The sequence below is a fragment of the Schistocerca americana genome, chromosome 3 (genome assembly GCF_021461395.2).
Source record: "Schistocerca americana isolate TAMUIC-IGC-003095 chromosome 3, iqSchAmer2.1, whole genome shotgun sequence".
NCBI lineage: Eukaryota > Metazoa > Arthropoda > Insecta > Orthoptera > Acrididae > Schistocerca > Schistocerca americana.
In genome coordinates, this window is record NC_060121.1 from 463,872,605 (window position 1) to 464,160,962 (window position 288,358).

The 288,358-nt window shown below is 40.5% G+C and overlaps 2 protein-coding genes and 1 non-coding gene across 5 annotated transcripts in view; 2 read left to right on the plus strand and 1 right to left on the minus strand.

Annotated features, from left to right (window-relative positions):
- Positions 1 to 25,987: 25,987 nt before the first annotated feature.
- Positions 25,988 to 216,250, plus strand: LOC124605105. Of its 2 annotated transcripts, XM_047136555.1 has the most exons (11): positions 25,988 to 26,151; positions 26,445 to 26,601; positions 44,735 to 44,795; positions 45,655 to 45,926; positions 57,964 to 58,165; positions 101,220 to 101,231; positions 105,216 to 105,378; positions 112,621 to 112,787; positions 124,274 to 124,390; positions 177,990 to 178,149; positions 215,604 to 216,250. In XM_047136555.1, the coding sequence occupies exons 2-11, from the start codon at positions 26,498 to 26,500 to the stop codon at positions 215,927 to 215,929; spliced, it is 1,584 nt and encodes a 527-aa protein (XP_046992511.1). In that variant the 5' UTR covers positions 25,988 to 26,151; positions 26,445 to 26,497; the 3' UTR covers positions 215,930 to 216,250. The 2 variants fall into 2 exon arrangements, with proteins under 2 accessions (XP_046992511.1, XP_046992512.1); XM_047136556.1 differs by lacking the exon at positions 101,220 to 101,231.
- Trnas-cga lies at positions 93,162 to 93,236 on the plus strand. Its single transcript has one exon. It is a non-coding gene; the product is annotated as a tRNA-Ser (tRNA).
- Positions 216,251 to 282,304: 66,054 nt separating the features above from the next.
- The window catches only part of LOC124606825, a 6,153-nt gene continuing 99 nt past the window's right edge, over positions 282,305 to 288,358 (minus strand). The window contains exons 1-6 of one of the 2 annotated variants that reach the window (XM_047138896.1): positions 288,239 to 288,358; positions 287,745 to 287,843; positions 287,532 to 287,630; positions 287,320 to 287,418; positions 287,101 to 287,200; positions 282,305 to 282,723 (exon numbers count right to left, since the gene is read on the minus strand). The exon at positions 288,239 to 288,358 is cut by the window's right edge and continues 99 nt beyond it. In XM_047138896.1, coding sequence (XP_046994852.1) covers positions 287,172 to 287,200; positions 287,320 to 287,418; positions 287,532 to 287,630; positions 287,745 to 287,843; positions 288,239 to 288,358 — 446 coding nt within the window. In that variant the 3' untranslated portion in view covers positions 282,305 to 282,723; positions 287,101 to 287,171. Of the gene's footprint in view, positions 282,724 to 287,100; positions 287,201 to 287,319; positions 287,419 to 287,531; positions 287,664 to 287,744; positions 287,844 to 288,238 lie in introns of both variants that reach the window. The other variant, XM_047138894.1, reaches the window with a different exon arrangement.

Sequence of the window (288,358 nt, forward strand, 5' to 3'; positions counted from 1 at the left end):
TTACGTCTTATTTTCTCTGCTGAATCCGAGGGGAGTGGTCGAACCGCTTCTTCAGTGGCGCTGATAAACGAAGGTAATGGCAGAACCTGTGGTGTGGGTGCAAAATTCAGTCCCTTACTCAAAACCATCATCGTAGCATCGTCCTTTCTTTAACCTACCTAGTAAGATTTTTCACAGGGCCAGTACTGCCTCATGTGTTGCTACTTTTCTCCAGATACCGAAGTGACCTTTCCTAAGATCAGTGAGTGTCTACCAGTTTTACCACTCTTCTGTAGTTAATTTGCATCAAACACCAACCATGACTTGCCAAACTGATAGTTCTGTAATATTCATAACTTTCAGGCCTGGATATTTTTGGAATAGGAATTAAAGCACCGAAGTTGAAATCGTTATAGGTACAGGAAGCTGGCTGAAGCCAGAGATAAATTCTGCCGAAATTTTTACAAAGGCACAGATGGTGTTTAGAAAGGACAGATTGCATGCAACCGGTGGTGGCGTGTTTGTCGCTGTTAGTAATAGTTTATCCTGTAGTGCGGTAGAAGTGGATAGTTCCTGTGAATTATTATGGGTGGAGGTTACACTCAACAACCGAGCTAGGTTAATAATTGGCTCCTTTTACCGACCTCCCAACTCAGCAGCATTAGTGGCAGAACAACTGAGAGAAAATCTGGAATACATTTCACATAAATTTTCTCAGCATGTAATAGTCTTAGGTGGAGATTTCAATTTACCAGATATAGACTGGAACACTCAGATGTGTAGGACGGGTGGTAGGGACAGAGCATCGAGTGACATTATACTGAGTGCACTATCCGAAAATTACCTCGAGCAATCAAACAGAGAACCGACTCGTGGAGATAACATCTTGGACCTACTAATAACAGACCCGAACTTTTCGACTTTGTAAGCGCAGAACAGGGAATCAGTGATCATAAGGCCGTTGCAGCATCCCTGAATATGGAAGTAAATAGGAATATATAAAAAGAGAGGAAGGTATATCTGTTTAGCAAGAGTAATAGAAGGCAGATTTCAGACTACCTAACAGATCAAAACGAAAATTTCTGTTCCGACACTGGCGATGTTGAGTGTTTATGGAAAAAGTTCAAAGCAATCGTAAAATGGGTTTTAGACAGGTACGTGCCGAGTAAAACTGTGAGGCGTGGGAAAAACCCACCGTGGTTCAACAACAAAGTTAGGAAACTACTGCGGAAGCAAATAGAGCTTCACTGCAAGTTTAAACGCAGCCAAAACCTCTCAGACAAACAGAAGCTAAACGATATCAAAGTTAGCGTACGGAGGGCTATGTGTGAAGCGTTCAGTGAATTCGAAAGTAAAATTCTATGTACCGACTTGACAGAAAATCCTAGGAAGTTCTGGTCTTACGTTAAATCAGTAAGTGGCTCGAGGCTGCATATCCAGACACTCCGGGATAATGATGGCATTGAAACAGAAGATGACACACGTAAAGCTGAAATACTTAACACCTTTTTCCAAAGCTGTTTCACAGAGGAAGACCGCACTGCAGTTCCTTCTCTAAATTCTCGCACAAACGAAAAAATGGCTGACATCGAAATAAGTGTCCAAGGAACAGAAAATCAACTGCAATCACTCAACAGAGGAAATTCCACTGGACCTGACGGGATACCAATTCGATTCTACACAGAGTACGCGAAAGAACTTGCCCCCCTTCTAACAGCCGTGTACCGCAAGTCTCTAGAGGAACGGAAGGCTCCAAATGATTGGAAAAGAGCACTGGTAGTCCCAGTCTTCAAGAAGGGTCGTCGAGCAGATGCGCAAAACTATAGACCTATATCTCTGACGTCGATCTGTTGTAGAATTTTAGAACATGTTTTTTGCCCACGTATCATGTCGTTTCTGGAAACCCAGAATCTACTCTGTAGGAATCAACAGGGATTCTGGAAACAGCGATCGTGTGAGACTCAACTCTCTTTATTTGTTCATGAGACCCAGAAAATATTAGTTACAGGCTCCCAGGTAGATGCTATTTTCCTTGACTTCCGGAAGGCTTTCGATACAGTTCCGCACTGTCGCCTCACCTGATAAACAAAGTAAAAGCCTACGGAATATCAGACCAACTGTGTGGCTGGATTGAAGAGTATTTAGCAAACAGAACACAGCGTGTTGTTCTCAATGGAGAGACTTCTACAGACGTTAAGGTAACCTCTGGCGTTCCACAGGGGAGTGTTATGGGACCATTGCTCTTTCACAATATATATATATATAAATGACCTAGTAGATAGTGTCAGAAGTTCCATGCGGCTTTTCGCAGATGATGCTGTAGTATACAGAGAAGTTGCAGCATTAGAAAATTGTAGCGAAATGCAGGAAGATCTGCAGCGGATAGGCACTTGGTGCAGGGAGTGGCAACTGACCCTTAACATAGACAAATGTAATGTATTGCGAATACATAGAAAGAAGGATCCTTTATTGTATGATTATATGATAGCTTAACAAACACTGGTAGCAGTTACTTCTATAAAATATCTGGGAGTATGCGTGCGGAACGATTTGAAGTGGAATGCTCATATAAAATTAATTGTTGGTAAGGCGGGTGCCATGTTGAGATTCATTGGGAGAGTCCTCAGAAAATGTAGTCCATCAACAAAGGAGGTGATTTACAAAACACTCGTTCGACCTATACTTGAGTGTTGCTGATCAGTGTGGGATCCGTACCAGGTCGGGTTGACGGAGGAGATAGAGAAGATCCAAAGAAGAGCGGCGCGTTTCGTCACAGTGTTATTTGGTAAGCGTGATAGCGTTACGGGATGTTTAGCAAACTCCAGTGGCAGACTCTGAAAGAGAGGCGCTCTGCATCGCGGTGTAGCTTGTTGTCCAGGTTTCGAGAGGGTGCGTTTCTGGATGACGTATCGAATATATTGCTTCCCCCTACTTATACCTCCCGAGGAGATCACGAATGTAAAATTAGAGAGATTCGAGGGCGCACGGAGGCTTTCCGGCAGTCATTCTTCCCGCGAACCATATGCGACTGCAATAGAAAAGGGAGGTAATGACCGTGGCACGTAAAGTGCCCTCCGCCACACACCGTTGGGTGGCTTGCGGAGTATAAATGTAGATGTAGATGTAGATAACATCTTCCTGAAGTGTGAGGATGTTTCGCTTGTCTCTTATCTTGCATACCACGTGGGATAGTGTGACTTGGCTGTCTGTCTGACTGAAGGATCACCACAAATGGGAGAGAACGTTGTCTCCTCCAGGTGCTTTGTTTTGGTGCAAGTCTTTCATTGCCATATGAAGTTATTCTCTTAGTCTATCCCCCACCTAGTCTTCATCTGTCTCCAATAATATTGTGATCAAATTAATTTCTCTTTTTATAATTATCAGGGGAAGAAAGAGCTTATTTCCAACTCTTGATTAGTTTTCATAAGTTAAACAATCCCCATTCGTCTTGCTACATTAAAAATATTCAGAAACGTGATGTATAATCTGAATGTCTTGACCCAAGATATATTTTTTGGGAAATATTTATAAAGGCGATGTACAAACTGGATCCTTGACACAAAGTGTATTTTTTGGAAACTGGTCCATAAACAAAGGTAGTTACTGACTAGAACCTTTGTTCATTTAATAAAGCTTTTTTCTGCTCTATCCATATAACACTAATGTTTTTGAGTTAGCCTATTGCACTCTGATTTTACTCAAACTGGATTCATGAGCAAGGCACTTGCAACCAGGTATTTTTCATATCTCCACACTAGGGGGCAGGTGGCTGAAATCTCTAGAAAGGGTATGGAAAGAGCTTAATCCAATAAAAATTACTATTTAGGAAATCCCTTTATACTTTAGGGTAACACTGCCTCCTTTTTCACTAATTTGTAAGTGACATGTTTCATAACCTTCCTTAAGGTGGCTACTATTTGCAATAATAAATCTACTCTTCCATGGTAAAAGTTACCAGCAACCGCACAGTGAAGCTGAAATAAGAGCTTGTGGTAGACAAGCAATATCAGCCACATATGGTAACTATGTGAATTGCTAGTGTTTGTAACAGGAGCCTCTCCTTTTCCAGGCGCATTTTTTGTAGCAACTCAGCGAAGATAATTTATTTTGCTTCCTATTAGAATTGTGATCAACTGACAATATTCATTTTTCGTAATTTTATTTCTGTGACTTAGGACCAAAAACTATGGATGTCCCCACAGGGGGCTCGCTGTTAATGCTTAGCTACCAGGGGTCCCAGCCTTTGCAGCCTAGTTTCCCTTCTGTTCTGCATGTCTATCCTCTTGCTTTTATTCTCTCCTCCCTTGCGGAACATGTCTGGGATGTTTTTGGAAATGTGTTCTGCATTTTCAGTAGCCAATATCAGAACAGTCTCTCCACTGTTTTTCATTCCTTTTTCTTTCTCCATTCCCCTTCTCCTGTCCTTCCTCTGCTTTGGCGTTTGAGGGCCCTCTGTTTTCTTCTTCCTCCCTGTGCCCTCCCACATATCTGATGCGGAACAAGTACTGAGTTATGCGTAATTCCCAGCCCCAGATTGACAGGTAGGGTTTGCATCTACCCCCTGGTACAGGCCAGGCCCAGTGAGTGATGAATGCCTGAGCTGCTGCCTACCCAAATTGCTGATTGGTCCTTCTTTCGGGTGTTCAGGAGATGTGACCTGAGATGTGTGCATCCTCCTCTGAAGGGGGCCCCCATTTGGAAGGAGCATGCCACCGGAGATACTGGCAATCATGGGGGATTTTCTCACAATGAGCCAACCGTCTTCACAGTCAACATCTACAAAACGTAAACAGAATGAGGCTAACTATTCAAAGACCCTCCCACCCACACCACAGTTCCTCACGGTTTCATGTACTGAAGACAGTCAGTCCTTCGCTATGGTAAATCTGTTTATTATTCAGAAAGATGTCAATGCAATTGCTGGTCCTGTAAAATCCTGCTCTCGTTTGCTCAATGCCACTTTGCTTTTGGAGACTACTTCTGATTCTCAAGTACAACTGCTTGGAGCTTCCTCCTCCGTGGCTGTCCTGTATGTGTCGAGGCCCATCAAATACTGAATTCTTCCTATGGTGTTATTTACACAAGGCTGCTCGATAGTCTGACCAAGGCAGAAATCCAAACGTACCTCTTTGACCAGGGTGTCATTGCAGTCCACCGGGTGATGAAAATAGTCGATGCCTCCTTAGTGCCCCCACGCACCTTTTCTCACTTTTGATAGAGTGGTGCTTCCGTCAAAAATCGAAGCAGTTTATGAAATTATCACAGTCAGGCCGTACATTCCAGACCTACTGTGCTGTTACCAGTGTCTTCACCACAACCACACTCGAATGTCCTGTCGACACCTGGCCAAATGTGCAACCTGTAATACGGGTGCTCATGAGAGCGATTGTCCACCTCCTTATTCCCACTGTATCAACTGCAATGGCCCCCATGCCGCCTCCTCTCGAGATTATCCCATGTATCCCGATGCGAGGACTGTCCAAGAGATCCAGGTGAAGGAAAAAAGGCCTTACCCAGTCGCTCACAAGTTGTCAGCTAGTTGGAAAACCTGCACTCTCCCATCTGGCACTTACAGTACTGTTCTTCCTGCTTCTCACTTCACGAAGGACATAGCCATGTAGACATGCACTTCAAATTCGGCACTGCAATTGTAAAACCGCCCATTGTCATGGTACATCTCCATCTCCTCCTTCAGCTGTGCAACAAGTCACCACACTTTCGCCTCATGGAGCGAATTCCCCTGTTACATAACCAGCAGGCTGTAAAGGACACAAAGAATACTCCTGTGAAGACTTCCTACGTCGCTTCAGCCAACAAACATCAGAGTCTTCCTCTGCCAACTGGAAAGGCTACAAGAAGTCAAACAAAGGCAAACAGTCTTCTCCTTCGCTGCCTCAGAGATACTCTTTAACAATGTTACAATGTGATACTCTCGTCTGGCCGACCACTGTGTCACCTGTGTGCATCGCCAACCGTTTTTCTGCCCTAGACTCCACAGACCGACAGAGGAGAATGCTGCCGCCTCTGTGGATTTCATGGAACAGCATCCTCCAGCCTCTGTGCCCTGTAGCAGTGAGTCTTTGAAGGCTGGCACTCGGCAGCTGCCGAGGGGACACCCCTTCATTTTTTCTCTCCTCCCCTTTCCTCATCATGACTCTCCTCCTATGGAACGTCTGTAGCCTTCTCTAAAACAAAGAGGACTTCAGGCTGCTCTTAGAACCGCAGTGTCCACTAGTTGTCTGTCTTCACGAAACAAAATTGTGTTCTCACGACCATTTTGAGCTACCGCAGTTCTTTCCAATCCACTTTGACCTTTCCACCGAGGACGGCAGTCCATCTCATGGGGGAGTCACACTGCTCATCTAGGATGATGTTCGTAGTCAACCCATCTCCCTGAGCACCCAGCTTCCTCACTTGACCGTTTCCCTTTGCACCGTTTACTTGCCTCTGTCATTCATTCTCACCAAGGCAGAGATCCTCCAACTAATTGGGCAGTTCCCTCACCTCTTTCTGCTGCTCGGTGACTTTAATGCACACCATCCCCTTTGGAGTTCTCCCAGAACCAGTCAGAGAGGCGCCATCTTGGCTGACCTTCTCAATCAACTTAACCTCATCTGTCTTAACACGGGAGCACCCGTGTTCCTATTAGAGTCCACACACACTTACTCCAATTTGGACCTCTCCTGCACTGCCGAGCCTGCCCTTCGTGTTCAGTGGTTCATTCTCTCTGACACATACTCGTGCAACCATTTCCCACGCACTATCTATTTGCTGATTCCTACCCCACCTCTGTGCACACCCAAATGGCTGCTTTCTAAGGCCGACTCAAGGCTTTACTTGTCCCTGGCAACCATCGACGAACCACATTTCCCCAGTTGTCATAACCAGGTAGAATATCGTACAAATGTTATCCTTACTGCCGCGGAACATTCCATTTCTCACATATCCTCTTTACCACGCTGTGTCTCAGTCCCTTGGTGGACTGAGGTGTGCTATAACGCAATTCGCGCGTGGTGATGTTTCTAACAGTCATCCCGCATTTGTCATAAACAGTTACATACACAGTGTTGTCACGTTCTTCGGGTTAGCAAAACAAGTAGCTGGATTTCATTTACTAGTTCTTTTAACAGTTCCACTCCCTCTTCTGTCGTGGGGGCCAACTTCTGATGGCTCTCTGGGACCAAGGTTCATTTCCCAGTTTCGGGTCTGACGGTGCCAGACGACGTCATAGTGGACCCTATTGCTATCTCCAACACCTTGGTCCGCTATTTTGCGGAGATTTCGAGCTCTTCCCACAGTCACCCTGCCTTCTTCCATCGGAAACTAGTGGAGCAGGCTCAGGTGATACCCTCCCCTTCTCAGAATTGTGAGTGCTGCAATGCTGCCTTTACTGTGAGGGAGTTAGACTATGCCCTCACTACTCTATCCTGATCCTCTGCCCAAGAGCCGGACGATCTTCACATATGTTGCAGAACCTTTCTCTTATGGCCAATCACTTTTTCCTTCATCTGGGCAGAGGGCCCGTTTCCTAGACACTGTTGTGAAGCAACTGTCATACCCATACCTAAAATCGGTAAGGACAAACAGCTTCCTTCTAGTTATCGCCATATTCCTCTCATCAGCTGTGTTTGCAAAGTGATGGAATGTATGATTCATGCCCAGCTGGTTTGGTGGCTAGAGTCTCACAATTTACTGACCACTGCACAGTGTGGATTTCGAGTGCGTCGCTCTGCAGTTGACCACCTTGTCACCTTCTCAACCCATGTCATGAATAGTTTTCTGCGGAAATACCAGACTGTGGCTGTGTTTTTCGATTTGAAGAAAATCTATAACACTGCTGGAGGACTGGTATCCTCCATACTCTCTAAGCATGGGGCTTCCAAGGCTGCATGCCCCGTTTCCTTCGGGAATTTTTAAAAGACCGAGTTTTCAAGGTTTGTGTAGGTTCTGCCTTGCTGGACACATTTATCCTGGAAAACGGTGTGCCTCAGGGGTACGTCCTGAACTTTGTCCTCTTTGCCATTAACCCTAATAACCCTACCACGGCCTGTCTTCTGCCAGGCATCTTGGGCTCCCTTTTCGTTGACCATTTTGCCATCTACTGCAGTTCTCCATGAACTTGTCTCATCGAGTGGCGTCTTCAGCGATGTCTCGATCATCTTTACTCATGATGCATCGGCAATGGCTTTCAATCTTCCACCGACAAAAATTTTTTTATGAATTTCTGGCGGCGCAAATAGCTTCTTACACCATCTTTACGTCTTGCCCCTGTTGCTATTCCGTTCATCGAAACTACGAAATTCCTGGGACTCATCCTCGATAGGAAACTTTCTTGGTCCTCCCATGTTGCTTACCTGGCCACTCACTATACATGGTCCCTTAGTGTTCTTTAGTCCTCAGCAGCACTTCCTGGGGAATAGATCAGACCACCCTCCTCTATTTGTACCAGTCCCTAGGTGTTTCGTTTATGCTTCTGCACATCTGTCCATCTTACATTATCTCAATGCACTCCACCATCATGGCATCCGTTTGGTCACTGGTGCCTTTTGCACTATTCCAGTTGAGAGTCTATATGCGAAAGCTGCTGAACTACTGCTGTCATACCCCCATGACTTCCTCCTCAGCAAATGTGCATGATGTTTGTCTGCCATGCCTGGCCACCCATCCTATGCCTCCATCTTTCAGGACCCCTGTGATCGCCAGTATGGAGATGTGTCCCTCTTCTCTGTTATCTACTGGAGTTCGCTTGCCCCAGCAGCTTAACTTCATGCTACCTGCCACTTTCCCGATGGGTACGAAGCCTTCACCATCTTGACTTCATGTAGCTGCCGGTGTTCACCTTCGCCTCCATTTGATTCCCAAAGCCACTATGCCAGCCTCACTTTATCGACGAAGTTTCACGACCTTCACACAGAACTTCACATAATACCTTTGTGTGCACTGATGGCTCTTGGACTGACCATGGTGACAAGTGTGCCTTCGTCATTGGCACCGACGATTTTTGGTATCGGCTTCCAAAACAATGCTTGGTATTCACAGCAGAGCTCTTTCCCATGTATCAGGCTATACAGTACATCCAGAGACACAGACTTTTCAATTGTCTCATCTGCTCTGACTCTCTCAGTGCACTTCAAATCCTCTGTGTGCTGTACACCGTCCATCCCTTAGTGCAATGAGTTCAGGAAAGCTGTCGCTTGCTCACTCCTGATGGAGCCCCTGTGATGTTTATGTGGGTTCCTGGTCACGTTGATCTGACGAGAAAGCCGAGGCTGCAGTCCTGGCAGCTCAGCCTGCCAGTTTTTCCATTCCCTCCAATGATCTCTGTGTTGCCATCTGTCAGCAGGTGATATCACTTTGGTATCACCACTGGTCCTACCTTCATGGTAACATGCTATGGGAAATTGAACGTCTCACAGCATCTTGGACGATCTCCTCTCAGCCCTCTTGCTGTGAGAAGACCATTTTAGCTAGGTTGCATACTGGGCACTGTCTTTTTAGCCACCGCCATTTGTTAGGCGGTTCTCCCCCACCACTTTGTGCTCATTACCCTCAACCTTTGACAGTTCACCATTTCCAGGTAGAATGCCTTTTTTGACCACTTGCATTCCAATCTATGTTTAATGTCTGAGTTATCATCAGTTTTAGCAAACAACGTGAGGGCTGTCAACTGTATTTTGCTTTTTATCTGCTGTAGCAATATGACAAAGAACATTTGATCTCTAGTTCAGGACCTCTTTTTCTCTATGGAGCTTTCTCCAAGTACCTGTTTTTTACTATCTTTCCTTCTGTTTCTTGTGCCTAACGTGTAGTCGCTTTTAACTCCTTTTTTTTGTCTTTTGTGTGCTATGGTTCTGACATCCGTGCATATGACCCTCATTCTATTTGCGCCCTAAAACAAAACAAAATAAACTCTTTGTCAGGTATTGAAACTATAGGTTTAGATGGATATGCCTCCTCCATTTTGTGAGCTGTTATGTGTTGCCATTATATGGCGAACAGGGTTTTCACTTTTTATTTTGTTTCCTTTTGCTTTATTTAAAAGTCGACATTAAAATTTAGTTATCACAATGTGAAAACAATCATAGAAACTTTATTGTGTAATAAAGGAATGACCTGATACTGATCACAGTAATGCATATTTCAGAATGGAAGGAATGTGTTCAGACTACAGTACTGATTCCATGACAAAGAGAAACTGATAGTTGGTGTAGTTTTCATACAACTGGTGCAGTGTACTACCACAAGATGTCTAACATAGACAGAGGTGGTAAGACATATTCACAAAAGTTTTGGGATACCCCTAAGTTGGTGGCTTCACAAGGATCACAAATGACAGATTAATTTTGTGGTAAGTATACTTTCCAAGCCACTTCCAGAAATTACTTTGGTGGTACCTACACTTTCCAAGCACCATTAAAACACCGTTGTTTCGTGGGATGTATACTTCCCACAGTCCTGAAGGCTATATTTCATAACAAACAGCTGGTGCAGCAGACTGCCACCAGATGCCAGGAGCCTACAGAAGTGGTATCAATTATTCCCTTAAATGCTGTAAAGAAATACATTTGGTGTGAAGTATATCCCCCATGGCATGCAAAAGGATTTAAGCAGTAGAGTGCAAAATTACATGAAATTCAAAGCCAAGCAGTTCCTTAGTATCACATGAAACAAACCATGATGAATATACTTTGCTCTGATTTGTGTCTGCCTTACTGAGACATCACCATGGTGCAAAACTACCGAATCCAGCCTGTTTTGTCGGCTTTGGGGAATAATCTTCAGTAATGAAGAAGTGAAACCATTATTTTTTTGTTATCAGAGCTATTGGCAAAGCGATCTTTTCGAAGACGTATGGGGATAGTTGTTTAATAGATGCTACTTACTAAACAACAACATAAGATATTCCCTTATTTTTTAAAGCTGTGAGGAGTAATGTGAGCTATTTAGCTTTTTTTCATTCAGGGTGAACATGCAAGATCCATTTATGAAGAGCTACACATTTCCAAGGACTGGATCAAAGATTGGAATCCCATGCACTGGGTTACTGATTTCTCTTCGGAAATAACGCATCTGAACAAGCATTTCATCAGACAAAAGTTTACTTGTGCCTTTTGTATCGGAAACAGGCATGGGGAAGATGGCTGAATATAAACCAAATGGCATGAAGAGGTTCCTAGGTATGTGACAAGAAATTTCAGAATCAATAACAGAGAATTTAGAGATCTAACAAAAGATCTGCGAATGCAAAAGGCCTTTCAGAGAATTGAAAATGCATGGGCGTATTGTTAACTGCAGTGGCTATCAGTACAGTATCACATGTGAAGACTTTGAGATGTATAAATACCCATGCAAACATTTCTGTGCAATCTTTATTTTCTATCCTGAGTGGGATTTTGATAAAATACTAGAAAGCTACAGGAATTGCCCATAAATCTGTCTTGGTGACATGTATGGAGTTGGCTTCCGAAGAGGCTCTGCAGTAATTCACATGAAGACAGTAGCAATGAGGAAGCAGATTACAGAACAAACATAGAGCATCACATTGAAACCTTATCATTTCTTTGCAGCAATCTGAGGCGAGGAGTTGTGTAAACAGGTTTATAATCTCATGTACCACTGTCACAACATTGAAACATTACTAAAAATACTTAAATTATTCAAAAATTGTGCGCAAGAAGTACAAATAGCAAACTCAGAAGTTTGTGGTCTCACCCATACCTGTGCCATCAAATTTCCAACCATAATATTAAGTAAAATGCCATTAATTTTACAGGGCCTGGAGTAAAGACCCCTCTCATTGTAATGTTCATGTACTTGTGTCCTCATGGGTAATTAACTTCTAAGGGATAGATCAAGTGGAGGTCATAGCATTCCACTTGAATCATCCAGAAATAATTACTATCTAAAATATAAATAAGGGCGTTCTCAATGCCAGATTCTGTAAGTAAACTTCGTCACACATGTAAATTTTAAAGAAGCAGTAAAAAAATTATTTTTCTGAGGAAAGTCAATAACATAGTTGCATTGACCCTGATTTGTACTTCCTTTAACCGGGTAACGATGTAACTTCTCATTACAAGAAATTCTTGGATTGCTGAGAAAGTGTGTTCGCTAATTACAATCAAATTGTTAACATTTATGTGCCACTACAAGTAACGATTTGATAAACATGTGAAACACTGTATGGGTGGTTTTCTTTCAGCAATACTGTCCATCTTCCAAGCTATCTCTGGAATAGAACACTCTCGATGTAATCTCATGTGTATTTTCCCATGGACTGACTGCCCAGAATTCCTTCATACCTGAACCTAGCAAATCAATTAACAACAGTAATCAGTTTGTAACATGGGGATAACTGATACACATGAAGTGTCCAAAGCATGATTCCAAAATTGAATACTCACTTCTTTTGGTGGGTGCCCAATGACATTGCTTACCACTTTCAGTGTCCACAACTCCTTCACAATTGAATCTAATAAACGCTATTGGTATTCCATTAACAGTATTTGCTACTGTGTGGTATGTACAGTAACTCTGCAAAGTTATTAAGAAAATTAGAACCAATGAAGTAGATATCAAATGTGTAGATAACTGACACATGTTAAGTTTCCAAAGCACAATTCAAAAACCGAACACACTTCATTTCATACCCAGTGACATTGTTGAACACATACCATACCACAAAAGCACTATACTCTTCTGCCAGTCTGATAGTGGGCGATTTCACTAACAGGATAGTTTTCTTGGTTTCACATGAATCATTAGAAATGTATTGAAACGAGTGAGAGCGAGTTTATTCTTACCTTGGGAAAAAGAAATACAAAATCTTCCCTACACCAGTCATAAGACATATCAATGCCACTTTCTAATATAGCTTTTACTTTTTTTCCCTTATTTTCAACTCTTAACATTTTCCAATATTTAAATTAAGCCAACTTTCAAGTTAAAATGTTTCACTTTAAAAAATTACCAAGTTCTACACGACTTTCTTGTCCAGGTTCCTCAAAATTCTATTTTATCTACTGCTGCTTCAAAATTCAAAATTGTGACCAAGTTTAAAATGAGAGCCCAGCATAAAAACCGCCAGCATTCCATCTCAACGGTCAGAAATGATGGAGCTTATTTGTATTTTATATACACATAAAGCTGTCTAAAATACATATAGGATCTTTGTCATTTTCGAAACTTATTAGTTTTAGGCTGTCAAATTCTTAACAAAAGTAGAAGAAAGGCTTCTGACTATATTACTTCTCAATAAAATATCCATTATAGCTTAGCCACAAAATATGCAAGCATCTTGGCATATTAATTTGCAGAGGGATGGAAAATCTGTATCAATGACCTGGGAAAGACAACATGGCAGGGCTGGAATTGCTCACATAAATCATGAAACTTCCATTATACTTCTATCAAGGACCACTAATTTCACAACAGCCAGTGTGAAAGGGTTCTTTGACAATCTAGAATGTCCCAAACTCATGAGTCCGGATAATTATCATATGTAAAAAATTGTAATTTTGCTTACTCTGCCACCTCATACAAGCCATAAGCTACAACGTCTTGTCTTTTAAGTTCTTGCTTCTCTGAAGTTATTGTGTGACACAGGAAATTATGATCTAATGGCAAGTAGAGCAAAATCAGTTTGTTGCAGAATTCCTCCTTGCCTTCACTTTGTAAGAAGAAAAACAAATCAATGATTTAATTACACAGTCCCATCAACAATATCTCAAGTAAAAGCTTGATTAACAGAAGAAGTGAAAATAAAGTCTACCAGGGCAATCAATAAGAAAAAAGTACTTTGAGGATTCGAAAGAGTCTTAAGGCTCTGTTCCCTATGAGGACTGTTCTTCAGCAGTGAGCATTTCTAAAGATGAAGAAAGCTTACACACTCATCAAAATTTCAGTTTGGTACTGAGAAATTTTTGATGCCTGCTGGACAATGTGATGGACTTTTTCAACCAACATGATCCAGTAGTCACAATACAGTTTCAGCATTATCCACACATACTTTAGAGCCTCCTAAACAATCATAATAGTTAGAGCACCCTAACATGTATTAATAAACCTGATGCTTAGTTATCACTAAGCAATGGTATCCTGAACAAAAAGTTCTCACTAAGCATCCATTAACAATACATCTTTGCTCAGATTTCAGTAGGGAATCCAAACCTGATGGCCATATTGTGACATTTGCAAAAAGTGGCATTAATTACAGTGCTATAGCTGTAAGTTCTTTCATAGTTGAGGATATCCTTGAACTTACTGAAATTATAGATGAGAAACTTAGGATCATATAGTCATTTGAATTTTGGAGCAGCAGATGCCCTTATCTAGCTGATTTCTGCATTCAGTACCTCAGTGAGAGTCAGCTCAGTGACAGCACAAAGACAACAGCAGTAATGGATTTGTGCAAGTGTGAGCTGAAACTGATATTGCAATTAAAAAGCACAATGTAAAATTCCTGGGAAAATACAGGATACATTTATGTGGAATATGGATGCCCACACTCTGGTAATCCAATTGGGTGCAAATTTGTTTGCTTTTTATTTTCTTTTGAACGACACTTTAAGGGACATGAATCCCATTTTCATGGATGTTTCTTGCAGATTATGCCATTTACTCGAGATGATGTTTGTGTGTGAACCTCTGCAATGTTTAGTTGTTTTTGCTTTGTTTAAATTTCGAATTTTGACAAATTTGTCATTGACTTCCTACAAAGTGATCATTAATTACATTATTCCATGTGTATATCTCACAGTAAAGGCAACTTAACAATGGAACTACGCAACACTGCACAACAAAAACGTAAGGACTAAGTTTCACAATACACAAAAAACGCCCTTAAAACTTGGAATCAGATCCCAGAAAGTGTCATATAAAAGATATATGAAAATGAAATCGTAACCGGCAGCAGAAAAAGTTGTTTTCTGAACTACCTATTTTTCGAAAATCGCATGTTTTTGCCAGCCAATTCTAACACATAAACTGAAACATAAAATTGATAATACATCCTCTGACGAATCACAATAGCCTGAAATCTGGCCATCTTCTGAAACTCTAAGATCTTTCAGTGCTTCCCGAAAGATGGTTTTATACACTTCACACATTTCTGATCGCTCGCTGACATAGCACAAGCACAATAAAAGGACAATATCGAGTTGAACTGTGAAGAAAATAGCAGACCTTATTCCCTCTAACTCTATTCGACCACAGAACTCAATCGCTGTCGATAAGTGCGCAGCGCGTTTATGTATACGTCATTTTGACGTCATTTCCGAATGGTTCTGGACCACAATGTTCCCCTTTCAATATAGCGTCCACTGAAATCATGTGGGCGGGTATGAATGTCATAGCACAGGTTATGGCATCAGGGCTGTGACAAGAGTTAAATACAAGGAAGACGAAACCGCGAAACCTAAATGTTGGATCCGAAAATAGATTTCGGTGGCCACAAACATATTTTAACCACCAGCTGGCATGTAAATACCATGTTCAGACACGCCCCACCCCGAATATTTTAGAATCTTACTGTATTCGTTCATATAGGCATTTCGAATAACTAATTTTTGGTTTACGGCCGCCACATTACAGTCAGGAGCTATTTCCTACTTATAATCCACAATTTATACAATTCTTGTGCTCACAAATCACGAAGTTTATTCGACTCACTTTTTTGGTTATATATATTAAGTTTACTTATTGATTTGCACATCGAAAATTTTTTTAAGAGTGTGGGCTACGTCACTGGTTTGCAAATATTGCTCCCCCCCCCACACACACACACAACACATACACACACACACACACACACACACACACACACACACACATACACACAAACACACACTGCTACAGAAAATTGAACATAGCAAGGTAAGTAGATCATACATAAGTTGCTGTTCTTGTAGTTCCAGAAGCAGCGCAACTGCACCTGCTGACCACTGTTTTCAGTTTTTTTCAACAATAAAATGAAAACACAATGAATTCGAATGGTGCACAGCGACAATTGCTTCATGATAACTGCGTCAGAATGCTTTTATCTGGAAATACTACCACTAGGGAGCAGTGGTGGAAGGAAAGTGGCACAACAAAGTACAACCTAGTTGAACTTTTTGTGGCATGACTGAAGTTGTGTCTCTGAAGTTGCGCCACTGAAAACTGGGAGTCCCAAAATGCACTTGCATTACAACTGCAATCGCCACCAGCTGTGGCGACGCTTTATTTGCATGTGTGAACCCAGCTTAACAGACAACTAAGTTAGGATCTAACAGTATTGTAACATAAAACTGCATACATCTTGTGAGAATCTACAGAAATAATTCCAACGAGCCATCTTTCATTGTAGTGGCATAGGCAACATCCACCACAATGCCCTTTAGAACAATCAAGGAATTAGTTGGGCCTGACTTGGGAATGATCATGTGCCTGTTGCAACATGGCTGATAAAAAACTGTTGTTATTCCTGTGCACAATGTATTCCAATAAGGTATAGAGACCAGTATTGGTAAACAAAAGGGTAACTAGTTATAGTGTGATAGTTGTGGTACAAGTACTTAACTGTGGTAGTATAGCTCCATGTAGTCTTTCTTATCAGTAGGTATTATTTTGGTGAAGGCAAGTAGTATTACTGCTTATATTTTCATCAGCAAAGACAACAATATTAACGATTGACAGTAGTAGTTTGTGTAATAATGAATACAGCCTTTGTCTGAAATTACAGGTAACACATTACAGTGCAGTAAATAAACCATCTTCCAGATCTAAAACTATGAATGGCTTTCAGTCCTTTAAGTGTCTCTCACAAAGAGATCACACAGAAAAAACTAGGCAAATGACAGCACACTTAATGGCATAAAAGTAGTCAAGGGCATATTCAGCAAAGGCCAGTGAAAGGCATCTGTCTTCCTACCCCTGCCAAGAAAAAGAAAATTATGAACTAGGCAAAATCTAAGGTAGAAGGTATGGCTGTAGAGTGTGGCAATGCTGAAAGCTAAATAATAAAAAATACCATAATAGTTACCTATTACAGAATGGTAATATAAGGTATGACTGTAGAGTGCGGCAATGCTGAAAGCTAAATATTAAAAAATACCACAATAGTTACCTATTATAGAATGGTAATATCAATATGTTTGGTGATCAAAAAACATAGTTTTGAGCTGAATAATGTAGGAAATTTTGCTTGCTTTCTTTCACTCCGGCTCTTTCCAGGAACCAAGTATAAGTTTGTCTCCACTGATCTCCCCACCATCTATCCAGTGCAGAGCCTGAAGTATATATTGCAAACAGTTAAATAAGGCATTTTTCCAGAGAGACTGAAATATATTGTTGTTGAACACCCCTTTAAGGAAGATAATAAAGAGTGATCTCAATAACTACCGACCAGTTTCACTGCTGACATCGTCTTCCAAAATTTTTGAGGTGGTGGTGTGCTCTAGAATAGTATCTCACCTTGGCAGCAATAATAGCATCAGCAAATCACAGTCTGGATTTCAGAAGAGTTGCTCTTCTAAGAATGCCATTTACATGTTCACTCATCAAATTTGGCAAGCATTAAATAACAATATCATGAAAACTGATATTTTCTGTGCTCTAACACATTTTACTGTATGAATCACAATATTGTCCTTGATAAACTGAAGTTTTGTGCGATTGATTGTACAGCCAACCAATGGATAATGTCGTATCCAGCAAAAGAATGCAGAAAGTTGTACTTAGTAATTCAACTCATGTAGGCCAGTTGAATTTGGAGAAGGCGCATATGGGATTCCCCTAGACTCAATCTCAGGTCCGCTATTGTTCCTTCTGTCTGATACACAACATGCATAATTAGTTCTTTTTAGAGATGACACTAGATTTGTAATCAGTCCAACTAGTTTTCTGTGAATGTAATATTAAAAAGACACAACAAATATAGTTATATACATCTAGGGGTACTAAACTAATGATTAGTGCAATGTATGGAGAGGAAATAATAAACAGGGTGGAAACTTCAAAATTCTTAGGGTTCCATATTTATGAGAATTTAAATTGGGAAAACAAATTTAGAACTCTGAAACCAATTTAGTTCTACCACATTTGCACTTAGAACTGTTGCAAGTCTTTTGAATAGACAAATCAATAACTTGATGTATTTTGCATAATTTCATTCAGTAATGTTCTGTGGTAACCCATCCCTAATAAAGAAAGTCTTCATTGCACAGAATGTACTGTGAAAATAATGTGACATGTTTGCCCACAAACAATTTGTAAACATCTGTTTAAGAAGTTAGGCATTCTTACTATCGCTCCACAGTATGTTTGTTCTCATGAAGTTTGTTATAAATAATCTGCTACAGTTCAAAAGGAACAAGGATATACATAATTGCAATACCAGAAGGAAAAATGATATTCATTACGTCATGTTAAGGTTGTCTTCAGCACAATGCTACAACAAAAATTTCTGATCTCTTACCCAGTGATATAAGAAGTCTGACAGACAGAACAGTAAAATTAGAAAACAAACTGAGTAAATTTCTCCTTGGCAGTTCATTCTGTTCCATAGAAGAATTTCTGTTACAATAATGTGTAAAATGTGGTGGACAGAAATTATTAACTCACATCTGTATATCTTTTTTCTTTTTGTAAAAGAAGAAAAAAGAAAAAACTTAGCAATGTTCAAAATGTAACCATATGTACAAAATAATTTGCATTGTGAATGTAAAATGGCTTATTCCACGTCATTACAAACTATCATGCAAAATGACACATGGAACACTGAATTTCTCAAGTTCCTTCTTGAATGGATCAGAATGAAAAAATGAATATAAAGTTCCCTCTTCCTTTCACTTCTCAGTGATTGACAGTGTACTGATACAGATCCAAAAGACTTTATTTATTTATTTATTTATCTGGGTATCATCTTAGAATGATACAGAATTCGTCATCATAACACAATGAAAATAAATAGCTCAAAATATACATACACAAAGAACACATTAGAATCCTCTTATTAGGATGGACAGGCAGTCGGTGGCTGTGATGAAGGAACAAACCCAGCATCTGCCTGAAATTATTCTGGAAAACCATAGAAACCTTAATCAGGCTGACCACAGGGAAAACTCCATCCTCTCAGAGATGGGATCAGTGTTCTCAGAACTGCACTCCCTTATTCGGTTGGTCCCTATTATACATTGTTGTTTGATCTAGGCATTTAGCTCTGATACCTTATAACATAAAATGCAGTTTTTCTCTTTGTCACTGCACAGACTGAGGATACCTACTGGTGACTCCTAAACCAAGAACATGCTGTTCTATCGTTTCTCTGACTCCAGACTACTTGGAAAACTAATTCCAGGCATATAAACAATCAATTATATACTCCATGTATGGCCTCATGTCCTCCTCTCAGTTCAACTGAAAAAAATGTTAGCATCTACCTGTGATGAGTCAGATGCTGAACCCAGGAGAATGACAAAACACTGCTATCATGCACTGTGGATCTTGGCATATGACTACTGTAAAAGCATTTCAGAGTGATCATGTACTGTAAAGTGATAGGCTGTTATAGTTATCCCTTTCATTTTTAACCATCACTCTGTCCCCTCTAAGAAATATTGAATTTGTGAAGAAATCAGTTGAAATTATTAATAATTCCACAATGAAAATAGAATAGTTTAGAAGAGATGACTTGGGATGAAATTTATATTGAACCAAAAGCTGACATGAAATTTAATCTATTCCATGACAAATTTATCATTATTTGAAAAAAACTTTCTGCATAAGGTAATCGGAGGAGACATTAAAGAGCCATGTAAAACTACTGTCGATCATTAGGGGTATCTGTTGACAACAACAAGTTAAAATACTTCAACTGCTGAACATATCAAAAACTGCTCAAAATTACTAAGAAAAGATATTTTAAAAATAAAGGAACTTGTGTATTGTGACAGAAATCAGTTATTCCAATAATAGGATGAAAACTATACGGAATGTAATAAAATGGGGGATGAAACACCTAAACCAATTTAGTTCACCCATATTTTCACTTCAAATCACTGTAATTGCTTATTTCAGTTGAGTAATGTCACATGGAATAATGTTCTCGGGTAAACCACCTTTAAGAAAGAAAGTTTTCATTGCTAAAAAACGAGATGTAAGAGTAGTATGTGGTGTTCACCACGATAATCTTGCAGACATGTGTTTAAAGGGATCTTTATGTACTCAATATTAACATGTCAAACCGGGAGAAAGAGTGTGCCACAATTACATTAGCATTAGCTGGCGAAAACAAACAGCCAAAAACAATTAAAAGAACGAAATTGGTTTACCAGTGGTTAAAGAAAAGCGATAAATTTTTATATATGAGTCTGTTGATGGAAATCCAAACCACTGACCCAAAAGATTCCTTAAACTATAACAAATTACTTTTGATGGTATGGGAAAAATCGAAAACTAAGCTTGCTTGCAGTCCAGCACTTCGATGTATAAATGTCTAAGCACTTTCTATCTTCTGCTTTTTCATCTCCTTGTGGAACTTTGTTCACAGTGAATTAATTTTCTTTTTCATATCTGCTATTTTCACATCTGGATATTGCAAGCAATAAATGTCTAATAACTGCTGATACCCACAAAGGTTTATGTTCCTGTCCAATTAAACTGATGACCTTTGATTCCAAAGACATGGATTACTCCTGTAACATTCAATAACCTACAGTGTTAATTGTGTGTTCATTTCTCTACCTAAAGCCTAGTTTCCACGACGACACTAGCTTGAAGGCAACTGCGCTGCCAGCCACTGCACATGCGCGCCGCGCATTTGATTAACTCGTCAGTGAAACTAAACAGTTTCGGTATGTTCCATGAGTTTTGAAGTTATGTGAGTTCGTTGAGTGTAGTCAAACTGAAATATGAAGCGGGGAAGGAGTATAACGTTCGCTTTTGCATATCTATGCCTTCCATAGGTGTTTGTGAGATTTCAGTGATGCTGATTACAAAAATAAGCACCATATTGCTGCTCCTGAGACCATCGCATACGATCACAACATAGATAGTTTGACAATATCTGAGCTGCAGGACAAAATTTATTGAATTAGGAACACATATACAACTGAATTAAGAAGAATACACGTAAATGCAATTCTAGCTGTAGAAATGCTCTTGTGCACAAGACTAAAATCCCATCGTTCGAGTTGGCTGACTCTTTTTTTTTAAGGAATATTGTTGACAGGAGAGAAGGCTACACAAATCAAGAAGCTACATTCCTTATTCATTATACATCTATTTAAAACGTCGCAGCAGTGCTCCCCATTCACATATGTTTGAATATTGAAATATTGCCACTACAGTTCTATCTTCAAGGGAGTAGTTTCCAAACCATTCTCTTCTTAATGTGGCCTGCTTCGAATAATTACTGCAGTTAATGTTAATAATTATTACGCTTAATAATTATTGGTGTTAATGAAAAAGCATCGTCACCAATTAAAACCGCATCTTATAGCATGCCAAGTGTTCTCGATTGTAATGCATGCAATGTGAAATGTAATTTCAGTTATTTTGACAGTGGTTCATGCATTACAATATATTTATTCCTTACCGCATAATTAACTCTATTTAGAAGAAACGTTAACAGTTCTGGTGACGTTCTAAGATTATTAAAAGAACTTCTTAGGTCTTCCATTACAAATTATTTCAGCAAGGATGCTGAGCAACCGATCTGACATCTTTTCTTCACCTAGTCGCGAATGGAAAAACGTTTCTTTTTTTCTTATGCAGCGATTCCACACAACAAGCTTTAACTCCATCACAACTCGTGTGACGTGCAGCTGGCAAAACTTTCATTTCAGACACAACTCAGGAATCACAAAAAGACGAAACTGAAGTGTATACTGGTTTTGCCATCTCTACAGTCAAATATGAAACCATTTACGTGCAACTCATTCTACGCAACGAGTGGCGCAACCCAATGTCATCGTGTAAACTAGGCTTAACTTTCGATTTGAATTCGAGACTATAAGAAGTGTGAATGTAAACAGTAGTTCTGTGATACATGCTGGCTCCATGCGGCTGTTTTGCAAAAAATTGTAAACAAATGAACAGTAAATAATGTCAAAGCAGACAATATATTTGGGCCCATCAATACTGCTCTGTCAATAATTTTGATGTTGATAATATGTCAATACTCACCCTCAGATGGCCAATATACTGGTACCATGTCAATTTATTGACAATAGTATTGAACATATGAGGGCCCCTTAAGGAGTTAGACATTTGACAACTGCCTCACAGTATATTAGATCCCTCATGAAGAGCACTGTAAATAATCCAGTGCACTACAGAAAGGGCAATGACTTACATAATTATAATATCAGAAAAAAAGATGACGTTTACTGCCCAACATTAAGGTTGTTTTAACACAAAAACGGCGCACAATGCTACCACCAAAATTTTTGATCACTTATCCAGTGGCACAAAATCTCTGACTGTCAATAAAGTTATATCTTAAAACATATTGAAAAAACTTCTCCTTGACAACTCCTTCTATACCATAGAAGAATTTCTACGTTTTGAACGTGAAAAAGGTGGTAGGCAGAAAATAAGAAATCACTACTGCATTTACAAAAAATGTAAATTGTCAGCATGTAGCCACAGTTACGTATCAGTGGGTAAAGAACATGAAACCAACTGATTAACTTACACAGATGTATTTTAATAGTGGTGTATCATGATTCTGTCAGGTATTATGGACTTTTACTGGGACATGAAGCAAGAGCCAGCCTGATGTCCAGACATATTTCACAAGAGGTATTTAAAATGAAAGAGTACTTATTCAGGAAGCTGATGAAGTGAAAGAAGATAGCCAGCTCCTCTGAATAATGGAGTTGGGCAATATTACATCTTTGGCTAGATTCCTGCAGTAGCTGACTAAACAAAAAAATCAGAACAAATATCGTAATTGCCACCCAATGGCAACACCAGACTGCTCCAGTCTGTTGTTCCTCCTGGGGTAGTGCGTTAGTGCTTGAGAAGCGCTGGACACAGGCTCTCAAAAATACTCCCCTCCCCCCCCCCTTAAAAAGAGACCCTCCCTCACCTAACTACAGCAGGCCAGATGAAGCATCCAGAGATCTTACAAGGACTTTGTCTCCAGTAGCTGCAAGCAACTACCTGAGCTGTAGATCGTATGCAGACTACTTAGTGCCTTCACACTGCTATGTCATTTGGCTGGGGACAGTCTTCTATTGGTGACCATCTCCCTGGTGGGTCGCACATTCAAGTCTGAACTCGTGGCTGCCAGGTCTCTCTGATGTTGCTCTTCAGTTCCTGAAGGTCTTCATGATTGCTGATCACGCCCAGTGCAGGTATAGGCCTCTGAGTTCAGCAATGCTGGATACTACATTTTAAACACTGTACTTCCTGGTGTGGTATTCAGTGACCATGAGATAGACAGGCTGCCAAGAGCTACACCTGACACTCATTGGCAAAAGCTTTGCTCATGTCAACCTCTATCATTGCTAATATGTGTCATCTTCTAGGCCAGCAGTTGCTGACATTGGTGCATGGTATGTCCACAGCCCCCAAAGTTATCAAGGGGCAATAGCCTCTCACCTGCTGCATTTCTGTTTCCTTATCAAAATGAATCAAGCACTATTTTAAACAGCAATGTTTCATTAATGGCTTGCTGTGTGGTTCCAATCACCCAACCTCTACAGCACACATCCAGGCGAGGAACTGGAACTTTATCATGATTTACAAAAGGCAAAATCCACCACCATGGTTTGGGTCAACTACCACCACCAATTTTTCGATATCAGAATGTTTCCATCCACTTGAGCATTTCATTGTGTTTTTTGTTTGTTTTTCGTTGGTAAATATAAGAGTAAATGGTCTGGTTGCATGATTATGTGTAGAACTATTAATGAAATACTTAATATTCTTTTACCTAATATGCACAACAGATTGGTAGACGTACTCACTTGGTGCAGTAAGGATATCCGGTTTTTTTAAAACAGTTCTTTATAATTAGTCAAACTATTTATAGTTATTACTCTTAGGGCCCTTTTCTGCAAATGTTACAAACCGATAATAGAATCCTAAGAGCATATCACACTCAAGACACTCTTTTACTGGGTTTTTTATGTGTTCATTCCATGTTAACTGAAAATAATCATCCCTAAAAACTTCATGTTTATTACATACTCTATAGGTTTATCATCCATACTTACTGAGGCAGAGTTTTGTTTCCCTTTTTATGCCAAAGTTTGTATTGTTTGTTTTCTTTGTGTCACATGTAAATTTATCACATGTAGCCCAATACTGAACATGCTCGAAGGTTTCGTATGAATTCTCTAATAGAAATTCAGGTGTTGTATCAGTGATTATGATGTGCTTTCATTAGCAAAGGAAGCTTGTCTTATTCTGTCTGGAATGTCATTGATATTTATTGTAAATGTAACTGGATCAAATACACTGCCATGAGAAACATCTATATTTATGTTCTTGTCTGACAATTGGTTTTCTAAAAATTTGTTATAAACGGATGTGTGAACTATCTCTATCTTTTGCACTCTGCTCTGCAAGTAAAACTGGAAACACATGTTTGCTATTCGTCTTACATCTAATGCTTCTAGCTTCTTCAGAGGTATTTTATGGTCAATGGTGTCAAAAGCCTTGGACAAGCCCAAGATCATGCTCATAACAAAGTCATCCTTCTCAAGAGCTTCAAGTATTAACTTTGTGAATTCTGTAGGCCTAATGGTTGCTATTGTACTTCCCCCACTTCAGATATTTTACTGTTTTTCATTAAAAAGGTTATGTGTATTCATGTAACTGATTAGCCTGTATTTCATGACAGATTCAGTTACTTTTGAGAATGTAAGCAGTAAAAACTAGCCTCTATTTTTCAGTTCTCTCTACATTAATTTAATTTAATAAGTGGATGAGCTATCCATGCTTTAGGTACTCTGGAAAAAACTGTGCAAAAGGACTCATTCATTATGGTATGTTTGTTAATGGAGCTTGTATGATGACCATGAATGCCTTCAGAATAGAGGCTGGAACCTTATCTATGCCTTCTGACTTCTTCTTTTTTAAATCCTGTATCCTCTGTCTGACTTCAAGTTCTGTTGTGGGAAACAACTTGCTGTGTAAGTCACTGCAGGTGCTTCATGTGTTTTAGGAAGATTTTGTTGTAACTTCCCCCCAAAAACAGAGAAACTATCTTTTAAATATGTGTCAGTCCATGAGGAGTTTCTGTTGTTCTATCCTATCTTTGATTTGTATATTACTATACTGGGGTCTGCCTTTTCCAGTTTCATTTTTGTGGTTAACCATACCACTTTGCTTTTATTTTCTGCTTTGATGATGATGATGATGAGGTTCCATACTCCGAGGAGCATAGGGGACGATGAGGGAGACCCGCACTGCTGTACTAGTCAAGGTGGTTTGCTATTGCCTTCCTCACTTATATATATTATTTTGTCACTGAATGATATTTTGCTGCTTCCTGTATAGTAACTTAGGAACTGCGGTTCTCTAAGAAACTGAGTGTCGGGGAGAACTTCCTGATACCCACAGTTTTCCATCCATTTTTCTTAGTGGCTGCTGTTGAAGTGGCTACTTTTGGAATTAACTTAAATTAACTTAAATTACTTACAAAATTCAGAGAACTTAACATCTACACTCTTTGCTGATACACATGCAACCCATATTTGATTTGCCGATGCCCTAAAAAAAGTATGTATGTTATGTTCTGAGAAAATCCTTTTGTAGGTCCGCAGTTTTGTAGTTGCCCACAAATGCCCTTTATCCACATCGCGGATACGAAAGTTTATATGTCTTATTTTATTTTTTAAAGTTTAATTCTGGAATAGACAACACACAAAGATGAAAATATGTGAAAACTGTTTTAAAAGTGGTATACAGAATATTTACGAAAGAAAGCAAATCTTCATGACCACTATCGATATATGGGAAATATCGACCTGTATTGTATTTGCGGAAACGGAAGCCATTTTGACTTTCGTTTTTTAAAACAAAAAAACGAGCATTATGTGAAAGGAGAGAGGTGTGGTTTGTTGTTATCGACAGAGAAATGGTGTGTAGTGTAGTGGTGTCGCCCATTCATTCAGTGGCACTCCGTCCCAAAAATATGGACAGCAACAGTTAAAACTGCGAGTATAATGGCAAAGGGGGGTATGTTTCGGAAAGAATCGCTACTCTGTTGTTGACAATGTATACCAGCTTTTGACAGTTTTCTCCAGTAGTGAAACAAATGGCATGAGTGACAAGAGTGGAATGCCAGTTGTATGGCGATGCTCAATTGTGGATAGTAACGCTAATTTAAATACTTCCCAATAAAGTTGTCCATTGTTTACGAATGTGTCAGTTTGCTTATTGACAATTTCCGAATAGCGTCAGAGAGAGTTACTGAATGTTTTCGGGCTGTGATTACTGTATTAATAGGTTATGTTTTGTGGCAGTTGCAGGCGTGTAACTTGAGGAAGTGGGGGGTCGGGTTGAGTGCTGTGGAGTGCAGAGGATGACCAGTTGGGCCGAGAGGATGCACCGGAGAGCCACCACCCTTGGGAGTGTGGTTACTTCTTGCGGCCATGGATCTGGTCCATATCCTCACAGGCTTGAAAAGTGAGTTTCATGTTGTTGAACACGAAAATAACACAAACACTTTATAGATGATATATTGCCAACAGCTTGTATTTTACGGAAATAAGTAGTAAAATAAACTCCTTAAATAGCGCTTGCAAACAGCAGTTTGATGATAAGACCCATATCGCTGTAATGGACTGACACATTTTCAGTTGTGCAGCTTTTCCTTTTACCATTCTGTTATGAAATTTGCATTTATTCTCGTAAATAGTTGCACTACGTAGCCTTCGTCCAAAGACAGGCGACCTTATATCTTTTTTGCTGGTGTGTGTGTGTTTTTCCCCTGCTGGAGAGAAACAATATTATAACATCATTAAGCACAGAGAATCTGGAACTATACAGCTTAGACGTTTTACGTGAAAAAAAAAAAAAAAAAAAAAAAAGAAAAACATAAAAACTGACCAGGACATATGATTGTATACTGTTTGTGCAGATAAGCGAAAGAGAGCATATGGGGCTTGTGGGTGGCTGTTGTATCTTTAGAAGAGTGACACTTTATAGTGAATCTTAGAGAAACACTCATTCTGAATCAGTTTACTTTGATACAGATGCTATTATAAACATACGGAAAACAATATTGCATAAAGGAGTTTTAATGAAATGTTCAGTGTTTTATAAATAATTGACATTATAAGCTTAATTTTAATGAAAGATTCAGAGAATACAGAACACTACATTATCAGAGGTTGTCTTCTCCATGTACAAAAGTGTTATGCATACCATATTAAATTTATCTACAATTACGGTATAATTTAAACAAATGCAAACATTTTTCCGGAGTATACAGACTGCGTAGTAAAGTAGGGTTAAGAGTGTCTATGCTTATTTGCAGATGTTTAGGCCTGTATCTACTTTTAACTTATCTGTTTCAAACTTACAATTTCTGTTGTGCAGTACACATTATTTCATACTCTGTAGCTACTTGTATTACTTCTTATGCTGCTCACACAAATCTGTATTCTGTAACAGCTTGAAGTTTTTGCTGTCAGATACTGTTTTGTTTCTTACGTAGAGTAGAGACTTTAAGGAGCAGAAAATTCTGTCAGTGAATGCAAACATTTATTTAGGCTACAAGAAAGAAATTAATTTTATTGTAAATGTATCTCTTGTTTAATTTCTTATGGGTTGTGGAAGTTTGTTGTACAACAATGACTCACTGATATACAGACTGTGGCTTGTTATTTTTAATTTAGTTCTTTGTGTTGTAGTTATGTATGTCACAGAATTTGGGTGTGTGATCCTGATTGATAGTTTATAAAAACAAAAAGTGATTTCTATATACTTATTTTAAATTCAGTCCATTAGTGCTTGTAAAATGATTCTTCCATATAGTGTTCATTAAGAAAAATGATGATCATTCCACTTGGTACCTGTGAAAGGTAAATTAGGTTATTTGTTTCAGTTGCAAATATTTGTCATGTATTATTGTTTTTCTGACATGTTCTACATCCTGGAGAACCTCCTCATTACGGATCATTTGGAATGAAAGTAAATCTAATATGATCTAATCAATGTACAGGTTGGGGCAAATAAAAGTGGCCCAGAGAACAGAGTTCCAGGGTACAAAGAAACACAGCAGAAGAAGGGAAATACAGTACTAACTGACTGACTGTAGCAGATGTTGAAAGTGACCACCATTCATCTCTTGGCCTTTTTGGGTCCTGGTCAGCAAGTTTCTGAATGCAGATCTAAGCTGGAATTACTGTAGCCTCATCCGATACGTTTTGCTCCAGTTCTTAAATACTGAGGGATGTTGTGATACACCTTATAGACTTAAGGGCTCCCCACACAAACTAATCGCTCACTGACAGATCAGGTGACCTGGTTGGTGACATACGGCTGGTACCAGACTGACCTTTGGTAACAACTGTCAGGCGTGAAGATTGTGTAAGTGTGCTCTGAGGTTCGGCCAGTTGTGTGGGCAGTTGCTCCATCCTGTTGGATATTAGTGGTGTTGTTACATATGTCCAATTGTATACACTCATCCATGCCACTTTTACTTGCCCCACCCTGTACATTTAGAATTTACAAGGAGATATTTGTTTCAGTGGTATCATCACATCAAGTCTCCCTGTACCCCAGACTATCCATCAGCATAACAGCTCTCTTTTGTAGTACAAGTATTCTGTTCAAGTGCACATCAGCAGCACAAGCCCACAGCTCTATCCCATAAATTATAAATTGAAAAATTATCCTATTGTATAATGTTTTCAGCATTTTATTACTTACCATTTTGGACAGCTGGCTAAGTACAATTAATACTTATTTTTCTGCATTCAAAGTTGTAATGGTTCTCCCATCAGATATTGCCATCCAATTGCAAACCATGGAATTTACAGACTCCAGTGTCTGTAGATGAAGGTTCGTAAATATTTGCTATGCAGCTTGTCAGCTTCTGATTGTTGTTATTGTGATTTTGTGATATTTGCCATTGGACCCCGGTTACTAAAATATTTAGTCACTTCTGATATCCCAAGAGTTGAAACTTTTGTTAGCTCTTTCTAATCATCACCATCAAACAGCAAAGAGGTATGTCAGCATAAGTAATTGTATGAGAATTAAAAGATTGTACAATATTTACATATATGATGAAAACAAATGGTCCCAGTAGTGAGTCCTGAATTACAATTTCAGTTTTAGACTAAATGTTGATTTTTATTACTGTGCTTTGGGGATTAGAGAAGCATCCAATTCCACCTGTCTGCTTTGACCCATGACGTCACCAATATGGCGGAAACGACCATTCTCAACAGCTCCAATATAATGCCTATGGCATCATTACATAAACAAGACAACAAACACGAAAATACATATAAAACCAACAAACACATCTCCCTCCAAAAGTATGATCAAACTAACGGGACCAGTGCGGGAAATTGGGTTTTTTTGGGTAAGGACAAACTAAATATAAACACATACAGACACACCACGATCCCGAACCACACGAAATGATGCCATAAAAACACCACAAAATTCCACTAAACTCACAATATCGACTGGAACCGGTCGCTTCCCTTCACCTACACAGCTCAACCACAATTGTCGATACCACAAAAATTATAATCGCACCGCAGCTATCGATACCACAAAACTAACACCTAAAACAACAAAAATCACTTCCCTTGACCTATAGAGGTCAACTACAGCTGACAGTGCCAAAACACACACAGCTATGAAGACACATTGGAATCGAACACTTCCTTTGACCTAAATAGGTCAACGGCAGCTTACAATACCAGAACACACATAGCTATGATGGCGCATTGGAATCGGACACTTCCCATGACCTATATAGCTCAAAAATAACTGGCGATACCTAAAAAATTGAAATCAAGTACTTCCCCAAAGGGTCATTCCATGTCAGTTCAACCAGGGGCTCCAGCTCATAATCTCAGATTTGACTGAAATTCAGTAGGCCCTACACTAATTCTACCATGTGTGGAACACTTGTGTGCAAAGTATTAGTTTCCTCTGCCAATTAGTTCCAGAATTATGTCTTGTGAAAGAAGGTGGTGTGACCCGGAAATTGCAACCCGCATCTGGCAATCTATCTTCAGACCCAACTTCAGGTCTTAATAATTTTGGAACTATTCCACAGAGTCCATTTAGAGAACACACTCCATGAATCAAAACACCAACAACATATTTCTGAGGGAAAATAAAAAATTCCAAAATGTGATTAAAAAATGTAATACGTTAAAAGGTACATATTGTTGGTTCCCTCTATGCCAAATATAATTCACTCAAAAAGGGTATAAATTTTTTTGTGGTAAGCTTAATGTGGCCTAAACATGCACAGAACTCATCATTCCCATATCAGTCACAAAACTGAGATACTTGCACACGAAAATACAAAAATTTGAAAAATTACCTGAGAAACTTGGGTTTTCGAAGTGTGGTAGCACAAAAGGGACAAGTGGTATCCAAGCCAAATTTCACACACTGCATAAGTAGACCATAATGATATATATCTCAAAATTTCAGCATGTTATTGCAAGATATTTGTGTACTATGGAAGTTGACAGATGTATTTGGTGATGTGGCCATTGTTCCACAACACAATTTTTTAAAAGCATATCGTAAACTGTTCTGCCTCTTCTTATCGTCTCCCACATCTGTTTAATCACCAAGCAACAACGTATTGACAGATTAACACAACCTGTCATTAATGTTTACTGCACCTTAACTGATAAAAACCAGTCGATTGTGCTTCGAACAGAAGTTCTCCCGCACTTTAGCTGCTGTACTCTGTACATTGAAAGGCAAATTGTAATGACTTCCTGACACTGTGGTAGGAACTGGAACTGTCATAAGAATATGTTCAAAAGGAATCCAACACCTGTCTGCCAAAGTGGCCAATGAAATGATCTCGCTGGTCCTGCTGGTGCCATGAAGTTCAGAAATACATCACCTTCTGCTTCACAGCACTCTGCAACACATCTTAAGTACCATTTGTCATCATAAACAGCAATAACATAGCAACCTGGTTGTATGTTGCTGCTTTTGCTTCTGAATCCTGAGTCAGACACACAGTGAAGACACATGTTGTGCATGAACCTATAGTTATAACCGGACAGTCTGCTCATCTGCATATTGTCAGAGTCCGCTGGAGAGAAGTGATGAAGGCTCCTTGTGCCTGCAACAGTTTTAACGTATTCTAGTCTGCTTTTTAGCAACTCTTCGACTGATTTCACCTCATCTTTCAAAATATGGAATGATTGTATGCCAGCGATATTTTTCTGTACCCAGGTAAATAATTGAAGAGGTGTTAAAATGTGACCTTCTGTAGGGTGCTGCAGACTAGCTCATGATGCCATGCGCTTAATGGTAGCACCAATACCATCACATACATTTTTACCATGACTTGTTGCGAAAAAATTCCATTCTGCGTGAATCTGAAAATCACAGTAATGCATACATAAATTTTGAGATTTTTACAGTTTTTGTACTGACTAGTTGCCCCATCACTGAAGTATTTCGCAAAATGTATGTGAGGCAGCTTGTTTTTCACATATGCCATGACAGTGCGAATGTGCGCGTGAACTGCAATGGCAGAATGAATTAAACAGTCACTAAAAACACACAAGTTCATGACAGACACATCACCTGATTCATCTTTATAGTAAATCGCAGATGGCTGGAGAGTTGCTTGACAGTTGTCCCAATGATATCCTTGTATGACATCTTGAACTATAAATGCATAATTTTCAGAAAAGTCTAGTATTACTATAATTTCATCTTGTTTCAAATTATCCTTACAAAAATGGACATAAGCCGATTGTGCTGTTGCTGTGAAGCTGTGTGGGGTCAGTTTGTCCATTTTTTGACAGAACATTTCAACAAAATCTTCCACTGTACTTTGCTTTGTTTCAAGACTTGTGCGATCCATGTGTGTCCATTGTTTATAAGAAACAAGTTCATCGTCATCCATAAGGAGTTCACCATACAGTTTGTTATTCATGTGTTCTGCAAGATTTGCCTTTTCACACCTGTGTATCATGCACTGGTAGGAACTGATGTGACACATTAGCAGAATCATTGCACCTTTGTAATCCAGACCACCATTAGTGTGTCAGCTATTTTGTGTTTTAATTCCATTTGAGCTTCTTGTAATTTTCTTCTACCATAGCGGGACCTATCTCTTTTCCCAACTTCATTTGTCTTCATGGGAGACAAACCAAGAGCAGTCACTGAAGTATTTAATTGCTCATTCGCTGTGGTTGTAGGTGGCTGACACTCTTTGTCACTGTCATGTAAATTATCAGAATATTCTTCATTTTTTAGCAGTGTAATACACCTGGAACATAACTTTTGTCCTGGTTTCATGCTAAGTCCCATGCACTGATTCACTTTCAAAACTGGTTTTATATCAATTTCTCTGAGGCTACACTTCACTGTCTTCGTATGAATCCAAAATGGATCAAAACAACTTCTTTGTCAGAGAGAATACTTATCCAGAAACACTTTCATATGATGATAACAAACATTAAAGTTTCCTGGAACTGTGCTTCTTGTGCCCACAGGGTGTATCCCAGATCTCCATAGCAACAAATCTTGGTCCGATTCATCAAAATCATACGGTACAAAGCAAATGCCACATTTTGTTCCATATGTTGTTTTATGACATTCAGATGCTTGTGCTCTACCAATACTGCAACTTATTTGAACAAAAGCACCACTAGTACACTCTTCTGCCTCCATACTGACTTTCCACAACAGTACTGACCAGTGTGAACTAGAATCTTAAAAACATGAGTAACCTGTAATTGTTGCTTGTTTCCTTTGTTGTTCCTGCCTAGCAATGACTCATTCTGTCCCTGAAAACTACCATTGTTTAACTTTTGTTGCCTGATGGTTCCCAGCAATTGCTACAGCTTCATCTGAAACACGCTGTCTGCATCATCATATTACTTGCTAAATCGTGTTAAAAGAAACGTAACCAAATACACCTCTGATAACTTTTATTGTACACAAATGCCTTGCAGTAACAATTTGAAATTGTGCCACATATTATATTATGGTCTATTTACGCAGTGTCTGAAATTTGGCTTCGATATCACTTGTCCCTTTTATGCTACTACACTTAGAAAAGCCATGTTTTTCAGGTAATTTTTCAAATTTTTGTGTTTTCATGTGCATGTAACTCTGTTTGTGTGACTGATATGGGCAAGATGAGTTCTGTGTGTGTTTAGGCCACATTAAGCTTATCACAAAAAAAAGTTTCTACCCTTTTTGAGTGAATTATATTTGGCATAGAGGGCACCTACAATATGTACCTTATAATGTATTACATTTTTTTAATCACGTTTTGGAATTTTTTATTTTCCCGCAGAAATACGTTGTTGGTGTTTTGATTCATAGAGTGTGTTCTCCAAGTGGATGTTACTGAGTTGTAAAAATTTCACTGAACTGTGCGCAATAGTTTCAAAGTTATTAAGACCTGAAGTTGGGTCTGAAGATAGATTGCCAGATGCGGGTTGCAATTTCTGGGCCACGCCACTTTCTTTCACAAGCCATAATTCTGGAACTAATTGGCAGGGGAACTTAAAATTTTGTACATGAGTGTTCCACACTTGGTAGCATTGGTGTGTTAAATTTCAGCCAAATCTGAGACTATCAGCTGGAACATTTTCTCAAATTGGTTGAATTGACATGGAATGACCCCTAAGATACATAAATCAACCACAAGTGCCGATACCAAAATACAACACATAACACGCGGACCTTAAATGCACCACCAGAGGACACCACCAACCGCAACAAGACGACATCTACAAACACAACACACTCATAAACTAAACTCTGCACCGTCATGATGTCAATTTAGCTATGTAGACAGTAGTTCAAGAAACATTTGTCTGAGCACCATGTGACTACAGGGAGAAAGAAGTTAAAAATCAGTATCTAGAGATTAACATAATATTTGCATAGTGTCAGCATGGAAAAAGGAAGAGTTGCAGCTTATGTAAAATTTGGACATGGAGTCAGAAATATCAAAACAAAAAAATTTTGTGTAGATTAGAACCTACAAGCATGTGCTTGTGAGTTATTACTGCAGAATACTTTTCTTGTAATTGTAACAATCTACAGATCTCCTCTAGCAAACTTCCAACTATTTATAAGAACTTAATTTCATTCATCATAGATGATTCAGGAAAGCCTACAACTGTGTCATTCATGATTTAAATAATGAAAACTTCACCAGTTACTTATTTTTTGATGCTTGAAGCAATCAGATTGCAGTCTAACTTCAAAAAGTCATGAGCGAGGCAGAAAATCACACGTGTAAGCAGCACCAAACATATTCCTGTAAACAAATCCACAGTGAATTTGAAAGTGAAAAGAAATTCTTGAAACATGTTGTGCTAAGCATAAAAAAAAATAAGTAACTGGTGCAGTTTTCATGATTTAAATCAAATTTATGAGAAATCTAAATTCATTATTGCAATACCTGTCAGACGGGAGGAAACAGATAAAGTATTTAGTGGGTAGTTCATTATAGATTTCTTAAGAAACTGTAACAGGAGAAATAAACTGGAATCATGATTTGGGTGTTTCGATCTGATTTTAGTAGTTAATTTTCCAACTCATATTCAACAAGATAGGTAGTTTGATGTAGGCCAAAACTATTAATGTGTAATAAATTGTTAATAGACTATCTAATCACAAGGCACAATTAATAGAAATAAACTGTGTAGCAACTTACAGCTTTGAGAAATGTTTATATGAAACAGTGTAACTTATTTATGATACCAGGCTGCATTATTTTGAGATTAAGTTTAAAAAGGTAGTATGAGTTAAAGTAGGCTGTATATGGATAGCGATGCTAAAGTTAACCTTGGGTCATTGGAAGCATCTTATACCACATTTATGCTTTGACCTGTGCATATCGGTGTTAATGGTGTGTGGCATCACTGTAATGTGGTGTTTTGAGTTGGTTTGTGTTTGCAGGTGTCATGTTGTTGTTGTATTTGGTGGGGAGCTTTGGTGATAGATGTTGACTAGTGAAGTTGTTTGTGTAATGTTCATTTGAGTTTTGGTAATCATTGTGATAATGTGGATATGAAAAGTGCCTGCCTTGTTTCCAGTGAGCTGTTATGATTTATTGGTTTCTGTGCTGTGTGTCTATCAGTTTCTTAGATTTGATTAGTTTGGTATATAATGAAATTTAAGATATATATATGAATATAATAAGAGGGAAACATTCCACGTGGGAAAAATATATCTAAAATCAAAGATGATGTAACTTACCAAACGAAAGCGTTGGTATGTTGATAGACACACTAACAAAACACAAACCCACACACAAAATACAAGCTTTCGCAACCCACAGTTGCTTCATCAGGAAAGATGGAAGGAGAGGGAAAGACGAAAGGATATGGGTTTTAAGGGAGAGGGTAGGGAGTAATTCCAATCCCAGGAGCGGAAAGACTTAACCTTAGGGGGGGGGGGGGGGGGGGGGAAGGGACAGATATACACTCGCGCGCGCGCGCTCACACACACACATATCCATTCACAGATATACAGACACAAGCAGACACGTATCTTTTAATTTTTAGGAGCGGATATGACTGATAAGTTTACAAGCTATTCTTTACACGTGGCTTTGGGCAAATACATGTTGTTGACCATTAAGATTTTTCAGCTTTTTGGGTTGATAGCAAGATTTTTCAGCTTTTTGGGTTGATAGCGGAGTATGTTTGGGGTCATGCTTGTGGGCAGTGTTTGAAGTTGACAAATGTCTCGGACCAAGGACCTGTACCTGTGGAGGTGTCACCAAGATAACATGTGGCAATTGAGTCGTTGTGGTACTTGGTTCGAGACATCTTGGTTGGCCATGAGGGAGATTGTGTTGATTACTTATTATTTTTGTTACTGCCCCTCCTTAAGTTTCTGTGCACTTGAGACTGGAGTGAGTGTGTGAACTGTGTTAGATTGGTTTTCTTTTTATTGGGAGATGTTTTCAAAGTACATTAAGTGTAGGGGGAGGTTGGGTGGGCAAGGGGTCGTATTTGCAGTTGATGAGTCACAGATTGGTAAGTAGTAGTATGGGAGCAGTGGTCCACATGTTGGTTCATGGGAGGGTTGGGCATACTGTTTGTTTTTTCAAGGTTTTGCGCTGTGGTTGTAAGGGGAACTTGGGGATCGTGTTGAGGAATACATTGAGGAGGGCTGTACTGTGATGTCAGATGCATTTTCATCTTGGTTTGTGGAAGGGGGTTATGAGCACTTAGTGGTTAACCATAGCATTCAGTTTATGGATGATGACACAAGGGCTTGCTCCAATACATTGGGGGGGGGGGGGGGGGCAGTTAAGTCTGTTGTAGGGAGGGGAAAGAGGCACTCTTCCAAACTGCAATCCAATTTAAATGAGTATTGCTGGTGGAAGAATTTTTGCATTTTTCTGGCTTTTTGGCGGCAGTGGGGAGGATGTATAGGCCAAAGGTAGTGAGTTTAGGGGTTTGGGGGGGGGGGGGGGGGTAATGTGGGTGGGATGTGTGGGGTTAATAGGGCAGGGTGGGGTATATTTATTTTGTTTGGAGAAGACCAGTTTGGTTGGTGTTTTTTGTGAGGTTTGAATGATTTCGGTTTTTGATTACACAGCTCTACAAAATAAAATTTTTTTTTCGTTGCCAGGGAAGTTTGAACGAAAATGGGATATTGTTATGATACTCATTCCGAGTATATTTGTACTTTTTCCAAATTGGCTCTGGTTTTTGAGATATAGGTTATTTGTGGAAATGAGAGTTTCATGAGGATAATATCGACTGCAGGGTCCATATATGCTGTAATGTATTTGCTACCTGTTTTTTAATTAGTGATATTGTACTATCTTTATTAAACAATTGTGTTCAGGGAGTGCATCTGTGTGGTTGAGGATTACATCATGCAAACATCACACTGTCAGCATGTGTTCAGTCCTGTTGTGCGGTGCGTGTGTTGAAGATATTGAGGGTTGTGCAGATTTGAATTCGGCGGTACTCGACATTCATTTGTTGGCCGAGGTAATCCCCGCAACAGCCGATAGGTAGCGTTCAGTGTAAACAAGAAAAATGGTGATGGTCGAAAGTCACACACATGTGCAGTGCAGCTTCGAGGAGATAGAACCTTTTCATCGTGACGTAGCAAATAAGAGGTGAGTATTCATTTCACACAAAACAATTAATGATGTTTGTTGGATGTGATTGACATGCAAATACAAGAAAGTTCTGCATAATATGTAGTATTTGTGCAATTTTGTTTTAGGAAAACATGAGTTCTTTACGCCGTCTTTGCGTGAACCATCCAGATGAGTTCTGCTACATTTGTGGTGAATACGTTCTTCAAAAGAACAGGAAGAATATCATTCCTTTTGTGAAGGAAGCGTATCTGGCATATTTCGGAATTATACTTGGAGATCAAGACAAGGCGTGGGCACCCCATAAAGTTTGTAAATGCTGTGTGGAGTGCTTACGGCAGTGGACAAAACGAAAAAGGAAAAGCTTAAACTTCGGAGTGCCTATGGTATGGCGAGAGCAGAAGAACCATACAGATGATTGCTATTTTTGCATTGTTAATGTGAAAGGTTTTAATAGGTTCAAAAAACGAAAGTGGGAATATCCCGATATGGAGTCAGCAAGAAGACCGGTGGTGCACAGCAACGATGTTCCTGTACCAACCTTCACAACATTACCCACGCTAACATCATCAGATGACGATGTGCACGGCGAGGAATGTACAAGTAGTGGTTCGGAATACGAAGGACGTGAGACACAACCCCAGCAGTTCGACCAGAAGGAGCTCAGTGACTTGATACGAGAACTCAATCTTTCAAAGCAAGCATCAGAACTCTTAGCATCCAGGCTTAAGGAAAAGAACTGTCTTCATCCAAGTGTTAAAATAACAGCTTACCGGACGAGAGAAGAAAACCTTCTTCCGTACTTCAACCAAGAAGAGGTTATAGTGTATTGCAGCAATATACCTGGACTTTTACTTGAATTGGGGCTGCCGGAATATAGACCAGAGGACTGGCGTCTCTTCATAGACAGTTCCACTAGAAGTTTAAAATGTGTTCTCCTACACAATGGCAATCGTTACACATCTATTCCAATTGCCCACTCAACAAAACTTTGTGAAGCATATGCTAACATCAAGATGGTTCTGCAGAAAATTCAGTATATGCAGCACCAGTGGTTGATTTGTGTTGATTTGAAAATGGTGAACTTCTTGCTTGGACAACAAAGTGGATACACAAAGCACCCATGTTTTATCTGCATGTGGGATAGTAGGGCAAAGCACGAACATTGGAAGCAGAAAACATGGCCTCCAAGGGAACATATGGCTGTTGGTGAAGCAAACATCATTAATGAACCTCTGGTTAGTAGGGACAAGATTGTTCTTCCACCATTACATATTAAGTTAGGACTAATGAAGCAATTCACCAAAGCTTTAGACAGAAATGGTAATTGCTTCACATACATCTGCAATACGTTCCCTGGACTCAGTAGTGAAAAACTTAAGGCAGGAATATTTGATGGTCCTCAAATTCGCAGGCTCATCAACGATACCAATTTTAAAGTGTCATGACTGTCACTGAAGCCTGGAACAGTTTTGTCGCTGTTGTAAAATGTTTTTTGGGCAATCATAAAGCTCCCAATTACGAGGAACTGATCAAAAACATGCTCACTAACTTTCAAAACTTAGGAGCTAACATGAGCATAAAATTGCACTTCCTTCACAGCCACTTGGATCGATTTCCTCATAATCTAGGTGATTTCAGTGAGGAACAAGGAGAGCGGTTCCATCAAGATATGAAAGGAATAGAGGAAAGATATAAAGGAAGATGGGACAGGCATATGATGGCAGATTATTGCTGGAATCTGCAACGTGACTGTTCTGAAGAGACCTATAAAAGGAAAGCGTGCAGGAAGCGGTTCGTCATGGACGGAAAATGATATACTTATAGAGAAACTTTTCAATTATGTTTTATACGTGGACAAATGCCTATCAGGTTTTCATAGAAGCTATTTATAAAGATTATTTTCTTTTTTCATTGTAGTTTGTAGCGCTCGAGTTCAGTATTAGCAATTTTTTCTAATTTTTTGAATAAATCATGCATTATCTCAAAAACTAGAGCCAAACTGCATAAATGGTTGCTATATTCGTCCTCAGCACCACTAACCCATCCTAAAGCCACTCAAATATCCTTGACAAGAAAATGAGTGTTGACCAGTGTTATTCTTTTTTTTTCTTGGTTTTGTGTGTCGAATGGTATTGGATAGATTAGGGTTTATGGACGGGAGTTGTGGGGGCTGGAATGTTTCGGTGTGTGTGTGTGTGTGTGTGTGTGTGTGTGTGTGTGTGTGTGTGAGTGAGAGAGAGAGAGAGAGAGAGAGAGATATTGGGGAGGGGCGTAACCTAGACGTTTTTGTTGGGAGGCTTTTGTTTGTTTTATTTTAATTTAAGTTTGATGCTTTGTATGTTTTGGATTTATGGTATTTTGGTCATATTTCAGTTGATCTAATGAATAGGGGCTTTATGGGTTTTTGAGTTGTTGTTGGGGTTTTGGTAATGTTGGTTGCTTGTGAGGGATATAGGTTACGTGAAGTTGGTGATACTGGTATTTTTTATCTGTTTTTGGGCTGTAGGCACTGAGGATTTCATTTGAGCTGTATTGGTGAAGGGAATTTTGTAAAGTGCTGTGCATATGTTGGTTTTTTTGGTGTTGAGGTGTTCATTTAAGCTGACCTATATGGGTCAAGTAAAATGTAAGATTCCTATGGGTTTCGTGTTTGTAGCATTATTTGTATGTTGAAAAATGATTTTATGGATAATATTTGTTTAGGGACGGTGCTGATTTTCATACTGTCATATATTTAGCTTGTCCCCATCTTAAATCATAAAAAATGTACTTACAAAGTAAAGTCACCCCTCCACATAGAACTCTGTATGTTATCCTGCCAGCAACGCCATGCATACTGATCTCTTGTCCCAAATGCAGCAACTTTGATCAATCCCTTACCTTCTCCATAAATGTAACATGCTTGGCAGTTAAACCAAATAAGTGTGTGAATTTAATCATAATCACATGTTGCCTCCCCACTGCTGCATGCGGGGATCTGTTCGTTAACTTCATTGTCATTTCACTTACTAACAAAAAAGGTAACATAAAATTAAACCTCCAGCCATAAACAAAACACTACACTGATAATACCAAACCTGATTATGACACCGAGCGAGGTGGCGCAGTGGTTAGACACTGGACTCGCATTCGGGAGGACAACGGTGGTTCAATCCCGCGTCCGGCCATCCTGATTTAGGTTTTCGTGATTTCACTAAATCGCTCCAGACAAATGCCGGGATGGTTCCTTTCAAAGGGCACGGCCGACTTCCTTCCCCATCCTTCCCTAATCTGATGAGACCCATGACCTCGCTGTCTGGTCTCCTTCCCCCAACAAACCAACCAACCAACCAACCTGATTATGGATCTGTTGCCCGTAAGTACCAATCCAGCAGAAAGACACCTTCCCCAGCCAATGTAAGTGGAGAAGATCATATCGTGGCACCATGGAGAGGGACAGGTGGCCTTCAGGCCCAACAATTAATGAGTCCTAGAACTGCCCATTTTCCATGTGGGAACTGGGTTTAGCACTGTCTGAGCCCTGTGGTATTTCACCCAGTCACCACAAAATCTGATAGTGTGCTGCAGAAAGTGAAAACGGCATCAAAAGAAGTCATCTTACAATGTATTAATTTGAACAAAAGCGCTGGCAGGTCGATAGACACACAAACAAACACAAACAAACACACAAAATTCAAGCTTTCGCAACAAACTGTTGCCTCATCAGGAAAGAGGGAAGGAGAGGGGAAGACGAAAGGAAGTGGGTTTTAAAGGAGAGGGTAAGGAGTAAAACAGAAAGAGGAAAATAAGACGACAGAAAAGATTTCGAAATGCAACAGTGACAATAACAAATGTAATTGTTGGATTCAAATTAATGATATCAATATAATGGAAGGAAACATTCCACGTGGGAAAAATTATATATAAAAACAAAGATGAGGTGACTTACCGAACAAAAGCGCTGGCAGGTCGATAGACACACAAACAAACACAAACAAACACACAAAATTCAAGCTTTCGCAACAAACTGTTGCCTCATCAGGAAAGAGGGAAGGAGAGGGGAAGACGAAAGGAAGTGGGTTTTAAAGGAGAGGGTAAGGAGTAAAACAGAAAGAGGAAAATAAGACGACAGAAAAGATTTCGAAATGCAACAGTGACAATAACAAATGTAATTGTTGGATTCAAATTAATGATATCAATATAATGGAAGGAAACATTCCACGTGGGAAAAATTATATATAAAAACAAAGATGAGGTGACTTACCGAACAAAAGCGCTGGCAGGTCGATAGACACACAAACAAACACACAAAATTCAAGCTTTCGCAACAAACTGTTGCCTCATCAGGAAAGAGGGAAGGAGAGGGGAAGACGAAAGGAAGTGGGTTTTAAAGGAGAGGGTAAGGAGTAAAACAGAAAGAGGAAAATAAGACGACAGAAAAGATTTCGAAATGCAACAGTGACAATAACAAACGTAATTGTTGGATTCAAATTAATGATATCAATATAATGGAAGGAAACATTCCACGTGGGAAAAATTATATATAAAAACAAAGATGAGGTGACTTACTGAACAAAAGCGCTGGCAGGTCGAAAGCTTGAATTTTGTGTGTTTGTTTGTGTTTGTTTGTGTGTCTATCGACCTGCCAGCGCTTTTGTTTGGTAAGTCACCTCATCTTTGTTTTTATATATAATTTTTCCCACGTGGAATGTTTCCTTCCATTATAATGTATTAATTTGATATGACAGATAGGCAAATTTCTCAACTGTGGAGGTAGGCAATTTTGATCTCTCTTCTCAAGCTAGGAACAGACGAAACGTGTACCAGTAGTTACCAGAGCATCGCCTTAATGCACTGGAGTGAATGGTTAACTGTTTTCTGGTCTGGATGTTAGAGATCGGGCAGCTCTGTAGCTGCTCTCAGTGTGGTTTGAGATGATGTCGATCCACTGTCGACAGCCTAACCCTGCTTGAGGTGGCTATCTAGCAGGCTGTCCTATGTAAACAGCATTGTGTGGATGTATTCTTTGACATCAGTAAGGTGTATGACACTACTTGGATACAGCATTTTTGGCCAGTTGCATCAGCAGGGCTTCTGTGGCCACCTATTCATCTTCATTTGATTGTTCTTGGATTTTTCAGCACCAACTTGGTATATGCTGTTGAATAGTTTCAAGCAGGAGAATGACGTTCCCCAGGGAAGTATTTTAAATGTTATCTTCTGTTGTCATGGTAATCAGCAGCATCACATCTATGGTAAGGAGTCCTGTACATTGATCCTTATTTGTGGATGGTTTTGCAGTTTTCTGTCCCTCCTCCATCATTGGCAGCAACTTAAGAGTGAAGAGTTTGGAGAAGTGGGTAGCAAATACAGGTTTGCAGTTTCCTGCAGGTGTGTGTGTGTGTGTGTGTGTGTGTGTGTGTGTGTGTGTGTTTTGTCATTTCATTCTCATTATATTTTTAATTTCTCTGAGTTGCATATGAAGGACCCTGTTCTACATTTTAAAAACTCATTGAGGTTTCTGGGCCTAATTTTTCAATCCAGGTTGCAGTGTTTACCACAGTGAAAGGGCCTGAATGTGAGAGCACAAAAAACACCGAATATCTGAAAAAACTGCTGAATATAGCCTTTACCACAGGTCTCAGGGAGCAGACAGGGTGTGCTTGCTGCAGTTCTATTGAGCTTTCCTGAGGTCATGACTAGACTGTGGCTGCGTGGTATATGGATCAGCAAGGCCTTCTTATCCGAAGTTCATTGACACTATTCACCATGAGGGGATCATGTTAGCTGTGGCTGCTTACCAGACCAGCCCCATACCAAGTATGTGTGTGGAGGATGGGGATTCGTCACTCACCATCCAGTGGCAACTTCTCATGGTGCATCAAGCGTTTAAGATCCTTGCTGCTCTGAATTCACTGGCATCCATACTGTAGCTCACCCAGCTATGGAATGGCTTTTCTCCAGTCGTCCAGGAGCAAAAAGTCAGTTTGGAATCAACATGAAATGTGGGCTGGAGTCACTTGGTGTGGGGCAAGTAGATGCCCAAATTCAGAGTTTTAACTGATTACCACCTTTGTTACTGCAGTGGCCCAGAGCAATTTTAGATTTATTGCCGTACAGGAGAGGCTGCACTCCTGCACATGTTTCTAATACAATATTTTCTGACATTTTAAATGAGCATCACAACTATGTAGTTGTCTTCATGGGTTGGTCTAAATTGACGATTCTGTTTGCTGCTCTTCTGTTGTCCTTGATGACCATGTCCTCAAGATTTGGTGGCGTCAAGAGTTTACTAACTTTGGTGCCACATTATATGCTGTCTTGAGGTTGCTGGAAGCAGATAAGATATGTGATGCCTGCTAAATCCCTTATCTATTCCAACACTCTGTGTGCCCTCCAGTCTCTATTACACTTGTACCAGCAGACATTGTAGTCCAGCATATCCTCCTTAAAATTTATTCCTGAAATTCAGCTTAACTGTATTAGGTGTAGAAGTATCACCTAAACCAGTGTATGAAACTTTGCACTGGACCGGAGCTCAACCTAGATTTCCCGCCTATTGCAAGCCTTGCCACTTAGGCTGTCTGAGCATGCTCCCTGGACCGAATCAGACTTGGGTGTGTCACACATCTATATATTTCTTCTCATAGATTTTTAATTCGTTTACCCATACTCTCACATATAGTGATTCCAATGCAGGTTTTAGAGACAAGATGAGAAGTCATAGTGAAGTATTGTATTTTTCATCCAGCCATTCTTGCTTTGCTATTTTGTTCTTTCTATCACTCTCATTTTTTGCAAGTCTATATTTCCTGTTGCGTGCTTCACTGACTGTGTTGTTGAGTATTCTCTATTTATTAGTTAAATTCAGTGTTTTGTGTGTTATCCAATGTTTTCTATTGGGCTGTATCGTTTTTTTATTTTCCTCAGTTGTTTTTACTGTCTGTCCAAGATACCCAGTTGTCTTCTATTGTGTTCCTTTCCCCTTTTTGATCAGTAGAAGGGGAAAGTATCACAATAGAAGATGATCGTGTAGCTGTTAGAGATGATATAGTTAACTACAGCAGAGTAACAACTTGGCAAGAAGACCTGGTCGTTAGTTGTACTGTAATTATTTTTTGTATAAACATACTAAAAGTTAAAAGATGCTGTTAATAAAGGATACTATAAACTTGCAAATATGAAATTACAAGTGACCCAGTGGAATAAGCAGAAAATTTGATAGTTAATGGACAAAAGGGTAAATAGATTCGGTTTTTTGCTGGTGTCCCATTCTAATAGCTACATTAATTTCTTTTTGTATTATGTGTGGATCTTTGATGACTACACCGTAATCACAAATTTATCATTATACCCATCCTAAATGATTTTTTAGAAGTTCAGTAAGGTAAAATGTGACACATTCTACCACTCAGTATACTTACTTTATCTACTTTTATCCTCGTTCTTTCTCTTTCATCATTTTACCATGAAAAGTACTTGAAAATATGTTTTCACCTTGGTATTTTTCAGGGTCAAATTCGGAGTTCCTCTAGACGAAGTCTGCAAGAATGACATTCCTGGCCCCCTTCTCGTGAGTGGTTTGATTATTTCATATTTAAAGATAATTTTATATTGACGTTGATAATTACTTTTATATTGGACTTGACATTACTTTACTAAAACACACACACACACACACACACACACACACACACACACACACACACACACACACACACAGAGAGAGAGAGAGAGAGAGAGAGAGAGAGAGAGAGAGAGAGAGAGAAAATCTGTAATGAGTTAAAAAAATGAGTAATTGAAAATAAGAACAACTCAGTTGAACAAGCCTGTTTAGTGTGAATGTTGTTTGTTCACTGTTAAAAGTAAGTGAAATAAGACTCCTCTTTCCCCCAGTGCCTTTTTTGAGCGTATGAATGTTGTAATTCCACTTTGTGTATTAAATGAAAAGTACTTGCCTTGTATAAAGATATTGTCAGTGGCAGTAACTTACCAGATACTGCCGCCGGTCGGTGTGGCCGAGTGGTTCTAGGCCCTTCAGTCTGGAACTGCGCGACCGCTACAGTCGCAGGTTCGAATCCTGCCTCAGGCATGGATGTGTGTGATGTGCTTAGGTTTAAGTAGTTCTAAGTTCTAGGGGACTGATGACCTCAGATGTTAAGTCCCATAGTGCTCAGAGCCATTTTACCAGATACTGCCCTAATACAAGCAATACAACTTGTCTTGTGCTTCATAGCTGATATGAGAATCTTCGCTTGTGTAGAACTCTCCATTAAAAAGCAATGAAATTAAAGCATTTAATCTTGAAGAGCTGGACAGTCTGTTAATTAATGAAGCAGTTTGCTTGTAGTGTCATTGCATATTACTATATTAATTAGCTATTTTGCCACCTCACTTTTTATATGAAAATTACACAAATATTATTGTTGCAGGTATTAATACTTAAATTGAACAAGGAAGCACCGTATAAGAAAGATGTTTTCCGAGCACCAGGCCACCAAGGCAATATGAAAAAACTGATACATTTTCTCCAAACTGGCCGGTTAGTCAACATGGACAACTTCTCAGTGTATACAATTGCGTCCGTTCTCAAAAAGTTCCTGCGAAAGCTACCTGGAGGAATATTTGGGCGTGAAGGTGAACAGCGTTTATTTACTGTCATTGACATGGGAAACAAGGAAGAGCAACGAGATGAGATACACAGGTAATTTTAACTAAGTTGATTTCCCTGCTGTCCTTCAGTTTGTTTTACTTTGCATTCCTTTTGGTTATGTTACACTGTAGGTGTGACATAATTTTACTACAATAGACATTGTTGCTTTATGCTTTAAGAGAAGAGGCTGGGGTCAGTGGGGAAATGAATGACTGAAGAAACAACACAACAAGCTGTGCCAAATGAAATCTTCCAAGGTCAATGTGTATGTTGTTCTTGTCATATTAATCGAGGGAGAAGAAGGGGGGGGGGGGGGAGAGAGAGAGAGAGAGAGAGAGAGAGAGAGAGAGAGAGAGAGAGAAGCATGACCGTCTTCTCTTTGGAGGAGCCTACCATTTTCTAATGGTTTTGGCATGGTGCTACATGTTATTAAAAACTGGCAGAAGTAAAGCTGTGAGGATGGGGCGTGAGTCGTGCTTGGGTAGCTCAGTTGGTAGAGCACTTGCCCGCGAAAGGCAAAGGTCCCGAGTTCGTGTCTCAGCCCGGCACACAGTTTTAATCTGCCAGGAAGTTTCATATCAGTGCACACTCCGCTGCAGAGCGAAAATCTCATTCTGTCTACATGTTATTGATTGAATTCTGTATTCAGAAAAAAGGGCAACAGTTTACTTAAGAAATGATCTGCATTTTATTTCAGAAGACAGAGATGGAGTAAAAAGTTAGACATTGTTACATTGTGTGGATTCATGCTCAAACTGTTAGGTGTGGCATTTTAATGTGTCTCTCAGTGGTTGGCTGACATTCATCAATAATCCTCCAGCCATGTTTATTGGAATAATTGTTTCAGACTTTTGGTTATTTGCGTACCTTTTATAGAAATGTGATAAAGACTGAGGTTTTAAAATACTTTATGGAGAAGTGCATATGTTTATATCATTTAACAATACTCATACCACCACCACCCACTCCCCCCTCCCTACCACTACACCCTCCCCTCCCCTCCCCTCTGCCATTGTCCTCTCTCACTGCTGTCTGCTTAAATTTTGTTAATTAAAATTCTGTAGATATAATTCGTTAGCTGGAAGTAGAACATAAGTATTTAGTTTTTGTAGGTTTTTCATGATTAATGCAGCCCTCAAATTGTTCATGCCCTCTCCGTAACTTTCAATGTGCTTCTGTGTACTAACTGCATCTGATGTTACCAAGCGATGTGGCGCAGTGGTTAGCACACTGGACTCGCATTCGGGAGGACAATGGTTCAAACCCACGTCCGGCCATCCAGATTGAGGTTTTTTGTGATTTCCCTAAATCTCTTCAGGCAAATGCTGGGATGGTTCCTTTGAAAGGGCAAGGCTGATTTCCTTCCCCAATCGGATGAGACAGATGATCTCATTGCTTGGTCCCCTCTCCCAAACCAACCAGCCAGTCATCTGATGTTCTAAGTATTGTACAGGGTGGTGCACAAAATGTGTTACTAATTGTTTCTTTCACAATTTACGACACACATTAGACATCCCGCTGGGATCTCTACAGCAGTACCAGCAGAGCTTGGAAAAACAAATGAGTTGTGAAATGATGTGTAATTCACGATACTGCCACTAGGAGACTAGTAAGCAGCAATGGAAGACTGACGACACAGCAACGATCGGCAGTTGTGTTACTTTTTCATGAAACGAAAAGCCTTGTTGAGACTCGGAGGCATTTTCTACAACAGTTTAACACACGATGGGTCCCTTGCAAGAAGACCATCCACAGGTTGTACGATAAATTTGTACAGGAAGGAACAGTATTGGAAGCGAAGCAACCTCGGCCTAAGCCTGTTTGATCACCAGAGAATATTGAAACGGTACGAGTTGTTGTACAGGGAAGTCCCGGGAAATCGTGTAGAAAGGCAGCAGTGCAATTGGGAATACCCAGATGCTCCGTTCAATGTATTCTTAAAAGTGACATCCATATGTACCCATACAAGATGACCAGTGCACAGAAGCTCACTGAAGAACACAAGTAGCAGAGACTGCTGTTTGCTCAGTGGGCAGAGGATAGGGAAGAAACTCTCAACAACGTTTGGTTTTCAGATGAAGCGCATTTTCATTTAGACGGTGTGGTTAACAAACAAAATGTACGCTTTTGGGCCACTGAAAACCCACAAGTGCTTCATGAACATCAACATTATGCTCCGAGGATTACAGTGTGGGCAGCAATTTCCAGTCACGGACTTATTGGACCCTTTTTTCTTTGAATAAACGGTGAACAGTGAGCGTTATTTGAGCATGCTTCGCAATAGCTTCATTCCACATCTTCTTGCTGCTGCCTTGCCCTTCAACATGCAGTGGTTCATGCAAGATGGGGCAAGGCCACATACTGCAAACACTGTATTGGAGTTTTTACACGAGCATTTCAACATGCGGATCATTTCATTCAGGTTTCCAGGTCGCTTCAATGATGGACAAAATTGGCCCCCCAATAGTCCGGACCTCAATCCATGTGACTTTTTTCTTTGGGGGTACCTAAAGGAAAAAATTTTCCCGAAACATCCACATGATTTAATGGAGCTCAGAAGACTTATTCTTCAAGCTTGCAGTGAAATTACGGAAGACACTAACTTCACACACTAACTTCAGTGTTCGTTTAAAGGAAGTTAGGAAATGAAATGGGGGACATATTGAGCATGTGCTGAGTTAGAACAAATCTCAATGGACGGCTCTTCATTGTAGTATATGTTCCTTTCAGATTGTATTGACAATAAAGTTTATATTCAAAAACAAAATGGTAAACATTTTGTGCGCCACCTTGTATTAGAACATTAGAATAGTTTCCATCTTTCTTTCTTTCTTGCCACATTTTGCTGCTGTATAACATAATATATTGCATCAGGGAGGCCCTCTGAATTTCACCAGTTTGCATTTCGTAATTTCACAGTTTTCATTTTTCAACCATTTTGCATTTAACTTAAAGAAAGTTCTATAATTGTAACAATTCATGATATTTCTGTTCCAGATTTTGCTGTTTGTAGCCCCAATTTTGCCTGTGTTGGATCAAAATAAGTTGCGTTTTGTTCCTGTCATTACAACACTGTATTCTGAGATTGTTTATGTTATTATCGTCTCCCTCCCCCACCCCCCACCCCATAATTTTTATCTCACTACTCCTCTCATATTAATCAGTATTTCATTAATCAGTAACTGGAACAGTAAAGACGAGGTTCTACGACTCTATCCCACTTCCTGCTTAAAGCACATTGCCATTTTGATGTTCCCCTTTTGTACATAATGCCAGAGGCGGCCTGCAAATACAGTGAAACACCACTTATACACTTTCCAAGGGACTTAAAAAAATGGTTTAAAGGGCAGGAAATGTAAAATGTGTGTAATAATGTTTTTACATCTACATCTACATCTACATTTATACTCCGCAAGCCACCCAACGGTGTGTGGCGGAGGGCACTTTACGTGCCACTGTCATTACCTTCCTTTCCTGTTCCAGTCGCGTATGGTTCGCGGGAAGAACGACTGTCTGAAAGCCTCCGTGCGCGCTCTAATCTCTCTAATTTTACATTCATGATCTCCTCGGGAGGTATAAGTAGGGGGAAGCAATATATTCGATACCTCATCCAGAAACGCACCCTCTCGAAACCTGGCGAGCAAGCTACACCGCGAAGCAGAGCGCCGCCTCTCTTGCAGAGTCTGCCACTTGAGTTTGTTAAACATCTCCGTAACACTATCATGGTTACCAAATAACCCTGCAACGAAACGCGCCGCTCTTCTTTGGATCTTCTAAGCCACCTCCTTTGTTGATGGACTACATTTTCTAAGGACTCTCCCAATGAATCTCAACCTGGTACCCGCCTTACCAACAATTAATTTTATATGATCATTCCACTTCAAATTGTTCCGCACGCATACTCCCAGATATTTTACAGAAGTAACTGCTACCAGTGTTTGTTCCGCTAGCATATAATCATACAGTAAAGGATCCTTCTTTCTATGTATTCGCAATACATTACATTTGTCTATGTTAAGGGTCAGTTGCCACTCCCTGCACCAAGTGCCTATCCGCTGCAGATCTTCCTGCATTTCGCTACAATTTTCTAACGCTGCAACTTCTCTGTATACTACAGCATCATCCGCGAAAAGCCGCATGGAACTTCCGACACTATCTACTAGGTCATTTATATATATTGTGAAAAGCTACATATATGATCCCCCTTTGCAATTTTGCACATTATGTATGCTATATGTATATAATGGGCATCCAAATACTTGTCAGGGATGTGTTTATCATCTAATAAAGGTTTATTATCCAATGAAAACTTCTGGTGTAACTGGAACTGGTAACTGTCTGAGAAGTAGAAACTTGTGACTTAATTTCATACATCATAATCAATGATTTTGGAAAGTCTGCTGCTGTTATTCAGTATTTAAATAATAAAATACTGCACCAATTACATATTTTTTTGTGCTTAGCGTGATACGTTTCGAGAATTTTTTCTCATTGACAGCTGAAAATATTAACATAAGTATTTTGTATGGTGTTTGCATATGTGTTGTTCTGTACCTCTTGCACTGTAGTCATCTTTTCGAGGTTATCAAGTACCGTGTCTCCTCAGTTATGTGGAAATCCACACGTATTCACTCTCACTCACACTGTTAGTTTGCGAAACAAAAAATACATATGTAAGTATTACTCTTGGCAATGAGAATAAATTCTCGATACATGTCTTGCTAAGAGCGAAAAAATAAGTAACTGGTGCTGTGTTTAAACCAAAACCATTTGAGCAACGTAAAGTTAGTGAAGGTTTCAACTAGTGCTACTGGTGGCCAAACAAGAAATGGGCTGAATGTAGTTTAACAAAGGTGCGCAGTAGAGGCAGTTTGGAAATGATTGTGACTGGTCATGGTATCTTTATTCAAACAAACCCAGTTACTCCCATCAGCCACCATGCCAAGTAGAGTATGGCAAAGTCAGGAAATATGGCATGAATTGTTCCAATGTTTACACATTTACTGGTTCAGATCCACTGAGTAAGCACCCTAGTGTCAAGAAATTTAACCACATAATGTTTGTAAACACTAATTGATGACCAACACTATACCAAAGTCATTTTGCATCCATTACATCAGTTTTTTCTCCATGAAAAATTTTTCATAAACTGTAAATTGCAGGAAAACTATAAATATGTTAATGCAAAATCAGTTACGAATTAGCGTTGTGGACATAGACAATTTGATGGAAGCAATAAAAAATGTCATAAATGGCGGGAAAATGTCAATTCCGGGGACATAAAAACAGGGTTATACAGTATTACATTTTGCTTGCCTCTGTGTTATTCCTCATGTGCCCCAGTATTTCACACATCTTATTTTTCTTTCTATTGCAAAATTTTCTATAGGTCCTTACATATGCAAGATCATTCCTATGTTCTTTCAGTTCTCTGCTACTACACACAAAGGCAGAGTTAGTCTTAAGTATATGCGTGCAACTTTTTCCTTCTTTTTTCTCGATTCTTAAGACAGCAGTAATTTTGAATTAAGATAACTTTCAATATATGCATTTTTCAGAAAAGACAAAAGTATTCTTAACAAATACTAGCATGAGTGCTGCAGTATGGCAGAGTTGTCATTTGTACTCAGGTGATTCATGTGAAAATGTGTCCAATGTCATTATGACCATACAGTGGGAATTAACATACTTTGACTACAGAATGGTAGTTGGAGCCAGACACATGGAAGACCATTTCAGAAATCAGGCATTACTTCTCACCACGGACAGTGCTGTGGCCAACTGCCTTCACTTAACGACAGACAGCAGTAGCATTTGCTAACAGACAAGAAGCACTGCGTGACATAACAACAGAAATCAATGTGAGATATATGACGAATGAATCCATTAGGACAATGCGGTGATTTGGCAGTAGTGCACTAAAGCAGCAGGTGACTTACACTACTGCCTTTGCTAACTGCACAACATTGCCTGCAACACATCTCTAGGGCTTGTGACAGTGTCGTTTGGACCCTAGTAACTGAAAGACAGTGGCCTTGTTGGTTGAGTCATTTCAGTTGGTTGGAGCTGATGGTAGTGTTGGTGTGTTGCGTAAACTCCACAAAGCCAACAAGGCACTATGGAAGCTAGTGATGGCTCCATAATGGTGTGGGCTGTGCTTTGCATGGAATGGATTGGCTCCTCTGGTCCAGCTGAACCAACTGAGACCAGTTGCATTCATTGATGGACTTCATATTCCCAAACAACAATGGAATGTTTATGGATGACAATGAGTCATGTCACCAGGCCACAATTGTTCACGATTGGTTTCAAAAACATTTTGGACAATTTGAGTAAATGATTTGGCCACCCAAATTGCCCATCATGAATCCCATTGAATATTTATGGGACACAATCGAGAGATCGCTTCATTGCCAAAATCTTGCACTGGCAACGCTTTCGCAATTACGGATGGCTATAGACGCAATATGGCTCCATACTACTGCAGGGGCCTTCCAAAGAGTTACAGAGTCAATGCTAAATTGAGGTGTTGCACTATGCCGGGCAAAAGGAGGTCCGACACTATAATAGGAGGTATCCCATGTCTTTGTCATGTCAATGTGTGCAGAGCTGTGTCCCTGCATATTCAGCCACACCACTCATGGCTGTGCTTTTGGGCCAGGTACAGCTGCTTTACTTCAGGAGGTTGTTTGCCAACAAAAGATATGCGGAACTGTTTACTGACAACACTCCTGCAGCTACCACTGTGTCTGGGGGTGCAAGCTGCACCAATACGTGGTGTGCAGGTCATGGTAAATAGTGTTGCAGTCACAGGTAGCTAATTGCGTCTCCACACATACATGTCCACATGACACTGCACCTATATTCCAATGGGGCAGGTAGTTAGGTCACCGCTCAGCCTTTTGATAAGTTCCCCTTCTGGGCCCCAGACAGACAATCAGTGGCCTGGGGTCAATGCTTCGGACCACAACGCCAGTTGCTGCTACCCATCAGACAGCGCTGTCTCATGCCTTCATCAGGATCATCAGATGCTGTACGTCTTGTCACTCGCTCCCGCTCGCTGTGTCTCAACAGCCTACGAGCTAACAGCCATGTTATATAGCGCCGTTGATCATAATCAGTACCCAAAGGGCTATCGCCACTTTCAGTGATAGTGGACTACGACACAGTGGGCACCCACTACATGTCATAAAGATGGATTTTCACTTGTTCTCAACTGTGGACTTCGTTCTCTAAATCTGTACTGAGTTTAGTCGATGGTTAATAAGCAGATAGATGTATCATGTGTATGCAGTCACTACCATTCTTAACACTTGATTGAGGATATAGCAGCAGTGACAAGGATAATGGTTTAGTGTTACAGTGCTCTTCCCTCATCCTCCATATATCACAGTGGCAACAAGTCTGATTCTCACACGTATGACTCATTGATGGTGTGGATTCTCAGAACAGAGGCTGCTCATGATTTACCCACTCCAGCGACTGCTCAAGGTTTGCTGGCTGCAGCACCAGCTCCTGGCCTCACTCATCACTGAGCCACTGTCCTCTTTGATGCCGAGCCTAATACTACTGTGTTGTATTGTGATTCATCCAGACAATGCAGCCATAGCCGGTCCTCTTTCCCAGGGTGACACTGCACGGGCAGAACATGGATGATGATGCTGTGTCTTCATGTGTCTTTCAGTGTTTCCTGGTGTGTCTTCATTCATTTTTGCTGGAGCTGGACTTCATTATTCTTAGTGTTCATATGTTTATCAAACAAATACATTTTCTCTTGTGTGTTCATTCATCTTGATAGAGCAGCATATTCATGCTGTTGTGTTGTGACAGGCTGTACCTAGATCTTCTGGATTCTGAATCTGTGTTCACTTGTGTGGTTGGCTTTATTTTGGTAAACGGGCATCTGAATTAGTGTTCCAGTTTTCTTAGTAGTTGCAAGTTCTTGGCAATGTTCTCTTTTCAGCATAGTTCAGGAACTCCATTCATGTGTTGTTCCAATGTGTATTCTCTTCCTTGACATTGATGGTCTGCATGATTTTCAGTGGTTCCTTGGTGTATTTCTCAGATTTCTGTGTATGTTCAAGTTCCAGTTCATTGCAAGATATTGTCATGCAAGACTGAATGTTTTCTGCTTACCATTCTGTTCAATCACCAGAGCCATTAGTGCATCATACCCTTCCATTCTTGAGCCAGGCAAATCCGGATCTGCTGCAGAGTAATGCTCTGCTCACGCAGGTTCTACAATCCTTCCCACTGAGTTCCAGGACCAGCGTTCAGATGGTGCATCCAGGAGTTTAGTGTGTGTCAAGCTAGGCCACATTCCACCAAGTTTGTTTGCAATGTTGTCACATTGTGAGGCACTCAGTTTAGATTACAGAGTTCTGTGACAGAAGTCCCTCTGGTATCAGCCTAACCCTTGCACACACAGCATTGGATGCTTATTCTCATTTCGGTAGCCGAGTGGTAGCTGGTCTCCTGTCCCCACCAGCCCTGTTGATGCCAACACCTTTTCTCCTGTCGGCCCTGCCGCACCCGGCCATCCAGTCACTGCCCGCCCAGCCGCGGCTGTCCCTCCAGTCACTGCCGGTCCAGCTGCAGCATGGCCCTCCAGTCACTGCCGGTCCAGCCACGGCATGGCCCTCCAGTCACTGTTGGCCCTGCTGCGGCATGGCCCTCCAGTCACTGCCAGCCCTGCTGCAGCTAACCCTCACAAAATCATTCCCAGCCCTCGCTGCAGCCTTCGCATCACCTCTCACCTCTTCCATACTCATTGCCAGCCTTGTAATGGCCAGCCCTCTTGATGCCATTGCCCCCATTACCACCTTTGCAGCTGTCCTGGTGTTGGCTGGCCATTTTCACTGGCACCATTGATCCCATTACGTGTTCTTCCAGGCCTTGGGTTGGGGTTCCTTGGATACTCTGCCACCATCTCTACTTACACCTGACCTTCCTGTTGCTGCTTGCAGCGGCCAGTTGACATTCCCCTATGTGGACCCAGTGTGCTTCTTTTGTCTGGATAACTTCCCCCGGATTGTCCTGTTGTTTTGTTCCAGTCTCTCTCGTGGCTGCTTGGTGTGTAGTGTAGTGTAATGTGATGTGTTAGTGTTAATCCTGGTATTGAGAGAACTTATTTGAGGTTCACACATACAAAATATGAAGTGAAAGACTGTTTCTTTTGTTTAATGTACTTTAGGAAATGTATTACGAAAAGTTTTTTCTAACTGTGATGGCGTGCTAGAGATTCTGTGACCATAGTGCTTCTTCTTGGAGGGAAAATCTTTTCATAATCTTATACAACAATTATGACTTATTCTAGTTTGGAGACTTAATAAGTAGGGATATGTTTATTGTTTAGCAACAATTTGTACTGATGGTGGCCACCGTTACAGCCTGCTTCATTTACAGTCAATTTTTCAGTACATAGTTTCAGATTAATGTTATCTCAATTTCAAGAAGTGTAACATTTCATGAAAATATAACAGGAAAAGCATTTTTACCTTCCAGAAGTTACTGATTTGAGTGTGTGTATTGAATATTGCCCTAGGATTTTCAGACATTAATTTCTTGATGTTTCCTGACAAGTCTGCAGGCTTTATGACCTGTTTTTATTTTGTGAAAATCTATGTTGCTGGTTGGGGCATCCGTGAGTCACTTTACTGTACTTGCACTACAACAGGCTCCAAAGATTCTGTGTGTGAAAGTAAATACAGTATCCAGTTACAGGTGGCTAACCAGTGAGATCTTCACAGACCAGTGCAGTGACTTCTGGAAATTCTCTGAAATTTTATGAGCTGAGCTCTTGGCATTACTGCTTACTTACATAAATAAGAACTAAATAATGGAAGAACTAAGAGAGATTCTTTGATGAATTTTGCACAGCGTACAAACCATACTTACGGGTGTATAAAACTCTAGAATTTTCCAAGTCTATTAAAAACTATGGTAAAAATTGAGATAATTAACTAAAAAATTTGAATTTTTCTAAACATGAAGTTTAAAATGTAACAGCTCATTCATTTTTTCTTAAATTAAATAAATTCTAGAGTTTCATACACCTGTAAATATGGTTTGTAAGTTGTGCAAAATTCATTGAAGAATCTCTCTTACTTATGAAGAAAAGTGTACCTATAACAACAAATGCAGCCAATAGTAAGTGAAAAAATGATGAAATTTCACATGGAAAAAAATTTTATTTTGTTATGTGTTTGAGCTTCCACTGCTGTGAGTGGGAATCCTGAATCCTTCCTGGTCATGCTGAGTAAGTTTTATGAATTTATTTGTAAAAGTATAGACAGTTGAAATTAAAATGTCCTGTGGTGCCTCTCCTGCTCCAAGTTGGCCTATTTGATGTTCTACCCCCCTTGAGGGGGCACGACTGTAGTATATGCAGGGGTGGCATCCTGCGTATTTGGCCACCATATTCACGGATGTTCTTTGTAGGTCATGTATGGCCCCTGCCTTACCTTAGGAGGTTGTTTGTCAACAGAAGATTCGGTGAGCTGTTTACCGCCAAGCTTGCTGTAGCCGCCACTGCATCTGGAGATGCAACCCGCACTGACAGCCCCCTCTCACTCCTGCACCGGGATTGTCAGTCGCAGGACGTCCATCAGTCACTCCCAAAGATGGGACCTGCATCTTGTCAGCCCAAGAGCTCATTGGCTTTATCTAGTAGGGAGAGGAATTGGTGCCACTATGCAAGGATATGAAGAACAGGACCAGCTATCTCTATCTAGAAAAAATGGTGTCACCTAAATGCAACTACAAATAACAGCAAGTGTTCCATAGTATTTGTGATTTGTTATAAACGTGTGTAACAAGCACACTAAGGAGATCTGCACAGGACTTGCAGATGACAAGTGATGAACAATTTATGTAACATGTAAAATATGCCTCTGTCTTAAAAGGTTACTGAAACTTCGTGTTGAAAATCAGTTATTTGGAAATAAAAAAGCGTGAAAACATCAATGAAATCTTTATTATACGTTTAAAAAGGAATAAAAATGTATATTTTAAATAATAGTCTTATGTAATGTGTTTTAGCTTTGGTTCAGATAGACCGGATGTGAATGTTTGCTTATCGAAATATCTTGTGCCTACTTCAGGTTTGAAATACATATACAATTTTGTGCTTGATTGCTGATTATAGAGGTCCAGTTTATCAATTTATCTCAAGAGAACAACTTCAAATTAAATTATCAGACAGAAGGATTTATACGGGTCATTAATAAAACTGAGTGTGTGCTAGAAAGTGAAGTAATGCTACCAAATTTTTTTATGTGAGAACTCATAAGGCTTTTTTAAATAAAACAAACATTATTAACATTCTACATCTTTATTCTACATGTCAAGATACTTTATTTTTCAACGTTATCACTCTAGTGTCAAAACACATTTCTGCTAATGAGAGACCAATTGGTTGATACTGTCACTGTACAATGTTTGATTTTGTTGACAGAGTCACAGCTTCTCTTCTACTTGTGCTGCTTCATTGCTATCAAACTAAAGTCTTCAAAGATGTTCTTTAAGTTTTGGAAACAGGTAAAATCAGTTCGGACTGTATGGAGGATGATCGATAACAGTGAACCCAAGGTGTCAGATTGTTACAGGTGTCGCAGCACTTGTATGAGGTCTGGCATTGTCATGCTGAAGAAGAGGGTGATCCATATATGGACAGACTCTTTGAATTCAAAACTCAATTACAGCACACTGTTCCTCGTGTACCAACGTAATTATGTTATACACTGCCTTGTCACATGCTACAATTTGGACCTGTCTAGTGGCTGGCTGTAAGTATGTAGACATGAAGAATAAAGATGTTAATAATGTTTGATTTATTTAAAAAGCTTTAAGAGTTTTCTAATAAAAAATTTTGAGACATTACTTTTTAGCATGCCCTCATGTGACCACTAGCTTTGCTATCAGTAATATAGTTCTTCTGCCATCCATTGCTTGTGCTGTGTTAAAAAGTTCTGTTATTGAAAACTTTGTTTGTATGTAAATGTTCACACATGTCTATAAGAACTATATGTGCTCAGGTAGTAGAGATGGTAAAAAGTACTAAAAACTTGAACTACTTTGATTGTTACAGGCTTATTACATCACTTCCTGAACATACACAACGACTGCTTGTTCTTCTTTTTGGAACATTTCGTGTCATTGCAACTAATGCAGAGCGTGCTCGCACTGGCATGACGTCAGAAGCACTTGGCGTTTCTGTTGCCCCTAGCTTCTTTCAAAGTTGTGTTAGTGATGGAAAAACAGCAAAAATGGAAGATGTTATGAGGTTCAAGGTGTGTAACTATTAACGTGTAACTTCCTTCAATTCTTTGTAGGGTTTGTTAAAAAAAAAAAAAATCCATGTCAGCCATCAGTAGCTTTATTGGTAGCACAGCACCTATATGATATGCTTAATTTTCAACAGTCATGTAACATTATTGCCATTGCATATGTAAATATGGCATGTTGTGTGGATATGTTGTTCATTTATTCCCCTTACATAGGTCACATTCTGCCACGATTTACAGCCCATACAAAAGTTGCTAAAAGTGTATAATAAACATTGTCAGTTGTAGGGAAAAAGTAAGTTAAACAATAGCTGGAATAATTTTGTGGTTTCTGAAATAGAACGGAATACAAAGTTTCAGATAGGAAACAGAAAATATGAAATAAACAGGAAAGAAACAGATCACCTGTTATGTAAACAATAATTATAAAACCATTTCAAAAACAAAATGTATCCCTTATTGTTAACAAAGCCAAACCTGAGCCTTATAATAACTCAGTTACAGCATAATTTTTGACTTCGCCGATCATAGCTCATGGCATAGTGAATGAGACAGATTTGTGTCAGGAGAATTGAGTAACATGATGCTGATAGCTTCCTAAAGAAAGAAAAAGACTGCTGATAGATTCAATATAGTACAGAGAAAATCAGTGGAAGGCATTTCTGGAGATTAAAGATTACTGTAGATAAAGGTTACATTACAGTGTGTACAAATATGTACTCAAAAAGTGGCGGGTGAATATTGGTTTTTGGACTTGAACAAATGTCTTCCTGTTTATAGTTTTCCCATGATTGGCGTGTTCAAATTTCTACAAAGCGTGTAGTCTTGTATTATAGTGACAGCTCATGCAATTCTTAGTTTCCTCTTATTAGACAACTGTCTCCGTACATATATGCTAAATGATGACCCTAGCGGTATTCTTCCCATGGTATTGTGCCCTCCTGTAATTGTTTCCAGCATACAAAGAAAGAAAATGTAGGTTGTGCTCTTCCTTTTTATTTTGAAGTCCCTTCAATACAAATTGTTTTTACTAGATGAATGACTTTCAGACTTATTCATTGTTTTGTTGTTTGAGAAATATATTTCTTTGCTTTCTATTCTGTCACAGTAGCAATTCCTTCATAGACTGTCCTTACAACTGTCAATGTGACTCGTATTCTCTGTTTTCTTTTTCCGGTTTCACAATGCAAGAACAGTTCCTACAGGGGAATATTGCAATTTATAATCCTAACATTATGTTTTGTTCAATAGCACAACTTTTATAGGTCATGTATTAATTTAAGGACAGTAAATTTGAGATTACATTTAAAAACAATTTTTTAAGTGAACAGCATTGAGGAAGTATAACAACAAAAACAATCAATTTTTGACAAAATAAATTAATTGGGGGTACCTCACTCCCCGGGGCGGCCTCAGATGATTGAATTAACTCTCCCTCTTCTACCTCCAACCTCCCTTCCGAAACTGCCACCCTCCTAGGAACTAACTTTCTCTCTCTCTCTCTCTCTCTCTCTCTCTCTCTCTCTCTCTCTCTCTCTCAGTTCCTACCACCAGGCTCCCTCCCTTTCTACTTCCCTGCCTATGAGCTTATTCCTAACTCCCTGTCTATGTGCCTACCTCCATCTCTATGCACTTTCTTCTTGTCTCTGTCAGGTAATGGCACTCTTCAACTTTTGAACAAGTTCTTCCTCTGTCTTTTACTCTTTCCATCCTTTCCTTTCCCCATTCCCCTCTCTCCCTCCTGATGTCTGATCGGTGAATTATTGCCCTCGTTGGGCACTGAAATGACAGCACGCAGTGGGACTATTCAGTTAATTAACATGCCAGGAGAAAACAAAGAATCACAGATAATATCATGTCAAGCTACTCCAAAAACAAAGTTCCCGCGCCACTAACTGCTTGCCTCACCAATCATCTCCCTTCCACTATCCCAGTTCTCTCTCTCTCTCTCTCTCTCTCTCTCTCTCTCTCTCTCTCTCCCTCCCTCTCACACACACACACACACACACACACACACACACACACAGTTACTTTTATGTATGTGCCACCCACCAAACAGCTGTAGGCAGTTGGTTCCTTTTCCTCATGTATGTTTATTGTTTTTACACTGGAATTGCTGTTATTTCAAAACTGTTAAACAATTTTCTACCACTTGATTGGCATTGCAGTAGCTTAATTTCAAGAAAAAATAAGGTAAATTAACCTAATTAGATGACTAAAATGAAGTTAGTATAAAATATTATAAATAATTGCTTGCAGTACTGATGATAATTAACTGCTTGTGAAGTATTCACTAGATATTCTTCTTGAGAGGGGTATAATGCTAAACGCAACATGGAATATTAAAGTATCTTTCATATTTATTTTACAGTTATTAAGAATGTAATGTGTAAGAAGTGGCAAAAATATATTTTGTTTCTTTTATATTGGCTATTAAAATTTTAACTTTAAGTTTTGAGAGAGGAGACTAGTAAATAAATATTATTTACATTGCAATGTATCTTACTGTTGGGATAAGTGAAGTGAGCTAGTAACAAAGTTCTGGCTTTTAGTCTTTAGCTATATATACTTTTGAATTAATCTTTTCCATTTGCTACATATTACTATTGGTTCTTGAAGAAACATGCATTGTGTTCCCTGCTGATTGCAGGAACATATAAAGTATTATTTCTTTACATTGCGACTCTGTGAATGGGGAAAGTAGAGAAATCTTTGTCATTTCACCTTATGGTGTAAACAGCAAGTGATATGTGTATAAAACTTAATCTCATAAGCCGTGAGAGTGGACAAAGGTAGGCTTTAGAAGAAACTTGTTACACATTTAGTAAACCTCTTTTCTTTATTTCTGATGTGTGCTTGTGGCATTGTGTTGGTCCAGTGTGAGTGAGCAGAAGAAATATTTTTATTTAAACTACTCTTATCCCCCCCCCCCCCCCCCCCAAGTATCCCTCATGTTAATTAGCAATGTTCAGTTAATCTTTGACTTAGAGGTTCCAAAACTATAGTGACCAGCAGTTATTTTATAGTAAACAAGGAAAGAGTATTGAAAAATGCATGATAATCGTATAAAGACTGGACAGGAAGTATCAGTGGAACACTATGGACAAAATTAAGATATTGAGGAAGTTAGGATAAAGCTCTTGAGTTTTAATAGCATATTCAGAAATTTTCATGGAAATAAACTTACGAAGACTAGGAATGAAACTAAGCATATTCAGTGGACTACAGTTATTATCTAAAGTTTGAAACATTTAAGAACATCGAAAACCCAGCCAAAAACAAATTCAGGGAAAATGAATAAGAAGACCTAAAGTGTAAATGAAACACAACAGTTGTAATGTGTGTTTAAAGGTAAGTGAAGGAGATAATTGTGAGCACAGTGGTTTAATGTGGAGGATATCCACTAACTATTGCCACAAACTTTGTTGCAAAGGGGTTTAGCTGGCGTACTGTGTGTCGCCAATTTAAACTAGACCACCTGTAATTATTTGTTATTTAGAATCTATAATTTCTGGAAGGTGATTGAAATATCTTATGTTTGTAATGTTTGTGTAGTCTGGAAAATGCAATGTTTGTATAAATAGCAACATCCTGGTATATTCAGTGTTTGTATAAATAGCTGCACTATCCATCCAGGAGATCAGTTTTGGTCTGACCGTACATTGATGTTGGTAATAAATGTGTTTTCAGTACTAAGTGCTGAAATTCAGTGACAATCCTGCATGCGCGCGCACACACACACACACACACACACACACACACACACACACACACACACACATTGCAGAGAAAATACCAATACCAAAACACCATCATCATCAGGTGGACTGAGATATTTTTAAATTTAGGAATTTACATGTGATACACATGTCATCTAATCAGCAGACAGTGATAATGCTAAGAAGTTTTCACGATGTTTTTCACTGGTGAAGAAATACCATTATTTACAGCACTGAAAGTTATGTACATTTCTACAGCTATATGAAAGTGGAAATCACTGCGTATCTGCATTAATACACTTTCTATATGCTGCTGTAGCACACCACGTGTGTTTGGCACAGTCGTACTCTTCAGTCTGAAGATGGTTATGCAGCTCTGCACATCAGTCTGTCATGTGCCAGCCTCCTCAACTCTGAATAACTACAGCAACCTACATCCATTTCAACCTGTGCACTTTATTCATACCTTGGTCCTGCCTCTACAATTTACCTCCCCCCCCCCCTCCCCCCCCTCCAAAACTTCCCTCCTATACCAAATTTGAAATTCCTGAATCCCTCAGGATGTGTCCTATCACCCGATCCCTTCTCTCTTCTTTTAGTCAAGGCTATAAATTTCTTTTCTCACCAGTTCAACTCATTACCTCCTCATTAGTTATCCAATCTAGTGAGCAAATCTTCAGCTTTCTTCCTAAGTCCATTTCAAAACTTTCTGTCTGCTTGTTGACTGAACTGCTTATCGTCCACAGTTCACTTCCACACAAGGCTACACTCCAGACTGGTGGGTTCTGAAAATACTTCCAAACAGTTAATTTATATTAGACATTAACAAATTTTTCTTTTTCAGAACTGTTTTCCTTTCTATGTCCTCTCTGATTGAGGCAGCCTCGGGTATCTTGCTGTTCAAATAGCAGAACTGATTTACTGCTTCATGTCTCTTTTCCTAATCTAATTCCCTCAGCGTCACTTGATTTAATCCAACTGTATTCTGCTACCCTTGTTGTACTTTCGTTGATGCTCATCTCATAATATCTTTTTCAAGATACTATCCATCCCATTCAACTTCTCTTTCAAGTCATTAGCTGTCTCTGATAGAATTACAATGTCATAGGCAAACCTCAGAGGTTTTATTTCTTCTCATTGAACTTTAATTCCTTCTTCAGATTTTTCTTTGCCCTTGTGAGGCAAACTGCTGAGCTACTTGATTGAGAAGTAGTGGCTCTGGTCTCGTAAACTGACATACAGATGGGAGAGTGGTGTGTTGAACACATACCCCTCCATATCTGCATCCAGTGACGCCTGTGGCTGGGGAAGACACGGCAGCCGGTTGGTACCATTGAGCCTTCCTGTCCAGACAGAGTTTAGTTTAGTTTATACTTTATTGCTACCGCGATGTACCGCTTGAATAACATTGGAGATGGACTGCAACCACTGCTCACCCTTCACATCCTTCAACTTTTATAACTCCAGTCTGATATCTGTGCAAACTGTATGTAAACTTTCACTTCCTGAATTTTATCCCTGCTGTGTTCAGAATTTCAAAGACTCTATTCTAGTCAACATTGTTAAGAGCTTTATATTTCTTCCTCCTATCCCTTCTTTACTCAGTACTGCTTTATCATCGGAGCTCTTGATATAAATACAGTTGCTTCCCTTTCCTCCAAATCTCTGTTTAATCTTTGTGTAGGTGTTTCTGCTAGTTATATCTACTTCTGCTGCCTATCCCAACCACATTCTTCCCTTTGCTTCAGAGATATGAACTTCATCAGTATGGGTATAAAATTCCCACAAGAGGAGGACACCTCTAAACCAGTTCTTGGAATTTCCATTTCCCTTAAACACATTGTCACTCCTGGAGGACCAGTCACCAAGGGCAAGAGGGCAACATGAGTAGCGGACAAGGACACTGGCATATATAATGCTTCCTAGGCACATTAGCATCCACCAAGAGGATGCTCTCTCCACCAGCTACCATTTGGAATTAGTATGGGTAGAGGCAGTTTACCCTCAGCACAAATGTAAGAAAGAGTTGGTGCCTGGGATTGCTACTGACAGCTGGAGAGCCCATTGTAGGTCCACCGGCCAATCACCACCTGCTTCAAGCTGGGCATCCACCAGACAATTGGTTACTGGCCCAGCTTGGTGCTGATCATTCTGTCCGGGTGTAAAGAACACTAACTTTACTAGAGGCCTTTGATATAATGTTGGCACCTGTTCAAACAAAAAAAAGTAGTATACACCTACCTCTCAATGTTTTGGAGTGTGGTATAGCCAGATTATGAAGAAGGCTTCCCAGACACCTTTGGGAACTTGGAAGATCTGTGCAAACCAGCTATCATTGACTTGGAATTAGCTGGGCTTAATATTACTATTACAGCCTTGTAGGAAATCGAGCTAACAGATGAGGGTTCAACTCATGAGGATAATTGCAACATTTTTATGAAATGAAAAAGATGTTGTCTGTCCTAAAAGAGACGGAATTGGCTTTGCCGTTTGCAACAATCTATTGCGCACCACTGAATGCTCCACTGGGATCTCGGAAAGCTTTATGACTTTGCTTTTGTCAGTTAGCAGCAGACCAATGACACTGATAGCTTTATACACATCAAGACTGACTTCGACTGTGGACTTAAAGGATCAGTTTTACAAATATCTCAGTGAATTGGTGCAGGGAGTGCATGCTGGGAATAGTCTATTTATTCTAGATGACTCCAGTGCCCATATCGGACATCATTCTGTGTTTGATCAAACTGCCTAGGCATACATGAAGTGGGCAAGATGAATGAGATTGATTTACAGCTGCATGAATTTTATGCCAAGTGCCAACTGTACATCTCTAACATGCTTGAAGACCGGATGCACCACTCCAAACACATGCCTCAATTAGCTCTTATTTTAACTAAGAGGAAAGACCTCACCCATTTTTACCATTTGTGCTCTTTCCACAGTATCAGTTTTGACACAGTTCATATGCTAGTAGTGACAAAAGTGTGCTTTGTCCCTCAAAAAATTGCCCTACTGAAACATATAGCAGAACCAAGATCAGTCTTTACAACAACTGAAGAATCTGTGACCTGGCAAATATTTTGGGATAATCCAAAAGGAAGTTGATTTATGGAGCATAAATGCACCCATTGCTGAAGACTGGCAGAAGATCAAGGCACTTCTTACTGTTATGGTCACCACTACTTTTTTTTTTCCATGGAGGCCTAATCCTAGGATTTTTTCCCCAAGAATAATGCTATCTTGAAACCCCTCTGTGATTCTAAGCCTCAGGCAACCGTCAGCGTGTACTCAAATTTCTGCAGTGCTTGCCATTGGAATCTAAGCAAAGCCATCAGAGCATCATCTGTAACTACGCTGACGTGTACTGGGATAAACTTTACATATGTTTAAGGGAGTGTGCCAGTACTAGGAACGTCAGTGGAGTGTATTTAGGTATTAAAAAGGTTATTGGGCCCAACCCCTAAGGAAACTGCCCCACTTGAGGAGACTGATACAACAGTCATCACAGATTGGAATCAACAATTGCAACAGTGATTGGAACATTACTGCAGCCTCTACTCACTGCTGGTCAACAATAGAGGAATTTTCCCAGTTGCTATCTCTCTACACTGGACACTGTGATTACTAAGGAATAGCTTCAGAGAGCTGTTGAGTTAAATGGGAGAAATTTCCTGCTAAAGACATTATCCTCACAAATGAGCCAAATTGGCACCACCTCTCCCAGTGCTCTACGATCTTCTATTACTGCAGGTAAATACATATGTGGTGATTGCAATTGCTACTGCCAAATTTCGTTACTGAGTATTATCAGAAAAGTGTTTGTGTGTGTGATGCTGGACAGACTGGGGAAGTTTGCTGAGAATGTGTATCCCGAGTCTTAAGGTGGGTTTTGACTTATGCGATCTATTATTCATCTGATTTTCACACTCAGACAAATTCAGGAAAAATAAACAGAAGACATCATTGTTCATTGCTTTCATCCATCTAAATAAGGCATTTGAGACATATGGTATGGAGAGACTGTATACTTTACTAGTGAAGGTAGGGTAGCGTCTAAAAGTCCTGAAGGTGATATCTTTCCACATTGATACAGAGGGCACTGTGATATTTGGAGGAAACACATCGTATACTTGTGTTGTGCAAAGGGGATTTCATCAAGGCTGTGTACTAGTCACTGTTTTGTGTGGGATATTCCTCTCATTACTTCTCAAAGTTGCTTCAGGAAAACAAACCTGGGCATCTATCTACTTACTAGGGCTGAAGTTTACATCTCACTACTCAGATCCAAGGCATATTGTGAGGACTTACTTGTGAGAAACATTGTATTTGTTGACCATGCAGCATCCGTAACACATACTCAAGACAATCTACAATGGCTTAATGGACAAATTTGCTGCTGTATGCAAGCTTTTTCTCTCTATCCATGAATGAAAAGAAGACTGTGTCCTTGGCACAAGTACATTTGGATAAGCCTGTGATAAGAATTAATGGCTCCTTTATGAATGTAGTCAATAAATTCTGCTACCTTAACCCACTAGTGTCAGAAGATCTCTCTCTGGACAACAAAATATAAACATGAGTACAGGTAAAGCAGTGAATACTTTTGGGAAGCTCCACACAAGAGTATGGGACAACAAACAAGGTAACTACAAAAATACTCGTCTGACAAGTATCTGTTCTGAGCACCCTTTTCTATGGTGCTGAGACCTGGTCATCATGTTTAAACAAGAATGTAAGCTCAACACCTTTGATCTGCAGAGATTAAGAAATATTCTAGGCATAACAAGGAGGGACCATGTGACAAATGAGATGGCCCTGAACACTGTGGAGCTACTGAGTATCACCACCACTCTCAAAGAAGGTTACTGTGGTGTCTAGGACACTTGCCTCATATGGATCACTCCCAACTCCCCTGTCACACACTTCTATGTGAGGTAGTATGTGTCAAGAGACTGCCTGGAAGATCTGCATTGTGCTGTAACTGTTGCATCAGGGATGATAGGAACATATGTAATATTAACTGTGTCTGATGGTAGGAGCTCACTGAAGACTGCAGCAGATGGAAGAAACTTGTTAAGGATGACAACAAGTTCCACAAAGTCACTAGGCTCAGCAAATTAGCTGTGAAATGAGCATTTAGACAAGGGCCTGTGACAGACCCCTCCTCTGGGGTGGTATGCACTTGCCCCACCTCTCAGATTGATCCCTTGAGTCACCAATAAAAGTGTATGCATGATTCTACCTGAATCTTAATTAGGAAGTATAGGCCATTGACTGACAGCCTTTCATTTGTCCTCTACCATTGGAATGCAAAGATGTGTCGCAAAACATTCTAAATATTTGTGAGTCTTCAAAGGTACTGAGGTACATTAATGCTATGTGTACATACATAATAGTATATCTTTTGAGAGTAATTATTTTAATTTTAAAGCATAATGCAACTATGATGAAAATTACTAACATAGTTCTACAGATTTTGGTAGGTTTATGTTATTAATCATATCTTAAGATAATTACAAATATTAATTCTCTAAGAATTACAAATAGACTTGTGCTACACGTACACAAATGTTGACACTGTTTACTGATAGCATTTTAGTCTGAGTAATTTGTGAAGTAGTTGACTGAATTAGATTAACTTTTTTGTCCAAATTGCTAGTTGTGTATGAATTAGATAAAAATTACTTAGTGATTCACCTGATAATGACGACATGACCAATGAAATGCATAGTCATGTTTAAAATAAGAATAAATACAGCAGTAAATCTATATTTATATTATTAAAAATGTAAATAGCAGATGGTATAGTGCAAATGAGGTAGACTTTTTATCTAAAAGCCTCTGAACTCCCATTGCAATTAATTCCAGTGATGCAAGCCATAGAACTAATAACAAATAAGACACCTCTTTGCTGTTATGAAGAGTTTAATGTTTTGGAAAGGGTTTTCGCTATTTTATGAAGTGTCAAAGATGGAATTATTTTGATTCATGATGATGATGATGATGATGATGACAGCCACAAAAGACTTCGCAGCCATGACAGTTAATTGACTGTTGAACATATTAGCCTGACATGCAACAGACACCACACAACAGACACTCTAGTACTGATAGCTAAAAAATGCCCAGCAGTGTACTTCTAACTGTGCTTGCACACTTCTCTACACTTCCCCTATGTGCTGAGTAGTAGACTGTCAAAATTCATATTGTTACCCTAGTTTACTCTAATTCTTCCAAAATATATGTAATAGGATGTAGGTCCCTTTTTGATATTGCGTTCTTCAATCAGTTATTGCTTTGGCAGTGAAGGAAAATAGACATGCTTAATTGATATTGATAAGTATATGATGATCATTCCAGTGCAGTATAGTGATTGTTGGTAGCTTATGAGGTAAGTTACATTAACTTGTGACTGCCTGTAGACACGATGTCCTTGTGACAGAAATAAATGATGATCAGATGTGTGTGCCAGGTTTTACACTCTGCAGCCAAATCAGTGTTAATGAACAAAATACACTACAGAGATAAGATTTCTTTTGTGGTGTGACATCAGAAAAAATTTGTCAGTTAATATTTGTAGATACCCTTTTTTATTTGTGTTTTCTTTATACCATTTTGATTCTTATCGATGTAATCTAATACTTCATAAGATCTTGATTCATCTATGGTATCTTCTGCTGCACTTGGCATTGCTGATCTGTATTGGTTCACAGCGCTTTGTCACCCCATTGTTAAATACTTGACTACAGTTGTTTTTCATGTGCGTATTTCCTTATGTAATTGCATTATTCATTCCTCCAAATATATTTTAATGTGTTCATTGTTGCAGAATATTATTTTAAATAAGTAAAGTAAAATCACATCTCATGCTTGAAGTTATATTGTCAGACATTATGTGTTGACATTAAAAAATAAAGTAGTTCGTATAAGTGCAGTGTATTGTTTTATTTTGCCCTTCATGCTTCAGTTAGGAACAGGAAGATTCTCTGTTCCAAGACCTAAAAAGGAACTTTTAAATTTAACCATAATTTCCTCTTATTCTTGGCTTGTCCTCAGCCCTGTCTTAACTTTTTTTGCGTCTTTGATGTACACATAAAGGGCACTGATTTTACAATACAAAGCCTCTACAAGAATCAAAATCAAAATATTTCTGAACCTCAGCCAACATTTGATCAAATCATTTTGTCACAGTTGTGAGACGTCTTTACCTTGCAGTTTAATGGATATGAATTGTGAGGATTGTCCCTTGAGATGTATGTTAAGTTTCATGAAACATTTTATATGATATAGCTGACTCCCACTTATGTTGCAATCCGCTTTTGACTGTATCAGGAATGGAACAAGAAAATGCTATGGGAAATTGTTTAAATGTCTTCAGTCCATATGCAAAACCACAAACCTTAGTCGACACTTGATATAGCTGTAGCAGTCAATAAGTTGTTCAGTGTGTGTGTGTGTGTGTGTGTGTGTGTGTGTGTGTAATCACATAAATGTACCTTTGGTGTACCTTTAATCAGTCAGTCAGTTGCAGGTAATTTTTTTTTTTTTATATATTTGCCATTATTGTATGTTGCATGCACACTTGTGTGTGGAGGATGGCGTATGCATGAGAATGAGAGAGAGAGAGAGAGAGAGAGAGAGAGAGAGAGAAAGGGGGGGGGAGATTAAAGATCATGTCCCACCAGTGCACTCCTCCCCTCTCACCACCTCAGCAGGCCACATCCAGGTGTGATGGGCCTATGATTGGCAGCAGGAGGGAGGGAAGGAATTGCAGAAGACCATGCCCTGCAAAAGACAGTCAGTCATGAGGACTGCCTGAAGATGGAAACCAGTCATTTTGCTGAAATATCACATAGTTTGCACAGTGCCAACCTGCTGAATACAGAAGAACATTTCAAAATGCCTTACTGACTGTACCATCAAAGCAAGATGCTTGATTAATCCTCACAACTGCACCTCCTTCAGCACCTCTATTCTACTTCCGAAGCTTTACAGATGTCCTTCAACATAAATTACAAGACTAGCAGTCCTGTAAGAAAGGATATTGTGCAGGTATGGGTAGCTGCAGCATAGGGCTTGTGTCCAGAATGAATTTTTACTCTGCACTGGAGTGTGCACTGATTTGAAACTTCCTGGCATGGCCCTGCAAGGTGCACAGAAGACACCCTGTGAAGTTTGGAAAGTAAAGGAGAGAGGTACTGGTGGAAGCAGAACCGTGAGGATGGGTTATGAGGCATGCCTGGATAGCTCAGTCAGTAGAGCATTTGTCTGTGAAAAGCCAAGGTTCCAATTTTGAGTCCTACTCCCACACACAGCTGTAATCTGCTAGGAAGTTCATTCTCACTATAACAAAATTTTTCACTAACTGTGTGATGTTATACAATACACTTATAAAAAAGTGTTAATTTTTGAGAAGTCTGTTTTAACTGTGTTAAGTTTATCAAATTGTTCTTCAATAGAAGTCTGCGCATACTGTGCACAAACTGCAACTGCATAACATTATTTCATTATATTGTTCGATATAAGTTCCAGGCACTTGAGACATGCTATGTCAATATTAATAAAGTTTACTCAAGTGATGTGAGATGTGAATAAAGATAGATTATATCTAAAAACAAAGATGATGTGACTTACCAAATGAAAGCGCTGGCAGGTCGATAGACACACGAACAAACACAAACATACACACAAAATTCAAGCTTTCGCAACAAACTGTTGCCTCATCAGACACCGTCTGTATATGTGTGGATGGATATGTGTGTGTGTGCAAGTGTATACCCGTCCTTTTTTCCCCCTAAGGTAAGTCTTTCCGCTCCCGGGATTGGAATGACTCCTTACCCTCTCCCTTAAAACCCACATCCTTTCGTCTTTCCCTCTCCTTCCCTCTTTCCTGATGAGGCAACAGTTTGTTGCGAAAGCTTGAATTTTGTGTGTATGTTTGTGTTTGTTTGTGTGTCTATCGACCTGCCAGCGCTTTCGTTTGGTAAGTCACATCATCTTTGTTTTTAGATATATTTTTCCCAGGTGGAATGTTTCCCTCTATTATATTATAGACAGATTATTGTTGATGATTACTGCTGGACAAGTTAACAGCCGGCCGGTGTGGCCAAGCGGTTCTAGGAGCTTCAGTCTGGAACCGCGTGACCGCTATGGTCGCAGGTTCAAATTCTGCATGGATGTGTGTGATGTCCTTAGGTTAGTTAGGTTTAAGTAGTTCTAAGTTCTAGGGGACTGATGACCTTCTAAGTTCTAGGGGACTGATGACCTCAGATGTGAAGTCCCTTAGTGCTCAGAGCCATTTGAACCAAGTTAACAAACAATTTCTGTTACCATACCTATTTCCCTATGCATTCATAATTGCTGCACACTTCAGCATAATCACTCCACACTGGTGGAGTATGAAATTGAATTGAAATGGTTTATGGCCCAAAAAATTTTCTCTGATAAAAACTGTCGCAGATAGGCACAGCAGAAAAACTGTCACAGATATAGCTTTTGGCCATTAGGGCCTTCATCAACAATAGGCACACACACACACACACACACACACACACACACACACACACACACACACACACACACACACACACAACTGCAGTCTTACATCCCAAAAGTCCCACAGTCAGCCACAAAGGAGCATTCCCCTCATAACTCTGTACCACTCAGGACTACTACTTCTTGGTTGGCTCTACAGTCCTTGAAGAACCTTGACCTCCTGTGTCACCTGCCTCCATTTTTCTCTGTCCATCACCTTCCTTCTCCAGTTTCTTATTCCCATTGCCTTTAGATCTTCATCCATATCGTCCAGCCACATTTTCCTGGGTCTACCTCTTCTCCTTCTCCCGTCAGGTTTTCCCATGAAAACTTTCTTGAGACTCCAAGTTTCTAGCATTCTCTGTGCATGTCCTGCCCATCTTATTCTTCCCTGCTTAATTTTAACGGCAGTATCCATCTGTCCAAAAAGTGTTTGTAGTTCTACATTTGTCCTTGCTCTCCAGCCGTCTTCCTCTCTCACTGCTCCAAAAATCCTTCTCAGTATCTTTCTTTCTTATCTCAATAATCGGTTCTCCTCCTTTAATGTCAATACCCAGCCTTCTGATCCATATATTACTATAGGTCTTAATGCGGTCACGTTTATTTTGATTTTTGTATTCCTGCTAACATTCCTGGAATAAAATACATTCTGCAAGGCAAAATAGCAACGATTTCCACTTGCTATTCTTTCTTGAATTTCTACTGCTACTTTATTGTCCTCTGTTACTACAGAACCTAAATATTTAAATATTTTCACTCTTTCTCATTCTTTCCCATTCTTTACTATTGAATTCTTTTGTCCGTTTATATTGGGCTCCCCCATCACCATATACTTTGTTTTGTCTATGTTTACTTCTATACCTACTTCTCTTGCTGCTTCCTCTACTGCATCATAGTTCCCCTTCGGTGCCCTTACATTCCTTGCCATTAATACTATGTCATCTGCATATGCTACCACTTGAACTTGCTGATTAAGTATTGTTCCTCCTGGTTTTATCGTCATTTGCCACATCACCTTTTCTAAAACTAATTTAAATAGCATTGTAGAGGCCACATCTCCCTGTCGTAGCCCCCGCCGTACTTGGAATTCACCACATAGCTCTTGCTCTATTCTTACTTTACACACTGTTGCTTTCATTGTCATTTTTGTTAAATTGACCAGTTTTAGTGGGATTCTAAATTCTTTCATGATCTGTATAATTTTCTTCCTGTGTAGGCTGTTGTACGCTTGCCTAAAATCAATGTACAACTGATGTAGTTGCTTTTCATACTCGTAAAACTTCTCTAGCACTTGTCTTAATAAAAATATCTGATCCATCGTGGATCTGTTCCTCCTAAATCGAGCCTTATAGTCCCCCAATATCCCTTCTATCATCCCTTGAAGTCTGGAGGTTAAAATTTTACTAAATATCTTACATGTTACGTCCAAGAGAGTGATTCCATGATACTTGCTACATTCTGACTTGTTGCCATTTTTTATGTAATGGGCAGATAATTCCCATGTTCCAATCCTTAGGCATTACCTACTTTATCCATATTTCCTTTATCAATTCATGGACTGCCTCCTCAATTTTCTTTCCCCCATATTTTAAAAATTCTGCCTTTAAGCCCTCTTCTCCTGCAGCTTTATTATTTTTTTAGTCTCTTGATAACATTCTTCACTTCCTCTAGCTCTGGTACTACTTCATCTTCCCGATCCTCTACATCTAACTCTGATTCTAATCCTGAGTCATGTTTCCTTCCATTCTCTGTCACGGTTCCTTCTTCTTTATCCCCTTCTTTCCCATCAATCAGTTTGGTAAAATACTTTTGCCACCTTTCTAGGACTTAACATTTATCTCCAATTATATTTCCATCCTTATCCTTATGGAAAACTGCTCATGGTTGGAAACCTTTCTACAAATCTCTTGTTCTTTCATAGAACCTTCTGATCTCTTTGTCAAGAGAGAAATGAAGCGAGATGGAGAATGTTGCAAAGGAACACGAAGTTAGCAGCAGAAGAAAAGAGGAAAAGAGTGGGTAAGCTTTGTAGGGTAAAGAAAAGGCAGCATGAAAGGAGAAAGATAGAGCAGCTGGATGAAATGAGAGACCACCCGGGACTGGAGCAACTGAATTACATCCTCTGCCAGGGTCTCAACTACCTCTTGTCATGCCCTGAAATGAGCAATCTCCTGCTCATTATCCTTCCCACCCCTCCCACAGTGATATTCTGGCAACCACCAAACCTACACATCATACTCGTCCATCCGTACACAAACCCTGGTCCCAACCCTTTACCTCATGACCATTACCCCTGTAATAGACCTAGATTGAAGACCTATCCCATACATCATATCACCACCACCTACTCCATTCCGGTCACTAACATCACTTGTCCCATTGAAAGTGGGGCTACCTGTGAAACCAGTTATGTGATCTACGAGGTAAGGTGCAACCACTGTGCTGCATTCTATGTGGAAATGACACCCAATAGGCTGTCTGTCCGCATGAATGGCCACCAACAAACTGGCCAAGAAACAAGTGGACCACCCTGTTGCTGAGTATGATGCCAAACATGACATCCTTCATTTCAATGACTGCTTCACAGCCTGTGCCATATGGATCCTTCCCACCAACACCAGCTTTTCTGAATTGCGCAGGTGGGAACTTGCCCTTTACTACCTCTTACATTCCTGTAACCCTCTTGGCCTCAACCTTCATTAGTCACTGTTCTCACCCATCCAGTCCCTTCCTCGTTCCCACTCCAGAACTACATAGCTGTTATTCCACCACGACACCCAGGCTTTTCACTTCTCTCCTTTCCTGCTACCCTTCTCCCCACCTCACCCCTGCCCTCTGTGTAACCTGCAGCATCTCACTGTCCATCACCCCTATCCTACAATCCCTCCTCTTCCTCGGCACCTGCCCCCTCGCCTCCTCCTTACCCCCACTCAGTCACCATTCCCATCATCCACTGGTGCTGCTGCTCGCAGTGTGGCTACAGTTCCCTGAGACTGTGTGTGTGTGTGTGTGTGTGTGTGTGTGTGTGTGTGTGTGTGTGTGTGTGTGTGTGTGTGTCTCAGGGAACTGTAGCCACACTGCGAGCAGCAGCACCAGTGGATGATGGGAATGGTGACTGAGTGGGGGTAAGGAGGAGGCGAGGGGGCAGGTGCCGAGGAAGAGGAGGGATTGTAGGATAGGGGTGATGGACAGTGAGATGCTGCAGGTTACACAGAGGGCAGGGGTGAGGTGGGGAGAAGGGTAGCAGGAAAGGAGAGAAGTGAAAAGCCTGGGTGTCGTGGTGGAATAACAGCTATGTAGTTCTGGAGTGGGAACGAGGAAGGGACTGGATGGGTGAGAACAGTGACTAATGAAGGTTGAGGCCAAGAGGGTTACAGAAATGTAAGAGGTAGTAAAGGGCAAGTTCCCACCTGCGCAATTCAGAAAAGCGTGTGTGAGTGCGTGAGCGTGTGCGCGCGCGCGTGAGTGCGTGTGCGCGCGCGCGTGTGAGTGCGTGTGCGCGCGCGCGTGAGCGCGTGTGCGCGCGCGCGTGTGCGCGCTTGCGTGAGCGCGTGTGCGCGCGCGCGCGTGCGCGCGTGCGTGAGCGTGTGTGCGCGCGCGCGCGTGCGTGAGCGTGTGTGCGCGCGCGCGCGTGCGTGAGCGTGTGTGCGCGCGCGCGCGTGCGTGAGCGTGTGTGCGCGCGCGCGCGCGTGCGTGAGCGTGTGTGCGCGCGCGCGCGTGCGTGAGCGTGTGTGCGCGCGCGCGCGTGCGTGAGCGTGTGTGCGCGCGCGCGCGTGCGTGAGCGTGTGCGCGCGCGCGCGCGTGAGCGCGTGCGCGCGCGTGAACGCGTGCGCGCGCGCGCGCGCCGTCTTATTTTTGACGAGGCCTTACTGGCCGAAAGCTTTATTTGTGACGGTCTCTTTGTTGTGCCTATTTGCGACTCAGCATCTCCGCTATATAGTGAGCAGTGTGACTTTCCTTTTCATAATATTTTTGCAAAAAATATCTGTATTTGAACCAATGACTTCTCAGTATTCCATCCATGAAAACACATCAGAAAAGTATGTATGTGAGTCTTTAAGTGTCAAGAAAATCTGTCATGTTTCTCTGAACAAATGTCACAGTTACCTGTCATCTGAATTGTACTGCGAAGTTTTCACGAATCAGGTACCACTTGAATATCTCGAGCTTAACACCCTTTCAACCTCTGACACATTTCATAAGTAGGTTGCGTGTGTTACTTAGTCACTGATTGCGTAACAAAAGTAAAGTTGGTATAAGTAGAATGAAGAGTCTTTCACTTACTAAGTAGAATCCAAACCTGGATTCGTGACCATCTTATTCTTGATTCACATCCAAAATTTACATTCCATCAACTAACTCATGCAGTATTTTATGCAAGAGTTTGGGTATTACTTTTTTGTGTTCATTATGCTCCAAATAACAGAGCAGACCTGTTCACTTAAATACCAAGAGGGTGCAGAAGTTGGAGATTCCTTTTATTTACTGCGCTATTGTAATTTGATCTGGAAGAATCTGTCAGCGTAAAAATTTTGTTTTTATTCTTTTCTATACATGTCAATGTATACAATCAGTGAACCAGGTTCTTTATCACTATAGGCCACATAGTTTTTTTTAATGCCGTGGATTTATTCTCCTTTGAAATAGTGGTTGATTGGGTCAAGTTTATTGTTTCTTGTTTACTGTTTGTTGTATTCACTATACTCAAACTTCTTTTCTAGCGATAGTGCAAAACAAGCTGCAGGTACAGTAGTTCATTTGTATCCTCTAAGAAGAAACTACGTGAACCTAACAGACTGAGTTTATATGAAATTCTGTTAAAGGCAGTTCTACAAGTCCTGGGTACTGCTGTGCTTGAAAAACAATATTTTATATGAAATGACATGCAGGCAGTTTTGCAGTACTAGAATAAAGATTTCTTTTAAAAAAATCAAAGATTCAAGTTTTTCTTTGTGTGGTGAATGAGAACCAAAATTTCTTTAAAAGTTTGATTTATTGAGATTTCTGTACTTTTGATGTGGCTGTATATTTTTCCCTGGAAAACAACTTCATGCCATGGCACTAACAGTCTGTGAATGGTTTTTAGGTGGTTTTCCATCTGCCTCGGCGAATGTGAGCCGGTTCCCCTTATTCCGCCTCAGCTACACTATGTCGACAATTGCTGCGCAAACAAGTTCTCCACATAAGCGTAAACCACCATTACTCTACCATGCAAACATAGGGATGACACTCGTCTGGTGTGAGACGGTCCCTGGGGGGTCCACCGGGGGCCGAACCGCACAATAACCCTGGGTTTGGTGTGGGGCAGTGGAGGGGTGAAATGGACTGCGGTAGTCATCGTGGGGTTGTGGACTACTGCGGCTGTGGCGGGGACAGACCCTCTCCATCATTTCTACGTCCCGGCTTGACATACAATACAATACAAGAGATAATTTAGAAGAAAACATGATTGAGAACTCCTGAAATATTCTAAGTTGGGAAATGGGAAAACAGTGTTTCAAAGCGAATTAAGAATAACCAGTACTGTAGTTTATTCAAAGTAAAATCAACAATAGTGGCAAAAATTGGGGAGAGGGCTAAATTAAATTTCTTGGAAGTAAAAGGACAAGATAAAAATCTTCAGTGGTCAGATGCAAACTTATATTAAGTGTGTGGGTGATAGCAAGTAGACATGAAGAATATAATTCTTAGCTGTGATCCCCATATACAAAAACGGGCTGATGACTGTTGTCAAACTTACGAACTAGCTACAATTATTTGTCTGAATCTGTGCATCAGCAAGTATACATATGGCCCCTCTGCCCGAAATACACATTTCTACCACTAATACCTTGAACAATTTTTAAATTATCTCACTTCCTGCTCTGAGATAGTATTGTTGGTTTTGTAAAGTCCAGGAGCATTTTTCCTCCATATTGGGCTCTTTCAGAACTTCCAGCACACACTATGGACAGATCCCTCCCTCTGTAGAGACTTTTAGTGTTCATTCTGTCCGACAGATAATGAGTTACTGTTTTCAGTTGTTATATGAACAGCTTTACTCTACTTTTCTAAAATGTCATGTTAATGTTCCTGTGTGCTGTGTTATTTCAGCCTACAGTTATTTCTGGTTTTTATTACTGTTGTTGCTGTAATCTCCAGACAGAACCAACAGATTCTTTCACAACTTGAATTTTTCTGTTTTTATAAATAAATTTTGAAAGGGATTCACTTGTTGCCCAACTGATGTGTTTTAAAGCACCGCTTCTGGGGATTGGGAGGTGTGCTGGCCTTGGATTGAATCTGCCCAGCAGATTAAAGTCAAGGACCAGTGTGCCAGCCAACCTGAATGTGATTTTTAGGCAGTCTCCCACATCCCACTAAGTGAACACTGGGCTGTTTCCAAGTCCCACTGCAGTTCCACAATTCACAATCATTTGGAAAATTTTTGCATACTTGCACATAACACTATTTGCAGGCAGTTGGGGGTTCACATACTCTACCCTTGGGGGTAATGGGGTGGCGACAGGAAGAGCATCAGGCCACCCCGTAAATCATCATGCTAAATCTGTTACTAACTATTGCGAGACAAAGGCACAAAAAAAAAGAAGAAGAAAAGTGTTCACTTGTGCATTGCAGTTTAATCACTCAATTTATCAGTTCCTCTGCAACACCAATTATTTCCCTTTTTGGTGTATATTTCATTTCTCTGTATTGTCCACATGACTGAAACTGTACAAATCACTGTGAAGTTCATGGCAGTGGGTATTTGCCATTGTAATATATTTTGTTGTTACTTCCTGTCCCATTCTACAAAGGATGGAAAAATGACTGCTTAAATGTGTCTGTGCGCATTATAGATAGTCTCATTTTGTCCATTCTCTCCCTGTGGAGATACTGCACTGATTCTTAAATTTTTTGTTATAAGTTTTCATGGTGTAATTGTCATCTATCTTAAAGTGTATGCCATTTAAGGTTTTTAAATTAAACCATTGACTATTTTTGTTGCCCTTCATAGTACATGTTAAACATCTCCTATTTCATTTGGTATGGGTACCATACATTTTGACAGTATTCTAGAATGAGTCACATGAGTGCAGACTGTATTTTTTGTTATTATTATTATTATTATTACTAGTTTATGTATTACTTACAACAACAAATACGTAAGTGCGATTCTTTACACTAAATAAACATTAGATGGCCCAGACTACACATAAATATTGTAAGGCTCAGTACATTGGAGCGCTTCATCTGGTGCTTCATGTAGACTCTTCATGCCATCAGGAAATGTCAGTGAGTGCACTCGCTCGCAATGTGGCCCATTGTTTGAATAACACCACAGGTCCCCGTACTGTCAGTCCAAAAGCCCCACTTGTGCATGCTGTATTTGTACAGTCCTTATCCAATCCAGTATATGTAAGCTGTAGCCACATGCCCCTAGAATGATGAAAGCCTGGTTGTCAATAAGTTTGTGGTTCCAAATTTTCTTGGTTTGCCACCCATGTTACCATTAAATGACCAGGTGGAACCTAATAGGAAGCCTTCGGACTCCTTCATTATCTGGTCTTGAGGATTTGAGGTATTTCCTATGCAGTGAGAGAACATCATGGAGAGGGATTGATTCAGTTTTGCAAGCTTGCTTGTAAAGCTTGTTGAGACCCACCTTTTGGCAAAGGTGAGCTAGACAGATCTTCAATAGTACTGGCTGCCACCATGTAGGTGTAATGTGACTGTGCCACTAATGGTTCTCATAGGTGCATTCAAGTGAATGTCAACTTTCTCTTAGAATAAGTGTAGAGTATACCAGTGCAACGGATGGTCCACAGAGAACTGATTTATTTGCTCCCCCTGTACTACCTGCCAACTTCCTCACCAGGATCATTCATTGTGGCACCAAAGCTAGTATCTATCATGGATGACAGAAACTGTAATTGAGGGCAACAGAGCAAAAGCAAAAATGTTGAACTCTGTTTCAATTGTGATTCACTGAAATTTTAGTCATTGGCTAGTGCTTTTCTGCATTTTGTTAATTGCACAGGTTTTCATTCCTGAATATTTAAAGCGTGTTGACAATATTTTCACCACTCAAATATCTCTTCAAGATCTGACTTGGCATTTGGGCAGATTGTTTCAGATAGTACTTCATTATAGGTAACTCCACACCTATAAAAAAGCTAAGTTTACTATTAAAACAGGTCATTAACATACTACATCAACAGCAAGGGTCCCGACACACTTCCCTTGGGCATGCATGAAATTACTTCTACAAATGTTGATCATTCTTCGTCCCACATAACGTGCTGCATCTTCTGTACCAAGAAATCTCTAGCCTCATCACGTATCTTGTTTGATACACCATAGGATTGTACTATCATTAATACATGTTGGTGTGGCACAGAGTCGAGTATTTTTCAGAAATTGAGAAATATTGCATTGACCCAATTGCTTTGAATCATGACTTTCAGGATGTCACAAGAGGAAAACACAAGCTAGATTTGATCAGCATTTTCAAACTATACACTGGTTGACATATTCTAGGATTCAACATCAAATGTAGGTGAACAATATTACTAGAAAAGTTTCATGGATTACTTTTGCTAAGTTAATCTAGATTTGTGTTATGTGCTTCTTCCAACCAGTGGGTACTATTAGACTGAAGATCTACAATCTACTATGAGTAAAGCAGGGGCTGAAAATTCCACATAGAATTTGATACCTCTGGGGCTTTGTTCCATTTTAGTGATTTCAGTTTGTTTCTCAACACCACTGGTAGTAACACCATCATTACTCGCCTTAACAGTTGTGGAAGCGTTCAGCTGGGCCCATACTTCTGGATTTAGTTTTGTGAAGGAACACTTACAAACAGAGTTAAGTATTTTTGTGTTTGCTCTTTTGATTTTGGTTCCCATGTCATTCATGAGTGTCAGGATGCTAACTATAGCCAGCCGGAGTGGCCGAGCAGTTCTAGGCGCTGTAGTCTGGAGCCGCGCGACCACTACGGTCACAGGTTTGAATCCTGCCTCGGGCATGGATGTGTGTGATGTCCTTAGGTTAGTTAGGTTTAAGTAGTTCTAGGTTCTAGGGGACTGATGAACTCAGAAGTTAAGTCCAATAGTGCTCAGAGCCATTTGAACCTTTCTTTTTTTTGCTAACAATGTCTTCACTGACAAGCTTAACATACGACTAAAATTTAAGTTTTTGTGAGAGGTCTTTTGATAAAATTATGCAATGGTAATCTTTGAAAATTTCGCACATTGCCCTTTTGACATCCAAAGGTGTTTCAATCAGCATCTCCCCATCTATAGTCACCAAGCAAGGTGGCGCAGTGGTTAGCACACTGGACTCGCATTTGGGAGGACGATGGTTCAATCCCGTGTCCGGCCATCCTGATTTAGGTTTTCCGTGATTTCCCTAAATCGCTCCAGGCAAATGCCGGGATGGTTCCTTTGAAAGGGCACAGCTGACTTCCTTCCCTGTCCTCCCTAATCCGATGAGACCAATGACCTCGCTGTTTGGTCTCTTCCCTCAAACAATCCAATCCAATCCCATCTATAGTCCTATGTTTTGTTTTACAACTATTTTGATGTAGTCCCTGTCTCCTTAGCAGTTTCTTTACAGAGCGTGCAGACCATTGAGGATCCTTCTCACCATGAACTGTTCTTGTAAGGAGATGTGATTTCCTTCACCATCCTTATCCATTTCAAACTTTCACTGTGTTTCTGATTCCATGTTGTTAACATGACATTAAGTGTTAATTTTTCTATCTTTAAAAAGATGTCCTTTAATGAATTTTCTTTCTTTCTTCAGATGGACAGAAGAGAAAATGTTGTTGTTGTTGTTGTTGTTGTTGTTGTGGTCTTCAGTCCTGAGACTGGTTTGATGCAGCTCTCCATGCTACTCTATCCTGCGCAAGCTTCTTCATCTCCCAGTACCTACTGCAGCCTACATCCTTCTGAATCTGCTTAGTGTATTCATCTCTTGGTCTCCCTCTTCGATTTTTACCCTCCACGCTGCCCTCCAATGCTAAATTTGTGATCCTTTGATGCCTCAAAACATGTCCTACCAACCGATCCCTTCTTCTAGTCAAGTTGGGCCGCAAACTTCTCTTCTCCCCAATCCTATTCAATGCCTCCTCATTAGTTACGTGATCTACCCACCTTATCTTCAGCATTCTTCTGTAGCACCACATTTCGAAAGCTTCTATTCTCTTCTTGTCCAAACTAGTTATCGTCCATGTTTCACTTCCATACATGGCTACACTCCATACAAATATTTTCAGAAACGACTTCCTGACACTTAAATCTATACTTGATGGTAACAAATTTCTCTTCTTCAGAAACGATTTCCTTGCCATTGCCAGTCTACATTTTATATCCTCTCTACTTCGACCATCATCAGTTATTTTACTCCCTAAATAGCAAAATTCCTTTACTACTTTAAGTGTCTCATTTCCTAATCTAATTCCCTCAGCATCACCCGATTTAATTTGACTACATTCCATTATCCTTGTTTTGCTTTTGTTGATGTTCATCTTATATCCTCCTTTCAAGACACTGTCCATTCCATGCAACTGCTCTTCCAAGTCCTTGGCTGTCTCTGACAGAATTACAATGTCATCGGCGAACCTCAAAGTTTTTACTTCTTCTCCATGAATTTTAATACCTACTCCGAATTTTTCTTTTGTTTCCTTTACTACTTGCTCAATATACAGATTGAATAACATCGGGGACAGGCTACAACCCTGTCTCACTCCTTTCCCAACCACTGTTTCCCTTTCATGCCCTCGACTCTTATAACTGCCATCTGGTTTCTGTACAAATTGTAAATAGCCTTTCGCTCCCTGTATTTTACCCTTGCCACCTTCAGAATTTGAAAGAGAGTATTCCAGTTAACATTGTCAAAAGCTTTCTCTAAGTCTACAAATGCTAGAAATGTAGGTTTGCCTTTTCTTAATCTTTCTTCTAAGATAAGTAGTAAGGTTAGTATTGCCTCACGTGTTCCAAACATTTCTACGGAATCCAAACTGATCTTCGCCGAGGTCCGCTTCTACCAGTTTCTCCATTCGTCTGTAAAGAATTCGCGTTAGTATTTTGCAGCTGTGACTTATTAAACTGATAGTTCGGTAATTTTCACATCTGTCAACACCTGCTTTCTTTGGGATTGGAATTATTATATTCTTCTTGAAGTCTGAGGGTATTTCACCTGTCTCATACATCTTGCTCACCAGATGGTAGAGTTTTGTCATGACTGGCTCTCCCAAGGCCATCAGTAGTTCTAATGGAATGTTGTCTATTCCCGGGGCCTTGTTTCGACTCAGGTCTTTCAGTGCTCTGTCAAATTCTTCACGCAGTATCTTATCTCCCATTTCGTCTTCATCTACATCCTCTTCCATTTCCATAATATTGTCCTCAAGTACATCGCCCTTGTATAAACCCTCTATATACTCCTTCCACATTTCTGTCTTCCCTTCTTTGCTTAGAACTGGGTTTCCATCTGAGCTCTTGATATTCATACAAGTGGTTCTCTTCTCTCCAAAGGTTCTTTAATTTTCCTGTAGGCAGTATCTATCTTACCCATAGTGAGATAAGCCTCTACATCCTTACATTTGTCCTCTAGCCATCCCTGCTTAGCCATTTTGCACTTCCTGTCGATCTCATTTTTGAGACGTTTGTATTCCTTTTTGCCTGCTTCATTTACTGCATTTTTATATTTTCTCCTTTCATCAATTAAATTCAATATTTCTTCTGTTACCCAAGGATTTCTGTTAGCCCTCGTCTTTTTACCTACTTGATTGTCTGCTGCCTTCACTACTTCATCCCTCAGAGCTACCCATTACTGTATATTCTTCCCCCATTCCTGTCAATTGTTCCCTTATGCTCTCCCTCAAACTCTCTACAACCTCTGGTTCTTTCAGTTTATCCAGGTGCCATCTCCTTAAATTCCCACCTTTTTGCAGTTTCTTCCGTTTCAATCTGCAGTTCATAACCAATAGATTGTGGTCAGAATCCACATCTGACCCTGGAAATGTCTTACAATTTAAAACCTGGTTCCTAAATCTCTGTCTTACCATTATATAATCTATCTGATACCTTTTAGTATCTCCAGGATTCTTCCAGGTATACAACCTTCTTTTATGATTCTTGAACCAAGTGTTAGCTATGATTAAGTTATGCTCTGTGCAAAATTCTACAAGGCGGCTTCCTCTTTCATTTCTTCCCCCCAATCCATATTCACCTACTATGTTTCCTTATCTCCCTTTTCCTACTGACGAATTCCAGTCACCCATGACTATTAAATTTTCATCTCCCTTCACTACCTGAATAATTTCTTTTATCTCATTTCATCAATTTCTTCATCATCTGCAGAGCTAGTTGGCATATAAACTTGTACTAATGTAGTAGGCATGGGCTTTGTGTCTATCTTGGCCACAATAATGCGTTCACTATGCTGTTTGTAGTAGCTTACCCGCACTCCTATTTTTTTTATTCATTATTAAACCTACTCCTGCATTACCCCTATTTGATTTTGTATTTATAACCCTGTAATCACCTGACCAAAAGTCTTGTTCCTCCTGCTACCAAACTTCACTAATTCCCACTATATCTAACTTTAACCTATCCATTTCCCTTTTTAAATTTTCTAACCTACCTGCCCGATTAAGGGATCTGACATTCCACGCTCCGATCCGTAGAACGCCAGTTTTCTGTCTCCTGATAATGACGTCCTCTTGAGTAGTCCCCGCCCGGAGATCCGAATGGGGGACTATTTTACCTCCGGAGTATTTTACCCAAGAGGACGCCATCATCATTTAATCATACAGTAAAGCTGCATGCCCTCGGGAAAAATTACGGCTGTAGTTTCCCCTTGCTTTCAGCCGTTCGCAGTACCAGCACAGCAAAGCCGTTTTGGTTAATGTTACACGGCCAGATCAGGCAATCATCCAGACTGTTGCCCCTGCAACTACGGAAAAGGCTGCTGCCCCTCTTCAGGAACCACATGTTTGTCTGCCCTCTCAACAGATACCCCTCCGTTGTGGTTGCACCTACGGTACGGCCATCTGTACCGCTGAGGCACGCAAGCCTCCCCACCAACGGCAAGGTCCATGGTTCATGGGGGGAAGGAAGAGAAAATAGTGAATCATATCCTAAGCAAGGAACTCAATATTACCATTCGTTTTAATTTTGTGCAAGTTTTGTCAAGGCTTGACTACTAGAAGATTGGCTGGGGCCCCAGTGTCGTGGCACCTCTTTCAGCCCTCCAAGCTCAGATGGATCAGTTTTGTTACTTGAACAATAACATTTGATGTTCTGTGGCTATATTCTTTTTTGATGCAAATCTAATCAGATCACATAATTGATGAAATTCATTATGGCCAGTGAGAGTCACATAAAAAGAATATCTGTTACTCACACCTCCACGTTTAATGGATTATGAATTGGATCTGCAGCTTCTCTAAGACCTTATGAGGAAAGCTTTGTCAGGAACGTTTTGCAGTAGGTAAATACAATACACTGTAACCAGAAACAGATTGCTTATGCAACTAGAGCTTGTCCAGTGCTGTTTACTCAAAAAATTAAAGAAAACTCAGTGTGAGGAAGCATGTATGGCTTTCACTACTTTGCTCTCCAATATTTACGAGGCAGTTTCTGAATTTGATTATGAGAGCAAGTGCTGCCTCAAGCTGTCTGTGCACAGTGCAGTAGCATATCACATTCATTGTGGAATCATTTACTGCTGATAGTGAAGACTATTATAATAGCTTTTCTGTAATTAAATTGTGCTAAATGGAAAGATAAAGTGTTTGGCAAAGTTTCAAGACAGTGAAGTAAGGATTTTCGGAGATATTAAGATCGGTGTGTGTGTGTGTGTGTGTGTGTGTGTGTGTGTGTGTGTGTGTGTGTGTTCAAATTCTTCTTTATTTACATTTGTGAAGAGTAATTTCAGAAAAAAAACTAGTGGTATGCAAATTATAGCAAGATCTGTGTAGGTTAACTACAGTCTTGTTTGGCGTTATGATTTTGAGATTAAGTTCTTGACATTAAAACATTACAATGTGTTGTGCCTTTTGACTATTGTAACATAAATAATTTAGCCACAATCCATATAGGGAAGATTCTCTAAGAGTACACAGGCATGTGCCTTGCATCTTTAAAAATTTCGTTTAGATTTCTCTTGGAACACAGGTGCCCTCAGAGGCTCAGTATTAGTTTGCAGAGTATGGGCTTGGTGATCCTGGGGTTCCTGAGCTGGGGAGTGGTAAGTGCCACCAATCCCCTGATGCCATAAGGTCTGGGCATACTTCAGCAACCACTGTACAGTGCGGCAGTGGAACTTTGAGTCTCACAGGGAATGGAGTTCTTGGCTTGACTGCCCAGATTGAGAGGACGGAATAAACCTCTATAAGAAAAACCTCAAGGTTTGCTTCGCACTGATGAAATGCATGACTGTTGAGGTGGAAGAGTCGTTAGCAGGAAACCTCTGGGGAACCTGCCACACCTCAGTTGTGTAAGGCTTAGCTAGACAAGTGGGGCTCTGTCCAGATGGACTTTTATTTCCCTAGAAGCTTGTGGGACCAAGATGGATCCTTTGAAGTTTTCTCTTCCACCTCCCAGCGGAATGGGTTGGCCAGTGGTAGGTACCAACACCCAATCAAATGAGACAGCTCGTGTAGCCAGTACTCCTGACTCAGGAGTGAAATCTAAGTGTTTCAGGTTTTGTAACAGAACACATGCTGGCAGTCAGAATGTGTTTTTGATAGTCAAAAGGAGAGAATGCAGCTTTGAGAAAGTTTCGCCTATCTGTATTCAGAAAGGGTTAGAAGGCATTGCTGGATGCTTAAAATCCCTTGAGCGATTGCACAGTGAAACACTGTTGATGGAAGCTGCAAGTTCCCAACAAGTTAAGAACCTACAGAAAGCCCATTGCCAAGGGAATTTGCCATCGAAACTGAACCTCACACCACCTTGAATCATAGTAAAGGTATTGAGACATGCAGAGATCTGGTGGACATTCCCAATGAGAAACTGAAAGATGAGTGGGCTCCAGAAGGAAATAAGAAAAGGGTGGATGAGTATCTTGTAAAGTGTGATTTATTATTGTGATGTCTGATTGCAAAAAACTTCCTGAGCATGTTAAGGCAGATTTCCTCCATCTAAGCGACTGGCCGTATGTACCCAACCTAATGCGGTGTTTAAATGCCAGCACTTTTTGCATACTACTCCGGGATTTCACAGAGAAGCTACTTGTGGCAAATGCCATAAGGCTACCCACGAAGTTGTCCCTCGTTCGTCTCCTTTGAAGTGTTTGAATTGCTGTGGAAGTTACCCTGTCTTGAGTTGGGCCTGCAATGTGTATCTGGAGAATGGAAGATTACAAGAGTTTAAAACTACAAACCACATCCCATGTAAAGACAAAAAAATGTATAAAACCATGCAGCCCCCAACAGGCACCAGAAGTTCAGAAAAAATGTGCGTGTCTACATTGTGGAGCTCCCTGCCCACCAGAGGTTCCGTCTGTTATGCTGTCCAGAGCTGCCACTACTACAGCCACAGTTGTGGCTGCAAAGTCTACACAGAACGTCCATCACAGACGGAATCAGGCAGTAAACAGCGTGACACTGTCGACATAACCCACTGTGACACCTCTCTAGATTCTACTTTAGAGGCGATGGAACTTGATGTCGAGCTGGGGCAGTCATCTCACCCCAACTGAGCCTCCACCCATTGTGGGCTCAACTGCACAGCAGAAAGTCAGGATGAAAGTGCTACCTACATGATAGATGGCTCACATCCTCCAGTGGAATGTTAATGGGTTCAGGACACATGTGGAAGAACTGATGCTCCTGGTAAGGAAACACTCCCTGTGCATGTGTTTGCAGGAAACACATTTTAAAGCATCTCATGTCCCTTTGTTAAAGGGCTATAAACTCTGTTGCAAGGATTACCTGACTGTGGAAATGACCAGGGGAGGGGTTGCAGTGTTTGTCAGTAATGCACACCACTCCTCGCTCTTCCCTTGGCTACTCACCTGCAGACAGTTGCAGTTGAAATTCATGAATGTCAGAGGATAACAGTTAGCTTGCTGTAATTACCTCCGCTAGATGCAATAGGCTCTGAGGCTCCCACAGATCTTGTGAAACAACTCCTCCAATCATTTCTTCTCTTGGTAGACTTCAATGCCCATCATGCCCTATGGAGCTCGACCCCTATTTGACCTTGGGGTTGGATTTTAGAGAGCCTCCTGACATCTCATGAGCTGTGCATCCTAAACCTGATACTTCCACTCATTTCTGTAATGCTACTGTGTCATTCTTGGCCATCGACCTATCTCTCTGCTCTCCATCCTCACCGATTCTGTTCACTCTGAGCTTATTGACGACTTTCATTCCAGTGACCACTTCCCAATCCACATTCTCCTACTGGTTGGGGCACTAACTGATGAGAAGTCACTGAAATGGGTGGTCAGCAGGGCTAACTGGATGCTGTACAACCAGCTGGCTGTGTGTGAACATTGCAACAGTATCCAAGAGTGGGTGGACCACATCACACGAGTGAGCCATCGTGCCCCTGACCTATCCATTCCAAAATCCTCAGGTCATCTTAGGAGGTGACCTGTACCATGGTGGACAGATGAATGACATTCAGCGATCTGAAACAGGCATTGGCTCTTCATTGATTTAAATGCCACCCTACAACTGACAAGCTCATAGCGTTTCGAGTTTTGATAGGCAAGGCTCGATGTGTAATTAAGGAGAGCAAGAAAAGGTCATGGCAAGTATTCCTGGACTCTTATCAACCATTCCACTTGTCCTACAAAAGTATGGGAAGCCATCACGAGACTTTCGGTAAATGCAGTCGTTTACCAATAGCAGCAGTGCTGAAACAGGTATGTCTCCAAACACCAACCGGAGACTTTGCTTAGACATTGGCAGAGAATTTTGCAGAAAATGCTGCAAGGGCCAGGATCTGGAATTTTGTTGCTACCATGTAACTGGAAAGAGAGAAGAACTGGACTTCAGATCCAACAATTCTGAGACTTACACTGCCATTTCTCCATGTGGGAGCTGGAATCAGCTCTGTGTGAGACTCATGATACTGCACCCAATCACAACTAGATCCGGCACTACATGATTCGACATTTTCCTACAGTTAAAGAAATTCTCCTCAGATATTTGAATTTCATACGGCAGACAGGCAACTTCCCCAGCTTGTGGAGGGAGGCAATTCTGATACCTCTCCTTGAACCAGGAAAGGAATGCACATGTCCCTCTACTTATAGGAATATTGCTGTTATGAGCTATTAGTAAAGATCCTGGAATGAATGGTTAACCGTTATCTTATCTGGTTGTTAGAGACCAGGCGACTCCTTAGCCACTTTCATTGTGGATTCCGCAGACTTCGGTCCACAGTTGACAACCTGACACCATTAGAAGTGGCTATTCAGCAGTCTTTCCAATGCAAACATCACTGTATTGGCATTTTCTTTCACACCTGTAGGGCATATGACACTATTTGTAGACAGCAGTATTCTTGTGCAACTACATCAATGGGGCTTTCATGGCCACCTCCACATCTTCTTAAGGTCCATTCAATCTCTACGATTTTGTAGGACCCAAATTGGTGACATGCTGTCTTATTATTTTGAGCAGGAGAATAGAGTCCCTCATGGCAGTGTTTTAAATGACACCCTTTTTGCCATAGCCATAACAGTGTCACATCTATGGTAAGGAGTCCTGTGTAGTGCTCCTTATTCGTGGATGATTGATTCCAAATTGTCGTGATTGCCACACCTGAGAGACCTGAAAGTCGCAAACCTGAAGGCACTGAATATCTTAATGTGTCATAGCTACAGGTCTTGGAGAGAAGATAAGGCCCATCTCCTCTAGTTTTATAGGGCTTTCATGCATTCGCAGCTGGTCTATGGGTGCACATTGTATGAATCGGAGAGGCCTACGTATGTGAAGATCATTGACACTGTCCACCATGAAGGGATTCGTCAGGCCTCGGTTGTTTGTAGGGCCAGTCCCAGACCCAGTCTCTATGCTGAGGCCAGGGAACCGTCACTCATCATCCAGTGGCAGATCCTCATGGTGTGTCAAGCATATAAGTTCCTCACAGCTCCAACTTCACCCACATACCACATTGTTTTTTGGTTGCTCGTCCGCCTCTGGAACGCATTTTCTCCAACTGCCCACATGCCACAATGCCATTTGGTATCTGCATGCAGCATGTGCTGGAGTCACTTGGTGTGAAGCAAGTACAACCCCATCTGCTACCCAGGTTACTGCAAAGGCCCCAGTGTAATTTTAGATTTGGTGCAGTATAAGAGAGATTGCACTCCTCCTCCTGTTTATAATGTGATATTTTCTGACATTTCATTTGAGAATAACAACTATGTAGTTGTCTTTATGGTTGGGCCTAAGCAGGGGGCTCTGTTGGTTGTTCTGTCCTTTTGCTGAATCGTATCCTCAAAGTCTTACTGCCTCAAGAATTTACTATCTTTGATGCAGAATTATATGCGATCTTGCGGGTACTGGAGCAGATGCGTCATTCTTCCAGTGCTAAATTTCTTGACTGTTCTGATTCTCCTGAGTGTCCTTTACTCTCTCCAACATTTGTACCCAGCAGATAAAGTAATCTAGAATATCCAGGATGCCCTTCTCCAGTTTCAACAACTGGGGAAGGAGCTGTCTTTCTGCTGGGTAACAGGGTACATGAGTATTGCGGGAAATGAAAGGACAGATGCAGCAGCCAAGGAGGCATGTCGTGATCCTCAGTTCTTTCACTGTGCCATCCCCCAGAATGTTATCACCTCTCTGTTGAGGTACAAAGTCATGTGTCAATGAGAAGACAAGTGGCTCGAAGTGACCAACAGTAAGGTCCATGAAGTAAAGCCCACAACTTGGCCGTGGCGCACCTCCTTCCAACCACTCCGAATGAACAAGGCCCGTCTTACTCATCTTCGCATAGAACACAGCCCTATGATGCATGGCCTGCTAGAGGACCCTCCAATATGTGGTACTTGCATACAAATCACTCTGTCCCACATTTTATTGAACTGTGTTTTATTTTCTGACCAGCAGGCCATGGTGGATTTGCCACTGGATGTGCCCTCTATTTTATGTAACATCCAAACGAATGTGGTTTAAGTTTTAAAGTTTTGTGAATTGTTGCACATATTTCCCAAGATTTTAAGGAGATGGGTTTAATGTGTTAAAACTGGGTCACCCATGTCTTTTGTAAGTGATCAGCCAGTCATTTACCTGTGCATTTCTTTTAGCTGCTTTGTCGTTTTATTTGTGTTTTAATCTACTGTATTTCACTTTTTAATATTTCTTCGTTGTCGTAGCGTGTACGTTAACATTTTGCTATTTTATCCACATTCATTTTTTTTATGTATGTAAGGGTGCTGATAATCCCGCCATTGAGCGTCCATAAGCTCCAAAAAATGGGCGCGCGCACACACACACACACACACACACACACACACACACACACACACACACACTTGGAGGATAGTGCTTTTTACTGGGCTTCACTCTAGAAAAGGTTCCCTGTTAGTAGAAAACTAATCTTATAGTGCAAAACTGCAAATGGAAAGGCACTGCCAGTTTTAATTAACAGGAGTGGTATGATTACCAGAGGCAGCTACAGACACTAGCTATTCGGTGCAATGTGTTACCTATGCCTTTTTACCATAGCAAAAACTGCCTATGTGCATCACCAATGAAGGACTCAGGCTTATCAGTTGATACTGTCTCTATATACTAAATTGCCTGCTTCGTTTATGACAGAACTTCAAATTCAGGATTATTTGTACAGAACTGCAAAGTTAGTACAATTAATAGGTCATGTTTGCTATCTGACAACATCTCCACGTCTCTCTACACTCTGGAGTTAATGTAATAGAACTTTGCTAAATTTTCAGAGCGATTCGTCTGAGGCTTAGGGTCTAGGAACTGTGTTGTAACAGTCAAGTGAGTCAGTATGAAGTTCTTAACGACTGTCTTCCACAATGTCATCCATGTTAAATACTGTGACAAGTGAAGATTTTAGGTGTGATGAACTGATTTACTCTATTATTACTGGATCTATGTCTACATCCACATGATTACTCTGCTATTCACAATAAAGTGCCTGGCAGAGGGTTCAGTGAACGACCTTATAGCTCCAGAATGAGATTTTCACTCTGCAGCGGAGTGTGCGCTGATATGAAACTTCCTGGCAGATTAAAACTGTGTGCCCGACCGAGACTCGAACTCGGGACCTTTGCCTTTCGCGGGCAAGTGCTCTACCAACTGAGCTACCGAAGCACGACTCACGCCCGGTACTCACAGCTTTACTTCTGCCAGTACCTCGTCTCCTACCTTCCAAACTTTACAGAAGCTCTCCTGCGAACCTTGCAGAACTAGCACTCCTGAAAGAAAGGATATTGCGGAGACATGGCTTAGCCACAGCCTGGGGGATGTTTCCAGAATGAGATTTTCACTCTGCAGCGGAGTGTGCGCTGATATGAAACTTCCTGGCAGATTAAAACTGTGTGCCCGACCGAGACTCGAACTCGGGACCTTTGCCTTTCGCGGGCAAGTGCTCTACCAACTGAGCTACCGAAGCACGACTCACGCCCGGTACTCACAGCTTTACTTCTGCCAGTACCTCGTCTCCTACCTTCCAAACTTTACAGAAGCTCTCCTGCGAACCTTGCAGAACTAGCACTCCTGAAAGAAAGGATATTGCGGAGACATGGCTTAGCCACAGCCTGGGGGATGTTTCCAGAATGAGATTTTCACTCTGCAGCAGAGTGTGCGCTGATATGAAACTTCCTGGCAGATTAAAACTGTGTGCCCGACCGAGACTCGAACTCGGGACCTTTGCCTTTCGCGGGCAAGTGCTCTACCAACTGAGCTACCGAAGCACGACTCACGCCCGGTACTCACAGCTTTACTTCTGCCAGTACCTTGTCTCCTACCTTCCAAACGTTACAGAAGCTCTCCTGGAGAGTTCTGGAAACATCCCCCAGGCTGTGGCTAAGCCATGTCTCCGCAATATCCTTTCTTTCAGGAGTGCTAGTTCTGCAAGGTTCGCAGGAGAGCTTCTGTAAAGTTTGGAAGGTAGGAGACGAGGTACTGGCAGAAGTAAAGCTGTGAGTATCGGGCGTGAGTCGTGCTTCGGTAGCTCAGTTGGTAGAGCACTTGCCCGCGAAAGGCAAAGGTCCCGAGTTCGAGTCTCGGTCGGGCACACAGTTTTAATCTGCCAGGAAGTTTCATATCAGCGCACACTCCGCTGCAGAGTGAAAATCTCATTCTGGAAACATCCCCCAGGCTGTGGCTAAGCCATGTCTCCGCAATATCCTTTCTTTCAGGAGTGCTAGTTCTGCAAGGTTCGCAGGAGAGCTTCTGTAAAGTTTGGAAGGTAGGAGACGAGGTACTGGCAGAAGTAAAGCTGTGAGTACCGGGCGTGAGTCGTGCTTCGGTAGCTCAGTTGGTAGAGCACTTGCCCGCGAAAGGCAAAGGTCCCGAGTTCGAGTCTCGGTCGGGCACACAGTTTTAATCTGCCAGGAAGTTTCATATCAGCGCACACTCCGCTGCAGAGTGAAAATCTCATTCTGGAAACATCCCCCAGGCTGTGGCTAAGCCATGTCTCCGCAATATCCTTTCTTTCAGGAGTGCTAGTTCTGCAAGGTTCGCAGGAGAGCTTCTGTAAAGTTTGGAAGGTAGGAGACGAGGTACTGGCAGAAGTAAAGCTGTGAGTACCGGGCGTGAGTCGTGCTTCGGTAGCTCAGTTGGTAGAGCACTTGCCCTCGAAAGGCAAAGGTCCCGAGTTCGAGTCTCGGTCGGGCACACAGTTTTAATCTGCCAGGAAGTTTCATATCAGCGCACACTCCGCTGCAGAGTGAAAATCCCATTCTGGAAACATCCCCCAGGCTGTGGCTAAGCCATGTCTCCGCAATATCCTTTCTTTCAGGAGTGCTAGTTCTGCAAGGTTCGCAGGAGAGCTTCTGTAAAGTTTGGAAGGTAGGAGACGAGGTACTGGCAGAAGTAAAGCTGTGAGTACCGGGCGTGAGTCGTGCTTCGGTAGCTCAGTTGCCCGCGAAAGGCTAAGGTCCCGAGTTCGAGTCTCGGTCGGGCACACAGTTTTAATCTGCCAGGAAGTTTCGACCTTATAGCTGTCTCTCTACCATTCCTCTCTCAAATTATGTGTGAGAAAAATGAGCACTTAAATTTTTCTGTGCGAGCACTGATTTCTCTTGTTTTATTCATGATGTTCATTTCTCCCTATGTAAGTGGATGCCAACAGAATGTTTTCACAATCGGAGGAGAAAACTGGTGATTGAAATTTCGTAAGAGGATCCTGTCACAGCAAAAAGTGCCTTTGTTTTAACGATTGCCACTCCAATTCAGTATCATGTCTGTGGCACCATCTCTCCTATTTCGTCATAATACAAAACGAGCTGCCCTTTTTTGGACTTTTTCAATGCCATCCGTCAATCCCACCTGATGTGGATCTCACACCGCACAGCGATACTCCAGAATAGGGCGGACAAACATGGTGTAAACAGTCTCTTTAGTAGGCTTGTTGCACCTTCTAAGTGTTCTGCCATTGAATCACAGTCTTTGGTTTGCTCTACCCACAACATTATGTATGCGATCGTTCAAATTTATGTTATTTGTAATTGTAATCCCTAAGTATTTAGTTGAATTTACAGCCTTCAGGTTTGTGTGACTTATCACATAATCAAAATTTAGCGAATTTCTTTTATTACTCACGTGAATAACTTCACACATATCTTTATTCAGGGTGAATTGCCACTTTTCACACCATGCAGGTATCTTATCTAAATAATTTTGCAATTCATTTTGGTCATCTGATGACTTTACAAGATGGTAAATAACAACTTCATCTTCAAACAATGTGTGAGAGCTACTCAGATTGTCTCCCATTTCGTTAATATAGATCAGGAACAATAGAAAGCCTATAACACTTCCTTGGGGAACGCCGGATATTACTTCTGTTTTACTCGATTACTTTCTGTCTATTCTTGTGAACTGTGACCCATTCTGACAGGAAATCACAAATCCAGTCGCACAACTGAGGCAATATTCCATAGGCACGCGGCTTGGTTAGAAGGTGCTTGTGAGTAACAGTGTCGAAAGCTTTCTGGAAATCTAAAAACATGAAATCCCTTTGACATCCCCTGTCAATGACACACTTTACATCATGAGGGTAAAGAACTAGGTGTTTCACAAGAACGATGTTTTCTGAATCCATGCTGACTATGTGTCAATAAATCATTTTATTCAAGGTAATTCATAATCTTTGAACACGGTATTTGTTCCTAAACCCTACTGCAAATCGATGTTGGTGATATGGGCCTGTTATCCAGCAGATTACTCCTATTTCCCGTTTTGGGTATTGGTGTGACTTGAGCAATTTTCCAGTGTTTAGGTACAGATCTTTCTATGAGCGGGCGGTTGCATATAATTGCTAAATATGGAGCTATTGTATCAGCATACTCTGAAAGGAACCTGACTGGTATACAATCTGGACCAGAGGCCTTGCCTTTATTAAGTGATTTAAGCTGCTTTGCTACATTGAGGGTATTTACTGCTATGTTGCTCTTCTTGGCAGTTGTTCTTGATTGGAATTCAGGAATATTTACTTCATCTTCTTTGGTGAAGGAGTTTTGGAAAATCGTGTTTAATAACTCTGTTTTAGTGGCTCTGTCATTTGTGACTTAACCATTGTAATCACACAGTGAAGGTATTGGTTGCATCTTGCCACTGTTGTGCTTTATATAAGACAAGAATGTCCTTGAGTTTTCTGACAGATTTCGAGACAGAGTTTTGTTGTGGACATTATTAAAAGGGTCTCACTTTGAAGTATGTGCTATATTTATGATTTCTGCAAAACTTTGCCAATCTTGAGGATTTTGCATTCTTTTAAATTTGGCATGCTTTTTTCGTTGCTTCTGCAACAGTGATCTGACCCATTTTGGATACCATGAGGGGTCAGTGCCATCACTTATTAATTTATAAATCAATTACTGTAGATACTCTCCCTTTGAAATCATTCCACAACTTTTCTATTCTTATATGATCAGATTGGAAGGAGTGGAGACTGTCTCTTAAAAAGATGTTAACAGCATTTTATGTTTTTTTTTAATAGACATACTTTGAGTTTCTTTTTGATGGTTGTGGGTGCTACACTATTTAGCCTAGATGATACACTCTACTTCATGGCAGACGGCTTTGATGACTGAACTTTACCAATGGATGCTTACCAGGTAACTCGTCCCTTTTACCTAAACACTGACGTTTGCAAACACTGAAAGGCAGCAGTTAACCTTTAGATTCCAAGATCATTTCTTTGTCACTTTCTGTCCTAGGTGCAGTCTGACAGACTGCTACATTTAAATAGCCATAAAACTGCATTCAGCTATTTCACTGTAACAATTCAGTCTTTTATGTAAAACATTACATTAACACCACACAAAAAATATATTCAAATACATTTTACAGTTAATTTTTTATGAAAAAAATGCATTTAAACAAAAAATGCACAAAATGAACATAAATTATATGATAACGTTAATGCTTTGAAAACTCAAATATGCTGGACCCTAAATTTTACTTTTAGCTTTATTTTTATTGTTTATTCTATATGTAATAATAAAAACATAAAAAAAATTGCCATGAAACATTCAAAAGTATCAAAATTACACTAGTATTTTTCAGGATTTTAGTTTCCTTCTCAGACATTTTCTTCGCACTCACTGTAAACTTTCGTAGAGAAATAAAGTTAGATTGGCTTCTTGCAACTATGACAAATATAAGATATTTTTCTCTCCTTTTTTATGTCACAGATGGAGCATGTTATGCATTTTTCTAATTGTTCTACAGCAACTTCTGCTCTTGGTTCTGCCTCATTCAAAATACGATGAATGGATCACAAAGTTCATAGGGTATGTGATAGGTTAAAGTATTGTCTTTTTAGGAATTGTGAAGGACAAATGCTTTCATCCTACTTATGTCCAACATGTGGAAAACTAATGACATTGGTCACCGTTGCGAGAGATTTTGACTAAATGTATTTCCAGCAGAATCTTTAGCTAAAGATAGAGATTCTTCTACATGTCTGTCATCATCACTTTGATCACTGGTTTCATTCAAGGAATTCTCAGGTGCCAAAACAAATTCATTTTCACTTTCACGTCGTTCCTATTATGAATTATGTCCACTTTCAATTTCATTGTCACCATCTAATCCAACACCACTTCCTAAACTTTCCTCAAACCATTTCAAAACAGTATCCTCAAAGTCAGGGTCTGTAACAAAAACAGCAGATGAAGACATGGCTACTGAATCTAGAATGCAAAGTCCCAGGTGTGGTTCGCAGTCTACGAGCATGAATAAAGCAGTATAATATAGGTAAACATCACATTCAAGTGGCTGCTGGCAAGGGAAACCACGGCAGCTTCAAGAAAGTACTACTGGACAAAGCTGTAATCTCCTACCCTACCACTATGTATTAGCAACAGAATAACAGTAAATGCTAGCGGTCTGAGAGACCGTACCTGAGACATTAAGGATTAAGGAGTAATGTGTCTGTCTTACTCTCACTCAATTTGAAAGTGTAGAGGACTTGGTCATCGTAATTGTGAAAAAATTTCTTTAAGAATATAATACCAGTCTATAAAATTAGTGTTGCAGTTATTTAGTAGAAAGTATTACTTGTCTTCCTAGTGTGAACCTGTGTTACAGAGCTGCTGCAATGTGAAGGTTGCAGTTTTCAGGCAGACACCTGAGTGGGAAGCAATGGTAATGCCGTAGCTGGACAGTTACCTAGCTGTGAACGTCACTACAGTGGAGACTGAGCAAGAAACATTTCTTTCAGTACCAGTATCTCCAAATTCAATTTACACAACATTACTCCTGTTTTTATCCCATTCCCACATTGCATCCCTGCGTAAGAAATCTGCTAACTGTTGATTTTAGGTCTAATATTCTTCATTCAGCTGCCTGCAGCTTGCAGAAATTTCAAATTAAATAATTCTTCTTGAGATTGTGAACAAGATATTCATTAGATATATACTGTGAATTTATTGTTAAAGTTCATCTCCAAAGTGAGTCACATACAGGGGTTGAACAAAAATACGGAAACATCGCAAATGCTTGCTTCAACACAAATGTAGATACTAGTGGAAAAACATCATGCACTAAGTCAAATTGCAGACAAAAGTTTTTGTTGAGTGATCATGACAGATGCTCATAGATGACAATTGTGATGAAAAATAAGAGGATGACAGCTAGAATTCCAAACCATTCTTCAGTGATGCATTTGCTTGTAACAGAAAAACTTAGTGCTGAAGCCATAAAACCTGGACTGTAAAACAATTTAAGAAAGTCATGTGGCCAGATGAGTCCTTTTTCAGACTGTTTCCAAGTTCTGGTCACTTTAGGTCCCAAGAGTGAAAACTGGTGGGGCTTCGGTGATGATTTGGCCAGCCATATTGTGGTATTCCATGGATCCTCTGGTTATTCTGCAAGGTTACATTACTAACAATGATTATGTGGCGATTTTGGTTGATTAGCTTCATCCCATGGTACTATGTTTGCTCCTCAATGGTGATGCTGTGCTCAAAGACAACAGCCTCCTCCTCCCCCCCCCCCCCCCCCCTTCAAACAACTGACATTGCCCAGGATTAGTTTTGTGATCAAGAGGATGAATTGTTGCTATTCCTCTCGCTACAACAGTCACCAGATTTCAAAATTATTTAGTGTGTTTGGTCTACTTCAGAGATCTATGTTAGACAGTATTATTATCTGAAAGACCAAAGCATCCATTCGATTTTCTACCCATTACTTACTTAGCGTCCAAAAATTAAGCAGGACAAAAAAAATGAGAACATACTTCTAGAGAAGGGTGTCAAATGGTGTAGGGGGCCAAGTTAAAGCTAAATAACAAAAAAATTGCTGCTTGGAACTGTCCAAAAGATGAAATTAGCGAAGTTCTGGCACAGATAAATCTTATTTAAGGAAAAACTCCTCCACAGCAACAGAACCGTTAATTGGAATTATGGTTACTCCTAGTTGCCAAATATTTCTATCAGCAATTTGACATTTTCTGTGTGAGGTAATCACCTTTATTGCATTCAAGGCCATTCTTGGTATAGAGCTTTCAAGAGATGTTGAGCCATGGTAGGTGCTGAAGGGCCATAGTTTGTCCCTCCCATGCATTTCTGAGGTGCTGTACAGGATTCAAATATGGAAAACTTACTGGCAATTCATATACATAGAGTTATCAGAGTTTCTCAAGGCAGACGGTGAATTTTTTACTAGTTGTGCCTCAGGAACATACCATTTGGAGTCTGAGATTAAACATCTGAAGTACATGTTCCATAGAACAGTTACAGGAATTACGGTGCTCTCCAAGAAACACTTAGATGCCCAACAGTCATGAAATAATCTGCATATTGCACTCCACTGTATGAGGCATCATGTAGTAAAATGGGTAGAGACTTGAGCAAACAAGGCTTGAGTAAGAACAGTCTTGGCCTCAGTATCATTGGACTTTTATAACATTACTTGTCAGAGTGCAAGCAGCCCCTCCATTCAGCCCAGCCTTTATAGGTTTTGAATGTTGTGGAGGGCATCAAAAATGTATTAAAAATGAAGATTTGGAAAATTAGTGGCTGCAAAGCACATCCCCACTAATAATGTATTATTATGTTTGATGAAAGAAAAAATCTTTAATGTATCAACTTACTGGGTCTTTTTATCACCAAAAGAGTCGTAGATGTTAGAACATGCAAGAGTAACTTTAATTAGGACAGCATCTGTAACTTTAATGATGCCATAGGTGATATTTAAAGATGAGACAACAGAGAAATTTGACCAGTTGTTTACATTCCAGTTGGAGTGGTGATATCACTGGCACCCTTCCATTGCAGACGTTGACACAATGTCTGCCAGTATGACATCAGGTTAACGAACTTGAAGTGTATTAGCAGTTGTGAATATGGACAACCAACAGCTATATAATGGAATGACGACAATGAAAATTTATGCCAGACCAGGACTCAAACCCAGATTTCTGCTTATCGCAAGTAGACACCTTACCATTTAGCTATCTAAGCATGACTCATGCCAGACCCAAACTTCCTTATGTCATCAACCGTGTGTGTCTACAACCTGTACTTGTACATCCATTACATATATTCTCATACAGAGGAGACATTTTACTTCAGAGTCGCTTGCTTGGTGTTGGTGATGTTGTGGTGCCTGTGTTATTCCGCATTACGATGCAATTTTCATTCAGATCTGTATGCATGTTCGAAGGAACATTGCATTGTATTTCAGAATAACAAAGTCTCTGCAATATTGTATCACATCAGGTTAACAGTGTCAAGGTATTATTTATAATGAAAAGGCCATCACGGCAGCAGTTGCTCCCATATCTACATCACTACTCTGCAGTTCACAGTTAATTGCTTGACAGAGGGCTCACAGAACCACTTTCAGACTGTTTCTTGACCATTCCAATCTCAAATAGGACATTGGAAAATTGAACACCTGAATCTTTCCATGTGAGCATAGATTTCTGGTGTTTTATTACAATGGTCATTGCTCCTTATTTAGGTGGACATCAAGAAAATGTTTTTGTATTCAGAGGAAAAAATTGGTGATTCAGATTTTGTGAAAAGATCTCACTGCAATGAAAAATGCCTATGTTATTGAAAGCAAGGGAAAAAGGATTTGGAGTCAGGTGAAAGATATGGTCTTAGAAAAGAATTCAGGATTTTCATGTGACTAATATTTGAGTATGATTCTGGAATTCGTGTCTCAGTTGTTAGTCAATTGTCAATTTTGAATCCTGTCGTACAACTCATGCTGAACTAGCAGTTAATCTGCATTTTATATAAGTATCTTTTTGGCTTTCCTGTAGTCTTTGTTTTGTCAGCTGACTAATAGGTACTCCTTTTCTATCTCAAATATTTTAAATATTAATTTATTAGTTTCAGTTTCAATATTATTTCTTTGTTTCTATAGGAAACAGTTGATAACATATTCTGAATTGCAGGCACAATCATGCACCGATAAAGAAATTTGGAAAAATCTGTTTCTAGATGTGAAGGACAGTGGTTTTACAAAAACATAAAAGTTCAGTTAGGTTTGGTGGTCCAGGTGAACAAATCTCGTATGAAGAAAGATAAATGTGTAATTGTAGAACGATGTATTCTGAGCATTTGATTTCTGTAACAATTCTATGTTGGCTGTGTGCATAATCATTTAATCTCTGTTATTGGTAACCCACTACAACATTTGTTTGTGTGATGTAAGCTGTATAAAGCATATAACAGTTTATTATCCTGTCTGCATGTGCTAATAATAATGTTAATCACTAATGCGACTGACGTTGTGAAGTTTACTTCCAGTTTAATGCACACTTTACTCTGTTATGAGACAAAGGAATGGACACACTGTAGTTTTTTGTAAATTCGCATTTCTATTCATTACAGTTCTTGTCTTGCAAACTTTGCATACAAGTAAAACATAAGTAGCCCAATCTTTAGTAGTCTACAAATAATCTAATTGTCAAACATATCTCTAAAAACACTTTGTATTAAATATTTTGGCCTTTCCTGTATATCTGATCTTTTTCACAAAAACACTGTGTTATATATTTTCACAAATCCCTTGTGTAGAGCATGCAGGTCAAATTACTGTTTGTATATAAGTAGTTCTATTGAAATGACAGTATTTTTATTACATGGTCATTTGTCTTTTGTAATTTTCTTTTTCTCATCAAAACTGCAAATTTCAGGCTGAAGTTTCCGTAAGTATCATTCTAGCCTACTGGCAATTCTTGTTTAATTTTTGTTGCTGAAGGTAGTTGGCTTTACTACTGAGACTACAGTAAGCTGTTTTCCTCCTTATTTTATACCCTGGACCTTTTTTTGTAATTTGTAGACAGGGTTGCTTTTTTAACAAATAATCTGTTACATAAAAATACTGACTTATGGCTGACTTGGAATTGAAAGTGGTCTCATTAAAGGAAAAAAATTTGTTTATGTGAAGGATGTGTTATTGTTAATTTGTGTAGCAACCTAAATATAGAGCTTAGCATATAGATCTTTATTGCTGACATTTTACAGACTAATGTTTGACATTTCCAACTAAACTACTTTATTTCAGTAAAGGCTTTTTCTTGGGAAGAAAAGCATGATGATACTATAAGCTAATGTCTTAATAAGTAATTGCATTATTTCTGTTTAGAAATGTATGAGAATGGTGTTTTTTTTTTTTTCTTTAGATCTTCAACAGGAAGCATGATTACCGAACCTTCTTAGCATTGTTTTTCATTTTCTTTATTCTTGTACTGCTGAATTGGTGACAGTGTACACAGTGCCTCCATAATTATTAATACATTAGTATATAACATTTCATTTCATGAAACTAATAGTGGCAGCAGATGTATCAAATACGTGTAACCACACTTTATTTCCTTTTAATAATAAGTTTTGTGTCATCCTCACTTTGTGCATCAGCTAATGAAGATGTTAAATGAAATGTGTTTTGTTTCCATTAGTCGGTATCTTGCTTATTAAGTTTCTACTGATGGGACTGGTATTTTGAAATAAAACAAGGACTAAAACTATGGAGTCTCTGCAAATAAATTGTCATTACAAGAAACCAGAGATAAGGCAATAATTTTGGTGCATCTGTGCCTTTATTTTCCAAACATATTTCTCATTTCATTTTGTGTTATTGGATGCATATAATAGGATGATATAAACTGGCACATTTAATGCTTGAGAAATAGTGTTACTAGATATTCGTCTTGTGGTGTTGCAGTTTTTCTTATGTCCTTGCTTGCTATGAAAAACCCAGTGAGTATTCTCAATTTTTCAGCTTTTGTCTTGCTCAATAATGGTTGAGCATGTCACTGATGAACCCAGACATTGTGATCACCACCCAGCATGAGACTGAGTGATGCTTGATGGCATTATAGGCTTGTGAGGAATGTATATAAGCAGAGATGAATGGGGATTAACTGTAGCTAAAAGGGGAAATGCACTGAGATATGTGACTTCGATAAATGGCAGTGCGTTAAGGCCCAGTGCCTAACAATTCTGTCTTGGTTGTTTGTGTGATAATGTTATGAGCTTCTGTGGAAAATGATTAATGTGTGGTGAAACCACAAGTAGGTGACAAGGTGTTGAACAGTCATGCCTCATCATAGAATGCGAAGATCAGAGGCTTATCTTCTGGCTTGCTTGCTCTGCAAAGCAGGATAGGCTGTGATGTGTAGTAGATCTAATGACTGAGTACAATAATGGTGCAGACGCAAGTGTTTTGGAGCACACATTGTTGAACATGTGATTCCTAACTAGACAGCCCACTATGTTTCATTGTTGACTCAACAAGTTTTCATTTCTATTACAGTGAACACTGAATTATCGAGGTTAGACCACAGATCAATGGAAGTGTGTCACCTGGTCAGATGAGTCATGTTTCTTGTTATGCCCGATCGATTGTTATATCTGGATACACCATCATCCATATGAACGGTTTCTCAAAATGTGCACCACGTCAAGGACACAGCTCATTAGAGAGCCACATTATGCTATGGAGGACATTAAACTAAGCTTCCATTGGACTTGTGATAATAATCAAAGGCACTGTGATGACCAGTGGACCAAATGAACATTATTGTAGACCACCTGTGTCCCTTCTTGTTTGATTTCTTTTAACAGTAATGATGTCGTCTAGCTTCATAACTTTCCATGTCAACAGACAGTCTTCATTTACATTTAGGCTACATCAGTACTCTGCAGTACACAATTAAGTGCTTGGCAGAGGGTTCACTGAACCACTTTGACTATTTCTCAACTTGTCCACTCTTGAATAACACATGGGAAAAAATAAATGCTCTTAATTTCTCTTATTTATTATGATGGTCATTTCACCCTATATAGGTGGAAGTCAGCAAAATATGTTCACCAGAATCACCTGCAGTTTGAGGAGAATGATAGTGAACTCATTTTAATATCTTAGTCACCAAATTCGCCTCATCTGAATGCAGTCAAACACATCTGGTATGTTACCAGGCACCAGCTCTGCCGACTTTTAGTCTGTGGGAAATGCCTGATTTGTGCTTAGACATCTATTGCTATATGCTTCTGGAAACATATCAAGCACTTGTTGAATCCATAGCACTCAAAATCTGCCCCCTATTGCATTCTAAAGATGGACCAACACACTATTAAGCAGATGATCATAATGTTTTGTCCCATCAAAATACTGACATTTGCTTCTGTTGATTCCAAAATATATATGATTGGTGGTTCCTTGTGCATAACCAATCATTCGTGATGTACTTACATTGTGGAACACATGCACAAAGGGGTGTCAAATACACTTTTACATGTCTTTCAGTAGATGCACACAACTTGATTAGGCTCATATACAATGACTTTCATGTATTATTTACAAGAACGCTGAAAAACTCCTGTTTTCCATGGTCAGTGTATTGATTAATTCTGTAATTATGATAATATCCTTCTTGTGTGTGTCCCACAGTGACTTCTACTTTGTACAGCAGCTTTAGAAAACAGCAATGTGTGTCCTTTGCCACTAAACAGTTATAAGGATAATTCCAAAAGAGACTGAACAACAGCCTGCAAACCATGTTCTTAAAGAATTGTAGCAGAAAATGCATCCTTTGTTTTACTGCATGAAGTCCTATTTACTAAAATATACATTTATTTTCTGTGTGTGTTTTTGTTGCCAGTGTACCCATGGGAAAATGTTGGTGTCAGTAACAACTATTAATAAACATTTGCATGTGTAGTGTAGCAGTGTGTGAGAAAGTAGTGCTCAAGAAATTGTATGTCTACTGGAATTTCATGTCTTAAGTATAATACTGGAAAGGTATTTAGTAGGAGATCAAATAAGGATTTCTAAAATAAAATCTGATGTATAATAATATGCACATTGTATGGGACATGTGAGCTATTGATATTCTATGCCCATGTCCATCAAATAAGAGACATAACTCAAAGGTTTATTAACATACAAAATTGCTGAGTAGCCTTCTAATGTACTAACTTACATAACAGATGTTGTTTCACAATATTTATAATATTTATCTCTCCTTAATATGAGCATTTGTAGTATTTTTTTGGAATTACAGTTTGGGCATTAGTTGCCAGCAAGTTACATTTAATCGGTTATTTTAAATGACTGTTATCTTAAGAAGGTAACATTCCAGTACTGCCAATACACACATTTAAAAGCACATAAAACTATGCCTAGCTTTTGAAACTGTTAATTCCTTCCTCAGTTTGGATGGTAGGATATATTGGAAAGTAGGGCAGTTCGCTAAGACCCCTAAGATGAGAGTACCCACATGATTTCTTGTTGTTTTACAGTTTCCTCAAGTGTATTCTCATTTTGTTGCCGTATGTCAAGAATTGTCTTACACATTTGAGTATAATACTATTTTCATTTTTTCTGTTTTATCTTAATAATAGAATATTGATTAATCTCCACAGAAGTAAGAGGATAATAAAAGAAGTTCCTCTCTTGTTTTGTTTTTACATTTTCGTACATTTTGCAAAAACAGTCTGTCTCATCTCTCTAGTAAAACCGTTTCAATGTGATAGTCGTGCATTTTGTGTGGATTTTTCCTTTGGAAACTGCTATATGTTTCCTTGAATCTAGTTAGTTCTATCTTTTATTCACATTACTGTCAGAAATAAATGATTAAAATAAAATTAAAAGACACTGTAATTATTAATCTTCAATTCACCTCTAGGTGGCAACAAGAATAATGAAATTTCTAATCGACAATTTTGGAGTTAGCAATTTGTTTGGACGTGAAAACTATGAATTTTATGCACGTATCACAGGAAGGATTTTGAAGGTTGAAGACGACTGGATATTTAGTTTCCGTTACCCTCCAGATACACTAGCATCACGTAAGTATTAGAACACATACTATCTCAGTGGTTACTTTGAATTTCTTTGTAACTGTTAATGAGTAGTATACATAAAAGGAGCACAGTCTGCTAAAAGTGTATATGTCTTACAATTTACTCTGTCCATCACAGTAAGTTGAAACGTAATATATTTTCCACTTGTGATTTATATACCGCAAAGCGGGGTGACTTTAAACATTTTAAATTCAATTTTGTTAATTAAATAGGAACTTCTCAAGATATTGACATGAAACTTTTTGGGAAGTTGGAAGAGGTGTTGCTGAATATGTTGAAGTGCAGTACACATTTTTATCCACCATGCTTAGTTTCTTTATTTATTTTAATTTTTCACTGTTCAATTTTACCCCAAGGGTCGAGGTCACTTTGAACATGGAAACATTTGCCTATTCTGTGGGAGTCATGCCAATTACTATTAAATGACACCCCTATCATATGAAACAGTATGATATTTTGTTTATAAATATAGTTTTGAAAGTAACTTATTTTGAAAAATTTGAGTGTTTTTTTTATGAGTTTTCTTTAATCACCTGAAACTGTTCGTATGATTACGGCTTAATTTTGCCAATAATGGAAATGGATGCTGAGCTACTTATGAAATAAGAAAATTATTTAAAAATAGATCTTTTCAAAACAGTCTGTATGACTTTAACAAAAGTAATGAAAAAAAAGTTATCACATTTTAAAGAAATACATCTGTAAACACTCTTCAAGAAAGGAAGTTGCCAGGAAAGAGTGTCCACTCTAGCAGATGTCATACACATCAAATTCAAACTCAAAAGGAAGCCTTCCCCTTCTACCTACCTTAGAATCAGGCATAATCCTACAAATGTCATCTCAGGCCACACAAGGAAAAAAAAAAAACTTCATCTGATTCCACCTTGGAATGCCATTTCCTCAAAGGTGTAATTTCATCATCATTGATAACATATCCAACATAATATTTTACACTTTTCTTTGGAGGAAACTTTCACTAAAACATATTTTCCATGGAGCTGATGTGGGAAGGTGCTGTTCAAAGCCACCCTTTGAAAGACAGTCCTTCACATTTTATATTTTTATGTCACCAAAGAATAAATATAACATTTTATGCTTTCTGTAAATGTTCATTCAAGTGTTAACATTGCCCATAAAAACTCGTTTCAAATTCTAAACTCAAAAATGCTTCTAATAATAGGCAAATGTTTTTGCGATTGTGAAGGAACTTACATTTCCAGAAAATTATTTTATTTTCTAGTGTTGGTATACAGCATTATTTCATATCAACTGTCATATCATCTGAAAGTATTGATTATTGGTGATATTTAACAACTCTGACTTTAGTTCCATATTTACACAGTAGAGTGCAGCATTTACGTCAAAAAGACTCTAAATTTCTGATCAGAGTTACCTTGCCATTCAGTCACCCCGCTTTACAATAACTTAATGGCTGATTGCTATCTTCAGATGGTAATTAGAATAACCTAGTCTTGATAAATCTCAGAGTTAACATATCATATTGTACTACAATTGTCATTCAATACAGTGGAAATGTTTGTAATCAATATGTTTGGGAACAGTTGTGCAACATCTGATCCAGAACATCATTATGAAATATTATCAGTTGACCATTGAAATTTATTGCCAGATGTGATTAAAGTTACAGCATGAAGTATGTAGTATCCCATAACAAACTGGCCATTGTTATGTGGACTACTACTTGAAGCCTTTATTCTAGATGTCTTTCTTTACAGTATACGAGAACTTAATGAATAGTAACTTGTTTATATCATATTTAACTAGTAGTTTGCAGATTGCCATATAAGGTACCTGGAGTAATTCATTCAGTTGATCAGCTTTACCTGGTAAGAAACAAATCACCTCTAATGTGCCAGGTTTGTTGTTATTGTAGTCATCACCACCAGCCTTAGTAAGTTTAGGCTGCTGTCTGTTTTGAACTCACAATCACATCCATTCCCATGTTTTGCAAGGTCTTCTAATCTCTCTCTCTTCCCATTTGGCTTGTAATTGAGGATCTTCTGGGAAATTCAGGGACTAGCAATTTCACGAAGTGGTGTCATCTTCAAGAAACTTCTGTATTTTTTCATTCATTTTGAAAAGATTGAATTCTGTTCAAATATCTTCATTTCTAAACATTTCTCTTATTGTGCAGCCCTCTGTCTACCTTTCTTATTTAAGAATGACCTTCATTTTATGTTAATAGAACAAAACTAATGTTTTGCTGGTGATGGCAAGTATTGTAAACAACACTGCCAGAAGTTTCATCAGAAGAGCTGGTTAATGAAATTTTATTCTGGATTTGGTGAACAACTCTCTACAGATAGACTCCCACTAAGTGTGAATGAATCATCATATTTTCATCTTAGGTGTTCATCACGAACCATAAAGCAAGACAAACTGAGAATGTGTAATTAAGTTGTCATACTGTTTGGACGTGTATATTGCTAATGATTTAGAAATCGTAACTCTGCATCAATTGAATGTGAAGTAGAGTTCACCAAAGAATAAATATAACATTTTATGCTTTCTGTAAATGTTCATTCAAGTGTTAACATTGCAGTACATCATAGCATGGACCCTTAAGAGAAACTGAAAGCATAGGAAAATCAGCCTGCCCCAAGGCTGTGTAACTGATGCCTACAACACGCAGTTAGGCCCAAGATGTGCATGTCTCACTTGATGACAATTTAAATCCCCACGCAACCATCCACATTTAGTTTTTCTGTAATTTCCTGAAATCACTTAAGGCAGATGCCGGGATGGCCCCTTTGAAAGGGGCAAGGCTGGTTTCCTTCCCCACCCAATCCTTATTCAATTATGTGCTCCATCTCTGATGACCTGGTTGTTGACAGGACGTTAAACTGTAATCTTTCCTTTTTTTTCTCTTATCGGATGGTGTGGTGCATTGTGGGATACTGCACACAAATAAATTGATGTATATGGTCAGACACTAAGTTGGTGTACTGTTTGGCAGTGAGAGATGATGGTACACACTTCAGGGCTTTGTTGGATTTGCTGTAAGCATTCCTCGTGTGACAATAGTGCCACAGCTTGTCTTTATGTTGACATGGGGGATTAATTACGTCATGTAACTTTTAGTATATATTGCCAACATGTACATGATGTACCAGTCCTAGCAAACTCATTCCAAGTTTTGAAAACATGGAAGTGACTTTCCTGTACCCATACTAATCTGTATGTCCTGCAATGTGTGATTGACGTAGGAGTGTGTGTGGAGCAGTAGCTTCTGTACCTTATAGCAAGGAGAGTGTATTGGTTGTATAGGGTTGCTCACCAGATGTTGTCTATCATTGAAATGACAAGAGTCTGCTGCTGGATGCCTTACATTTTCCCACTATGGGAGTTCATACGATGAGCCTGTGATTGTTGCAGTTTCCTGTTTCTGGTGCTCTCACCAGATGTGAATGATGTTGCACATATTGATACGTCCTTGTCTTCCGTTTTTACGTTCTGCAAGGTTACTTAAAAATTAAACTCTGATAAAATGTTTTGTAAAATCTTACCCTGTCTTACATTTGATACTTTTTAATACACGACTACTATAAATTACTCATTTGTTTTCCAAGTTATGTATATTCCAAAGTATTGCATGTACAAGTATAATTGATGCGTGAATATAACTGTAAACTCACCAAGTTTGCATTGTACCCACCAGCTGGTGTTACAAGTGCAGTACCTTGACAAATTGGTGACCAAGCAGAAAAAGAGTTTTTATGTTTTGGAATATGTGAGATGTTTAATGGTCGCAATAGAAGGAATTACTGGAGGAAAAAAAAAAAAAAAAAACACAGGCAACAGAGCATTGTGGATTGGTATCACCTATTTAAGGAGACTGGTTGTCTCTGTAAACAGAATATTACTGGTCAGTCAAGTATGCCAGATGCAACTGTGGAGAGAGTGAGTTTCATACACAGTTCTTACTGTGATATACTGCAGTTGTGGTTGTTTCAACAACTGACTGCTTATTCCAAAAATTTTATGTTCCAGTTGGAGCATCAGTGTTCAGTCGTAGTGGTGAAGATGATGCGGCTCTGTTCCTCCCCCTCCCCCTCCCCCTCGCTCTCCCTTTCGTCGTCCTCGTCCTCATCCTCGTCCTCCTCCTCATCCTCGTCCTCCTCCTCCTCCTCCTCCTCCTCGTCCTCCTCCTCCTCCTCCTCCTCCTCGTCCTCGTCGTCCTCGTCCTCGTCCTCGTCCTCGTCCTCGTCCTCCTCGTCCTCCTCGTCCTCCTCCTCCTCCTCCTCCTCCTCCTCATCCTCATCCTTGTCCTCGTCATCCTCCTCATCCTCGTCCTCGTCCTCCCTCCTCGTCCTCCTCCTCCCTCCTCGTCCTCCTCCTCCCTCCTCGTCCTCCTCCTCCCTCCTCGTCCTCCTCCTCCCTCCTCGTCCTCCTCCTCCCTCCTCGTCCTCCTCCTCCCTCCTCGTCCTCCTCCTCCCTCCTCGTCCTCCTCCTCCCTCCTCGTCCTCCTCCTCCCTCCTCGTCCTCCTCCTCCCTCCTCGTCCTCCTCCTCCCTCCTCGTCCTCCTCCTCCCTCCTCGTCCTCCTCCTCCCTCCTCGTCCTCCTCCTCCCTCCTCGTCCTCCTCCTCCCTCCTCGTCCTCCTCCTCCCTCCTCGTCCTCCTCCTCCCTCCTCGTCCTCCTCCTCCCTCCTCGTCCTCCTCCTCCCTCCTCGTCCTCCTCCTCCCTCCTCGTCCTCCTCCTCCCTCCTCGTCCTCCTCCTCCCTCCTCGTCCTCCTCCTCCCTCCTCGTCCTCCTCCTCCCTCCTCGTCCTCCTCCTCCCTCCTCGTCCTCCTCCTCCCTCCTCGTCCTCCTCCTCCCTCCTCGTCCTCCTCCTCCCTCCTCGTCCTCCTCCTCCCTCCTCGTCCTCCTCCTCCCTCCTCGTCCTCCTCCTCCCTCCTCGTCCTCCTCCTCCCTCCTCGTCCTCCTCCTCCCTCCTCGTCCTCCTCCTCCCTCCTCGTCCTCCTCCTCCCTCCTCGTCCTCCTCCTCCCTCCTCGTCCTCCTCCTCCCTCCTCGTCCTCCTCCTCCCTCCTCGTCCTCCTCCTCCCTCCTCGTCCTCCTCCTCCCTCCTCGTCCTCCTCCTCCCTCCTCGTCCTCCTCCTCCCTCCTCGTCCTCCTCCTCCCTCCTCGTCCTCCTCCTCCCTCCTCGTCCTCCTCGTCCTCGTCGTCCTCGTCCTCGTCGTCCTCGTCCTCGTCGTCCTCGTCCTCGTCGTCCTCGTCCTCGTCGTCCTCGTCCTCGTCATCCTCCTCGTCCTCGTCCTCCTCCTCGTCCTCCTCCTCGTCCTCGTCCTCCTCCTCGTCCTCGTCCTCCTCCTCGTCCTCGTCCTCGTCCTCCTCCTCGTCCTCGTCCTCCTCCTCGTCCTCGTCCTCGTCCTCGTCCTCGTCATCCTCTTCGTCCTCGTCATCCTCTTCGTCCTCGTCATCCTCTTCGTCCTCGTCATCCTCTTCGTCCTCGTCATCCTCTTCGTCCTCCTCCTCCTCCTCCTCCTCCTCTTCGTCCTCGTCCTCCTCGTCCTCGTCCTCCTCCTCCTCCTCCTCCTCCTCCTCCTCCTCCTCCTCCTCCTCGTCCTCCTCCTCCTCCTCCTCCTCCTCCTCGTCCTCGTCGTCCTCATCGTCATCCTCCTCGTCCTCCACCTCATCCTCCACCCCCCACCCCTCCCTCTCCCCCACCCCATCACAGGCCACCTAACCTAATGCCTGTGACTTTTTCCTTTGGCAGTACATGCAGGACTGTGTGCACATAACCCTTTGCCAAGAGCATTGGAACAGCTCAGATAATGAATCAGTGCTGCAGTGATGACCATTGATGGGAAGTGGACACATAAGGTACAAAGCAGACTTAACTACTACTTGGATACATGTGTGGCCAGAGGGACACTCAGAACATTTGTAGAGTGCAATATGCAAACTTGGTGATTTTACAGTTCTGTTCGCACATCAGTCATATTTGTTTATGTAATACAGTGGGAAAAACAGAGCTTTGAAATTGAATGAATACTTTATGGTAGCTCAGTACTTTGCTAGCCAGGGTCTGTGGAAATTATTAAATTTGTTTTCAGGGGAGTAATTTGGTGATTTCTAGTTATCCCTGTCCCATTCTTATAATTGTCATTGACAGGTCATTTTTTTGGCTTGGCAGCCACACAATCAAATACTTTGAATAGTATCAATTTCTTGCCTTCCATTAACATTTTCTTTAATTTAATAAAACATTTACACTGTCAATAATTGGCACTGTCTAGTAGAGTACTTTCTTGCCTTTGTAAGTGGGATGATGGTATAGGGCTATGAGATGCTGCTCAAGTGAATTACATGTGCATTTCCTTGTTAATGCTCTTACGTGTTCCCAAGTTCTTTACCAGACTGAAGTGAACTGATATATTGTACCCATTTATGCAGTGATTAATTTTCAGTCTTTATTCTCTCTCCACAATTAGAAAAGCAATTGATCACCTTTTTTGTGCATCTTACAACCAGAAAAAGGAGTTAATTTCATTTGTGTCAGTTTTTATTTGATTTTTGTTTAAGAACATTTTGTATTAATTTTGCATTATTCTTTGTTCATTTCTTTTTAAGGTTGTGTATAGTTTCTGCCTGTTTGATGACAGTGAAATATGTTGAATATTATGTTCAATACAGCTTTATTAAAACCTACATAAAATTCAGTGTTCTTCTCAAAAAATTTTCAGATTGTAAGAAGTTCTGATTGAAATTCAGTGAAGGAAAAAAAGTATGTCTTACTTCATAGTGTGCTTACTTCATAGTGTGATTGCATTTAATTGTAATAATTTGAGGTAGTTACACACATTGGTCGGGGTGAATAGTGTATACTCTCCCACATTCCATTTCACTGCATTTATTGATATCTTAATATAATGTAATTTACATTCCCACAAAACAGTTTCGTTTTACAGATCAACCTGTTTCAATTAAGTTCAAAATTTACAAGAAAAAAATCAAATTGCCATCAATGATTTCAGAAACTCCGACTCTGCTGCATTTACATTAAATGTGATGTATGTTATTCGTTATTTCTTTGTATATTGTAGGATGCATGATCTGACTAAAACTAAACACCGTAGGAAGTTTCCCTTTAGTAAAATGGAAAACCACTACACATTATAGTTGTATTTAAATGCTTATACAGTATTAGGAACAATTTGCTGAAAATATATTCATATGAAATATTTACATTTACATCACATTTCAGCTATATCGCATCAAGAAGAAAGCCAATCTACTCCTGCCTTGATACATGTGCCAGAGGGGTTTGACTCCACAGCACCATCCACCTCCCTTGGCATTATTCCAGAAAATAATCTTCTCGAGAGCTATACAAGACTCTCTATAAGCCTTGAAGAAAATGGTCTCTTTAAGGTGAGACTATGAAATCTAGTCTTTTCAGATGAAATACACTTAGTCTCAACGGGATATAGTCTATAGTGGAGTTGTGTACCCATCAGCTTAAGGTGCAGCTGCAAATGTAATGTGTAAGGTAAACTGAACTTTAGAGTCATTCCCGCGTACAGTACACATGTGACAGCTACACAGCTGAAGACAGAAAAATACAAAAGTAAACAAATATATATTTGACTTGACTACCGTACAGGATCTCTTCTACAAACTCTTCCAATGAGCCCGTATGGTGTTGATGAATGGATTCATTTACAGTTGTATAAATTCTTTTCAAGTGCAGGCAGAAAGAAAATGTCTTTGAACATCAACACCATGTTGGATGTACTGTACCCAGTAAAAAACATGTTATACTTTTCAATAGAAGTCCAATTATTGAAAGCAAACAAATATTTTTATAAAAATAATACTTTATCAGTTTTTTGTGTTTGTGTTCCTTTTTTGTTCTTCTTTTTGGATATTATCTATGTTCTACACCCTTCCCCCCCACCCAAACCCCTCATGTATACACAACTGCAATTTGTTGTATTATATGCAACTTAAGTAAACTCAAAGTGAAAATGTTTAGAAGACTACCAAAGGATGCTAGATAACCATGACTGACAGATCAGCTCAAAACCACAGATTTTAATGTCTAGACTCTAAGCAGAGTGCCTTGCACTCACAAGTTAAATTGTAATAATCACATTGTAGGTGACACTACCCTATATTGTTATAATTATTTACTAACCTAATACATAGTCATATTTCATATGTTTTGTTTTCATGTGTATTGCTGAAAAAGAAGACTGTTTGCTGGCAGCAGCCTTTTTCTTGTATGTGCTGTTACTTAGTTCAATTTTGCTTATGGTTTTTTGTTATATCTTATATTTTCCCGTATACAAAATATGAAATGTGAGTGAGAGTGACCAAAAACAGTGTTTGGTAGCAGATGCAGGCACAAATGAAAAGTGCCAGAAATGCTACCTTTCAGAACCAGGTTGTCACCTACACTGCACAAATGAGAGAACAGTTGGTGGTAGTCAGACAATTCAGGAATTGTGAAGGAAGTAACTGAAAATCCAGGGAGATACAACAAGAACATGAGGAGCAAGAAAGCAAAAATGAAGTGCGAACAAACAGCATGTTGTTCATAGCTGATTTAATTTCATTGTAGATTTCACTCACATTTTGTCTCTTTTAGACAGGACTGTAGGATGCTTTCCTACTTGTATTCTGAATAACCTTCTTTCCTCCAACCCCTCCAGCTGTTTCCCTCTCCCCCCCCCCCCCCCTTTCTCCTTGGGGAATCCCAAGTATTCAAATCTGGTTTTGGTTTTATCATTTATTCGTCATCTGCTGCCATCCTGCAAGTAACATCACTTTTTCTGTTCTTATTTTAATGAGAAGATTTTTTTTTCTTTCTTCATTTTTTGCTACAGTAGTTATTTGTTTTAACATGAGATGTTGGATATCTTGCAAATTCTGAAGAGCAATGTGAAAGAAAGTTGCTGTAATAATCTGCAAATTGTGAAAGATGAAACATAACACAGGAATTTAAAAAAAGGAGGGAAAATTAAAGTGGAAAAAATCCCAAGTGCACTCACATCTGTAATCACACACACGTGTGTGTGTGTGTGTGTGTGTGTGTGTGTGTGTGTGTGTGTGTGTGTGTGTGTGTGTGTGTGTGTGTGTGTGATAGAGAGAGAGAGAGAGAGAGAGAGAGAGAGAGAGAGAGAGTGCACATCATCAAAACAGACCACCTCCTCCTCCTCCTCCTCCTCCTCCTCCTCCTTCTTCTTCTTCTTCTTCTTCTTCTTCTTGCTCCTCCTCCTCCTCCTTCTTCTTCTTGTTGCTCCTCCTCCTCCTCCTCCTCCTCCTCTCCAGTACTAGGTGTAGTGGCCTTTTACGATCTCAGTCCATATCCTTACTGCTCTTTCTCATCTCTTCTGCTTCCAGTTTGGTATTTGAGGATTTTTTGGAGGATCTGGCTAATCTTCATAATAGTACACTGCCTTTCCAAGATGATCTGTAATTCTGTACGATTTTGATCATTGGTTTACTTTGAAAGCCTTGAAGATGTCATCAGATCTTTTCCTGTCCCATAGTTTACAGCCAGCTCTTCTTCTCATGAACTGCATCTCGGCACTCATTTGTCTTTGTTTGTCATCTCTACAAATTGTACAGCAACTGTATTTACAGTGTGAGTGGTTGACTGGTTTACTTGAAACAGCAGTTAATAACTGTAGTAAATGTTAAGTAATCCCTGTCAATGGTAATGCATTTGTGGGAATGGCTGTTAAAGTTCTGGGAACTCCTGATTTAGAAGTCTTTAGGGATAGCCCTCAATTGAGTCATTACTATATTTGGATATCTGATAAGTCTGAAAAGCTCTTGTCCTTCAGAGCTGATTTCAGTTTGGGGAACAAGAAAAAATCCAGGAGAGAAAAGTCTGTGGAATAGGATGTGTGACTGACTGACTCAGCTGGCTGTTGGCCAGGAACTGTTGCACTGGAAAGGCAGTGCATGGCCGGACAGTCATGGAGTGGGATCCAGTCACCTTATTTGGTGTACTAGGAGTGCACCCGCTTCATCTGTTGCAACAGACATTTCAGTATTTCCATGTGCGTAATGACATGGGTGACACACACTCGAAGTCGAAGAACATGACAAGTATTGTCTTGATGCGTGATCTCTCACTGTAATCCTGGACATTGCCACTCCATACTTTAACATTGCTTTCAGGGTTGTGTCTTGAGTATCAGGTATTGTGTCGGTTAATAGGAAAGTTGCATCTCAATACGGCATGTTGATGAGGTCTCTACAGATGTTAAGCCAGGTTCAAAGTGTGGGTCACAAGTTGGGAGCAAAATTTGCGCTACCCTAATCCTAGGCAATTGTGAGGTAATGCACTTCTGGGAGCAGCTGTACAAATCCTGGAAACTCCCACTTCCTCTGCCATCATTTGTACTAAGACACAACGATTCTGAGACAAAACTTTCTCCACCTTATTTATGTTCACCAGGGTGCTTGCAGTTGCAGGCAGGCCAGTTCAGAGAACATCTTCCATTGTGACCCACACGTTTTTTGAGGTATTTAAACCTCTTGTAAACACACTTTGAGATGACAGCATGTTCTTTATAAATAGTTGTCAGCATTTTCTGAGTCCCTTTCACTGGTTTTCCAAGTCAAACAGAGGATGATGGTTCAAGTCCGCATCCAGCCAGCCAAATTTATATTTTCTTTGATTTCCTAAATTGTTCCAGGCAAATGCTGGGATGGTTCCTTTGAAGGGGCACGGCCAATTTCCTTCCCCATCCGTGGCAGAATCAGAGATTGTTCTCAGTCTCTAATGACCTCGACATTGACAGGACGTTAAACCCAATGTTCCTGCCCTCCAAGTCAAATAGAACATCATCTTCATTCAGTGATCCATTTTGGGTTTCAAACTGCACACCCTACACCTTCAATCTACAATGTGCTGTTTACACGCAAGAAGCACACTTGCATATATTAAAAAAAAAAAAAAAAAAAAAAAAGTGGTGAGTGGCAACATCCTTGTGTCGGTGTGTTTCCACATCATTTAGTTTTATTTTGATTTATACCCAGGTACATCAATGTAGAGTTTGGAACTTTATATCTAGGGAATGACTAATGGAAATAATGAAATCCTACTCCTGCCTTGGGACACCACTATCCAACCCCAATACTATTCACAGTGTTCCTCCTCGTCAACCACCCATAGCACCCAGACCCTGCTGAGTTGATCTTTTCAACCTACCACATTCTCCAAAAACCCCTACCCACAATCCACAAAATCCAGAACTGAAACAGTCTCTTGCTTCCTACAGTGAAAACACTTCTTTGCCACCAATCCCTCCAACCAAAGCCAATCCAATCCTTCCAACAAAACCGGCCTGTCCCCATTTGTACCACCATCCAACTATGACTCTCTCACACTCCCGTCTAACCATCCCCTGGTCACTTTCCAGGAATTCCGAACTTCCAACCTGGCCTCACCATCCTTTCGAAGCTCCATCCCTAAGAACAACCTTTCACAGGGTGTCTATGACCCTGGACAACTGGGAGATCTGGGAAAACCCCGGGAATTTTTTCATCCGGGAGAAAACCGGGAAAAACCTGGGAATTTTTTAGAATTCCGGGGATTTTTCATTTTTTTAGTTTTCCGTTAAATTGTTGTAACTATGACTGGTAAGAACTAATACTCTAACATAGAATATTACTGTATCTCACTACTGCAGAATAATACTGCAGCAATAAAAAACGATCGAGAGAGAAAAAGAAACGAAAATAAAACCGAAGTTGCAAAGAAAATGCACCATGCACAACAACAAAACACAGTGCTCATACAAGCGTTTGCCAACAGCAAAATGTGTTAAAGGCTTTAGGAGGACTATGCAGTGTTTCATAACAATAAATTGTCTCCAATGAGCGTGATGTCACAACTGTTTACATTAGATTCGTTTGAGCGGTTGCGAGCGAGCTTATGCACATGTGCAGTTGAGTCGCGTATGAGTAGTACCTTCTCCCATTTCTGGCTACAGAAGTGTGGCAGTTAGCTGTATAAGCAATAGCAGCAGGCAACCAGATGCAATCCGGAAAAATTTTACTGGTGCGCCTAAGCTGACAGATTCACGCATGCGCAATAGGCTCGGAACTGGGGGGCAGGGACAAACCAAATTCATATTATTGAGGAAAAAGACCTTCTTTCACAAAGCGCCTAACAACCAGCACATGTTGGTCTATCGATTACTCACATGATTTTGAACACATTCATGTTGGTTTTTGAACAAATTCTAAGTTGATTTCTGAAAGAATCATAAGGTGATTTTTGGATGCGTGCATAGTATAAGTGATGTCTCTGCCAGGGGAATCTCTGACGCATCTAGAAGTAAACTTTCCTAAGACAAAAGGAGATGGGTCTATACAAGCTGAGCGGAATAAAGCCGAATGGGTGAATGCCAATCGCTGTTTATGTGGTTGACTGGGTTTGCAAATGATCAGCGTTGTTTTAACTATTAGCGAATTCCATAGATTCAGACTACCAGAGTGGAAATAAACGACTAATGGGAATAACAGGCAACAAAGATTGCGTATTGTCTCCTCTGTGTATCCAAGAAAATGAAATTTGAAAGAAAATTTTTGGCCAGACCACTACACTTCTAAGGGCCAGTAATACAGTCCCCGGCTAGCAGTCGCTGAAGTTCTATTCTGGGAGTAGCGCGGAAAATGCGTTGTACGAACACGTAACAACGCCTAACCGGAGAATAAATGCGGGGTAACTAAACTGGTGATTGTGGCAGGGTTAGTGAAGTTAACCAAAGAATAAGTTTTGACACTGGCAGGAGTAGTTACAGAATTAGTGATGACAAGATTGTTTGTTAGAACATGGAAGGAGAAGAAACGAGGACTCACACAAATCACGGAATAATATGACGATTCCACATCTATATAAAAATTCCGTACTACTACTTTTTGATCTCATGCTTCAGAAGGTAGAGAGTATGAATGAAATGTGAAGCTATTTCCTAACATAAAACATTTTGCTTGTAGTATGCCTAATAGGCATTTGATATTGGTACTACGTGAATTATATTCCGTAGTGTTATAAAAATGACCATTTGTGCCAAAACAGTCTCGTTTATTTGGTGTGTGTAACAATTGCTGCAATATTAGGCAGGCGTATTTCATTTTATTTAGCAGACAGACAAAATACATGTAATCAGGTCGAGAAACCACACCAGTCTTGGGTACTATTTGTATCAACAGCTTTTCTAGTATTAGACAATGACATTTCATTTTTTCATGTAGCAAAATGTTGACGAACTTTGATGAGGTAATAGATTCTTTCGCAGAAAGGAAAGCACGTCATGTAAAGCTGTAGCAAGATTAGAGAGGAAAAAAAGCTAGGACTTAAGGATTGAAGAAATGGATTCTACTGTCTTGCTTGCCTCTTGTCTTTACTCGTTTTATGTACCCTATATTTAATGTTATGTCACAGAAAACAGCAAGTTATTAGCTAATAGGCAGTAAAGACAGCAGATTTTCTGAAGAGTTCTTGTTCTGCCGGTTACAAATAATCCCATCCAGTATTAATTGTGAGGTTTTTTTGAAGAGGGGTAAGATGTCAAACCGGCCGATTGGGAGCAGGAGAGGTACTGCAGGACATTTTAATTTCCACTGGTATGAATATAGTTTGATGGCACCCATTACAAAATATTGCGTGTTTGAATTCCACAGAGCGAAATACAGAGACGTGAGATGGAAGAATGCTGTGTGAGGAGGTGTGGCATTGCATTTTGGCACACGTAAGACCAAATAACACGTCTTACACATGACTCGTGTTTACGTTAAGTGATTTTGCTGTTTCCTCTTCGTTTATTGCTCTCACGTCAAATGAAAACAAATCGGATTTCTGTGGCCTGGTGCTATCAAGTGAATTAAAATACATTCACATAATTACGGAAGGCTAAAATATGTAATTAGTTTCTGATTTTATTTTGTTTCCACCTGTCTGACAGTCAAGCGTTAATCGCCTTGCAGAACAGTGAAGTTATTTTTGTCGGTTTGTTAAAGAAATCTTTTCTGCTGAGGCAGTCAATTTATTCGAATGAAGTGTTTCATTCCACACTATTGGCTAGTTTCAACTATTCTCTGCATTTCAAGTTGACATTTTTATCTTCTAGCACAAGGATTATGCCTTAATAAAGAACCAAACGTGAGATAAAACAGAACTGGTACTCCAAGAAAATTTACATCTGAATCTGGACATACGAATGTGCACTTTAAGCCGAATGATGCATTTTATTACGGTTCACAAAATTCCCATGCTCTTGGAGTATCCTCTAATGTCTTGTTTCTTTTATGACATAATGTAAGATCTTTGAATGTTTTACACGTACGAACGTACGGGCTTCCTGCGTCACCGTAGATGCGCAAGTGCGGCGACGCCTGTTATCTGGCGCTCTCTGGCAACTGCGGAAACAAATCTATTTCTAACAGGTCACGAGAAAATATTCCGAATGGTTGTTTGGAAAGTGTTACTGTCAAAGTAAATTTCTTTTTATGCAAGATGCACTCTGTGCAATGAATGTCCGATGATTTTTTTAAATCACAGAGCATTTGACTTTCATTCAAAAATAAAATCTTTGACAACGACCATTTAGAATATTTTCGAGCCCAGAAGATCAGACATTTAAGTCGTCGTTAAAAATTTTACTGGCACAATTGTATCTTAAAGTGTAACACGCGCAAAAAAGATCAACATTATGTGTGAAAGCTTAGCTTCTCTTGCAGCTTATTAATCTTAGAGACCAATATTATACGTAAAAGCTTTTCTTTTCTTGTAGCAACACTATGTATATTAATTTAAACCATTACCTGTTCCTATTTGTGTGTTCGCGCTACTTAACAGTGATGTTGCTATTGACTGATAACATCACGTGTCCTATGCTCTGAATATCCGCTATCATCAGCTGGCAGGATCGCTTGACATGAACTACGACTGGCTTACAAAAGCGCATCGCAATCTCGATTTCAGTTCTTCGGAAAGTAACATGTGGTGTTTGGTGGAATTAGAATTTATGCTTTCGTAATACGAAAATATGCAGTGTACGTGTTGCTGCACATCAGAAATCTTTCCGAAACGTGTTTTTTCCCCTGAGTTTCGTTTTCTAAAGTGCCTGGAAATTCTATGCCGGTGTATAAAACCACAACCATTTAAAGGATTGATAAGTTTTACAGTTCCAAGGAAAAGTATGCTGTTACTTAACACGTAAAAAGTGTATTTTCATCTGGGAGAAAGTGTATTTTTAACCGGGAAATCCAGGAATTTTTTTTTCCTGTTTCAGCAGAAGAAAGAATAGCCCTACACAAACTAAAACCGGATCCTGATCTAATCACCCTCCTTGCAGACAAAGGTTCCACCACTGTTGTGATGAACCAGAGTGACTACCTGGCAGAGTGTCTCCGCCAGCTGTCCAACATTACCTCCAGTCCCTGCTGAAATCCTTCAGCCGTTCCCAGAACCCCTCCCCTGAACCCATCTCCCTACTCACCCCAAAAGAGCCACACACCCACCTTCTACATGCTCCCCAAAATCCACAAACCAAAGAAACCTGGTTGCCCCATTATGGCTGGTTACAGTACAGAGGGAGACCAAGAGATGAATACACTAAGCAGATTCAGAAGAATGTAGGCTGCAGTAGGTACTGGGAGATGAAGAAGCTTGCACAGGATAGAGTAGCATGGAGAGCTACATCAAACCAGTCTCAGGACTGAAGACAACAACAACAACAACAACAACAACAACAGTGCTCCCACTGACAGAATCCCAGCCCTTGTTGACCAACTTCAGCAATCAATTGTCCAAAACCGAGCCTCCTACATGAAAGATACTGACCACTTCCTGCACTGGATCCCCACAATGCCCACGCCCTTACCTCTCAGGTCCCTACACATCGTTGTTGATGGAACCTTCTCATACACCAACATCCCTCATGCCCATGGCCTTGCCGCAATTGAACACTATCTCTCACAGTACCCTGCAAATTCCAAACCCACCACTTCATTCCTGATACACTTAATCAACAACAACCTAGCCCATAACTACTTCATCTGTGAAGGGAAAGCACAAAAACAAATGCGTGGCTCAGCCGGCGGCACCCTCAAAGCACTCTCATTTTCCAACTTCGTCATGGGTCATCTAGATGAAACATTCCAAAGCTTCCCAAAAATCCAAACCCTGGCCTTGGTCACGTTTATTAATGACATGTTTATAATCTGGACCAAAGGCCAACACATTATCCTCATTCCTCCACAATCTCAACACCTTCTCTCCTATCCACTTCACCTGGTCCTCCACCACACATTGTGTCATGTTCCTAGTTGTCATTTTCCTCCTCTCAGATGTCTCCATCTGCACCTTGGTCCACATCAAACCCACCAATCACGAACACTACCTGCACTTTGACAGTTGCCACCCCTTCTACAGCAAAAAATCCATCCCCTGCAGCCTGGCCACCCAAGGCAGATGCATCTTCATTGATGAGAACTCCCTCATCCAGTATGCTGAAGGAATCACAAAGGCCTTCACAGTATCCCCACACACACACACCTGATCCACACATCCATCCCAAGAACCAACCACAAAGAAGCCCCCCCCCCCCCCTTGTCACTTAATACCACCCGGGACTGGAACAACTGACTCTCATCCTTCGTTAGGGCTTTGATTGTCTATCATCATGCCATGAAATGAGGGACATCCTATCCGAGGAACTTACCTTCCCACTGAAAGTGGTGTTCCGTCGCCCACCCAACCTCTACAGCATCCTAGTCCATCGCCGTGGACTCCCACCCGCAGTCCCCTGTCGAAGGGATCACACCCAGCACAGGCTTGTCCTACCCCATCAGAGGCTGGGCCAGCTTTGAAAGCAAGCATATTATACACCAGCCTTGCTGCAGCACAGTGTTTTACATTGGTATGAATTGTGAATTGAGGGTTATTAGTCTCATAACATACATAATCAAAATCATTTGATTCAGGTACAGGAGACATGTCAAAAGTTTGGAAAAATTTACAGTAAACATAAAAGCTGATGTCAGGGTGTATATGACCTGGGACAACCGGGAGATCCGGGAAAAACCCGGGAATTTTTTCATCCGCGAGAAAACGGGGAAAAACACGGTAATTTTTAAGAATTCTGGGATTTTTTTAAATTTTAGTTCTCAGTTAATTTTTTTGTAATTTTGACTGTTAAGAAATAACACTTTAACAAATGATATTACTGCATCCCGCTACAGCAGAATAATACTGCAGCAATAAAACATGAACGAGAGAAAAAAACTAAAATAAAACTTAAGTTTCAAAGGAAAAGCACAATGTACACAACAAAACACATTGCTCATAGAAGCGTCAGCCAGTAGCAAAATGCGTCAAAGGCTTTAGGAAGACTTCGCAATGCTTCATAACAACAAATTGCCTCCGATGAGAATGACATCATAACTGTTTACATTAGATTCGTGTGAGCAGTTGCGAGCAGGCCCATGCGCATGCACAGTTGAGTCGCGCATGTACCTTCCACTTCTGTCTACAAAAGTGTGGCTGTTAGCTGTATAAGCAAGAAGCAAGATGTTACCCGGAAAAATTTTGCTGGCGTGTCCAAGCTGCTATATTCCCTGGGAGCAAACCAGGGTATCTGCCCCAGGCAGCATTTTCAGTCAAGCATTAATCGCCTTGCAGAACAATGAAGTTATTTTTGTCGGTTTGCTAAAGAAATATGGCTTTATTAATCTTTTTGGCTGTGGCAGTCGATTTGTTTGAAACAAAGTGTTTAATTCCACACTATTGGCTAGTTTCAACTGTTCGCTGCATTTCAAAAGAACATGTTTTCATTTATAGCATGTATGACATATGCCATAATAAAAAACCAAAAATGAGATAGCACAGTACTGGTACCGGGAAAAATCCGGGAATTTTTTTTCCTTGTCGCGTATCCGCCCTGAATGTTTACATACAGCATAATAATAATAATACAATTTTGTTTTTTATACACAGATGGCAGAGATAATAATAACAATAATAATAAAAATAGTATCTAAAAATCTAACTCTAAATTACCCTAGCTCAAATTATCATGTCGTCCTCTAAAAATTCTTCTATTGAATAGTAGCATTTCTCCCCCAGAATCTACTGTAGCCCTATTTTTAGGATCTCTGGCTTAATATTAAATACATTTTTGCCCATTAATTTGTTATAATATTGTCATCCCCATATACTGTGGAGCCCATGCATATAATTTCAATTTGTGTGTGAGAAGCATCAAATTATTTTTATTTCTTGTGTTGTGAAGATGATAATTTCATATGACAATCAATCAACTATCAACTAGAATGAATGGCCATCACCAAACTGTTGCTATAAAACAAGGTGGACCACACAGTGGCAAAACATGCAGCAGAGCACAACATGTACCATCTGGATCCCCACCACCACCAGCTTTTCTGAGCTGTGCAGATGGGCGCTATCCTTACAGCACATCCTTTACTCCCATCACCTCCCTGGCTAAATCTAAGGTAACTCGCTGCCCCCCCCCCCCCCACCCAATTGTGTGTGTGCCTTTGTGCACGCTATATATATATAATCTCCCCTGTCCCAGTACCTCCGGCCAGTAATTTGTGTCCGCTAGTTGTGTGCTGCTATCTCACGCTATAGTCTGTGAAATTGTGTGCCCAGCCCTCTGCCACCTGCGGCCCTATACCTGCACCCCTACGTAACCCACCGAAAGCTAGCAAAGCTCTGTACCTTTTGTTTCTGTTCCTGTTGACAATGCAGCACTTCTGCCTTTCAGTGAATCATCTCCTTTATTCCTAAATAATCCGCAATTCTCAACCAGAGATTTTTGTACATTATTATAACAGAAATAAGCACATATTTACTTTCTTCATTCCAGGGTTCAAGCCGTTCATCTTCAAGTAGTGCTACTACAAGCAGACATATGACACTAGAAGAACTTCGAGCAGTGAATCGCTATGCAGAGAGCACTAAAAGCCTTTCCTACCTCCCTCAGGTGAGGTCAGAAGATGGAAGCCAGGGAGGGGGCGGCAGCACAGGTCAGACTAACTCTGAATATCTTGGCACAGCATGGCACCGGGCACGTTGTTTCACCTGCCCTGACCTATTCTCGCATGGTGCCTTGCCCAGTCACAGATACCACCAGTTTGCTGTCCTGAGTGGCTCCTCTACTTTCTGTGTGCTTTCATACTAAATACACTGTAAAAATGCGAATTGTAAATTCCCAAACAGAAGTGCATTAATGATATTTTAAAGACATGAAATAGAATTGCCACAGTCATTTCTTTAAGTGACCAAAGACGAAAAAATTAAAATTCAGTAAAATACGTTTTAGCGTGTGGCTCTTGTTGTAAATTTAAACACTGACAAAAGAACCTTTTGTATCATAGTGATAAAGAGTACATTGAAGATTATTTATTTTTTGTCAGTCTGTTCTCCTTACTTAGCTGATACAAACTAAAGACTACCTAAACATTTTTTAAATATCTAAGTGATATTAAATGTCATAATTTCAGATTTAAAGTTATTTTTCTGAGAGGCTCCATTACCTGTTTAATGTTGGAAATTTCAGTGACCAGTCGTCCCATTATTAAGGAGTGTTGCCTTTCAGATATTAATTTCTTCTTATTATTATTGTAATTAATACCTTAGAATTTTGTGAGATGGTAACAGCAAGTCAGTGTCCTCTGCCTCTTGGCCGTTGCAAAATATTTGGCAGTTAAAATTATTAAGGTCGATGTAATGCGTAATTTAGAACTTTGCTGACATACTGTGGGGAAATGTCATTTTTAAGAGTTACATGCGGGAGACATTCATAAGGCTCTAAGAATAAGTAACGTTTATATAGAAATTACATATATTGAAGACAAGTTCAGACAAATTTACTGAAAGTGTTCAGACAGTCTGTCTTGGCCCTCATTGCAAGCTTCATAATCTCATCTCTCTGTCCCTCCACCCCTCCCACCCCCACCCCACCCCCCACCCTCATCCCCCACCCTCCACCCCCACCCCTCTTAAACGAGCATACTGCTGATGTAGATTGTGTAGAATAGTTATCAGGATGACATGTTACTATCTACCACTGACATAAGTCATAGCATTGAAATGGTGTGCAAGTGCCATTCATTTCTGTGGAATCGGCACACTAAGATGTGTTATGAGAAGACATGACAAAAATAGCAGAAATGAGATATTGTGTTCATAAGTACGTGTGACCACACAGTGGATGAAGTTGCTTGATTTGTTGGTATTTAATATGGACTGCCCAACTGGTCTACAAGAAATGATGGACTTACCAGAGCCATGTAATATGTGTAGAGGGTGCACAGAATAACGTGGCCAATAGATGTGCAGTCAGCGGGGTAAATGTGAAGAGAGCGACAGTGGTGGGGGCTGCAACCAGGCACTCAGCAGGCTGTAGGGGAAATGCCGAGCACTGGAGGGGAAGTGGCATTCTAAACTGTAGTGTGCACACATATTGTTTGTAAGTATTACGTGGAGCATCCCTATGCCCAAACTTGCTTGATGACCATCCAAAAAGATCTACCGTCATGTCTGCTTTGGTTAGTATCTAAAAATAGTTGTACTGAAAATGCAACAAAAGCATTGATTTATTTTCGCCTGAGTTGGTAACCATTTGTAACTTTCAGAGAATCGCCATGAATGGTGAATCTGGAGTGAAAAGTACATTTCCGTTGTTGCCTTCTTAAAATTTGCTTCTTTTGCCAAAACGTGGCAGAGTTTACACATCATCACATCACTAACATGTTGTGCAGTCGCAGTTGTGAGAGAATTGTGGAACAGTGATTTATTAAGTGAGGAACTGAGGACAAGTAAGGTCAGTAGCTTATGAAAAATTACATCTTTGGTATAAAAAGAAATATGTGATGTCCTCACTTATGTTGTTCCAAAACCATTGAATTTCTCGTTTGACCAGCTGTCGATGGCCCATAAAAAAATTACATTATTTCATCAAAAAAAGTCTGTAGTTAGTGGAATAACATGGCAGATAATGAAGTTTCACATAATAACCATATGACAAAATACTCTGCTCTTTGCATGCCATCATTTGCCAAAATCTCATTTTGATATCTCAAGCCATTTGAGATTTGAGGAATGTTAGGAGATACGAGGAATGTTATGGATATTTCATTCTGCCTTAATCGTGATCGCAGATGACTGAGGTATACAAGATTAGTTTTTTGAGATTGGTGACAGATAGAGAAGACAGGCAGAGGTCTCCACCCATATCTAAAGAAAAATTCATTGTGTTAGCTAAATTTCATATGCAGTAACATATAATGTAATACGCATCAAATGAAAAACATAGCAAATGCTATTTTTAATTTCAGACTTTTCTAATTTTGCGCAGTGTCTTACTATGAGGTTTGCCCAGAAAGTAATGCACCACATTTTTTTCTCAGCCAAAAATATTGCTACAAATGTGAGACGTTTGTGTGTGTTATTTGAAGTCTCCTAAATGAGCATGCCAGATAGCGTAGCTGTAGGACCATGCGGTATGTTACAAGCAATGTGCTGTCATTGAATTTCTCACTGCAGAGAAAGAAACTATGGGGAATATTCACAAACACTTGTGCAAAGTCTATGGAGCATCTGCTGTTGACAGAAGCACAGTTTGTCGCTGGGGGCAGAGGGGATGTCATCAGAAGGCAGTTCAGCAGAGCTTCACGATTTGCAGCCGTCGGGGAGATCACCCACAGCTGCACACCTGACATGTTGGAGCGAGCTGATGTTGTCATTCACGAGGACAGATGCATTATGACTCAGCGGTTGGCACTGCATCTGTCAGTCAGCAAAGGAAGTGTGGATGCAATTACCTGCACTCTTGGATATTCAAGAGTGTGCACGATGGGTCCTGCCTCGTCTGACGGTGGATCACAAATCACACAGAAAAATATTTGTTTTGATTTGTTGCAACATTTTGAAGCTGAGGGGGAGGCCTCCTTGTCCCAGATTGTGACAAGTAATGAAACCTGGGTTCACCATCTTGAGCCCGAAACAAAACAGTAATGGTGCCATTCCCACTCCCCACAGAAGAAAAAATTCAAAACAACTGCTTCCGATCGTGATCACCATGTTCTGGGACTGTGAAGGTGTGATTCTCATTGATGTGATGCCAAGAGGTGGTACTATTAATTCAGAAGTATACGTCAACACATTAACAGAACTCAATACGCGCTTCTGGCGACTTCGATGCCACAGCAACTCAGGAGATATTTTGCTGCAACATGATAACACGCAGCCCCACAAAAGACTGAGGACTGCTGAACGCATCGCAAAACAGGGTTGGACAGGGTCGCGCCATTCACCATACAGCCTTGATGTAGCCCCCTCGGACTTCCACATGTTTGGGCTATCAAAGGATGCCATTTGCTGAAGACATTTTGAGGACAATGAGTTGATTCACTCAGTGAAGCACTGACTCCACCACCAGGACAATGATTGGTACCAACAGGACATAACACACCCTTGTTTCACACTGGAGGAAGGCCATAGAACAGGATTGAGATTACGTGAAAAAATAGGGTGTGTAGATAAAACATCATTGTTTAATGTGTGTAATTCTCATTGTGTTCAATAAAGAATGGTTGAAGAAAAAAAGTGATGTATTATTTTCTGGGCAATCATCGTAAAATACAAATGTCAAAATAGCTATGACCATTAATGAAATGATGGCCATTTCATCATGAAGCTGCCATAGATAATGATAAATAACAAACCTTTTTTACCAAATGGTTTCTGTAAAATTATTTGAGAAAGATTGAAAGGCATGCACCTCAACTCTCTCACCCCAGTTGGCCGAAAGTGGGCAAAGAACGTTGGCCTTCCCTTCTGAACATACAGCTGAACTCACCCAGTGCCTTGTACAAAAATTAGTCACTGTGCACTGGCCACTGTATCCTGCACAGACTCTAAGAATAGTGGTTGTAAAAAGATCATAATCAACATTTGCTAGAGATGAGTGTCATCCATTATCAACAAAAGGAATTGTTGCTATTAGTGAATGTAGGTCTATCTCTAACAGTTTCTGGGTGAACATTGCACAGGAAACTACATGAAATGGACATTTGGAGTCGTGCCTCACAAAAGGCGATTGTCCACATTGGCACATAAAGCTCCGTGCCTCCAATGGCCAGAAACTGAACAGTAACTTACTGGAAGCGTGCAGTATAGTCTGGCAAGTCATGCTTTTGGCTCTTTTCAAGTGGTGCCAGGTGTTGAGTGCAACAATGGTTCCCTGAGGTTTTTAACTTGCAGTGTGTGGAAGATGTGGTTCAGACCAGAGGTGATGCTGTGATAGCATGTGTTCAAGCCATAACTTAGTCCCACTCAAACAGGTTGCTGTAAACCTATACCAGGATATTTATTTGTGCATTCTCAGTGACCAGATATAGTCCTTTCTTCTACCCCTATTTCATGAGTGTGCCTTAGACACTTAGTGTATGACAACAGGTGTCTTCACAGGTCTTCAGGCATATTTTCCTAATTTAATGAGCAGTCACACACCAGATTGTAGCTCAATTGGCCCACTAAATCATCTGATCTTAATCCCACAGGAAATGTCTTTGACTATTTGGAACAGTGATTGAAACAGCAGATAGCTTCCCCACAACATGATAACTGTGTGGGAAATGATCATCGATGAGTGGCCTCAACTTGATGTCTCCTGCGGGCAACTAAAACAGCTCTGTCGAGTAAGGCTGGGTTCTTTCATTTCGTTAAACAAGTCATGTGGACAGTCAAGTCTTATGCTAATTGGAGGAACAAACATCTAATTCTTCACATCCTTGTTTCAGTATTTCAGTAGTTGGTAAATAGTTCTTCTTTTTACTTAGGAACTAAAATTTCAGTTTGTATAACTTTCTCACTGTTCATAGGCAGTGTTGATGTTGTTGACAGTGGAAATGGAAAAAAATTATATGGTAAATTGATATAGTCAAGAAATTCTGGGGGAAACTAAAATGTCTGTTATGTATTTGTTTTCAGTGACATTATGACTTTGCTGTATTACAACAGGATCTACAGAGGTTGTTCAGCATATTCCATAACAGTCAAATCTGAAAGTGTATCCATGTTACACTTATAGGATACCACAAGTAGCTGTTGCTGGGGAGTTTTGGAAAGAACTGTTGAGCATGTTTTGTATATCCGTATTCTATTAGAAATGGTGATAAAATTGGCAGAAAAGCAGACTGTTTTGTCACAATAAATGGCTAGTATGCACTCGTGAGGAACTTAGCCAATGTTATAACCTGTGCAATAATATCTTTAATTGTTCACAACACTGTGGAATGAGCAGAGTAATGTTACACACTTATTGTGGTTTATCATTACTTTAGCTAGAAGTGCCGTAATACATAGAACAGTACGGAATTGAAAGGCAGATACATCAATCAGATGAATGTAATGAAAGAGATAATTGCAAAATTTTCCGACCTGTCCCTCATCACTTCTGTTTGTTCAACATGTGTCACTGCAATACATTCCGTCTAAGTATACATGTTTGTATTGTATTTCTAAGCAGAGTATTAATAATTGTGCACCATCATTTTTGTTAATGTACGGAAGCAATTTTCCTCTGTGATGAGTGTTGATTTTTCTTAACTGTATTTGGTTACAATGTGTTGCCACTTAGAGTGCTATGTTTCTGGTGGGAGTTTCTCTCCTCCTCCCCTCCCCCACCTAACACAAAAAAAAACTATTCCCAGTTGTTGTATTTTTGTTGTGAAGAAAGCATGGTGATCTCTTACTTTTGTTGAAGAGAATCTTGAACACTGTGTTCAGCTAGCTTTGGCACCAATTATTTGTAGTAATTTCAGGCATTTAAAGAATTAACTCAATCAAAAAGTGTGTTGTGTTCAATGTTTGGGCTAAAAATAATCACAACTTGTGCTGTAACTGCCACACATCCAATGAAAAATAATACCTCGTGGTTCAAACTTTAGTTTACTGAGACTTTAGAACACAAGTAATATCAGTTCTCATTAATAGTCCACAACATTTGATGTTTCTTCCAAATTATTCCAGAAAATATCACAATAGTGTAAAATCGCGACTAAAAATGTTTTATGTTTTGTACATATTTCATTGTTAACTCTGATATTGCTTGAAATGCATGCTCACATTGTATTAAATTGAGCAGAAGAGTGCACTTCCAGTGTACATTGGAATGTGTGTTTCTGTTCAGTCGCTCCTTTGTTAGAAGTGTTTGTTCTGCTTCATATTTTCCCCTCTTAATTATTTTTAAGTGTTAACTAATGCTGTCTCTCCTTTCTTGATAATTTGTGGAAACATAATTAAATCTGCTTCAGCATTTACACTACTGGCCATTAAAATTCAAGAAGAAATGCCAATTATAAACAGGTATTCATTGGACAAATATATTATACTAGAACTGACATGTGATTACATTTTCACTCAATTTGAGTGCATAGATCCTAAGAAATCAGTACCTAGAACAACCACCTCTAGTCGTAATAACGGCCTTGATACGCCTTGGCATTGAGTCAGAGCTTGGATGGCGTGTACAGGTACAGCTGCCCATGCAGCTTCAACACGATACCACAGTTCATCAAGAGTAGTGACTGACGTATTGTGATGAGCCAGTTGCTCGGCCACCATTGACCAGACGTTTTCAATTGGTGAGAGATCTGGAGAATGTGCTGGCCAGGGCAGCAGTCGAACATTTTCTGTATCCAGAAAGGCTCGTACAGGACCTGCAACATCCAGTCGTGCATTATCCTGCTGAAATGTAGAGTTTCGCAGGGATCGAATGAAGGGTAGAGCTACGGGTCGTAACACATATGAAATGTAATGCCCACTGTTCAAAGTGCCATCAATGTGAACAAGAGGTGACCGAGACGTGTAACCAATGGCACCCCATACCATCACGCTGGGGGATACGCCAGTATGGCGATGACCAATACATGCTTCCAATGTGCTTTCACCACTATGTCGCCAAACACAGATGCGACCATCATGATGCTGTAAACAGGACCTGGATTCATCCAAAAAAATGATGTTTTGCCATTCGTGCACCCAGGTTCGTCATTGAGTACACAATCGCAGGCGCTCCTGTCTGTGATGCAGCGTCAAGGGTAACCGCTGCCATGGTCTCTGAGCTGATAGCCCATGCTGCTGGAAACTTCGTCAAACTGTTCATGCAGATGGTTGTTGTCTTGCAAACGTCTCCATCTGTTGACTCAGGGATCGAGACGTGACTGCACGATCCGTTACCATGCGGATAAGATGCCTGTCATCTCGACTGCTAGTGCTACGAGGCCATTGGGATCCAGCACGGCATTCCGTATTACCCTCCTGAACCCACCAATTCCATATTCTGCCAACAGTCATTGGATCTCGACCAACTCAAGCAGCAGTGTCGCAATACGATAAACCGCAATCGCAATAGGCTACAATCCGACTTTTATCAAAGTCGGAAACGTGATGGTACGCATTTCTCCTCCTTACACGAGGCATCGCAACAACGTATTAGCAGGCAACGCTCATCAGCTGCTGTTTGTGTATGAGAAATCGGTTGGAAACTTTCCCCATGTCAGCACGTTGTAGGTGTCGCCACCGGCGCCAAGCTTGTGCGAATGCTCTGAAAAGCTAATCATTTGCATATCACAGCATCTTCTTCCTGTCAGTTAAATTTCGCGTCTGTTGCACGTCATCTTTGTGGTGTAGCAATTTTAATGGCCAGTAGTGTATTTATTTTGCTGTACTGTGCTAACAGTAAAGCAGTAATTCGTGTAAATATTTGAAAACAATACTGCTTTACTAGACATAGATCTTTTGGGGAATGTCAGTCTTTCCTTTCCTCTGATGGGTATTTACCATTAACGTGGAGTTGATGGTATGGACCATTAATGTGGAGTTCTCGGTAATTACGATGATGCATCCAGTTAACAACGTTTTGTTTAACTGGTCTGATATACCAATAAGAAAGATTATTTTAAAGTCACTTACAATTCAGTGCTCATTGAATTTGCATATGACTTCTGATGTCACAGATGCACACACATTAAATGTAGGTTTGTCTGAAAGCCGATAGTGAAGAGAGCTCAGTGAGTACCAATCAATCCCATTTGATTTCTATTAATTAAACTACTCCCACCAATCACATCACCAAGGATATTCTTGAAATGTGCATGTTATATGTGTTTGTACTGTAGGGTGAGGGTGAGAGGGTGAAACAAGGAAAAGGTTGTAATTAGTGCAGTTTTCTGACTATTGAAGTATGCCAATGCTAAATAGGGAAGTGGTTGCATCCCTTCATTTATTGTTTCCATCCTGAAATTATAGTAATTATTAAATCATTTTATCACATTTTCACACTATGGTGGAGATTAGTACCAGTAGTTCTGAGAAGCTTGAGTTATAACGTAAGCTTGGTGTGAGTTATATTGCACAAGCTGTGTTCCAATAAATTTACTTGGTTACCATCACATCCATAAAATAGCTCATCCAACAATTTATGGAAGGACTTAACAGTTTATTTTGAAATCAACATAGGTACGCCAGAAGACATAGCCAGATGTAAAAATGGGTGTAAATCCTAGAAATCTCGGATTACTGAGGTGCCAGACTATTGAGGGCCAAATTAGCGAGAGTTTAGGGTATTTCCCTAAATCTTCCTTGACTTAGTCTCCCTTACTGCTTTTGTCGTAAGAATTTCAGGTACATGTTAACTGATTCTTCTGTCACTTCTTGTTGGAACAACATAATTATAAATAAAAAACAGTATTGTGTATGTTCTTCATGATTAATAAGTTAACCAATTTTTGGCTTAAAAGAACATAAACGGACTTTAACTGACTATCGTTGTAAAATAAGTTACAGATGGAACATTGGAAATGATGTTACTCATCTCTGAGACATGAACACACAGTAAATATCATCTTTGACAGTGTGTTAATTCAGTTAAAAAGATAAAAATTCAAACAGCAAATAAATATAAATGGAGAAAAACATTAACACTAAACTCGAGAAACAGAGCCTACATAATAATTTCCAGAGAATGTACTGAGTGAAGGCCCATAGCTATGAGCCACAATTGCATGTTCACAACTCTGCAAACAAAGGCCAAAAACACAACCTGCTGGAAGCCCTGAAAAATCAACAAACATGTGGTCCATAGTCCTGATATAATCTTAAATGACCAAACATAGCTTAATACCTTCCCTCTTCTAAACTTCACATAATGTTCTCAGTATTCCATTACCTCACACACTATTGAGTACTTCATGCTTCTCCATTTTCCTGTATTTACATAGTTTATTGTGATTAGCTAAGTACTCTATATATTCCGTTGTTACAGTTGTCAACATTTTTCGTGGTTTGCTCCCTTTATACGCACTTGCCTTACAACCTTTCACCTTCGTAATTGAATTACCACTCCTTTGTCAAAGATGATATGTACTTTTTCTCAGTGGCTTAGTCTAGATAAGTAACTTCTTTTTCAGTGTTGGTTACAAATAAGGTATCTTTTTTGATGACAGTAATCAGTTAAAAGTCTGACGATGGCCTTGTTAGCTGAGAACTGGTTAACTAAATAAATTATTCTGTAGAAGGTACAAAGTACTGTGCTTTTCATTTGTAATTTCAAGAACGGTCTTTTTGTTTAATTTTTGTGGATTCAGTTTTTTCTTTTGTAGCTGCTGATGTGTTCCTAATTCTGTCTACTCTGCTGCATCCCTTCAACAATCTTAGAAATCTCATTTTTGTTGCCTGAATTTCACTTTGCTGTTCATTCATCATTCACTCCCTACAATAATGTATAGTCATTTTCTGTTCCATCTGTTGCAGCATATGTGCGAATATGTTCAGCTACATCTGCTTTGCCTGCACCCCCCCTCCCCCTCCCAGAAATACATCATTATAATTCTCCTGTATTACACACAGTGACTGGTGTAACATAATGAAGTTTGTTCAGCTTTCATACCATTTCTTTTTGCCTCAACAGATCATTTTTCAAAACAGGTTTTTTGCTCCTTGCCTTGTTCTTTTATTGATCTTTTATTGCTTTTTCATTTGCTTTTTCAAGTATACTGTGATAACTCATTTATTTGTTATTGATTGGGTCATTCACAATTTTTTAAGTGGCTGCCATTATTAATTGCTTTGGCTCACCTGAGAAACCTTACTCATGAGCAGAACTAAAGTTTGTATCCCATCCAACAAGCCTACATATCATATATATGTATAATTATTGAACTTTGAAAGCAGCATGCACTGATTTGGCACAGAGTGGCATTTTAAATTAATTGAAGTGCTTTCCTGTTTTCTCTTAATATCCATGTGAACATTATTCCTTCAGTCAATAATTAGAAACAGAAAGTAACTTGAGGGAATTTTTTCTCAGATCTCTTGCCAGCAGAATTACAACATTATCATTATACAGTTATAAGGGTTAGTAGAGCTGCCACATGCTATGCTGCAAATGCTTTCTCTCCAATCCATATATGTTTTGGACAAAGATTTGCAAAATTTCTTTTGTTTAATTTTAAAGTGTTGTTACCTTTAATTTTATATGTTGTTCTTTATGACAATTTGGCATTGCTATCTCAGATGCTGAATTATTCAGTGTGTGTGACAAAATAAATGTGTAACTGCTGGCAAGATATGTCCTGAACCATGTGTACCAGGAAAACATCACAGTTCATATCTCCTTATCAGGACACTAGCTCCTTTCGGCATTATTACCTTTTTACAGCTCATGTTAAACAATAATAATAAATAATAAAACTGAGATGTTAGGACAAAGTTTCATACTTAGTAAATTCATTTTTAGTAGCATTTAACCCCATAGTTTTTCAGTTGATAAGGCTTTCATGTGTTGTGTGAGCTCCTCTGTATCCAGATCACTAATGCTTTCTTGTCCATTTCATTTAATGGGTGTTTCAAACCTTTAGTTTCACGATTATGATGGTGATAGTGGATTCTAAACTGAGAATTTTAAGATACAAAACCGGTGGTCAGAAATGAAAATTTCAGGTGGTATGAGAGCTCGAATGAGCACTTCATGTGAGTCACTCGATTGGAAACTGCTAAGTTTTGCAAAAAAAAAAAACAACTGCAAGTCACATCTAATTTGAAAAAGAGCACTAGTTCATGGCTAGTTGTTGAAGGATGAACATCAACTGTTACAGGATCGTGCAAGCATGAGATTTTTTGCATAGCGCTGCAGTGGAATTTAGTGCTCGGGAAGATGAATAAATGTGCAGAGAAAATGAAGGGATCTTGCTAATTGGAAGAAATTTATCATTGTGGATATAAATTTATAAAAATGGATTTGTTCAGACCATAGGGAGCTGACCAAGGTTCTTAAGAAAGAATTGTTCCCTCAGTAGAATTTCAACTGTAGTATAGATCGTGTTGGACAGGTTTCATCAATAAACACTAGCCAACTTGCTTGTGAAATGTATGCTTTGAAGAAAACAGTGTTGGTAGCACGTAAAGCAAAGCAATATTACACCTCAGTCTAAATCACATGCAAACAATGGAGCCAAGTGAATGTCATGACTCATACGATCTTTTGAAGTACAGAAATAAAAGATTCCTTGAATAATCAAACCTTGTTGCAGATAAAATTCTCAGTGAGGTAAGATGATTTTTTGTCTTTTTGTTGCTGTTCATTCATATGAACAAAACCTCTCCTGTGAGGTGCAAATTACAGAAATGAGAGGTTTAAGCAGTGAAGATAGTAATACTTAAGGAATCTCTGTTCCTTAAACAAAAATAATGCTTTCCTTCTGAGGTCATTTTTGGGCTGCGTCTTATTCTTCTATTTCTTCTTCTTCCAACATGTTGTCCTGGTCAGGTGGCCTGTATTTCTGTCTTGTTTCTCTTAGACAGTAGTATGTATAAAATCTTGCACTGTCGTATTTACATTCTGAAATCAATAGTACATCAATTGTCCAGCTGTCCAGTTGTGGCCATTATGTTTGGGTGGGAAACAGGTGCCATTCTGGCTGAAGAACTCCTTGTATGTCAGCCAGTGGACAGTTGAGTTAACTAGGTGGCAGTGGTCACAGTGTGGTATGAGTTCTCAGTTGCTTTTCCTTCATTGCTACTGTGTCTATAGTCATGCATACCACGTTGATCTAACAGACATTGACAACAGTGGATGTCAACATTGTGTGAAGTTTTGGTGCAGACAGAGCGTGGATATTTAAGAATCATTAGGTGAGAAGGGGATAGGGTCCAGTATTCCTCCAATTTATGAAAAATGTGGGATATCTGGTTTTCAAGTGTATCTTCTCATTTGTGAATTCAACTAAATACTTAAATAACCTAAATTGGACTTAAATTGGAATGATCACATAGAAGAAGGTGTAATTAGATGAACGACGAACACTAACTTCACTTAACGAAGGTTTATTCAGCACTTGCACATACACAAGGACAGAGCGAACTGCCTCCAGCCAGAACACATACAGTATATATACAGCTACACAACATTCCAGTACAATGATTCTTGACATTTGTGGATACTTCTAGAATATACTCGAACTGAATATAGAAATTAAAATTGTACAGTCCAGGTGAGTTTTGAACTCATGGTCCTCCATGCAACAGTTTAGTATCATATCCACTACACCACGGTGCTACTCAGCTTCTTCTGCGACATTGCTCCCTCCTTAAGGGAACAGCGTCTTGGTATTACATCCTTCTAGTCCATGAATGAGTCATCGGTCCTGCATACTCCAACTCCTGATGACTGATTCTTGCCCTGGCAGAGATCTTCTTAGACCTTCTTTTGCCGCTACACTCTTTGTCACCTTTCTACTTGTTGCTTGTCGCTGGAGCTTCGAATTTCCCTGGGTTGCAGGATCCTGATAGGGCTTCATTCAAGGGATGTGGACTGTATCTCTGATCTTTTCGTCGTCTTGTGTCGGGGACGAAATCTTCAACTTCATAAGTAACATCAGACAACTGTCTTACAACCTTATAAGGTCCAAAGAAATGTCTGATGAGCTCTTAGTCGCCTTACACCCATGCACTAGGAAAAATGGTGTAAATCCTGTGGTGTCTTGTCTGGTAGTGTTGTAGGCAAACATCACGAAAGGTAGCACCTCATCCCAGTTGCTATGCTCAACATTGATAGCATGTCGGCCAAGGTCTTATTAAGTCGTTCAGCAAACGCGTTAGTTTGTGGATGGTAGGCAGTCGTTATGTGATGAGTAATGTTGCACCGACGGTTTATCTCTGTCGCAAGATTCGATTGAAAAACGTTCCCCCGATTCGTAATTAACGACCTTGGGGCACTGTGTTTTAATACAATGTCTTCCACAATGAATTTGACTGCCCCGGATGCTTCGGCTGTTTTCACAGCTTTTGTAATGGCGTAGCGTGTCAGATAATCAGTGCAAACAGTAATCCATCTATTGCCACTAGCAGACAGAAATCGTCCGAGGAGGTCAATCCAACACACTGGAAAGGCTTCAATAAAATTCTTCAGGGTATCAGACCGCATCGTCGTAATTTAATATGCGCCAACGTTTCGGCCAGCGTTGCAGCTAGCCTTCATCAGGGCCTTACGTTAACTGCTAAATGAACACACTTGGTTCCTTAAATAGCTGCACGAGAAAACCGTGTCGTTACTTGATTGGCTGTAAAAGGAGGAGGAGGAGGGGTGAAAGGTATGCTTTATTGGTGTTTCCTTTATTATCTGTCATTGGCTGAAATAGCTGTTTTCTATTGGTCTTTATATTAATCCACCCCATTGGAGGAGACGGACGAATAGCGAACAGGTGATGGCTGTGACGTCACACTGTTTCCATGCTGTCCAGAAGCCGGCTGCGGCGTGCCATTGCTTTGTGTGCTCGCGACCACTACTGCGGCTCTCTGCGTGTCTGCATGGCCGCCAAGGCTCTGCCGCCGCTCCGTAGCCCTGCTATTGCAGGCAGCCAAGACCTCGGAAGCTTGTACCCGTCCTCTCTATTCATGTTGGCGGGTCTTTTGGCTATTTCTATCGCCTCTCTAATCTTTCTTTTGAAAGTGAGAGGCTGTTTCGCCAGGACGCGGGCTTCTTGAAAAAATATTGGTCTCCCGCACTCGTCTCGGTGTTCCGCCACTGCTGACTTAATGTGTTGTTTCAGGCAGATATATCTTTCATGTTCCGAGAGCCTTGTGCTAATCGGACGTCCCGTCTCTCCTATGTAGACTAATCCACACGCACAACCAATTTCATACACGCCAGCTGTGTGTAGTTTGTCAACTGCATCCTTGGTAGAACCGAGCATGTCTGATATTTTGTTTCTGCTTCGGAAAATTGGTTTGATGTCGGCTTTTCGTAGAATTTTGCCAATACGTTCGGTGACCCCTTGTACATATGGTAACACAGCAATGCTCTGTGCCTCCTTCTCCTCTTCCCTATTATTCTTCTCCCTTGTCGACATGGTGCTGTCTATCATCTGCTTCCCATAGCCATTAGTTCCGAAGATGGACCTAAGGCGTTCAAGTTCTGTCTTCAGATGTTCTTCGTCGCTTATCCTGTACGCTCTCTTCGTTAGAAGAGAAGTCCGCCCTGCACACGCTAACGAAGAGAGCGTACAGAATAAGCTATTTAAGGAACCAAGTGTGTTCATTTAGCAGTTAATGTAAGGCCCTGATGAAGGCTAGCTGCAACGCTGGCCGAAACGTTGGCGCATATTAAATTATGACGATGCGGTCTGATACCCTGAAGAATTTTATTGAAGAAGACAACGGCCGCGGAAGCCTACGCTTACACACTGGAAAGGCGTTTCGGCTGGTGTAGTTGGTATGAGTGACTGTCTTGCTGCACTCCAGGATCTCTCTGCTGATCAGGAGGATGCCAAGACATCTCAAATTATGCTTGCCTTAAATCGGTCAGAGGATGTGAAAGGACAATTTAATGGATTACTTTGCAAGAAAAACTTTGATCTGATTGGAAAGAGATGGCTACCAGTGATTCCTAAGCACATGCGCTTAGATGTTTCACAGAAATTCCATGACACACATGAGGCCGGACATTTAGGATTTATTAAGACACACGAAAGAATCTGCAAGAAATTTTTCTGGCCAGGTTTATTTAGGAGCGTCTGTCACTATGTGTCACACTGTCGAGAGTGACAGAGGAGAAAGGCAGTTCCTCAGAAACCACCTGGCAGCTCTACTATATGTCTTAATAAATCCTAAATGTCCGGCCTCAGGTGTTTCATGGAATTTCTGTAGAACATGTAAGAGCATGTGTTTAGGAATCACTGGTAGCCACCTCTTTCCAAACAGATCAAAGTTTTTCTTGTAAAGTAATCCATTAACTACCTTAAACTGTCCTTTCACATCCTATGACCGATTTAAGGAAAGCATAATTTGAGATATCTTGGCATCCTCCTCCTGCTCAGCAGAAAGATCCAGGAGTGCAGCAAGACAGTTTCTATCTTCTTCAAAGCCTTGATGGTCTTGCACAGGGTTTCTTGAGAGACAGTCGGTATCTTGGTGTTTTCTTCCACTTCTGTTCTCTATGGTAATGTCATACTCTTGAAGACGTAGTGCCCACCTGGCGAGTTGTCCTGTTGGATCCTTGAGACCTGTCAACCAACAAAGTGAATAATGGTCTGTAACAATTGTGAATGACCTTCCATAGAGAGACTGTCGAAATTTGCACATGGCCCAGATCACAGCAAGACATTCTCTTTCTGTAGTTGAGTAGTTTCTCTCGGCTTTTGTAGGTGTCCTAGAAGCATAGGCTATAACCTTCTCTTTTCCGTCCGAAATTTGCACCAGAACTGCACCGATCCCATACCCACTGGCATCTGTGTGTAATTCTGTAGGTGCTCTCTCATCATACTGACCAAGTACAGGGTCAGTCGTCAGAGCTTTTCGCAGCACATCGAAAGAATCTTATTGAGCACCACCCCAGATAAATTTAGCATCAGCTTTTCACAACTCTTGGAGTGGCCTGGCTTTGATACAAAAGGCTTTGATAAAACGACAGTAAAAAGAACATAATCCAAGGAAGCTTCTCACATCTCTAATGCTTTTAGGAATAGGAAATTCCGTTATAGACCTCACCTTTTCTAGGTCTGGCGGCGCACCTTCGTTTGACACAAGGTGTCCAAGTATTTTGATTTCTTTTGCTCCAGAGAGACACTTTCTTGGATTAAGTTTCAGTCCGCCTTGTTGGAGACGCTTAAGAATGGCCCTCAGTCTTTTTATATGTTCATCAAATGTCCCTGAGAACATTGTAATATCATCTAAATAACAAAAGACACTTCGTCCACTTCAGGTGCCTTTGAAGATTATCCATTATCCATTCAAAAGTTGCTGGTGTATTACACAAACCAAACGGCATTACCTTAATCTCATACAGGCCCTCAGGGGTGATGAACGCAGTTTTCTCGCAATCAGCCTCATCTACTTCAATTTGCCGGTATCCCGAGTACATGTCCTTGGTTGAGAAAAACTTAGCCCCCTTCAGACAATCTACTGTATCGTCAGTTCATTAAAGAGGGTAAATGTCCTTTTTAGTCATCTTATTAAGCTTCCCTGTAATCAACACTAAAGTGCCGACTGCCATCCTTCTTCCTGACAAGGGCCACTGGTGACGACCATGGCCTCTGTGAAGGCTGAATGATGTCATTCTTCATCATTTTCTCTACTTCGTCGCAAATTATTCAACGTTCTGTTGCTAACACATAGTATGCTCTCTGGCTTATTGGTTGATGTTATCCAGTGCAAATCTGGTGCTTCACCATCGATTTGTCTAATTTGCTCTTCACCTGTGTATTGAAGGATTCAGAGCCAGCACTATGAAGAATGGAAAGTAGCTTCTTCCATTGTTCCTTAGTGAGATCTGGTGATAGTCAAGCTAGAAGATCTTGTCTCGTAGTGGTAGTGCTAATTTCGCCCACAGACTTGGCATGGGAGGTTTCTATGATGCTCAGCTGTTCTTCAATTAACAGCTCAGCGTTTGCTACGCACATGCGTCTTGGAAGGCTCTGCAGTTCTTGGTGACAGTTAACTATCCACAATTCACCAAATCCATTCTTAAACGAGATGACGGATGCTGGGACCAAGTTATTCTCCAGTGGTATACTTCTCTTACATAGCACTACAAGATCCATGGGTTGATGCATGGCATGACATGTGACAATTACCTTTCTAGCGCTGACTGCAGGAATGATCACTTCATCGAGCACACGTAGTCTCCACACACTCGGATGTGCATCTTCCTCTTCACAGTATCTCATCTCGTCTAGCATAATTTTTGAGCGGCCACAATCTGTAATTGCCTGAGAAGCTTTCAAAAAGTCTCATCCGAGAATGACTACATTGTGACTACACTCTTGTAAGATGATGAATTCTAAGGGCTGTGTATGGCCACTTATACCCAAATGAATGGTACATCTTCCTGCAGGTTTTACATATTTCCTATTAGCAACCTTCAGCAGAAATGTTTTGTCGTCGACAAATATGGTTTTCTGCAACTGGCGACGGTACTTCTCCGAAATGACTGAATATGTTGCTCCAGAGTCCACAAGAGCTTGGGCCGGTCAGCCATCCAGGAGGATATCAACATAGTTTCCTATCATTTTTGTAGTGATCGACACTGGAGGATTTTGCTCTTCTGCAGCCTCACCTCCAAGGAAGGTCGCACCCTTTAGTTTTCCAGGTTGCGGGAGCTAGGTGATCAGCTGGAGCTTCTAAACGGCAATGGACACCTTGATCGACCTGTTGGGGAGTGTCCTTTCCAGCGGCTAGCTTGTGGCGATGGTGACCTACGTTGTCCTGCATTCACATATTGTTCATCATCATCGCCCCGGAGATGGCATCGGCTAAGATCAGTCTGCTGTCTTCTGGCACAGGCATCATCATATATCCGCCGCCTTTCTCGACAATAGCGCACCACATGTCCCAGTCGTCCACAGTGGAAACATACTGGTTGGTTACCCTTCGTCCTCCAGACGTCAGTCTTCCTTGGTGCCCAAACAGGTTCCTCATGCAGCATTGTAGGAATGTAGCTCTGCTGGGTCTCGACTTTTTCACCGTTTTAAAGGGAAATGAAGGGTGAGAGATTGGGTTCAATGTCTGTTCCACTTCCTCCCTTATGACCTCTTGAAGCATCTCGGTTTTCTGCTCGCTGTGCAATCCAAGTGCCTTCTGAACTTCCTCTCTCACTATCTCACGAAGAACACTTGTGAAATCAGTTGCTTCCTCCATCACAGACATCGATATGACCTTTGGAAGCTGTTCAAACTTCTTGCGTATAATTCTTTTTTGATGCATTGTCTCGATATACTGGCACCATTTTATGAAGTCGTCTGCTCTCGAAACCTCCTACAAGAGTAGAGCTTGATATATGTCCTCAGCAACACCCTTCATGAGATGTGCAACCTTGTATTCCTTCTTCATTCTAGGATCCACTATATTACACAGCTTTAAGACGTCTTGAATGTAGGATGCTGTAGTTTCTCCTGGACACTGTGCCCTACACTTTACTTTATCTTCAGCCTTGCACCTCTGTCGTTGTGTGTCATCGAAATACTTGCACAGTTCTGGCTGGAATACTTCCCAGCTTGTGAACTTCTCCTCATTGTTCTCATACTGTTGCTTGGCAAGCCCTCCAAGTAGAAAAATACATTAGCTAAACTCAGGGTGTCATCCCATTTGTTAAATTTGGCTATCGCTCATATACCTCAGCCACTTGTTTGGATCTTGGCCATCATCATCAAAGAACCCAGAAGGGTGTCTCATGTGGTGGCACACAGTTGCTGTCATGGTAATGTCCTCTCCTTCTTCTGTCTCCGATAGATTGTGGTCTGTTGAATATGGCTTGAACTCGGGTTTCTCACCAAGTAAACAGCGGCTCTGTCGTGGCCTGATGGGAGCCACTGTGTCGTCGATAATGTGCGCTATCACAAGTTCCAATACAGGGCGCCTCCACCAGAGTAATGTCACGTAGAAGAGGGTGTAATTAGATGAATGACAAACACTAACTTCACTTAACAAAGGTTTATTCAGCACTTGCACATATAAGAGTGCGGGGCGAACTGCCTCCGACCAGAACACATACAATATATATACAGCTGCAGAACATTCCAGTAAAATCATTCTTGACATTTGTGGATACTTCTAGAATATACTCAAACCTAATATAGAAATTAAAATTGCACAGTCCAGGTGAGTTGTGAACTCACGACCCTCCATGCAACAGTTTAGTATCATAACCACTACACCATGGTGCTACTCAGCTTCTTCTGTGACAATATTGTTATGAGTGTTGCTGTGCAGTGTGGGATCCCCATCAGATAGGATTGACAAAGGACCCCAAAAAAGATCAAAGAGGAGCAGCTCATTTTGTATTATCGTGAAATAGAAGAGAGATTGTCACAGATATGGTATGCGAATTAGGGTGGTAATCATTAAAACAGGTACAGAAATAGCATGAAGGCTGTTAAATGAACCCCCTGCCAACCACTTAATTGTGAATTGCAGAGTAATCATGTAGATGAAGCTAGTCCTTAAAAATATTCAGCATTTGAGTCAGTATGAGTGAGATCAATTGGAGGGGTCAGTTAAATGCCTTAAACACTTGAAATAGTCACTTGGTGATGGAATCACCATCAGATTTGAGAGTCTTACATGTGTACATGCAGGGGAGTGTGAGGTCACTGACTATGTGACTGCCTTTGTAACATAGTGTGGCTGTGGTAGCAAATGGCACTTCAAAAATGTTCAGCTGCTGTATGTTCCATGATGCAACAAACAGTGTATGCTGTGCCTTGTCAAGCTATTGGAAGAACAGCTGCTATGGTGAGTTTTAGTTAAAACATAATTGTTCACAGGTAAAGCTTGTTGTATTTGGTCCAGAGACTTCGTCTGATTGTGTGACATGGCTTTCAGGGCTGGAAGATGAGTAATTTCTTTGACTGTTATATATATTACAATGTGTTTGGGATTACATGTGGGCCTCAACCGATGGTTAACACATCAAATGTGCACCACTACCCTGTTGATACTCATCAAAATATATTTCACCACTATATCTTCCTTGTTGTGAAACAGGAACCTGGTAGCATCAGCAAATCCATTGACTTGAATTCTCATTCACAATCCATGGATGCAATTTCATGTGAGAGTAATAAAAAGTAATAAATTCTGAAGATCTTTATGGAGATGTAGATGTAATTATGTTCTGTCCTGTCATATGCCTTGCTGGAAGTGTAAAGAAGTAGTACATAATTGTTACTTGCGTGTCTGAAAGAACAGACATTGTTAATGGTCCACAGCTGTAAGAAATACTTCGAAATGTATTCACTGACTGCGAATTCCTTGGTATTAGTTGTATTAGGTTTAGGTCAGTCCAGTGAGCGTGTATGGATAGCTGAAGTGGTTCTAAGTAACAGCCCACAATAATCGGAAAATCCAAGTTCAAGTTCCTGTCTGGCGCACATTTTCATATGTCTGTGATGCGTTGTACATCTATACCTGATGCAGCTGATGCCAAGAAATTCCCAGTCAGCAGATATGTTTCAAAGTAAGTAATCACATGTCAAGCAACCAAAACATGTTGACAAGATCTCTGTAATTGCATAATATGTCCATTATAGAGCACACGTGAATGGAACTGGTTTGTAGAGTGTTCAGTAATATTAAGGGCACATGTCCAAAGTTTAATGATAATGGATCATGAAGATAGATGAAAAAGTTTGTTTATTTATTTATCCTTTTTGTCCTGTCCAATGAGCCATTTAATGCTGCACTGGAAAATGTTTACTTTTCTTTCATTTGAGCACTTCAAAGACTTAATTTGAGCATTTAAAAGTGGAGTGCCAGAGACCACACAGCCCTCCTGCCAGTTTTATTTAATGTTCATATATCTCTGCTTCAAAGATGAATTAATGTAAATGCCTGGTATGTGATGGTACTAATGTCTCAGGATTTTCGGTGGAGAATTTTAGGTTAGAGGCACCTGCAATTTTTTTAGCACTTTGTTTTTTTTTTTTATCATGTTTGTCTTTTCTGTTTAGTATTTTTCTTTCTTATCAGTTTTCATTCAATTGCTTGTTTTTATTTCGTTAAATATGCTTGAAATAAAAAAGACTGAGAAAGTATCAGAACACACTGTCATTGGTACAAATATGATATTGAGGACCATTTATGTAACTGTGTTACACATTGTATAGTTTACATGGGTGGAATGGATGGTGGAGGCATTCTCAGCATTTTACAAGAGTCAGAGATTTCATATTTAGAACGATGTTGATATGTTGATGGGGCTAAAAAAAAGAAAGAAAGATTGGAGCAAAGTTATGATAACCCAAGAAACTGTTTTATGGTAAACCAATAAAAATTTGTTGCTATTTTAGTGAGACTGAGAGAGATTTGCTCCAGTGTTACTACAGTTTGGCAATGCAGGCAACAGTGGTGTGAGCTGTTCTGGTCAAATTTGAATTATTTGAACTCTATAGAAGAGGTTTTTTTCTTTTTCCCATAACTTTAAGTCTAATTACTTGAAGTTGGTGAGGTAGAAAGTTGTATGCTACTCTATCTAAGGACATACTTTAGAATAAGTGGAATAATTTTCTGTAAATATGTGAAAAATAATGGAATGTAGTCGAATTAAGTCAGGTGATGCTGAGGGAATTAATTAGGAAATGAGACACTAAAGTAGTAAATGAGTTTTGCTATTTGAGGAGCAAAATAACTGATAATGGTCGAAGTAGAGAAGATATAAAATGTAGACTGGCAATGGCAAGGAAAGCGATTTTGAAGAAGAGAAATTTGTTAACATCAAGTATAGATTTAAGTGTCAGGAAGTCGTTTCTGAAAGTATTTGTATGGAGTGTAGCCATGTATGGAAGTGAAACATGGACGATAAATACACTCCTGGAAATGGAAAAAAGAACACATTGACACCGGTGTGTCAGACCCACCATACTTGCTCCGGTCACTGCGAGAGGGCTGTACAAGCAATGATCACACGCACGGCACAGCCGACACACCAGGAACCGCGGTGTTGGCCGTCGAATGGCGCTAGCTGCGCAGCATTTGTGCACCGCCGCCGTCAGTGTCAGCCAGTTTGCCGTGGCATACGGAGCTCCATCACAGTCTTTAACACTGGTAGCATGCCGCGACAGCGTGGACGTGAACCGTATGTGCAGTTGACGGACTTTGAGCGAGGGCGTATAGTGGGCATGCGGGAGGCCGGGTGGACGTACCGCCGAATTGCTCAACACGTGGGGCGTGAGGTCTCCACAGTACATCGATGTTGTCGCCAGTGGTCGGCAGAAGGTGCACTTGCCCGTCGACCTGGGACCGGACCGCAGCGACGCACGGATGCACGCCAAGACCGTAGGATCCTACGCAGTGCCGTAGGGGACCGCACCGCCACTTCCCAGCAAATTAGGGACACTGTTGCTCCTGGGGTATCGGCGAGGACCATGCGCAACCGTCTCCATGAAGCTGGGCTACGGTCCCGCACACCGTTAGGTCGTCTTCCGCTCACGCCCCAACATCGTGCAGCCCGCCTCCAGTGGTGTCGCGACAGGCGTGAATGGAGGGACGAATGGAGACGTGTCGTCTTCAGCGATGAGAGTCGCTTCTGCCTTGGTGCCAATGATGGTCGTATGCGTGTTTGGCGCCGTGCAGGTGAGCGCCACAATCAGGACGCCATACGACCGAGGCACACAGGGCCAACACCCGGCATCATGGTGTGGGGAGCGATCTCCTACACTGGCCGTACACCACTGGTGATCGTCGAGGGACACTGAATAGTGCACGGTACATCCAAACCGTCCTCGAACCCATCGTTCTACCATTCCTAGACCGGCAAGGGAACTTGCTGTTCCAACAGCACAATGCAGGTCCGCATGTATCCCGTGCCACCCAACGTGCTCTAGAAGGTGTAAGTCAACTACCCTGGCCAGCAAGATCTCCGGATCTGTCCCCCAATGAGCATGTTTGGGACTGGATGAAGCGTCGTCTCACGCGGTCTGCACGTCCAGCACGAACGCTGGTCCAACTGAGGCGCCAGGTGGAAATGGCATGGCAAGCCGTTCCACAGGACTACATCCAGCATCTCTACGATCGTCTCCATGGGAGAATAGCAGCCTGCATTGCTGCGAAAGGTGGATATACACTGTACTAGTGCCGACATTGTGCATGCTCTGTTGCCTGTGTCTATGTGCCTGTGGTTCTGTCAGTGTGATCATGTGATGTATCTGACCCCAGGAATGTGTCAATAAAGTTTCCCCTTCCTGGGACAATGAATTCACGGTGTTCTTATTTCAATTTCCAGGAGTGTAGTTAGGATGGGAAGAGAATGTGGTGCTACAGAAGAATGCTGAAGATTAGATGGGTAGATCACATAACTAATGAGGAGGTATTGAATAGAATTTGGGAGAAGAGGAGCTAGTGGCACAACTTGACGAGAAGAAGGGACCAGTTGCTAGGACATGTTCTGAGGCATCAAGGGATCACAAATTTAGTATGGGAGGGCAGCGTGGAGGGTAAAAATCGTAGAGGGAGACCAAGAGATGAATACACTAAGCAGATTCAGAAGGATGTAGGTTGCAGTAGGTACTGGGAGATGAAGAAACTTGCACAGGATAGGGTAGCATGGAGAGCTGCATCAAACCAGTCTCAGGACTGAAGACAACAACAACATGTGAAAAAGTTGGGGAAAATTTGAAAAAGTTCCACATTTAGTGGCAATTTTTAGATAGCACACAACTGTGTTTCTTTTGGCATTATAGTCACAAATAAAATGTAAAATTGCATTCATTTAATTGGTTATTGTGTTTTTATTATTTTTTTTGAGTTTCGGTATGTTGTTGCTGTAACAATTACTGTAAAATTTACCAGAATTGTCTGTTGCAGTAACATATAATTTTGGTCAGAACTACAGGCATGCTGCACGAAGACAATTTGAGCTCAATTAAGTCTTAGTGTTTCTACACCATCACAAGACTGTATGTGATGTTTTGTGCAAAGCATTTCCTCTGAGGTAAATAGAAATGAAGAAAAGTTGTTTTACATAAACCTTTTAAAACTACCGAGCTATACTACCTGGTGACCTTTCATTCGATAGTGTTACGGTTAAGGCATATTCTTAGTAACTAACATGGTATAACTTCACTGAACAAGCAAAGTAAAGAGATTCCTTGTACCGGTAATAGTACATTGAACATCAGAGTAAATTCTTCTTCTAAAATATCCTGAGAGCACTTGCAGAATTTAGATGGAACTTTTCTGTGCCTGGTGATTTATTCCTTGTGATATACCTAAGAGAAAATTAGATATCTGGTCTTCATCAGAGAGAACATAATTAAGATCACTGAATAGACAATCAGTGTATGTATATGGTCAGTTAACACAACATTATCTTCTCTATACATCTTGCATTGTGCAGTACAAGCATTGGGTCCAGAGAGAGTAGGGCCTTAAAGGAGAAGCAAACCATTAATTTGAAGTGCAGTACATTGGCCTGATAGGAGAAGCACTGGCATCATATCCTACTTGTACATTGCAGTGGTACCTGCCCAAAAACCATTTGTTATTTCTGATTCATATCCTATTACTTCAGTTACCAAGTGAGTGATGATTTCTTGGAATAGTATTATTCTAGCATCCACTAACTTTTGAAGTAGTGATTCTGTAGGTTGTTTTGTGAAGTGTTATTTCTCTTTATCCTGTGACAGAATCCAATTAGATCAAAAGTTTCAGCTTGGGATGTGTCCCAGGTGGCATGGATTATCCATTAAGGAATGGAAAGTCAGTGAGCCCTCATTATGTGGTTTAGATTCAAATTCTTGGACCTGTTTTGCAATTCGCAAGAATTCTTAGCAATTTACAGTCTCTATCTTTTATGTCTACTCTAGGTGATATTTCAGGTGTTGTGAGAAATACTGACGTTCAAGGTTTCCATTGATTGGGTTCTAGCGAGTAGTCTTCACTGCACTGAATATGCGTGGGTTCTTCATCTCTGAACGTAATTTATCAGGTTGAGTTGTATGATGACTTATGTAATAGAAAGTGTCTGGGAGAGGCAAAAAATGATTTGTTTGGATTGTGCAGACTTCCACAGCTAAAATAGCAGAATCTGGATCAACTCCAAGTGAATGCAATGCTACCAGACAAGCGTAATGCTACCATTGTTTGGGACAAGCAGGATTACATGCAGTGCATACTGCCTGATTCAGTGGATCAGTGTTGACTCCACAAAAAGTGTCAAGAGAGAGGACTAGTAGCCTTCTGACGAAAAGTTCCTTATCACAGGAGACTCTCAAGAGTTGCAATTCTTATTGTGCTGTTCCCCCTAGGTTATATGCTTCTCAAGCTTCTTGAAGGTCCAAAAGGAAGGGGTTCCTCTTTGTCCAGTTGTGAGTGGCTTTGGTGCTCTGACACATCATGTAGCAAAACAGCTTGCTACTCTGTTGAGCTCTATAGTAGGTTGGTCTGAGCACTACCTTAAGAGCTCTGTATATTTCTTACATTGATTAGAGGGAACGTGTTTGAATGACTCTGATATTTTAATAAGTTTTGATGTGGTCTCTCTCTTCACTCGTGTTCCTCTGATTCATTATGGTTGACTGAGGTTTGTGACAGGTGTTGACATCCATTTACTCTTTATTCAATGACCGTTACTACGAGTAGACATATCGGAGTTGCAGTGGGAAGACAATTTGTTTATGAATCATTTCGAGGAACATGCCTTGGAGCCTGCAGCTTTGATACTTTCATGTTTTTTTAGGTATGTAAATGATACTTTGTTTTGTGGCCTCATGGCAGTGAGAATTTGAACGATTTCTTAGAACCCCTAAATTCAGTCCACCCAAATATTTGATTCATGAAGGAAGTAGAAAAGGATGGCTGTCCTCCCTTCCTTGATGTGTTGGTCAGGAGGAACGTGGATGGTATGTTGGGACATACCATTTATTGGAATGTGTCTGCTGGCTGATAGTCTTCACAATCTGGTTCAACATAAAGGGGTACTTCGTACCTTGGTTCACAGGGCCCATGTCATCTCAGAGCCTGAGAGTTTGTCATCGGGCTTAGCCCATCTCAAAGTCACCTTTTGTTAGAATTATTGTTGTGGAATATGACAACACGGGGATTCTGACATGTGCTCCCAATTACAGGGATAATGTTATTAAGGAAGCTATTGAAATTAAATTAGCAAGTAATCTGATAAATGCAGATGGTGGTTTTTGTTTAAATTCTGCATGGAATCCTGCTCTCTAATCTCTCACTTGTCAAAAGACAGAGGGACAGAGTTTATGCTACCTCGCCTGTTTATTATTAATTTCACTATCAATAATTTTTGACATTGATCACCTTTGGTTTGTGATAGCATTAGTGTTTACTGTGCGCGCGTGTGTGTGTGTGTGTGTGTGTGTGTGTGTGTGTGTGTGTGTGTGTGGAGTTTCCCTGAAAAATGAGGTTTCAAATTGGCTTGCACAGCACTTCCTTGCTGCAGTTTTGACTTGAAATGGTGGGGTGTGCTCCTGCCATAATATCGGTGGTTGTCGACAATGTCACCCAGCTGCATTCCCATAAGTTATTTGAACTCAGTAACAATGTATTTGAAAAGAAGATCTAAAAATTTCTTATTATTTGTTATTCATTTTTGTTGACTTCAGGAAAGCTTATGATTCAGTGAAATTTGGAGGAGAAATGTATGAAAGTTTTAAGGTCTCTCTCTCTCTCTCTCTCTCTCTCTCTCTCTCTCTCTCTCTCTCTCTCTCCCTCTCCCTCTCCCTCTCCCTCTCCCCCCCCCCCCCCCTCCTGCTACTGCTGCTCTTTAATTGTGTTCTAGAATAAGTCATAATAGTGTAGAGAATGTTGTTAGGAGAAAGCAGATTCAATGTGGGAGTTAGAACAGGTTACAAAAGGGACAACTTACAAATTTACTGTCGAGGTTTTGCAGACAACCAAGCTATGTTTTACAGTGTCAGTGGAAATGCTACCAAACAAATGAAGTTTTTGAGAAAATCAAATATATAGCAAACGTTAAGGCAACACTCACGATGATGAAAACAGCATATAACCTCACCAAGGATCTATATAATAAGAAATCAGTATCCGTAATTGTTAAACTTAGACAGTAATCTACAGTTATTCACCTAAAGGTGCTTTACGCAGCACAATGTTTAACTGTTTATCGAGAAAGTGATGATGGAAGCTTTGAAAATTTACAGAAAGAAAAATACCAAGGAAAAATTTGGACCAGTTAAAGAGCCTACACAATCCAGTTGATGTTATAATAATGAACTTTGTACACAGATTGAAAAATCAAACCTCATTTGGAAAAAAAGAATAGCTTTCTATGACCTCATCCAAAGGATGAATCCTAACAGATTGACAAAAAGACTGTTCACTTATTTTGGTAAATTACAAATGGATGACACATGGTGCAAAGAATTTGGAAGGGACATGGATGAAATCTGAATTGCTCCAAGATACATTGAGGAAAAAAATTTCAACATTCCAAAGGTTTCTATGAAAAACCCAAGAAGAAGAATGAAGCTACTTAGACAGAAGAAAGAAGAGAGAAACATTGTAAAATGGAGAGAGAAATTTTGAAGAAAAGAAAGGAGATACAATTGAAATAACCACAGTCCTTAGTTGCTTATGTGTACAAGGAATTACTATATGTGATCGTCGGTTCAGAAAACTACTTCCAGCGAATGAAGATGATTTGGCAGTGCTGCCAATGAGACATGTTTGAATGCACAGGATCCCATTATGTTTTTTGTAACTTGGCACTGAGATTTCTGGCAGTTGTTGGAAGTGACTAATTGTGGTTCTAAGTTCAGAAAAACTTACTTGTTTGTGTTTTTATCACTTCAAAAGAAGAAAAGCTGTGTAAATAGCTCAAATTCCTTTCGTACTACCCTCCGACCAGCTCACCAATAGGGGTGGTCGTTATGGTGGAGACATCCAGTTTTTGGCTGTACCCTTTTTTTCTCCAATTCAACCCAACTTCAAATTGTTCAAAATAACCCGCTATTAAACAATCAATTTTCAGTTTTTTTGTTGCTGTTATTTTCGACAATAAATGTAGACTTTGGACAAAAATAAAAAAAAAATAAAAAATCTAATGAAAGTGAAGGACTAGGAGATCTCAATTTCTTTGGGGTTGTGACTGTGGCAGAAATCTGTCTTTGTGCCACCAGTAAAGATGGCAGTGATTAAAGAGATAGGCAAAGAAATGGCAGGAGTGAAAGGTAACAAATCATTGACATTTCTGCATCGTCTCTTTTGGATAGTATCAATTTTTCAACCTGAAGCACACACAAATTTTCGGGTTCAATTATCATCCCGAGTTTATGGCACATCAGTAAAATTATTGGTTGTTGTTGTTGTTGTGGTCTTCAGTCCTGAGACTGGTTTGATGCAGCTCTCCATGCTACTCTATCCTGTGCAAGCTTCTTCATCTCCCAGTACCTACTGCAACCTACATCCTTCTGAATCTGCTTAGTGTATTCATCTCTTGGTCTCCCTCTACAATTTTTACCCTCCACGCTGCCCTCCAATGCTAAATTTGTGATCCCTTGATGCCTCAAAACATGTCCTACCAACCAATCCCTTCTTCTCGTCAAGTTCTGCCACAAACTTCTCTTCTCCCCAATCCTATTCAATACCTCCTCATTAGTTACGTGATCTACCCACATTATCTTCAGCATTCTCCTGTAGCACCACATTTCGAAAGCTTCTATTCTCTTCTTGTCCAAACTGGTTATCGTCCATGTTTCACTTCCATACATGGCTACACTCCATACAAATACTTTCAGAAACGACTTCCTGACACTTAAATCTATACTCGATGTTAACAAATTTCTCTTCTTCAGAAACGATTTTTCTTGCCATTGCCAGTCTACATTTTATATCCTCTCTACTTCGACCTTCATCAGTTATTTTACTCCCTAAATAGCAAAACTCCTTTACTACTGTAAGTGTCTCATTTCCTAATCTAATCCCCTCAGCATCACCCGATTTAATTGGACTACATTCCATTATCCTCGTTTTGCTTTTGTTGATGTTCATCTTATATCCTCCTTTCAAGACACTGTCCATTCCGTTCAACTGCTCTTCCAAGTCCTTTGCTGTCTCTGACAGAATTACAATGTCATCGGCAAACCTCAAAGTTTTTAATTCTTCTCCATGAATTTTAATACCTACTCCGAATTTTTCTTTTGTTTCCTTTACTGCTTGCTCAATATACAGATTGAATAACATCGGGGAGAGGCTACAACCCTGTCTCACTCCTTTCCCAACCACTGCTTCCCTTTCATGCCCCTCGACTCTTATAACTGCCATCTGGTTTCTGTACAAATTGTAAATAGCCTTTCGCTCCCTGTATTTTACCCCTGCCACCTTCAGAATTTGAAAGAGAGTATTCCAGTTAACGTTGTCAAAAGTTTTCTCTAAGTCTACAAATGCTAGAAACGTAGGTTTGCCTTTTCTTAATCTTTCCTCTAAGATAAGTCGTAAGGTTAGTATTGCCTCCCGTGTTCCAACATTTCTACGGAATCCAAACTGATCCTCCCCAAGGTCCGCTTCTACCACTTTTTCCATTCGTCTGTAAAGAATTCGCGTTAGTATTTTGCAGCTGTGACTTATTAAACTGATAATTCTGTAATTATTGGTGTAGCAATCAAATTTACTTACTCTTCCAGGGGACATTGTGAATGTTTTCTCATCATATGATGTCGTCAGTTTGTTGCACCTCTTCCCATTTTTAATCTTTTGAAGCAAATGGAGAAATGTATTTTGTTGCTATCACAATTCGTAAAATGCTTTGTAACTAGGGATGGTGCCATGCTGCAATAAAATCGATGTCTGGCGATGACATTGAGAAACTACCATGTAGACCAGCTGGGAGGGAGTCCTGCACACTGCACACTGCACACAAACATGTACCATCTAATAGGCCTCGTCAGGTGGCAGTGTGTGCATTATTCTCTCAGAAATGCAACACCTATTGTTATGTCATGTATTTGTTGCCAGCTTCTGTTGACATTGTTTTGAAAATAGCACTGTCAATTTTCCCATTTGCTATAATAATCCAGTATTTCAAAGCAATGAAAATTTTATGAGTAAACATTACTTGCTTGTAAAAAAAAAAAAGTTATTTGAAAACCAAAAATTTTAGCACTACCCCTATGGCAAACTGCTACGCTGTTTTCTTACCCAGTTATTAGTAAAAAATGAAAAAAGACCTGTTATAGCCAAGACAAAATAAATACTGGTATCAGTTTTAACCATTTCGTTTTTCCCATTCCTAAAAGCATTAGATTACATGTCTTTTGCTGTTTACGTAATTGGGAAGGAACCAACAGACATACTGTGCATTGTTATCTTTGTCTAACAAAAATAGATGAAATCACCTGGAAAACTGAACAATACCCTAATTTACCATCTGCTGTAAGGCCTGTATTTCACGGTGAAGAACTGCAACACCAGTGCCTCCATAGAATTTGACTGTGAGTGAAGATGAATACAGTGACAAACACGCAGAGAACTGCTAAGGAGATATCCTGTGTGTTGAGGCATCTGTGAATTAAAGGAGCCACTCTTTTCATCTCGGAGGGATCTTTACAGTTTTGTTCTTGATTTAAATTTGTCAAAAGAATGGACTTCTCAATTAAAGAATGGAATTTTCTTCTTCATAGTGTGAAAGTGAATGTTTATTTTGACTGCCATGCTGTTTTTCATGAATATTTCCTCAAAGAAGGTGACATAATTGTTTATAATGATATCAGGTATATTGTGGAGACTCTTCACCATGATTTCAGTATAAATGAGTGGCATTTGTTCACAGATTCTAGCAAAGCTAATCTAAATATAGTACATCTCCGTACTGATCCAGTATGAGCAGTAGAAAGGTCATATATGTGGAGCCCTCAAGGTAGTTGCAGTTCTTCTCAACATATAACTCAAGTACAAGAAACACTGCTGTTTTCTGTGCAAATGTAACAGCAGAGACAAAAAACACCACTATTATGAAAAATGAACTCCTGCTTGGGCAGAAGCATGTGGTGAACACTCCTCTTGTTGACAGCAAAAATGTTTTATCTGCCTCTGCTGCGCATGAAATTGAGACTTGTCAAAAACTTTATGGTACCACCACCTTACAGTTTGTAATATCTCACTTAATTCAAGATTCTTGAACAATAATTATGACTTTTTGCTGGATAACCTGGGTGTCATTACGAATGAATGCAGAGAAAGGTTCCATGAGGTGTTTCTCAAATTGCAAAGTATATCAAGGCAAATGGAGTACCACTGTGTTGATGGTGCTTACAAAGTAATTTTCCTGAAGCAAAATGTTACAGGGAATCACAAAAGAATTATGTTTAGTTATGTCTCTCTACTTTTCTTTGGCCTTACTTTTTTCATAACATTACTGTTATCTGAAGGAAGACTACAGTGTTTGCTATCCTGAAGCCTGGTAAGCAGCCTACAGACCCTAGAAACTTCAGATCAATTTCATTACTGTATCACCTGTATAAAACTTTTGAAAGAATGCTTCTGAAACATATATTACCAGTCATAGAACCTCTCTTAATTGCAGAGTAGGCTGGTTTCTGGTCACACAGACTCTCAAACTGACACAGCACATACAAGATGGGTTTTAACAAGGTGATATTACTGGAGTGGATTATGTTGATCTATCTTCAGCATATGACATTGTACATTATCAGATAATTTTAAGGAAGGTCTGCCTTCTTTCCAAGGAATTCTAGCTTACACAAATTGCCACCATTCTGATAAAGTGGTGTTTCTTTGTCAAATTCCGAGTCCGGGGTAGTAGACGGAGAATACAGAAGAAAGGTCTTCCACAAGGCAGTGTTCAACATATATATCAATGACCAACCGCTCCCTCTTACTGTATGTGGATCACTTGCTCCTGGCATCTCAGAATAAAAACTTCAATACTGTACAGCAGAACCTCACTGAAGCTTTGAAAAGGCTTTTAGACTGTTATGATGAAAATCACCTCAGTCCAAATCCAGTGAAAACTGAAGTCTGTGGCCCCCAGGGGCTCAGCATTCAGTTGCTGAGTACGGGCTTGGCAACCCAGGGGTCCTGAGCTGGGGACTTGTCAGCGCCGCCAGTCTCCTATCACCGTAACCACCGTGTGGCGCGGCGGTGGAATGTTGTGTGCTGCGGGGAATGGTAATCTTGGCTTGATCGCCTGGATTGCAAGGAAGGTCAACCTCTATAAAAAAAACCTCAATCTTACGGTGTGCTCCGCGCCTATAAGATGCATGGCTATTGGGGTGGAACAGTCGCAAGCGGGCAACCCCTGGGGCACCTGCTGCACTCCAGTTGTATAAGGCTTACTCAGGCACACGGGGCTTTGTCTGAGCAGACCTTTAGTTCCCTAGCTGCTCGTGGGATCGCAATGGACCCTTCGACCTTTACATTTCCCCCTACCAGTAGATTGGATGGGCCACTGGTAGGAAAACACACCCCATCGAAAAAGCGACTTCGTGCTACGAGTCCTCCAGCGCCTGGTGTTGCTAGAGATTTATCAGACTGTCGTAACAGAGCACATGCTGATAATCAGAATGTGTTTTTGATTATTAAACGGAAGGAGGGTAGCTTTGAGAGGGTTTCTCCCTTTTACATCCACAAGGGTCTTGAGGGAATTGCAGGAACACTGAAATCTGTGAAGCGACTGCGCAATGGGACTCTGTTAATTGAGACTTCTAGTTCCCGTCAAGTCGCTTCTCTTCAGAAAGCAACTTGTCTCGGAGAGTATGCTGTCGAGACTGAACTCCACTCCACTTTGAATTATAGTGAGGGTGTTGTGACATGTAGGGACTTGGTGGATATCCCCACAGACGAGTTAAAATCTGAGTGGGCTGACGAAGGTATTATTGACGTGCAGCATATTATGAAACGAGTCAATGGGGACCTCGTCAAATCTGACTCGTTTATTCTCACGTTCGGTTGCCCGAGACTCCCAGAGCATGTTAAAGCGGGGTTCTTACGTTTGCCAGTACGGCCATATTTCCCCAACCCAATGCGCTGTTTTAAATGTCAGCACTTTGGGCATACTACGTTGGGGTGCAATGGGATAGCCACTTGTGGTAAATGTGGTCAGCCTGCCCACGAAGGAGCCGATTGTTCATCGCCTGTGAAGTGCGTGAATTGCTCTGGGAGTGTCCCTGTCTGGAGCCGGGTCTGCCCCAGCTATCTCGAAGAACGGAAGATACAGGAGATTAAAACATCTAAGTGCATCCCCTATGGTGAGGCCAAGAAGCTCTTTAAGGCCATGCAACCTCCTGTGTTTACAACTTCTTTCGCTTCCACTCTGAAACAACCAGTACAAATGGCCACTGTCGCTACGCAAATGGAGGTTGCTAGTGTTAGCACTAATACTTGCGTTTGCCAGTGCACTTGTGCTGCTGCGGTTGTTTTGCAACCTTCAGCTCTCCCTGCAACGTCGGACAAGGCCGTGGTTGCTGACATTGGGGTGCTTCCTGCCTTTCCCCATATGGCGCCTTCTGCCCAGGCGAGTACAGCTCCAGCTGTTGACAAGGCTCTGCATTCAAAGACCCCCAAGACAAAGACGCCGAAGGTGAAGGTTTTGCCACCTCAGGAGACTAGTCAGGGTCGGTCCGATGACGAGGCCATCGTACTGTCTGACATCTCCCGTGAGTCGTCATCGGAGCTGATGGACATTGATGTCGACCGGGGACGATCTTCTCGCCCCAGGAATAAATCTCCGGCCACTACGGGCTCTCCTCGAAAGCACAGAGGCAGGGTGAAAGTTCAGCCACCCTGATCACTGGCTCCCTATTACAGTGGAACCTGAATGGGTTCAGGACACATGTGGCCGAATTACAACTCCTTGTATGAGTGTGCCCTTTGTGCTTATGTCTCCAAGAGACACATTTTCGGGCCATATTCTTTACGGGGCTATACCGTGTATCAAAAAGATGATCTGACGGGGGAAAGGGCAAAGGGTGGTGTTGCGGTTTTTGTCCGTGATATGCACCCCTCATCTGAGCTTCCTCTCGTTACAGACTTGCAAGCAGTTGCAGTTGACCTTCTTGTGGGTCAGAGGCTCACAGTCTGTTCAGTTTACTTACCACCTCAGGATGCGATAGACTCTGCGGCTCTCACAGACCTTATTAGCCAACTCCCCTTCCCATTTCTTCTTCTGGGGGACTTCAATGCTCATAATGTCTTATGGGGCTCTCCGACTACTTGCCCCAGGGGTCGCATTCTGGAAAGCCTCATGATGTCTGAAGAACTGTGCATTCTCCATTCTAGTGACCACTTCCCCCTTTGGATTCGCCTCCTGGATGAGGCTGTGGCATTACCAGTGCCGCCCCGGTGGCACCTCTGCAGAGCTGACTGGACACTTTTCAGCCAACTGGCTGTTTTGGAACACTGCGCCAGCGTCCACGAATGGGTAGATCATGTTACAGCCGGATCTCCCATGCTGCTGAATTGTCAATCCCACGGTCATCCCAAGAGGCGTCCTGTCCCTTGGTGGACCACTGAGTGTCGGTCAGCCATCTGAGCCCGCCATGCAGCTCTGCGCCGCTTCAAGTGCCGTCCCTCAGCTGACAATCTAGCGGCATTTCGGGTGGCAAGGGCCAAAGCGCGGTGAGTGATTAAAGAGAGCAAATGACGGTCATGGCAATCGATCTTGAACTCCATCTCCCATTCCACTAGTTCTACGAAAGTATGGGAAGCCATCAGGAGGATTTCCGGGAAACTCAGCCAACTACCTGTCACGGCATTGCTGCATCAAGGATGTCTCCTCACAGCGCCGAGAAACATTGCCTGGACACTGGCCATGCATTTTGCGGAATCTACCGCCACTATTAACTATGATCCAGATTTCTGCCGCTACCGCACTGCCATCGAGAGGGGTCACTTGGACTTCTGGTCTCCAAATTCTGAACCCTACAACTGCCTCTTCACAATGTGGGAACTGGATTCGGCGCTGTCTGTGGCTCATGATACTGCGCCTGGTCATGATCGAATCCGGTACAGCATGCTGCAGCACTTGTTGCTGCCACCCAAGGAGGTTCTCCTGTATTGTTTTAATATGATATGGTTATCCGGCACGTACCCTGACTCGTGGAGGGAGGCGATTTTGATTCCCCTCCTCAAACCGGGAAGGACCGAACGCATCCCAGTAGTTATCGAAGTATTGCTTTGACGAGCTGTGCCGGAAAGACATTGGAATGCATGGTCAACCGTCACCTGGTTTGGCTGCTCGAGACCAGGCAGCTCCTTAGCCCCTCTCAGTGTGGCTTTCGGAGATGTGGTTCCACTATAGACAACTTGACCCTGCTTGAGGCGGCCATCTAGCAGGCCTTCCTACGTAACCAGCATTGTCTAGGTGTATTCTTTGACATTAATAAGGCGTATGACACTACTTGCGCCACCTTATCCTCAATCAACTCCATGAGTGGGGCTTTCGTGGCTGTCTCCCCATCTTCATTCGGTCCTTTCTTTCCCACCGCCTCTTTCGATATCGGGTTGGTAATGTGCTATCTGATTTGTACGTGTAGGAGAATGGTGTTCCTCAGGGAAGCGTTTTAAGTGTCACCCTCTTTGCCCTCACCATTAACAGTATCACATCCGCTATCCGGAGTCCTGCCCAGTGCTCCTTGTTTGTGGACGATTTTGCTGTTTTCTGTTATTCCTCCAGTCTTGTCACTGCTAGTCGGCAGTTGCAGCTTACAATAAAGTGCTTAGAGGCATGGACTGCGAAGACGGGTTTTACCTTTTCTGCAGACAAATGTGTGTGTGTTCATTTTAATCGTTCTCGACGTCTTTTTACCTCCCCTGAATTGCGTCTGAGGGACACCGTTCTTCCTTTTAGAGACACTGTGGGGTTCCTGGGCCTCACTTTTGATTCCAAGTTGTCGTGGTTGCCTCACCTTAAAGACCTAAATGTGCGGGCCCTGAAGGCACTGAATATTTTGAAGTGTCTGAGCCATCGGTCCTGGGGAGCAGATCGGGCGCGTCTGCTGCAGTTTTATAGGGCTTTCGTCCGATCGCGTCTTGACTATGGTTGCACCGTGTATGGGTCAGCAAGGCCTTCGTATCTGAAAATTCTTAATGCAGTACACCATGAGGGTATCAGGCTGGCCACTGGTGCCTTCCGTACCAGTCCCATACCCAGCCTGTGTGCTGAGACAGGAGAACCGCCGCTCACCATCCGTCGGAAACTCCTCATGGTGCGACGGGTGTGTCAATTCCTTGCCTGTCCTACCTCCCCTGCATATCCTACTGTTGCCCGACCGCCTATGGAACGTCTCTTTTCCAGTCGTCCCAGGGCAACAAGACCATTTGGGATTCGTGCCAAGCATTTGCTTGAGTCCCTTGGTGTGGAGCGTGTGGCTCCCCAACGACAAGGTTTTACCCGCCTGCCTCCCTGGTTGCTCCAGAGGCCCAGCGTCCTTTTAGACTTGTTGGAGTACTGGAGGAGTTGCACTCCTGCGTTTGTTTTTACCTCCTTATTTTCCAATATTTTACACCAGCATCCCAACCATGTACCAGTATTTACGGATGGCTCTAAACAGGGGGACTCTGTTGGTTGTGCTGTTGTTTTCCCTGATCGAGTCGTCAAGTTACGGCCTCCTGCAGCGTTTACCATCTTTGATGCCGAATTGTTTGCGATCTTGCGGGCATTGTGTTCCTAGTCTTAAGTTCCTCATCTGTTCTGACTCCCTGAGTGCCCTTCAGACCATGCAACACTTATACCCAGCGGATACGGTCGTCCAGAACATCCATGATGCCCTACTCCACCTGCAACGGCAGGGGAAGGAGGTTTCTTTCTGCTGGGTGCTGGGGCACGTGGGTATTAGGGGAAACGAACTGGCGGATGTGGCTGCCAAAGATGCATGTTCCCTCCCTCACGTTACTGAATGTGCCGTCCCCCTCCATGCTATTACCTCCCTCCTGTGTTTTCGTGTTATGCGTAAATGGGAAGAGGAGTGGCTGGCAGTCGGTGACAATAAGCTGCGTCTGGTCAAGGCCACCACGCGGCCATGGCGTACGTCCTACCAGTCATGCAGGCAGGATGAGGTTCTCCTCACCCGCCTCCGCATCGGGCACAGTCCCTTAACACATGGTTTTTTACTCCGGCAGGAGGACCCCCCAATCTGCAGTGCTTGTGGCGTCCAGATTACTGTCCGCCACATTTTACTTGACTGTCTTTTATTCTCTGACCAGAGGGCGGTGGTTTCTTTGCCACCAGATTTGCCTTCTATTTTGCTAGACGACGCAACGACTGTGGTTAAGGTCTTACGGTTTTGTGTCCTGTCCAATTTGTTGTCTCAGATTTTAGGGAGAGGGTTTTAATGTAGTGCTGGGTGACTGGCTCACCCAGGTTTTAGGTAAGAGGTCCGCCAGTCACGAATACCTCCTTGTTTCCCTTCAGTTTCTGTCCTCCTTTCCTTGTGTTTCCCTTCCTTTTTTAGTGCGTTTCTTGTCCTCTTGTTTTGCCTCTGTATGTGAGGATTTGGAACTGCGTCAGGTCTGTGTCTTTTAGCTGTTCTCCTTGTTCACTATCCGTCTTAGTCCCTTCAATGCATGTGTTCCTGTTTTTATGCGTTTGGGCGCTGATGACCACGCTGTTTAGCGCCCGTAAACCTCAAACACACACACACCACAAAGTCTGTGTCTTTAATTTAAAGAAGCCAATACCTACACAGAAGTTTTATTCAATTGCAGGAATAATCCTGCGCGATACCAGAAGTAAATTGGCTGCTAGTATAGAGAGGGAAAAGGTTTTAACATCTCAGCCTGTCTTCTTCATGAACAACAGCCACTGCCACTTTGTTGAAGTTTAGAAAGAGTTTCATACGGTCTTCTGCTCCACTTCAGTCAAGTCCCAGGAAGCTGGGGTTCAAGTATGGAAACAGAGGAATGCTGACCACCCATAACATATCAGAATTGAAAAATAATTGCCATTTGGTCATTTAGAGGGATGGTCTTTGTGGAAATGACTGAACACAGGCATTGCAAGAAGTGGGGTATCATACAAGATGAAGCTTGTCTCTCTGTGTGTGTGTGTGTGTGTGTGTGTGTGTGTGTGTGCGCGCGCGCGCGCGCGTTTGCAAGCTTTATGTGTGAAAATCTTTTTGTTGTACCTATCTGCGACTCAGAATATTATTTGTTCAATGTGTCACTTTGTTGCATGTTAAATTTAGTGACTTTTCTTAATAAATGAAGGAGTTCCTGAAATATAAGCTCCTCTTCACCAATGCTCGGGCACATTGTATCTGTGACAGGACTGAACAAGCTTTTCTTCATGAGTGAATTCCTGTAGCCTGCAGTGATTTGGCAAGAACTGATGAGCACCTTTTGGACAGTATCTCTCATTGGCAGCATGCCTTGAGATGACCTAGACAAGATCATCAGCACCACTTACAGGAGCATGCAGAACAAACTGATCACTTCACCAGCTGTCAGAAGGAAAAGTGTGAAAGATATGGAAAACAGATCAACAATTTGATTCCAACATGTCACACACACAGTTCTCAGAGGAATTGTCTGTCCTTCAAAAAGGAAAGAATTTTGCAATCATCCCCAGATTAGATTAGATTAGATTTACTTTCATTCCAATTGATCTGTAGTGAAGAGGTCCTCCAGGATGTAGAACATGTCAGAAAAACAATAATACATGACAGATATTCACAACTGAAACAAATAAGCTAATGTACCTTCCACAGGTCCAAATGGAATGATAGTCTTTTTTTTTTTTTTTTTTTTTTTTTTTTTAAAAAAAAAAAAAATCAACACTATATGAAAGAATCATTTTACAAACACTAATGCACTGAATTTAATTTTTTTATGTATAAGGTAATAAACATGTAATAGAACTACTACGATACTTATTTACAAGGAACACATCACTGCACTGAAATGGTGCAGAAGGTAAATTGTGCTTACACACACACACACACACACACACACACACACTTATTTACAATGAACATGTTATTGCACTGAAATGGTGCAGGAGAGGAGTGACTGGGCCAAATATCTCATGAAATAAGCATCAAACGAAAAAACTACAAAGAACGAAACTTGCCCAGCTTGAAGGGGGGAACCAGATGGCACTATGGTTGGCCTGCTAGATGGCGCTGCCATAGGCCAAACCACCTTTTTTTTTTTTTTTTTTTTTAACAGGAACCCCCATTTTTTATTACTTATTCATCTAGAACGTAAAGAAATATGAATGTTTTAGTTGGACCACTTTTTTCGCTTTGTGATAGATGGCGCTATAATAGTCAAACTTATAAGTACGTGGTATCATGTAACACGCCAGTGCGGACAGTATTTGCTTCGTGATACATTACCCATGTTAAAATGAACCATTTACCAATTGCAGAAAAGGTCAATATCATGTTGATGTATGGCTATTGTGATCAAAATGCCCACCGTGCGTGTGCTATGTATGCTGCTCAGTATCCTGGACAACGACATCCAAGTGTCCGGACCGTTCGCCCGATAGTTACGTTATTTAAGGAAACAGGAAGTGTTCAGCCACATGTGAAACGTTAGCCACAACCTGCAACAAATGATGATGCCCAAGTTGGTGTTTTAACTAGTGTCGCGGCTAATCCGCACATCAGTAGCAGACAAATTGCGCGAGAATCAGGAATCTCAAAAAACGTCGGTGTTGAGGATGCTATATCAACATCTATTGCACCCGTACCATATTTCTATGCACCAGGAATTGTATGATGACAACTTTGAACATTGTGTACAGTTCTGCCACTAGGGACAAGAGAAATTACGGGACGATGACAGATTTTTTGCATGCATTCTATTTAGTGATGAAGTATCATTCACGAACAGCGATAACGTAAACTGGCATAATATGCACTATTGGGCAACAGAGAAAGTCCATGATGGCAGTGACAAGTGGAACATCAGTGACCTTGGTGGGTTAATGTATGGTACGGCATTGTGGGCGTAAGGATAATTGGCCCCTATTTTATCGATGGCAGTGTAAATGGTGCAATGTATGCTGATTTCCTACGTAATGTTCTACCGATGTTACTACAAGGTGTTTCACTGCATGACAGAATGGCGATGTACTTCCAACATGATGGATGTCCGGCACATAGCTCGCATGCGGTTTAAGTGGTATTGAATAGCATATTTCATGACAGGTGGATTGATCGTCCAAGCACCATACCATGGGCCGCACGTTCACTGGATCTGACATCGCCAGATTTCTTTCTGTGGGGAAAGTTGAAGGATATTTGCTATCGTGATCCACTGACAACGCCTGACAACATGCATCAGCACATTGTCAATGCATGTGCGAACATTACGGAAGGCAAACTACTCACTATTGAGAGGAATGTTGTTACATGTATTGCCAAATGCATTGAGGTTGACGGACATCATTTTGAGCATTTATTGCATTAATGTGATATTTACAGGTAATCACGCTGTAACAGCATATGTTCTCAAAAATGATAAGTTCACAAAGGTACATGTATCCCATTGGAACAACCAAAATAAAATGTTCAAACGTACCTACATTCTGTATTTTAATGTAAAAAACCTACCTGTTACCAGCTGTTCGTATAAAATTGTGAGCCATATGTTTGGGACTATTACAGTGCCATCTATCTCAAAGCGAAAATAATGGTCCAAGTAAAACATGCATATTTATTTATGTACTATATGGATATGTAATAAAAAATGGGGGTTCCTATTTTTAAAAAACGCAGTTGATATCCATTTGACCTATGGCAGCGCCATCTAGCAGGCCAACCATAGCGCCATCTGGTTTCCCCCTTCAAGCTAGACAAGTTTCGTTCTTTGTAGTTTTTTCATTTGATGCTTATTTCGTGAGATATTTGGCTCGGTCATGATCAGTGGACCACAATATATATACGCACACACACAAAAATCAGTTGGTTCTATTGAGAAATTCATCAATGGAGTAGGAGTAGTTGGCCACCAATAAATCCTTTAGGCTTCTCTTAAACTGAACTTTTTACGGCTGCTGGCAAGTTATTGAAAATGTGCGTTCCTGAATAATGCACACGTTTTTGTACAAAAATGACTGACTTTAAATCTTTGTGAAGATTATTCTTATTTCTTGTATTGATTCCATGAATTGAGCTGTTGGTTGAAAAAGTGATATATTTTTAATGACAAATTTCATTAAGGAATAAATATGTTGGGAAGCAGTAGTTAGTATCCCTAGTTCCCTAAACAGGCTTCTGCAGGATGTTCTTGAGTTCACACGACATATAACTCTTACTGCATGTTTTTGTGCCTGGAAAACTTTACCTTGGCTTGATGAATTGCCCCAAAAAATAATCCCATATGACATTATGGAACGAAAGTAAGAATAGTATGCCAGCTTTTTTGTTTTTATATCCCCTATGTCTGACACAATTCACATTGGAAATAGAGATTTGTTAAGACGCTTCAGCAGAATTTATTATCAAGCTGTAATCCCAAGAATTTAACACTGTCCACTTCTTCTGTCTGCTTGTCATTGTGGTTTAGGCATATACTCATGGGACACCCCTTACAAGTTCTGAACTGCATGTAGTGTGTTATTTCAAATTGTAGTGACAAAGAATTGTCTAGGAACCAATGATTAATGTCCACAAATATTTTATCAGCCAATCTTTCTAAGACTACACTTGATTTACTATTTATTGCAATGTTTTTATCATGGGCAAACAAAACGAACTTGGCATCTGGTACTGTTACTGATGAAAGGTCATTGATATACACAAGAAGAAGTAAGGGCCCTAAAATGGAACCCTCTGGGACCCCACATGTAGTTAGTTCCCAGTTGGATGATGCCTGATAGCTTAATACATGTCTCTTTTCTAATAACACCCTTTGTTTCCTACCAGTGATGTAAGCCTTAACCATTTTGCAGCATTTCTTGTTACACCAAAATATTCTAATTTACTTAAAAGGATATTGTGATTTACACAGTCAGATGCCTTTGATAGATCACAAAATATACCAGTTGCTTGCAGTTTTTTGTCTAATGAATTAAGCACATTTTCACTGTAAGTGTAGATAGCCTTCTCAATGTCAGAATCCTCTAGAAACCCGAACTGTGACTTTGACAGTATGTTATTTAAGATAAGATGGTTATAAAGCCGATTGTACATTACTTTTTCTAAAATTTTTGAGAATGCTGGAAAAAGTAAAATTGGACGGTAATTTTATGCTATTTCTTTATCTGCCTTCTTAAACAGTGGCTCAACTTCAGCACATTTCAACCTTTCAGGAAATATTCCACTGATAAACAACTGATTACACAGATTGCTTAACATGTTACTTAACTCAGAATTACATTCTTTAATTAACTTTGTTGATATTTCATCATACTCACTAGATGTTTTTTGATTTTAAAGATTTTATGATGTACATAATTTCTGCTGGGGTAGTTAGGGTCAAATTCATATTATGGAAGTTACGTGAAATATCTGGTCTGAGGTATTCCATGGTAGCATCTACAGAACCTGACAACTCCATCTTTTGAGTAACAGTTATAAAATGTATGTTAAAAAGTTCTGCAATACTACACACATCTGTCACCAATGTATCATTTACTCTTAATGCTATTTGTCCCTCTTCATGTCTGGTTCTACAGGTCTCCTCCTTCACTATATCCCATATTGTCTTTATTTTGTTATCTGACATGACTATCTTTTCCTTGTAATATATTTGCTTTGATGTTCATATTACAGTCTTTAATATTTTGCAGTATTTCTTGTAATGTGCTATAACATCAACATCAGAACTGTTTTGGATTGATAGATACAGTTTTCTTTTTGTTTTACAAGATACTCCTATCCCTTGGCTTCTTTGTAGACTTTGCTCTAACCTTGGTTAGTTTTGGAGGAAAACATTGTTTAAATAAGGTAAGCACTTTATTATCAAAAGTGTTATATTTTTCATTCATGCCATGAGCACTGTAAACATCAGTCCAGTGAATGTCTCTGAGGAGTATCCTAAAATAATCAATTTTTGGCTTATTGATTACCCTCTTGAGCTCAGATTTAACAGATTTTATATCCTGTTCAGTATTAACATTTAACAGAAGGAACTGCTTGTCATGGTCTGAGAGGCAATTGACTGTTGGTTTTGTAATATAATTTTGTTCATTGGACTTTTCTGTAAAGATATTATCAATGGCTGTTTGTGAGCAATTGGCTGCCCTAGTGGGGAACTTTACAGTGGGAATAAAGTTGAATGATAGTGTTACTAACTCAAGTATGTTATTATTGGGAGAGTCTTTAAGGAAATCTACATTGAAATCACCAGCAATCACTATTTCTTTGTTTTTGTTTGTTAAATGGGCCAGTACAGCTTCAAGGTGGTTTATGAACAGATTAAAGTTACCTGCAGGTGCTCGATATACACTTAATATTATGAAGGATTTTTTGTGAAATTCTACTTCTGTTGCCCATGCTTCCATATGCTGTTCTAAGCAAAATTTATGAATGTCTATGTTCTTAAATTTATGACAGTTCCTGATAAATGTTGCAACTCCTCCTTTCTCCATTTCTGCTCTACAAAAGTGAAATGCTAACCTAAACCCTGTAACACTCAAAAGTTCTATACCATTGGTCACATGATATTCAGAGAGGCAGATTATGTCATCTGGGTTTGAGGACTTTAATTCATCTATGCAGATAATTCATTAATTTTATTTCTCAGTCCTCAAATATTTTGATGCAGTGAAGATAGCTGACATTTCACATTGACTGAGTTAAAATTGGGTAGAGTTGAAATATCTGCTGATTGTTGAAAATTCTTAACCAATAGCTGTTTATGCTAATGTAATAAGCTAGAATTATGTTTTTTGGTCTCTTTCTCAAACTGAAGGTTTGTCTCAGTTCTAAACTCTCTTAAAATTTGATTTCTTTCTGTTCTCCCTACCCTAAAAAAAGGGTCTTTTCTAAACCCTATAACCACTGGTATTTTATCACTCCTGACAGTGCCTCCCCACTTTAACTTTCCTGCTATTTTCCCAGCCAGTTTATCCTCCCCAGTTTACTTTATCTGTGGAGGTTACTGTTAACACTGGAGTGGCCATCCACAGACCCTTGTGAAAAAACTGAGGAAATATGAAGTGAAATCACCAGGATACGGTGTCAGGCAAAACCATGAGCTTGCAACATGAAACGAGAAGAATTACAAGCTGTCAGTAGTCTTAATGCTGACAAGAGCACATTGCTTCTGCTTGTGATAAGAGAAATGCAGCTGTTGTAATGAAGGCCACGGCTTGTGAGTAGAAGATATTTGACCTACTAAATCTAGTGACATTTTGAAAGCTAAGCACGGTTCTGATGCAACAGGCCACATAGAATGCAGACAGGTTAACCAAGTCATCTTCTTTCTCGGTGAACGTATAAAGGGATCTGTGCAGAACACAATCCCTTCCACCTGAGCTGTATGTGTTTCCAGAGACCACAAAGGAGGTGTACCATTAAGACTGATCATAAGCGCCCTGGCTCACTGATGGATAAACCGGCCTCTCTGATTTAGTTGCCTTTGCAAAAGACCGACACTCTAAAAAATTCAAAACATATCGTCAATAAGTTGAATAAACTAAAATTTGGGCCAGATTGCATCCTGATCTGCTTTGATGTTGGTTCCAAGTTTACCAAAGTGCCACTCAGCGAGTCTCTGGAGCACATCAGTTCCATTTTCCAACAGCACATTACCATGCTGTTTCTTGTATTTCTTACTACAAGCTACTTTACATGGAATGCTGATTGCTATGAACAGCTGGCAGGAATTGTCACATGGGTTATCATGTTTGTCCTATGATTGCCAATTTCTTCATGGAGCATTTTCAAAGAAACACGCAGGACCTTGCACCTTGTAAACCTAAGGTGTGTATGACAGGTAAGTCAGTACACACTTGTAATGCACAGCAGTGCTGGGGGACAGCTCAGTGGCTTCCTAACATAACTGAACAGTCTCAATGCCAACATTATATTTACTGTGGAAGTAGAACAGGATCAACAGCTACCATTTCTCAATATGCTGGTTATGAGGAATGTTGAGAACCTGGACCTCGGCATGTGCTTAAAACCAACCCACACATACCAATATCAGCATAAACTTTCAAATCATCAATTGAGCCAGAAAATAAGTGTGGTTGATACACTCATAACATGTGAAAAAGTAATTTGTGAGTTGTAGAACCTCAGACACGAGATGAAAATGTGGAGTGTTTTGTGAGGAACAATCGATACCAGTGTCACAAAAACTAACATTAGAAGAAGAAATCGGGCATAGACTTCTTGCCAAATATCTACAGGGTTACTGATAGAATTAATTGTATATTGCATGAATATGGTGTAAAAACTATATCCAAACTTACCAAGATCAGAGTGTGTCTCAGATCAGCAGAGGACAAAAAGCACCCACCTGAAATGTCAAGAGTGTACCATATACCATATGCGGAAAAGTCTATGTTGGAATTACCAAATGATCCAGCAATACTAGGATCATTGAACATAAAACAGTATTGCAGGTTGTGACACTAGAATAAATCAGCTTTGGTAAAGCGTGCATGTGCAATACCAACCACGCAATAAAATTCAGTGATATGAAGGTTCTTGGATTGGAGAAGAGCTACATCCCCATCCTTTTTTTTGGGGGGGGGGGGGGGGGAGGCATTAAAATTCATAAACATGACAATAGTTTTAACAGAAAGGAAGAAAGCCGCAAGATAAACTGACTGTGAAATTCTGAGCTGCAGTGAACACCTGTTGCGACTAACAAAGTGGGAGGTATAGTGATAATGAATGTAGTTGAATTAAGTCTGGTGATGCTGAGGGTATTAGATTAGGAAATGAGACACTTGAAGTAGTAAAGGAGTTTTCCTATTTGGGGAGCAAAATAACTGATGATGGTCGAAGTAGAGAGGATATAAAATGTAGACTGGCAATGGGAAGGCAAGCGTTTCTGAAGAAGAGAAATTTGTTAACATCAAGTATAGATTTAAGTGTCCGGAAGTCGTTTCTGAAAGTATTTGTATGGAGTGTAGCAATGTATGAAAGTGAAACATGGACGATAAATAGTTTAGACAAGAAGAGAATAGAAGCTTTCGAAATGTGGTGCTACAGAAGAATGCTGAAGATTAGATGGGTAGGTCACATAACTAATGAGGAGGTATTGAATAGAATTGGGGAGAAGAGGAGCTTGTGGCACAACTTGACTAGAAGAAGGGATCAGTTGGTAGGACATGTTCTGAGGCATCAAGGGATCACCAATTTAGTATTGGAGGGCAGTGTAGAGGGTAAAAATTGTAGAGGGAGACCAAAAGATGAATACACCAAGCAGATTCAGAAGGATGTAGGTTGCAGTAGGTACTGGGAGATGAAGAAGCTTGCACAGGATAGAGTAGCATGGAGAGCTGCATCAAAACATCTCAGGACTGAAGACTGCAACAACAACAACAGTGATAATGACCATGGAAATGCCCCCCACATCCTACACACCCTCTCACTCTGCCTCCTGCAAAGTTTTGGATGGAGGGTACATATAACCTCTGCCCGTGGGCTTGTCTTTGGACAGCAACCAACAATAGGAGGTAAATTTTTGAGAATGCCGGCAACATGTGTTGCTGAAACGTCTGAAAAATTATTTAACAAATGTCTGCCGAGTATACTGAGATGAAATTCAACAGGCAATATGTTGATATCCTCCATTGGGAAGTTGTTAGCATCCTAGCAGCTCTTGTTTAACAACTAACGACAGGAATATGTGACAGTGTGGAAAAATGCCATGTGTTTACTGAGATTCATGATAATCATTGAGAACTGTTACTATAATGTTAATAAGTTTTTAATACAAAATGGATGTTATCATGTCAGTTAAAACAAGAAATTTTCATTTCCGATCCTTAGTTTAGATGTACTCAGTCTAGGATCCTGTACCATCTGTATAATGGTGTCCTCAAGGGTTTGGGACATCTGGCCTTTACATTAAAGTTCGTTTTACTCTTCATGTCAATAATGAGGACTATGTCGCAGTGATAAAGCAGTTAACTTTAATTTGTGAGAACCTGGATTGAGTTCCCCTTCCAGCAGTTGTTTCCCTACATTGGTTAAAGTGAATGAATTATCTATTCACTTTCTTCCATATTCTCTATAAGGATGTGTTGTCTATCTCTCTGATGTACTGTGCAAGTTAATATTTTTAGTCAGTGATTATCTCCAGACTCTCATTTTGTCCTTTAATTTCTCATCACCTCCCCCCACCTTTTTTTTACTGTTTCTTCAACAGTTTTTGTGGTGAATTTTTATGTATTGTCCCATTTTTTAGCTTCCAAAGCTGTCTTCATTAAGTGAATATACTTCGTGGACCTCTTCTTGCAATCCCTCTCCCCGCAATTGTATGAGTGTGTCCCTCTATTTTCCTTTACTATACACATCTTAATCCTATATTAACTATTAATGATCTAATGCTATGCCATATCTTCTAAATACTTTCATATCATATATATTCTGATCTGTAGTACTGGTGATAGTAACATAACCTATGAGGAATATGTAATCGGTGAGAGCCTCTGTACATCTATGGTATCTTTTTCTGAAAAAAAGTATCACTTCATTTCATTCTGTTCAAAGTTACAAAATCTCTCAGTTTCTATTCTCATTGTTAGTAAGCTCGTATTGTTCTGCTAACCCTTGCATTGAAGCTCCAAATAAAATTGGTTGATGACCATTATGTTCACTTAGTATTCTTATCTTTTTATTCATACCTGTTATTTTCGCAGCAACTGTGGTATATATTTCAGAATAGAATTCCATTGTCAGTTGCACAATTAGGAAATTTATTTGTATAATAAATATAATTTTCCTAATTGTGCTGCTGACAACTGAATTTTATATGGGGAACTTAGTATTCTACATCTCCATCTGCATACATACTCCATAAGCCACCAAACGATGCATGGCAGAGGGTATCTCCTACCACTACTGGTAATTCTGTTTCCTGTTCCATTCACAAATTGAACAAGAGAAAAATGAGTGTCTGTACGCTTCAGTATGAGCCATGATTTTTTTTGTCTTCTCTTTGTGGGCCGTAATCCAAGACCTATGTTGGCAGCTAGAGAATCATTCACATGCCAGTTCTCTAAACTTTCTCAGTAGTGTTTCACTTAAAGAACATCACCTTCCTTCTAGGGATTCGCAATGGAGTTTAAGGAGTGTTTTCATAATACTCACATAGTGATCAAACATACTGGTAACAAATCTAGAAGTACGCATCTGAATTGTTTTGATGTTCCCCATATGCGACAAGAACTGTAGAAACCCTAACTGTGCTAAGTACCCTCTACCATGCATTTACAATGATTTGCAGAGTATGTATGTACATGTAGATTTTTAAGATAAGTCATAACACAGTGTTGTCTTGCATGTTTTTATATTTCACTGGAACTCAAACTGATCTTCCAGATGTCATTTTCTACCAGTCTTTTCATACTTCTGTAAATAACACATATTATTATTTTGGAGTCATGACTTACTAATCTGCTAGTTTGATAATATTCACACTTGTCCACATCTCTTCTGTTTGGTAATAGATCTGTTACATTTTTGTTGGAGGCTGATGGTATTTTACCTGTGTGATTTTATCTTGCATGCCTGATGGAGTAGTTGTCACAGTTGATTGTTCCAGAGATCCTAATAATTCTAAGGGAACTCCATACATTCATAAGTGACTAGTTTTGACAAAGACCATTCAGTGCTCCGACCATTTTCTCTTGCAGTGTTATATCTTCCAAGTAATCTTCCTCTACTTCCTCTTCTCTTTCCATATTATTATCTTGAAGCTCTTTTCCTGTATATAACACTTCTGTATATTCTTCTACATTTTAGCCTTCCTGTCTTTGATCAGTACTGTCGTGTCATGTGAGCTCTTGATATTGATACAGCTGTTTCTCTTTTCTTCAAAGGTTTCTTTAACTTTTCTGTAGTCGGCATCTATCTTTCCCAAAGTCATGCGTGCTTTTAAAGCTTGGCAGTTCTCTTCCAGCCACTCCTGCTTTTTAGTTTTGCACTTCTGTCAGTCTCATTTCTTAGACATCGGTCTTCTCTTTTGTCTTCTTCGTTTACTGCATCTTTATACTTTCTCCTCCTGTCATTAAAATTCAGTATCTTATATATTATCCAAGGATTTCTTTTGCACCTTGTCTTTTTGCCTTGTTGTTAGAGATGTTAGCTGAAATCAGGTATGATGGAAGTTTTAACCTTCAGGTAGAATTTATCGCCCCTACGCCAGCACTGACTGCTGCGAAGCTATCTGCTTTGGTCCATAGAGTTAGACAGCACGTCACACACATACGTGCTCTGCCCCCACAACCACATGGTGCACAGCATGTCTTCATCCACAAGGCATGTGCAGATGGCGTGTACATTATGCTCTGGGACGACACGGCGTGCACAGCATTACAGCCTGCGGAACTGGTAGTCACCGTCACCACAGCGGGTCGAGGAGGTTCCACAGCTACAAGGCAAGGGGATACTGACCACAACTATCGCTCTCGTTGCCTTTGTTCTTCATTATTTCACCTTGCAAAGCATCCCATTGCTCTTCCATTGTATTTGTTTCCTCTACTTCAATCAATAGTTGCACAATGCTCCCTTTAAACTTTTGTCGTGGCACCTGTTTCTTTCAACTTGTCCATGTCTCATCTCCTTAATTTTGTATCTCATTGTGGTTTCTTCAGTTTTAGTTTGCAGTTAATAAACAGAGCATCTGATCTGCAGTTCTCATATCCCCCTGGAAACATTTCACAGTTGAAAATCTGGTTTCAAAGTCTCTGTCTTCCTATTATACATATAAACAGTCTGAAATGTTCCATTGTCTCCAGGTCTCTTCTACATATACAGGCTTCATTCATGATTCTCAAACCAAGTATGAACAGTGATTAATCTGTGCTCCAGGTAAAATTCTGCTTTCAGCCCCCCCCCCCCCCCTCCCCCCCAGTTCCAAGTTCTCCAACTATTTTTTCTTCTCTTCCTTTTCCTGCTGTCGAATGCCATTCCCACAACACAGTTAAGTTTTTGTTTCTCTTATTGTAGTGAATGATTTGTTTTATCTTACCACACATTCTTATAATCTCTTCCCCATATAGTGAGGTATTGGACGTACAATCGCACCAAAAAGTATTGGCACAGTTACATTTTAGTTGTTGTAGGTTAAACACAACGTATATTTCAGAAAAGAACCCAAACACATGCCACCTTACATTACATAGGTTACAAGTGTGTTCAAATCACCTGTCCATAAATTAAAATACAGTGTTATGAAAATAAACATCGCTCTTCTGCATCCAAAAAAGTATTGGCACACACGTATGAATCGGACAGTGTGTTCATTTTCGTCATTGATGTTCACCTTCTAATAGCTAGTGTGCGCCCCTTTAGCATCTATAACAGCATGTAAATGCCTATGAATGCTTTGTATTAAATTCTGGGTGATAATTTTCGACCATTCCTCCAGGAGCAGTTTCTCCAAGTTGTTTTTATCAGATGGATGCCATATACTGACTTGTGTGCCAAGATGAGCCCACAGGTTGTCAATAGGGTTCAAACAAGGGCTCTGAGGTGGTGTTAGAACCCTTCTGGGGACATTGTACAGTAGCCACTCCTGGGTTTTCGTGGCGGTATGTTTTGGGTCGTTGTCTTGCTGGAAATGAAACACCCCAGTAAAGCCCAATGTCTGTGCACTAGCGTGTCAATTACCTCGCAACACATCGATGTATTTCAGATGATCCATTGTACCATGGATTACAGCTTGATCTCCAACACCGGACACCACCATACAACCCCAGATCATGATACTGCCCCCATCATGTTTGACCGGGATGCATGTGTTTGATGTCGAAGTGCGTATTCGGCTTGCCCCAAACTTACTTTCTTGCATCAAATCCAAACACACTGAACTTCGATTCGTCGCTAAATATCACAGTGTTCCAAAACTCCATCAGCTTGCTGATGTAGTCCTTGGCAAACTACAGGCATTTCTGCCAGTTAATTTCTGATATGTATGGCTTTTTCATGGGAGAACGTCCATGCATGTCAGCCTCATTCAACACATTTTGTATAGTTTGAACACTAACCATCGTGTCGGACATTGTCTGAATAACCTCAACAATAGTTGCTGCACTTGTAGCAGGTTCCTTCCGAGCAAGTGTGATGATACGGCGATGCTCTTGGGTTGTAAGCACTTTTGGACATCCAGGACAACACTTACTCACTGTTGTTCCAGTCTCTTTATATTTATGAATGATGGCTCGTACCGTGGTGTAGCTAACAGACATCTCTGCTGCGATTTGTCAATAGCTTCTCCCTTGTGAATGGAGCAATACCACTCTCTCCTCCTTCTTCAGCCCCATGCTGACCACTATCGCGCAATACAGCAACATACTAGTGACAGGGCCGTCAACAACACGCATTGTCTATTGCGTCAGCAGATGGCGTTTCGGTATCTGAAAACCCATCAATATACCGAGAAGCCACACTTTGTGTCAATACTTTTTGTGTGCAGAGGAGATACATGTTTGCCCTTGACACTGCATTTCTTTGTTAATGGTAGGCACTGTGGACAGAATTGTAATGTCTGGTGTGTGAGGTAGCACATACATGTGCTGTGTACCAGGTGTGGCGTTTGTAACCAGCAATGATACATACGCATATGTGCCAATACTTTTTGGTGCGATTGTATATACAGAACTATTAGACCTGTATACTGCTATTACTGTCGTGAGTCTTATCTTTGTGTCTATCTTGGCTATGATGGTGCATTCACTATCCAGTTCACAGCAGTTCACCTGCAGTCCTATATTTTCTTATTCACATATTGTATATAAAATTAAAAAGTTCTTGAGAATTCCACATTTATACAATTCAGACGTACCTTGTGAGAAGTGAAAGAAACCACACCCAGAATGAGCCTACGACTATCTATAAACTGTTCATTAATAAATTTATCGTGAAGGTGTTGCATGGAGCTATTGCTAAGATCTTGAAATGAATGTATAGAAAATTAAGTAGAATACTTTTCTAATGCTGTGAAGGTAAATTACTTTAACGCATTCTGTTCTTAAAGCTTTCAGTGTCACACTCATAAGAATAGAGATGTCGCAGCTGATTGAAGTTTCAGTATAGATGGGATATGGAGAAATGAATAATTCCTGAAAGCTCAAGTTTTAATAATGAAATGACCGATCTTGTGCATCCAAATAATGCTTGCCTTAAATACAAGGCTACTATAAATGATTCATTCATTTTCAAAGTCCTTTATTTTCCGAAGTATTAACTATACAAATATAATTGATACATGAACAGAACTGTAAATTCGCCGCTGGCCGGGGTGGCCAAGTGGTTAAAGGCGCTAAAGTCTGGAACCGCACGACCGCTACGGTCGCAGGTTCGAATCCTGCCTCGGGCATGGATGTGTGTGATGTCCTTAGGTTAGTTAGGTTTAAGTAGTTCTAAGTTCTAGGGGACTGATGACCTTAGAAGTTAAGTCCCATAGTGCTCAGAGCCATTTGAACCATTTTTTGTAAATTCGCCAAATTTTCATTGTGCCCATCAGCTTCCATTATGAGCGCAGTGAATCGACAAAATAGTGACAGAGCAAGAAAAGAGTTTTTCTGTGTTGGAATATGCAAGATGTTTATCTGTTACAACAGTGCAGCATGTATTCCGAAGGAATTATGGAAAGGAACCATCATATAAATAGAGCATTGTGCGGTGATATTGACGATTTAGGGGCACTGGTTGCCTCTGTAAACAGAAAAGTACCAGTCGACTAAGTATGCCAGAGGCAGCTGTGGAGAGGGTGAGGGTGATACAGCTTTTATCCCTTGACCCTCCCAGGTTGCCGGACCTAATGCCTTGTCACTTTTTCCTTTGGAGGTACGTTAAAGACTGTGTTTACTACCCTCACTGCCAAGAACAGTGATACAGCTGAGAGAAAGCATCACTGCTGCTGTGATGACCATTCACAGGATGTTCTATGTAAATTATGAGACAAATTTGACTATCACTTGGCTGTGTGTCGTGTGACCAGACGGGCACTCTTAGTACATTTGTAGATTGCAAAATGCAAACTTTATGGATTTACAGTCCTTTGCATTCAACATTCATATTTCTACTTGTAATATTTTGAAAAATATAGAGCTTTGAAAGCGAATGAATCATTTGTAGTAGCACATAATTTGATGGAAATTTTCATACTGCTCTGTTGTTGACATTCTCCATACAGTTGATGCTTACCGAAACTTTGTTAATTATGTTAGTTGCACTCATTAAATCAGAAGTTAAATGTGTGTAGATCATGCATAGAATGCACTGGCATACTGGAGCACATTTAAAATGACACTTAATTAAATTTTGTGGTATAGAAAAATGAATTCTTGTAGATTGAAACAGCATTTCTGAATTTGTGAGAAAAGTTTTGTACCTTACCAAAAATTTTAATAATGTATGAACTTTCAAATAAGTAAAATCACAGCCAGAACTGTAAATGGAAGTATTGGGTGGTTCATTGTGAGTTAATGTCTGCCGACTTACACGTAGGTGCACGAACGCCAGACAGCGAGGATGAGGACACGTTCGGAATGGTTCCTGTCTCCATCTGGGGGCCGGCTGGTGCAATGCTCGCTGGACAGCAGTGACATTGGTACCACACATTTCGTCTTACGTGGCTCCAATAATCGCTCTCCTTCAGGTAGTAGAGGTATACAAGTAGTTAATAACAATCAACTTTGTAGATGTATACTGAAATGAATTGTGAAAGCCCTTTCCTGCTCTGAAAATTTGAACTTCTGCAGCACTTAGATTCCTTGATTCATAACATTACTGACTAAATTATCAAACAGTGGAAAGTTCAGGATGGTCTGATGACAATATTATGAAAAGAATAGGTGACTACTCACCATATAGAGAAGATGTTGATTACAGATAGTCACAGTGAAAGGACTGGTGCTGTTTCTTGCTTCTACCATCAGGCATAGTTGCAGTCCATTTTCCAGCCCCAGTGGCCAGTGACAGTGGCCACATGTGTGAGTTGTTCTTGTGTGAATATGTATCTGTTTTCTACTTCAGAAGGAGGCCTTTCGGCTGAAAGCTTACTTGTTTAACAGTCATTTTGTTGCGCCTGTCTGAATCTCAACTTTTCATAGGATTGTCATTCAACTAAATTATCAGTATCTTCCTGAGATTTCTCCATCATTTTTAAAAGTGTTCATCGTCTTTTATTCCAAGCATAATTTTCCTTTTCTCATTGTTTCTATATGCCAAGAACTTCCCCAACTCCTTCCTGCACCCATTTGCCAACAGTGATTAAGTTCAGTGTTCCCTAGTGCAAGTATGAGACTCCATTGAGAATTTCAGATTTCCCTATTTTGTTCAGGGGCATACCCAAAAATTAATGCTATAACTAATGATTATGGACTATAATGTTGCATAATTCCTGTACAATAGCTTTTTTATTCCAGTTAAAAATAAGTTTTCTTTGCAAAACTAGCTCAGGCAGAATTTAAGGTACAAAAGCTTTTCCCCACTTGCTAGGAAAGCAGATCTGTGTGAAACCCATATAAGTGATGTTCTGTTATAAAATGAAAACTGTTTCACAGCGTGATTTATTTAAACATGAGGGTTCATTCTATCTGTTTAAATTGGTTTTCAAACTTTCATTTTAAAAACTGAGCCAGGGAGTTTTAGCTCTCAGAAAAAACTAAAGTCAAAGTGTGGCACCAGGTCTGTGTTGGCAGCATAGTTAAAACAGTGATTGGTATATTGTGGTCTATGAGTGGTTAGAATCAAACATGTAGTGTTCAAAAACATTTTGCAAACAATTTATGCCTTCATTGACCTACAGCAATTTCAATCCTCTTTGAATAATTTTGATCATGTTGTGCTTCCACAGCTGCCACTTTGTCACTCGAGGATGTGACAGTATGAATTTACTGGAAACATTTCGGTGTGATCTCTGGTCACACCAGAAGGCTCTTGGAACATTGCCAGTGTAACGTGCACATTTTATACAAATGCATGGTGTCTCTTCTATCGGACATGGCCAAAAGAACAGGCACCACGCAGAATCTGCAGCTGTGATATGTATTATGTAAATTGAAGATGGAGAGGAGGAGAAAGACAAAGAAAGGGAAGAAACTATTGATGTCAGCTGCGTCAGTGGTAATGGGTGAAAAAGTATGCTGGACCAGGATTCAGGCTCGGGATCTCCTGCTTACTAGGCAGTTTTCTTAATCACTGATCAACTATGTCATCCAGACTGTGTTTATCACAACAGTGCAGACTTTCTTGGCACGCCTCCTGACTGATGCTCTTTCCCACCCACCGCCACTTATCCGCATTTCCCGTCCTTGTCCTCCATGCCTGCTACATTGAGATTCCCGCAGAAGATTGAACATAGTTGTGCACCCACACTGAAGGTGCCAGATTCACTGCCTATTGAGATGAATACATGCACCAGCAGGAAAATCATTGCTGACTGCTTAACACATGCTACAAAACACGTGCCACAAATGTAATTAGTATAATGATGCTACTACCGTTATTTCATGTGATTCACATCCGTTTGCTTCTGTACATCTCTCCTTATGATTTCCAATCTTAATACATACTGGTTAGTGAGAACATTACAACAACCGTTGACTGTGGCCATGAAGCTGTATGTGTCATGTGAAGCACATGTACATCACAGCACACTGTTCATCACACATTCAGTTGGGCCAAATGTAATACACTATTTTATATGTGTGCGCCCCCCCCCCCCTCCCCCCCTTTTTGATCCATCAGTCAGTTGCAATAATGGTGGCTAAAGAAACATCACAGTTGAATCACGAAATAATATAATTATTTTATGAGTGAAAACACACACAACACTGTTGTAATACAACAGCCAATGTAGCAGCCAAAAATCAGTTCGTAATTGATTTTTGGCTGCTACACCATCAGGCACAACAGCTGAAAACAAGTACTACGTAAAATAAAATAATAAATATTGCAGAATATTACACCAGTTACACGGGTGTTTTCATTCATAATGTATAAAATATTCTACCAAGAACCCACAGGACAGTCAATCAGCTGGTTGTGTCAGAAAAATTCCTGGTCTAGGTACTGTGCTGTGGAAAATAATTCAGAAACACAGACAAAAAAATGCTTATAATAGGAGATACACTAGAAGCTATGGAATATATAATTGTATATAGGCCATGTATGGACTTGTATTGCTTTCTGCCTCTGTCCATATAGCCAATACATGTAGAATTGATGGAATGTCAAAGATGTTTTGTGTGTCAAATATTTATCAACACACTATTAGGCTGCATTCACACTGCACACTGGGACGGGCCAGAATGGCATGTACTGGACTGGCCCACTCTAGCCAGCGTAAATTGTCATCCAGGGTGTTCATACTGTATTGGCAAGGGAAATTTTACTTATTTTTTTCATGGTTCCACACAACTTCTCCCTGTTTTCTCGATCGATCTGTATACAGTTTTTCAAGGCCTATTCACTGTGCCAACGTATAACTAAATCTGAGGGGGGGTGCGATGGGGAGGTTTCCTTGTGAGTACATATTTTGTACCCACATGTTAGACTCCAGTGTTTGTTCAGGTGCCACTTTTTAGTAATAATAAGTTATCAATATTATGAAAAGGAAAGTTGCTACTCACCATATAGAGAAGGCGCTGAGTCATAGATAGGCAAAACAAGAAGACTGTCACAATATAAGCTTTCAGCCAACAAGGCCTTTGCCAAAAATAGACAACATAAGCACGAACACGCACGCACATGCGCGCGCGCGCACACACACACACACACACACACACACACACACACACACACACATGGCTGCAGCCTGTGGTGTGTGTCATTTATTTTCGACAAAGTCCTTATTGGCCGAAAGCTTACATTGAGACAGTCTTTTTGTTGTGCCTATCTGCGACTCGGCATTCTGCTATATGGTGAGTAGCAACTTTCCTTTTCGTAACATTGTTACATTCCATCCTGGATTCTTCAGTTGTTATCAGGTGTGTGTACAGGCACATGTACAGTCATCTATTGCATGGAGGGGAAGTTTTTGATTTATTGGGAAATGGTGATGGAAGTGAGAGCAGTGATCAGATTGAATGTTAAAACTGATGGAATGACTGCAGAAATATACCGGCTTAAGAAAATGATTGGTTTTGTAATCATTCAGTATGTTCAGGACTGTATGAAACTGAATTGCGACCAAAAATGAAGACAAGGTTGCCTGAATATAATTCCCTCTTTGATATGTACTCTGTTATATGAAAAACATATAAAAGCCAAAGGCTACAAAATGGATCCCTCGTTCGGAAGTTAAAAAAGTATATAAGGATATCTAGCTAGCACTATTTGGAACTTTTTTCTGTAGAAATCTAAATCCAAAGTAAGTTCTTCATTACATTCAGATTGAATGGTTGGGTAAGAACCATGGAATTACAAGTACATCTTCAGAACTGTAGTCTATGACAATTAAATCTACAGTTTATGAACCAGATTCTCAACGTAAATAAATTTTTTTACAGGAAATATCTACAGAAGAAATAGTGCCAATCCCACTCTTCTTTCTTTGCCTCTCATTTTTTTTTATTTTTTTTTTTTTTTTTTTTTTTAAGTGTCTAAACCGGCACAGAAAAGAACAACCATATTAAAAATAATAAGCTTGTCTGAATCACACAGCTCTTATATTTGTTCATCCTTTTAGATTTTCCTGTCCTCCATTAAAGAGAGAAAGATGAGAAGACAATCCTTACTGATTAACGGGACCTGAATGGCTTCAGAATAGCAGTGTTTTTGCACAAGCAGCATCCGCAAGCAAGTATCTGCAGGAAGCACATTTTAAACACACTAGTGTCTGTACACTGCAGGAAAGAGCCTCTAAACCTCAACCAAACACTGATCTTATGGGAACAGTCCCAAAAGTGGGGCATCTTTCTAACAATTGAATTTCAAGCAGTTACTATAAAAAGCAGCGCCCCCTATTTTGTTAAATGGGCCTTCCTTGACTGGGGTTTAACATGTACTGACTCAATGAGCTGTCTCCAGGCTATTGACTGATGCTATTCTTGCCACCGTTTGGTCGTTGATATTCATGACTTTTTCGATGACTTTCATCATGCTGCCCTTTCAGTTGCTGTCCTCTGGGTCCCAAGTCATGTGCGTATCCCGGGTAATGAACTGGCTGACCATTTGGCTAGAGGAGCACTTATTCACACCCCATTTGTTTTGCCAACTCCAGGTGTGGATTTGCGGGTGCACGCGAGATCTCTGTTCACTCAGAAATGGAACGGAATCTGCTGCGCTACGGACCCATTTGATAAACTCGGCACAATCAAGGAGACTACTGCGGCATGGTGCTGTTCCTTCTGCTTGTCCAGGAAGGAACCTGAAATCCTGTGTCGTCTCTTGTTGCTTATGCCAGGTTAACCCATAGTTTTCTGTTCTGTAATGAGCAACCCCCACATTGCTGTCGTGGAACCTTTTAGGCACTATCTCATTTCTTGGTGGAATGCCCCCTCCCTTTCACCCTTTATGCTAAGGATGGGCTTCAGGACTCATTGCCCCTAATATTGATGGACAATTCATGATGGTTGAACTGGTTCTCAGTTTTCTCCATGAAAGCGGTTTTTATTTGGAGTTATAAGGTTTTTCTACTTCCAGACCAGGACCAGTGTGGTTGGTGACTGGGCGTCTTCTGTTGTATATTAGGTATGGGGAATCCCCAACTCTCCCCTTGATCAAGCTACACTTTCATTCCTCTTTTACTCTGTGTTAATCACTTTTAGATTCAGTTTGCCTCCTTTCTATCATGCCCAATTTTCTTTCCTGAGTTTCGCATTTTTTTTAATAACATGCGCTCTAGACTGTAACGGGTCAAGGGTGGGACAGCTATGGGTAGATATTTCCTGTCACATGCAGAGCCCCTGGGACGCCCACCTGCTGACTTACCTATCTCCTTCATTTTGCTTTTACTATTGATGGTGCAAAAAATGTGCATTACATTTTTGGCTTCTCACTTTTACTGTTACGAATCTCCTGACTAGATCAGAAAATGTTCTTGGTGAACGTCTCTAATTCCATATGTCCCAATCTTGGATCAAGGGACTGATGATGTTGTTTGATCAGTTACACTCCCCACCACCCCAATCAACTGCAGAAGGATGCATTGCATTTATTGTCTCAAGAATATGTTTATTACTCGAAGGAGTTTGTAAAAGAGAGACTCCCATCATGGATCTCCTTTCAGAGCAACGCTCCCCCCACCCCACCCCACCCCACCCCACCCCTAAACTAATTCATTTAGGCTGCAGTTGGACTCTTATGTCTTCTTACCTCAGGAACCAAGTTGTGGAGAACGTCATATTATCAGAGGCAGTATTTATTTTCAGTGTGTGTGTTCATATACATTTCAGCTTTGCAGCTAGGTCATCTCAGCCAATATACATTTCAGCTTTGCAGCTAGGCCATCTCAGGCAGTGACCTTTCCTTTTGCTGCTCTGTACTTGCAAAAATCACTCTGTAGCAACTGGTTGATGATGACTTGCACTCCAGTGTGTCCTTCTGCTGCTGAATATATCTGTCAGATATAGTGGTCTCTTGATACTTTACAGGAAATTGGATGATATTTATCCAAGCGGCAGTTTTGTGTAATCAAAAGCGATCTCCTTGATTGGGTGGATCACACTACAAATATTATCCATGTTGCTGCTGAAACATCCACAAGTATAAAAAAGCCATAGTCAATCGAGAGGTAGCCTATCCCTGGGTTTAGTGATGAGTGACATTCTGAAATTAGAGTCAGATGTTAAGGACTGCAATATTATCACAAACAGATCACTCACAAAAAACCTTGCAGTGTTTTTGGAGATGAGACAAATACAACTAAGGCAAATGAAAATAGAAAATCCCATGTTAACAAGAAGAGGCATTGCAAATGTGTCTGAAGTTTATTAGTTGCTACAGTGGCTTAAAAATTTCTTGAGAAAAAAAAACGGAAAGTTTTTGGTAGACATGACAGGGTTCAAAACTGCTGTGCTGGGACTGAGATATCGGCAAATGACAACTGGAGACATTGTCGAGACAAAGGCAGTGTATTGCTTTTCAATTACACCCACAAAAAACATGATTCAGCTTTCAACTGCCTTCAGAAATTTATGAAGTGCGGTTTCCACCTCAACACTACTGGGAAATACAAGTCCTTTCTTCACATAAAAGGAGTATTTTGTGTTGTGTGAAATTTGGAAACTGCCCCTCTCAAGGACTAAATCCAGGGCAACATATCGTGGCACCTAGGCTATAGAGAGTGAGAAATTATCCTGTTTGTTTTATTAAAAGTGCCTAGGGGTTAGACATGGAGAACAAACTGAAGACATGTCTGTCTGTTCCACATGTCCTTCATCCTATCCCAACTTCATTACTGATGCATGACTAATGGTTGAGAGAGAACTACATATCTCAAGATTTTGGACACTGTTTATCATAGAAACAATATCCTGGCTACATATTCTTTCAGAACCAGACCTGTACTTAGTCTGTGCTGATGCCGTTGAACTACTATTTGTCACCCCATGTTCTGCCAATCATCAAGTGTGCTACTTATTCGACAATAATGTGTTTTCCCCGACCATTTCTCGCCCAAACATGGTGTGAATCTGCATAAACCATTTGCAAGCAATAAGGCCAGTCGGGATTTCCACTAAGTAAACTTACTGCCACTTCACTTGGAATGAGTCACTCCTATCAGTTATGTATTGATTTATTCTTTACTCTTGCTGATAATACGGTCCAAAATTGTTTTATATTTCTAAGGATCATGGAAAAATACAGAATAAATCTTTATTTTATCAAATTTTAACTGAGCACTGCAACTAAGGCATAGTGTGCATTGTAAAATCGTATGTGGAATACAAATAATAAGTGGTTAAAGATAATAGCACAACTCTCCGTGTATTTGCATCATCAACATTAAGTGATTGGTACACGCATAAACAAGACTGAAAAGGTTTCTGTGCTTTTAGATACTGTCCTTTATTACAATGCATGCAAAATTGCCTGCACCTCGTGGAGCTCAGTCCTTGTTTTCTAGTTATGAAATTAGTGATACTGGGTTGCTGGGACAGGGGACTGGTCTGCACCATGAGTCCTCTGTTACCAGAAACTCTGGGCATGCTTCAGCAGCAACCATGTGTCACAGTGATGTAACACCTCAAGGTGTGCAACATTCTGATAGGGTAGATGGCTGTTGAAGTTAACACCATTAGCCCTACAGGTGCACTCATCCTGGTGTTCCTGATGGCACCTGTATCTCGTACAGGTGATTATCTATGGGACACCTGAAGGCCATTTAGCATGTCTACATCTACATCTACATCTACATTGATACTCCGCAAGCCACCCAACGGTGTGTGGCGGAGGGCACTTTACGTGCCACTGTCATTACCTCCCTTTCCTGTTCCAGTCGCGTATGGTTCGTGGGAAGAACGACTGTCTGAAAGCCTCCGTGCGCGCTCTAATCTCTCTAATTTTACATTCGTGATCTCCTCGGGAGGTATAAGTAGGGGGAAGCAATATATTCGATACCTCATCCAGAAACGCACCCTCTCGAAACCTGGCGAGCAAGCTACACCGCGATGCAGAGCGCCTCTCTTGCAGAGTCTGCCACTTGAGTTTATTAAACATCTCCGTAGCGCTATCACGGTTACCAAATAACCCTGTGACGAAACGTGCCGCTCTTCTTTGGATCCTCTCTATCTCCTCCGTCAGACCGATCTGGCACGGATCCCACACTGATGAGCAATACTCAAGTATAGGTCGAACGAGTGTTTTGTAAGCCACCTCCTTTGTTGATGGACTACATTTTCTAAGCACTCTCCCAATGAATCTCAACCTGGTACCCGCCTTACCAACAATTAATTTTATACGATCATTCCACTTCAAATCGTTCCGCACGCATACTCCCAGATATTTTACAGAAGTAACTGCTACCAGTGTTTGTTCCGCAATCATATAATCATACAATAAAGGATCCTTCTTTCTATGTATTCGCAATACATTACATTTGTCTATGTTAAGGGTCAGTTGCCACTCCCTGCACCAAGTGCCTATCCGCTGCAGATCTTCCTGCATTTCGCTACAATTTTCTAATGCTGCAACTTCTCTGTATAATACAGCATCATCCGCGAAAAGCCGCATGGAACTTCCGACACTATCTACTAGGTCATTTATATATATTGTGAAAAGCAATGGTCCCATAACACTCACCTGTGGCACGCCAGAGGTTACTTTAACGTCTGTAGACGTCTCTCCATTGATAACAACATGCTGTGTTCTGTTTGCTAAAAACTCTTCAATCCAGCCACACAGCTGGTCTGATATTCCGTAGGCTCTTACTTTGTTTATCAGGCGACAGTGCGGAACTGTATCGAACGCCTTCCGGAAGTCAAGAAAAATAGCATCTACCTGGGAGCCTGTATGTAATATTTTCTGGGTCTCATGAACAAATAAAGCGAGTTGGGTCTCACACGATCGCTGTTTACGGAATCCATGTTGATTCCTACATAGTAGATTCTGGGTTTCCAGAAATGACATGATACGCGAGCAAAAAACATGTTCTAAAATTCTACAAGAGATCGACGTCAGAGGTATAGGTCTATAGTTTTGCGCATCTGCTCGACGACCCTTCTTGAAGACTGGGACTATCTGTGCTCTTTTCCAATCATTTGGAACCCTCCGTTCCTCCAGAGACTTGTGGTACACGGCTGTTAGAAGGGGGGCAAGTTCTTTCGCGTACTCTGTGTAGAATCGAATTGGTATCCCGTCAGGTCCAGTGGACTTTCCTCTATTGAGTGATTCCAGTTGCTTTTCTATTCCTTGAACACTTATTTCGATGTCAGCCATTTTTTCGTTTGTGCGAGGATTTAGAGAAGGAACTGCAGTGCGGTCTTCCTCTGTGAAAAGGTGTTTAGAATTTCAGCTTTACGCGTGTCATCCTCTGTTTCAATGCCATCATCATCCCGGAGTGTCTGGATATGCTGTTTCGAGCCACTTACTGATTTAACGTAAGACTAGAACTTCCTAGGATTTTCTGTCAAGTCGGTACATAGAATTTTACTTTCGAATTCAATGAACGCTTCACGCATAGCCATCCTTACGCTAACTTTGACATCGTTTAGCTTCTGTTTGTCTGAGAGGTTTTGGCTGCGTTTAAACTTGGAGTGGAGCTCTCTTTGCTTTCGCAGTAGTTTCCTAACTTTGTTGTTGTACCACGGTGGGTTTTTCCCGTCCCTCACAGTTTTACTCGGCACGTACCTGTCTAAACCGCATTTTACGATTGCCTTGAACTTTTTCCATAAACACTCAACATTGTCAGTGTCGGAACAGAAATTTTCATTTTGATCTGTTAGGTAGTCTGAAATCTGCCTTCTATTACTCTTGCTAAACAGATAAACCTTCCTCCCTTTTTTTATATTCCTATTAACTTCCATATTCAGGGATGCTGCAACGGCCTTATGATCACTGACTCCCTGTTCTGTACATACAGAGTCGAAAAGTTCGGGTCTGTTTGTTATCAGTGGGTCCAAGATGTTATCTCCACGAGTCGGTTCTCTGTTTAATTGCTCGAGGTAATTTTTGGATAGTGCACTCAGTATAATGTCACTCGATGCTCTGTCCCTACCACCCGTCCTAAACATCTGAGTGTCCCAGTCTATATCTGGTAAATTGAAATCTCCACCTAAGACTATAACATGCTGAGAAAATTTATGTGAAATGTATTCCAAATTTTCTCTCAGTTGTTCTGCCACTAATGCTGCTGAGTCGGGAGGTCGGTAAAAGGAGCCAATTATTAACCTAGTTCGGTTGTTTAGTGTAACTTCCACCCATAATAATTCACAGGAACTATCCACTTCTACTTCACTACAGGATAAACTACTACTAACAGCGACGAACACTCCACCACCGGTTGCATGCATTCTATCCTTTCTAAACACCGTCTGTACCTTTGTAAAAATTTCGGCAGAATTTATCTCTGGCTTAAGCCAGCTTTCTGTACCTATAACGATTTCAGCTTCGGTGCTTTCTATCAGCGCTTGAAGTTCCGGTACTTTACCAACGCAGCTTCGACAGTTGACAATTACAATACCGATTGCTGCTTGGTCCCTGCATGTCCTGACTTTGCCCCGCACCCGTTGAGGCTGTTGCCCTTTCTGTACTTGCCCAAGGCCATCTAACCTAAAAAAACTGCCCAGCCCACGCCACACAACCCCTGCTACCCGTGTAGCCGCGTGTTGCGTGTAGTGGACTCCTGACCTATCCAGCGGAACCCGAAACCCCACCACCCTATGGCGCAAGTCGAGGAATCTGCAGCCCACACGGTCGCAGAACCGTCTCAGCCTCTGATTCAGACCCTCCACTCGGCTCTGTACCAAAGGTCCGCAGTCAGTCCTGTCGACGATGCTGCAGATGGTGAGCTCTGCTTTCATCCCGCTAGCGAGACTGGCAGTCTTCACCAAATCAGATAGCCGCCAGAAGCCAGAGAGGATTTCCTCCGATCCATGGCGACACACATCATTGGTGCCGACATGAGCGACCACCTGCAGATGGGTGCACCCTGTACCCTTCATGGCATCCGGAAGGACCCTTTCCACATCTGGAATGACTCCCCCCCGGTATGCACACAGAGTGCACGTTGGTTTTCTTCCCCTCTCTTGCTGCCATTTCCCTAAGGGGCCCCATTACGCGCCTGACGTTGGAGCTCCCAACTACCAGTAAGCCCACCCTCTGCAACTGCCCGGATCTTGCAGACTGAGGGGCAACCTCTGGAACAGGACAAGCAGCCATGTCAGGCCGAAGATCAGTATCAGCCTGAGACAGAGCCTGAAACCGGTTCGTCAGACAAACTGGAGAGGCTTTCCGTTCAGCCCTCCGGAATGTCTTTCGCCCCCTGCCACACCTTGAAACGACCTCCCACTCTACCACAGGTGAGGGATCAGCCTCAATGCGGGCAGTATCCTGGGCAACCACAGTCGTAGTCCGATCAGGGGATGCGTGGGACGAGCTGGCCGTCCCCGACAAACCCCCATCCGGACCCCCACAGTGATGCCCATTGGCAACAGCCTCAAGCTGTGTGACCGAAGCCAACACTGCCTGAAGCTGGGAGCGAAGGGATGCCTACTCAGCCTGCATCCGAACACAGCAGTTGCAGTCCCTATCCATGCTAAAAACTGTTTTGCAAAGAACGTCTGAACTAATCTACAGAGAGCGCAAACAAATCAACAAAATTTAAACGGTTATTAAAATACAAGATTGCCTAGTAAATGCAGTAATGCTGCTACTTGCGCACTGCTGACACTGCTCGGCGGCGGAAGGAGACTAAGCGAAATTACACTATTCAGGTACTAAAACTCGATGCTACACTCTCAAATACTATAATACGCCCGAAATTTATGAATTAAACAATGCAAGTACCAAAAACACGCAAAGAAATTAAGAATTAAACTATGTAACAAACGAGTGAGCTAGGAGTATACGACTTGCTGCTTATCCAACGGCGGCAGGGAGCACACTGACTGAGACCAACCGACACTGGCCGTTCAAAACAAAAACAGTAGACAAACGACTACGCGAATTTACACTATTCAGGTACTAAAACGCGATGCTACAACTCTCAAATACTATAATACACCCGAAATTTATGAATTAAACAACGCAAGTACCAAAAACACGCAAAGAAATTAAGAATTAAACTATGTAACAAACGAGTGAGCTAGGAGTATACGACTTGCTGCTCAGCTGCTTATCCAACGGCGGCAGGGAGCACACTAAAGCCATTGGTAATGAGGAGGTAATTTTTTGTTCTCGTGCCAAGGAGCTGCACTTATTGGTTTCCCCAGTCTAGTCGCAGTTCAGAGAAGTAAAAGGAGATGGCAACTGAGAGAAGGAAAAGGAGAGACTTTTTTTATAGCTCATTTGTATGTGTTTAGAAAGGTACAAATGCACATAGGAAGTAGACAGAGGCAGAGATTTTGATATTTTACGTAGAGATCAAGGATCAGAAGTAGACGGTACAGACAGATAAGATTTGTACTTTCCAAATGAAAGTATTAGTGATGAATCACTCACCCAAATGTTTCAATTACCTGCAAAGCAAATAGTTCATCCTTGCATTTTGTATTGTAAACAATGTTCACATCTTTATTTCCAGTTTTGACTTCCAAGTAGCAATCTAATCATTCTGTCTCTGTTCAGACAGTGGTACAGACCATCACTCCCCACTGTAGTACCGGTTCATGTGTGTATGACCAAGGAATGTGAGTGAGATTAGTCAAAACTAAATGATCATCTAGAACTGCCAGTGTTCCAGGAAAATGTTTTCAGATTTCTCTCTCTCTCTCTCTCTCTCTCTCTCTCTCTCTCTCTCTCTCTCTCTCTCTCTCTCTTGATTGCATGATTCAACCCATCAAAAGTGAAATCATTACGCTTTCTCATCCTCCGTAATCTCCAGACCTGGCCCCTCTGGACTTCTTTTTAATTTCCAACGTTGAAAACCCCCTGAAAGGACAAAGGTTTGCAGCGATAGACAAGATAAAAGAAAATTTGCAGATGACACTTCACTTGATCCAGTGTATCAAGACTGCTTTCAGAAGTGGAAAAGATGTTGGGGGCGAAGCCCCAGAGACATATGCTCTCCTCAAGGTCCATATCCATCCTACATGCAGATAAACCAAAGTTGAGCATATATCCACTACAGAAAGACCACCATCTACATCTCCAGAGAAAAGAGTAGTTAAATGTTTTAGACTGAAACAAAGTAGACCGAAACCATCACACCACATTGCACTCTTCTTGTGTGGTGAAACTGATGCCGGCCAACTACAGTCAATATGGTCATTCAAATCTGTCTGAGGAAACCAACAAGTTGATCTTTGCTGACAGACTTTCAGACATTGCTTGTGAATGTTAGCTAAATTTCCTGGTGTTGAGATTATAGTTGGAAGCTGTGTATTGACTCATTGTGCACGTACGTGTTTGAGAGAGATTTTGTTTTTGAACTCAGTTACTTTGTGTAAGTTCATTTGCAATGTAGTTAAAATTTGAAAGGACGCTGTCGGTGGCTGTGGTTAGTCGCTGCAGCATCTAGAGACGACACTAGCCATATATGTGAGTTATGTATGTATGTATGTATCTGTACTAATATACATCTGATGAAGGACGTAGTCTGATAGGTAACAATAATATATAGCAGATAGTAAGTAATATTTGTTCCCCATTTTATTGAAATTGATCCAAGGATTTAGAAGTAGATGCAAAACATACACACAGCAGTTTTCATATATGTGCTAGCTTTTCACCAGTAGCTTCAATGCATATACAAATGTCACACATATTGTGCACATTTCATCCCCCACTTCTCTCTCTCTCTCTCTCTCTCTCTCTCTCTCTCTCTCTACACTAGGTTTTTACCTTTCCCATCTGCTCCAATTCCCTTAGTGCCCTCTAAATTATTTCACAGTTGTATCCAACACATTATCAAGTTAAGAAAATAGTATTCTTCTGTATACTAGGGTACTGGAATCCAGGGAATTGAGGAATCTGACACTGCAGCCAAAGAAGATTGTCAAGGACACATTATAAAATTTTGGTGTCCCCTGCAACCTATTTCTGCACTTTTGGCCAACTTCTTAAACTATTGAAAGACAGCGTGACTGCAGTTGTTCTCTTCTTGACAACCAAGATGGGAGGAATTTCCTCTGACCTATGGATTTATACTCCAGTGCCCAACAGTTCGTGGAGCTAGTGGATTAGATATTTCAGTAAACCACATTTTAACTATGTTCTGTATACCAACAAAAAGGTAGCACCAAGTTTAAGTTGGGATTTGACTTCCATTTTAACTAATGATGAGGGGGCTACGATAGCTGTTTCAATTTTTTTAAAACTGTGGAGACTGCAGCCTGAGCTATCACATTGGAGGGTTTGATGTGTCAGAGTGTGGCTAGAACATTCATTTTTAGTTTGGTTAGCAGCCAGTTGTATGTAATCATCATCGTGTTTTAAGACCTCCTCCTATGAACTCGATCTTTTCCTTTATGCCAGTTGTTCCTAAACAACAGTCATTTATATTGTGTGTGTGTGTGTGTGTGTGTGTGTGTGTGTGTGTGTGTGTTTTCATAGAAAATTAAATCATGTTTGTTCTAGATTAATATTTCAACATTTTGCATTTTTTATTATTTTAATCACATTTCACTCATCTGACTTCAGTAAGGTGTGTCTCCATGCTTATCATAATCATCATTAACAGTATACATGAGGTAACTGTTCAAGAAGGTGGAAAGTAGAAGAGAAAGCTACCACCAAAGACAAGAAAGATATGTCAGGTAAAAAATTAGCACTATAACAGTATCCTACAAAACACTGTGGAACAGTTTAAAAACACAGTTGTTTAGAGAGGAAACAGAAGAATTCAAATCTCAGGAAAGAATTCTAATGTATCAATTCAAAGAACTGTTCTGTGCGGCCCTTCTGAGATCATTTGCAACTAGGGAGCTCAGTCAGCCAAATGGCAGTTATCAGCCAGTCACATGATTTTTTGAAGTCATTTGATGTACCAGGTCATTGCTTCTCTGTTTTGAGTAAAACTTTCACACACACACACACACAATCGCATAGAACGATGTCTAGAAACAAAAGGCGGTGTTCTATTATAAATAACAGTGATTATACCATAGCAACATATTAATAATGCAGCAAGCTATAAATGTTACAAGGAGTGGTATATTTATTTCATTTTTTTTTTAATTTAATTTTTTTCATACTTGTTAATAAAGGGGCACACAATTAGGCAAAACAGTCAACATAGATGATATAGTATTATCTTTACAAGCCGCTGACATACAAAATGATAAACTGCTTTTTTTCCCTTCTAACATAAAGAAATTATTTTAATGATCGAGTGGTAACATTTATCTATTAATTGTGTGTTCACATGGAGAAAACGTTACATGAAATGTTTCATTTATTTTGTCATAAACAAGTTCAGTGGACCATCAAGCAAGTATACTTTTGAAATATGCAAACCAAAAAATAAATAACTTCCTTTTAGTGTGTTGTTCATAACATAAAAATTAAATTTTATACTGTGCATAAATATTTATGATAAAACACTTAATGTTTTATAGATACTAAAATGCGTTGTATTTGAAATGTTCTTGGAAGATTAAAACTGAATGTTGGACGGGGACTTGAACCTGGGGCATGCATTTTCTTTTAAAGGCAAAGGTGCCAGGTTCATGTTCCAGTTCAGCCAGGAAGTTTGGAAATGGCACAAATGCCACTGCAGAGTAAAAAATCGTTCTTTGTCATGGTATTTATTCATAGCTATTTAAAGATATGGGGCATATTCAGAAAGTAATCGTACTAGACTTTTACGATTTTTTGAAAAAAATACATTGTATTGTTAATACACTTGTTGACTATTTTTCCACATAATTACCATCCTGTTCGGTACATGTTGTGATCCATAGCACAAACTTCTCTGTGCCCTCCTTTAACTCTCCTGCCAGCTTCTTCCCCCACTTCAGGACCTCTTTTTGCACCTGCTAATCAATTGGAAATTTAATTCCAAGCATACGTGCCTACCTGGAGGTGAAAAGGTGATAAGTTGAAGGCACCATGACAGGAATATGGGGATGGTTTAAATCATCCCAATCAAATGAATCCGAGAGTGCCTTGTTGGCTAAGGCTGTGGGGGGATGGAAATTGTCATTCAACAAGCACACTCCTCTTTTTTTAATGGTCCTTTTGAGTTCTTTTTTAGGGCCTCGCAATATCATTGTGCATTGATGGTCTCCCCCTAACGCTGAAATTTAACCAAAATGATGCCTCTTCAGTCCCTAAAACACTAAGGCCATGATATTTCTGCCCAAAAATGTGGTTTAAAATTTTTAGGCGTGTGGGTAATTGGTGTGACACCAATGTGGTGACTGACTTCTTGTCTCAGGCATGTAATGTGGCATCCGTCTTTCATCTCCAGTCACAGTAGAGCTCAGACAATCCTCACTTTCCAATTCAAATCCCTTGGGAAACTCACGGGCCCTATTGACCCGGTTTTTGTTGTGCTGCTCTATCAGCTGTTTTGGAACCTCTCTTGCACACAGTTTCTGGTAGCTCAGTGTTTTTGTGAGTATCTCGTATAAGAGAGTTTTTGGAGAGTTGTGGAAACATTGCAGAAATTTCATCCACTGACAATTGGTGGTCTTCACAAACAATTTCCTCAATTTTTGACACCAACTCATCACTCAGAATGGTATACACACAGTTGTTCTGTTCATAACACATTCGCCATAAACCTTTTTGATTTACAAGCAAATTTCTGTAGGTATTATTCCTTCTGCAAGTAGATAGTGGATCATAGCAGATGGCTCATACTTGCCGAAATTTCTTACCAACACCTTTCAGCAACTGTGAGTTTATGTACTACTGTTTTCCTGTGAAACTCACTCTGGTCAGGGGATCCCCCACTAACACTCAGTGTTGCCAACCCTCAACCAACAAACAAACAAAAATCACAGCCCATTATTTTTAAAGTACTCTTCCTTTCTGAACATGCCTCGAATTTTGCTCACAGTGGACCTCTACATTTTGCTGGAAATTGTTTGTTACCATCAGAGTATGTACTGCTGAACATCTAATTTTTGAGTCATTGTTTACTAACGTAACTGTTATGGGTGCCTTACCTGAAAATTTCAGGACGCAATGTTTCATTTTATCACCAGCTTTACATAAGAGAGCAATCCAGCTACAACCCACTCTGAAGGCTTAAATGAGGGTGGTAAAAAAACGAGTTTGGGTGTGTCATGCTCTGTTCCTCAATTGTTAATATTTAAGACAATGATTTTTTTATTTATTTTTTTGATAAAGTTCCTGTTCCCTTCTCTGCTATATTCCAAATTGCTTAATCTAGGTAGTGATTTCAGATTCAATGAACATCATTTTCAGTTTCATAATTACTTTATCTAGACTCATACATTCTCCATTAGCCAGATATTAGAATTTTCTTTTGCTTTCTATGATAGAATATTTTTATCCTTTTAATTATTCCAGGTTTATTTCAGACTCTTTGGATTGGCCTCTATTTATCCTTTTAGTTTATACCCTTCAAGAAACTGACCACAAATCATTTTCCTGAAGTTGAAAGTCCTAAATAGCTTGCTCCTTAGTTTTTATAATTACCTTTCACTAGACCTTAATTTGCCTCTGAGAGATATGAAGGGTGTTAAATGTTAGACTGACTTTACCCATCTCTGATATAGAAAAATATGGTTTATCAGGGTGCTAAAAGCAATTATGATTCGGGGGGGGATCTATGGAAACAGTTCTTAAGCCCCCACAAGTTCTTTAGGTAGAAGGGCTTACTCATGAAGCTACATAAAGATCTCCAAGTATGTAAGGTTTGTTTCGAATATGAAGTACGATAATAAAACATCTAAATGTTTTATATAAGAATTACAGTTAACCATATGTACACTAGTATTAATCATTACTCATGCAATAGATGAGGTGCTGAATAGTGGATGTGTACAGTGTTGAGATGGAAAACTACTCAGGTCATATTCCCCATAAGGCCGTTAACCAACTCTTTTTGTGCCATGAAAAAACAGATTATCCTCCCTAACCCTCTCTAAATGTACTGTACTCCTGCCATCCTCTCTCCCAAATCTACCCAGTATCCATCTGCATACCTACGCTGCTCTTGTTCCCGACCATCATCACTGAAGCAGTAGGTAGCTGGTTGGGGAGATGTAAGGTGGTGGGCAAATTAAATCATATTTCCATAAACAGGTATTTATTATCTCTTAAACAAAAAAATCTGCTAACAGCAAATGACAGCAGTTACGGTGGAAGAGTCGGTGACCTTTAACAAAAAAAAAAATTGACTCAAAAATAATTAAGTACAGTTTTCAAAAATTTAAAAGACATTCCTGGCTGTGAAAAATTGAGCTTAGTTCTAGTTGTTCAGATTATTAGGAAAGTTAAAAAATTAACTGCAAACATTACTAGATATTATAGCAAAAGACTATCTAACAGCTTGGCTGCCAAATTAAGATATAAATGTCTTTAAGCAAATAAAATAAAGTTTAATGCTCATTTAGAGGAACTAGCACATAATAGCTGTCTACAACCAGCAATACATAAACTGAATACATCTGCGTAAGCCCAGGGAAATAAGCAGCATGATAATAGCACAAGAGACGAGCACACTCAAATACAGTACAACAGTAAACAACTTATAGTAAGGTGCATACATGAAAGTAGTTGGCCAGCGGTCTTGCCAAGACATAAGATTCCTCTGTCCAATGGTGTATAAAGGATTAAACAGAACCCCGAAGTGCCTCTTGTTCAATTTAAAAAGGGAGAGAGAGAGAACTGTGAACTTCGTTCCACTCGAAGGCGCACAGGACAACACAGCAAGACCCAGTTCTGGGCTTTCTCGTGGATTCAGTGCAGTAATAATTGTGGAATGGCTGTTAATTCCCCTGCAACATACAAACTGCATTAATCCTAGGATCACTAAAACAAGGAAACAAAGTGTGGAGCAAGGTTGACAAGCACAAGAAATACAAAAGGTCAAGAAAATTTTAGTGCAATAACTTGACCATTTAGTTCCCTAAACGGTATTAAAATGCAGAACTTGGGCAGACACTATCAAGCTACACCACTCAGCAGTATGACAATAGAAATGCCAAATTTTCCAATAGTAAGTTTAATGATCAGCTCACCTTCGCCACAAGTCACAAAACATGCTGAAAACAGCTAGAGATAGTCCAGTATGGATACAAATAAGTGCTAATGCCTCACAGTATATCAGACTATCCACCAGAAAATTGCTAGCAAATAGCGAGATAACCAGGATGTCTGGGGCAGCAACACTTGTTTATGAAATTAAAAATTGCTGTCCATAACTGGAAACAGTTGCTCACCATAAAATCCACAGTCCTGACATGAGATGGATTCCCAAGCCAAATTTTCTTCCTCCAGATGTTTGACTGGCAGACAGTTTGAATGCCAACTTGTGTCTTGATGCCAGCAACACACATTGCAAGCCAGGCTGCTGACTTCTACATCTACATCCACATCCATACTTCGCAAGCCACCTGATGGTCCCCCCTGCGGGTTCGGGGGTTAGAATAGACCCGCGGTATTCCTGCCTGTCGTAAGAGGCGACTAAATGGAGTCTCCAACGTTTCGGCCTTATGTGATGGTCCCCTCTCGGGTTTGACCTCCATCTATCTAAATTATTCCGAAGAGCGAGCCAATTGGGGAAGGGCACCTTACGTGGTGCACTGTATCCTTCGTGCAATTAGACCTATAGCCGTCTTTCTCGTCGTTGCAATGGTGTCCCGCTCGTTTTCGACCTCTTGGGCGATTACCACGCTGCACTCTGCAGTGTTTCTTTTAACTGTGACGACGACCTTGGCCATTTTTGCACCTAAGATCCAGCACGGTAGCCAGTCCGTTGTGGTGGGGTCGCCATGTACCCTCTTGGTTGTAGCCCCCTGACAACACAGGGATCGCTCTACTGATGCCTGCGCCGTTCACTCCCCACGTATGCCAAGGAGTAGATGCCCATCTCCCTGGGGCATCAGGACTCCCGGCAATGGCCATCCTGCCAGGTGGCCTTTGCTGTGGCTGGGTGGCGCCCGTGGGGAGGGCCCTTGGTCGGAGTAGGTGGCATCAGGGCGGATGACCCGCAATGAAGCGTGGTACATCATCTGTCGCTGGCGGCCAGCCGCCAGCAGTCTCTAAGCGTTCTCGGGCTCAATTTAATGCTGAAAAGTACAATCCGAAAACGTTCCCCTCTCTGGCCACGCCGTGGGAGGAACGTAAATCTCAGGATGGCAGTAGCACTTATTCGCCCCGATTCTTAGTTTGTACGAGAGCTGATGGGGAGTCTTTTCTCTCAACCAAGCCTCAGTTCTTCGTCGAGCATTTAGAGGACAAGTTTGGGGAGGTGGAGGGCTTGTCAAAAATGCGCTCTGGATCGGTCCTGATCCAAACGGCATCCTCTGCCCAGTCACGACGGTTACTTGCTTGTGATAAGTTGGGGGATGTTGCTGTTACGATCACACCGCATAAGAGTTTAAATATGGTCCAGGGAGTTATTTACCATAAGGACCTTCTTTTGCAGTCTGATGACGAGCTGCGCGCCAACTTAGAGCGCAGAGGTGTACATTTCGTCCGGCGCGTTCATCGGGGTCCGAAGGAAAATCAGATAGCTACCGGTGCCTTCATCTTGGCCTTCGAGGGTGATACGTTACCGGAAAAGGTCAAGGTGATGGTCTACCGATGTGACGTCAGGCCCTATATTCCTCCCCCGATGCGGTGCTTCAAGTGCTGGAAGTTTGGCCATATGTCTTCCCGCTGCACTTCCAGCCTCACATGTCGAGATTGCGGACGCCCGTCTCATCCCGATACTCCATGTGCCCCGCCTCCCATCTGTGTCAACTGCGGGGAGCACCATTCACCTTGCTCGCCAGACTGCAGAATCTTCCAGAAAGAACGCAAAATCATGGAATATAAGACCCTGGACCGACTGACTTATACTGAAGCCAAGCGGAAATACGACCGATTACATCCCGTGCGAATGACGTCATCCTACGCCGCCGCTACGACACCTGTGCCCGCCCCATCAGTATCACGACTTCCAACCAGCTCGATAACCAGTAAGACTCCTCCTGCCCCCTTGCCAGTGGGGGGCTCTACCCACCGGGTTGCTCCTGCGCCACCTACCTCAGGGGCAACACCATCCCCCCCATCAGGGACGTCCGTCCCTGCTTCTAAGCCGGAGAAGTGTCCAACTTCTTCGGCTTCTCACGCTCGCAAGGGGTCCCTCGAGTCCCTCCCTTCCCAGGTTTCCACCAGTGGGAAGGCTGACGACCGCCAGTGGCGTAAGTGCCCGCATTCAGCTGGTCGACGGGCGTCACGATCCTCCTCAGTCCCGGAGACTGAATCGGTGAAGCCCTCCCAGCCAGTTAAACCCAAGGAGCAGCGTGAGAAATCAAAGAAGAAGAGCTCTAAGCCCAAGGAACTCGCGGTGGCAGCCACCCCACCGCCACCTTACAGCTCTGCGTCTGAGGACGAGGTGGAGATCCTGGCGTCCGCTGAGGACCTAGAACTCGCCGGTCCCTCAGACGCCATGGATAACACTAGCACGTGTGCTCAATCGGAGGCAGCAGGTGACCCAGCGGCGTAATCTGCCTTCCCCGTCCTGTCACGCCTTTCTTAGCCATGGACAATACCATCCTCCAGTGGAACTGCAGCGGTTTCTTCCACCATTTAGCTGAGCTCCGCCAACTTCTCAGCCTTCGCCCTTTCTTCTGCATTGCTCTCCAGGAAACTTGGTTTCCGGCGATGCGAACCCCCGCCCTCCGTGGCTATCGGGGTTATTACAAGAACCGAGCAGCTTATGAAAGGGTGTCTGGTGGCGTCTGCATATATGTCCTTCACACTCTGCATAGCGAGTCTGTCCCTCTCCAGACGCCTTTAGAGGCTGTTGCTGTACGCGTGTGGACGCCACAGGCTGTTACCGTCTGCAGTCTTTACATTCCACCGGATGGTGATGTCTCGCAGCATGTCCTGGCTGCACTGGTCGCCCAATTGCCGCCACCTTTCTTGCTATTGGGCGACTTCAACGCCCATAACCCTCTGTGGGGTGGGTCTGTGGCAACAGGTCGAGGCACCATCGTTGAGCATTTATTGTCGCAGCTCGATCTCTCGCTGTTAAATGATGGTGCCTTCACACACTTCAGTGTGGCGCATGGCACCTACTCCGCCATTGACCTTTCCATCTGTAGCCATAGCCTCTTACCGTCTGTCCAATGGAGTGTGCATGACGACCTGTGTGGTAGTGACCATTTTCCGATCTTTTTGTCACTACCACAGCGCCACTCTTCTGGGCGCCCTAGCAGATGGGCTATGAATAAGGCTGACTGGGACTTGTTCTCCTCCACTGCCGCTTTTGAGCCTCTCTCTACCGATGACATTGATGCGGTGGTTCAATCGGTCACCACCGGCATCGTTACTGCCGCCGAATCTGCCATTCCCCATTCCTGTGGGTCCCCTCGGCGGAAGGCTGTGCCTTGGTGGTCGCCTGAGATCGCTGAAGCGATTAAAGATCGCCGGCGGGCGCTCCAGCGTCACAAGCGACACCCCTCCCTCGACCACCTTATCGCCTTCAAACGGCTGCGTGCGCGGGCCCGCCTCCTTATCCGCCAAGGCAAGAAGGAGTGCTGGGAGCGGTATGTGTCCACGATTGGCCTCCATGTCACTCCATCGCAGGTGTGGGCCAAGATTCGACGCGTCTACGGCTATCGGCCACCTGTCAGCGTCCCTGCGCTCTCACTGAATGGAGCGGTTTGTACTGACTCCGACGTCATTGCAAATCGCTTAGCAGAGCATTTTGCTATGAGTTCCGCTTCTGCGAATTACCCCCAGGCCTTCCGATCCATTAAAGAGCGGATGGAACGTCGGAGCCTTTCGTTTCGCACCACCCACCCAGAATCTTACAATGCTCCATTTAGTGAGTGGGAATTTCGCAGTGCCCTCGCTGCTTGCCCTGATACCGCTCCAGGGCCAGATGGCATCCACTGTCAGATGCTGAAACACCTTTCAGTGGACTGCCAGCGGCGCCTTCTCGATCTTTACAACCGTCTTTGGGTCGAGGGGGAGTTTCCGTCGCAATGGCGGGAAGGCATTGTCATCCCCGTTTTGAAGCCTGGAAAGAACCCTCTGGAGGTGGACAGCTACCGTCCCATTAGCCTCACCAACGTTCTTTGCAAGTTGCTTGAACGGATGGTGAGCCGGCGCTTGAATTGGGTACTGGAGTCTCGGGGCCTTCTGGCTCCATCTCAGGGTGGGTTCCGTAAAGGCCGCTCCGCCGCCGACAATCTGGTGAGCCTGGAGTCGGCCATCCGTACTGCCTTTTCCCGCCGTCAGCACCTGGTCGCTGTCTTTTTCGACATGCGGAAGGCGTACGATACGACGTGGCGTCATCACATTCTTTCTACGCTTCATGGATGGGGTCTTCGGGGTCCTCTGCCGATTTTTATCCGCAATTTTCTGTCGTGTCGTACCTTCCGCGTGCAAGTCGCGGCCTCGTATAGTTCCTCCCACGTCCAGGAGAACGGTGTGCCACAGGGCTCTGTTTTAAGTGTCTGTCTGTTTTTAATAGCCATTAACGGGCTTGCTGCGGCCGTGGGAAATTCTGTCTCTGCTTCCCTGTATGCTGACGACTTCTGCCTTTACTACAGCTCTACTGGCATTGCAGCTGTTGAACGTCAGCTACAGGGCGCTATCCGTAGGGCGCAGTCTTGGGCTGTAGCGCATGGGTTTCAGTTTTCGGCAGCCAAGACCTGCGTTATGCATTTCTGCCGGCGACGTACTGTCCACCCGGAGCCGCAGCTTTCTCTTAACGGCGCACTTCTTTCGGTGGTGGAATCACACAGGTTTTTGGGGGTGGTTTTCGATGCCCGGTTGACTTGGCTGCCTCATATCCGGCAGCTCAAACAGACGTGTTGGCGGCATCTCAATGCACTGCGATGTTTGAGCCACACCCGCTGGGGAGCCGACCGCTCTACCCTGTTACGGCTCTACCAGGCGTTAATCCAGTCCCGTCTGGATTATGGGTGCCTGGCATATGGCTCAGCATCCCCGTCTGCGTTGCGGGTGCTGGACCCAATCCTCCACAGCGGGATACGCCTTGCCACTGGTGCTTTCCGCACCAGCCCTGTGGACAGCTTACTCGTGGAGGCAGGTGTCCCTCCACTGCGGTTCCGGCGCCAACGTTTGCTGGCCGCTTATGCTGCCCATGTTCTAAGCTCGCCCGGGCATCCTAACTATCGCCTACTGTTCCCGCAGTCAGTCGTCCGTCTGCCGGAACGTCGGCCCCGGTCGGGTTGTCCGATCGCCATACGCGTCAAGGAGCTTCTCTCCGGGCTTGGGCTTGTCCCTGTTCCACCTCCTTTCCGGGCCCCTCTACGTACACCCCCGTGGTGCGTTCCTCGCCCTTGCCTTCGGCTAGACTTGGCACAGGGCTCGAAGGACTCAGTCCCTCCAGAGGCCTTCCGCCGCCGCTTTTATTCCATCCTGGCCACGTATCAGGGCTCTGGCATTGTTTACACCGACGGCTCGATGGTTGCTGGTCGAGTCGGGTATGCGCTCACTCTAGGGGACCATTCCGAACAACGTTCTTTGCCGGCTGGCTGCAGCGTTTACACTGCTGAGCTGGTCGCCATCTTTCGAGCCCTAGAGTATATCCGCTCCTGCTCAGGTGAGTCCTTCGTTATCTGTAGCGATTCCCTGAGCAGTTTACGGGCACTCGACCAGTGTTTTCCTCGTTCCCGTCTGGTGATGGCTATCCATGAGTCCCTGCATACTCTTGCGCGTTGCGGCCGCTCTGCGGTCTTCGTGTGGACCCCAGGCCATGTTGGGATCCCCGGCAACGAGAATGTTGACCGGCTGGCGAAAGAGGCGACTAGTGCACCATCTCTGGACGTTGGCCTCCCGGAGACAGATTTGCGGGCGTTCCTACGCCGCAAAATTCTGGACCTTTGGGACACTGAATGGCGCGCCCTGCCTTCATGCAACAAACTTCGGGCCATCAAGGGGGCTACCGGTGTGTGGCGCTCCTCCTTGCGGGTTTCTCGCAAGGAGTCTGTTGTCCTCTGCCGGCTGCGCATTGGGCACACTCAGCTTACCCACGGCCACTTATTGCGCCGTGAGGATGCGCCTCTATGTCGCTGCGGCTCCGTTTTATCCGTGGTTCATGTTTTATTGGAGTGTCCGTTTTTAGCTGCGCTCAGGCAGTCGTTCGCACTGCCTGACTCGCTCCCTGCCCTTTTAACAGATGACCCGGCTATGGCTGACTTAGTTTTACGTTTTATTCGGGCAGGGGGTTTTTATTCTTTACTCTGAGTGTTTCTGTTTTTATCTTATTGTTTTGTGTTGATTCTGGCCTTTGGCCTCCGGTTTTAAACTGATTTTTTAATGTGTTTCCAGTGGTTGGCTTTTCCTTTTTTATTTCTCTGGTCGGCCAACCACCGTCACACTCTGTGTGCTTTTAGTTCGTTTTGTCTTGTCTTTGTCTCAGTTTCTCTTGTCCTGTATCGTCTGTGATCTCTTTTGTTCCTCGTTTTTATTCTCTGTGGGTGTTCTTTGTCTTTGGAAAAAGGGACCGATGACCATAGCAGTCTGGTCCCTTTAATCCCCCAAACCAACCAACCACCTGATGGTGTGTAGCGGAGGGTACCTCGAGTACCTCTATTGGTTCTCCCTTCTATTCCAGTCTTGTATTGTTCATGGGAAGAAAGATTGAAAGATTGTCGATATGCCTCTGTGTTGGCTCTAATCTCTCTGATTTTATCCTCATGGTCTCTTCACGAGATATACGTAGGAGGGAGCAATATACTGCTTGACTCCTTGGTGGAGGTATGTTCTCGAAACTTCAACAAAAGCCCGTACTGAGCTACTGACTGTCTCTCTTGCAGAGTCTTCTACTGGAATTTATCTATCATCTCCGCTTTCGCGATTACTAAATGATCCTGTAACGAAGCGCGCTGCTCTCCATTGGCTCTTCTCTCTCTCTTTTATCAACCCTATCTGGTACAGATCCCACACTGGTGAGCAGCATTCAAGCAGTGGGCGAACAAGTGTACTGTAACCTACTTCCTTTGTTTTCCGATTGCATTTCCTTAGGATTCTTCCAATGAATCTCAGTCTGGCATCTGCTTTACCGACGATTAATTTTATATGGTCATTCCATTTTAAATCACTCCTAATGCCTACTCCCAGATAATTTATGGAATTAACTGTTTCCAGTTGATGACCTGCTATATTGTAGCTAAATGATAAAGGATCTTTCTTTCTGTGTATTCGCAGCACATTACATTTGTCTACATTGAGATTCAATTGCCATTCCTTGCACCATGCATCAATTCGTTGAAGATCGTCCTACATTTCAGTACAATTTTCCATTGTTACAACCTCTTGATATACTACAGCATCATGTGCAAAAAGCCTCAGTTAACTTTCGATGTTATCCACAAGGTCATTTATATATATTGTGAATAGCAATGGTCCTATGACACTGCCCTGCGGCACACCTGAAATCACACTTACTTTGGAAGACTTCTCTCCATTGAGAATGACATGCTGCATTCTGTTATCTAGGAACTTTTCAATCCAATCACACAATTGGTCTGATAGTCCATACGCTCTTACTTTGTACATTAAATGACTGTGGGGAACTGTATCAAATGCCTTGCGGAAGTCTAGAAACACGGCATCTAACATGATGTTCAGCACAAAGAGATGTCAGTACATGCATAGGAGCAGTAGACCCCGAACTATTCACAATTCCGCTGACAAGACCCTAGTATACCATGCATGTCCGTACATTGTTGCATAGTACCACCCTGCTCCCTGACAGGAACGCATCCTTTGGTTACCTAGCAACTGATCAGAGACATTTGCTATGAACAGCTACTATCAATCTAAGTGACCAGCTCCAATATCTAACACACATGGCTCAGTCGTCTCCCCCTTGAGTTGCATGCAGGACTGACTAAGTCTCATGAACTCCCTCATCATCTTGGTGACCATCAGTGATCTTTAGTTGGATAACGTGAGTCCTGGTAAGTTTAGTGTTGGATAGGTCTTGGATGGGGAGGCTGACTGGGAAAGCCATCTTAACTATCTTGTATGGTTCCACAAAATTTGGCAACATTTTAGAAGTGACCTTTCTGTCCTGCTTTACTTTGTGCCCAGATGTGTTTTAGGAATGTTAGGTCTTCCAGCCACAGTGAGGTTCTTGGCAGCTTCCTGTTGTTGTGGTCTTCAGTTCTGAGACTGGTTTGATGCAGCTCTCCATGCTACCCTATCCTGTGCGAGCTTCATCTCCCAGTACTTCTGAATCTGCTTAATGTATTCATCTCTTGGTCTCCCTCTACGATTTTTACCCTCCACGATGCCCTCCAATGCTAAATTTGTGATCCCTTGATGTCTCAGAACATGTCCTACCAACCGGCCCCTTCTTCTTGTCAAGTTGTGCCACAATTTCCTCTTCTCCCCAATTCTATTCAATAACTCCTCATTAGTTATGTGATCTACCCATCTAATCTTCAGCATTCTCCTGTAGCACCACATTTCAAAAGCTTCTATTCTCTTCTTGTCCAAACTATTTATCGTCCATGTTTCACTTCCATACATGGCTACACTCCACACAAATACTTTCAGAAACGACTTCCTGACACTTAAATCTATACTCGATGTTAACAAATTTCTCTTCTTCAGAAACGCTTTCCTTGCCATTGCCAGTCTACATTTTATATCTTCTCTACTTCGACCATCATCAGTTACTGTGCTCCCCAAATAGCAAAACTCCTTTACTACTTTAAGTGTCTCTTTTCCTAAACTAATTCCCTCAGCATCACCCAACTTAATTGGACTACATTCCATTATCCTCGTTTTGCTTTTGTTGATGTTCATCTTATATCCTCCTTTCAAGACACTGTCCATTCCGTTCAACTGCTCTTCCAAGTCGTTTGCTGCCTCTGACAGAATGACAATGTCATCAGCGTGCCTCAACGTTTTTATTTTTTTCTCCATGGATTTTAATACCTACTCCGAATTTTTCTTTTGTTTCCTTTACTGCTTGCTCAATATACAGATTGAATAACATCGGGGAGAGGCTACAACACTGCCTCACTCCCTTCCCAACCACTGCTTCCCTTTCATGCCACTCGACTCTTATAACTGCTATCTGGTTACTGTACAAATTGTAAATAGCCTTTCGCTCCCTGTATTTTACCCCTGCCAACTTCAGAATTTGAAAGAGAGTATTCCAGTCAACATTGTCGAAAGCTTTCTCTAAGTCTACAAATGCTAGAAATGTAGGTTTGCCTTTCCTTAATCTTTCTTCTAAGATAGGTCGTAACGTCAGTATTGCCTCACGTGTTCCAATATTTCTACGGAATCCAAACTCGACCTCCACGAGGTCGGCTTCTACCAGTTTTTCCATTCGTCTGTAAAGAATTAACGTTAGTATTTTGCAGCTGTGACTTATTAAACTGATAGTTCAGTAGTTTTCACATCTGTCAACACCTGCCCTTCTTTGGGATTGGAATTATTATATTCTTCTTGAAGTCTGACGGTATTTCGCCTGTCTCATACATCTTGCTCACCAGATGGTAGAGTTTTGTCAGGACTCGCTCGCCCAAGGCCGTCAGTAGTTCTAATGGAATGCTGTCTATTCCCGGGGCCTTGTTTCGACTCAGGTCTTTCAGTGCTCTGTCAAACTCTTCACGCAGTATCGTATCTCCCACTTCATCTTCATTCCATTTCCGTAATATTGTCCTCAAGTACATCGCCCTTGTATAAACCCTCTATATACTCCATCCACCTTTCTGCTTTCCCTTCTTTGCTTAGAACTGGGTTTCCATCTGAGCTCTTAATATTCATACAAGTGGTTCTCTTTTCTCCAAAGGTCTCTTTAATTTTCCTGTAGGCAGTATCTATCTCACCCCTAGTGAGATAAGCCTCTACATCCTTACATTTGTCCTCTAGCCATCCCTGCTAAGCCATTTTGTACTTCCTGTCGATCTCATTTTTGAGGCGTTTGCATTCCTTTTTGCCTGCTTCATTTACTGCATTTTTATATTTTCTCCTTTCATCAATTAAATTCAATATTTCTTCTGTTACCCAAGGATTTCTACTAGCCCTCATCTTTTTACCTACTTGATCCTCTGCTGCCTTCACTACTTCATCCCTCAGAACTACCCATTCTTCTTCTACTGTATTTCTTTCCCCCATTTATGTTAATTGTTCCCTTATGCTCTCCCTGAAACTCTGTACAACCTCTGGTTTAGTCAGTTTATCCAGGCCCCATCTCCTTAAATTCCCAACTTTTTGCAGTTTCTTCAGTTCTAATCTACAGTTCATAGCCAATAGATTGTGGTCAGAGTCCACATCTCCCCTGGAAATGTCTTACAATTTAAAACTCGGTTCCTGAATCTCTGTCTTACCATTATATAATCTATCTGATACCTTTTAGTATCTCCAGGATTCTTCCAGGTATACAACCTTCTTTTATGATTCTTGAACCAAGTGTTAGCTATGATTAAGTTATGCTCTGTGCAAAATTCTAACAAACGGCTTCCTCTTTCATTTCTTACCCCCGATCCATATTCACCTACTATGTTTCCTTCTCTCCCTTTTCCTATATTCGAATTCAAGTCACCCATGACTATTAAATTTTCGTCTCCCTTCACTATCTGAATAATTTCTTTTATCTCATACATTTCATCATCATCTGCAGAGCAAGTTGGCATATAAACTTGTACTACTGTAGTTGGTGTGGGCTTTGTGTCTATCTTGGCCACAATAATGCGTTCACTATGCTGTTTGTAGTAGCTTACCCGCACTCCTATTTTTTTTTATTCATTATTAAACCGACTCCTGCATTACCCCTATTTGATTTTGTATTTATAACCCTGTATTCACCTGACCAGAAGTCTTGTTCCTGCTGCCACTGAACTTCACTAATTCCCACTATATCTAACTTTAACCTATCCATTTCCTTTTTTAAATTTTCTAACCTACCTGCCCGATCAAGGAATCTGACATTCCACGCTCCAATGCGTAGAACGCCAGTTTTCTTTCTCCTGATAACAACGTCCTCTTGAGTAGTCCCCGCCCAGAGATCCGAATGGGGGACTATTTTACCTCCGGAATTTTTTACCCAAGAGGACGCCATCATCATTTAACCATACAGTAAAGCTGCATGCCTTCCTAGTTATGCCTAATGAACTTGGGATCATTTTCCTCTTACAGGAGGTCATTAATGGACCACAAATTCAACTGTGGCAAATTAACAGGGGAGGCAAATGATAACTTGGTAGGAGTGGCCTTAGGAGATTCCTTTACGGCAGTGTTGAAAGTGAAATTAAGGCACCCAGTGGACTCATACCACATTGTCCGAGGCTTTACAACTGAGGTGGTGTATCCTGTTTGTCTTTGCTAAATCTCCAAATAGCCCAAGAATCTCTTGGAAGACTAGTGCCTCACAAGCAGGTTCCTTGGTGCTTTGTGAAAAGATCTCTACCTCAAGCTTGGGCTGAAACCTTTGACTAAGGGCAAAAGCCACACAGTTATCCACCCTTTTTATATGCCACACATCAAAATAGAAGGTGGAGATCCTCACAGCACATTTAACGTTTTTCCTCATCTTCTGCAGTTTAGCAAATATCCATGTCAGTGCCCAGTAGCACATCTCTGAATGAAATAGCTTATGCTCGAGAGAAGACGTGAACGGTTTCAAGCCAAATAACACGGCTATCACCTCAAATTCATATGCAGAATAGTTATTCTCTGTGACTCATAACAACTTTGAGGCGTATCTGCTAGGCTTCTTCTCTTCTCCATTTTCTTGGAGAAACACTGCTGCAACACCTGAATTAGACATTTCTGCCTGCAGGACAAATAGCCAAGGCTGCTTTTGAGGCATGGCATTGAAGGATGCCTGCTGAGTTTCACTCCATTGAAAACATTCTCCCTTCCACCGCAACCAGTTAAGGGGGTGACCGGCTGGGAAAAATTTGAAATGAATTTGAAAAAAAGAGAAAAATAAGGAAATCGTACCGATGAAACTAGTTACCTCCGGCTCTTTCTTAGGTCTAGGGAACAGGTGAATGCCTTAGTCTAACCATCGTCCACTCTCATATCTTCACTGGACACTGTATGACCCAGAAATAAAATCTCCTTTTGAGCCACATTGACTTATGGTTTTACCTTCAGCCCCACTTCATTTAGACAGCAGAGGACTTGCCCTATAGGGTCCAGGTGCTCTTTATGGGTTTTGCTATAAACCACCACATTGAAATTATGTGGATTGTGTAATGGTACTGATTCCATAATATCATTCTGATTGAGGTGCCAAGAAAATCAGCAATGTGTAAGGGGATACTGAAGGCCATATTATTCCATCAGCCAAAAGTTGGTCAGCAATTTTCCTCGCTTCCCTTGTCTTGGATGGTGACAAGTGATATGGAGATTGTCAAACTGGAACCTGTTCCATGAGCAAAATCTTGTATTGTGTAGTATCAGTCACCCCCAATCTATTGATCAGTACCTCAAGTTATACTCCTAAGACTTCCAACAGATCCCACCCCTACTCTGCACTGAAATGAGAAATGTTGACCGTTCGACATGACATTTGTGACTTCTACAAACCAGGCAGCTTACACATGTGAAAAATTTGTTGTATCACCTTGGATCCATTAGTGATAGATTTCTCTCTAAGTCCATTGTTGTTCACACTCGTTCATGGTTCACAGTAGCACACCCAAATGGTAGAATAACCCATGAAAGAGCCCTGATCTTACACCAGCATTTTAATAACCCATGTAGGCTCCTATACCAGCCTGCACCCGTATGATGTAAACTGTGCCCACCTTTCTCCTGTGGTACCAGCCAATCACATACTAACTGTCCTGTATGGCTACAATATGCCATCATGTAGTCTGAGTTAGGATTAGTCTGGCTATACTGACAAGGGAACCTCCCCATCGCACCCCCCTCAGATTTAGTTATAAGTTGGCACAGTGGATAGATCTTGAAAAACTGAACACAGATCAATCGAGAAAACAGGAAGAAGTTGTGTGGAACTATGAAAAAAATAAGCAAAATATACAAACTGAGTAGTCAATGTGCAAGATATGCAACAACAACGCTAATATGAGCTCTGGAGCACCGTGGTCCCGTGGTTAGCGTGAGCAGCTGCGGAATGAGAGGTCCTTGGTTCAAGTCTTCCCTCGAGTGAAATTTTTACTTTTTTTTTCGCAAAGTTATGATCTGTCCGTTCGTTTATTGACGTCTCTGTTCACTGTAATAAGTTTAGTGTCTGTGTTTTGCGACCACACCGCAAAACCATGCGATTAGTAGACGAAAGGATGTGCCTCTCCAATGGTAACCGAATACATTTGATCGCAAGGTCATAGGTCAACCGATTCCTCCACAGGAAAACACGTCTGATGTATTCTATTCGACACTGGTGACGGCATGTGCGTCACATGACATGAATATGTTGTCGACCCACCTAACTTGTACACTTGACGAATGGGTAAAAAGATTCTTCTATCTTGCCCGATTTAGGTTTCCTTGTGGATGTGATAACCACTCCCAAAAAAAGTGATCACATCGGACGGACAGATAATAATTGTCTGAAAATAAAAAATTAAACTTTTCACTTGAGGGAAGACTTGAACCAAGGACCTCTCGTTCGGCAGCTGCTCACGCTAACGACGGGACCACGGCGCTTCTGAGCTCACATTAGCCTTGATGTTGCCTATCCTGTGCATGGACTACTCAGTTTGTATATTTTGCTTTTTTTTTTTCATAGTTCCACACAACTTCTTCCTGTTTTCTCGATTGATCTGTGTTTAGTTTTTCAAGGCCTGTCCACTGTGCCAACTTATAACTAAATCTGAGGGGGGTACGATGGGGATGTTCCCTTGTGAGTGGTCAATTTTTCCAAACTTGGGTTAGAAGTGGACCACGTTTCTCGTCATTGAAATAGACTTTTCAGTACTCAACAATAACCTATCTAACTTGCAGCAGGTTTGAGGCTTGCTAGGAAACAGAATCCACAAACAGTCTGTCAGGCACATATCTTCTAATATGTTATTTATTGCTTCTGACTCTGAAACACCAAGGCACAAAGTTGTCATAGCAATTCAAATATCCTCAATATAGTGCACGAAGAATTCCTTACATCCCTGAACCTGGTAAAATATCAACTCGCAAGATCATTGTGGAATTGGCTAGACACATTTCCTTCTAGCATTCTCCTTCATAACCCACTTAATAGTACACTTTCATCAGGGGCTTTCTTTTGAAACTACTCTACTTAATTTATTATGTGTCAGGAGGTAGGCTAAATAACATGAAATATCACCAATCAGTGACTCACAAGGCAGCTGCTTGGCCCTGCAAACAGTGTTAGTTACTACAAATTTATCACTTGTTCATTAGTATCAATTGATAGGCCACAGACCAAAGCGGATTCAGTAACATCTTAAGAGGACATTGTATGTCCTATGCCACCAATGTTAAATTATCGAATTTTGTAATCCATTATCTTGGAAACTTTCTAAGACACCAACTTACAATTTTCCATAACTATTGAATGCACCTTTCTAGATACACTGAACTAGAATTATTACAAAAATTGTATCGTGGTGCATGTTATCTATCTTTCTTTCCTCTTCTTTTTTTTTTTTTTATCTCAAACGCTCAATTTCAATTGTTTGACAGAATTTTGTAAATAAATGAACATAAAAACAAAACAACTCAGGATATTTTAATTATCTGTATTGAATCTCACACTTGGCATGCTGTGAAAATTTCATGTATCTACCGTCAGGACTTTTTTAGAAAATGCGTCATTTATTGCAAAAAAATGTAGTTTAGAGATATTGAGGTTTAAAACTTTTTTATTACAAATTCTTATACAGACTTACATTTCTGCATCTTTTATGCACTGGAATTGCCCTGACCCATAGTCTGTGTCTTCTTCGGTGTCACAACAGCCCAGTGCTTGCCTCCTCCTTTTCTTTCTTGCTTCTTTTATCATTTGCTGAGCAGCTAACTCTGCTTCACGTACACGAAGCTCATCCTGTTCCCGCAGTCCTTTAGCTGTGTTCTGTCAAAATCTTACCCCTAACTTATCCAGAACCTTACGTCTTTCATAGTACCTGCCATTAAAAGTTATTATAGCATCAGACACTGCTAACTTTACCATCATAAGGCCAACAAATACATTTTTAGGCACACGGCACCACACATTATTGAAGGGCTTATTCACATTCTGGGTCTTCCCATGTAAACACTTCTTTAGCAGCTCAGGATTTGCCAAATCTCCATAAGTAGGTTTGATTGCCTCCATTACTGCCAAAGGAAGAGAATGTTTATGTGTAAATTCATGCAGGGTTCCAGAAAATTCAGCTTGCCTATATTTACACCAAGTGTTTGGTGGAAGGTGGACACAAAGTATGACATGGCTTTTCATCAGTTGATATTCGATGAAAGAAAGTGCTCCACACAACTATTTTCATCTTCTCTAAATTATCACAGTTATCTCTAATGGCCATCCTATCATATTCGTGTAATTCACCAATTACTTTGTCTGTTAGTCTTCCAGCCCGTTTTATTGTCTCGCCAGCAGACAGTTTTGTGTTCCCCCAGCTTGGTTTTTAGGTTATGCAGATGTGTTCCCATCCTTTTCTTGACATGTCCTACACACTCAAGTTTTTGTATAGGAACATCATATGGCTTACTGTTTTGTACTGCAATGAAAGCCTTGCTGTCTCCATCACCTAAGTAATTCACATATCTGACACCTCTCTCCTGCTGCAAATGCTGGAAAATGTTAACTGCTCCTTTAGCTTCCATTCCTCCACTTGTGCCATCATAATTTTCTATACACTGCTGCTTATGAAGTAATCTGTTCTTCTGGTTCACTGTACAACCTTGGCAGTACTTACTGAGAACTTCAAAATCCAAAACTTTTCCAGTATCAATACTTATTCCACGTGTAAAACAGTTTTTAGAACTAAACCCATGCTTTTGCCAGGATCCACCCACAGCAATGCAGGTATCTGTGTCACCCTCATTTTGTTCAACATCCTCCGATGTAGCAGCAACCATTGACTCTTCAGCCACAGCATTTACAGAGTCCCCAATTGCTGTTACGTATTACACGTACCTATGAGGTGGTTTTGGCAAATTCAACACAGTGCAGAGAACATTACCAGCCCTTGCACCTTCACCAATGCATCTAAGGCCATAAAACAGTCTCACATAAGTATCATACAATTCATTACCTGGACACTTTGAAGAAGTATGAAATGCTTTTCCGTTTTTGCACTTCTGACATTTAGTAATTAATTTAGACACACCTATTCTAGCTCCAATATTACCAACTTCAACTTCACCACCACAAAGACAGCAAGAGAGAGTTTCATAAAGAACTTGTGCAAGGATTTGCAGATCAATAATGACATTGTTCATAATCTCATTACTTTTACCATTGTCACACGTTTCTAAAGTTACTTTCCTTTTCGATGCACTAGGGAGCGTGGTCACTTCAGAAGCATTATTGTGGTTTCCTTCACTGCTAGCACATGTGTTTTCAAGTACTTCAGAAGAAAATGCAGGTCTCACATACCTGTTGCCAGCAAATTTGCATTTTTTGAAGTTACTTTTACACTTAAGTCATTTTATTTATGTGTAAAAAGCAATAGAAATTATCTTACTACAAAAATAGCCAATTATTGCACTACTTTCAATAAAAACTAGTTTCAGAAACAAAGGACTGATTTGTTTATTCATAATTCCAACTTCTGAGATGTAGCAGTAGGCACAGAACAAAGTAATTCACAGCCTTCTAGACACTGTAGTTCCCAAGACACGACTGCTCAACTGTGGCAGTATATGCATAGCCGCAAAATTTGACAGTCACATGTCAACATTCAAAATATTATTTGAAGGTCTCACAATTGTCTGATTTTATACCAAAATGTTCAGGAAAGTACAAAGTACATTATGGAGTAGAAAACAGAAAATGTCAATTTTCAACGAATTTCATGTACAGTGTCCCCTTAAATAACCCCCAACCTTCTGTCTGACCCTGCCCTAAGGGCTTGGATGTTTGCTGCTGATTGACCTATCCAGGAACAGAACCCTCTTCCTGTCGTGCATTTTCCCGTTAATTCAACAAGACATTTTCAAGTTGTAAATGGATAACCTTATCCCACAATTCCCCATTTGGTGATTTCTGTGTAAGGCCTGAATTCACTAAACCAAGATCTTTGACTTGATTCTCTAAGCGTTTAAGCTTGGGTGCATGGTTGACAAAGGCTCATGTGATCCGTCGACATCCTGGTTACCAGTGGCGATCTTTAGCTGGCTAGTATGAGCACTGGTAAGTTTAGTGTTGGACGGGGAATACCTGACCATGTATAGGAACACTACAATGTAGTAACTCAATGTCAGCTTGCACACCCACCACACAGCTGCAAATAAAGCAAGCATTACTTACCTTACCCACGATGTCTGTTGTAATGGTGAGGCTGCAGCCCAGCACCTGTCACAAGTGTTTCCTCAGCTCACCCTCACTTCCCAGGGTCTCCACACCCCGTATGGTTAATTTGCAGTCCTTTGCTGCTCTATAGGGTCTTTTGTTAGGCTGCGAGGAACCCAGCAGCTACACACTTTTTAGTACCCCAACTGGTGGATAGGTGCGTCAGTACTACCAACAGAGACATCCAGTTTTGCAGTGAGGTGGTTGACTCTGATCCACTGATAACTTCAAATGAGAGTGTCTGCACATTCCAGCATTGCAGGAGTTACAGTTGTGTGTGGCCGGCCTGCACATGGGAGATACAGCTGTGTGCGGCTGGCTAGCATACAGGAGAGCGACAGATGTCTCACCCAACAACTCACTGTGCCTTTGTTCATCACCAGATCTCTGTAGATGTTCTGCAACCATCTACGAATAATTGATGTTTCGATTTTCCACCAGAAGAAACTCGATGACAGCTCTCTGCATGGAATGTACCTTCGTTACTGACGCCATTTTGAAGGCTATGTATAGCGCTGCCATCTATCGGAACTTCACGAAACTACAGCAGTTGAAGTGGGAATGTTCCATGACGTCCCACAACAAATTCTGTATTTTTTCAACTGAAATTGGCCAAGAAAAAAATAAATGTGCTGCATTACTTACAGGATGCCCCTCATAGCTTCTAATGAAATTGTTGGCAGATGCACTCGACTTAGTGAAGTGGCTGAGGTAACGAGATATTATCTCCTGACCCTTTTCACATCTATTCATCCTATTCTTTTTTCTTGTTTTCTTCTTTCCTCCCCCTACTTTTCCTCTTCTTCATGTTTCCACTTTCCACTACTGCTGTTAACATACTTCAATATTATAGTAAGAACCACATCAGCAGTCTTATGTCCTGTGAATCTAGGTATATTTGTATCCTTACTAATGCGTTAATTATTGTTTTCTGATTGTTCAAGGTGGGTTGGGATTGAGCGCAAGTGCGGAGTCTCTTAAACGACCTAATGTCCGTCGTTCATCAAGCCGTGGTGAGAAGTCACGCCATCATCTACATCGTAGTTCAAGTCGGCGTAAGAATAAAGAAAATGGTGCTAAACAGCAACAGCAGCATTTGCAGCAGGGATCACCCCAGCAGTCACAACAACCACAGCATCTTCATCAACAGCAGCAGCTGTCTTTGTCTCCATCTTCACAACAGCGTAAGACTGAAGAGGGCTCACGTCCCATTAGCATGGCTGAAATGCACACAGTACATGTCACATTAACGTACAAACCTCGTATTTAAGACTACATTTTGCTCAGAGAGTATAAGTGATTTATACTTGTGAGTTCAGGAAAAGTATCTTTTTGTGCAGCTTTGAGATTTGGGAACTGTTGATCACTCTTTGTTGATACATTGCAGATTTTACAGCTGCATGTGGAAATGAGTAGTGTGAAGTGGATTTAGTAGTGGAACATTTACTTAGAAATAATTTATATTCCAATAGATGTTACAGTAGGTTATGAAAGTAAAGTGTTAGATGTGACAGATGTGAGACTTAGGTAGCTCACTGATTTTCAGCAAAGCTCAAAACCTGTATACAATCTGCTCTCTCCCCCCTCCCCTCCCTTCTCTTCCCCTCTTCCTCTCCCCCCCCCCCCCTCTCCCTGTGTGTGTGTGTGTGTGTGTGTGTGTGTGTGTGTGTCGGTGCCAAATTGTCTGCAAAGGAAGAGGTGGAGAACAAGAATTAGAACAACAATGTTTAAGGACCAACTAACCTAAGTCATCTAACAGTAGTTGTGTGCAGCTAATCATCTCAATTAATTAATGCTTGGAAAGGAAAGCATGGTATGCCTGATATACACTGTAACATGCATGTTTTTATTTTCTCATGTTATACATATGTGTAAGCAATTGTTTGATTGTTGCATTTTCCCCACAAATTTCCTCTTATTAAAATTTGGGCAGCTGTGTGTCTCACAACCCCACAGTATTTTTGCGCATTAACGGTGTGTATCATGTATCTTATGACTGAAGCTATGTCTTCTGCCTGATTGAACATTTCTTGCCTTTTTAGATCTGTATACATTAATTTTCCTCTTTATTTCATTGTACTCTTTCATTATTTATAAATACCTGAATGTGCCTTGTTGGAATTGCGAATATGTTCTCAGTTTTGGTAAAAGAAGTATTTGTACATTGAATGTCTTGGCTATGTCTTTTTATGCAGTATTATGTTATAGTAATGTGCCAAAGACTGTACATGTGCAACCTAACAACCCCGTGCTTATGTGGCAGCTGTACTTTTTCACTATATATGTTAATTCCTGTTTATAGCACAATGCTTTAACTTATATGTTGAGATGCACATTATTCTTCATCCTATTTGCTTGTAATAACTCATTCTAAACTTCCAGTACAAGATGTTCACTCTCATGAGTTATTATTGATTTACATCATATTATTCAGATGGTTTGAACCATTACTGCCCATAACATTGCAAAATATGAGTTTATATAAACATGGTACTATTGATTATGAACATTACAAAATGTACACTATAAACAAAAAAAGATTTTTGTCGTTTTGTAATGTTGGTCAAGATATTTTACTCACATAGTGTTCATAGATAGAAAGAAGTCATTAATTAGAGCAATTATAAAGACATGATTAATAACTTTTGAAATAAAACACACTATATTTGTGAGATTTGTTGCAGCTACTGAGTAAATGATACTATCTTCTTGAAAATGTTGTTATCCTGGAAACAAATTCAGCAACAATCTGTGATGAGAGTGGGAAAAGTGGTGAAACAGGCAGGATATTCTAGAAGGAGAGAAGTTGTGTCTGCATTGTATGTTACATGACAGTTATAAGATGATATGAGTTACTGTATTGAGCATCCTTCTGCATATAGATAAAAGTTTCTAAGTATGGTCTTGTGATAAATTAAAAATGAATGTCAATAAGGCAGCATTTTTATTTAGTCTTTGGTTAAATGGAATTTAGAATAGAATATTTTATTTTAGCGGCTGATAGCTTTTTCATAGCTCTTCCTCAAGGCTGATTAATTTTGAATATTAAGATAGTGACCTAATGATATTATTACTGTTCAGACCTTGAAATGCATTCAAAATCTTGATATAGACACGCATTATTTTATTCTTGTCATAATGTGTAAAATATGTTAAAAGGGGTGTCATTCAAATGCAAAGTAGTAAAATGATACAAAAAGAGGCCTATCAGTGATATAGAATACGGTAGTGGTACTGTTTGTAATGATGTATTGCTAGTATCTGTGCCAAAAATGAGAGAAAGAGAGCAATGCTGTCGTGCAATAAGAAAATCAAAATGTAAGCAGGTATGAAATTCAGGACATATAATGCCTTAAATTCTGACAAATATCAGGGTGAAGTATTTTTGGTGGTGTTTTTCGTTTTATCAAGTTTTTATTGAAGTTTGAGTGGAAGATAATAATTGATGTTACTTTCAAAAGGAGAGTGTAAAACTTGAATAAGGCTACAAGGATTTGTATAAAAAGTCTAAAGTGAAATAACACGTATTGAATGTAGTTGTCATTGATGGAGTAGTAAAGAAGCAATAAGTAGCAGTGATTCTCTCTCTCTCTCTCTCTCTCTCTCTCTCTCTCTCTCTCTCTCTCAGAAAGAAATATTGCATTGCTTGAAAGACTAACTTGAATCCGTGTATCATCTTTAAAATTTAGTTGACACTTGCATTTTTTTTCCATTCTTCATTTACAGTTACTGAAACAAATAGCTCTCTTTGTAGCACAGTTGACTGAGTAATTGTCTGTAGTACACCATTTCTACAACAACTGCTTCTTTTATCAAGGGAACCGAGAAAATGCAAAACACAGTGTAATGTGCAAAATAACCCAGAATTAATTTTTAGTCCATGCATGCAGTTTTTTTCCAGCCATTGAAAGAATGTAACAAAGTATATAATTAGAAATAACAGATGTTACAGATTTAAGAAATGGAATAAAACACCATAAAGTAGAAAAGTAGTTTTCTAAATATTATTTATGGACCACAGAAGTCATTCATTACCTATAAATGTTTGTATACAATAAATAGGTATGTGAAAAAAGTATGAAAAGTTGGCTGCATTCAGTGCTTGATACATGTTAAAAAACAAGGGGAATTTATCTCCTTTTAGTATTCTATGTTCCTGCCATATCCTACTACATATGCCAATAAGAAAGGGGGGAGGGACATGTTTTAGTAGTTTCCAAGTAACTATCCAGGTTTAAATTTGTTTGTAGGTCTACAAAAAAACTTAAATCTTTCATTTAATCTCAAATGAAATTGCATTTCTAAAGGTCATTGCAGTGATGGACAAGGAACTACTTGTTACGCACTTTCTTACTCGATGTTTGAAATGCATTGTTCAGAATAAGTTTTGTGGTGTGCTATAGTAATATTAGCTGTATGAGATGCTGGCTAGGTATTTGTTTGACATCCTCTGATATAGCTGATTCAAAACTAGAGATCCAAGAGAGGGAAAAAAGGATTCAAAACAGTAAATTTCTTTTTAACTTGGTATCATCTTGAAAACCCTATAGCCAAAGATTAATTGCATCAACACAGGAAGAAAGGTGTTTCATTTTTAATTATGATCAGTTTCTCAATTATCCATAAATTACACATATTACAAATATTTGCATGCATAAGGGAGAGCAGAAGAGAGATTCTTGTGATACACTTGAACAGCAGGTTTATTTCTTGAAATGTTTTTAAAATAGTAGGAAACTGTAAACATATTATTAAAGTATACAGGAGATGGAATTATTACTGGGTGTAAAGCCCAAGAAAGAAAAAGGATATGTTTTGTTAGTAGAATGGTGAGTTGTGAAGTGTAACGCTTATTACATTTAATTCATGTAGTGTCAAAAATTTGTAATAGAGTCATATAAAAGTCTTAATGGCACAACAGTTGGTATTTTTAGTTGCTAAACTTTTTAAATTTGCATTAATAATATGTCGGTGACTTTGCTGTCATTATTGACCATATTAGAGGAAATATTAAATGAAAAACAACAAATTGAAATAATACCAGCCATTTTTACCAATAAATCTGCCATCTTCATTTGCAGACCTCCATTTCTGAACTGTGGAATTTCACAAAAATACTGCAGTTTCAGAATGTGGATTCATTTAGATGTGAATAAAAGTGCTAATGATGTATATATTCTAGACGAGGCAAAAGAATTTAATCTGTGTGATGTAAATGTGGTTTTTCTTATCCTAGTATCAGTTATAGATTTAGAACAGTGTATTGTGGGGAAATGTAAACATTATGGTGTGTTCCAAAATAAATTCCATTCGTGTCCATTAGTATTAAGTACAACTGTGGAAATCTACAATACTACTGCCAGTGTGCACTTTTAGATTGTTTTAAAAAGCAAGTTATTAAAAGCTGCCTCTGTGTTATATGTACATGCTTTGATAATGCAGAAAGATTTGATGCTTTGAGGTACAGTGGTGCATTTAATCAGTAACTTAATGCAGTTTGTTACTGCAGTGTGGTGACTGCTACATTTATGGAAAAAAATGGTATGCCAATAATATTTTTATTCAGATTTAATGCTTCTGTGAGTCATACTTGACACATTATTTTTCAACATAGGCATAAAAATTCTCATTTAATACTTATATTTTCAATGTAAATGTATTTTTCTATATGCACAATGTAACTTGGGTGCTGCTGCAGGGTAAAAGTTGGAATGTAAGCACACAATTGTCAGCTTGTGTGTGGGGGGGGGAATGAATCCACATTACATTCATAGCACCTACTACAGTGCTGTGGCATACTGTCAGGTTGGTAGCTAAGGTTGGCAATGGGCTGATGCATTCCATACCAACTCAGTCGTCAGACTTACATCAATTCGTTCCCTCCCCAAAAGGAAAAAAAAAAGAAAAAAAAAAAGAAAGGGCCAAGTTACATTGTGCATGTACTAGTATTTGCATAATGCAACTGCAAAACTATCAGTTTTCTTATCTTTTCTGTTTCTTGTTCCTTTTTCATTTTTATCAATTAACTGTGATAACACAGTTTAACATTTTGAAATCATTCTCATTTAGCAAACTAAAGGTAAATGGAATTTTGAGATCAGACTGCTAGATTACATTAGTATATTTTAAAGTATTATACTGTTATCTTGATTTTTAGGGTATTATTTAAAAGTGTTGCTGCTGGTTAAAAATATGATGATGATTGTTTATAAATATTTAGAATGATTATTGTGTTAGTAAACTTACAGTACATAATACTTGTGTGTCTTTAATAAATGGTTCAGCATGGTTCATCAGTTCAAACAATTTTAAATCATTTTTGTTCTAAATTTAAATTATTTTTGTTCTAAGTACAATTCGATATTCTGCATGAGAAGTAATCTCATAGTGAATTTTGCTTTGGTGTTCGATGTGAACATACTTGTGAACAATGCAGCATTTCTTATGTAAAAGCTCCTCTGATATGACATTTTATATTGTTCTTTTTATTTGTGCAAGTAGTATGTACTACTAAAGGTTTGACAGTTTGGTGGAACCTATGTTGTAAGATAAGAATGACTTCTGTACTTAAATTGATGATAGAATATTATTTAAAACTGTATTATTTGTTACTGAAATGTTTCAGTGGGTCATGTACAAAGTATTTTTTACATTCCAGACTTCTAGTGTATATATGTAAAACCTGTATGAATGTGTATTCTTCAGTGGAAATGTTTCAGATGTCAGTGTCTCAACCAGTGCTTCAGCAAATCATATTTCTATATATATTTCTGAAATTTTGTCTGCATATGTGTGTTCATAATTTTTATTCATTTACAGGAATTTCATTGTGAGATGATTTTTATGCAACAGGGTAAAAAAACTGTTTGAGAGTTGTCTTATTGTGCACTGAATATTTTAAGAAAGTTTTTTAAACAGTTTGCTGTTAGAATTACAAAGTAAATTTTTGCCATCTTCTCTTTCCAGTAGCGAAGTATTCATTTTCACTGTCATGCAACATCTTCTGTACACCAATATATCATATGCTGACAGAGTATTCTTAAAAAACTTTCATTATGAAGATTCAGAATAGAGTATAATACTTCATTCACCGCAGCCAATGAACATTAATGTTCATAATCCAAAAGCTCTGCAGGAATTTCTGCATTGTCAATATGTGTGGTAGTTTTATGCAGTTTTTACTGTGCACTCGATGTCATTTTATTGCTGGAATAAGATGCAATGCTTAACTAGTGCTTTTAGTCATGATTGTAACTATGTTATAAGCTGAATATTCTTAAAATATATTCTGTTTTAAAAGAGGACTATTCAAATTTGTGCTTTTAAGAAGAAGAAAAAAATTCATTGACAGCATTTGAATAATGCGAGCTTTTGTTGCAGAGAGATAGACATAATTATGCATTAAGAGTTTTTTATCCATATCTGTTAATGTTTATTTGCTCAGATTTATTGTTCTGTCACATTTGTGAATATCAGTATCTTAATGGACATGCCACAGAAAGAATATTTATTTATTTAAAAACTGAAAATGTAGAAAAACTATTCTCATTTTATTTCTATAATGGAAGTTGGAACTGCTTGTTGTCCTCCTCCATCTTATTATTGTTTCTTATTCTGTCTTTTCTTCCTTCAGCATTAAATTACTGTCTTATTTATTATGCCCCTCCATTAATTTTGCTTAGGTTGGTTCATCATACTGTAACGGCAGAAAACTCTTGGAGGAGCCATCATGTTGAATTGACAGAACTTCAGTTCTCTCAGTGGTAGCCATGAATAAAGTTCATGCATTATGTATGCATTTTAGCTCCAATTAACGTTAGTGTAACGAGTGTAGCATTTCATGGCGCCACAAGAGTTATTTTCTATAAGCAGGGAATTGCAGAGAAAGTTACATAAATATTCACCTGTAACATTAACACATCCTAAATTTCTTAGAGCTCTGTAAGCTGGAATTTAATATTCATTTACTACATTTTGGATGGAATTTATTCTCTTTATTCACAATATGTCACAGAGGCTTATTATATCATTTTAACCCTCGTGTTGTAAGTACCGTATGGAAATCTTGCAAATCATAACCAATTAAAAACGTAATAACATTTTATATGAAATACACCAGAAAAAAGGGGGACATAAAACTGCACAATTTTCAGTGAATTAGGCAATTGACTCACTTTCAAAAGGACAGGAGTTCAGATACCTGTTTTGACTTCCAGATTTAGGTTCTGTGTAGTCTACCTAAATGATTTATGGCAAATGCTGGAATGGTTTTTTGGGAAAGGAGCAGCCAATTTCTATCACTGTTCTTGTCCTACCTGAGCTTGTACTCCATGTGTAATAGCCGCATCTGATGTGTCTTTAAACCGTAATCTTTCTTCTTCCAGTTATTTTTTTCCCTCTTGCTGTTCAAATAAATCAACTACAAAGCGAAAACAACTACTAAAGAAACAGTTTTAAAATAATTCAGTGTTTATGCAGAATTTAGCTAAGTTTATGTGATGTACAGCTGTAAGTACATGTTGTAAAAATTAAACTTCCACTCACATTACCATGATACATTATTGTGTTTATCTGAGTAAAAGTGTTGCGGTTACTTTAGACACTACATCAGCATTCCTGTTTCCTGCTCTTCCCTTGGTTTATTGTAGACACTACTATCTAAATTTCCAAACTACTACCTTATTTTTTTCTTGTTCATAATTTTGGAACAGATTACTGATGCTATGAATTTCCCTGTCTGAAACACCTCAGTTTTATTTGTAATGTAATTTCCTTTTCCATACTATTGTGCATAATCTGTCATCACTAACTGGTAAATTTTTAACGATATTGAAAAAAGAAGCACAGTGATGTAACACTTGTTTAAGTTGGTATTGGAACGTTTCACAAAAGTATCTAATGTATCAACTAAAATTGAAAGGCAAGGTGATCGGAAATGGTTATTTTGGTGTAAACACAGTGAAGTGGACTTCTCATGCCAGGCTCAGTCGTTAGAAGCAGTAAAAAGATAGACCTATGCTACTAAGATTAAACGTAATTCCTCTTGACTGTATTTTTTATGACAGAGATACCAGGTCACCTACCACTGCTGCAACTGGAACTGTATGCTAACTTCTAGCATATCAGAATTGGATATGGAAAGTTATTTCAATTGTGCACACATAATCGTGTTTATGTTAACGGCTTTTGTGGAATCAAGCAAACAGTCGAAAGACTGGATATGATAACAGACTCTTGCATGAGGGCCACATTTGACAGTGTTTACACTGCTATATCCAATTCTGGTCACCTTCTCTTTCAATTTTAGCTCATTTCTCAAGTATTTTGAGAAATAATTCAGTGCCGTCATTATCAACTGTTATATCACTGTACTGCCTTTTCAAGAACTTCCAAATGCAGTTTAAAAGTGGATCATTCCATTTAACAAAAATAATTTGCATGCCTCCCTGTTGAAAATCTCATTTTTATACCTGAGTATCAAAAGGGTGAAAGTTTAAAGTGAACACCCTGCATATTTTTAGGGAAAATGTTATTTTCTTGTATCCAGCATGATATAATTTGCATTCACCTAATATATGAAAAAGAGTAAAAATTAATAACAGTTTTGCCTGAAGGCTGTACTAATTTGTCATTAGATACCGAAATACGTTTCTTTCTAAAGCTGTAGAAGTGTCAGGACATAATCCAGTTTGTGAACAGTGCTTTAGAAAGAACCCACCTGAAAAATAATTTCATCATTGACATCATTTGGTATAGCTGTCCTTCATACTATTACCTTTACCACTCCCAGATACCACCTTTGTTGTTCATATATGTAATGTGATTATCAGCACTTGAACTTTATTATAGTTGTACTTTAATAAAAGTTTTGTGATGTATTGATTCTGTGTTCATATGCAGAGTTCTCCTATTGCTATAAAATCATTTTTAAGTGTTCACATGCCAAAACTTTATCATTAGAGATGCAAAAAAAAAAATCAAAGTATTGATTTTACAACCAAAAAAAATATTATTTGGTGTGTTTATAAATGTTTACTGTTATTGTATGTTCAAGATTTTATTGTAAAATATATATAAAAGAATATTGTATTTCATTGATTCTGTACAGTATATGGTGTAATACTTTATTTAATGTATTTATGAAGTACATCATACTAGTATATTACCATATGTTTCACTTCTATTGTATTGAATATTTATCTTCAAACAAGCACCAAAGAATTTTTAATGTAATATTGAATTACAAATTATGACAGTATTAATTTTAAATTTGTTTGCATGTTTAATTTAGATATGGCTTCTTTCCTGTAGTGTTAGTGCCTTGTTACTTTTATAAATTTGATACGTCCATTTTACATCCACAGAGACACACAACACTACATTTACAAATAGTTCATGTTTCATAATATAAAACTTTATTATGTTGGATACAGTTTCACAATTGTGACCTCCATTTTATATTTTAACACCAACTGTTATGAAAGTAAATAAGCAGTCCTGTGGGGGACACGGCAGTTCTTTTAAATCCTAAAAAATTGTGAAACTATTTGTTATAGAGGAATTAATATATTCTGCCTCTGTCTGACACTCACTTTTATTTTATGGTTTTCAAGATACATTTATCATCTGTAACTACCAGTGTCCAGTAGTAGCGCAGCATATTCTTGTTTGTGTATCTGACAAAAATTTTCATAAATTTATTAGTAGCATCTTTCATTATCATCTAAAAATGTAGCAGTTTATTTGGGAAACACTGTTGATTTATATCTCACGTGAAGTCTAGCTAATTTTACATGCCAACACATCCTGGAGAACTACAATAAGTTTCTGTTGTTGATAAATTGTGATGTCTTCATATGAGTAATAATTTAAAGCTCAGTTTACTGTAACAGTGAGTCCTGTGACTTGCTGAATGAGACCCATGTGTTGATTACAGTTCTGCAACTGTTCATTTTGCTTTCAGATGTAGTAGTGATTCACTATTTATGAAGACTTCTGGCTACTGCAGATGGACTTTTTCCTGCATTTTTTGTTACCATGAAATTATTTCGAGGGTTGTTTCAAGGTTTCCAGCTGAATGCACCAGTATTCCATTACAAGTTCATTTATCTGCTGATAACAGTTTCAACAAATTCTGGTACATTAAACTCGGCCAATTAACACTGATCATTTTTTACAGTATCATAGTACACTTTGTGATGTCAAGTGATGTTTCCAATGTCTATGCAGGAAGAACCATTGGACTAAATCGCATCTTCTTTCTCCTCCTAGTGATGTATTGGTTAATAATTTTCCGTTTGGCATTCTGTGACGCTATAGAAAAAGACTACTTCTGTGATAAGACATGTTGTCTAGCCACTATATATACTCTAAGACAAAAAAGAAAAAAAAAGCTCACCATGATAGAATTAACCAAATGGGATGGAAATCAGCAGATGTGACACACATGTATATGTCAACAAATGCTTACAATTTCAGAAAAATTGGATGATTTATTCGACCAAAAGAGCTTCACAAATTGAAGTCAATAACACATTGGTCCACTGGTGGCCTTTGTGCAAGCAGTTGACAGTGATGGTAAAGTTGTTGGATGTCCTCCTGAGGAATATCATGCCAAATTCTGCCCAGTTGGTGCATTAGATCATCAAAATACTGCGCTAGTTGAAGGGCCCTGCCCATAATGCTCGAAATGTTATCAATTGGGAAGAGATCTGGCAAACTTGTTGGACATGATGTGGTTTGGCAAACACCTTGACAAGCAGTAGAAACTCTCACTGTGTGCAGGCATGCGTTATGTTGCTGAAATGTGAACCCAGGATGTTTTGTCTACCAACCCGACGGTCACTCGCCATACAGCCCAGCAGCCAGGACTGAAAGTCTGGGGTGATATTTATCTACATAGCAGGACCCCTTTTGTTCTCATCCACGGCACCCTTACACCACAGTGGTACGTCAATGATTTTCTACATTGCATTTTGTTGCCCATCATGGCAAGGCATCCTGAGCTTACGTTTCAGCATGGTTGCCTGCTTGCACACAGCGAGAGTTTCTACTGCTTGTCCTCACGCTTGCCAAACACAAGCTTGACCAGCAAGTTTGCTGGATCTTCCCCCAGTTGAGAACATTCAAAGCATTCTGGGTCGGGCCCTCCAAGCAGCTTGAAATTTTGATGATCTAACATACCAACTGGACAGAATTTGGCTTGAAATCCATCAGGAGAACACCCAACAACTCTTGTCAGTCATTGCCAAGCCAAATAACTCCTTGCATAAGTACCAGAGTTGGACCAAGTTATTGTTGTGGTCAATTTGTGAAGCTCTTTCTTCTTCTTCTTCTTCTTCTTCTTCTTCTTTCAATTTGGCCATCTTAGGATCATGTTAATTTGCTTCAGCTTCATTTCTTCTGGTCATTCTTCTTTTTCAATTTCCTTCATTCTCATACTTTTTAACCTTCTTCATTCTTCTGTCCAAGATTTTGTTCTGTCCTCGAAAGCTTTGAAGGTGTGAATTTTTTATTTAAAAATCGCCCTGTTGTATATCCCTGGTTCCTGTATTCTCATTTCTTCCAGAACTCTTTGTATCTCTCAGATCCATCGTACTGTAGTTTTCTTGTTCATCAGAAATTGTGTGACTCACCGTGTTAACCTCCCCTGGTCTGTTCTGAGGATGTGTCCAAAGAACATGCTCCTTCTTTTCCTGATGATGTCAGAAATTTTTTCTAGTTTGGTATACAGTTCCTAGTTGGATCTTTCTATTGAATAAAGCATCCAGTTTTTTCTGAAATTGTAATCTTTTGTTGGTCTGTAGATGTACATATTTTCATCCCACTTTGTGTGTGTGTGTGTGTGTGTGTGTGTGTGTGTGTGTGTGTGTGTGTGTGCTGAGAAATAATTGTTGAAAAAAAAATTCAATATATTATGCCATTTCAGAGTTATTTAGCATTAAAGTTATCCAACCAGGTTGTTGCTTGTGCAGATTCAAGTGTTTGCACATGCTAAAATGTGGTAATGTGCAGACATCTGTGGATCCATGTATTACCACTTTTCAAATACTCATTAGCAATTAAAATGTATCTTTTTCGGAAGTGGTAAATTCAAGTTATGTGAGTAAAAGCTATGTTTGTTCAGTTTGAGTATTCCCAACAAAGTAGTAGTTTGGCAACACTGTCTCTGGCAGGCTGCTTGAATTTATCCATACAATGACCTGACTGGCTAATGTTAATGCTAAATAATTCAGAAATGGCACAACATATCAAATTGTTTTCTTAGTAGTTATTTCACAGCACAACCTCCCCTGCAAGATCTTTACAATCTTTTCAGACTTTTTCAGCCTACCACGTGTGTGTGTGTGTGTGTGTGTGTGTGTGTGTGTGTGTGTGTGTGTCCCTCCCTCCCTCCCTCCCTCCCTCCCTCCCACCCTCCCTATAGAGCTTTCCTATGGTCAAGTTGTCAACGTTCCATCTGCTGTTCACTCTTCATAGAAGTTCTAAATTTAGATGCATTAAATACATGACCTGCCTTTACAGAAGTCACCTGGTGTGTGTATGTTCCTAACAAGTCAGGCTCACTGCCAGTATCCTTATTATGAAGGTTTTGTCCCAACTTGATCTCAGTTCCTTACATAGGAACACCATCCCCAAACCTTGGATTCGGAGACAAGAATTTCATCCCATCATAATTCATGTAGCACCTGTACTCCAGAGAGTGCTCAGCTAATGTGTAGATGTTCTGGGTTCTCCAAGTATAGTGTGGTTTTGGTGATATGTTTATTGAACCTCCACTAGGCTGGTCCTTGGCTGAGATGTCATACCACATTCACTTGGAATAGTATAAGTTACTGGCCTCTGTAAACCTATATCATCCATTTCACTGCCTAGCAATTGCTCTTGGTCAATGGGCATGCTTAATATTTGGTTCTGTGGTTCTTGAGGACTCTGCTGATCTTTGCAGACATGACTTCATGTTAAGGTACATCAGTACTTTTGGTATCAACAATTATGGAAAGGATAGATTGCTATTCACCATAAACATGACACATTGAGTTGCAGACAGGCACAATGAAAAGACTGTTATACACCAAGCTCTCAGCCAGAGCCTTCATCAGGAAAGAAACAACACAGACATGTTCATACAAGCAAGCAAGCGCGTGTACACGTACACACACACACACACACACACACACACACACACACACACACACACACACACAAACTCTGGCTGCTCAGCCAGATTGAAACACATTGCACGAGAGCAACAACCCATAGTGAAGCAGTGAACGGGGGGATATCGGGGTTGGGTGGGGGAAGAGGAAACAGTGCTGCCTGGCAGATCGTGCAGGGACTAGAGGTGGTAGGTAGACCACCTGGTGCAGTGTTAGAAGGCTGTTGGGAGGGCGGGAAAGGGGGTGAGCAGGAAGGAAAGGAGCAAAGAATTGGAAAAGATCAGTGGGTGCATTGGCCGACAGCAGTGCACAACGAGGGTGAGGGGACGTGAGTTGGGAGGAGGCGATAGGACAGGACATGGAAACTGTTGGTTGAAGGCTGTAGGGATAGTAGGTTACTGTGAGTTTGTCATATTCTATCTTCATTCTGTCTGGATGCTGCAGGATGAAATGCACATTTGGTATGGACAGTGGAATTGCCATTATTGTGGGGAGCCTCTTATAAATGCTGAAGTTCAGAGGTCAAGCTCACTTAATCTAGCAGATTCTGTGGATCAATATCTTTAGAACACTACTCTTTTGAGCAGCATGATGAGTGCTGTATGGCCATAGGGATAGGCCAGTGTAAATATGTCATATTGTTTATTGATCAACAAAAGCTGCTCTGTGGTAGGTTTTTATTTTACTGGACTAGTTTGCTTACTGTGTATGTTGTAGTGTTTTATGCATATGTGATTTTTCAATTCATTGTAGTTTGACTTGCCTTATATTTGATGTTGTCTAGCTTTTGCTAAACAATTAATGAACAGTGTGACACATTTACAGATTCTGCATGCTACAAAGCACCAAATGTACAAGAAAAGGTCAATGTGTCTACGTGCAGTAGATGTGCCAAGCGACACTATCTGATTTCTGTCTCACCATAACATGTAAGAATAGCATCCTTCTATAACTCCACAATGAGCCTAATGCTACGGTAGTGTGAATTCTGATCAAGAAGAAACTATTTTAGGATTGCAAAAGTGTCATCCACATACTGGAAAAATCATCAGTTTGTTAGTGGACAAACACAGTGACTTTTGCTCAAAGTGTTCCATGCACAAATTCACCATCATTGGGGAGTGTGGACTTGCTCATGGCTAGACTCTTGGTTTGTTCATGATATTGTTCCATGTACGGGAAGTAGATACATGTCAATATCTGCTTGAATTGTTCTAGCAAGTCTCAATGCTATTCTGGTGATTAGTCACAATGTCAAAGCTGACCATTATGTCAGTACCTGTAAATGTATACCACTCAGGCATTGCATAAAGACCACTGAGTTGCATATGTGGTGACAGCATTTCCCAACGAATAAGCTCAGTGTTCCCTTAAGGAACTAGGTGAGTTGGTTTGTGGCGGTGTTTATGTTGTTGTCTACTGAGTTTCATGGGATATCTGTTGAACATTATATTTTGAGTGGAGTTACTGTCTGCCTGTCAACCATATTGGGGGGACACTATTGAGATGTCTATATTTGGGATCATTCAGGAGAAGGTGAATCTCCTCCTCATAATCCCAAAAATATGATGAGCCTAGCATTTCCTTTGTCAACTGGGAGTAACCACAGTGCAACTGTCTTCTTGTAATTCCTGAAGTGCTTTCTTCTCATCTGTAGACAAATTTAGATGGCCTCACACTAGTTAGAGCATACCACAGGACTTCTTCAGCTTCATAAGGTGTCAGTTCTGTAGTTTGTTCTGTTACACTGATGAGCAGCACAAAATTGAGGCCATCTTCTAACAGATTCGTTGTGAAGTTGTCATCTCTGTCAGATAGATTAACAACAGTGTAGGTGTTGTCTTTGGCAGAGAGATTCTGTAAGTAACCATTAGGCTCTGCTCACCCATTTCCAAACCTCAGCCTGTCTGCAAGATGTAGTTGCAGAAATTCTTTGGACACTGTATCTAATTGGCAGCACATATCTCATGTTCTTCGTACAAGGTCCTCCCTGAAAAACATGACCTGGTGTCATGCATATTCTAATAGACGCAGTCCTTGCTCCTGGACTGTGTTGGTACATATTTCTATACAGTAATGAGTTAGAGATTTACTTTTTTGGGAAACTCAGGTTACAGTGATACTACTGTAATATATATATATAAAAAAAATATCTAGTATAGAATATGTTGCAGTGGCCTCCTCATTGAACATGTTATTTTGACAACTATTTCACAATACACATTCAGTAATGTCCCTTGTAATAACAGATATTAATGCTTTCTTAAAAAATTCAAAAGGTGTGTATAATACCATTACCAAAAACATCTAAAACTAGTGAAGCATGTGACATGATCAGGGAGAAGAAACAGTGGCCTTGATGTTGCTTATTAAACAAAATTTTTTTAAAAATAAAAACTTTTAATGTCTAGACCACAATTTTCCTATCACTATTAAAGTTCAATAATTAGTTTTGGTTGCTAGCAGCAGCCATAATCAAATCAATCAAAAAATTAAAAGGTTTTTAATAAGCAATGGAAAACATCATTAGTTATAGTTATGCAACAATGTGTCTTCGTAGGCACCAAAACAGTAACAGTATGAGGTTGCAAATAGCAGCCGAAACTAGTTACTGAATTTTAATGGTGACAGGAAAATTGCGTTCTAGGCATTAAAAGTTTTTCTTTCAAAAACTTTTATTAAATAAGCATGTGAAACATTTCAAGGGTGTGACATTAGTACAGAAGAAGAGTCCAATTTATGGTGTCTCACTAGTGTCCACCAGTTGAGTCTAATTGGGGAAAAGAGAAAAGGTGAGCCATCAGTTGTACATGATGATCACAAATTCCCCACAAACTATGCAGGAAAGGACCATTCTGTGCTTTGGTAACCATGTATTTCAGAGGTGAGAGAAGGTATTACATTTTACCCATTATCAACCAGTCACATACAGTAGAGTCGCTGTAGTTCGGCACACATGGGGCGAGAATATGTCAGATTATAGAAATAAATTACTGAATTTTCAGTGAAAAATACTGGATTTTTTTATTAAAACATTTAATTGACTCGCAAAACAGTACAAGAATACTACGCAAAACTCAGATCATATGTTAACAATACTTAATGTACATATATTTATAACAATAAACATTAATTGAAAAACAACAGCAATTTAATTTTTTATGTATTAATCATTTTTACATTTGTCTCCAACAGTCGGCTTCACCTACACTGTGAATTCATTAATCTTCATTGTTCCAAGATCAAACAGATTTTTAAGGCTTTCTCTTGCAGCTTCCTTAAAACTAAAACATCAGCTGCTTCTGCATAATTTCCCACAGCTCATGTAACAAATGTTAAATGCAATCACAGCATCGCTATGTTCCTGATCTATATTAACGACATAGAAGACAATCTGAGTAGTCATCTTAGATTGTTTGCTTGATGATGCTGTCATTTACCATATTGTAAATTCATCAGATGATCAAAACGAATTGCAAAATGAATTAGATAAGATATCTGTATGGCGTGAAAAGTGGCAATTGATCCTGAATAAAGAAAAGTGTGAAGTTATTCACATGAGTACTAAAAGAAATCAGCTAAATTTCGATTACACGATAAGTCGCACAAATCTGAGGACCGTAAATTCAACTAAATACTTAGGGATTACAATTACAAATAACCTAAATTGCAACGATCACGTAGATAATGTTGTGGGTGGAGCAAACCAAAGACTGTGATTCATTGACAGAACACTTAGAAGGTGCAACAGGTCTACCAAAGGGACTGCTTACACTACGCTTGTCTGCCCTATTCTGGAGTATTGCCGTGCGGTGTGGGATCCACATCAGGTGGGACAGACGGATGACATCAAAAAAGTACAAAGAAGGGCAGCTCGTTTTGTATTATCGCGAAATAGGGGAGATAGTGTCACAGACATGATACGTGAATTGGAATGGCAATCATTAAAACAAAGGTGTTTTTCATTGTGGTGGGATCTTCTCATGAAATTTCAATCACCAGTTTTCTCCTCCGATTGCAAAAACATTCTGTTGGCACCCATCTAGATAGGGAGAAATGATCATCACAATAAAATAAGAGAAATCGGGGCTTGCACAGAAAAATTTAAGTGCACTTTTTTCCCACATGCCATTCGAGAGTGGAAAGGTAGAGAGACAGCATGAAGGTGGTTCACTGAATCCTCTGCCAGGCACTTTATTGTGAATAGCAGAGTAATCACGTAGATGTAGATGTAGACGTGGTCTGTACTGGCAAAGTTTCCCATTGTTCTACATTGTCGTATGTAGTGGAACAGTCTTGGATAATCTTATTATCACTCATCAGCTGACAATTTTTGTCTTCATTTCTCCAATAACCAGTCATTTACATGGCTAACAGACAGTGTCTCGAATCATTTGAACAGATGTCATCAGTCATCTCTTGGAGCTGCACAAATTTCCTCCTTGTTAACAATTTCAACATCTTCCTCAATCTGTACTTTCTTTAAAACATTTTTTGTACTCATTTAATAAAGGAAAATCTGGCCACAATTTGTCCCCATACAGATACCAACACTTTAGCCATTAACATTTGTTTCTTGTAATGACTGAATAACACTTTTCTATCTACTAATTAAACTATACAGTAGGTGTTTCTTTTTTTTTTAATTATTTTTATGGACCTTAACAGCTTGGATAATATTCTGATCCATATGTTGTAGCGAAGGGGCTACATTTGGAGGAAGAAACATCACTTTTATCAAACCATCTTTGGATTTAAGTTCATCTTTATCTGGCTGTCTGGCATAGACCATAGATAATGGTCTGTGATGTGTGGGGTACCTTAAACGTAAGGACTCTAACTGGGAAGTTAGAAGAAATTGTAGAAATGATGGAAAGGAGGAAATTGGACATCTTGGGACTTGCTGAGACTAGGTGGAGAGGAGTTGGTGAAAAACCACTAAGTAAAGGATGTAAACTGTACTGGATAGGGAATGAGAGGGGAAGAAATGGAGTGGCAATAGTGGTCAGAGAGGGTCTGCAGGAGGAGATGGAAGGTATCAATGATCGAATGATAAAAGCCAGAGTACGAGTGAAAGGAAAAAGCATTAAAATCATCCAAGCATATGCCCCACAGGTGGGGTGTACAAAAAAGGAGAAGGAGGAATTTGAAGATGACATGCAAAAGCAGCTAAATGGAGGTAATCAGATTATAATAGGGGACCTCAATGCACATGTTGGCACAGACAGGAAAGGATTCGAGGAGATAATGGGACCAGAGGGCTGGGGGAACCGAAATAGAGAAGGAAAATTGTTGCTGGAATTCTGCAAGAGGAATGGGCTGGCGATCGCAAATTCCTGGTACAAGAAGAGAAGTAGCCACAAAATAACTTGGTACAGTGGAGACTGGTCCCAAACTTCGGTAGTAGACTATGTACTAGTGGTTAGGCAGATGATGAGCAGCCTCACAGATGTTAAGGTCATTCCATCTGAGGCCTTAGACAGCGACCATCGGCTGCTGGTAGCCACCCTGAGAGAGAAAAAAGATAGGAGGGCAACAGACATACAGGAGAAAAGGTTGAAGACATGGATGCTGAAAGAGGATGAACGGAGGACCCAATACCAGACACTGATCAGGAAGAAGCTGCCAAAGGAAGATCAGAGAACAGTGGAAGAAGAATGGGGAGATTTTAAGAGGGCTCTAGTTGAGGCAGCTGAGACTGTGTGCGGAAGAACTAGCACAAAGAGGAGAAGTAAGGAAACCCCATGGTGGAACAACATATGTAAAGAGGCAGTACTTCGAAAGAACAAAGCCTTCAGAGAATGGTTCCAGATCCGAACAGAGGAAGCTAGGGTAAAATATAAGGAAAGCAAGAAAGCGGCACAGACCATAGTAAGGGCGGAGAAGAAGAAGTGGATGGAAAAATGGACAAGAATGTTAGAAGAGGACAGTGAAGGGAACAAAAAAGTACTTTACACCATGGTAAGAAATAAGAGGAACGACAGAAGTGAGTGCCTGAGGATCATGGATAATAATGGAAGAGTTGTGGAGGAAATGCATGAGCTCAAAAACATTTGGAAGGAGTACTTTGAAGATCTGTTGAATGCCGCCAAGCGGGTAACTAACAGTGATGGAGAGCCTAAGGCAGCAGACGATTATAATAGTGGGGAAATTGATGATCTAACTTGGAATGAAGTGGAAGAAGCCATAAAGAGGATGAAAGGGGGCGAGGCACCAGATTGGGACGAAGTAACAGTGGATATGATATGAGCAGCAGGAGAAGTAGGAACCCAGTGGCTATACAGAGTGCTGAGGGTGGTGTGGAAGGAGAACAGAATTCCTGAGGATTGGAAGAAAGGAATTATAGTCCCGATCTTCAAGAAAGGGGATAAAAGGAGATGTGAGAACTACAGAGGAATCACCCTGCTATGCCACTGTGGAAAAATCTATGAAAAGATCCTGGAGAAGAGAATAAGAAGCAGTATTGAAAGTAGACTGCAAGAGGAGCAGTATGGTTTCAGACCGGGAAGATCAACAACGGACCTCATATTTGCGGTAAGGCAACTGCAGGAAAGGCACTATGAGTACGGGAAGGACTTAATCATGGCCTTTTTAGATATTGAGAAGGCGTATGACAGTATCTGTAGGGACAAGCTCTGGGATGTGCTGAATGCAAAAGGGATAGATCAAGAGATAACACGAAATGTCAGAAAAATGTATGAGGGAAGTGAGAGTGGTGTGAAAGTGGGGAGGGAACGTACTGCATGGTTCAAGCTGGAAAATGGGCTGCGGCAGGGAAGTGCACTTTCGCCTTTATTGTTTATTATTGTTATGGATGAAATCCTACAGCAAGTATCAGATGCAGTTGGAGATCATAAAATGAAAGCAGTGCTTTTTGCCGATGACCTGATGTTATGGGGAAATTGCGAGAAGGAGGTGCAAGAGCAGTTAGATGTATGGGAGGCAACGGCAGCACAATATGGAATGCATTTCTCTGCAAAGAAAAGTGAAATAATTGTCACAACAAGGAAGAAGAATAGGCCAAATGTGGATATAACTTGTGGAGGGGAAAAACTACAAGTGGTAGAGAACTTCAAGTACCTGGGAAGCATGATTGAAAGTAAGGGGGGAAACGCAATGGAAATAAATGAAAGGTGCAGAAAAGCAGGGCAGTTCTACAAATGCATTAGGGGGCTTATTTGGAGCAAGGAGATGCCACAGAAATCCAAGGGAATTATATACCGAACCTACTTTGTCCCCATATTGGTATACGGAAGTGAGACATGGGTAATGCTCAAAAGCGACAAAAGTAGAATACAGGCTAGTGAAATGAAGTTCCAGAGGAGCAGGTTGAGTGTAACAAGACGAGACAGATTGCGAAATGTGTATGTGAGGGAAAGACTAAAGGAGGAACCATTACAGGACAGGATAGAAAAATCAAGACTGCAGTGGTATGGACACATGAAGAGAATGGATGAGGGAAGAATTCCAAAGAGGATGTTTGATCTGCAACTGGAGGGGAAGAGGCCCAGAGGAAGACCAAGAGATAGATGGGTGAAGGGAGTGAAGGAATGTGTGACGAGAAGAGGAGAGAACTGGACGAAGGTGGAAGAGGGGGAATGGTGGAAAGACAGAACACGATGGAGAGGCTTGTGTTCCCGACAGACCCAGCCAGTGGCTGGAAACTGTCCAAGATGATGATGATGATGTGTGGGGTAGTTATCCAACACCAACAAAGCTTTCTGAGACAAATTTTGCTTCTTGAGGAACTTTTTGACCAATGGCATGAGCTTCTCCTGAAATCACTCACTGAACAATTCCCTTGTCATCCAAGCTTTGTTTTGGTGTTTATGTCTGACTGCTATATATTTTGCATTTTTGAACGCCCAGGGATTTTTGATTCTCCTATGACAAGCAGCACAGGTTTGTGTTTTCCACTAGCATTAGAGCATGGCACAAATATGAGCCTACCTTTAGACATATTTAGGCGTATGCCTCTGCTTTGTGGCCGAATGTTTTGTTGGACAAAAATCTCCAGAACCACCATTCTTCGCCCATGTTATAAATCTGATCAGGGCAAAGATTTAACTCTTCTAAAGTTTTCTCTAATTTTTGTTTGTAAGGCTCAATAGCTCTGAAGTCACAAGATAGTTTTCCTCATGTTGTGGTTAGCAAGCAGACACTAAATCTTTTTTAAAACTTGCCAAACCATCTGGTATGTGTGCAGAAATTGTCTTTTTTCATAATTTCTTTATAGAAAAATCTCGATTTTTCTTTGATAAGACCTTCTGAAATTGGAGTGTGTTTACTATGTTCCTGAAGAAACTGTGTACGAAGTGTCTTCAGTTAATGGGTTCTCACCCATTTTTATCATTTTCCTGCCACTGCTTTTGCTGTTCAAATTGTGCACAAACCCTTCAATTTTATCATGATCTTTTTAATGTCATACATGGTAGCATACCCAATGCCATAAAATGAAGCTAAATTGTTCATTTCTCTCCTTTGTTTAATTTTTTAATAATTGGTAAGATTTTTCAACCAAAGTCAGTGTCTTGTGTTTACATTTCTCACTACCTGCTTGAGACACATTGTAAGAAAGATACAAAACACTCACAAACACTACTACAGTCAAGTTAAAGAAGGTCCTAATTCGAATGTGCAATGTATGCAATAATCAACAACTGGTGGCTGACTGCATATTGTGTACTAAACTTTTCACTTGAAATGACCCCACCCATCCACTTCACGTGATCTCGGCTCATTGTGTCGGACTACTGGATATGTCAGACTGGCAAAGTATATTATAGAGACTTTACTCTATGCATCTCTTTTGTACGCACAGTGTGGTCTCAGCAAATTCCACAACATAAAAGGCTATAGAGACAATTTATATCCCACTTATTGGGTAGAATCATATGATGGTTTGAAAGTAAACTGTAAAAAACTTGTAGTCTTTGCACCATTAAAAGTGCTGTGAACTGTCACATTAAGGCTTTTACAGTGGTGTTGAGACATGAGAAATGCTTGTCACAGGCACAAGGTAGAACAAGACAACCAAGTGGTAAGGCACTGGACTCACATTCGGGAAGACATTGCCACAAAGCCTTCACTAGCCTTCCAGATTTTTAAATATTTTAAGACAATTACCAGGATGATGCCTTGAAGAGTACAAAACCAATTTCATTCTCTAGTCCCAAAGGTCATGGAATCTAATCCTGGTTGGACCCTGAAATTTTTCAGTCTGCCATTACCTTAGTCTTCACATCCTTTGAGATAGAGATATGCCAGGTATGATACGTGGTCCAGATTCCGCATTAAACTGTAGGTCATCTTTTCTTCATGATTTACAGGGGGAGGATAGGGGCACAAAAGTCGCCAAAGTGGCGTCCAGTAGGAAGACTTGCACCAGCTAGCTGAACATCAGACTTGAGAGAATTACAGCCAGTCATGCCACGGGACTATATATTGTCAGTAGTATCTTAAACTATAGCCTTCCTTATTTTTATGACATAATCAACAAACCACCCCAACTACATGATGAAATCCAGTAGAACAGTTTTACACCGAGATAACAGCTGCCTCAGGTTTTCAGTATCCTTATTAAATGTGTGTAAAGGGTTCAGAAGGATCTTAATTGCTGTTGTACAGTACTGTTCATTGTGGAGTCAACGGCATCAAGATATGTAAGAACATAGCATTGTGCTTTTCACAGATAACTGTCACTATAGTTAGCAGCATATTTCTCATAAAGCATTCAGCTGTAGAGAAATTATTAACCATTATATTGACACAAATATCATGGAAAGAAATGAACTTCGTTGTAGTGGTGACATGATGTGGGTATCAGGTGGGTCAATATACGGAGCTACACATCATTGTCAGTGTTGCAGAGTCAGTTGTAGTTTTGATGCACAGAGTCATGAATGTATCCTGCAAGGGCATGGCAGCAGCAGCAGCATAAAAGATAACTCATTTGCACAGACCTGCGAGTTATTTTTATGTCGTGACCTCAAAGTTGTCGGTAAGAAGGTTACAGAAATAATAAATTTGGACAGTGAGAAATCCCCTGTGCTACTGGCAGGCACTGTGATGTCACCAAAGAACAATGCATTCACTTGCAGTGTTTGAGGAACTTGATTATGTAAAGTTTCTGACAAACATCATTTGTCCTCTCAGCATTTTTAAAAATGAAATGCTTATGCCCTGCACATCAGTAGTAGATCAAATCACATATGTATTTTGTCATTTGGCCATCTTTTAATTGGAACCATTGACTTAAAACTTGAGGAAGTTTGAATACATATCTACAGAAAGGTGTTAATTTTAAGTGTTGCACACTATGACTTACAGGACACAAAGTGAATTCACCTTGTCAATAATGCTTACATGCAGTGTGCTAAGTTTAACAAAGTCTGACCTTATCAAATGTGTAATGCCGTAAAATAATTGTGGATGACGTTTTAATTGTAAAAACAGTAACGAGCTGCACTTACATCTTTATTTTGATTTTGATCGTTTTCAGTCATTTTATGTGACCTTTATCAAAAAGCAATACTGTTGTGGAAATTCCAGCTGGGAATGCTCAGAGGGAGAAAGGGAACATCAGTTAATGCAATTAACACTCACTTTATTACAGATTATGAACATGAAAAGAAAGGCTTGCACATGATATAATTACTTACAACGAACTGAGCGAGTCAAAGATTTCCCCCCTGTAGAAGACTGAACGTACTGCCAATCTTGTTTTCTAATACAGGGTGCACCAAAAAGAATCATCCAATTTGGAATGTCTACATTTCTGAAACTAATGTACATATACAATGAATTTTGTTTTTTGATGAATGGGAAACTCAAAAAGTTTTTTTTCATACCTTTTCATAAATATTCAATATGCCCCCCTTGCAATGCATGGCATATGTCAATGTAGTATTCAAATTGTTCCGACACTGCAACAAGCATGTCTCGAGTTACAGCTGCTGTTATTCGATGTCTCAGTTCATTCATTGTTTCTGGTAACAGAGTCTTTTTTAAACCCTCACAAGAAATAATCACATACAGTCAGGTAATTGGATGCCAGTAATGTAAGGCTCAATCATTTGGTCCAGTGCAACAGATCCATCATTCAGTAATCCTTTGATTTAAAAATTCCCGCAATTCCAGATGCTAGTGTGGCAGCGTTCCATCCTGTTGGTAAATGAAGTCGTTTGAATCAGTCTCCAACTGTGGGAAAAGAAACTTGTCAAGCTTATTGAGATATGTGCTTCCTGTAAAAGTGTTGTCAGCAAAGAAAAATGGACCATACACCTTTTCCCATGAAACTGCGCAAAACACATTAAATTTTAGAGTGACCCCCTCATGTTGTACAACTTAATGTGGTTGTTCCATACCCCATATTCTCACATTATGATTGTTCACCTTTCCATTTAAATGGAGTGTTACCTCCTCACTAAACACTAAGTGTGGAAGAAAATTGTCATCCTCCACTTGCCAAGAATGAAATTACAGAACATTGTTGTTTGTCACCTTCACGAAGAGCTTGCAGTACCTGAATTTTGTATGGTTCTGTGTGCAAACATCGATGCAACACACGCCAAGTGAACATTGGGGCATGTTAAGCTGCAGAGCTGCACGATGAACAGATTTCTGCAGATTCCTTATGAAACTATGGTGGATGCATTTGACACCTGTGTCAGACACTCGGGGACAGCCCGGCGATTTGCCTTTAGACAAACAATCTGCTTCTTGGAATTGTTCTTGCCATTGTCTACTGCTCTGGGCTGTAGGGGGATCCACACCATACCTAGTACAAAACTAACTCTGAACAGTTATACTGACCTGTGCTGCGCAAAATGTAGAACATAAAACGCTTTCTGTTGTCCTGACTTTTTACTAAAACTCCCTGCTACCATTGGGTAACAGCAGCCAGCAGCAAGTCGTACTTTTAGCTCACTTATTTGTTTCATAGTTTAATTCTTAATTTCTTTGTGTGATTTTGGGTACTTGCTTACGTCAATTCATAAATTTCGGGAGTATTATAGTATTTGAGGGATGTAGTATTGTTTTTCAGTACCTGTATAGTGTAAATTCGCATAGACATCAGTCATCTGTTTGTTTTGAACGGCTTGTGAGGTAAAAGAGAGGAAAAAAATTTGTTACAGATGGATAGGTACTACGCCTGTTGTGTACGGATTCAGGGCAAATTGGCCACCATCCATAAACAGCTGGAAGCTGTGTTGGGCGTGGTCAACAGGCTCCAGGCTCCAGGCTGTTGCCCTGGGCCGCGGTGACAATGGGACACCTGAGGCGAGCGCTTTGGCGCCTCTGGAACCTGTAGCATCGCCTGGGATCTCTGATGCCAGTGCGCCTTCGGATTCGGGCGTCCCTGCCGGTGATTGGCGAACTGTGGCGGGATTGCGCATCCCTGGGCAGAAGGCGAAAGTTGGTGCTGGCCGCAAGACTGTACCCTTATGTCTCCATAACAGGTTTGAAGTACTGACCACTGCTGAAAGTACTTCTATGTCTGCAAGAGCGGCCTCGCCTGTTGCGGCAGTGGCTGGTTTCCTGAGAGGTCCAGACAAGTGCAGATGGTGGGATTGCTTGTCATTGGGAGCTCCAATGTTGGGCGGGTGATGGAGCCCCATAGGGATATGGCAGCTAAGGATGGGAAGAAAGCCAATGTGCACACTGTGTGCATACTGGGGGGGAGTCATCCAAGATGAGGAAAGGGTCCTTCCGGATGCCGTGAAAGGTACAGGATGCAGTTAACTGCAGGTAGTGGCAAATGTTGACATTAATGACGTGTCGCTATGGATCGAAAGAGATTCTCTCTGGTTTCCAATGGCTATCTGAGTTGGTGAAGACTGCCAGTCTTGCTAGTGGCCGCCCAGAGTGGCCGTGCGGTTCTAGGCGTTGCAGTCTGGAACCGAGTGACCGCTATGGTCACAGGTTCGAATCCTGCCTCGGGCATGGATGTGTGTGATGTCCTTAGGTTAGTTAGGTTTTACTAGTTCTAAGTTCTAGGCGACTGATGACCTCAGAAGTTAAGTCGCATAGTGCTCAGAGCCATTTTTTTCTTGCTAGCGAGATACAGGCAGAGCTCGCCATCTGCAGCATCATCGACAGGACTGATTGTGGACCTTCGGTACAGAGCCAAGTGGAGGGTCTGAATCAGAGGCTCACACAGTTTTGCGACCATGTAGGCTGCAGATTCCTTGACTTGCGCCATAGGGTGGCGGGGTTTCGGGTTCCGCTAAATAGGTCAGGTGTCCGATACACACAGGAGGCCGCTACAAGGGTAGCAGGGGCTGTGTGACGTGGACTGGGCAGTTTTTTATGTTAGACAGTCTCGGGAAAGATCAGAAAGGGCTCCCAGTCTCAAAGGCTACAGGGCAAAGAAACGATGAGAATCAACCCAGCAACAGTCACTATTATAGTTGTAAATTGTCGTAGCTGTGTTGGGAAAGTACCAGAGCTTCAAGCACTGATGGAAAGCACTGAAGCTGAAATCTTTATAGGAACAGAAAGCTGGCTAAAGCCGGTGATTAAATTCTGCTGAAATTTTTACAGGGGCGCAAACCATGTTCAGAAAGGATAGATTAAATAATGTAGGTGGTGATGTGCTTGTTTCTGTTGGTTGTAGTTTATCTTGTAGTGAAGTTGAAATAGATAGTTCCTGCAAGTTCCTATGGGTAGAGGTTATACTCAACAGCTGTACAAAATAATAATTGCCTTCTTTACCGACCCCCCCCCCCCCCCCCGACCCCCCACCCAGGTGATATAATAGCTGAACGGTTCAAAGAAAACTTGAATCTCATTACACATAATTACCTCAATCATACAGTTACAATTGGTGGAGACTTCAATCTACCTCGATTTGTTGGCGAAAATACGTGTTCAAAGCCAATGGTAGACAGAAAACATCTTCTGAAATTGTACTAAATGCTTTCTCTGAGAATTACTTTGAACAATTAGATCATGAGCCCACACAAATTGTAAGTGGTTGCAAAAACACATTTGACCTCTTAGCCACAAATAATCCTGATCTAATAGAGAGCATCATGGCGGATACAGGGATTAGTGAACACAAGGTCATTGTAGGGAGGTTCAAAACCATATCAACCAAAACCCCTAAAAATAAATGCAAAATATATCTATTTAAAACAGCAGATAAAAATTTGCTTGATGCCTTCCTAAGAGAGAGTCTCCATTCCTTCTAAGCTAATTATGTAGGTGTAGACCAGATATGGCTCAAATTCAAAGATACAGCATCGACAGCAATAGATAGATTCATACCGCATAAGTTAATAAGAGACAGGACTGATCCACCGTGGTACACAAAACACGTCAGAACACTGTTGCAGAAGCAACAAAAAAAGCACGCCAAATTCAGAAGAACGCAAAAGCTCGAAATTTAGTGTGGATGTCAATGTGAGTTGTTTTTAATAGTTTCCACAATGAAACATTGTCTTAAAATATGGTAGAAAACCCAAAGAGATTCTGGTCATATGTAAAGTACACCAGTGGCAAAAAACAATCAATACTGTCACTGTGCAATAGGGATGGAAATGTTACCGATGATGGTGCCACTAAAGCGGAGATACTAAATACAGTTTTCTGTAATTCCTTCACGAAAGAAGATGAAGTAAATATTCCAGAATGCAAAACCAGAACAGCTGTTAGCATGAGTGACATAAAAGTAGATATCTTAGGTGTTGCGAAACAATTCAAATCACTTAAGGCAAGTCTTCCAGTCCAGATGGTATACCAATCAGGTTCCTTTCAGAGTATGCAGGCACAATAGCGCCTTTCTTAGCAATCGTATACAACCACTCACTTGACAAAAGGTCTGTTCCTAAAGGCTGGAACGTAACACAGGTCACACCAATATTCAAGAAAGGAAATAGGAGTAATAGCTTAAATTACAGGCCCATATTACTGACCTCAATTTGCAGTAGGATTTTGGAGCATATACTGCCCTCGAACATTATGAGTCACCTTGAAGAAAATGACTTATTGATACATAATCAACACGGATTCAGAAAATATCATTCTTGTGCAACACAGCTAGCTCTTTATACCCATGAAGTAATGAGTGCTGTCGACAAGGGATCTCAGATCGATTCTGTTGTGTGACTGGATTCATGATTTCCTCTCAGAGAGGTCACAGTTTGTAGTGATAGACAGTAAATCATAGAGTAGAACAGAACTGATATTTGGTGTGCCGCAAGGTAGTGTCATAGGCCCTCTGCTGTTCCTGATTTACGTAAATGATCTAGATGATAATCTGAGCAACCCCCTTAGATTGTTTGCAGATGGCGCTGTAATTTACCGTCTAGTAAAATCGTCAGACGATCAATTCCAATTACAAAATGATCTAGAGAGAATTTCTGTATGGTGTGAAAAGTGGGAATTGGCACTAAATGAAGAAAAGTGCGAGGTCATCCACATGGGTACTAAAAGAAATCCAATAAATTTTGGGTATACAATAAATCGCACAAATCTGAGGGCTGTCAATTCAACTAAATACCTAGGAATTACAATTACGAGCAACTTAAATTGGAAAGACCACATAGATAATATTGTGGGGAAGGCAAAACAAAGACTGCACTTTGTTGGCAGAATGCTTAGAAGATGCGAAAAACCCACTAAAGAGACAGCCTACATTACACTTGTCCATCCTCTGCTGGAATATTGCTGCACAGTGTGAGATCCTTACCAGATAGGATTGATGGAGGACATCGAAAAAGTGCAAAGAAGGACAGCTCATGTCGTGTTACTGTGCAATAGGGGTGAGAGTGTCACTCATATGATATGTGAGTTGGGGTGGCAGACACTGAAACAAAGGCGTTTCCTTTGCGGCGAGAACTATTTATGAAATTTCAATCACCAACTTTCTCTTCTGAATGTGAGAATATTTTGTTGACACCCACCTACGTAGGGGGAAATGATCATCATAATAAAATAAGAGAAATCAGAGCTCGAACAGAAAGATTTAGGTGTTCCTTTTTCCCATGCACCATTTGAGAGTGGAATGGTAAAGAAGTAGTATGAAAATCATTTGATAAACCCTCTGCCAGACACTTAAGTGTGAATTGCAGAGTAACCATGTAGATGTAGGACTGAAGTGGACACACACTGCTGCGTCGTAGTGGGAACCATGTTAAACTTGAGAGAGTGCTCTTTCCAACAGTATGTTGTTAACACACTTATCTCAAATAACTTAGTAGATATGATTTTTTTAAAATCAGATGATTCGTTTTGATACACCTTGTACTTTACACCATCGATGGTGAGTTTCTCACAGAACCCGAACCCCCTCCCCCAGTGTATGGAGCACTGATGGAATGAGGCTGCAGCTGCTCGCGTCATCTCCGCGCAGTTGTGTGTGACTAATCATGCCATTGCCGACTGCAATGCAGAACATTTTTCAGCAAGAAGGAAAGAGTAGTGTGCACATGTCCCACTCCCCTTTTTAGTACAAATGATAATGGCTAAGGTAGTGGGGGCATGTGGTTGTCGGCAATGACAATAGCAGGATTTCTGGTCGATGATAAGATTATCAAGTTGTAGTGGATTTCTCACCTGTGGAGGTGACAGGAGAGGAGATGCAGTATTATCTGTCTCTATCTGCATGCTGGTGGCAGCGGTTTGCTAGGAGCCGTGATCATTACAAAACAGTCAGTTTATAGCCGACATATTTTTCCTGCAGGTTCAAAGTCATCTGGCAGTTTGTAGTGGCAAGTGAACTGTTTGTAAATAGCACCATTATCAGTATTGTCATTCCATATGAAGTTGTTTACCAGTTTCACACGCTCATGCTCCAGAGTGATGTGATTGTCATCATCAGTCCGAGCAATCCATGTGTCAGCTGTGCTGTTTGCATCTCGTAAAGCCCAGGAGAGTTTGAGGCAATGCACTGAGACTAAGGTCTTGTCTCCCCATCTCCTACTCAATGTTGACCAGAACTGCTGTGCTGGTTTGATCAAATGATCCAGTAACATAACATACTCATAGCCTGCTAAAGCCTTGTGCACGAAAACTCTTGGTGAGACATGGGTCTGGGATGGTGGAATTCTTAGTTTGCTTATATGTTGTTTCACACACGACTAGAGCTGGTTGCTCCATAGTCATCAGTGGTCATACCTCGGAGACAAATTGTGCCGGTAGATTGAATGGCTTGTCAAATAAAATCTCTGCTAAAGAGGCACAGCGGTCTTCTTTGAACACGGATTATATGTCTAAAGGAGCACATGATAAGGCCTCTGTCTCCTGGTCCCCTGACACGTTAAGTCCTGCTTCTAGTGTTCGATGCCATCATTCAACAAAACCATTGTTCTGTGGGTGGAAGGCTGTGGTGCAGTAGTACAGGATGCCATGAAGGTTATGTAGTTTGGAGATTAGTATAGACTTAAATTGTGGCCTTGGTAGGAAGTGATGGATGCTGGGCAGCCAAAGAAACAAATCGACAACTGTACAAACAACCCCACTGCCATTTCTACTATTATGTCTGAAAAGATTGGTGCCTAAACCCAGCGTGTGATGCCATCGATCACAGAAGGCATATAACTCTGGTAGGGGGCCGACCAAGTCGAGGTGGACATGTAACCAACCCTTTGGTATTTCAGATTGCCCGTGTTTTGGATGTGTTTGTTGACAACGTACGCAGGGCTGCCCCACCGTGCAAGTTTTGGTCTACAGTTTGCTGCCTCGCTTCACATCTGTCCAGACAGATAGGTAGGTCTGTAAGAAGTTTAATGGTGTGGTATACTCCCAGGTGTGACAGTCTGTGCAAGCTGTCAAAAATAGGCTTCCTCATAGTGAGTGGGAGTAGTGGGAAGAGGCAATTTTACTACGTGTCGCACCAGACTTGTATGGAGGAATCAGGGATAATGCATCACCCAAGCTTCAGACCAGTATAGTATCTCATAGGAGATTGCAGATTTTCATATCCTTTTATTGGGCCTTGGTGAGTTTGTCATCATTGATGTCAACTGATGGTGCATTTATTTGAGATAAGTAATCAGCCATAACATTGTCTGCACCCTTTAGGTGCTGAAATTTGTGGTAAATTGTGCAATGTAATCTAGGTGGTTGGAAAGGCATCAAGAACATTCTGTATAAATATTGCATGATCCACTTCTTATGTCATCCTTGTAGTGCTGTACTACATCATGTACAGCAAGCAGTTCTCGATCATAAGCTGACCACTCAGTTAGCTTCTGTGAGAGGTAGCATAATGGTTGTTGCTTGCCTGCAACTATCTGCTGAAGCACAGCTGTGATTATAGTGTCAGAGGCAGAGGTAACTGACAGGGGAGCTAGTCTCATGACTGGCTGGGCTAATGTAGCGTGTAATAAGCTGAGCTTAATTTGGTGAAGTGCTTGCTGCATTTGATGGGTCCAAATGAGAGCCTGCTTGCTCCATGTGTTTTTGGAAGCCAGTGCGTCTGTCAGTGGTGCCTGTATGGCTACCACTTGTGGCAAGTGACATCTATAGAAATTAATCATGCCAAGAAATTGCCATAACTTATGGTAATTCCTGGGCCATGGAAGCTGAAGCATAAGTTCTGTGCATTGGATCTGGGTCAAACCCCATTTTGACTAACAGTGTGTCCCAGAAATGTTACTTCAGGATGTCAACATTGGCACTTGTAGTCATCTATAACTTCCCAGAAATGTTCACTGGTCTCAAAAATGAGTGTAAGATGTGTTTCTTGTGTTCTTTCAGAGATAGGGAAAACTATAATATTGTCCAAGTATGCATAACAGAATGGAAATTTGAAGAAAATGTTATCAATGAAGCATTACCATGTTTGGGCTGCGTTTTTCAAACATTAAAGCATGAACAAAGATTAAAATCCTCAGTAGCCATGAGAATTTGCAGGGAAACTGTCTTACATTCTAGAACACTAAAAAGGAAGTACTTGCTGGGATGTGAGAAAAGTCTTGGAAGTTCAGTATGGGTAAGTATCAGGTACTGTGAGGGCATTGAAGGCTCTATAACCCTCACATAATCTGTACATTCCATGTTTATAGGGATCTAAGAGTTTGGGCAAAGTTCACAGATAATCTGGCGCAGTTTTAGGTGTTCACAGTCTGTCTGGTGTCAGTTTTCTTGGTTTATGGCAGACTTGGTGTACCATTAATTTTACACATAGTGTTGTGCCTAATGACTCTATGTTAAATGTCATATGTGCTGTCTGGCGTACATGTGGGAGATGCATACACACTGTTAAAAAAGTTCACTGTACTGACCTTTATTTGTGATTACTTGTGCAGTGAGTTATGTCCTGATTGTATGTGTGTGCCACCTGCTGGTATCATCATTGCAAGTGTTGCCCCATTTACACTATGTGTGCTGTTACTGTTTTAAGTGTCACAAATAAGAATGGGCAGCATCCAGTTCATTTCCTAATGAAAGTATTTTCGTGGACAATTCAAGATTTTCATTTTGTAGCCTGAGCTTCTCCTTTTTCATTTCTTCATAACCTGTTTGCACCTTTTCTGCTTCTATTGCCTGATGGTCATTAATCAGTTACAGAGGGGTGTTGCGTAGAGATTAAAGAAGGTGCTATCAGAATAGTGTCATACAGAACACGTCTGTTCTCAAACATCTGAGACCAGAAAATACCATTCATTTTTGTGCAGACCGGGATCCACATTGTGCATGACAGATCCAAAAAGTCTGAGATGAGTAATAATAATAATAATAATAATAAAGATTTTATTGTCTTTAGGCCATTACAGCAATTGACTACGTCAAATGAAGTTACAATTTATAATACATTGTGATAAGGTATTGACTACTGAAATATTTTAGCTTATACTACAATAAATGTACAGTGGGTCAGCTGTTGGATTACTGCATTTTACAGTTGAAGAATTCATTGATATCATAGAACGGGTGGGCAATAAACCATTCATGCAGTCTTTCTTTGAATGTATGTTCAGGAAGATCCTGTATGCCATGCGGCAGCTTATTAAATAGTTTGTGCCCTGTGACTTCATAGCTATTTATTGATTTTGATAGTCTGTGGTAAGGCGTGTATATGTGTTTGATGCTTCTTGTGTTGTAACAATGTACATTTTCTCTACGTTTCACATCTTGTAGGTTCTTCTTCATAAAGATTAAGACATTGTATATATATAGAGGTTTATTACAGTCATAATTTTTTGTTTAGTTATAAGGGTTTGCAGTGAGCCTTATGTGAAGAATTGGTAATTATCCTAATGGCTTTCTTCTGCAATAATAGGATGTCATGTATATGACTACAGTTCCCCCACAAGATAATGCCATAGGATATTATACTTTGGAAAAATGCAAAATAAGATGATCTGATGTATGTTTCAGGTACACAATTTCTGAGTTGTCTTAATAAATAAATTACTCTAGATAGCTTACTACTAATATAGTTTACGTGTTGGCCCCAGAATAACTTTTCGTCTAAATAAACTCCCAGGAATTTAACAGAACTAGGGTCATCAGATAGTGGCTTGTCTCTTAGAATGAAGATTATCTGCTGAGTTTTATTTTCATTTAGCAGGATACAATTTGCTCTGAACCAATATGCTGCATGAGTGAGTGTATTTTCAGCACAGGTTTTAAGATCATTAAGATTGTTACTGCTATGAAGAAAAGTCGTATCATCTGCATACAATACAGTGGTGGATCTAATAACCGAGCGGAGGTCATTGATCATTATCAGAAACAGGAAGGGCCCCAGTACAGATCCCTGAGGCACACCTACTTTAACATTTTCTATGTTTGACATTTCCTTACCAACACAAACTACCTGTTTACGTTTGCTGAGATAAGCTTTTAGTAGTCTGAGACTGTTTTCTTTGATGCCGTAGAATTCTAGTTTCTCTAGTAGTGGCGTGTGCTCAATACAGTCGAAGGCCTTGCTTAGGTCACAGAATGAGACCTGAGCAAAGCCTTTGTTCTCAAAAACTTTGAGGATGTAACTGACTACCGTGTTGATTGCATCAATGGTCGACAGATTCATCCTAAACCCGTATTGTGTAGCATTAATTATTCCTAGATTCTCAAAGTGAGATGATAATTGTTGGTACATGATGCATTCTATTACCTTGGAGAATGCGGGTACTATTGAAATAGGCCTGTAACTAGATGGAGAGTCTTTATCTCCCTTTTTGTATGCTGGAATGATCCTAGACAGTTTTAACTCACCAGGAAAATATCCCTCAAGTAAGCACTTGTTTATGCAATGGGTTAAAGGGTAGAGAATGCAGTCACACACTGTTTTTAGCAGGTTGCATGATATGCCATATATATCTAAGCTATCAGATGATTTCAGTTGTTTTATGACCCCTTGTACATATCTAGGTGATACTTCGGAGAAGGTTACCATGCTGGTATTTAGTGACTGTCTACCCCAATTTTGGGAGAGTAACTCTGATGGACTAATGTCTGGTTTGATAATTGCGTCTCCTATTTCTTTCACTGAATTAATAAAAAACTCATTGAGTGTTTGTGGTGGGATATTAATTTTGTCTTTTTTAGTATCTCTGGCAGCACTGTTAATTACTTTCCAAGCGGTTTTGCATTTATTGGTGGAATTATGTATGCTGTTGGCATTGTAGGTTTTTTTTGGCTTGCAGGATGGCTTTTTTGTATTCATTCCTGCATTCCACATTGGCTGATTTGGCACAGTCAGACTTCATACTATTGTATATGTTGTACAGTAACAAAACTTGTTTCTTTAGATCTGTCAGCTGTTTAGTGTACCATATATTTTGTCTGTTTTGAGATCTGTATTTGTGGCTGCTGTCCATTATTTTGATTTTCTTTATGGGAATACTATGGTTAAATAGGGTCAAGAATGCATTAAAAAATCTATCAAATATTATTTTGGCTGGCAGGTCGTTACTTGATGTGTAATGTCCATCGACACTACAATGGCCAAACCAGTCTCTGTCAGCAAGGGAATTACGAAATGTGTTAATTTTATCCTCAGTTATGGGTCTGGTAATCACAACTGTTGGGACAGGTCTGTTTGTATTGCTCCTATTGAGGGGAATTTTACTTGCATAATTTAGAGATATGGAGTCATGGTCAGAGTATGGGGAACACTACAACTTTACATGTGTTTTCAGTGGTCTTGAAGTTTACAAAGATGTTATCTAAACATGCTTTGTTTCTTGTGGGCCTGTTATTAACATGATGTAAATTGTATTGTCTTAGTAAGTTTTCCAGATCTGCAACACTACCCTTACATTTAGTAACATCAAAATCAGCATTCAAATCACCTCCTATTGCAATATCATAGTGTAGCCATTTAATATTACTTAATTCACTCAATAGCATGTCCATTTTTTCTAAAAATATGTTAATGCTTCTCTTTGGTGATCTGTACATGGATACTACTATTAGCTTATGACTATTAATGATTATACCCGTATCATATGTAATTCACATAATAATGAAAAGAATTAATTTTTGGCAATATAATGTAATTAGTAGATAAAAAAAATCTATTCACCAAGTGACAGCAGGAGAACACACAACGCAAAAAAGTTTAACTTGTGCAAGCTTTCAGAGGCAGTGGCTCCTTCTTCTGGGAGAAGAGTTGAAGAGGAATGAAGAGAGGTGAAGGGAAAGGACTGGAGAGGTTTAGAAAAAAAGGGTGCATTTCAGAAAAGTCACCCTGAATCCTGGGTCAGGGGAGACTTACGGGATGGGAAGGGAAGGAAAGCTTGATTGTTGGGGACTGCACCACATGAGGTTTGAAAACATGAGTGCTTAAAGATGGAATGCAGGGTAATATGCAAGACAAAGATTACTGCTAAAACATCATGCATGAGCCAATAAGGGTGAAATGCCAAGTGCATTGCCTGTAATAGAGGTGGGGAAAATAGACAGGTCAGAAAATGGAAGATGTAGCAAACAAAATGGAGTGAAGAAAGGAGTAGTTACTGTGAAGAAAGCTGAGGCGGAAGGAATTAACGTAAATTAAGGCCAAGTGGATGGTGAGAACCCAGGACATGTTGTAGTGCTAGCACCTTGATTTACATTAATACCTTCAGTCTCAGCATTTCTTCACAGTAACTACTCCTTTCTTCACTCTGTTTTAGTTTTCTACATCTTTCATTAATCTGACCTGTCTATTTTTTGTTGTTCCTCTTCCCACTCCTGTTACATACAATGCACTTAGCTTTTCATTCTTATTAACTCATGCACAATGTTTTAGCAATAATCTCAGTCATGCATATTACCCTATCTTACACCTTTAAGCTCTCAGGTGTCACAATCATCTTCTAAAGCTGACACTAAACAACAATCAACATGGAACATCCAGTCCTCATTGTCCTCTTACATGACCTCATTCAAACCCAGTGAGGTGTTGATAATGGTGTCTTTGCCTCTTGAAAGGCATTCTGACATCAACTCACTATGTCTAGTCTCAAAGGTAACTAGCACTCACAACTGTTACAGTGTGTATTCAAAGAAACCTGATTTGCTACTAGTGCCATTCTTATACAACAGGCATGAAATTTGATGTAGAAACATGCGTACCAACTCTCACTGAAGTCACACAACTCCTTGATGTTGCGATATGTTTTTCTCTGTCAGTATATTGTCACCACAGGTTCCGTGGAAGTACAGATGCTGACTGCCCCCCATAGCATAATACTGCCCTCACAGGTGTGCCAAATGTCAGAAGTATGTTTCAGAATAGTCATAGATGTAGGCTTGCAAAGGAGTATTTGAAATAAAAAGGGCGTTTTAAAATCATTGTAAGGTGTATTCTGCTATTACAGTATACAAATGGGTGCACTTACGTGGAAAGTTTAATGACTAGGCAGTCCAGGTGGTCATAATAGGATGTCATTGAGTTGCAGAACAAATTCCAAGAACAGTTAAGAGAGAGAGAGAGAGAGGAGAGATTGTATGTCATCATTAGCTGGAAGCCAGAGAGGATGTCCATATGTGGCCAATTGGTCTGAATGTGTCTTTCTGCCAATGAATAACTCTTCTCTTGCACTCGTCATCGGTCATTCAAACACAGCACGTGGGGACATGTTGGTCAATGTATTTCATGACAACAAACAGCTTTGAAATTACAATGAAATCCAGACCATTAGCTGCTTACAAGCATTGATAAATATCAACAGGGACAGTTGAAAATGTGTGCCCTGACCGGGACTCGAACCTGGGATCTCCTGCTTGCATGGCAGACGCTCTATCTGACTGAGCCATTGAGGACACAGAGGATAGTGTGACTGCAGGGACTCATCTCTGGCATGCTCCCTGTGAGACCCACACTTCCAACTTACTGTCCACACACTACATTTTTAGTGCCCCTGCCCACTATACTCATTACTTGCAGCAGTCAGTCTACCGATTTCCGTAAGTGTTTGAGCAATGTGAGTGCATCCGCACTGAGGAAGATCACTGGCCGGTAAGCTTTATCTATATGAAGATGTTATCTGTTCTTTCAGACATGTCCGAAAGAACAGATACCATCTTCACATATTCATATACAAACAGCTTTTGCTGAGGTGCTGATTCTACTTGGCATCCAGACTCCACTAGTTTGTATCTGAATATCAAAAATGAAAATTTAAGTGGAAGAAAATGTAAAATCAACAATAAAAATTGTGCTACCCCCCAGACATCCTTCCCCTTCCTATAGAAGTGGCAGGATAAATGTGTTGGGGTCTTAATAGTTAAAGGGTACCATGGCCACAGTCAGCTGTAATTGCCATATTAACTTACAAAAAAATTTACAAAAGTGGTAGGTTCTGTTGTTACAAGTGGCTGCCTTGAACACCACAGAGGTCTTATGGTGGAGCAGCTGCATGGTGATGGTGTACAACGGCCATGAAGCTCTGGGTGGGGCAAAGCTAGATGGTGGTGGTATCATTCCCCACAGCAGCTGGGTACCACAAACAGCAGGTACAATTCTTTATCTGCGACACTTGTACAACTAATATTGGCCTAAAGCCTTGGGGAATAGTATGCATGGTATTCTGAGTCTCTCTTACAAATTTAAAGTTTGTGAAATTTTACATCTAAAATGTACTTATGACAGATTTTGTCCATTCAGTAATGGTAAAGGCTAAATATTGATTATAGTTCAGGGAGAAAACATAGTTGTTTGTAATAATTAAAATGGGGGGGGGGGGGGAGGGGGAGGGAGATTTTTAATTCCAACAAATGGTACATTCACATTCAGAAAAAGGAAAAATTCATCATTTTCAGTCTACATGATGATCCTACTAATATGTCCACATTAAAGCGAACAAAAATATTGAAAATTTGTAACAATATGCACTTGAATTGTGAAGATTTTTTCATAACTGAGATTTAAAGAAAATAATAAAACACTTGGCAAATCTTTCTCTAAAATGATTTACTTCAGTAACTCAACTCCTATTTCCACTACCAACCATCTTTGAGTTCCTTGAAAAATCACTAAAGTAAACCCATGTACACGGAGTTCAACACTGTTGATGTAAGAGGAAGCAACTTCCATGTGACATTATAAGACAGTTCTTTAAGAAAAAATTCTTAGACTCCTAACACCATCATAATTATATGTAGTTACATATATGTAACAGCAACAAATTGAAATAGCTGATGAAAGTACATGGTAAATCATTAATGTACATCACATAAACCACGGACCTTGCCATTGGTGTGGAGGCTTGTGTGCCTCAGCGATACAGATAGCTGTACCATAGGTGCAACTACAACGGGGGGGTATTTGTTGAGAGGCCAAACAAACATGTGGTTCCGGGAGAGAGGCAGCAGCGTTTTCAGGGGCAACAGTCTGGATGAATGACTGATGTGGCCTTGTAACACTAACCAAAACAGCCTTGCTGTGCTGGTATTGCGAATGGCTGAAAGCAAGGGGAAACTACAGCCATAATTTTTCCCGAGGACATGCAGCTTTACTGTATGGTTAAATGATGATAGCGTCCTCTTGGGTAAAATATTCCAGAGGTAAAATAGTCCCCTGTTCGGATCCCTGGGCAGGGACTACTCAGGAGGATGTCATTATCAAGAGAAAGAAAACTGGTGTTCTACAAATTGGAGCATGGAATGTCAGATCCCTTAATTGGGCAAGTAGGTTAGAAAATTTAAAAAGGGAAATGGATAGGTTAAATTAGATATATTGGGAATTAGAAGTTCGGTGGCAGGAGGAACAAGACTTCTGGTCAGGTGAATATGGGGTTATAAATACAAAATCAAATAGGAGTAGTGCAGGAGTAGGTCTAATAATGAATAAAAAAATATGAGTGCAGGTAAGCTACTGCAAACAGCATAGTGAACGCATTATTGTGGCCAAGATAGACACGAAGCTCACGCCTACCACAGTAGTACAAGTTTATATGCCAACTAGCTCTGCAGATGATGAACAAATTGATGAAATGTATGATGAGATAAAAGAAATTATTCAGGTAGTGAAGGGAGACGAAAATTTAATAGTCATGGGTGACTGGAATTCGACGATAGGAAAAGGAAGAGGAGGAAACGTAGTAGGTGACTATGGAATGCGGGTAAGAAATGAAAGAGGAAGCCCCCTTGTAGAATTTTGCACAGAGCAATACTTAATAATAGCTTACATTTGGTTCAAGAGTCATGAAAGAAGGTTGTATACATGGAAGAGGCCTGTAGGTACTGGAAGGTTTCAGATAGATTATATAATGGTAAGACAGAGATTTAGGAACCAGGTTTTAAATTGTATGACATTTCCAGGGGCAGATGTGGACTCTGACCACAATCTATTGGTTATGAACTGTAGATTAAAAGTGAAGAAATTCCAAAAAGGTAGGAATTTAAGGAGATGGGACCTGGATAAACTGACAGAACCAGAGATCATTAGGAAACAATTGACAGGAATGGGGGAAAGAAATACAGTAGAAGAAGATCGGGTAGCTTTGAGGGGTGAAGTAATGAAGGTAGCAGAGGATCAAGTAGGTAAAAAGATGAGGGCTAGTAGAAATCCTTGGGTAACAGAAGAAATATTGAATTTGATTGATGAAAGGAGAAAATATAAAAATGCAGTAAATGAAGCAGGCAAGCAGAAATACAAATGTCTCAAAAATGAGATCAACAGGAAGTTTAATAAGTCACAACTGCAAAATAATATCCCGAATTCTTTACAGACGAATGGAAAAACTGGTAGAAGCTGACCTTGGGGAAGATCAGTTTGGATTCCATAGAAATACTGGAACACGTGAACCAATACTGACTCTATGACTTATCATAGAAGATAGATTAACGAAAGGCAAACCTATGTTTCTAGCACTTGTAGACTTAGAGAAAGCTTTTAACAATGTTGACATGAATACTCTCTTTCAAATTCTGAAGGTAGCAGGGGTAAAATACAGGGAGCAAAAGGATATTTACAATTTGTACAGAAATCAGCTGGCAGTTATAAGAGATGAGGGGCATGAAAGGGGAGCATTGGTTGGGGAGGGAGTGAGACAGTGTTGTAGCCTATCCCTGATGTTATCCAATCTGTATATTGAGCAAGCAGTAAAGGAAACAAAAGAAAAATTTGGAGTAGAGATTAAAATCCATAGAGAAGAAATAAAAACTTTGAGGTTTGCCAATGACGTTGTAATTCTGTCGGAGACAGCAAAGGGCCTGGAAGAGCAGTGGAACGGAATGGACATTGTCTTGAAAGGAGGATATAAGATGAATATCAATAAAAGAAAAATGAGGATAATGGAATATAGTCCAATTAAATCATGTGATGCTGAGGGAATTAGATTAGGAAATGAGATGCTTAAAGTAGTAAATGAGTTTTGCTATTTGGGGAGCAAAATAACTGATGATGGTCGAATTAGATAAGATATAAAATGTAGACTGGCAATGGCAAGGAAGGCGTTTCTGAAGAAGAGAAATTTGTTAACATTGAGTATCGATTTAAGTGTTAGGAAGTTTTTTCTCAAAGCATTTGTATGGAGTGTAGCCATGTATGGAAGTGAAACGTGGACGATAAATAGTTTGGACAAGAAGAGAATAGAAGCTTTTGAAATGTAGTGCTACAGAAGAATGCTGAAGGTTAGATGGGTAGATCACATAACTAATGAGGAGGTATTGAATAGAATTGGGGAGAAGAAGAGCTCGTGGCACAACTTAATGTGAAGAAGGGACCAGTTGGTAGGACATGTGAGGCACCAAGGAATCTCCAATTTAGTATTGAAGGGCAGAGTGGAGGGTAAAAATTGTAGAGGAAGACCAAGAGATAAATACAGTAAGCAGATTCAGAAGGATGTAGGTTGCAGTAGGTACTGGGAGATGAAGAAGCTTGCGCAGGATGGAGTAGCATGGAGAGCCGCATCAAACCAGCCTCTGTACTGAAGACCACAACATCTGAAGAAAATCAATATCCTGGCAACACATCAATCAAAAGTGAAAACATAATACTAAAAGAAACTATACATACATTGTATGAAACTCCCTATGTGTAACTCAGTCTCACGGTAAAAAACATGCAAAATGGCAATGACCAATTCAGCTACATAAATTAATAAATTCCACAATACTTGTGTACACAGGGGAAAGGGGGAGGGAAACATGGGGTACCCAAGTATAAGGTTTATTCCTTCTGTCAACTAGGTTAAAACACACACACACACACACATATTTAAATTCTAGTATTTCTGCATGGCTACATTAAACTAATATACACAGAATCCTAATAGTTATGTGCAATGAAATATATTGTACAATCTAACAAGATTGGATGCCAGAAACAATCATAATACTGGGTGGTTATAATTAAACTCATGGTGTTCTGAGTGTTACAATGTGGGCTATGTACATCACAATACACTGAAACATCATAGGTATGTTCACCAATCAGTGCATTCATGGAATATATTGCACTGGTAAATGAAAATACCTATGATGTTTCAGCAGCCTGCAATGTATACAGCCTGCACTGGAGAACTAAGTACACTGTCAGTTTAATTATAATGACCCAGTACATAATCAAGAAAGGGCCATATCTTATAGGGACTTATTGGTTTGCAAAAGTACAGTAGTACAGAATCATTCTGAAATTGACTGTATTACCCACCTGTAATTGCCTTTAAAACTATGCAAGAGGCCTGCATGAGTAAGGGTCAAATGTTAGAAAAGTAATTTAAAATTTCATTTTGATGCAACTTTATTCATTACTACCCGAAGAGTGAAGTTTGATTGGGGCCATATGAGGGGAGGTGCAAAAGCATTTTGTATACCCTCATCTATGTACAAGAAATTCTGCAACTGCTCCTAGCAGGGATGTGCCAGGCAATAATGAGACAGAGCTGATTCCTGGCAACAAAGAGTGCATTGTTGATAGCAGTTGTCGGTATGTTATATAGGGGTGCATGGAGTTTCATGGTGTTTAAATTTTTTTGACAACACTTGGCAATGTGTGCTAATGACAGAGAGGAAAGTGGCTTCCCCATACATCACACAATGTGATGGCTTCTGTGACATAAGAAATAAATGAGGAAAGGGACAGAGGCTTTGCTGCCTCTCAGGAGCTCGGCTCATGTGCTGGGTGTGTGGCTACCTCACCAACTGTGCTACCTGCATAATCTCAGGCACACATGTAGTTTCCCCTTGCTTTCAGCCGTTCGCAGTACCAGCACAGCAAGGCCATTTTGGTTAGTGTTACAAGGCCAGATCAGTCCATCATCCAGACTGTTGCCCCTGCAACTACTGAAAAGGATGTATGATGAAATAAAAGAAATTATTCAGGTAGTGAAGGGAGATGAAAATTTAATAGTCATGGGTGACTGGAATTCGATAGAAGGAAAAGGGAGAGAAGGAAACATAGTAGATGAATACGGGTTGGGGGAAAGAAATGAAAGAGGAAGCCGTCTGGTAGAATTTTGCACAGAGCATAACTTAATCATAGCTAGCACTTGGTTCAAGAATCATGAAAGGAGGTTGTATACATGGAAGAAGCCTGGAGATACTAAAAGGTATCAGATAGATTATATAATGGTAAGACAGAGACTTAGGAACCAGGTTTTAAATTGTAAGACATTTCCTGGGACAGATGTGGACCCTGACCACAACCTATTGGTAATGAACTGTAGATTAAAACTGAAGTAACTGCAAAAAGGTGGGAATTTAAGGAGATGGGACCTGGATAAACTGACTAAACCAGAGGTTGTACAGAGTTTCACGGAGAGCATAAGGGGACAATTGACATGAATGGGGGAAAGAAATACAGTAGAAGAAGAATGGGTAGCTCTGAGGGATGAAGTAATGAAGGCAGCAGAGGATAAAGTAGGTAAAAAGATGAGGGCTAGTAGAAATCCTTGGGTAACAGAAGAAATATTGAATTTAATTGATGAAAGGAGAAAATATAAAAATGCAGTAAATGAAGCAGGCAAACAGGAATACAAATGTCTCAAAAATGAGATAGACAGGAAGTGCAAAATAGCTAAGCAGGGATGGCTAGAGGACAAATGTAAGGATGTAGAGGCATATATCACTAGGGGTAAGATAGATACTGCCTACAGAAAAATTAAAGAGACCTTTGGAGAAAAGAGAACCACTTGTATGATATCAAGAGCTCAGATGGAAACCCAGTTCTAAGCAAAGAAGGGAAAGCAGAAAGTTGGAAGGAGTATATAGAGGGTCTATACAAGGGCGATGTACTTGAGGACAATATTATGGAAATGGAAGAGGATGTAGATGAAGATGAAATGGGAGATACGATACTGTGTGAAGAATTTGACAGAGCACTGAAAGACCTAAGTTGAAACAAGGCCCCGGGAGTAGACAACATTCCATTAGAACTACTGACAGCCTTGGGAGAGCCAGTCCTGACAAAACTCTACCATCAGGTGAGGACAATGTATGAGACAGGCGAAATACCCTCAGACTTCAGGAAGAGTATAATGATTCCAATCCCAAAGAAAGAAGGTATTGACAGCTGTGAAAATTACCGAACTATCAGTAGAATAAGTCACAGCTGCAAAATACTAACGTGAATTTTTTACAGACAAATGGAAAAACTAGTAGAAGCCGACCTTGGGGAAGATCAGTTTGGATTCCATAGAAATATTGGAACACATGAGGCAATACTGACCTTACGACTTATCTTAGAAGAAAGATTGAGGAAAGGCAAACCTATGTTTCTAGCATTTTTAGACTTAGAGAAAGGTTTTGACAATGTTGACTGGAATACTCTCTTTTAAATTCTAAAGGTGGCAGGGGTAAATTACAGGGAGCGAAAGGCTATTTACAATTTGTACAGAAACCAGATGGCAGCTGTAAGAGTCGAGGGGCATGAAAGGGAAGCAGTGGTTGGGAAGGGAGTGAGACAGGGTTGTAGCCTCTCCCTGATGTTATTCAATCTGTATATTGAGCAAGCAGTAAAGGAAACAACAGAAAAATTCGGAGTAGGTATTAAAATCCATAGAGAAGAAATAAAAACTTTGAGGTTTGCCAATGACATTGTAATTCTGTCAGAGACAGCAAATGACTTGGAAGAGCAGTTGAACGGAATGGACAGTGTCTCGAATGGAGGATATAAGATGAACATCAACAAAACCAAAACGAGGATAATGGAATCTAGTCGAATTAAGTCAGGTGATGCTGAGGGAATTAGATTAGGAAATGAGATGCTTAAAGTAGTAAATGAGTTTTGCTATTTGGGGAGCAAAATAACTGAGAATGGTCGGAGTAGAGGAGATTTAAAATGTAGACTGGCAATGGCAAGGAAAACGTTTCTGAAGAAGAGAAATTTGTTAACATCAAGTATAGATTTAAGTGTCAGCAAGTCGTTTCTGAAACTATTTGTATGGAGTGTAGCCATGTATGGAAGTGAAACATGGACGATAAATAGTTTGGACAAGAAGAGAATAGAAATATGGTGCTACAGAAAAATGCTGAAGATTAGATGGGTAGATCACATAACTAGTGAGGAGGTATTGAATAGCATTGGGGAGAAGAGGAGTTTGTGGCACAACTTGACAAGAAGAAGGGACCGGTTGGTAGGACATGTTCTGAGGCATCAAGGGATCACAAATTTAGCATTGGAGGGCAGTGTGGAGGGTAAAAATCGTATAGGGAGACCAAGAGATGAATACACTAAGCAGATTCAGAAGGATGTAGGTTGTAGTAAGTACTGGGAGATTAAGAAGCTTGCCCAGGATAGAGTAGCATGGAGAGCTGCATCAAACCAGTCTCAGGACTGAAGAACACAACAACAACAACCAATTGTATGCTGCAACTTCCTGGCCAAATCAGAAAAAAAGATCAAAAGTGTGCTAAAGATACAAAACTAGCAGTACAAAGATAATATTTTTAGGGATTGATTTTTTGCATTCACAGAAGCTTATAAGTGATTAATAAATGTTACAAGTGTTTTCAAGTTATCTTTAAAAAAATTACAGAAATAATAATAATGATAATAATTTTAAATTTCTTTCAAAAATGTAGAAAAATTTGCTTACCATAAATTTGTGATATTTTTTGTTCTTACACATTTATAACTGAATATAAATAAGATAATACTTTATTATTTGTTTGCTCAAGGATACGTAGGAAATATTCTTATTGTCTTGGATAAATATTTGTGGCATCACATGATCTGGTTTTTTAAGTGTATCTGGTATTCTGAGGGACTGTGTGGATCAAGTACTCCCTCTGTTTCAATGTATTGAGTATTCATATCAACTAGTGCCATATGTAGCAAAAATGAACCACTCGTCAGTTACATTACAATCTCTGTAGTGAAATTATATTTTCTTGCTGCAATGTCATGGCATGTTCCCAGTGTTTTAATAGTTTCGGTCTGCTATCCATTGACGCAACAGCTAGGTGGTTTCAACACCTGCTTATCTTTGTGGTGTAAGAGTAGTAATCTCACTTGTGCACCCATGTCAATTGAAATCTTAACTAGTCTGCCTTGAATGTTGCCTCACATTATAATGTTTGCCACCTCAGTCAACCCTTGAAAGCTAATGGGATGCAGAGGTTTTATCGGTTGCTTGGATCAGCAATTCTGCTGACCCCTCTTCTGTTTATCATAGCAAAATTCTCTGCAACCTGTATTTAGACAATTCCATAAATGGTTACAGTTTGCATGATCTCTCTACTGTGAGAACAGCTATTTGCTAAATGTCCTGGGTGCTTACAGTGCCTAGACTCTGCCTCAGCCATGAATATGCAACAAGGATGTTTCCCATTAGAAGAAGAAGAGACAAAACAATTAGCCTCCATTTTAACAATGCCAGGTGCACAGCTTCATGGAAGAAGATGATGCAATTTTAATTTCTCTGACCATTTGTGTATTTCTTCCCTTAATAAACATTTCCATAGCCCATGCCTCTGCTTCTTCAAGTAGCCTGTCATTCTTCTACTGGTCTGACCCTGCACAGACCAAGGTGGCACAGTGGCTAGCACACTGGACTTGCATTCAGGAGGACGATGGTTCAGATCCCTACTTGGCCATCCAGATTTAGGTTTTCCATGATTAGCCCAAATGATTCCATGAAAATGCAGGAAAAAGTTCCTTTGAAAAGGGCATGGCTGGTCTCTTTCTCCAACCTTTCAAAATCTAGCTTGTGCTCTGTCTCTAATGATGGCCCTGTCAATGAAATCTAAAACTCTAATCTTTCTTTAGTCTGACCACAAGGGACAGCAACAGCATGCAACAGTTCAATGCTGTAGGTAGAACCCTCAAAATCTTCCCTGATCCACTGCTGGGGAATGGACAGCTTCTCACAATAAAAACTCACACCCTTTTTGTAAGATTATCGGTCAGAGAATTGCTTGGAAAATACATAAAAAATGCTGCCACTTCACAGCTATTCACTGAATCTACATGGGATCTTGTGTCTCCACTTTACTTTTGATGTACGCCAAGAACACATTTGGCCAATACGACACATGTTTTGTAAAAATGCAGCAATTCTTTTACATGACTTCTCCAAAAACAGGTGCACAAAATTAACAGCAGAATTTTTTTTATCACAGTGGGCTGCAATGCAGGAGAAATATTTTCAATGTGCCTAACATAAACATCAAGGGTTGCCTGAGTGCTTAAGTATACTTTTCAGTCAGATGGTGGAGCTTCTAATGCATAAACTGCCATTCTCTTAAAAGAAATGCCACAAGTTAATTGACTACTGCCTGCTTCAGTTGTATGTCCCATTTGTGAGCATATAGTAGGCATTTTTATCCAAAAATAATAATAACAAGACATGCGAAGCAAAAATTTGAGTATAGGCATGCAACATAATTGCAAGTTCTCCTGGGAATCAACACCTAAGAGAAAATAAAAATAAAGTTTCCTTCTCTGGCAGCTGCCTCCAACATTCCAGCTGGCAGCTTGGTTTCTGCAGAGTAATGCTTAGTATCACTTACACCTGTGTTGTGTGGTATTGGCAATGATGCAGCAAGATTCAAATGACCCTGGATGACAAACGTGGACCTCCATGGCTGCAGACATACAGCAATTAGCTGGATAGCGTTTAGCAATGAGGCAAAGCTGGCTAGCGGGCAGACACCATAGCAGGCTGCAGGCAGCCAATGGCCAGCATGACCAGTGAGGAATTTTTCCGGCCCAGTGAGAATGGAGTGACTGCGTGGCTGGCTTGGCTGCTGATGATGTGGACAGGTGACAGTGGTATTGCTTGACTGGCTGCCTCTTACAGCCTAAGTTAGATTTGACATCTCATTCATAGCAATGCTTGCAATGAAATTGTATCCTCCCTTATGGACCCAAGTATGCCTCCATAGCTCAGTAGCCAGTGTGTTTGGCTGTTATGTGGAGAACCAGGTTCAAATTCCAGTACTGCCAGTGATTTTTCCTTGGTGAGAGGATTGAAATAGGGTGCACCCGACCTCATGATGCCAATTGAGGAACTATTTGAATGAGAAGTATAGACTCCAAGGTCAAAAACATCTGAAAGAGACTGAGAGAGAGGTGTGCTGACCTCATGCCTGTCTGTACCACATCCAATTATGCGATCAGCATGGGATGATATGGTAGTCAGTCAGTCAGTCAGATCCAATTGGTCCATCAGAGCCAGAACATGGAACTTCGCATTTTTTTTAAAAAAAAAAAAAAAAAAAGCAGTGGATCAGCAGTGGGGACTCCTACATCTGTCACCAGATTGTGCTGAGTGGCAGTGTATTTCAAAATAGTCAGGGATGTGGGTGTCCAAAGAGAGTGTCTGTTATAAAAAGGGAGTTTTAAAATCCACCATGTAGTGGAGATGCTGAGTCGTAGGTAGTTTCAACAAAAGGACTGTTGGAACGTGTGATTTTGGCCAACAAGGCTGCATTCCAGTGGGCATAACAACCAACAAGCTGTCTGTCCATATGAATGGCTACTGACAAACTGTAGCCAAGAAACATTTGGACTATCCTGTTGCTGAGCACACTGCCCAACATGACGTTCTTCATTTCTATGGCCGCTTCACAGCCTGTGGCATCTGGCGGCTTCCCACCAGCACCAGCTTTTCTGAATTGCACAGGTGCTAGCTCTCACTGTAATATATCCTATGTTCCCATAATTCTCCTGACCTCAGTCTTTGTTCATTGTCCTTACTCATCTAGCCGCTCCCCTGTTCCCATTTCAGCACTACACAGCATTCTGTTCCACCAACACACCCAGTCATTTCACTTCTCTCCTTTTCCATTATGCTCCCTCTCTCACCCACCCTCCATCTAACCTCCTGGCTGCACCTAGCTACCCTACTGTCTACCTTGTCCCTGTGTGTTCCCACAGCAGCACTTTACTGTCCCGCACCCCTACCCTGCTATCCCTGCCAGTCCCTGCCCCAGCCTCCTTCTTACCACCACCTGGTTGCCTCTCCCATCATGCATTGCTACTTGCAGTCTGGCTCCAGATACTATGGTCTTGAGTGAGTGTGTGTGTGTGTGTGTGTGTGTGTGTGTGTGTGTGTGTACATAATTGGGTGTGTGTGTGTGTGTGTGTGTGTGTGTGTGTGTACATATTTTGTGTGTGTGTGTGTGTGTGTGTGTGTGTGTGTGTGTGTGTGTGTGTGTGTGTGTACATAATTGGGTGCATGCAGCAGAGTACAAAGATGGGCCACTAGCCAGTCTAGGTGGTCATAGAAGGATGTCATTATTTTGCAATGAAAGGAAGTCTAAAACTAATTAAAAGAGACAGGAGAGGTTGTGTGACCTGCTTAGCTTGGAGACAGAGCCAGGGAGGACAACCATACATAGCCCAATGTTCTGACCATATCATGCACCCAAAATGACTCATCTCCCAGCTCCTCATTGGTCATTCAAACAAGGCATATGAGGACATGTTGGTGAGTATATTTTATGAGAGCCAGCAGCTTCTGTTGAGGTGATGATTCTATCTGGTATGTAGGACACATTAGTTGTTACGTGAATACTGAAGATGACAATTTAGGTAGAAGAAAATTTAAAATTAGCAATAAAAATTTTGCAATCCCCCCCCCTCCCCCCTCCCTGACTGGCCTATGGCCTGTGGCATGGCACATGTTTCGAGCAGCCTGGGTGACAGCACGTATCTTGGCATTATCATTGACCAAGTGCAACAAAAAATGTGATCTGAGCAGATGACATTTGTATTGCTGGACAGTCTAATCTTGATGATCCCATACCCATTACAATCCTAATTAATGATATTGAGACAACATATAGGGATTATTTGCTGCAGAGCTCTACTTTCAACAATTTGTGGTTAACAGTATGCATAACACTTGTACCTGCACCTGCATTGCATTCTGTCATCAGATTGCTGCCTGTTATGCATCACAGAACGGCCAAACCTCTGATGAGATGTGAAAATTCAGTAGCTATGTGCCTACTCATGGTTTCACTGACCTTCAACCACTTGCATAGTTGCTCATGACTGTCACACACAAACAACCCACCAGCTTTTCCTTCTCTGAAATTCTCGTTCATAGACGCCTGGCTGTACTATGCGCTGTTTGTCAAAGTCACTTACGTCAGTGGATTTCCCATTTATATCCTGTATCGTGGATAGAATGATTCCCCATTTGTTTCTGCTGCACTTATAAACTTTCCCTATCACATCAAATACATGCAATGTTAGGAGGTGGCATACAATGTCACAGTGAGCAGCAGTCATAATGTTGGCTGAACAGTGGATATACATACTATCGCAAACCTCCAGATTTAATGTAAGCAAAAATACTGTATGTATGGATCGTTCAGTTGAAAGAAGAATATGCCTCTTTGTTTGTTTCCCACCCTAGAGTTGCTGCTATTTTTTCAGATCCGATGTAGAGTAATTGATGCTAAACTGTATTTATCTGCATTCAATAGTTGATTGAAGTTACAGGATGCACCTACAGAATTTCAAGGCAATAGTTTATGTAAACAAATTTCTTAGTTGCTATTGACTGGCTCCTACTATAAAATTTTCAGCATTAGTAATACCTTTTACAACTGACTGCTTAAGCCATGAATTTATCCTAAAGAAAGATTCTTCATTCACCTAACTGAATATTGGAATTTTGCTGTGAGATTTAGTATCCCCCTTTAAAATGTTTTGCTGTAAAGTCTGGGAACTATCAATATTTTGAAGTATTCATACTTATCTTTGATAAAAAGATTGGGTTAGAGATTATCTATCACCTTCAACCTTTACATTTCTGTTTTTAAAATCTGTCTGTGCTAGAGAGAAATAGTTGAATTTCACAAGTATTAAATAGAATAATACAAACACTTAATTGAGCAATGTTTTTATGTTAATTGCAGATTACATTTTTTTGGAAACTATTATAAAACCTACATCCACATACATGCTCCACAGACCAATATACGATGGAAGGTGGAGGGTACCTTGTACTATTAGTCATTCCGTTTCCTGTTACACTGAATATGGAATGAGGGAAAAACAACTATCTACACTCCTGGAAATTGAAATAAGAACACCGTGAATTCATTGTCCCAGGAAGGGGAAACTTTATTGACACATTCCTGGGGTCAGATACATCACATGATCACACTGACAGAACCACAGGCACATAGACACAGGCAACAGAGCATGCACAATGTCGGCACTAGTACAGTGTATATCCACCTTTTGCAGCAATGCAGGCTGCTATTCTCCCATGGAGACGATCGTAGAGATGCTGGATGTAGTCCTGTGGAACGGCTTGCCATGCCATTTCCACCTGGCGCCTCAGTTGGACCAGCGTTCGTGCTGGACGTGCAGACCGCGTGAGACTATGCTTCATCCAGTCCCAAACATGCTCAATGGGGGACAGATCCGGAGATCTTGCTGGCCAGGGTAGTTGACTTACACCTTCTAGAGCACGTTGGGTGGCACGGGATACATGCGGACGTGCATTGTCCTGTTGGAACAGCAAGTTCCCTTGCCAGTCTAGGAATGATAGAATGATGGGTTCGAGGACGGTTTGGATGTACCGTGCACTATTCAGTGTCCCCTCGACGATCACCAGTGGTGTACGGCCAGTGTAGGAGATCGCTCCCCACACCATGATGCCGGGTGTTGGCCCTGTGTGCCTCGGTCGTATGCAGTCCTGATTGTGGCGCTCACCTGCACGGCACCAAACACGCATACGACCATCATTGGCACCAAGGCAGAAGCGACTCTCATCGCTGAAGACGACACGTCTCCATTCGTCCCTCCATTCACGCCTGTCGCGACACCACTGGAGGCGGGCTGCACGATGTTGGGGCGTGAGCAGAAGACAGCCTAATGGTGTGCGGGACCGTAGCCCAGCTTCATGGAGACGGTTTCGAATGGTCCTCGCCGATACCCCAGGAGCAACAGTGTCCCTAATTTGCTGGGAAGTGGCGGTGCGGTCCCCTACGGCACTGCGTAGGATCCTACGGTCTTGGCGTGCATCCGTGCGTCGCTGCGGTCCGGTCCCAGGTCGACGGGCACGTGCACCTTCCGCCGACCATTGGCGACAACATCGATGTACTGTGGAGACCTCACGTCCCACGTGTTGAGCAATTCGGCGGTACGTCCACCCGGCCTCCCGCATGCCCACAAAGTCCGTCAACTGCACATACGGTTCACATCCACGCTGTCGCGGCATGCTACCAGTGTTAAAGACTGCGATGGAGCTCTGTATGCCACGGCAAACTGGCTGACACTGACGGCGGCGGTGCACAAATGCTGCGCAGCTAGCGCCATTCGACGGCCAACACCGCGGTTCCTGGTGTGTCCGCTGTGCCGTGCGTGTGATCATTGCTTGTACAGCCCTCTCGCAGTGTCCGGAGCAAGTATGGTGGGTCTGACACACCGGTGTCAATGTGTTCTTTTTTCCATTTCCAGGAATGTATATACCTCCAATGATACCTAATTTCTCTTACTTGGTCTTTCTGCTTCTTACGTGAAATGTATATTGGTGGCAATAGAATTATTCTGCAGTCAGTCGCAAATACCAGTTCTGTAAACTTTCTTAATAGTGTTTTGCAAAAAGAGTGTTGTCTTCCATCTAGATATCCTCATCTGAGTCCATAAAGCACCTCCACAGAACTTACATGTTGAACCTGCTAGTAACAAATCTACCAGAATGCCTATGAATTGCTTTGATTTCTTTCTTTAATACAACTTGGTGGGAATTGCAAACACTTGAACAGTACTCAAGAATGGGTCACTGTGTGTGGTCTCCCTTACAGATGAGCTACACTTTCCCAAAATTCTCCCAAAAAACCAAAGTTGACCATTCACTGTCCCTACTATTGACCTTACATGTTTGTTCCATTTCATTTCGCTTTGCAACATTATACCTAGATATTTAATCAATATGATTGTGCCAAGCAGCGCATCACTAACACTGTATTTGAAAATTACAAGATTGTTTTTCCTACTAATCTGCATTAGCTTTTTCTACATTTAGAGCAAGCTACCAATCAAAACATCAAATATTAATTCTGTTTAAGTCATCCTGTATCATTCTACAGTCACATAAAGATGACACTTCCGTATACAATACAGCACCATCAGCAAACGGCCACAGATTCCCACACAAGCTCTCCATCATATCATTTCTGAATACAAATGTGCCCATTCGAGGTAGAATTGCTTGGCTGAAACTCAAGCAGTTCATAACACTCAAATTTATAAAATTATTTAAAGTGAATTCTTCCAACTAATCCAAGTTATCAATGCAGGTCACATTACAGGGTATGATTTCCTAGGACAGCTTTTTAATAATTTAATTTTGTCAAACTTGATTAACTCAGAACTTCATTTTTAAATTCATGTTTTTCTATCCCTGTCATCATGTATTTATACTGACAAATATGTAACACTCTAATCACTTTTTTATTATCCTGTTAAGTCCATAATTTTACCTTGTTTTTGTGATGGGGTGTTTTCTTGAATGCTGCTTCATGTTTGGTCTATAATTCTGACAACATTCAGCAAGTACCATGAGCATGTCAAATTCCCCTTCACTGAACATATAACATAAACACAATAAAGACTGCCACAGAAACCTTTGATAATGTACTACAAAAATACCTCGAGCTGACAAATCGCTGTCTCATCACTTGTTTTTATAGTAGGAATTTAAAATTTGTGTTTAAATAATATTGCTAACGTCTTGTGAAAAGGAAAGTTGCTAGATAGAGTGCTGGGGAGGGGGAGGGGTTGGGGAAGTAGCGGAAAAGGAGAGAAGTAAAAAGATTGGGTGTAATGGTGGAATGACAGCTGTGTAGTGCTGGAATGGGAACAGGGAAGGGGCTGGATGGGTGACGACAGTGACTAACGAAGGTCGAGGCCAGGAGGGTTATGGGAACATAGGCTGTGCTGCAGGGAAAGTTCCCACATGTGCAATTCAGAAAAGCTGGTGTTGGTGGGAAGGATGTCATATCTGACAGCATATTCAGCAACAGGGGGTCCACTTGTTTCTTGGCCATAGTTTCAGTGTCCATTCATGCAGACAGACAGCTTGTAGGTTGTCATACCAACATAGAATGCAGCACAGTGGTTGCAGCTTAGTTTGTAGATCACATGACTGGTTTCACAGGTGGCCCTGCCTTTGATGGGATAGGTGATGTTAGTGACTGGACTGGAGTAGGTGGTGGTGGGAGGATGTATGGGACAGGTCTTGCACCTAGGTCTGTTACAGGGGTATGAGCCATGAGGTCAGGGATTGAGAGCACAGGTTGTATAAGGATGGATGAGTAAATTGTGTAGGTTCGGTGTACGGCAGAATACTACTGTGGGCACGACATTTCTTATTTCAGGGCATGACGAGTGGTAGTCAACACACTGGTGGAGAATGTAATTCAGTTGCTCCAGTCATGGGTGGTACTAAGTTACAAGGGAAATGCTCCTCTGTGGCCAGACATTGGGACTGGCTTAAAGCTGTCAGATTTCAGTTAGTCCACAATAGTACACACATCAAAGAAAGTCTTACATCACCCCACTTCCCAGAACTCCTGAAGAAGGACACTGACTGTGGATATTGTATCACAGACACAGTCCCTTTGACTATTCAGAGATGTCACTAAACCTGCCCAAAGATGTCAATAACCATGCATGAGCAGCACCTGTTAGACGGAGCGTGTCTGAAGCCGATCAGTTCCAGTTATTCCACCAGGGAGGAGGTACACAGCTCATGTTGTCTGTAGTTCAACCATGCCTAGACAGTTAATACCAATGTTCAATCATGTCTGCATTCTTACTTTGTGCCAGGAAGAGCCCTCAGCAGAGGAAGTGTCCAGGTGTCTCAGAGTGAACCAAAGCGATGTTGTTCGGACATGGAGGCGATACAGAGAGACAGGAACTGACGATGACATGCCTCACTCAGGCTGCCCAAGGGCTACTTCTGCAGTGGATGACTGCTACCTATGGATTATGACTTGAAGGAACCCTGACAGCAATGCCACCATGTTGAATAATGCTTTTTGTGCAGCCACAGGATGTAGTGTTATGACTCAATCTGTGTGCAATAGGCTGCATGATGCGCAACTTTACTACCGACATCCATGGCAAGGTCCATCTTTGCAACCATGACACCATGCAGTGCAGTACAAATGAGCCCGACAACATGCCAAATGGACCGCTCATGTTCTCTTCATAGATGAGTGTCACATATGCCTTCAACCAGACAATCATTGCAGATGTGTTTGGAGGCAACTTGGTTAGGTTGAATGCCTTAGAAGCACTGTCCAGCGAGTGCAGCAAGGTAGAGGTTCCCTGCTGTTTTGGGTTGGCCTTAGGTGGGGCCAACGTACACTGCTGGTGGTCATGGAAGGCACCGTAACGCCTGTACGATACATGAATCCCATCCTCCAGCTGATAGTGCAACCATATCAGCAGCATATTAGTGAGGCATTTACCTTCATGGATGACAATTCGCATCCCCATTGTGCACATCTTGTGAATGCCTCCCTTCAGGATAACAACATAGCTCAACTAGAGTGGCCAGCATGTTCTCCAGACATGAACCCGGTTGCACATGCCTGGGATAGATTGAAAAGGGCTGTTTATGGATGATGTGACCCACCAACCACTGTGAGGAATCTATGCCAAATTGCCGCTGAGGAGTGGGACAGTCTGGACCAACACTGCTTTGATGAACTTGTAGATAGTATATCGGGATGAATACGGGTGTGCATCAATGCAAGAGGACATGCTACTGCATATTAGAGATACTGGTGTGTACAGCAATCTGAACCACCACCTCTGAAGGTCTCACTGTATCGTGGTACAATTTCTGGTCACGTTCCAGAACTCTTGGAATCAAGGTGATGCAAAACGTTTTTTCATGAGTGTATAAACATGAACCATAGACCTTGCCATTGGTGGGGAGGCTTGTGTGCCTCAGCGATACAGATAGCCGTAACATAGGTGCAACCACAGTGGAGGGGTATCTGTTGAGAGACCAGACAAACATGTGGATCCTGAAGAGGGGCATCAGCCTTTCAAGTAGTTCCAGGGGCAACAGTCTGGATTATTGACTGATCTGGCCTTGTAACACTAACCAAAACAGCCTTGCTGTGCTGGTACTGTGAATGGTTGAAAGCAAGGGAAAACAACAGCCGTCATTTTACAAAGGACATGTAGCTTTACTGTACAGTTAAATGATGATGGAGTCCTTTTGGGTAAAATATTCCAGAGGTAAAATAGTCCCCCATTCGGAACTCCGGGCAGGGACTACTCAGGAGGACGTCGTTATCAGGAGAAAGAAAACTGGCGTTCTACGGATCGGAGCGTGGAATGTCAGATCCCTTAATCGGACAGGTAGGTTAGAAAATTTAAAAAGGGAAATGGATAGGTTGAAGTTAGATATAGTGGGAATTAGTGAAGTTTGGTGGCAGGAGGAACAAGACTTCTGGTCAGGTGAATATAGGGTTATAAATATAAAATCAAATAGGGGTAATGCAGGAGTAGGTTTCATAATGAATAAAAAATAGGAGTGTGGGTAAGCTACTACAAATGAAAGAGGAAGCAGGCTGGTAGAATTTTGCACAGAGCATAACTTAATCATAGCTAACACTTGGTTCAAGAATCATGAAAGAAGAGCGTATACATGGGAGAGGCCTGGAGATACTGGAAGGTTTCAGATAGATTATATAATGGTAAGACAGAGATTTAGGAACCAGGTTTTAAATTATAAGACATTTCCAGGGGCACATGTGGACTCTGACCACGATCTGTTGGTTATGAACTGTAGATTAAAACTGAAGAAACTACGAAAAGGTGGGAATTTAAGGAGATGGAACCTGGATAAACTGACAGAACTGGAGGTTAGTAGAAGAATAGTGGGTAGCTTTGAGGGACGAAATGGTGAAGGCAACAGAGGATCAAGTAGGTAAAAAGATGAGGGCTAGTAGAAATCCTTGGGTAACAGAAGATATATTGAAATTAATTGATGAAAGGAGAAAATATAAAAATCCAGTATTGTGATGTACTTGAGGAAAATATTATGGAAATAGAAGAGGATGTAAATGAAGATGAAATAGGAGATAAGATGCTGTGTGAAGAGTCTGACAGAGCACTGAAAGACCTAAGTCGAAACAAGGCACCAAGAGTGGACAACATTCCATTAGAACTACTGATAGCCTTGGGAGAGCCAGCCCTAAACTCTACCATCTGGTGAGCAAGATGTATGAGACAGGTGAAATACCCTCAGACTTCAAGAAGAATATAATAATTCCAATCCCTAAGAAAGCAGGTATTGACAGATGTGAAAATTACTGAACTATCAGTTTAATAAGTCATGGCTGCAAAATACTAACCCAAATTCTTTACAAATGAATGGAAAAACTGGTAGAAGCCAACCCTGGGGAAGGTCAGTTTGGATTCCATAGAAATGTTGGAACATGTGAGGCAATACCGACCCTATGAGTTATTGTAGAAGATAGGTTAAGGAAAGGCAATCCTTCATTTCTAGCATTTGTAGACTCAGAGAAAGCTTTTGACAATGTTGACTGGAATACTCTCTTTCAAACTCTAAAGGTGGCAGGGGTAAACACAGGGAGCAAAAGGCTATTTACCATTTGTACAGAAACCAGCTGGCAGTTATAAGAGTTTAGGGGCATGAAAGGTAAGCATTGGTTGGAAAGGGAGTGAGACAGGGCTGTAGCTTATCCCCGATGTTATTCAATCTGTATATTGAGCAAGCAGTAAAGGAAACAAAACAAGAATTCGGAGTAGGAATTAAAATCCATAGAAAAGAAATAAAAACATTGTAATTCTGTCAGAGACAGCAAAGGACCTGGAAGAGCAGTTGAACGGAATGGACATTTTCTTGAATGTAGGATATAAGATGAATATCAATAAAGGAAAAATGAGGATAATGGAATACAGTCCATGCTGAGGGAATTAGATTCGGAAATGAGACACTTAAAGTATTAAACGAGTTTTGCTATTTGGGGAGCAAAATAACTGATTATGGTCGTATTAGATAGGATATAAAATGTAGACTGGCAATGGCAAGGAAAGTGTTTCTGAAGAAGAGAAATTTATTAACATCGAGTATCGATTTAAGTTGTAGGAAGTTTTTTCTCAAAGCATTTGTATGGAGTGTAGCCATGTATGGAAGTGAAACATGGACAATAAATAGTGTGGACAAGAAGAGAATAGAAGGTTTTGAAATGTGGTGCTACAGAAGAATGCTGAAGATTAGATGGGTAGATCACATAACTAATGAGGAGGTATTGAATAGAATTGGGGAGAAGAGGAGTTTGTGGCACAACTTGACAAGAAGAAGGGACCGGTTGGTAGGACATGTTGTGAGGCATCAAGGAATCTCCAATTTAGTATTGGAGGGCGGAGTGGAGGGTAAAAATTGTAGAGGGAGACCAAGAGATAAATACACTAAGCAGGTTCAGAAGGATGTAGGTTGCAGCAGGTACTGGAAGATGAAGAAGTTTGCACAGTATAGAGTTGTGTGGAGCACTGCATCAAACCAATCTCTGGACCGAAGACCTCAACAGCAACAACATAAACAAAAAATGATATCTTTTGTCTCTGTATGCCCATCTTTTCATAAATGTTTGTGGGACTTTGCTGTTGATGCAGGATGTCAAATCGAACACCTTTCAGCTATCTAGTTTCCAAACTTATTTTATTTGGCTACCAATTTTGGCGATTTATTACGCCATCTTCAGTCCCTGACTGACGTGTAGGAAGATTCCACCTCAGTTCTGGTCAGAACGCGGGCCAGCAGATGATGGGTGAAGTGAAAACTATAGCATGCAGAAATCTACACATATCTGTATTTGAATGCTGTCCCCTGTTTTGACCAGAACCAAGGTGGAATCTCCCTACACAATGATCAGGGGTCTGAAGCTAGCATAGTAAATCGCCGAAACTGGTAGCCAAATAAAATAATTTTGGAAAGTAGATGGCTGAAAGATGTTTGATTTGACATCTGATAACTTGTGTGTAGCATTTTCTCATATTAACTGCAAACTGGGATGGATGCACAGGTTTAGCATTAAAACTGAATTCAGATTCAGGAGCATATAGGCACCGTTGATTCCGATATGACCAGTAGTACTAATTGAATCTTAATTCATAACAGTACATGAATTTGAAGTATGTTAAGCACTTACTTCTAAGTTTACAAAAATATCTGATGAGTGTTTAATTTTGTAACATCATTCTGTAGCTATGACAACTCATCCCCCCACCCCACCCCCTATCAAACTGACTTTAATCACTTGAAAAATGTTATTCTACCTACTTTTCTGCTGCTGTGATCTCACTCCAGATTATCTGACACCAAGACTTTCTTTGGAAATGAATAATTCGAAAATGGTGAGTATTGTGTCATGTGCATTGCAGTGTCTCAAGTAATAAATAGAATCAATATTTAATAGAACAGGTTTTGTGTTAGTGCTAAATTTATGAATGAATTTATGGTTATTTGTGATTTTGAACAGTTAAGTGATTTATACATGGCTAGTACATGGCCCAGGCACATTAATGTGACCACCACCTATGTTTGACATGATGGCAGCACTAGCAGTGTTGGGCAACATGGAAAACAGTGCACTCATTGTTATAATGTAGAAACAGAGTAATTTATCTGACATCCAAAAGGGTATCATCACTGGCTTTTGAGTGAATTATCTTGGATGGCAAAATGGTACTACCTAAAACTGATGCCAGGCAATCGTGGTACACACCATGGGCCATAGATGACAGTGGTGAATGATGGCTGCAAGATGTGTACAGCCAAACGGACATGCAACTGTTGAGCAACTGACTGCCCAGATGAACCAAGGGGTACTAAATGTGTCTCTTCAATGACCATTCAGCAAACATTGCTGCATGTGGGCCTGCACATCAGGTGCCTGGGTAATGTGTCCATACTGACTGCATTTGCATGCCAGTATCACAAAAGGATGTCCACCGAGTGGCAACAGGTGGCCTTTTCAGATGAATCATGTTTTATGCTCCACTGTGCAGATGGCTATTGGTATGTATGGTGTGAAGTTTATGAAAGCAAATGCCCTGCAACAGTCGTCAGAAGGGTCAGGTTGGAGGAGGGAGCATTATGGTCTGTGGCATGTTTCCATGGGCTTCCCTGGGTGATCTCATCATTCTGGAATGCACAGTGTATCAACAAAGGTATGCATCTATTCTTGGAGACTATGTCCTAATGCAGTTTTTTTTCATCATGATGGCATCTACCAGCAGGACAATGCAAAATGTCACACAGCTTGCATTATATGTGTATGATTTGAAGAGCATCAGGATGGCTGTCAAACTCTGTTAGATTTAAACCCAATCAAGAATCGGTGAGACCACTGAAAAGTTGCTACACTGAGTCACAGCGCCAGAGATTGCGCCAAAGATTATTATTCTGCCGCCTCCACTGGGCACTTGCCGTTGGGGACAGCTCGGCTCGAAACGAGACCAACCAATAGAATTTCAAGGTGGCTAGAGCCAATAGGATTGCTTCGCTTTGGATGAACCTGGCGTGAACAACTTTATCTTTGGTGTTTACATGTCATCTTCAATAACATGGACTGCATACGCACCAATCTTTTGAAATACGAGGGTTATTCCAAAAGTAAGGTCCGGTTATAAAAAAAAAATCAAAACTAAAATGTTTTTCCAAAACAATTGTTTTATTTACATTCCTTACATCTTTATCTATTTTTCTACATAACTTCCATACTTATTTAAACATTTGTCACATCGTTCAACAAGCTTTTGAATGCCCATGTTATAGAAATCGGCCGCCTGTGACGATAACCAGTCCTTAACTGCTTCTTTCACTTCATCATCTGTGTCGAAGCGCTTGCCGCCGAGAAACTCCTTTAAGTAACGGAACAGGTGGAAATCACTTGGCGCCAGGTCCGGACTGTAAGGAGGATGGTCCATCTGTTCCCATCCAAATTTCTTGATCAGAGCTTGCGTTTCATTTGCAGTGTGGGGTCTGGCATTGTCATGCAACAACAAGATTCCAGACGACAAAAGACCACGTCGCTTATTCTGGATTGCACGTCGAAGTTTAGTCAGGGTAGCGCAGTAGGCGGCTTTATTAATCGTTGTTCCTCTCTCCATAAAGTCAACTAACAATACTCCACGTCTATCCCAGAACACAGTCGCCATAACCTTACGTGTTGAGATTGTCTGCTTTGCCTTGACCTTGACTGGCGATGACGTGTGACGCCATTGCATTGACTGACGTTTAGACTCTGGAGTGATGTGAGAAACCCATGTCTCATCCCCTGTGACAACATTGTCTAAAAGACTGTCACCTTCCTTATGGTATCGCTCCAAAAAATCAAGAGCAAAAGCCATTCTTTTCATTCGTTGGGGCTCAGTAAGCAGCCTGGGAACGCAACGGGCACACAACTTGTGAAACTTCAAATGTTCAGACACAATTCTGTACAAAGTTGTTCTACTCACATTCGGAAAATGCATGTCTACGTCTGTAATAGTGAATCGGCGATCTTCACGAATTTTTTTGTCAACCGCATTGACCAAATCGTCTGAAATCACTGATGGTCGGCCACACCGTGGTTCATCGTGCACATTATCCCGTCCTTCATTAAAAGCTCGCACCCACTTGCGCACTTTACTGTCGCTCATTATGTTAGGACCGTACACTTCAGTAATCTGCCGATGGATTTCCGCCGCTGAATTGTTTCTTGCAGACAAAAACCGTATCACTGCCCTTACTTCACAATCGGCGGGCTGATCAATTGTCTTAAACATTGTAAAGTGACACTGTGAACTACACTCAGCAACAGTAACAAAGCGAATGGCGGCGTTTGACGCGCAAGGCTTGCCGGGAGTCGGCGCGCATGCGTGTTTTTTCATTGGCGCCAAATTTCAATAGTTACGGCGAATCGGACCTTACTTTTGGAATAACCCTCGTAGTTATTGGTTTTCTCATTTATAGCTGAAATTTGGCATTAATTTTAACAATAAATAGTCTTGTCATGTTGCCTTTTCACATGTAGATGTACAGTTAACGTAGTTACTGCGAAATTCCTTATGTTAGTACGATAGTTACCGTTTTTACATGCGGCCAAGTGAAACGTGTTGACAACTCTTTTTACGAGCAACAAAATTACGCATCATCAGTAAATACCTGTTTTCCTTGCACTGACAGTCTTTTAGTGGTACGATTACTTAGGAGAGGAAGACAAAATACCTGTTTGGCAACAGCTTTTTGACGATTTTTCAACTATACTAGTGAAATGTTTCGTTACTTTTTTATAAGAAGTGCAATGGTGTATTTTGTCACTGATGTTATTTTTGTGGAAAAAGGGAGGTAAACATAACGTGGTTCATATTGTCAATGTTGTTGTGGTCTTCAGTCCTGAGATTGGTTTGATGCAGCTCTCCACGCTAATCTATCCTGTGCAAGCTCCTTCATCTCCCAGTACCTACTGCAACCTACATCCTTCTGAATCTGCTTAGTGTATTCATCTCTTGGTCTCCCTGTACGATTTTTACCCTCCAATGCTAAATTTGTGATCCCTTGATGCCTCAGGACATGCCCTACCAACCGATCCCTTCTTCTAGTCAAGTTGTGCCACAAACTTCTCTTCTCCCCAATCCTATTCAATACCTCCTCATTAGTTACGTGATCCACCCCCCTAATCTTCAACATTCTTCTGTTAATATGCGTGTGCTTATTGTGCTGGAACATTCACGTATTGTTTAGATCCACTGATATTTTTGTAACTTGTAGCACTTAGTTTAATGAATATCTGTCTTGATGAACTTTGTTGCTTGCTACAATTATGTGTTTATTTTGTTATTAAATGATCATTTATCTTATAACAAAAAAATGGCAGTGTATATGCCGCGAAAAAATCACATAAAGCTGGTAGAAAAATAATTTGTAACATTGCAATGTAAAATTCCTTTGAACGTTTCAGTTTAGTTTCATGTGGATTTATTCAAAGCCATCCACTTCTGCAACTTTTTCGATATCCCTCTAGATTGGTAATAAAGTTATTCCTGTGACAAACTTAACTCATTATGTTGTATGCAGTGTCAGCACGTATCACAAGAAACAATTTTGTACACAACAGAGAATGGACTTTGAGATTAAGGTGTTCGACTCTGGTTTGTCCATAATTTTCGCACTTTAGACATGTTTTAATTCTCATTATATTTGGGCCTAGTGAAAGTGGTTAAGATTTTACACGTAAAGGGTGTAAAGCAAAGTTGTCTCGTTCCCTAACTGCAGCTTCACACACATGTACTGCATGTAATATTTAGTGGCTTTTGTTCTGTAAGTGTTACAATTAGTGCAGCAAACTGACTGGGATATGGCATGTTCCATGGTAGCTTAACATAAGTAGGGTCGAGGCACCACTGACGGCCCGATTAAGGACAATTGCTATAGAAATTAGTTTACAGATTACTTCAGTAATTCTATAGTTTCAAATTCTGTGGGGAGCGAGTGTTCTAAATTATATAATAAAAGCAAACGAAAATATTGAAAATGAAATGGCACATTTCCCCAATTTTTGCCATGTTAAACCTCACTATGGCCAGACATTTCCTTGCTTTTGGCTGCTACCTGTTATAATGAAACTGAGGCTTTACATAATTTCAGAATCTATTTGCAGAAAAGTAATTTATTTTTTGTACAAACATCAGGGTGGCCACCAAATTTGAATTTTCAAATTCAATGTTGTCATGTATTATATTTACTGTATGGGTTTAGGCATACATACTACACTGGAAAGAACAAATTGCTTGTTTTAAAAATATATGATGTCCGATATGAACCATGTCAAGATGTACACCACATACAGCATGACTGACCAAGTGGAGTGATCATCTGAAGGATAGTGCACATCAAAATGTCACATGGCTGCATTTATGCAACACTGTCTGTTTGTTTAAGCCAGACATATTAGGGTCAACTGAAGGGTTAAATGGCCAGTACATGAAAATAGTGACACAGAAGAGAGAGATTAAAATCCACAGTCACATCTCATGGATTAATGATGGTAGAATGTTACAGTTAATCTTGAAAGAAAACTTGAAGTTTCTCATTGAATTTTGTTAAGGTATTCATAATCTTACATTGATTTGTTTACAAAAAAAATTCCTTTTGCAGCAAATTGTCATTACACCTACACTATGCAATATGAAGTTACACAACTGTGTATTAGCTATATTTGAATAAACTGTGGCGACTCATCAATGATTACTTGGTGATGTGACAGTTTGAATGTTTGTCAGGAAAGCTGATTTTTCATCCCATCAAGCCTGTTGAGACAAGTGATAAAGTGTGTGTAACAGGTACAACATACACCCTGCATATCCCTGCCCATCTGCATTAGCTTCCCTGCATGTTTGACTTTGACCGACCATTCTGTAGCACACTTACCAATGTATACTTTCTCAAACATCAATTTCTGACATAATTTTAGGTGCTTCAGCTGACACTTTTGTTTTCAGGGATTGTAACACATTAATTTTAGATTTCATTCCTTTTCTGGATAATTTTTGTCCTTGTTGTTTTTCAGTTTCACATAGTTGCTTCTTTTGTCATCTATGTACAAGCAACTTGGATTACACATAGACAGAATTAAACTTCTGTTGATTTTAAAATTGTCAACACTGTGCAAGCATTATGAGCAAGAATACTTTTCACTCTAACTCTCAACAATACACTCAGAAACTTCCTGACAGATTAAAACTGTGTGCCAGACCAAGACTCGAACTCGGGCAAGTGCTCTCTTATCTGAACTACCCGTGTACAACTCAAACCCCAACCTCATTTCTGCCAGTACATCACTGCCTACTCAAGTTTGAGTCTAGCTCTGGCACACATTCTCAATCTGACAGGAAGTTTCATATCAGCGCACACGCTGCTACAGAGTGAGCATCAATTCTGGAAATACATTCAGTTTATTGAAAAACCTCTTTCTACAACAGCATTTCCAGGCAAAAGTACTGACATTTTAAGAAATTCTACAAAATTACAACATTCTTTTGTGGCAATGTAATGAGGTTCATCCAACCAAGTTTCACTTATTTTGAAAAATGCCAATTTTTTTTCTTTTTGAATATGAGCATCGTTACAAATATTGACATATTGTTGTTTGACACAAACACAAATTTTCACCAGAAAGAGAATTTAAAGTCATAATGTCAATCTTTATACAGGTGTTTCTTGATTTAATGCTGCTGATAGGTCCAAACATGAAATTGCATGAGTAGGTTTATATTTCAGTGGTTCGCCTTCAAGTAGCTTTTGTATTATACCAATAATACAGGAATACATTTCTTCTTTTAGCCTCAAGATGTCAGTCAGTCAAGTCCTTAACTTTCTTTTGGTACCTTTGCAGTGAAATCCAAAATACACGAAGCATTGTGCAGTGATCAGATTCTTAACATTCTTCATGTCAGCCTACACGAGGGATTTTCCGATTAAGCAAAATGTCTGAACTGACAACTTGCTGCATTGATCAGGTGGTACAAGTGAACAACTCATTACACAAAAAATAAGCCATAGGTACATCAGTTAGAAAATCACATAAAATTTTTTGAAAGGATGTGCTGTCAGTGAAAAAAAAAGCCAATTTTTGACCTAAGAATTTGTCTCCAACTGTTAAGATAGAGTTTTCAAACACTCTGAATCAGGTAAGAGTTTAATTCTAAGCCAATTGAGAAATATAAGTTCTTAGATGTGGGAGAATTTAAAAGCTAGTTGGGCCACATTTACAATCCATTTTGTGCCACAGAATTGCAAAGGAAAACCTGAAGACACTATATATTCTGTATATTGACACCTTCGCGTAGGCAAATCATGAAACACACAATACAAGGCTCTGAAAATAGTGGTCTTTCCTAATTTGTTTGTGACACTCCAGTTTTAAAAGTGCAATGAACTATATGCAGGTTACAACCACCTAACTGCAAGAGTTTCATGTTACCAGAAATTTATTTTACTTCATTATTCAAAAACTTCCAAGCTGGAAAATTTTAGAAATATTCTGCAAATTAAAAGGTCCTTTCAAAGCATAGGCTCTTTGGCATTGAATAAAGACAGAATCAAAGTATCAGGTCGAGATCAGCGACTTATTTCAAATCCCAAAAACTAAAATGGATGTCCATTTGTTTGTTGTTTTATTTTTGTATGACGTCGGTGCTGTATACAGTCTGACATAAGTAATGTGTGGCCGTTGGCCACATAATTTTATGAAGCTGCTCACATTTGTTGAGTGAAACTACTCAAAATCAAGAAAAATTATATGTAACTTGTGGCTGGTCTACAATTTCAATATCCAACAGTCGCTGGTTCCCTGCAGATGATGCTTGCTTTTGCTAACATGAAATTGCGTTCACAGCTTACACTGCCAATGCAGTCACTCATACGAATTGTCTCACTATTACCTGTTACTTGGCACACTTAAACATTGCAACACGTAAGATACACCAGGGTCATCAGGACACATTTACATTTTGAGTATGTTATGGGAAAAAATTAAACAGTTGATTGGAATTTAAATATTAAATTTTTAATTATGATTTATTAATACAATTTTAAGACTGCATTCATAATTTGTCATCATATCTTATAGACTTTATGAAGTAATACAGTGACGTACAAAACATACAGAACGTGAAAAAAAAGTTTTCAAATATTCTACACATCAGCTACAAATATTAAGATACACAATTGAAACTTCATATATAAACAGAAAATAGATTTTAAATCAAAATTATAAACCAAAAGAAAAGATTAAATTCAGTACAAAAGTTTCTGCAGGCATAACTTACAAGAAAATTTTACTGTAACTTTTAGCTGAATGTACAGCAATTATAAAAATATTTCACAGTATCATGAATTGCAATAAAATCTTAGTTTTTGAAAATTAAGTTTCTTTCCAGTCAGTTTCAGAAACTTGATTCATCCAAACTTCCAAAACTGTTCGCACACAGAACAATGGAACTTCCAAACACAATGGTGCTCGACATCTGGCACATGATTTAGTTTATCTGTGAGTTTCCTGGCATCACAGGTTGCTGAAACATCAAATCAAGGGCAAAATAATAGACATTTCAAGGGTATAGTTGCTCCAAAATTCAGTCTACCAGTGCCGTTTATAGCATACAACCAATCCAGTTTTTCACACACTTATCTAAAAGCCCCCCAAAAATAACAAAAACCAACAATTATCTTGATTTACGTATTGTCAGTTACTTTTGTGACAGAATTTTGCTTTACTTATCTGGCAATGATGTAGTTTTTTTTTCAATGGTTCCGAGTACTATCTCTGAAATAATTTCATTGGTGAAAAGCAGTTCCCAAAATGAAAGTGTCCTTTTGTTTAGCTGTATGTAATGTCAAAAGGCTACATAGTAGGCAACATAGTGTTAAGTACTTGAACAAGGTGAAACAGATCAATATAGAGAATCTGCCCTCTTAGCATATTGTAGTACAAAAATAGTATCTAGAAATAACGGTGCGCAAATATTTTATCTGTTGCTAATTTGACATGTCCTGACCTCTTCTATAAAGCTTTTAAGTATACCAACATTTCCATTCAGACAATGGATCCAAATCACACCATATCTCTTCTGCCAGGTATTATTTCCAATCCACAGCATCACAAAGAGGTAAAATAAAGATTAGCATAGTGTAGAATACATTGTTTGTGTAGTTCTATTTCTTTCTCAGTGAAAACAAATTGTGCTTAATTTTGAATGATACATCCTTAAATAATATGCTTGAACATGTTGCTGAATATAATTGATTTATTTAGTATGTGCTTAAACATTACTACTATTAACTATTTACTTCTAAGGGACACAGCAGGTGACAATTTTTGTAAAGTCATACAATGTAGACTTTCATGGCCAACATTTTCTTGAGTCAAAATTTCCAGGTTAAAAGGCCATGGTTGATGTATAAAATTACTTCTTCCTGACGTTTCATCTCTAACTGCGGGAGACATCTTCCGAGGTAGAATGGAAGTTACAATTGTACCTCTGAAGATGTCTCCCGCACTTGGAGTAGTAGTTTTATACACTGACCACAGCCTTTCAACCCATAAACTATACCTCAAGAATTCTTGTAAGGTTAGTATTATCTGATGGAAACTATAAATAAGTTGTTACCATGAACAGTGCAGTGAGCTTATTCAGTTTCAAAAGTTACCTGTCTAAGAGAAATCAGCATAAGACATAAGACTCATTGCACCTCAAATGTAGAGAAAACCATAATTTAAATACTGATCATCCTGATCTGGAAATGTAATACTGTCAAGTATAACCTTTGGATGTTTGTTAACTTTGCAGGTGAGACTAACACAGGGGATGGGATGATGGTTTACACTATATGTTGCGAAGGAAAAAAAAAGACACCATTTTATCCAACTGTCAACATCCCACAGCAATCAGTCGAGCTGGAAGTTTGTCAGTTCCAGATGGGTTAATCTCAGTTTTTACTTTGGTGATTTATTTGTTTTTAAAGATCACATTTATTGACATATTTTTGGCAGTAAATAAAATACTTAAAAGTCACTGCCCAGTTTGGTGCTCTCCTGACATGCACTGGGCACAGACACACAATGGTAGCACTAGTACCTTATGTGTATCGAAAGTGTAATCAAGTATATTTCACAAGCCAGTGGTGAAAACTACAAACAGTTTGGAACTAGTAAGGAATGTTGGGCTAAGACTTTATTAATTTTAGACACAATTAACGATTAGTAAAGATTATTGTGGCACAATGTGTAACGTCACATTACATTTACAAGCCAAATGTAACTAATCCCATTACAAAACAGTAGTAATGCTTCAATATGGAACAGTAAGTGGGCAGTGGATAATATGTGTTCAAAACAATGAACAATTTGTGAGTTCCTTCTCAAGTACTGGAAATACCATAAGAAATTGTGTGAAAAGATAATCTTAGACTACAGGATTCAAGAGCAACCACATTAATGGAACTTTGGATTAGAAATTTAGGTAATACAGTTGCTTTGAAAATCACAGTAGAGATGAGATGCACAGAAGCCTCAACGTAACCAATACTAAGAACAAAAAGTTAGGCCCAAATACAATCAAGTGTGCACACTATCAAATAATTATTTGTAGGACATACTGAGAATCTGTCAACTTGACACACTCATCTTCACGAATACTACAGTGTCTATTGGTGGCCACTGTCGTACCAGGAAGCTTGGTGTAATCTTATGGCACTTTAATTCTCCGACTCGTCACAGGACAAGTAACTTACTAACTTATTGCTGCGCATTAGCTGGTGCACTCATGCTCCTTGTGGCATGACAATGAGGAAACAAGAAGATATCACATTTATATGGGTTAAACTTTACTTACAGCTTAGGCGCCCTCGTGCGGTGATGTTGGCAACGACCGTGCAGTGCTGGAAATTATTCTCTAATATTTCATTTCTTGTAAGCACTTTTTCTAAATGTTCGCTTTACTAGGATAATTAATTTACTGAGCAGACGCGGGTACATGCAAGAACACGTCAACCATAGAGTAGGAACAGGATTAATTATTTATTTCATGGTTGGTCGCTGTTGACATCAGCACAGCACGCCACCTGAACCGCAAGTAAAATTTTACCATTATATGTAACTGACAGGGTGAAACGGCTAACAACAAAACAGGCATCCAAAGTTAGGAGGAAAAATCCCTAAATTCTCAAAAGAAGCATTCTGGCTATTAGTCTGGAGGGAGTTTCAAAAATAGTGAAAAAATGAACCTGTGTTGTTAGATTAGGAATTGACTGTCACACCAACAAATGGAAGTCTAGTATGTTAAGAACTGCACATCCACACTCTCATTGGAAAACTTTTAGTCTCATCACATACAGTACGAGCCTGTTACACTCCTGAACACAGAACAGAGATAATCAATGCATAAAGTAACTACCATATCCCCCAACAATCAATCCTCATGTAAGGTCTACTAATAGCATTTAAAGAGTTCACTGCATACCTTTGCAGCTAGCAGAACTAAACTTTGATTATTTTGGCTAAAAATATCTTGGCTAACTGTGTTGAAATAAATTTTTTTAAAACCTTTCCAAACAGCAAAAATGTTGCGAGCACATATCAGGTGCTGAAAAGTGGTGTGAAGGGGAAAAAAATTTCAAAAACTAATGTTTACAATTTGTGAGGGCAGTAGGAAGCCATTAATCTAGCATTATGTCATTTAGCTACTCACAAGTTTCAAATATTAGCAATTAACACATTCGCTGTTGGCTTATGCATGTGCTATTAACTTGTAATAAGTGCCAATTGCAGAATATGTTAAGCATTGAATCAAGAGTAAACAGAATATTGTGTTGCTGGTCACTGCTTCAACTTACAGAGACAGTCTTCACAAATACATTTTTAGACATCTGAGCGGCATGGGAGAGAATTATGGAGAAAAACACTCATACAAAGTGAGTTCACAATCTTGCCTATATACCGTATGGCACATTCCATCTATCACATCCATGCTGTCTCACAGCCAACCTGTGTTTTAAAAATCTATTTATAGTGAGTCATAACTTGAATGAAAATTATAAAAATGTTGGGTATTTTCTATGTTGACAACTTCATTTACTTCAAGCTAAAAAGATTGTTCAACTAATCAAACTTTTGAAATTATGCTCTAAAGGCTGAAGATGTCAATATCTAGTGGTGGTTATATCATACTGAGTGCTGACTACCACACTGCATTGTCTTATTTAGCCTTTTCATTTGGTGTTTACTGCATCTGACACTTTCTCCTCAGTAAGCAAGGTAAGATTCTCTGAATTCAAGTTTAGTGAGGAGTAAAATAAAGTGTGTATGATATTATTATAAGGAAGACTATGGAGTGAAATTTAGCCTCATTTAAAAACTATTGCTAAATATAATTCTTGGTGTAACTTGCTGTAACTTGCTTGTAATGTCCATTAAGGATGTAAACTGTAGTGTTTCTTATGGATTAGAATGAAAGAGTTTACGTCCTATCTGCAGTGATTTAAAAGTTACAGCATTTTTTAATTTTCCTAGTGAAGTGTACTTCATGTGCGAGGTGTACTGGGACACGTGAACAAATCGCCAGTGCAGACAACATGATTCACAACAAGGATGTATGTGATCCTGATACAGTTTAATTCGTAACCAAGACAATTGGCTATGCCTGTAATGTGAAATATTCACCATAACATCATCAATACAGAAAGAATGTATCACACTATTATATAGCTATATTTGTACTAATATATTTTGTGAAGAAAAACCAGTCTGACAAGTGGTAAAAAAATTTCAACTAAACAAAAGGGCACTTGTCTTTGGTATAAATCAGAAATGAAATGTCATAAGGAAGGTTGTAGTTGACAAGCAAAATTTCAGATCAGAAAGGATCCACAAATACTGCCTGAATTTATAATACCATTCCATAGCCGTGTTGCAGAACATGCGCTGTAGTAAGGGAAGGCACTGATACCATCTTATCCTGCCCTGTCACTGGTTTAAATGTGGGAGAACAGCACCTGCAATCAGCATTTAAAACCAAATTGCTATAAATAACTTACAAGGGACTATGGCATAAAGCTGGAATAACATTTTATAATAAAGAGATGCACTAATGCCTGAATTCATAGAAAATCACCATTTGTTGAGCTGTGTAGCAACACACGCACTGTACCGATGGACGGATGTGGTACCACCACAGCCTGTTTTGGTATTGGTTGAATTGTGGAAGTTGAGCCTGCAGGCAGAAATGCAAACTAAGTTACAGTAAGTAATTTATAAGGAGCTGTGACAAAAATAAACAATGGCATAACACAGAGGTGCACTAATATCTTGATTCATAGTACTCACTATTCCTCGGGCTGTGTTTCAGCACATACGATGTAGCGAGAGACGGACTAGATACCACCTCAGCCTGTTTTGCTATTGGCTGAATCATGGGAGTTGAGCCTGCAAGCAGAATTGCAAACCGGATTGCTGTAACTTACGAGGAACTATGGAATAAAACTAGAATGATATTTTATAACAAAAAGGTACATTAATACCTGGATTTATAATACTCACAATTCGTCGGGCTGTGCTGTAGGGCACATGCTGTAATGGGGAATGGACCTGCTACACCCTCTGTATTTTTTATTGTTGGTTGCTTTTGAACAGCTGAACCTGCAAACAGTATATCATATTAGACTGCTGACATTAACAGATAATAGAGCACTGGTTAAGTTTTAGTTATAGCTCAGGCGGCGCGGTGCTGTGATACTGGCAATGACCGTTTATTTATTCTGTATATTTTGTTTCTTGTAAATACTTGTTCTAAATGTTTGCTTTACAAGGATAATTAAATTACTGAGCAAACAAGGGTACATACGAGAACCTGGCAACTAGAGAACAGGAACAGCATTAATTATTTACTTCATAATTGATCATTGCCATCAGCAGCACACTATGCCACTTCAGTCATACGTAGAATTTTACCAGACTGCTTCATTACAAGCATTTTTTGCTGCAGGGATGTACGTTGTTGGGAGGGGAAGGGGGCGGGGGCACTAGTAACATACCTTTTTCCACAAGTGCATCTTCTTTGTCTGCCAGTAGAGATAATTTGATCAAACTGGATTCTTCTGAATTTGGTAGCACCAGGGATGCATTATTACTCCTTTTGTTTTTCTTTGTAGAGT

Coding starts and splice junctions, on each gene's coding strand:
- LOC124605105 (XM_047136555.1), top strand. CDS start 26,498: ATGACCAGTTGGGCCGAGAGGATGCACCGGAGAGCCACCACCCTTGGG. Junction 44,796..45,654: donor ACATTCCTGGCCCCCTTCTC/GTGAGTGGTTTG, acceptor TTATTGTTGCAG/GTATTAATACTTAAATTGAA. Junction 112,788..124,273: donor AAGAAAATGGTCTCTTTAAG/GTGAGACTATGA, acceptor TCTTCATTCCAG/GGTTCAAGCCGTTCATCTTC.